The 249820-nt window shown below is 38.6% G+C and overlaps 1 protein-coding gene across 1 annotated transcript; it reads right to left on the minus strand.

The window, feature by feature from the left end:
- Positions 1-9350: 9350 nt before the first annotated feature.
- Positions 9351-240948, minus strand: muskelin (muskelin 1). Its single transcript, XM_067147381.2, has 15 exons — positions 240842-240948; positions 240594-240663; positions 240367-240509; positions 214689-214887; positions 214128-214320; positions 194144-194385; positions 166071-166184; positions 136235-136401; positions 131267-131453; positions 118912-119109; positions 102687-102766; positions 78983-79094; positions 29935-30074; positions 17861-17963; positions 9351-10446 (listed from the first exon to the last, which is right to left on the minus strand). The coding sequence occupies exons 1-15, from the start codon at positions 240925-240927 to the stop codon at positions 10246-10248; spliced, it is 2235 nt and encodes a 744-aa protein (XP_067003482.1). The 5' UTR covers positions 240928-240948; the 3' UTR covers positions 9351-10245.
- Positions 240949-249820: the final 8872 nt, after the last annotated feature.

The following is a 249820-nucleotide window of genomic DNA, read 5'->3' on the forward strand; positions in this document are numbered from 1 at the left end:
TAGGTGTTATGGCGACGATGGGCTAGGAAAGGCCTAGGAGTGGGAAGGAATTGCCCGTGGCATTAATTAAGGTACTTCCCCAGCATTTGCCTGGTGTGAAAATGGGAAACCACGGAGATCCATCTTCAGAGCTGCCGACAGTGGGGCTTGAACCCATTATTTCCCCGATGCAAGCTCACAGCTGCGCGCCCCTAACCGCACGGCCAACTCACCCGGCAAAGGAAAAGTAAAATCACGAACTAGGGACTGGAATAATAATAATAATAATAATAATAATAATAATTGTCCGCCTCTGTGGTGTAGTGGTTAGTGTGATTAGCTGCCACCCCCGGAGGCCCGGGTTCGATTCCCGGCTCTGCCACGAAATTTGAAATGTGGTACGAAGGCTGGAACGGGGTCCACTCAGCCTCGGGAGGTCAACTGAGTAGAGGTGGGTTCGATTCCCACCTCAGCCATCCTGGAAGTGGTTTTCCGTGTTTTCCTTCTTCTCCTCCAGGCAAATGCCGGGATGGTACCTAACTTAAGGCCACAGCCGCTTCCTTCCCTCTTCCTTGCCTATCCTTTCCAATGTTCTCATCCCCCCACCAAGGCCCCTGTTCCGCGTAGGATGTGAGGCCGCCTGGACGAGGTACTTGTCATTCTCCCCAGTTGTATCCCCCGACCCAATGTCTCACGCTCCAGGTCACTGCCCTTGAGGCGGTAGAGGTAGGATCCCTCGCTGAGTCAGGGGGGAAAACCAACCCTGGAGGGTAAGCAGATTAATAATAATAATAATAATAATAATAATAATAATAATAATAATAAAAAATATCGGAGTATGTAGTTCGGACAAAAAATAGCCAGCAAACTTAGCTACTTTTAAAACAAATGCCGTATTATCCTTACCTCTATTCGTCGTCCTCGTCATTGTCTGCTAGGTGAATTACAAATCTATCTTGGTTGCTATCCGTGTCGTGTTTCATGTACTTCTCTTCTGTCTTAATGGTGCTGCGAACACAAGCAGATCACCTCTCAGGACCGATCGTTCCAGCTCCTTCACGCAGAAGTTGATACACACTAGCACTCAAAGTTGGCGTAACATTATTTTTCCTAACATACGCCTTCAGCTGAGACCAGATAATTTCTATGGGGTTTAAAGTACAGTGATATGGAGCAAGCTGCAAAACTTCGTGTCCACATGAGGCTGCGATCTCCTCTACTGATATTGGCTGAATTGATTTCCTGCAACATAACTGCCTTGATGGGTACAGGTTTTGGCACGGGAATGTTATTGTACTCCATAAACTTAATAATGTCCTTAATAGCTTGCATTGTCCATCACGATTACACATTTTCGGTCACGTGGTAGGTTCTGTAGATGAAACCTAAACCAGTTTTCGAAAACTTGAGCTGTCATTTCGTCATGGATATCAGCTTTGCAGTCTCCAATGTTTTTAGCCGATAAATAAAGGCAATTCTCAACCCAGCCCTCACTGCCTCCAGCATGCAATACCATAATACGCTTGCCTCGCGATGTTGGTGCTTTCAGTATGCAATTACAAGTTCCATCATCCCACCCTTTCTTCACAATGTCATGAGTATTGTACCAAGTTTCATCTAGATCGACAACTCTGCACTCCTCGGAATGCAATTTCCGAAGACGGTCTATTAATTTATATCGCCAAGCTACTATTCTAGCAGATTCCATTACAATCTGTTTTTTCCCCAGAATACGGAAACAAAACCCAAGTTTTATAAACAGCTGTCGTAGCGTAGTTTTTTCATAAGGAAAGCCACACACATTTTTCAAATGTTTTAACAGTTCCTGTACGGTTGGTGACTTACCTTTAGTAAAGAATGCATATACCTCTCGTCTCACCAAATCACAGCAAAAATCATCAATTTTATTAAAGATAACCCTATTATTATCATACTTTTTTGGAGTTGTAGGTCCCCTCTTTACTATTTTACTTATAGTTTTCCTGTTAAGTTTCAACATTTTAGCTGTCTCAGAAATATAACCCTTGCGAACGTTGTTCTTCATAACGTATTCGTATACGTTACATACCAGCCGTTGACTTTGCTTACTTAAAGTTTAGTCGCCTTTCTTTTCTCCGCGGAATGACTACTACCCGGCTGAATATCACTCGCGGGCGCGGAACCACTGCTACCCGGCTGAGTATCACTCGCGGACACGGAACCAGTACTACTCGGTCGAATATCACTGTTACTGGTGCTCGGTTGAAGATTGTTTGCGTGCACTGGCAGATTTAATTCAGGATTTTCTGGTGCGATAATTTCCAGGTGCGATTCCCACGGCCTCCACATTACTGCATGAAACGAAGTGAAAAGCAACACACTTCATGAATATTAATTAACGAAGCAAAGAAATAATCCAAAAACTTTCAAACAGCGAACAAAGCAAGTGTAAATTGTCGTAGCTGAAAAAAGAGACTGACGACTATTTAACAAGAGGTGCATTGGCAACAGAGCTGTGAGGATTTCTGAAGGGGAATGAGAACTTCCGTTTTAAAGCCCACTGCCGTCATAAATTACCCCCTGCTAGGACAGTGAGTGGCCAGGGGGATCAAACGCTTGCCGAACTGTTTGAATGCCGCCGGGTACAGGTTGACCGTCTCAGCTATATATATGTTACAGTACATAAGTTACATAAGTAATTAAGCACAATAGTCTATCAGGGGTATTACTCGTTTTTTACAAGCGGTAATGTGGTAACGATCACAAGGTTGATCGCACAACTCACATATACAGTTATTTCCGGGATCGTGAAAACGCTTGTTCTTGCATACTTTGTGGTGGTACCCATGCACAGCTATTGAGGTCACCAGTTGTCGCAGGTACTGATTCGTGTTGGCCCAGGATCTATTTACCATGGCTTCTGTAGTATAAAAGTCCTGCCAGATTTCTCTTTGTTTCTTTTGTCTTTCAAGGAGCAGTTTATTCGAGCTGTCGGTAGATGGGAGTCTCATACGCAGTTCTTCTACAAAGAACGGTTCTCTCGCTAGCTCGTACACTAGCCTCGACTTTGTGCGTTTCGAAACACCTAGAGCGGCTTTCAAGAATCTTGATTTAACTGCTTCCAAAGTCATTAGATCTTTTAGACTTATCCCAAATAATATCTATTCCGTATGTTGCAATGGGAACTATTTTTGCGTTGAATAAGGCCATAGCGCTTGTTAATAATAATCTGGATAATTCTTTGATGTCAAAAATTGCTTTTGTGGCAGATGCTGCACGGGATTTCACGTGTATTCTGAAAGATCTGGCGGTGGTTTGCAGAGTTTCTCCAAGGTATTTGAAGCTGTTGAATGTCACAAGAGGTTTCGGTCCTAGATATATCCTGTCCTCCGCAGCTTCTCGGCCTCCGTTGCGGAATGTCATCTGTACAGTTTTCTCGGTGTTAATTTCCATTTTGTTTTCCTGTGCCCACTTCTCAAGTTGGTTTATGGCTCTTTGCAGGTTGTAGGTGGAGTTCGATCCAATGACCATGTCGTCCGCATATATGTAGATTTTTATATCTTCCATCTCTTGTCTAATCATCTGTACAACATCGTATGTGGCGACATTAAATAACAGGGGGCTTAATGGGTCTCCCGTAGGACGCCGTTGGTCTGAGTTATTGTTTTCGATGTAGTTACGCCATCTGTGATCTGAATGAAATTGGCTGTCATCATGTTATTGATCAGTACAGTGAGCTTATTTCTTCCTGTTATTGTTTCCAGCTTCGAGATTAGGATACGTCTGTTTACTGTATCGAAAGCTTTGGCGTAATCTACGAAGACTACATGGAATTTTCCTTGAGGATGCCTTAATGTATCTTCTATATCATCAATTAAGTTGTTAATGGCGTGGAGAGTGCTCCTGCCTTTTCGGAAACCAAATTGTTCTTCCGGAATCCTGTGTTCTACTTCCTTAGAAATTCGCTGCGACTATTCAACGTCTACGACGGGCAATTAAGAATAAGCGGAGAGGGATGTTGTCATCAGGCAATGTCCTCCTCCATGACAATGCTCGGCCGCACACTGCAGCTGCCACCACGAACCTCCTGCAGCGTTTCCAGTGGGACGTTTTCGATCACCCAGCATACAGTCCGGACCTGGCTCCATCAGATTTTCACCTCTTTGCTCACATGAAACGCTGGCTAGGAGGACAGCATTTTGACACCGACGAGGCACTGCAGACCGGCGTACAAAGATGGTTACAGGCGCAGGCGGCGACGTTCTATCAAGAGGGCATTGACAAGTTGGTACCACGCTACGACAAATGTCTCAATCTGCGAGGAAACTATGTTGAGAAATAGCTGTGATGTATCAGTAAGTGTTACTAATAGAAAAGTGTCAAATTTGTACTGCTGTTTCATTTCGTGACCAATCGGACCTTGAAAAAAAAATAGCCCTCGTATATGCTGTCGGGACCTGACGCCTTATTGTCTTTTAGAGATGTTATTGTCTCGTATACCTCTTCTGTCGTGGAAGGTTCAGTTTCCGCTAGACATGTTTTCACATTGATCGGTTCATATGCGGTGTAGGTTTTATCAATGTTGAGAATGTTGTTGAAATGTTCTTCCAAAACTGTTATGTCTATTTTGCTATTGCTCTGAGATTTCCGTGGCCTCAATGCCACGTACGGGTCCTTTCTGGCTTCTTCCACCATATTTTTTGCTTCCTTTTCCATGTAATAGTTTTTTTTTTATCTTCAGTAGATTTTTATATTCTTTTCTGATTTGACTGTAGGATTTTATATCCTCTAAACTATGGCTGGATTTGGCTGTATGTAGTGCAAGAAGGGTAATCTGTCTCTTTTCATAACATTCTGCGTCAAACCATTTGCGGGCTCTTCTCTTTTGATTATATACCATAGCAGACTGAATCGTTATTTCAGTGTCATGGCAGCAGAATCAATGTCATGTCTCTCTATGTGATTATCGAATTCTTCCCATTCTTCTTTCTTTTGTCTTAATACGCAGTTTCTTAGCTGCCGTGATACTTTGATTTCTATGGTTTCAATTCTGTTCATCACATTTGGAATGGAAAAATTGGCCACGACCGGGCAATGCTTCTTTAGGGGGGTCTCATCTGCTGAATAACATACTATATAATTATTCAATGTAATATTAGGTCCTTTATAGAATATTAAGTCAATAGTACTACATCCTGAGTGTGAGAAGTACGTTCGTTCATCTGCCTGGTTGACAAGGATGAATCCTTCCTCTATCATCATATCTAACAGTTCATTTGTTCTGTGATTTGGAACGTCTAATCTGCAGTTCAGATCTCCAGCTATAATAATGTTTCGTCCTGGTGTCGCCTGTCTTAAGGCAATCATAATGGTTGTTATTATGTCTTCTATTGGCATTAATGGCTCAAGGTATATGGCTATTATAGAAAGGTTCTCGAAATTTATCACAAGTGTGTCTTGATCCTGATGTGTGCTTAGCACTTTTCCCATTTTTGGTTCGAAGAAGCAGGAGATTCCTTGTTTTGGCCGTCCTTTTGGTCCTTGCGTCGCTGGTATATGTTGCGAGTAGAAACCGTTTATTTCCAAGGCTTTAGTTGCTAGAGTTTCTACGAAGACTAATATGTCTTGTGTGTGCAAAAGATCGTTGTTAGACAGCACTAGAGTGCTTTTCAGTCCTTCCACATTCCACAGAAGCAGATTGAGCTGCGAGTCTGGCTCCTGCTCCTTGGGAACGAAAAATACGGTAGTGTCTTCGTTAAACATTGTTTGTTGCGTTGAAAGCCGTGTGACGTTTGTCAGTCCTTCTACATTCCTCAGTAGAATGGTTAGTTTGGTCTCGTCACTTTTGATATACAATAATAAAGTTTTATTATGAATCCACCTGTTCAATACATTATAAAGTTGTTACATTTTAAATAACTTCATTAGTTAAAAAGTTATATATGGGACATGTTTCGCTCCCTTACAGAGCATCATCAGCCAAATCTGAATCTCAAATAATTGTTATTTACGTAAATAAAGACTTAAGAACTATTAGAACATTTTTGACAAACTTAAAACTTATTCTATTAGAAAAATCATAAAATATAAAATCTTTGTATACATGGCTTAATTACATGTGCTTAATAGGAAGATACATTAAAATTATGGAAGAGAGAGTACTAAAATATAAAATAAATAATATATATATTATGTCCAAAATCCTAGAAAGACGTGAAAATCAATCTTAGGAGCTAAATTTGAGGATTTTCTTGGCAATGAGATCTGGCAAAAAAGTTATTTATCCCTTGTGGGTAAGAGTCTATAAAGATTCAAATTTATCGTCAATTTGATGATTGAACTTATAACAGGATAAATGTTGGTCTTCAAGAAATTTAAATGCTTGTTGTCATGTGACCTCGGCGAATGCTGTTGAAAAGATATGTTCTTATAGATGTCGAGGACCGTTCGTTGAACTAATGGATTTGATAAGGATGATTGAAAGGGACGTAAATCAACGTTTGTATTGAAAGCTGCTGCTTGGTTTATCTTGTTGAATGTCTGTAACAAGAAAAGGAATCTTGTAGGTAATCGGAATTTGTGTTGCTAGTTAAGAGTGTGCTTCTAGAAATTTCACTTACCCCTCCAATTGCTGTTTGTCGGTTTGGTGTTGTCCGAGGTTATGTGGTGACTGTCAGTTCTGTGTCTACTCCTTGTGTTGTAAGAGTGAGGTGGTGGGGGTTGAGGGGAGGGAGTAGGGGTAGGAGGAGAATTGTTTGTGGGTGTGGTTTTGGAAGGGGAATGTCTAGTAGGAGCGCAGGGAGGGGTTGGGTTCTTTAATGTTGGATGATTATTAGTTGTTTTGGGAATGAAAACTTTGGCAAAATTACTTTTTTCTAGATTAAGCGTCTTTAAGAGTTTCGGTAATTGTTCGTGTAACGGATTTCTTATTTCAATTTCGTCATTTAAATTTTTTTCCTTATTGAAATACTTGTCTAAGTGGATATAAATATTTTCTAATTCTGTCATTAGTTTACCTTTTTCTATCTTCTTTATAATTTTTAGGTCTTTCTCTATGGTTGTAAATTGGTGGCCTGACTGTCTCATGTGAGCACTCATCGCAGAATGTTTGTTGTGCTTGAGATTAGTCACTCGTCACTTTTGTCGAGTCTTTCCTTGGTGCAGCATACGTATTGTTTATCTTTGAAATTATTGTCTCCGAAATCAAAAAGTTCAGTAGATTACCCTGTCTGGCCAGAGATTCGCCTGCATGACTGACTCCCTTTCCCCTATGGGCACACCGATCTTGAAGGATTTGCTTGTACCGCGCGAGGGGAGTTGTTCACAGCTGAGGATCTTGTTTATTCCATTCTGGGAGAGATGTTCTTTGATATCCTCTTCGGTTGTGTCACGATCCAATCTCCCTATGAAAATCCAGGCTGTCTGGGGTGCCGCTCTCAGTTTTCCTACTTCTGGTCCTCCTATGCCAAGTTGTGGGGACCTTCTTTGGGTGTCGTCAGGTCTTCTTGCCTCTCCTTGTGTTGTAGTATCACGGTTGATATTTTTGTTGGGTAGTCCTGGCCAATCGTTGGTTGATAATGATCTCACTTTGTATTGATTGTTATGTTTATTTTGTGGCTCTGCTGTGGTGGCTTGTGGGTTTGCTGGTTGTTCTGTTTCTAGTGTTTCGGTGTTGTCCTCGCTTCTGTAGTGGGCCTGCTTTTCTCCTTTTGCTAGTATATCTGCCTGTTGCAGTTGTGTCTCGAGGATAAGTGTCATCTTTTTCATGACCATTCCGGTTATCTCTTCAAGCTTCTTCTTAATGTCTTCACAGGATTGTTTGTTTTCTATGGCTATCTCTCTTACCTCTTGGTTTACTTCTTGACTGTTAGTTATCAGTGGGCGGAGACCGTGTGATTGAAGGTGTGTTCGACAGGCCTCGCACATCCATAAAAGTGATCTCTTTTTTGAATGCAGAGCATTGAATTCAGTTGTCATAGTTGTGCATTCCTTGTGGAACCAGCTGTTGCAACCTCCATCGCAGCATACAGCAAGTTGTTCTTTTGGGAAGCCCGAGTTGCACTTTGTGCAGAGACCAGTTTCGTTTCGCCTGTTATCCATTATAAACAGTATTTCGTACCAATTGTAACATACAGACTAGAATTGCTGGTAACTAATAAGAGACAAGATAGTAAGATCCAAGCAGTAAAAATTAAATTTTTAAGAACATCGGTTAAAAAGACAAGAGATAGAATTCAAATTTTTTTTTTTTTTTTTTGCTATTTGTTTTACGTCCCACCGACACAGATATGTCTTATGGCGACGATGGGATAAGAAAGGCCTAATAATGGGAAGGAAGCGGCTGTGGCCTTAATTAAGGTACAGCCCCAGCATTTGCCTGGTGTGAAAATGGGAAACCATGGAAAACCATTTTCAGGGCTACCGACAGTGGGGTTAAACCCAGTATCTCCCGATTACTAGATACTGGCCACACTTAAGCGACTGCAGCTATCGAGCTTGGTATTCAAAATATTAAAATCAGAAAAGAGCTAAATATAGAACCGTTAGTACAGAAGATACAGAAAGCAAGACTGAGATGGTTTGGACAAGTAAAAGGAACGGGTAGCAAGAAGGGAATTGGAAGAAGTTAAGGGAAAGAGACCAGTTGGAAAACCGAGAAGACTGTGGATGGATCAGATTTGGAAGTACATTAGAGAAGCTGGACTGGATATGGTGGAAGTAATGGGGCAGGAAAAGTGGAAGGACAGAAAGGAGTGGAGGCGGCTTGTTAACCACACCCGGGTGACTGGAGTGGGACATTGATGATGATGATGATTTAAATCACATCATCTTGTTGGCCCATTATTTTGATCAAGCGATATAGTAACAATTTTTGACCTGCAGTTCCACTGAAGAAATCATGAATTCAGGCTTTAAATATTCAGTCATTTCATCTTATTAAGTCCTTTTCCTCTTTCAGAACATTTTCCTATGATTGCCAATATTTTAGAAGTACTGAAAGGATTTATTTTTGTACACTAGGAACAAATATCGCATCAAAACTACTGTTGTTCCATTACAAATTTATTAATCAGGAATAAACACCCAAAGCACAAATGTTCTAATTGAAGAAGACACCATTCAAATCACGTGTGCTACATGGCATCAAACAAAACCGGCTTTCTAATACCAATGGTGATAATGGACGCAAATATAAGGTGTCCCCCTTCTGGGAGTCCGTAGTTAAGAAGGTCCACTCAAAAATTGGTTAAAAGTGTTCCAATAGGGTAATTTATTTACTGTAAAACCCAATAGTGAAGTTGGATAATTCATTATTAAAATCTACAATAACTATTTTCTGAAGTTGAGAGAAGGAGGAGGGAAGAGGGGAATTGTAATAATCAAAATTTTAACTTAACAATCAGGAACTTTAATAACTAGACAACATTTACAGACTGCATCAAAAACAAAATATATTTCATCTTACAGTAAACAACAAAGAAAAGCCTACACCGAATACAGTTTACGGTGAAAACTGCAATACAGTCTTACTGTTTTATGGTCATCCATACCAACATCTTTATAAACTAATCATAGGCATGAGGGACTTAAGGGACCTTTGTGAAAAAGGACCATAATGTTAGAAAGAAATTGAGGAAAATAGAGCACAGAAACTAACAGAATGTTCAACACTAAATAATCATGTTTGGGGTAATATATTGCACACTGTTAAAGTGACAGTAAAGTAAAATATTAAATGCACTATCATTGGTTTAAAACAATAAAACAGCATACACTTAATTACATTCCTTGTACAAATATGAAAAATTTTGAATGCTCTTGTTGTCAGTCTTATCCTTCACAGCTCTTCCTAACACTATGGATACTTTTCACCTCGTACAATTATGAAGATAAAAAAACAACTAATTCATTCAAGACATGCTCTCTATCAAGGACTTATGTCATGAATTATGTCATAAATATAACAACAGTCATGAATAAACAGGAATTTCAGTGGACGCTGAGAGAAGAAAAAGTACAATATTATCGATTCTGTACATATATACACAATTTCTGAACGTATAGATAAACACGGTAAGCAAGAAGACGAATGACAAAATGCCATTAAAATATCCTTTAAAAAAATTACATTATTGTACCACGCCTGACAATCTGGAAACACAACTCTTTCCGTAATTTGAGTGTGAATTGATTGACCTATGTCCATCAGAATTAAGACAAACTGACTTGAGTATTACATCACTTCAAAACTGTCACTTTAAGTTTGATAACAAACCAGAAAAGCCATCACAGTGGTATAAGGTCAATTAAGTTGCCTCTAGGTTGCGTCATGGAGTCAGGAAAGAATGCTACAAGTTGATCAAATAGCTGGGATCTTCTAAGGTGGCAATCTGCATCACCATCTCCACTGGCCATGCTTCTTGCACAGAAAGCCACACTTGACCCTTCTTCTTGATCTCGAAATAGAACAGATGTCAGGGACTGAAACTGAAAGTTTAGGAAAGATATACAACCAATAATTTCAAACATAAAATGACAGAGTAATATTTTAAAAAGAAATTCTTAACCCTAATGTTCTTTATTTGCAGATACGATGGAAGGGCTACAGAAGTTGATGAACAAAATTTCTGAAACAAGCAAGAGATATGGTCTGGACACCAACACTAATAAAACAAAATTGATGATCATCAGTAAGAAGAACATCCGAGGCGTGAATCTGTTCCTCAACGGAGCCAGTATAGAGAGTGTTTCACAGTATTCGTACCTGGGTACCATCATTAACGAAGCATGGGACAATTCGCAAGAGACAAAGTGTCGCATTGGAAAAGCGAGAAGTGTTTTCAATTCAATGAGCTCAACCTTCAAGAATCACGACCTTACCATGGATACCAAAATGCGGCTCCTTAGGTGCTATGTGTTTTCAGTTCTCTTTTACGGTGTGGAAACATGGACGCTTACAAAAGCCACCACTGCTAGACTGGAAGCATTTGAACTCTGGCTATACAGAAGAATTTTGAGAATATCATGGACTCAGAAGATTACAAACGTTGAGGTTCTACGCTGAGCTAACAAGAGACCAGAGCTGATCAACACCATCAAGTGTCATAAACTACAATATTTTGGACACATCATGAGGAATCAGAAAAGGTATGAGCTGCTTCAACTTATCCTGCAAGGGAAAATAGAAGGAAAAAGATCTCCTGGGCGAAGAAGAATTTCCTGGTTCGACAACCTTAAAACCTGGTTCAACAAAACATCTGCAGAACTGTTCCGAATTTCAATGGATAAAGCCCGAATAGCCATGTTGATCGCCAACGTCCGAGGCGGACAGGCACGCTAAGAAGAAGAAGAAGATGAAGAAGAAGGTTCTGTAATCTGTATTAATTCATTATCCCCTCGAGGTATAAAAGAGATACAAAAAGAATTGTTTGTACCAGTGTGAGTAATTTTCAAATTGTTTCAGGACCCTTGTGGTCACTTATAATGCGTAAGTGATGTCTCTTGGACAATAAATAAAACACGAAGTGTGAACAACAAAAACTTGTTTTGACATCTACCTACTAATATGACAACTTATTTCCATCAACTCCTTTTGGAGAACATAGGGCTTCAACATAAGAACATTACCTCGTTCTGTTCTTAGCTAGGGCTTTGTTTTCATCTCAGGTCTTTCCCTGATGATGACCTTTCACTTCTACTGACTGCTGCCATTAGGGTTCCCACTTTTTGATATAAGAAGTAAGGGACATTTACCTAAAAATACAGGATGTTTCACAAAAATAAGTGACAATTCATAAATACTTGAAAATCAAACATTAGGTACTGGTACTTTTTTTTTTTCTGCAATTTGCTTTTTGTCGTACCGACACTGGTAAGTCCTATGGCGACGATGGGGTAGGAAAGGGCTAGGAGTGGGTAGGAAGCAGCTGAGGCCTTAAGGTACAGCCCCAGCATTTGCCTGATGTGGAAATGGGAAAGCATCTTCAGGGCTGCCAACAGTGGGGTTCGAACCCACTATTTCAGGAATACAAGGTAGCAATTTCAATAAAGTTATAATTAGTTCTATTAACAGAATAATTATTGAAATTTGTAAAAGAAACTAACTTACACCCTCTTAACAGTACATACAATACAATGCATTAGGTATGACAAACCATGAAGGAAAAACATTAGAAATAGATTTCCTTCTTCTGAGGCTCCAAAGAAAGAAAGAAAAAAAAAGGAGCTACTCTTAACTTCAATGGCACTCAAATCAAATAGGGGTTTTGAAATATTTAGACAAAAAAAAAACTAACACTCGTTTTTACAGGACAACAGTTCATAATACGGGATTCAAACTTTTCACCTCAAATACGGCATGTCCCATACAATACTGGAAAATTTATAATGTCCAATAACGGACCATTTATATTGGTATTAAAAATATACTCATTCGGGACAAATATTTCAGATTCCCTATGGCATAGCTGCCAACTTTTAGAAATCAAAAATAGGAAGATTTTTTTTTTCCTTGGAATTCATCACATATATTGCGCCACGATCTAAGTGAAAAGAGAACCGGAAAAAGGCATACATATCTACAGTTACAATGTGAATTGACCATTAAGCTTAAAATCTTAAACTAAAAAACATTAAAATGGTTACAAGAAAATGTACCTAATCACTCTCATTTATGACACATACGAATAATAACACAGCCGAACCTCGATATCTCAAACCCTCATTACTCGAATTTTCAGTATCTCGAACTAACTTAGATTTTCCGGCCGTTTGCCCTATTCCTCAAGTGTATTTATTTCTCTATTCTCGAAATTCGGTTATACGAATTTCTCGACTTCTTGAAGCAATCATTTCCTCCCTTGAAGTAAAAAATACTCTGTAACTCTAATTTTGTGCAACATTAATTGTGCAATACGGCATTTGTGGTTTGTGAGCAACAGTTAATGAGTAAAGAAAGGGTTACAATGAAACCGGAAACTAATATGACGGGAACCGAAAGCTTCTGGTGATCGGCAAAACTTTGCCGTTTCTCGGGTGTCAATTACCGGTCACGTACGAAAGCAAGCCCGGAAGTCGCAGATGACAAGCTCCATTTACGAAATTCGGCTGCGTGGTATGGACAAGAAGTTTCATCGTGAAGGGAGGAAAGGTTAACCACAACAAACAGAACAGACTAGCAGATTTTTTCCAAACATGTTAACGGAAATATGTTTCTTGTTTCACTACTGTATGTACTGTATCCTGTCTTCTAAAACGTTACTATAATAAGTGTTATAGCGTAATTAAAGTGATGCCGTAAATTAGAGTTTCTCTGTATATTTTTAAGTACCATTAAACATAATGTATTCAGTAAAAGCCCTTAGATACATACGATTCAATTATGTGCTATACATGCTCAAAAACTGTATTCTCTATATCTCGAAATTTCGATAACTCGAAATAAAATTTATCTCCCGAGGTGATTCGCATAATAGTTTCCTTTATTAGACTGTAAAATGAAGGAAATGTAATTTTATAGGTATCTCTGAACACTTGGAGATAACATTTGTTATGTTTTTGGCCACAACATGAAAAGAAAATACCAGAAACTGTCACCAACACAACTCCCTGAAATACATTCAACTCATTAAAAATATGAAGTCAGAATAAACAAAAATGCACTGAAATACGCAAAACTACCACATACAAAACAGATCGGTATGTCTCATAGCTTATTAACATACGACTGACACGGGAAAAAGCACAGAACCGCTAGAAAAAACATGTGGCATAGGCCTAAACTCCAACGAAATTACGCACAGAAACAATGTTAATAGTGCACGAACCGCACAATAAGAAACTCATTCTTTCGTCCCGGTTAACTGAGTCGCTAGCCTCTCTTGCATGTACGGCGATTGCCGTCCCAAATCCCCAGCCATAAAGCACACATGCCGCTGTAGCGAGCAGGAAACATGACGGACGATATACTCGCGAAATACAGCATCAAATAAAAACGCTTGAAAATGAGGTTGGGTAAATTACACAAGCACACAAGAATTTATCCTTCATCCTAGGGGAAGAGTATTGACTGTACTGAAGGTTATGTTGTTGTTTGAGTCATCAGTCCATAGACTGGTTTGATGCAGCTCTCCATGTCACCCTATCCTGTGCTAACCTTTTCATTACGTAACTATTGCATCCTACATCTGCTCTAATCTGCTTATCATATTCATACCTTGGTCCACTCCTACCGTTCTTACCCCCCTACACTCCCTTCAAAAACCAACTGAACAAGTCCTGGGTGTCTTAAGATGTGTCCTATCATTCTATCTCTTCTTCTCGTCAAATTCAGCCAAATCGATCTCCTCTCACCAATTCGGTTCAGTATCTCTTCATTCGTGATTCGATCTATCCATCTCACCTTCAGCATTCTTCTGTAACACCACATTTCAAAAGCTTCTATTCTCTTTCTTTCTGAGCTAGTTATCGTCCATGTTTCACGTCCATACAATGCCACGCTCCACACGAAAGTCTTCAAAAACATCTTTCTAATTCCGATATCAATGTTTGAAGTGAACAAATTTCTTTTCTTAAGAAAGGTCTTTCTTGCCTCTGCTAGTCTGCATTTTATGTCCTCCTTACTTCTGACATTGTTAGTTATTTTACTACCCAAGTAACAATATTCATCTACTTCCTTTAAGACTTCATTTCCTAATCTAATATTTCCTACATCACCTGCCTTCGTTCGACTGCACTCCCTTATTTTTGTTTTGGACTTATTTTCATCCTGTACTCCTTACCCAAGACATCATTCATACCATTCAGCAACTTCGAGATCTTCTGCACTCTCAGATAAAATAACATCATCAGCAAATCTCAAGGTCTTGATTTCCTCTCCTTGGACTGTGATTCCTTTTCCGAATTTCTCTTTGATTTCCTTTACTGCCTGTTTTATGTAAACATTGAAAAGGAGAGGGGACAAACTGCAGCCTTGCCTCACTCCTTTCTGGATTGCTGCTTCTTTTTCAAAGCCCTCGATTATCACTGCAGACTGATTTTTATACAGATTGTAGATAATTCTTCGTTCTCGGTATCTGATCCCTATCATCTTCAGAATCATAAATAGCTTGGTCCAATCAACATTATCGAATGCCTTTTCTAGATCTACGAATGCCATGTATGTGGGCTTGTCCTTCTTGATTCGATCCTCTAAGATCAAATGTAAAGTCAGGATTGCTTCACGTGTTCCTACATTTCTTCTGAAGCCAAACTGATCTCCCAACTCAGCTTCAACTTCTTTTTCCATTCTTCTGTAAATAATACGTGTTAAAATTTTGCAGGCATGAGATACTAAATAATGGTGCGGTAGTTTTCACACCTGTCAGCACCGGCTTTCTTGGGAATAGGTATAACAACATTCTTCCGAAAATCGGATGGGACTTTTCCTGTCTCATACGTCTTGCACACTAAATGAAATAACCTTGCCATGCTGGTTTCTCCTAAGGCAGTCAGTAATTCAGAGGGAATGTCATCAATTCCAGGTGCCTTGTTTCTATTGAGGTCACTCACAGCTCTGTCAAACTCTGACCTCAAAATTGGGTCCCCAATTTCATCAGCATCAACAGCCTCTTCACGTTCCAGAACCAAATTATCTACATCTTTACCTTGATACAACTGTTGGATATGCTCTTGCCATCTTTCTGCTTTGTTATATTGGTTATATTGGTAAAAAATAGGAAGAATTAAAAATAAATAGGAAAATCGGAAGACGACTTAAAAAAACGGAAAGTTTCCGGGTAAATCGGGAGGGTTGGCAGGTATGCTATGGGAAACAACATCTATATCATCTGAGCATCAGTTTTTGGTAAAGAGACAGTCTCCCATAGTGCACTGGCACTGCCGGTGGCTCCAAGTAGCCTATGCAGTGGCCTCCACGGTATGCACTAACCAGCGTCCTGGTAGGTGTGCTAGGTACCAACTGATGAGCCCAACCTAGCACATGAGGGCGAAACGCTGGCAACCAGGAATGAGTTAGCTGGAAAATTTATAATGTCCCATAACGGACCATTTATATTGGTATTATAAATTTACTCATTCGGGACAAATATTTCAGATTTCCTATGGGAATCAACATCTATATCATCCAATTATGCTGCCAATAATTATTCACCATTTAAAATACTATAAACAGTTTTCCAGTTTTTAATTTGAAACATCCAATGCCTCAAATATATACTGAAAAACGAAATGGCGCATGGCTTTTAGCGCCGGGGTGTCCAAGGACATATTCAGCTCGCCAGGTGCAATCTTTTGATTTGACTCCCGTAAGCGACCTGCGCTTTGTGATGAGGATGAAATGATAATGAAGACACATATACCAAGCCCCCGTGCCAGCGAAATTAACCAATGATGGTCAAACTTCCCGACTCTGCTGGGAATCGAACCAGGGACCCCTGTGATCAAAGGCCAACACGCTAACCATTTGGCCAGGGATATATTAATATTATGTAACTATCACATATCTAGGTTATGTTAGCTGAGAGGTCTGTAAAAACAGACCGGGAGAACACTACTTAAGTTCTTGGAAGTGTTTTCAGTACCCTTCCCAATCTATGCAAGCGATGGAAGAGAATGTATTGACAGCATGCTTTCATACATTTGCAGCTGTCAGATCTCCTGTAATGAGGTGTTCTCAAAAACTCCTTTTTATTTCTGCCCAAGCTAGTTCTATGGCATTTAAATCAAAATTATATGGAGGAAGACAAATGACTGTGCAACCTTGTGCGGTTGCCATTATGTAAACAGCATAAACTTCCTGTGGGGCTCTGTTTACGCCTATTAACTCATACAGGGCTGCTTCAGTGATTGGCCTGGAATAGCCTAAGCCATTTTATACTTTTCTGTGAATTATCAAAGATGTAAGAGTTGTAACAGAAAGGATGTATCCTGTGAAAAGTAGGGACATTTGGTCAGCCTAAAAATATTATTGAATATTTGATGGGGTTATTACTGAGAGTAGTTAGGTCCTTTAAATCAAGTATCTTATTCAGGACTAATCTAATTCTTTAACACCTAAGACAATGTGTACTTGGACAGATGAAAGAAAGGTGTTACACTGGCAGAGAATGCGAGAATACAGGGCAAAGCTAAAAGCGTGGTCCAAAGTAGGCCCATTCGAACCAAGAAGAAAATAATACAAAATAAAATACGTAGTAGGCCTGTTTTCCACTTGAGGTAATCCACATACAAACCTGGACAATATTCTGCACTGAGCTGCTTGTGCTACTGTAGTGGTGGTTGCAGTTGACAGGGTCAATTCCAATTACAAAGTTCATCGAGCTCTGCCGATCTGGCACTATGGAACCGAGGATTCAAGATAACATGTGAACTGTACTAGACAATTGAAATAACTTACGATGACATTACTTGATGTTTCTCAATACTGAGAGATGAAAAAGAGACTCAATGGCAAACCTGACAGCAGGTGGTCTGAGGATCTGAGAGGGTAGCCATGGCATTTGACTGGAGTTAAAATAAGAAAATCTAGGGAAGCCATTTTAAGGATCACTAATAGAGAGATTCAAAAAGCACTTTTTTTTTTTTTTTTTTTTTTTTTGGTGAGTCAATGGATTACTGAAAGCATTAGGCAATCTAAGTCTCCAATGACATACCTACTCTATCAAATTTAATTGCACAAATTTTTTCAGGTATCCCCTCATACAGCATTTCCTTTCACTGCAACACCCAGGTACATACATTCAATGAATTACACAGTTTAATTTTTAAATATTCCCATCCCCTGCAATCTAGCATTTTACAATACCTAGAAGTATCTCATCTCACTCCTTTTTTTGTACTTCCCAAAACCAATCCATAGAACAGTAAAAATCTGACATTATCAAAGATTTACAGAAAGACTTACCTCCTTTGTTTGCTCAGCATCGTCATGGTCTATTATGTCAGAAAGCGTAGTCTGCAGATAATGCAAAGCTGCCATGCTATTTTTTAAAGCAAGTTCTTCAAACCTGAAAAATATAACAAATTACTAATGTTAATAATATGCTATTACCATAACAAAGTACCATATTAATAATAATTATAATTTTATATACACCATATGTGTCCTGGGCTTCCAATAGCATTGGCTTTTTGTAACATAACATTGGGTGATGCTTCTTAAGGATGTCTTCAAAATTTTAAGTTTATTTCAGTGGAGGAGGTGACAGAGTGAATTTTTTAGAACCCAAAGTTTCAATGATTATTTCACAGAGGTTCTGGTCCGGCTTCTTTTATTCCGATTCACTTGTTAGTACGCATACTCATTAACAGTCCAATGTCTGCTATGTGTCTGAGTTCACAGGAATTTTATATAGTAGTTATGATACAAACATATGCACTCAAACATAAAAATAGAATATGATGTTCCAAGTTCTAGTCATACATGTTCAATTGCATACAGCTGGAATACACAGTCAGCAGTCCTGGCTTCCCATTTTCACACCAGGCAAATGCTGGGGCTGTACCTTAATTAAGGCCATGGATGCTTCCTTCCCACTCCTAGCCCTTTCCTATCCCACCGTTGTCATAAGACCTATCTGTGTCGATGAGATGTAAAGCAGCTTGCAAAAAAAAAAAAAAAAAAAAGAGGTATGAAAAAATGGAAACATACAATGTCCATTAAAACCAGTATGTGCAGTATATGACAACAAACTTGTCATTCATAATAATGTGAATGAATAAAAATGTAGTGATTGAACGAGAAGAGTATAATAGCAGTAGTAATAATAGTAGTAGTAAGTAGCAGAAATTAAGAATTTGCAATGTGGCTGGTAAATATTGTAGCAGTTTAAAAAAGTCCAGCAATAGGCAGAGATTTAACACATCGCATGCAGCTCACTGGTAATTTGCCATTCACAGACCTTATGGTTAAAATATTCCTTTTCATATACAACTGTCGTCCAGCTCCTTGGTTGAATACTCAGCATAGCAGCATTCACTTCAGAGGGTCCTGTGTTTGATTCCCAGCCAGGTTGTGGATTTAAGCCATTGTTAATTCCTCTGACGTGGGATATGTTTGTGTTAACACACACCTCTTCATTTACACAAAACACATCAGACTACCAACAACCACAAAAACACAATTTTTGAATACTACCTAGCACATAAGGCTGGCATCAGAAAGGGCATAAGACCATTACACTGGACCAAGTTAATTTAATAGTTAACAATTATCTCTGTTAACATTGAAGGCATATCATCAGCCAAAGAAGAAAAGCTGCAAGATCTATGCAGTCAACACAAATGCCACATTCTATATGTACAGGAGAGACAAAGAGGCAGTGAAATGCATTGACCAAAGGTAAATGGAATGAATCTTGCTGCTGAGAGACCCCACCATGTGGAAGTGCCATCTTTGTCTGACCTGATGTTCAGATTCCACCCACAGTCTTCAGAGGAAAATGAGATTTAATTTCTTATCATGGAGATCAATAACTCCATAATCTCATCACTGTATGAGCCACCCACCACTGAATTCACAGTTGAGAAACCTTCCAACTTCCGGAATCAACACATGCAGATAGTTATTGGTGATTTTAATTTCCATAGTATTGTTTGGAGCTCCGAGTCTACTAACAATAACGGCACTGCACTGCACGAGAAGAGGACCTTCATCTCGGTACTGTGTGCCGCAGTCATGGGCTAAGCATGCATGATATAGCGGTCATGTGATTCGTTGCTGACGGTGGCTTTGCACTACAGTACAGAATGTAGCCTACCTGTCTACTAATAGCGGAGGTTGACTACGACGGACCACTAGGCTGGTTTCCGATTTCTGTGCATTGTGAAATATTTACGATGCAGCAGCCTGTGGTGAAAATATTTAACCTTGACAGAGAACGATATACACTGACTGACAGTGACAATGCAAGACCAAGGAGGAGTGGTTCGAAAGAGATGAAAGTTGGGGAAAAAACAGAGACGGCACGGACGAATAATTGATGTTTATTTCAAACCGATATGCAGGTTACACAATGCGCACGGCATCGACTCAGTAGGATGTAGGACCACCGCGAGCGGCGATGCACGCAGAAACACGTCGAGGTACAGAGTCAATAAGAGTGCGGATGGTGTCCTGAGGGATGGTTCTCCATTCTCTGTCAACCATTTGCCACAGTTGGTCGTCCGTACGAGGCTGGGGCAGAGTTTGCAAACGGCGTCCAATGAGATCCCACACATGTTCGATTGGTGAGAGATCCGGAGAGTACGCTGGCCACGGAAGCATCTGTACACCTCGTAGAGCCTGTTGGGAGATGCGAGCAGTGTGTGGGCGGGCATTATCCTGCTGAAACAGAGCATTGGGCAGCCCCTGAAGGTACGGGAGTGCCACCGGCCGCAGCACATGCTGCACGTAGCGGTGGGCTTTTAACGTGCCTTGAATACGCACTAGAGGTGACGTGGAATCATACGCAATAGCGCCCCAAACCATGATGCCGCGTTGTCTAGCGGTAGGGCGCTCCACAGTTACTGCCGGATTTGACCTTTCTCCACGCCGACGCCACACTCGTCTGCGGTGACTATCACTGACAGAACAGAAGCGTGACTCATCGGAGAACACGACGTTCCGCCATTCCCTCATCCAAGTCGCTCTAGCCCGGCACCATGCCAGGCGTGCACGTCTATGCTGTGGAGTCAATGGTAGTCTTCTGAGCGGACGCCGGGAGTGCAGGCCTCCTTCAACCAATCGACGGGAAATTGTTCTGGTCGATATTGGAACAGCCAGGGTGTCTTGCACATGCTGAAGAATGCCGGTTGACGTGGCGTGCGGGGCTGCCACCGCTTGGCGGCGGATGCGCCGATCCTCGCGTGCTGACGTCACTCAAGCTGCGCCTGGACCCCTCGCACGTGCCACATGTCCCTGCGCCAACCATCTTCGCCACAGGCGCTGCACCATGGACACATCCCTATGGGTATCGGCTGCGATTTGACGAAGCGACCAACCTGCCCTTCTCAGCCCGATCACCATACTCCTCGTAAAGTCGTCTGTCTGCTGGAAATGCCTCCGTTGACGGCGGCCTGGCATTCTTAGCTATACACGTGTCCTGTGGCACACGACAACACGTTCTACAATGACTGTCGGCTGAGAAATCACGGTACGAAGTGGGCCATTCGCCAATGCCGTGTCCCATTTATCGTTTGCTACGTGCGCAGCACAGCGGCGCATTTCACATCATGAGCATACCTCAGTGACGTCAGTCTACCCTGCAATTGGCATAAAGTTCTGACCGCTCCTTCTTGGTGTTGCATTTGCTCTGTCAGTCAGTGTAAAAGATCTATGTACGGTACTCGGAGATGTTACACGTTACCAAGTAAGTTGTAGGTATCATTCTGAAGTAGAAATGACCAGCAAACTGTATTCTATGCGCCGTGGGCTGGGAGCGGGCACATTACAGTACACTATTCGTCAACAATGGAATGGATAATAAAGTTTGTGACTGTTGAATTTGAGTAGCATCCCTCTTCTTTCATAACAGTTAAAAGTTAAATAATTTTATACAACACAAAATTACATAGTAAAAAAAGTATGAAGTCATGTCTCCGATGCCGATTGCCAGTCTATGCGCGTGTATGTAAAGTAGTTACTGTACATTATGATCATGGACTCAGGAGTCAGAGAGTCAATGTACAGTCGCTCCAAAACAGAATACTGTACCAAGATACCTTGAAGTCAAGAGCTGGGCCGAGTGGCTCAGACGGCCGAGGCGATGGCCTTGTGACCTCAACTTGGCAGGTTCGGTCCTAGCTCAGTCCAGTGGTATTTGAAGGTGCTCAAATACGTCAGCCTCGTGTGGGGAGATTTACTGGCAAGTAATAGAACTCTTGCGAGACAAAATTTCGACACATCGGCATCTCCGAAAACCGTCATAGTGGTTAGTGGGACGTAAAACCAATAACATTATTACTGTTATTATTATTATTATTAACATCAAGAGTACGCTCATTCAGTTTTGAAGTGACTGTACATTGCTTATAAAAACAGAGAGATTTTTGGTGACAGATAATCCGCAGAACGGTTAATCGAGGGATGAATAATCAAGGTGATATTGTATACACATTTCCATTATTAGATGGAGTAATAATAAACTCGTTTCAGACATCTTCAGTGAAAAAGTTACCATTTTTACATAATTGAAGCTAAAAAGTGTGTTAAAAACCTGTGAAGAAAAGAATGAAAACAAATGAGATAAGACGGAAACGAACAATGTTTAATAGTGAGGTTGTGGACCTCTTAGTCTAAACGTTTTGTAGTGTGATATAATTAAAAACAGGACAAAATCACTGTGTTAGAAATTCAGAATTCTTTGTAGTCTCACCATCACCACAAACTGTTAAGGGAGAATCTAAGTTTGAAAAGAAACATGTACCAGGTGAAATGTATGCGACACGTGATGGAAAATCGCCAATGAATTTCAAATTTTAGAATAGTAGCACTCTTGTAAGGCCTGATCATCTCAATTTTAGCGGTCCCGTTCTCTATGATTGTTTCCAACGTTGGCTAGGCGTGTTTGCCTTATTTTAAATAGTCAGAAGGGCAGCGAAAATATTGAGAAGCTGTGTTAGAGAAGATAACAGATGCATGGTAAACTGTATGTGACCATAGTGGAAACAGTCAATGAAGTTCCAATTTATTAAGTGGTTGTCCTCTCAGAACGGCCTGATCTACTCAAAGTTAATGATTGTCATTGTAAGAACAGGACCGTTTCTCACTTCAGCACCCATAGGAGCATCCAGTCCAAAAAAAATATTTCCTTGGTCTTCCAGACTACCATTCGTGTAGTACCATACTGGTAACTTCTTGATATCCTTAACGCATCTTGGTTTCGCTGCTTTGCCTGTAAAGCAAATGATGCTAGGTTAATGGGGTCTGCAAATTTCTTTCATCATCATCATAGAACTCCTCCAGCATGCCAGGTAGGGTGGTGTTGAGCGAGCCTTCACCATCGTTTTCTGTCCAGAAATGCCTTTTCTCTCAGCAGTGACTCCCAGTTCCCTCCTCTTCACTCCTCTCAGTTACATAGCCATCTCTTCCTAGGTCTTTCCTCTGGCCTTCTTCCTTTACCCGTTGTTTCTAGGTATGCTTGCGGTGTTCTTGTGCCAGATGAACTCTCTTCCTTCTTCCCAAATACTATCAATCAAAACTGTGACTATACATTTGTCTAAATCGTCACTGTTATAGACCAACAAAACAGTCATGCAGTCCTTCGCACTTTTTCCTCCATGGCAACTGTTATGTATTGAATAGGAGGACATATTCAATTTTCCTTTGTAAAGTGAATACCATCAATAAGCAATGATTCTAATATCTTATAATGGCTACCAAGCTCAAAAAGTCATGAATCAATATCTAATTCTCAAAATCAAACTTACTACAAGAGGCAAAGACATTACCTTCTTGAAAATGGACTTTTAGTGTGGTGTTTTTTATTTGAGCATTTCTATAAACTTATATTATTTTTGAAGAGTGAAGAAGGCCCAATAGGGCTGAAACATGTACTGTATCTTTGTGTTTTTAATCAAAATTTGTGTATTAACCAAGGTGGACTATTGAAATTACATTATTGCTTTACTCTAAAGTCAATACAGAACAATTATGAGATTCTTAAAATGCAAACCGATTCTAGTTGGGGCTGGTCTTGGCCGGCCAACACAGCAACGCAAGTCTGTGCCTCACAGGCCGCATTTGTTGGCGACGGGCTACAGCCGTTCGGTTTTGGGTCTACGGATAGCCAGCTCCTCGGTTATATCTAATTGCTCATTTTCATAGACAGTAACATGCAATAGACTTTGAGTGTAAGCAAACAATGCGGCTTGAAGTTCTCCTGCCAAATCTCTTGCGAAAGGCTAAACAATGGCCAGTGCCCGATCTGGTCGGCAGTTTTGTTATAAGTGTTTGTAATAACCAAAAGTATCTGAACCACCCGATCGGAACGGCACTTGTGGGTCCCTGAATAATAACATTTTTGTCTCACTTATGGCTTCTTACCAGTACACATGCACAATAAAATAGGAAACAAGGAGAAATCATCTTTCATTCAAAATAGCACTTAATTGGGGGGTGGGGGTGGTTCGTCAAATGTTGTGTGGCAGCTAATGTGTTAATTTAAAGTTTTAGTTTTAGATTACTTTGTTTCGCGTGGAACTTTGTCCTTGATGTACCCATATTGTCTGGGAAGTAGTTGATTCTTTCAAATAAATAATAAAAAATAAGTGATAATTGCATGTATTTAAGTGCTGCGCTATAGACATGATGTACACAGTTCCAACCGTCACTGGAACTGTCACCAATTAGGCTAGTGAACTCAGACACTGTGGATTCAACACTAATCTCAGTCATTTTGGACCGAGACGATGGAGGCTGAACTTGGACTTAAATGGCATACAGAGTGTCACAATTCATTGTTGGCACTGAATCACACAAAAGAAAGGGTGCATCCATAGTACATAACTTATGGCATTTAACTGATAATCATTTGAATAAAGTGAAACCATAAGGGGACGTCTTGGTGTAATTGACAGAAGTACATAAAGAAGTGGTAGAGGTGCTTCTGAATTCAGATCAAATTAACAAACTGTCCCTTCACTGTGAAATCCAAGGTGTGTTACTGATGCCGTGACAGAAACCACAATAACATGTCACTGAACAGACGTGAGTGAAGAAAAGCATTTCCAATTTGAGAAAGCAAGTAGGAATTTTGATTCTGCAAATGAATAACGTGGCTATGAAAGGCAGTCAACTTTTCTTCGTAGGTAACAGGGAGACGACTTGAAATAGATGAACGTCTTCACGTACACAATCTTCGATACCAGTTCGTTATCCACCCATGGCTTATAGTAAAACCCTCCTTTACAACTTCTTTTGCAATCCCTAATGATTTTGACACATTTTAGTTGATACACCATAACATAGTTCACGTCTTTCAGCAACATATTTATAAAGCTGTTCAATTTCAGAAAACTGTGCACTCTGTTCTCGGAAAGTTCTACGATCATTGTTACTTTTAATAACATTTCCTTTTTCCTCCAACAGCGAATACATAATTCATCAATATCATATTTTCTGCTGGCAGCACGATTTCCGATAGTTTCAGCTTCCGTTACAACTTTAAGTTTCTCACTCACTGTAAACTCATCACTTGTTACCAATGATGCTTCTTCACTCAGAATACTAAGTATTAATCCACTGCCACACCATGTGGTTCCAGTAATGCGGAAGTGAGCGATGGAGTGAGATGTCAGCTGTTGCCAAGTCGCATGACATGAAACTGCTGTTGCCACACTGATGTGTTTTCGGAAAAATGCATTATGAGACGACAATACGAAAGACCCAAATTTAAGGAGCAATATTTCTATAAAAGTATGTGTGGTGGTACTCAGGATTATACGGTAATCTGAGTACACGTTCAAATGTTGACACCATACGTCGTGCGACCGAAGATGGTTACTACACTGCTTAGAACACACCTCTAATACTTCTGCACTAGTGCTACAACTTCAACTAAAATACTGCCTCCCATTTGAACAAAGCATTCAGCCTGTGGATTGGGGTGCATGTAATTGTTTAGACACATCCTAAGGATCGTCTTTCCAGTCTGCATAGGAAAAACCAAGATAGTAACAAAGTTAAGTGACACGCAGGGATGTTAAAAATTGTACACCGAAACATGTTAAAAAAACAACAAAAACAAACATGAAATTCCTTATGCTTAACACAGGGGTGATGTAAAACTTATTTTTGATGTGTGTCTATATAACTATAACCTTACAAAACTTCTACTTAAATTACACAAGTTAAAAAACCTGATGCTTTAAATTCAGTTTTACCGGGAAACAGTCACTTTTCTGTGAAAACTGCTTTCCCGGCATGCAACATACACAGCCCTTTGCAACAGCTGCTTGCAGAAGCATCCTTTGGACCACTTATCACCCCTGCATCTAGAGGCTGGGGGACCTGGTATCGTTCAGAGAATAGAAAATAAGCTTCACATTTCTTAAAGAAATTTCCTGTGGGTGGGGAGCACAGTTATCTAGAAACAGAACTATCTTTCTCACTTCAGCACCCATAGAGCATCCAGTCCAAAAAATATTTCCATGGTTTTTCCAGACTACCATTTGTGTAGTACCATACTGGTAACTTCTTGATGTCCTTAAAGCATCTTTGTTTCGCTGCTTTGCCTGTGATGACAGGAATACATATGTCTGAATGGTCACTGTTACGACCAACAAAACAGTCCTGCAGTCCTTTGCACTTTTTCCTCCCTGACAAGTGCCTCCTTTAAGTGCTAGCATCAATCCTGTAAGCAACTGAAAACAGGTCTGTTTCATCTGCTTTATACACTGAGTGGCACAAAAAATGCAACACTTCACTTTCAAAACTGAAATTTATTTTAAATTTACAACACTTTTATGACACTAATCCACTATCTTATGACAGAATATTGTGGTACGGTCCCACCTAAGTGTGTAACAATAAAAAGAAAAGACGATTATGAACAAACTGAACAAAAAGCCAGAGATGCACATTTCAAGGAAATATTGAGTAAGCTCATAAAAGTAATGCACTTCTGTTTTGATGTTATACACTTAACACATTCACTTCACAGACCTCAGAGACTATCTCGGGGACCTCTGTTCGCATCACCAAAAGCGTGTATTGCCACCTCTTGCATCAATGACGACCTTCAATCTTTCAGGCATTCTCCTGATCAATGCGGTAACGTCCTGTTGAGGAACCATCTCCCATTCTTCCAGGAGGGCGTTCCGTAGGTCCTGTAGGGTCTCTGGATAGTGTAAACAGGCTCTTCTCCCCAGCTGGTCCGAAATGAGCATACTCCAGATGCTAAGAATTTAGAGCCTAATTTATTTTTCAGATTTTACACATAGTTCATCCCAGATTTTAATGTTAATTGTGTGTTTTTACATTAATTTTTATGTCAATTGTGTCTTTCTACATTTGTTTAGTTATCAGATGTATTACATTAAGGCTGAAGATAGCCAGCCAAGGCCGAAACTAGTCCCTAGTTTAGTAATGTAATTCAATAATATTGCATATTATAGTATTGAAAAAGGTGGACCATTACGTCATTAATTTAATAATTATTATTGTGAAGGGATAAGGAAAAGGACAGGAATCTTGTAACTTCAAGACAGGATAGAAACAACAAAGCTAAAGTGGTATGGGCATAAGATGAGAAGGGAAGAAGAGAGTGTGCCAAAAAAAGCTTTTTCAGAAGTTAACAGGAAAGAGACCATGCAGGAAGTTGGAAATGAGAAATGAAGATGATGATAAACTACGAGGGCATCTACTATTTATTTAATTATAGCTTAATTGTAGTTATTTCTGGGTTAAGTCTTAGTGTGACTCAGATGTGTTGTGTTATTTATTTATTTATTTATTTATTTATTTATTTATTTATTTATTTCATTTGCCAAATATGATTTTATTTTCTTGTTCTTGTCTCATGTTATTTTAATTGTCATTTCATTTAATTACTTCATTAGGGAGATATATATCCTTAAAGATATGTGCGTGTACCATTATGTGTTTGATCTTTCATGGGTGTAGATGTCCTTAGGGCAAATATTTATTTAAAATAGGTTAGATTAAATTCAGTTTCATTTCATTTTTACTGTGTGAAGAACATTATTAGATGCGATCTTGTTACGGAAACAAATCTGAATAATGGAAAACTATGTGATTTGGTAAATGAGATATATAACAGGATAATTTTAAATCTGAACCAGCTTATTTTCATATGACAAAACTATATTTCGATTTACGAATTTCAACAGACATTATACGACGTATGAATAATAACTGAAAGAAAGAACAAACTAACGATTGATGTAAACTAGTGTTCGTATAACGGAACAATGATACTCTCTAAGCAATGCAACCGTTTTTTCACTGCATTACGTTGTGATAGACTTATATCAATAACCGTTATTCCCTATTTTACGGGAGCAACTTAAATACTCGTTTCAATTACGGATTTTGATATTGTCAGAACAATTAACTCCCATTTTTATCATTTTTATTTTCCAATTTTCAACTTAACAATATTCTTTGGTTTCGTCAAAGTGATAACATAGGGATTTTTATTGAATAAAATGTGACCGACCAAAATATCTTAGTTGTTTTCTGTGTAGAATAGATATATTCAACCATCCATGATCATATACAACATTATTACATCCAATAGTATGATATGTCCTAAATATTATGAATACACAAGATTGGGAATGATGATCATGATTAGATACAACCATCTAGTATACCAAATAGAATCATAATAAGTTCAAAATAAATCATTGCATATAAATTCATTGGAATTATTCAATCAACTAAATCTACGATGTTGAATATTGATCGCCCAATAGGATTCCTAATATAATCTGGTTTTCACATCATTTTTAAATGTTAATCAACTTGGCAATATATGTAACCCCATTTAATCAGCACCGTTGCACCTTTAACTAGCTGTGGCGTTCATGAACTTCAAACTGATCTCATTGGTAAGAGGACCTGTGAGAGACCCTGAGTGTGAAGACCCATGCCGCCGACTGTATGGATGCAGTACAGTTCAGCTAGGTTAGGTGATACTGCTTGAATGAGAAAACTGAAACATTTGCCACAAAACGCGACCTTCGGTATAGTTTTCTCGCTATGTACACTTGCAAGCTCTCACACTGACATTCGAAGGCGATATCGGAGTCTATTAATAATATCGTTGACTGCTGTTCTCTATAATAAAATTCAAAATGAAAGAGGATAACACGTTTTTGTAATAAATGCATAAATAACATGGTCGGTAGCAGGTGTTAACTTGTTAGAAACTGAGGCTGAAGTAAACTATCGCTTAATTTCAATGTTATATATTAAAATTAAGAATGTGCTACACCTCAAGAAATGGCAGAGTACACCACTGATTTCAGAGGATAGTTTATATTTGCTCACGTTTAATTAAATTTTGGAGAGGTTGTTCTCATATAAATTTGTAGTGAGGAGGTTATCATTTCTCTAGTTGTGCTTCATATATGTTTTCATGATACATATACAGTTATGTTAGATGGTACTGTTTGAAGAAGAAAACAGGGACGTTTGCCAGAGGCCTCTGGAGTGATACTATAAATTTTTTCAGAATGAAATTAAACATACCTTTTTACATAGTACTGGATTTTTGAAAAATAAACGAGTAAGCCGTAGTGTGGATATCATCCGCGAAAATGAAAGTTTTGAACAAACTGATTGCCGTTTCATTCCTTCTTTAATGTGTATGGGGTTTTCCCGACTTTTACAAAAAATCGGATTAACGACAATCTGTTACAGTGAGTACATTTTTTGCCGTTATTAATTTTTGCTATAACGGTCTTCTACTGTATATGTTTTTTTTTTTGCTAGGGGCTTCACGTCGCACCGACACAGATAGGTCTTATGGCGACGATGGGATAGGAAAGGCCTAGGAGTTGGAAGGAAGCGGCTGTGGCCTTAATTAAGGTACAGCCCCAGCATTTGCCTGGTGTGAAAATGGGAAACCACGGAAAACCATCTTCAGGGCTGCCGATAGTGGGATTCGAACCTACTATCTCCCGGATGCAAGCTCACAGCCGCGCGCCTCTACGCGCACGGCCAACTCGCCCGGTGTACTGTATATGATTCGGAGTACTAACAGCCTCCATATAGTTTTAAAATATTGTTCCTTCACGTGAAGGTTTTGGGACAATGTGGTTTATAGCTCCACATACTTGATAAAAGAAATCTGATATGGGGCAGTGCTGGTTTTTTACTCATTAATTCAGGCCAGATCAAAGAAAGAAATGATTGTGTGTGAAAAGAAGCCTTGTGCAAGTACCATGCTACAACAGGTAGTTAAGACTGGATTTCAATAACATCAGTGTGATCCTATGTAACAAACATGAAACATTAACAGAAAACAGTACCTGTGTTTCCTTATAAGTAGTTTACACCTTTGCAGCAGCTGAGCATGGGTCGGCCGGCATAGTTGTAACTGCCAAAAGTCATCTAAACGAAGTTTGGGAAGGCATGCCCGGCCAGGATTGCCACCAAATAGGTAATGCACCTAAAACAAAAACTGTTGATTTAATGTTAACCCAATGGTGAAGGTATATGAGAAGGCACATCAACAACACTTTCATTAATTGTAGTATGGATCTGAACAATTTATTTCAAAAATAACGTCTCCTTGCTAGAATAGATTTATAAGTTATAGTATTTTCTCAATACACTGTGTTCTTTTAATTGTCTTCAGCACAATCACTTTTGAACCATTTTCTGCACACATTTGTAAAGCATATGACACTCCCCTATCTTCAGCCTAATACACAGGTGTGGGTTTAGTTATGCCCCAGCTTTGTCAGTTAATCTTCTGTAACTGTGTAGGTAAAGAATAGTGGAGTTGTTTTAAAAAGACTTTCAGTTTCTTTAGCTTCATTTCACAATGGAAGATGTTTTATAGTACAACCAGCAGGTGCCCGCGGCTTCGCCTGCGTTTATTAATTCAACCGCGTTAGATGTTTTTAAACAGTTTAAGCATATATCGTTTTTACTTTTAATATTGGTTGTTTTCTATTATTTTAATATTTCACCCCCTTTCCAGCCCTGCCCGTAGGGGTGTCTTACTGTTTGGGAAAGAAAACTGTAGGGTAAGTCATATGAGTATCATATTTGGTTGAGAGCAATGCTGGAACATACATACATCCATGGTCTCGGTCATATCGGACATTCCTTTCACCCCTTCTAACCCAAATCCCGATTGGGAATGAATTTTGACCAACGGCATCCAGAGTGTCACAGTTCATCTCAGCAACTCCAAAGACTATGAATTCGCCACTATTATCGGTCATTTTTCGGATTTTTCCATTTCACCTTCTCCCTTTAGGGGTGCTAGGGGTTTCTTGCCCCTACAGTCATTTTTCCGGATAGTAAGTTATATGTGTATCTAGTTTGGTTGAGAGCTATGCTTAAAAAAACAAAACAAAAAAAAAGACACACACACACCCATAATCCCTGTCATTTTCTACATTTTCTTTCTTCACACCTTCTCACCCCCTATGCCATGGGGACTGACCTTGGACTTTTCATTTTTATAAACCGTATTGAACCCATAATTCTACCAAAAAACTACAAGATGGAGTGCAACCATATTTTTTATTGCAAGCTCAGAGATGCCAACTATTACAATTCAGTCATAATAATTACGAATTACCCATCATAATTACGCCTTTACAAATCATACACCACAAATTACGATTTTTTGTTGATTTTTAACACGTTGAGTGCCGAGCCGATTGTAGCACACTATTCCACTGGTGCCAGGCATGTTTTTGAATTGCATTCCGCTGGTGCCAAAGCAATTGTGCGCGTTGTAGTCTGTTTATATAATCTTGGGATGCATTTATATGATGTACTAAGTAAATTTTATCTCACCATACCATGGTCATGTGTGACTCCATATGGTGTCACATCAATTTTTAGGAAAGATAAAATATAGCGTGACGCCATATGGTGTCACAGAATTATTTGTCATGGAATGTGCAATACGAATTTCAAATACGGGATATTTATTTGCTAATTCAAATTAGCGCAATATTTATGAAAACCTAGTAAAATGCAAAACAAGTACTCATATTACATTACATATTGTTGTGAATAGTTTTCTGATTACTCTAAACAATAAAAATATGCGTCTCGGCACGCCCGAGTTCTTGTTACTCGTAATTCTTCAAACCTTATTGGCATCGTTGTTCAAACATCGTCCTTTGTACACTTGTTTCATGTGCTATTTTCATATTTACGTTTTGCACATCTGATCGGGAAGTTAAGGGGAACGCGCTAACTACACGCTTCCTGGCTGCTAGCGCAGCTCGATGCAGTCCGGTTGGTTCACGTCCGCTGCTTCGCTCCTCCCTACCTCTCCGCCACACCCCGATATTCCCGCGGCACTTCTAATTTTATGACTATTTATTTGTTCAATTTTGGCGTTTAAACTTGCGCTGGGTACATGCAGTTTTCACCTTAGCATTCTACTGCCTCCCACGAATATTCCTACCAAATTTCAACCGAATCCGAGTGTAACACATGTATGTGTTCCCTCGTAAGGTTATTACCAATATCTTCCATTTCTTATATTTTTGCACAACTATATAAACTGAGTGATAATACGTACGTAAACGAGGAATATACAATGCCTGGCGCGCTTTCACCTGTGACAATGACCACTGGCCAGTCAGTGGCTTCGGAAGAATACTGTGGCGCCACATGGTGGCATAGAGTAAAAATACATAGCTGGAATAGACCCTGAAGTTCGCCCTTCACGTAGTACCAATTTTACGCGCATAGATGTCACAGCTGATTATCTACGGTGCATCACCTGAAACTCAACTGTGCCGCCATATGGCGTCACGCCAACTCTGATTTCAAGAACGGTGTGCCGCCATATGGCGTCACGCCATCTCGGATTTGAAGACCACCGTGACGCCATATGGCGGCACGTGGCACCCAACGTGTTAAATCTAAGTGTCTTAAGTGTTCAAAAGGATGGACAAGGAATGCCATTACAGCTTGAATTCTCAGAATATTATTTTTGGATTTCTCAGTAAACATTTATACTCCTTTCCTGTCCCTCGTTTAAGAATATTTAGAGTTTTCACTCACCGAACGTAGTGTGTCCGGCACCGGAAATATAGTCACCTGTGAAGTGGTATATCTTGCGGAGTTGTTGTCTTTGTTTGTCACTTGATCAGACTTCCATGCAAGTATAAGAGTTCTTTTGTCTTTGTTTTGGCAGCAAAGTGGTGAAAAACTCAGTTTAATTGTGAATGCTGTGTGCGTGACTGTTGAAGTATTTATTGCGATTTTGATTGCCAAATTTACATATATTGCTCTTCTGGAATATATGCTAATAGTGTGTTACGAAATGCAAAAGGTTTGAAATAATGAAGCGATTTCTTGTGCAGGAAAATACGTGTGATTACGTTACCGTGACTAGTAAAGCTAGTAATAAACCAAAAATAGTTAAAAAATTTAGGGAAGAATACTTGAAAGAATGGCCCTGTTTACTGTGTTCCTCAAAATCTCATTCTCACGTTTTGTAGTGTGTGTAGCCACGATTTTTCAGATGCGCATGATGAGGAAGAATAAGACCGAATTCCGTGCTAATATGAACTCCGAACTGTTAAGTGCTCTGTCAGTACAGAGGATGCACATGATATCAAAAGAAAAAGCATGTCACCCGTGTATGTTTACCAAACAGGAACTACAAGCTGCTAAGGGAGCAACTACAGCACTCAACAAAAGAAATGATCCTTCAACCTCCACTCAGATATGTACTGCAGATCACCTGTTACTTTAGCAGGTAAGAATCATACACTCTTTATATGCCAGTCTTTGAATATCTAGTTGAATTGTATGTTGTTCATTGATTTTTCAATGATATGTAAGTTAGTATGATCTCGGAAAAAAAGAATCTACCCCCCCGCTGTGCCCTAACGGCTGCATTACGAATTAACTTTCTTGAATGCTGGCATCTTTGTAAGCTCATCTTGCATTCCGTTGCATGACTACTCTTAGTGGGGAGCGAGCCACCAAACATTCGAACGAGGTCGGACCCTTTCGGAAGACCTTGGGTAATTAATAATGAAATTCTGGATAATAACCCTCATTGTGAGAAATTTCGGCACTGTCATTAACAAAGAAATAAGTAATTAAGAATTTTGGGAAATATCTGATGAAGCTCAAGTCCACAGGGTGGAAATGTATTTAATTAGGCCTGGAGATTAGTTGGCATCCATACTGGCAGAGGGAAACACGTGTCAAGGACATACAGTAAAAATACGCTGGTTCTCCTGCAGGAAATTAATTACGCCCATTAGAGTAACAGGAAAAATCAGCAAACAACACCATCATGACTGGAAAAATAGGTGGAATCTCTGGAGTGAGTCTCGAAGAAATCAGTCCAGGGGTCGTCAATGGGAATAATTGCACCACAGTAGATAACGCCAAGCAGAGCGTCCCTAGAAAAGGCTTAAATACCCCCTCCTCAACCAGGAAGTTTTTGCACCCAGCAGCTGCTTTTCATTGTAGGTTTTCTTGAAACATACCTCCCCCTGAGATGACATTCGTCTTCAGAACCATAAGTGATTCCAGTGTGGATGTACTTAATGTAGGCCTGAATTCTGTCCGATTTTTCCTAACAACACTGAAAAAACTTTCTGTGGTAGAGTTACTATGATGTACACCCCTTAGTACTGCAAATACAGTCCGACTCGTTGGCTGAACGGTCAGCGTCCTGACCTTCGGTTCAGAGGGTACCGGGTTCAATTCCCGGCCGGGTCGGGGATTTTAACCTTAATTGGTTAATTCCAATGACATGGGGGCTGGGTGTATGTGTTGTCTTCGTCATCATTTCATCCTCATCACGACGCGCAGGTCGCCTACGGGCGTCAAATATAAAGACCTGCACCTGGCGAGCCGAACCCGTCCTGGGATATCCCGGCACTAAAAGCCATACGACATTTCATTACTGCAACTACAACATTACTTAAGGTTTTATACTTAATTTGTTCACTTTCATTTTTAAACCCTGCAATGTTGCCCCAGTTCACATCAATGTTAGGTCCATGTACAATATATTCAGGGAAAGTATCACAATGGTAAACTGCAAATTCCTCTTCAGGTTTGTCATGTTCACTTTCTTTGACCAAAGTTGGGAATCTTCGAACAAAGTATTCAAGAGATGAATAGAAAACCTTCATTCTGAGAGAGATGTCTACAACTTCTGCAAGATGAAATTCATCATCAAGGGGGAATTTCCTGATAATGTAACTGCAAGCTGCCATATAAAACTCTCTTACAGAATTATAAAACATCTCTTCATCACAGTCTTTATCTTTCAAGTATGCCCTAGCTTTTGCTCCAATTACCAAGTCCTCATTGGCTTTCTGGTATTTCTTCTTCTTCTTGAATTCAACACTCAAAAGGGAGATAGATTCTTACTGAATAGAACATGGCTGAACAAATCTGACCGATAGGTCAGTTAAAAGACCAGTAAGTTTCCTCCTAAGAAGATGTATGGCTGGAGCATCTTGTTGCAGAAATATATTCACCGAGTTAAAAACAGGAAGTGTACGCTGAAGAAAGCAGCAAAACAGTTTTGTGTATGGGTCTTGTATGAAAAATTTTACAGTTTCTAACTGCTTGGTGGTCTCATTTTTATGGTGGGTTTCACTACAAAACATGAGTGTCAAAGCTTTCCACTGCTCAAGAACTCTATCAATAGACTGAAGAAGTGAGAGCCAACAGGTATTAACATATTTCAAAATTTTGTGACCCTCCGTGCCACAAACAGCCTGACAAACTGTAAACGTGTTTTGCCTTTCAGAACTCTTATCAAGATAGTAATATAACTGAACCAAAAAGTTCCCTACATTGACTGGTAATTGGGCTGCTTTTTGTGCACAGATGTGTATGAGATGACATGAACAACCTGGGACATAAAGAGAAGAATGCCTGTCCTTCACAAATTTGGCAGCACCTTTATTTGCCCCTATCATTGTGTATGCATTGTTAGATGAAAAAGAAATGCAATTTTCCCATGGAATGGCTAAAGAAGACAATTCACTATTAATAACAGAGGCAATTCCCTCACCTGTATTGTCGGTAGTCTCTAACAATGACAATAGAAGAGTTTATATTTGGCCTCTCTGAGCATTAAAGGAAGAGACAACTATAGGATAAAGTTTAACTGCATTTGAATCTGTACTACCATCAATAGCAAAAAAAAAGGTGTTATTTGCAAAAGTTCACTTATTTCCTTTTTTGCCTCAGATGCCAGGTATTGAACTAAAGCATAGGTTTTAGTTCTTGCACAGCCATATTTCTGAGAAATTTTAGAGTCGGAGAACATTGAACTAAACAAATTTCCAGCATCATCTGAAACTGATAACGGAATATTGTGCTCCAAAAGAAATGATGTGAACAGCAATTCGGCATTAGTCACCGCAGTTTCATTACCTTTTATGAAAAACTATGAAATAGACAGGTTTCGTCATTTTGATTCACTGTATGTGTGATGTTTCTTGGATTCTATGTGTCGTCTGCAATCATGTCGTCCACTGTGAGCCACAGAGAAATCACACAAACACATATTGCAGAACACGTGGTTTTCACTAACACGAGAAGCAAGTAGGCATGGCCATTCCTTTGTGTAACCGTCTCGATATTTCTGTAACACTGCTGTCTTCTTAGAAGAAGATGCAATTTGACAATTGCTCCGCTTCATTTTACGAAATCAATCACTTCTTTTCGAATCAACGACTAGGATAATTAGAACTGAAATGCGCTAAATATACCACTCGTTCTATGGACCGAATGTGCATACTGGAGAACTGCAGCAGAGCAAGGAGTAGAGCCTACCTCATGGCCGACTTGATGCGTCATTCTAGCTACAAGAGCAGCGTATATTTATGTAGTTGGCCGTGATTTCACAACGCTCGCAGGAAACAAAAGGAAGTGACGACCAAATGACTGCCAAATATGTTTAGTTGCCAACTTACAAACGTTGAAATGAGGAGGGTTGACCAGTAATGCTTTAAGGGATTGAACATTTTTTACATCTTCCCTTTTTTTTGTAGAAATTTTTTATCGTGACAATGTTGCTTTTCCGTAATAATTTCCCCTTCGACCGTAATGCCGTTATCACGAAGTGAAATCCATAATCATTACGGACAATCTGTAATAGTTGGCACCTCTGGATCATCATAAAGTTTTTTGATCATGGGATCGCTTGTATTTAAAAAAGTTTCAAGTATAAAGGAAATGGATTGTAATGGAAATAAAAACATTATGAGAATAGTCAGGGAGATGTTAAAGGCAGAGTACGCCTGTATTTTATGAGTGATGCTGAGAATAAGAGGCCCTGTATTTCGACGGAGAGGAATTTTTGTGACATGGTGTATAGGTTGAGATGTAATATTTCTGGGACAGGCTGTATAAGGGGCACGATGTCCTGTAGCAATCCAGAACGATTGATGAATATTAAGGTTGTCAAATCCAAGTGAGCACGTTGTAACACCTATTTTAAGTACAAGTTGATATTTCTCTCATGATTACTATTTTATGCAAGACCGTAGGTAACAGCAGTTAAGTCTAAGTGACTGTTCTATTTGATTACAGTGAGGTGCATTTTGTGATAACCAACCTCACGAACAAAATACATTCTGACACAGGGGTCAAGATAATTATTATAAATTGAATTCTATTCTCTGTTACAAGATGAAAATATATTGCTGACTGGAAACATTGTGGGTGTGAAAAATAAATTTATAAGAATGATAGTTTAGCTTGAGTGGATTGATGAACATTTACTTCACTGGACAGTTCACGGTGAGAGCTATTCGGAGTGTTAACATGGAAGGTCAGTTGGAGCCTCACACTCGAGTTATACCATGAATACCGTGATGGTAGTGATTATTGTTTTATTTAGCGAACTTCACTGCATGTGTTGAGAATGCATTGAGGAATAGATTAAACTATGTATTGAGGAAAAGATTAAACTATTTGGACAAGTCGTTTAATTTCGATTTCGCACTTTATTGTAGGAAATGGACACAGTAATATTTCCATGTTTGAGTTCATTTTTTTTTGTAGCGAATTTCACTTCATGTGTTAGTTTCAATGAGGATCAGATTTAAATATCTGGACATTTGTGTTAAAAGTTTCTATTTCGCCTGGCAGTATGAATGATGTGGATACCATAATGTTGGCTCAATGATACATTTAGGATGCCGCATGTATTACAATTACTTAAGGATGAGTAGACACAGTAACGCTGACTCAACAACAGGATTAGGGCGTCGTCTGTACATAGTAAAGTCAAAGGTTACGCATTTTTGCAAATCGACTTTAACGATGTTAGTGTTTGCAGTAGTGGATACGAATGTGAAAGGTATTAGCAGGTACTATTTAGGTCATGTTTCGGCATAATTCTCACTAGCCAGAAGGTGCTCCTGTAATAGCATTGCATCCGTAGTGGCAAGAATGTAAGGGTTGTCCCACGTGGAAACCAGGCTAATGGGGACTGATCGTTACTGCTTAGACGTGTGAGTTCAAGTTAGATGACCTTTCGTATTCATATTTATTTACTTTTCTTTACTTCACGATTTATTGTTCGGGTGTCCGGTATATGATGATAATCCTGTGTGGTGACAGTTAATTTTGTAGGATTTTCACTATGAATGCAGTTTTGATTCATCAGCTGTTAATACATTTTATTTTAATTTTTCGTTATTTGCATTATTTATATGAGACGTTGATCTACCGATCAACTGTAGTTTAGTTTAATGGAACAAGTGTAGGTAGACAGATTTGTTATGGTAGTTGTAGTTATAGAAATTTGGAAAGATTTCCTTTTATTTGAGTTATATTGTGGACTTGTATTTTAACAAACTTAACAATGTAATTGTTTTATAACCTGAAAGTTGGTTTAGTAAGAACATTTTCAAGTGATTTATCACTTTTCAATAACTTCATTGTTTGGCATTTCTTATAAATGCATACTGAATTAATGTTTTCCTGCATTTTGCAGTTTTGTTCCTTCAGAACGCTGTAACGTAAGATCCCATGGGATCAAGTGTTGTTGGTTCCTTCTGAACATCTGTTTGGGGTGATGCATGTTTCAGCATCGAGATTCCTCTGTAACTTAAGGGTGTCATGAGATGACAATAGATGGTGGAATTTTATTTTTGATCGTGACAATTGCTGTTAATTTGTAATGAACACCATGCTTTCAAGTAACATTTCGCAACCTATCCAAAGCAACTGATAGTCGATTTGGTTCGATTAAGGGTCCATTCAGGGGATGTTCCAATATCCGATAGGATAGTAGACCGGTGGATAACTTTAATTAAATGTAAATCTGGAATTCTACTTGTTGGTCAGATTTTCCATGGATGGTGTAGATCAACTCTTAGTTATTGTCTGAATAAATGGTGCCCGATTTTCAGGTTTTATTCTCGTTTTCTGAATTTTGCTGTCCATGAATTTTACACTGTTTTCATTTTCTGAAATACAATAATGAAATGAAATGTCATATGGCTTTTAGTGCCGGGATATCCCAGGACGGGTTCGGCTCGCCAGATGCAGGTCTTTCTATTAGATGCCTGTAGGCGACCTGCGCGTTGTGATGAGGATGAAATGATGATGAAGACAAGACATACACCCAGCCCCCATGCCATTGGAATTAACCAATTAAGGTTAAAATCCCCGACCCAGCCGGGAATTGTACCCAGGACCCTCTGAACCGAAGGCCAGTACGCTGACCGTTCGGCCAATGAGTTGGACAATACAATAATAAACCATGTCAATAAAACTTTATCATTCATTTTATGCATTGTGACTGCATTAAAACATGTGAAAATTTTAAGTGACTTTTCTTGCCAATCTAATTAATAAATTATCGTGATTTAAATTGAATAAATATTTTAGGAAGCAAACATTTTTGCTTCTCATTTAAAGTAGTTATGCTCTCCTCTGAACCCTATCGTTTGGTCATTGAAGTGACAGAAAAAAACTCGCAATGACCTCATGATTCAAGAATATGATACTGCTCTACTGAAGCAGCCGAGGCAGACGATCAACGATGGAATTGTAAGTTCCAGGGTTCACTAAACAGAAGCATAAGAAGAAGAATATGAGTTTTAAGAAACATAATCATAATCTTCACATTCTGTTGGTTAGGCAACCCACTTATTAGACTTGTGCGGTTAATTCACCTTCCACTATTTTTTTTCCTCGACCCTTCTCACCCCCATGCCAAATTACCCATTATTTTGTTCAAACTGCTTCCTAAACCCTTCCTAAAACAAATTGTGAAATTTCAGCCAGATTGCTCCAGTAGTTTTTGAGTCCATTTGAGACATACATACATACTGTGCCATTGCATTTTACGTCATGTAAAAAAATGTCGCCTAATGGTTGAATGAAGTTATGCAAAATGCATTTAGGCAGAGCGAACGCGAACACGAGTATGATTTTAGAAGTTAATACGGGCCTAACTTCGAGAAGAACAGCGTAATCAATGTGGCAGTGGAGAAGAAGACAAAGAAAAGCTAGGTAGATTGTTAAAAAAAATGGATTACAAAATTACAACATCGCCAAGAAAAGCAAATGGACGACAAGTTTTAAATCGTATCTAAGGGTAGATAACAAGTAATATTTAAAGGGAAGAAAACGAAAAGCACTTCAGAACAAAATATACCCATTCATAGAAGAAGTATTTCTTACAAGAGAAGAAGAGAAGGGATTGACAACCAGACCAAGTTGCTATATGATAGCCGAGATAGCAGTAGTCGGCAAAATATCGAGATTGCCAAGTGGAATCCAAGACATATTCAAGAAGAAAGAAGAGAAAATGGAAATTATCACAAAAAAACAAAAAGATTATTAAAACCTGATCATCTTGGGAATAAAATATAGATTGGGAGCAATACCAAGATTATCATTATACAACTCAGAGCAGTCTTATATAGCACAGCAGAGTCAGAAAAAACAATATATATTATCCATTTTTTAAGGATATCGATATGAATTCCCATATTTCATCTGTATATTTCTTTTTAACATGGGTTCAAGCGAGAAGATCGTCATGAATTCCAGTTAAATGTGCGGTGGGTGGCCCTAGAGATGCGTTTGACACCACAGGATCGGTCCCACCTGAGAGGGAATGAGAAGGCAGCAGGTCGTTGGTTTTCCGAGCGGCCGAGAGAGTAACAGGCCAAGGATGGATGGCAGCTGACCGCCCCAAACCGGAGAATGATTGAGCTAAGTTCCCATAAATTACAATTCTTGCTTGAAATAAAATATTTAAAAATGTCTCCAACATAAAACGGAGAGAATGTAGTTGTAGTATGGATATATTCAATGTAAAGTAAATTTTAAATTAAGCTCTCGCATATTAACCTAAATCAGAGTTGATACATAAGAATGGAGCAGTTTTCAATGCCTATAGAATACATATTAATGCTGAGGATATGCACGTCGCCTTGATAATATTGAATAGGTAAAGTTTACTACGTCAGAGAACAGCAATGTTTGTGAACTAGATATTATAATGTGTAAGACAACCGAATGTTTAGCGTGAAAAGCATATATAGGGTTTGTTCCGGGATATCTGTGGAACGCAGAGGCGAAAGAAGGTGCCGGGGCGAATGGGTCTAACTATCAAATCAAAGTTAATTTAAAATTTCAACAAAGGTTATATTTTCTTATCTTTTTCAAAATTAACAAAGTAACAGGTACCAGTAACACCAAACAGGTCTAGTAAAGACAAGATTGGTGGTATAGACAGGTCTTGGACTGCAAGCCCTTACTACACAATTCCTGAGCTACACGCTCAAAATTACAAATGACACCATTTATGCAAGGGCAAAACACCCCTCAATACATGGAGCACTTGCTCCCAGTTTTTAACCTCAAGCCTCCCAGAGGCACTTTAACAACACTTGAAAAGTGCTGACACGCTATCAGTTTTTTAAGCCTACTGAAGGCAATTACAATTACTTGCCATCAAGGCACAACTTACACAAATGAAACGGGGGTATCTCGTACCCAACCTACTGGGCCTTAGCAGAAAAAGAACAGGTTAAGTAAATGGCCCGAAACACCAAGTTGAATGGAGGCGTGTACTTGCACTCCTGAATATGCATTCTTAAAACCTAAAAGGCACTAGGCCGATGGAACAGGTGCTATTCCCAAACTATGGAGGTGACTCATATAAGAATAATTTAAGACATTACAGAAAGGAAGAAAACCAGTTACGAAACGTAGTCACCTCAAACTAATATGAAGGGGAGCTCGAGAGGGTAAATAACTCTCTATCCCTGAATTACAGTTGCAGATTTTATTACATTTTCACATTAGCCGGCAGAACTTATATTTTAGAGAAGAAGGTTACATATTGAAGTTTCGGACCTATCCCTCGGGTTAAACTGCGGAGCTAGCAAGAAATAAGGATGTTAAACGGCCATTACCTTGCTGAAGAACTGCTGCCTGATGAAAGAGGCACCTCCCACCTCCTGCTTCACATACACACACTCAGATGTTGATCAAATGGCCAAGAGCCGTGAAAATCCACAGTTTATAAACCCTCGGTGAAAGTTCGAGACCTTTCATGAATAATCAAGCTACACCCTCTTACTTTTATTGGCTAGCGTAAAGTTACACACCAAATCGAAGAAGAAGCCTGTGATAGGCCGAGAATTAATTACAGAAATTAGGGATTGGCTGAATTCAAAACTGGTGGAAAGAAAAGATCAATATTGCCAACCCAAAAATGAATGAACATAATTTAGTAAACAACAAACTTAGGAATACAAAATTTCTTCGAATAAAGTTCCTTCACTTCGCACCAGGGTGCATGATCATAGTTTTTGTAGTGACATCTGTTGCAGAAAGTCCAAACTTCCTGATAAATGGTAAACAAAACAAGTAGAATTTCAGACAGTACTGGAAACTTCACAATCACAAAATTAAGGTGGTGACATCTTCGGAGTAAAAGTTTAAGTAGGTCTAGTTTCAAGTTCAGTGCTTCTCCTGTAGAGGAGGTTTATGACGTACGTCTAGAAAGTAAGTTCTGTTTGGTAATAAAACGAAATTGTGTACAGATACAGAAAAATTATTTATTGCACAAAATTCTACAACTCTTAAACTACTTTTCCACATAACTGCCAAAATTTTGCAGGCATTTGTACTAGCGGGGCACAAGTTTTTGTATACCTTCTTCATAGAAGTTTGCCGCCTGTGTCTTCAACCAGTTGGAAACATTTTCTTTCAGCTCTTTGTCACTGTTGAAGCGTTAACCGCCAAGGAAAGACTTGAGATGTAAGAACAGATGAAAGTCACTAGGAGCGAGGTCAGGGCTGTACGGAGGATGGTCAAACATCCCAGTCAAATCCCTGTAGGAGGTTTTTGGTCACATTTGCAGTGTGTGGTCGTGCGTTGTCGTGAAGGAAAACAACACCTTTTGACAGCAATCCTCGGCGCTTATTCTGTATTGCGTGGCGCAATTTCCTAAATGTCTCACAATAAACATCTGCTTTCATTGTTTGACCACGCGGTAAGAAATCAATGAGTAAGATGCCTTTGCAGTCCCAGAACACTGTGCACATCATTTTTTGAGGTGTCAAGATTTGTTTCTGCTTAACTGTTGCTGGGGATGAAGTGTGCCTCCATTCCATTGATTGCCGCTTACTTTCAGGGGTGTCGTAAGAAACCCAAGTTTCATCCCGTGACTATCTGTGTCAGAAATTCTTCGCCGCCTTCATTATAACGGGTCAAAAACTGAAGTGCACTACCCATCCGTTTTGTTTTGTGTTGCTCAGTAAGAATCTTTGGTACCCAACGTGAGCAAAGTTTACGAAATTTCAGTTTTTCGGTAACAATTTCATGAATTAGTGATCGTGAGATTTGGGGAAATTCCATAGCGAGAGCACTAATTGTAAACTTGCAATTTTCCCGGATCTTGTCATCAATCGCGTGAACCAGTTCTTCTGTAACCAAAGATGGACACCCACTTCGTTCTTCATCGTGCACGTCACTACGTCCTTCATTGAACTGTCGGACCCACCTTCTCTCCATTGAATCACTCATAGCATTTTGTCCGTAAACTTCGCAAATTTGCCGATAAATTTCAATTGGTTTCACTTTCCTAGCATTCAGAAAACGAATCACAGATCTGATTTCACAAGCGGCGGGATTTTCAATCAACACCGACATTGTAAACAAGCACAACGAGGCGTACGTGGCTGACAACAATCTCAAAATGGCACACGCTCCTTCTCCTTGATACAGAGCGTCCACCGTGCATGTGCTGAACTGCGATCGCAGCGTTGCAGCGGAGATAAATTGAAACAGAATTTACTTTCTGGACATGCCTCGTATTAGCACAAGATGTAAATGTGCGGCGTAGAGCTGTACCTCATGGTACAGGGTTAAGTATGGATATGCAGGCAGACATGTGTTTCTGTTGTCATTGGAATGCAAGGAGTAATGTGTTGGTAAACTCGGGAGTTAGATGTCCTCGGAATGGAATAATATATGACCCAGTGTAATTTAAATAGCTATAGTTATGTATGCCTCGTCGAGGGAGATGTATTTATGAGAAGAGGTTGAGACATTTAAAGAGAAATGAATATATACAGAGGGGGTTAAAGATGAAATATGTAAGCCATGAGTTGTACTAAATAAAGTATATAATCGTCTAAGAGAATTAGCATTAGCAATGCACAGAAGAAATAGTTTGGGATACGAGATATAAGTAGCTTAAGATTGGGTCATGTACAGACTACATTAAAGTACAAAGGAATTTCATCGATGGAACATAGAAGTATACGAGGACATATCTGACCAAGAATAATGAATGCTAAGCCTGGTCCAACTTATATTGTGGGCATATCTATGCAATAAAGATTAGCATGTTAGGTGACAACTACATCGAACATCTCATTTATGTGTAATATTATAATATATTGAGAAAAGTGTTGAAATAATTTAAGCTGGCAGCACCGTACACTACCGTATAGTACCAGTGCACCTTATTTCAGATTTTCTCATACTAATCATTACTCGTGACATAAATCTGGCAACTCTGCTTTACATTGTCAAGGTGATACTCCCTACAGTGACTGAAATCAACACAGGGTTTTATCCGAGTGTTTGTTTGCGGCAACAACCGCTTGGAATTTGAGATCATGTTGGAGGAATAAAAATGACTGCCCGTCTATGGTAAGTTGCTTTATTTTGTTTATAAATATTGACAATATAATTTCGTATTGCATGGTTTATTATCTTGAAATATCAGTCCATGAATTGAAATAACAAGCAATTGGTCATCATTTCTGTGTTAGGTGTTATGACACTAATTATTCTGTTGGTACCGTATGGTACCGCATGGCGCTTACCATACCTCTCTGTTTCTTTTCTGCTCCTTACTTCTATGGGCCATTATAAAGAAACAATTAATAATGTAGTTGCAAATAATGAATTATGTGTGTCATTTAATTGTATAATTGTAGATTTTACTAAAAAATTTCACATTATAGCAGACGTGGAGACCGCAATATATCGCATCTAATGATACGTGAACGTCATTCTAGTGACTTGACGGTTGAGGAGGTTCTACATATTATTGAAGAAGAGGATATTGATGCTGAAGCCATATACATTGAAACACTGGAATGTAATGTATTATTTGATGAGATTCGGCTGAGAAAGATGAAGGGGGTCTCGCAGATAACTTTAGAGGAGGTGAACTCCGAGCACCAGTTGAAGTAGTGCTGAAACAGCAAATTCCGCACAGATGTAGAGAATCCATGTCCGATAATGATTCATGGCCAACGAAGAGAGCGATATAATCACCTCGTCCACCAGTTACCTGGATGGCGGATGACTTAGTTCCCACAACAACCCGCTTTTTTAGTGCAAATTTTCCACTTTTCGAAATATGATACTGACCGAAATATTTTTGAGTTGCATTTCGATTATGAAATTGTGAATTGCTTGTGCTCTGAAGGCAGCAAGTATGCAGCCCCAAAGAAATGAAAATATTAGTCACCATTTTACTTTTAAGTGGCTATGTGCAAATGCCACCTTCAGAATAGGGAAGGTGCAAATATTTGTTACAATATATATTTGAGAGGTATTTTGAAAAGAAATAAGTGCAGTTGTTCTCACTTCTTTTCTTTTTAGAGTATCTGACACCTTGAGATTCAATGACCTACATCACTATTTCGCTCCAACAAACCATCGCAGCACGACCGCTGGACGCGAATCTCGTGGCCGCACATAATGCGCCAAGAATAATGTGGACGTCCGTGTAAACTACTTTTTTCTCTTCAAACTAGTGAAAAGTGGAAATAGGTGACCAAAAACTGGTCTATAGTAGTATTACTCCTATTTCCTAAAGATATGTCACATCTAAGCTAATGTTATTTTTCGGAATTCCCAAAGGGATGTCCCAAATGAACCTGTAAACACCGTTCGTTTTTTCTGTTTATTGCTAAGTAATTTGTAATCGATACTCAGCCTTTGCTGGCAGGACCTAGTGTTTACAGTGCACTATGTCTTCTGGTATGGGCTAGAGCAATTTTGTTACTTTCATTGATCTGTCTCCGTCTTATCCTTGGCTTTGACAATATGAAAGTGACTGAGGTATGAGCGATGCTAGTAATGCCATTCCTTCTGCAGCCAGTCCCTGCTATGAATGGTGTGAAAATGTTGCTCATAGGGTCGGTTGGTGCATGCATTTCAGTGGGCTTGGCAGACTGATATGTAATAGCAACTTCTGGCTCGGTGAGGAAAGCAACGGGAAACTACCTCACTCCTCACTTCCCTAGTACGCCTCTTCAGTGATGCCTAGGCCATCTATGACAGCTGATGGCAGAGCTGTTGAGGATCCAACCAGCCTTAGGGCTGAAGACTGAACATACATACACATTCTGTAACAATATTAAGCATTAAATTTCATGGTATTCTAACGAGGTAACAATTTTTGTGTTTCACTCAAAAGGTATGTCAAGTGCCGTGCGGTACCAGATGGTACCAGGCTCTCATTTAGAAACCAATCATCCAATTTTTAGAAAAAATGACTTTTAAATGTTCTCTAATATGTGCATGCTGAGAATATTAAATAAAAAAATTTTAAAAATCGATAATTGAAAACTCCGGCGTTCCCGGGTTAATGTTGTTCTGCTATAGTCGTAGTCAAGCTGTTCATTGAATTTAAAGAGCTGTATACAAGCAACGGAGTGTTATACTACACTGATGTTGGAGCACATGATTTTATAATAAAAGCTGTAATCAAATAAGAATTGGTAGACTTAGAAGTCAGTTAGATATTTTCATTTTAGAGATTGTGATGACTGAAATATCCCAGTAAATTCAAATCAGGTTAGTAGATGCAAGATTTTTGCTGTTTAGGGAAGAAGTGGAACTTAGCACAACATTTCAAAGGTAGTCATGAGGAATAGTCATGAGGATAGAAAGATAAGTTATGGTCTAGTATACAAAATCAAATTAGGAAATTGATAGTCATGTTGAAAACAGTTTTGATTCGAGTGATCTACATATTAGTGGATACGTGTTAAAAAGGAAGTGAGACTGATTATTACGAAATAGGTATTGTACGTTGGTTGGCTAATCTTAAAGAAAGTGGATGGTCATACTTAGAAAATAAAAGATTACTATATTGTAAATAATATTTCCCATGAAATTTATTTGAACATCAAGTATTACAAAATGATTTATGGCACAGTAATTTTCTCTTTCCAAGATATTCTAGTTATTCAATAAACCATTTTAGTTAAAAATTTACCATGTGACAAGATATTGTAAGTTAAGGATATAGATTTAAGTGAATTGCGTTTTTTTTATCTTTCGCACCGTATGGTACATGGGTGGAGTCGTCCACCTGAGATGTTGATAGGTCACAGTTGTGGAACACCATACCCTTTCTCTGACTCCACGTTAAGCTTAGATTTGTCAAGATATACCCTGAGATCGTCACGAGTAGTCAGAGTTTTCTTTTACTCTCCTACTGGACGCAGTAGTAGGGTGCAATACATACATACAAACAAACATTAATTTTTATATATATAGATGAGTACGAAGGGAATGAGATTGTGTCATTTTTTTTTTCTTTTTTGCTAGGAGCTTTACGTCGCACCGACACAGATAGGTCTTATGGCGACAATGGGATAGGAAAGGCCTAGGAGTTGGAAGGAAGCGGCCGTGGCCTTAATTAAGGGATTGTGTCATTAATGGGCAGCAAAAAAAAAAGAAGAAAATAAACAAAGCAGACGAAAGTGGAAACCATGTGGCAAATTTAATGTGAGAATATGTAGCATTAGAGACCTTCCGGCAGACTTCTGGAAATTGCAGGAATGAAAGAACTCGTGATCATCTGGCTGACCAACTTTTTCAATGCCATAGTTGACTCTGGCTCTGTTCTCAGTGATTGGGCTACAAGCATCACTGTATCATCTTTAAGTAAAAACGAGATGCAGCAGAATGTGCAAATTACTGTCCAATTCACCCCCTCTCGCACGCAATGACGATTTTTGAGAGAATCCTCCACTGACGACTGTGTGATATTGTCAGCATTAGTACCAACCAGTGCGGGTTCGTCACGGGTGCTGGAACAACCGACGCCATCTTTGCTGCCAGAATGCTCATTGAAACTCATCGAGAGAAACAACGGCTGCTGGATATTGCCTTCCTTGATCTCGAAAAGGCTTTCGAGCATATTCCACATGTTATCTGGTGTGTACTTTGTGACAATGGTGTAGCAGAAATGCTATCAACTGGATCAATATGCTTTACACGAACACCACACGCCATGTACGTTGCGCTGTCAGCATCTCCGAGAGCTTCCCAGTTGAAGTCTGTGTACACCAAGGCTCCCCATTGCTCTTTGTTTTTGCCATGAACACAATTACACGGAACCTGCAGAGGAGTGTCCCTTGAACTCTCTTATACGCAATGATGTTGCACTTGCTGATACCACCAGAAGTGGATTGCAGCATCAAATTGAAGATTGGAACAGCCATCTCTAACGATATGGTCTTAGAATGAACAAAAAGGAGACAATACCTAGAAACCATCCCAAACAACGGCTCAATTCAAGTTGATGGACAGACCTTAACGAAGACCGTAAGTTTCAGGTATCCAGGATATCGCCTACAGACTGATGGTGGGATATATGATGAAGCTATCAAAGGGTAGAGAAGGGTCCACCTATTCAATACCATTAGTTTGTATAGTGTCCTATATAATTGGGACTAGTTTTGACCCAATATACACTGGGTCATCTTCAGCCACAATCCAATTGGAAAAACAAATGCTCACATACAACAACCATAAAGTAAACAATATGGTATGTCTCAATATTATAATAATGAAATTCATAACTTATGATACAAGATGAAGTGCAAAGTAGGATATAGGCAGCCTGGATGAGATGGAGGGAAGTCACAGGTGTACTCTACGACAGAAGGATGCCACTACATCTGGGGTTGAAAATATACTGCATGGTAGTACGTCCTGTTGCTTTACACGGTGTTGAATGCTGACCAGCTGACAAAGCTACAGAGTGCCAATTACACACCATGGAAATGCGCATGCTCCGTTGATCGATGGGCATCACACTCCTGCATCATATCAAAAGAACACCGTCCACCAGCAAATAGGCGTTGCACCCATCACTGAGAAGGCACAGGAAAACGTCTGCAATGGTATGGTCACATCCTACGTGCTGCACCTGGAACAGTTGCCGATTTCACCCAATCCTTTGAAATTAATGGGCAATGACCACACGGATGTCCAAGCAGCGCTGGCATGACACAGTGAATGCTAATATGAAGACTCTGGAATTAAGACCACATGATGCCCAAGACCATGCAAAATCGCGAGCCAAGGTTAGAACAGCAGACCCTGCACCAGCAGGAAAACACTAGGAAGAAGAAAATAAGAAGAAGAATGCAGCATTAGAGACAAACAAGTCACTTCAGATTTTGGAATAGAATTTTCACCTGAAAAATCATGTAGTGTCAAGAAGGGCATCCAGCCTTCAATTCCTGGCCAAAATCCAAAATAAGCCAGGCCGACTCCAGCGACATCAAAACCTGAACCTGAAGAAAAGATGTTATTGGTTCTTTTGGAAAACATAAAGCATTCATTTTTATGAGAAATAACAATGCTTACAGGACAACACCTAATTCTGAATTATGTTAGGTATGTGTATATATATGTATGGTCCCTAATAGAAAGGGTACTCTTTCTTTTTAACGAGTTGCATTACGTCGCACTGACACATATAGGTCTTACGGCAACTATGGGATAGGAACGAGCTGGGAGAGGGAAGGAAGCAGCCGTGGTCTTAATTGAGGCCTGGTGTGAGAATGGGAAACCATGGAAAAACCATCTTCAGGGTTACCGACAATGGGGTTCAAACCCACTCTCTCCCGAATACTGGTCGCACTTAAGCAACTGTTTTTTTTTTTATTTGTGTCAGAGGTGCCAATGTATACAAGGAAGAAATACTGAATATATGTACTAAATATGAAAAATGTACATGAGCAAATTAATCGTATATAGTTATGAATGAAGCACTTGAAAAATTTGCATATGAAGTATAACAAATGGAAGAACATACATAAAAATCAAAAAGGAGAAAGCAAGTATCACAAGAAAATATCTACACTATAATACATTATTTACACAAGTTGTGATCAGTATTTGGCTACATTGATGGCATTGTTTCCAGCCAGTGCCAATTCCAACCCTGTACATGAATCTGGGCATAGACAGTGCAAGAGACGCCTGGAAGTCTGTTCCTCTTCACATTCGCACAATGAGTCCCCACCATGCACGCTGCTCCATTTCATAAGATTGTCCTTACATCTTGAAATGCCGGTCCGCAGTCTGTTTAACGACTTCCATATACACCATCCCTCTTCGTGACCAGGTGGCAACTTTTCTTTAATTTCAACATGTTCCGGATGATCTGGATACCTTTGTTTCCATAGCTCAACCCTGGCCTTTTATGGGTCAGAATCCAGTGGAGCAGAAGACTGAAGATAACTCTTCCTGGACTTCAGTCGAGCTGGTGGTGGCTGATGTTCATGAAGGGGATGGGCTGAGATGCTGCAAACCTTTTGTCTCTCGATATTAGAGAGCACCTCACGTCTAATACCAGGTGGGGCTATATCTGCAAGTGAATACAACTTCTGTGTGGGTGTTGGTTTTAAACAGCCTGTGATTAGCCTGCAGGTTTCATTCAAGGCAATGTCGACTTTCTTGGCGTGAGCTGATTTGTACCACACGGGACTGGCATATTCAGCAGCAGAGTAGCAGAGTGCTAGGCCACTTGTCCTTACTATCTGGGGATGAGCACCCCATCCAGAACTAGTTACCTTACGCAATAGGCAGTTTCGTGATGAAACTTTTGCCTTGAGTTTGGTGCAGTGTGTGGTGAAGGTCAGCGAACGTTCCAGGGTAACACCAAGGTAAACTGGAGTATTGTTGTGTTCCAGCTCCATTCCATTCCAATTCACACGCAGCTTCCACGGGGCTTCTTTGTTCTTTAAATGAAACGCGCAAACATTAGTTTAAGAAAGCTGACTGGATGAAGTAAACAAAGCGCTTAGATGAAATGGTAGCAGACATCGAACCTGTTCCAGAGGTATATAATGTGTTCATTGATGCTGTGCAAGACTGCTCTCACACGTCAATTCCAAGAGGCTGTAGGTCTCAATGCATACAGAGTCTAGATGTCCGTACAGTAGATACATTAAATGAGTACCTACTGCTCTATGAAGAAAATCCCTTCAGTAAGTACACTATTCAGGCTGGTCAACAACTAATCCAATCCACGGGTGAAATAAAGAAAGAACATTAGGTTAATTTGATGGAAGAGCTAGATATGGCAAAAAACAGCAGAGAAGCTTGGAAGCTACTTAGACGTCTGAACAATGATCCCACGAAAAGTCCTCTACGTAGCAACATTACTTCTAACCAGATAGCTCATCAACTCCTAATAAATGGCAAAATAAGCGAAAAAGACCACCAAAACTTCAAAGAAATATCAAACAAGAAACATCCAGTCTGTCCAATCCCTTCACTATGAACGAGCTGGAAAACGCCATAAAAATGAGCAAAACTGGCAAGGCAGTCGGTCTAGATGACATGCGTATGGAGCAGATACAACACTTTGGGAATGCTACCAAACAATGGATCCTACAGCTTTTCAATAACTGTCTGGAATGATGTCAAATTCCTAAAATCTGGAGGAAGACTAAGGTGGTTGCAATCCTGAAACCTGGTAAGCAGCCTACGGGTCCAAAGAATTTCAGACTAATATCACTCCTGTGCCATCTATATAAAATTTTTGAAAGAATGCTTCTGAACCGTATAACACCAGCGGGCGAACCTCTTCTAATCCCAGAGCAGGCTGGATTTAGACCAGGAAGGAACTGCTGTACACAGATCCTTAATCTGACACAGCACATAGAAGACGGATTTCAGCGTGGTGATATTACTGGAGTGGCTTTTGTTGATCACTCTTCAGCATATGATACTGTACAATCATCTTACCATCTTACTATGGATTTCAGGTTCACAACGATTATTGCCACGTTGTAGCAGAACCGACATTTCTTTCTTGAATTCCAAGGACAGCGGAGTAGATGGAGAATACAGAAGAACGGTCTCCCACAAGGTAGTGTCCTAGCACCAATGATATTTAACATATATACCAACGACCAACTTCTTCCACCTCACACAAGGAGCTTCCTGTACGCAGATGACCTGGCCCTGGCAACTAAGAGTAAAAACTTCAAGCAAGTAGAACAAAACCTTACTGCTGCTTTGAAGAAGCTCTCAGATTACTATGAGGAAAATCGAGCTTGGTGAAAGGGTAGTCATATAAAATTGTTATCACCTGAGGTGCTAGCTTTGCTCATCTTTCTCTGCTGCAGCCCTGAAGGTCTAGTCTACTGTGTGGATTACTCAACAGACGGCACTCAGATAAATCCTACATTGAATACAATTACCATATTAAAGAAGAAGCAATAATAACATAAGGCTTCTTAATGGAATATTGTAACTCATCCAAACAATGGTGACTGCTCCCACACATTTTTCATTCATTCCGTGTCAATTATGAAAATCATTATTTCAGCAATATAGTTGCTCTTATACCTTTGATGCTGACTGGCCAGTATCTGAAGATTACCTGAGGGGTTTCTGAGCAATAAACAACTCATCAACATGCCTCTAAGTCCTGTAGATTTGGCAAAAAGAGTAGCAGTGGTAAATGATGGCAGTAGCTACTGCTATGTAATAGAGGTTTTCAATATGTCTCCTAGAAGCATTCATCAGGCTGTGAAATGTTTTCAGAATCATACCTACAACAGAAAACCTGGTTCAGGCCGTTCTAGACGCATTTCTGGCTTTCAGGATCATCTTTTGATGCTTCAAGTGTTAAGGAACCAACACCTTACAGTGGTTGAGGTTCAGAGCAGAGCAGTACAGAGCAGTTTGATTCAGGTACAAGATAAAGCTGTGAGTGAGAACACAGAACACAGGAGACTCCATAAGGCAAATTTAGCCTCTAGAACACCAAACAAAATCAGCACTTCTGCCAGAACACCGGAGAGAGTCTTCATTTTTCACAGGTGCATGAACATTGGACTGAGGAACAGTGGGGACACATGCTTTTCAGTGACGAGTCTAGACTCAACCTGAGGTAACCTGACAGAAGAGACAGGGTGTGGAGAAGGGCAGGAGAAAGCTCCCCCCACCACAACCTGTACTTTTACTTTCACCAAGATTACACCGTTTGGAGGAGGTTCTGTGATGGTGTGACGTGGCATAACTGGCACTAAAGTACACATGGTAATGTAATATTTTTAGTTTACCAGGATATAAACGAAATTGGCACTGAAGACGTGGCATACTGATTTTTTAGTAATTGAAATGGCTCGCTCACGGCATACAGGTACGTTGAGGAGATTCTCATCGATCATATAATGCCATTTGAATTTGCTTTTGATGAAAACTTTGTGCTTGTACATACATATATATAAATGTATGTATGTATGTATGTATTGAACCCGAGTGACTTAGGCCCATAGTCAGTCATGATTTGATTGATAAAATAATATATGGTACATTTATTGAAATACAGAAGTGTAGTTGAAAACATTTCATATATGTAATGTCGAAACAGGAGCGAAGGAAGGACGACAGACTGGAGCCTGACGGATTAGCTCGACACAACAAAATTTAGCTACTTCACAGCAGGGGATCTCATTAGTTGGCAAACAAGGAAATACAGAGTCCACAAATAAGTCTTGGTCAGAAAGAGAAAGGGGATAGGTGATACAAAGGAAACTCGCTACATGAGTAATGCACTGGGATATTTTTGGCAGGACGGAAAATCCGTGCCGTCATGGAAAACTACAGCGGTTGCCAGTACGTTCGCTAGCCTAGGTTCGGGCAGGTGGAGATTTAAATCACGTGACCGCTTGCCGGCCAATCGTAAAAATTTGATGGAAGACTCAGGGATACCATCTTAAGGAATGATGGATGAGATATTCTCGTAACTTCAAAAGTAATTAGTAATAAATTATCGTGAGTACACGGAGCAATGTAATGAATTTATTAAATGTCACGCATGGAAAAATAATCAATAATTATTGGCAAATTAAATAAATTGAAGGCTTGATTTCTTGGAAACCAGACAGCTTGAATCTCATTGGCTGGACGAAGACCACGTTGTAAGGGACGCTTCCGAAGGCGCGAAATGTGAGGAGCTAAATCCACCCGTATCTCCTAAATCTGTGATCACCAGGAGTTTATATTTAATCCAGCAAATATGCTAGCGGAGTGGATTAATTTGATGTAAATTTTAACGTCCAATTCGGAGTGCAAGTACCGATATTAAAATTCCACCCCCTCCCTCAGGGGTATGACGTCAATGAATCCGCGGGAGAAAGCTTCATCCATATATACGGGACAAGGGATCATCGCCAACACACTTGAAATGAATCTCTGGAGGTGAACTGTCGGTCGCAGCTAACTTCGAATTTTACGGGCATACAGTAACTCAACATTTAATGGCGCGAGCATCCGCCAGTGTTTGTAAAATGTGATCGCGCTCAAGCAACATGAACTGGAAATAGTTAACGTAGGACAGTGTTTGTCAGTTATAACTATCAGTGAAGTAAATTAATTGCACTGCAAGAGAGTAATATAAATTGTACCACAATAAGTACGTACATAACAGACTGTGTGACGAACAGTACTTTAAGGGAATAGTAGCCTGTACTTTGCAATATCGAACCGCTATCATGAACACTTCAAGAGTGCCGTATGAAACGGGCGCATCGCGTCGGACGACATAAATCGCGACGGGCGTAAAAGTTGACACCTCGTCGTACGTGTCCAGGTCCATTGTGCGGTAATTGGACGAAGATTAAAATAGTGTAAATATTAAATTTTTGGGTCTAGGATATTAATTTGTTGTATAAAAGTTAAAGTGTTCAGTGTTAACGTTGTCAATGGTGAAGTTTTGGTGGTAATTAAGGTATTAGTGTAAAATGGTAATGTGCCAGGAAATCTTTTGTGGAACTACGCCATCAAGAATGGAGGAGTAAAATGCAGAGAGGGGCCGAAAGGAGCCTCTCATCTGCAAAGCTGTAATGGAATACCGATAACTAAGATGAGTACTAAACTGTAAATAATATTTGGGAAATGTTATCGTGATTGGGAAAAATGGGAATAATTTGATTATACTTGGTTACCTTCTGTAACAAGATAAGTCGCTTAACGACCCCATCCTAAATTTGTAGCACGGACAGCAGTAAAATATAACAATGTAAATAATCGGGTCTTTTATGTATTCAGTTTGTTGGAGATGTAAATTTTGTAGATATAGGGTAGTACGTTAGGTCATGCATGCATTCATATTTCTTTGTAGAATAATTTTCTTTCATTTGATTTTGGTTATGATAGTTAAATAAGACCCGATATGTGTTTTTCTGCTTTGTCATTTTAACGAGCTATGTAATGACACTGAAGGAAAATCCAGCTTCGCCATACCAGTTGTGTTTTGTTGTTGATTAGTATGTTCATATTTTGTTCAAATTTGTGAGAAGCGATTATAATAATAATATTCCAAGTAAATCATATCTGGATTGATTAGTGCCAGAATGAATCGGAATTGTAAAAGGGGTTATGCGTTAAACATATTAAGAGTGGACTACCGTGTAACAGGCGAAAATTAATTTTTTTAAATTATTAATAATAGTAATAAATAAAAATAAAACTACTTTTTTTAGAAAAAAAAAATTTTTTTTAAATTTAATTTGGATATAATAATAATTCATGAGATATTGGAATTTAAGTGATCAGGTGTTGATTTTATCAGGAATCATTTAATGACGGGATGTCGTTTTTAATTCGTGATTAAAGTGTGTGGTAATTTAACTTGATAAATTAATAATATTGAAATTTAAGATCGGTGCTAATAATCCGTACATGTTAATGAACGTGTGGTTTAAATTACGGTCCAATGTATTTTTACGTATAAATGTCGTGTCTTAAATTTGCAATTCATTAGCCGGAACACGTAGGACTAATATTACAAAACCATGATTGTCAAATTTTGGTAAATATAATTTCAAGATGTTACGATTATTTGTGGAGAATGAACTAAGGCGTAGATCGAAATGAGATAGAAAAATGTTAAAGAATCTGCAGTCAGATAATAAAAGGTCGTACGATGTCAGAAGTGAATAAATAAGTCAGTTGATAATTCTGTGAGAAATAAATGAATCAAGGAATATTGAGATAGAAAGGAAAATAAATTCCGTACGAGACACACTTAGTATATTGAAATGAGTGTAAAATGTACGGGCAGTGTCACAGAGAAATACTGAGTTACGTAGCGGGTAGAATTCGAACCCGTGACAGCATGTACGAAATAAATAGACTGCACAGCTATTCGTCGAGATACTACGGATCTGAGGATAGGGAGAGTTCAGATTCCACATAAATTATCGCATATTGTAATCATTGTAATGACGAGTAATGACAATCACGATGTCGTGATAATAATAATAATAATAATAATAAATATTGCAGATAAAGGATTGGACCGCTTTAATTAAATGAGCGTTGATAAAGATGTTAAACGGGAATCTAAATGATAATATGCAACCGATAATAATAATAATAATGTAAGGACGATGTTAAATCATCGCGGTCAGCTTAATAATAATTGTCATAATAATAATAGTAATGATGCCGTTGGTTGATCCGTGAAATAATTATAATTGCGACCGATATCTTAATATATTTGGCGGAAGTGACCGGTTCATAAATAATAATAACCTCTTGAGTGACGTGAATAATAATAATAATAATAATATCTGGAGTCACCTATTCATTAATAATAATAATAACCACAAGAGGGATATAATAATAATAATAATAATAATAATAACAGTAATAACCATTTGTGTTTGCGTCCCGCATAATAATGACGATATTAATCAAACGTGACAGTGCCAGGAACCGTTGAGTAATAATAATAATAATAATAATAATAATAATAATAATAATAATAATAATAATAATAATAATAATAATTTCAAAGATGATAATTTCATGAATATTCTGACGATAGTGAATTAAATTACTTGGTGACAACATCCCTCTATTCGTATGTTGAATAATAAGAATGATAATATTATAGTCATTTGTTGCCTCGTTATCGTACGGTTTCCGCATGGGACGATGGTACAGTAATATTTGGCGTGTTTGTTTACTTCGCTCGCGATGCGAGGGGGGCCATTGCCACGGTATTTCCCAACCGCTTCTCGTTATCTAATCTGTGGCAGTAGTCTACTGAGGCTACTTTGTAACATTTTAAATCATGTGTAAAAAAAAAATGTAAATGCTAATTCAGTGGTATGGCATCAGCTGGACATCGTAAGATAGGAACTGTCCGTGGAATCCATTTATCGTAATTCACGAGAAACATTACCCAGTCCGAGTACCGGTCTTGGAAAAATGTATATAGCCGGAGTACATCATCTTAGTTAAATCGGGAAGCCGACCGTAACATGGGTTATGCTCGGGCTCCCGACAGAAGGAAGCTATATCCTTGAACAATGGTTCGATTCAAATGGAATCGATCCGTAAATTATACCTCAAAATGTCATTTTATTTCAGAAGCAACCCAGCAAGATATTGATACCACTTGCGGTATAGCAAGTGATTTGTTTATGTAACATGTGTGGAAAATTTAAATATCGTTGCCAAATGTATCAAAGTTTCGTACGTCGGATGGCGTAATAAACTGCTCTTGCTGGCAATTATTTCAAAGGAAACCATTCTCATAATCTTTTTATTGTGGTTAGTTGATGCCCTTTTTAAAGTTAACAGTCACTTCCTAGTCCTATCATGGAGTCCTTAAATTCAAGTTTACAATCGAGCCTTCCCCATTTTAAATTTAAATTGCTCCGTTCATTCCCGTGTTCATTTATGCCGCTATATTTATATTTGATGACTTAAATAATGAACCGACACCCCTGAGATAAATGCTAGTCTGGGACTCGGGAGGTGGACGGGTGCAAAAGGCTTGCCCAAAGTGGTGCTTTAAGAACGGCAGAGAGGGCCTAACAAATGAAGGGAAGAACTACGAGTCATGTTGGTTGACATCAGTGAAATGATGACCAATTGTAGGACATGTTACAGTTGGGCCAGAAGAAATATGGCTGGTTTAAAGTGAGACTTTACTGTGTGCCCACTGGGAAGCTTGATTGCATTCTAAAGAGGCCAATATCATTGCTAATCAATTGTAAATTTTTATACTTTTTTTTCAAATTTTATATTTTTAACTTTTGATTTTAATTAATTGATGACCGCATCACGGTCAGGTGTGTGTTCACTTGTAACGTAATATCATGCTAGAGTAAGGTTAGTTTCGAACGGAGCTAGATTTGGCTAGTTTATTAATATAATCCATTGCTAATCTCTTCAAGTTTGGCAATGATTCAAAATTCAATAAGCTCGAAGATTTGATGTTTCTCTTTTTCCCATATGAAATTTAATATTATTTTGGTAATTCAGGACTCCATTTAAATGTCATTGGACATGAGATGAATATTATAAACAGTTATGTAGGAAGGCTTGAAATGGTAAAAATATTACTGAGCACCAGTTCAAGTTATTATTTAAAAAGAGGCTGAGATGGTATACATTAAAATTAACGTATTTCAGGGTAGGATATTTCCAACTTCATCGTTGTTTTAATGTTGTTGTTGTTGTTATATTGGAGCAGTTTATTGTGAAATCTTAGGCGCAAGCTAGCAGTCAAGTTGAATGATATGCAAATGTAAACAAGTTTTATAGTCAAAATTTTTTTTTGTGTAATGAAAGTCAGTGTAGGGGTATAATATCATAGGATAGGGCCTAGACCCAATAGGGTATTCCTTCGTGTGCAGCAAGGTGAGAGGCCGATCGGCCCTTTTGCTTTCTCAAGAAAAGTTATAATGTCTGACGATGGTGGGGAGCGACCCCAGCACATAGTGGTAGATGGACAGGAAGAGGTGAAAGCTCTCACGTTAGAGGACTTAATGCAAGCGTTGGCTGCAAGTATTGGTCCAATGAAACATGAACTTGCAGAACAAATGCGGGCTGATAGGATTTCAGATAAACAGGATATTATTGAGCAAATGAAGGCTAATAGTGTTTCAGATAAACAGGAAATTATTCATAAGATCGACCAAGTACAGGCCGCGAGTGTTTCACTAGAGAATAAAATAGACCAAGTACAGGCTGCGTGTGAAGTTAATAAAACAGAACTCAAGGCACAAATAGATGCAGTTCAGGCCGCGAGCGTAGCGATGGGACAGGAACTTAGGGACCAATTAACTCAAGTCCAGGAAGCATGTCACTTCGCGAAAGATGAATTAAAAGGGCACATGGATTCATACATTAATATCGTTAATGAAAAGGTTGACCGTGTTAGAGATGAGGCTCAAATGGAACGCGCAGAAATTAAGGAGAAATTGAACGCTAGTGTCAAGGAACTCGCCGCTCTACGATTAACTGACAGACAAGACATAGAATCACACAGAGGAAATTCGGGATGAATGTTGGAAGGAGAATGACATCGTCCGGGGACAAGTAGAAGAAAAATGCGCGCAGATAGCTGGCACCTTGGACAAGCATGACAAGGGCATGAACGAGTTACGTGGGGAAGCTGCACGTACACTGGTAATCGTAGCAGGACTAAAAACCAAAGTCGAGGAATTAACTGTAAAGTTAGAAGACCGTAGCCAGAGAATAACCAAGTGCGAAGACGCAAACTTAGCGTTATTCCAGCGGATGGAAGACCTAATTGAACAGGGCCAATCATTTGCCGACACGGAAGTTCGCCTATTAGAACAGTGCAAGGCGTATAATGGGCAAAATTCCGGCACAAAAGAAATGTCAAGTAGTAATCCCTACGGCATGGATGACATCCGAAAAGACTTGGAGATATTGAAGGCTAGGTTGGAACCGTCAGCGTCTAGCCAAGACTTTCACCTCCAATACCGTGAATACGAACCCCATGATAACCAGGGGATTCATAAGAAAGGGGGCCTATCCCAAGCTGACATGAACGGTTTCAAGTTTGAGAACAGAGATGGGTCGTCTACGTCATCGAATGCTATCCCGACATCGGTGGTACACGTCATTAAGATGTCTGATGACAAGCCACCAAGGTTCGATGCCCGTGGGCATATCACCCCGAAAGGTTTCATCCGGGAAATCGCCGGTTATATAAATGAAAATAAGATACCAGTAGAGCGACAACTGCGAACAGTCGAGAAATTCCTAGACGGAGCACCAGCTGTATGGGTCAGGGCTTTCTTGTATACCTTTGAAGATTTTGAGGGATTTCGGCGGGCTTTTCTCCAAAAGTTCTGGAGCATTCAGGAACAGCAGGAGTTAAGGCTGGAAGTCTATTCCAGACGATACTCAACATCTTCGCCCACGAAATTCTCAGATTACTTTGTGGCACAATTTCACAAGCTACGGGAGCTTGATAATCCAATGAGCGAAACAGAATTGATTAGCGCCATTGGAAAGCAATTGCCATTTGAGGTCCAACGAATGATGATAGCGTCAAATGTCCAGACGGCTGTCGAAGCGGAGGTTTTGTTACGTCAATTAGACCTCACAACGCATCATTCGAACCCGAGACAAATTAGGAGCAGGGACCAACAGGTGAACAATATCGAACGGACAATCGAACCGAAGATCACTAGTACAAAGAACCAGGGAACTAGTACTGATCCGGAACCTCGTCGAGCATATAATACGGAGTGGAAGCCGCGACAATGGACGAGACCTAGGAATTTTGTGGAAGGCAACCGGCAAACCAACCAAGGTAACTTTCGAGCTGACAGGGGATACCGTGGATTCCAGAGAAATAATTATAGGCCGTATCCATCTAGAAATCAAGGGAACCCGAGATATTACCAGGGAGGATCTCGTCAGGAGAAGGATGACAGATATCAAGAGTCTAGGCGGTACATAGAAGAGCTGAACAAGAGAAAATGGAAGGAGGCGATTCATGATCGAGGCCGTGATGAGGAAGCGACAGGAGCGGAGAGCTTGCAATTCCAAGGAGCAAGGAAGGGGAGCAGCGGCTTGAACCCAAATGCACTGACGTTCGATTCGGGACAAGGAAACAAAAGGATGTGACTAGAAGCAGAGGATGAACGAGAGGAAGCAGATGACGAGCCGGAAGAAGATGATGTCGAAGAAGAGGATGAAGAAGAAGACGGAAGGGAAGAAGAAGTCCAAGTAATCCATACACCAATTGAAGCAAGGCCATGTCCAGAGTGTGGAGAGATAGACAGCGATGTGCAGGAATTTGTCAATACGATCCATCAAATCGAAAGACAGAACGAGGAGTTAAGGTTCAGGAATCAGATGTTGAGAGATGAAATCAATAGCCGTGGCAGAACAGAGGATCCGATGTCAAATCATGATAGTGATGATATGAACACATCATAAAAAAAAAATCTCATGATGCTCACCAGATTTTTTTTTTACCTGGGCAAGAGGAAGATGAACCCGAGTGACTTAGGCCCATAGTCAGTCATGATTTGATTGATAAAATAATATATGGTACATTTATTGAAATACAGAAGTGTAGTTGAAAACATTTCATATATGTAATGTCGAAATAGGAGCGAAGGAAGGACGACAGACTGGAGCCTGACGGATTAGCTCGACACAACAAAATTTAGCTACTTCACAGCAGGGGATCTCATTAGTTGGCGAACAAGGAAATACAGAGTCCACAAATAAGTCTTGGTCAGAAAGAGAAAGGGGATAGGTGATACAAAGGAAACTCGCTACATGAGTAATGCACTGGGATATTTTTGGCAGGACGGAAATTCCGTGCCGTCATGGAAAACTACAGCGGTTGCCAGTACGTTCGCTAGCCTAGGTTCGGGCAGGTGGAGATTTAAATCACGTGACCGCTTGTCGGCCAATCGTAAAAATTTGATGGAAGACTCAGGGATACCATCTTAAGGAATGATGGATGAGATATTTAAAGGCAAAAATTTCATTGTTCCGTATTGAAATTATTGATGTTAAAAATTAAATAACTGGAAAGGAGGTTCAACCTATTCAATACTCAAAAGAAAGAAACGTAGCAATCACATTTCTATTTAAATGGGACCGGTTTCGACCTTAGTCTAGGTCATCATCAGCCATAAAAAACATGTAAAATGTTTATGAATGTTGGAGGTCAGTTTCACTCTCTGTTAGGCACAAAGACACGACACCACATTCTGTCCTGCACAAAGTCACAACACTACCAATCAACATGCGAAGAATTCAAGCCTTTCTGATCTTCGCATGTTGATTGGTAGTGTTGTGACTTTGTGCAGGACAGAATGTGGTGTCGTGTCTTTGTGCCTAACAGAGAGTGAAACTGACCTCCAACATTCATAAACATTTTACATGTTTTTTATGGCTGATGATGACCTAGACTAAGGTCGAAACCGGTCCCATTTAAATAGAAATGTGATTGCTACGTTTCTTTCTTTTGAGTATTGAATAGGTTGGATGAGATATTCCCGTAACTTCAAAAGTAATTAGTAATAAATTATTGTGAGTACACGGAGCAATGTAATGAATTTATTAAATGTCACGCATGGAAAAATAATCAATAATTATTGGCAAATTAAATAAATTGAAGGCTTGATTTCTTGGAAACCAGACAGCTTGAATCTCATTGGCTGGACGAAGACCACGTTGTAAGGGACGCTTCCGAAGGCGCGAAATGTGAGGAGCTAAATCCACCCGTATCTCCTAAATCTGTGATCACCAGGAGTTTATATTTAATCCAGCAAATATGCTAGCGGAGTGGATTAATTTGATGTAAATTTTAACGTCCAATTCGGAGTGCAAGTACCGATATTAAAATTCCACCCCCTCCCTCAGGGGTATGACGTCAATGAATCCGCGGGAGAAAGCTTCATCCATATATACGGGACAAGGGATCATCGCCAACACACTTGAAATGAATCTCTGGAGGTGAACTGTCGGTCGCAGCTAACTTCGAATTTTACGGGCATACAGTAACTCAACATTTAATGGCGCGAGCATCCGCCAGTGTTTGTAAAATGTGATCGCGCTCAAGCAACATGAACTGGAAATAGTTAACGTAGGACAGTGTTTGTCAGTTATAACTATCAGTGAAGTAAATTAATTGCACTGCAAGAGAGTAATATAAATTGTACCACAATAAGTACATACATAACAGACTGTGTGACGAACAGTACTTTAAGGGAATAGTAGCCTGTACTTTGCAATATCGAACCGCTATCATGAACACTTCAAGAGTGCCGTATGAAACGGGCGCATCGCGTCGGACGACATAAATCGCGACGGGCGTAAAAGTTGACACCTCGTCGTACGTGTCCAGGTCCATTGTGCGGTAATTGGACGAAGATTAAAATAGTGTAAATATTAAATTTTTGGGTCTAGGATATTAATTTGTTGTATAAAAGTTAAAGTGTTCAGTGTTAACGTTGTCAATGGTGAAGTTTTGGTGGTAATTAAGGTATTAGTGTAAAATGGTAATGTGCCAGGAAATCTTTTGTGGAACTACGCCATCAAGAATGGAGGAGTAAAATGCAGAGAGGGGCCGAAAGGAGCCTCTCATCTGCAAAGCTGTAATGGAATACCGATAACTAAGATGAGTACTAAACTGTAAATAATATTTGGGAAATGTTATCGTGATTGGGAAAAATGGGAATAATTTGATTATACTTGGTTACCTTCTGTAACAAGATAAGTCGCTTAACGACCCCATCCTAAATTTGTAGCACGGACAGCAGTAAAATATAACAATGTAAATAATCGGGTCTTTTATGTATTCAGTTTGTTGGAGATGTAAATTTTGTAGATATAGGGTAGTACGTTAGGTCATGCATGCATTCATATTTCTTTGTAGAATAATTTTCTTTCATTTGATTTTGGTTATGATAGTTAAATAAGACCCGATATGTGTTTTTCTGCTTTGTCATTTTAACGAGCTATGTAATGACACTGAAGGAAAATCCAGCTTCGCCATACCAGTTGTGTTTTGTTGTTGATTAGTATGTTCATATTTTGTTCAAATTTGTGAGAAGCGATTATAATAATAATATTCCAAGTAAATCATATCTGGATTGATTAGTGCCAGAATGAATCGGAATTGTAAAAGGGGTTATGCGTTAAACATATTAAGAGTGGACTACCGTGTAACAGGCGAAAATTAATTTTTTTAAATTATTAATAATAGTAATAAATAAAAATAAAACTACTTTTTTTAGAAAAAAAAAATTTTTTTAAATTTAATTTGGATATAATAATAATTCATGAGATATTGGAATTTAAGTGATCAGGTGTTGATTTTATCAGGAATCATTTAATGACGGGATGTCGTTTTTAATTCGTGATTAAAGTGTGTGGTAATTTAACTTGATAAATTAATAATATTGAAATTTAAGATCGGTGCTAATAATCCGTACATGTTAATGAACGTGTGGTTTAAATTACGGTCCAATGTATTTTTACGTATAAATGTCGTGTCTTAAATTTGCAATTCATTAGCCGGAACACGTAGGACTAATATTACAAAACCATGATTGTCAAATTTTGGTAAATATAATTTCAAGATGTTACGATTATTTGTGGAGAATGAACTAAGGCGTAGATCGAAATGAGATAGAAAAATGTTAAAGAATCTGCAGTCAGATAATAAAAGGTCGTACGATGTCAGAAGTGAATAAATAAGTCAGTTGATAATTCTGTGAGAAATAAATGAATCAAGGAATATTGAGATAGAAAGGAAAATAAATTCCGTACGAGACACACTTAGTATATTGAAATGAGTGTAAAATGTACGGGCAGTGTCACAGAGAAATACTGAGTTACGTAGCGGGTAGAATTCGAACCCGTGACAGCATGTACGAAATAAATAGACTGCACAGCTATTCGTCGAGATACTACGGATCTGAGGATAGGGAGAGTTCAGATTCCACATAAATGATCTCATATTGTAATCATTGTAATGACGAGTAATGACAATCATGATGTCGTGATAATAATAATAATAATAATAATAATAAATATTGCAGATAAAGGATTGGACCGCTTTAATTAAATGAGCGTTGATAAAGATGTTAAACGGGAATCTAAATGATAATATGCAACCGATAATAATAATAATAATGTAAGGACGATGTTAAATCATCGCGGTCAGCTTAATAATAATTGTCACAATAATAACAGTAATGATGCCGTTGGTTGATCCGTGAAATAATTATAATTGCGACCGATATCTTAATATATCTGGCGGAAGTGACCGGTTCATAAATAATAATAACCTCTTGAGTGACGTGAATAATAATAATAATAATAATATCTGGAGTCACCTATTCATTAATAATAATAATAACCACAAGAGGGATATAATAATAATAATAATAATAATAATAATAACAGTAATAACCATTTGTGTTTGCGTCCCGCATAATAATGACGATATTAATCAAACGTGACAGTGCCAGGAATCGTTGAGTAATAATAATAATAATAATAATAATAATAATAATAATAATAATAATTTCAAAGATGATAATTTCATGAATATTCTGACGATAGTGAATTAAATTACTTGGTGACAACATCCCTCTATTCGTATGTTGAATAATAAGAATGATAATATTATAGTCATTTGTTGCCTCGTTATCGTACGGTTTCCGCATGGGACGATGTTACAGTAATATTTGGCGTGTTTGTTTACTTCGCTCGCGATGCGAGGGGGGCCATTGCCACGGTATTTCCCAACCGCTTCTCGTTATCTAATCTGTGGCAGTAGTCTACTGAGGCTACTTTGTAACATTTCAAATCATGTGTAAAAAAAAATGTAAATGCTAATTCAGTGGTATGGCATCAGCTGGACATCGTAAGATAGGAACTGTCCGTGGAATCCATTTTTCGTAATTCACGAGAAACATTACCCAGTCCGAGTACCGGTCTCGGAAAAATGTATATAGCCGGAGTACATCATCTTAGTTAAATCGGGAAGCCGACCGTAACATGGGTTATGCTCGGGCTCCCGACAGAAGGAAGCTATATCCTTGAACAATGGTTCGATTCAAATGGAATCGATCCGTAAATTATACCTCAAAATGTCATTTTATTTCAGAAGCAACCCAGCAAGATATTGATACCACTTGCGGTATAGCAAGTGATTTGTTTATGTAACATGTGTGGAAAATTTAAATATCGTTGCCAAATGTATCAAAGTTTCGTACGTCGGATGGCGTAATAAACTGCTCTTTCTGGCAATTATTTCAAAGGAAACCATTCTCAAAATCTTTTTATTGTAGTTAGTTGATGCCCTTTTTGAAGTTAACAGTCACTTCCTAGTCCTATCATGGAGTCCTTAAATTCAAGTTTACAATCGAGCCTTCCCCATTTTAAATTTAAATTGCTCCGTTCATTCCCGTGTTCATTTATGCCGCTATATTTATATTTGATGACTTAAATAATGAACCGACACCCCTGAGATAAATGCTAGTCTGGGACTCGGAAGGTGGACGGGTGCAGTATGTATGTATGTATGTATGTATGTATGTATGTATGTTCAGTCCTCAGCCTGGAGACTGGTTGGATCCTCACCAGCTCCACCATTAGCTGTCATAGATGGCCTATGCATCACTGAAGAGGTGTACTAGGAAAATGAGGAGTGAGGCAGATTCCCATCGCTTTCCTCACAGAGCTAGAATTTACTATTATATATCCGTCTGCCAAGCCCACTGAAATGAATGCACCAACTGACCCTACACGCAATATTTTCACATCATTTATAGCAGGGATTGGCTGCATAAGGAATGGCAGTACTAGCATCGCTCATACCTTAGTCACTTTCATATTGTAAAAGCCAAAGATAAAACTGAGACGATCATTGAAAGTAACAAAATTACTCTAGCCCATATCAGAAGACATAGTGCACTGTAAACAGTAGGTCTCGCCAGCAAAGTTATACATGATAATGCAGCTCAGTGTGTTGCAGAGTTTCTTCAGGAGGTCAACATTCCCAGTTTGGACTGGCCAACCAGGAATCCAGACTTCAACCCTATTGAGTATGTGTGGGACATGATTGGTAGTCGTCTTCAGTGCCAATTTCGTTTATATCCTGGTAAACTAAAAATATTACATTACCATGTGTACTTTAGAGCCGACAGACACAGATGCATTCAGTTACGATTAATTTTTTAAATGACACTGTTTTAGCACAATATGCAGAGCATGTCCATAATCCTATGGATGCCCCAATTTCCTATAAATTAGATTACATCGGGCTAATTTACACACATCATGAATTTCTACAGTCTTCACAGATAAAAAATCTGCATCACCTATCAAGATCTGTGAAATGTACACTTAGAATATTTTACAGTGCAACAAATTCTAAGTTTCCCCAAGTGTTAATCTACTTGTGTTAACACGCCAGACCTCACAGCGGATCGGAGTACGTGATAGTAGTCCAGCAGACTGGAGTACAAGGCAAGAGCCCAGATGTTCCAAAGAGTAGCAGGAAGTATCCTGGTTTCAGCTCAATACCACACTGGAACAAGCCACCCAGCTGAGCTGACCCACCAAATGAGCCTTCCACTATTTGGAATGCGGTAACTGGCAGAGAGCTTCCACTTTTTTGGAAACGTGGTAAATGGCAAAGCTTCTACTGTTAGGAACGTGGTAACTGGCAGAGATCTTCCACTGTTTTTGAAATAATGTACATGGCAGAGCACTTCTACCATTTAGAATGTAGTTATTGGCAGAGCTTCCACTATTTTGGAGATATGGTAATTGGCAGAGAGCTTCCACGTTTGGAAATATGGCCTTTCGGATTTTGGTAGAACATCCTATTCAGCTGAGACACATTTCAATGTCTGACCATCTGCAGCCTGCTATTTGCGATAATACTATGAACAGCTGGAGGGAGAATGTCCTACTGAAGTCCAAATCATCTGATGCTGTTCCCTAACAAACAATTACCGTATTTCCTTGCATATTATACCCCTGTCCACTTTTATAACAACTAAAGTGAGGGTCCAATATGTGATAGCCTCCAATTTCGTTTAGTGAATATGACTTCTGGCTGCAAAGAACTATAAATTGTACATGTGTGAATTCTACACTATTTCTGTAACAAATTTATGATTGTATTCTGAGTTTTATTTGTTACCTTCATTGGTAGGCTGTATTTCAAAATTTTAAAAATAAAGATAACAATAAATGGTGAACACATGACTTTTAGGCCTACGTATAACGTAAATATCAATTGATTTTATTTATTCTTATTCAGACTGTGCCTCTTATAAGGGCTTCCGATAAATTCACCTGCATACACCCCAGCGTCAGTGGGTAGGGTCTGACACATCCCACTCTGATGAGCCTAGTGTCAGATCTAAGACGAAACGCTGGTTAATAGAGCAAACGCCTGAAAAGCCTTACATCTGATATATTTTTTATAAGTTTGATGTCGGGAAGGGCATCTGGTCATAAAATATCGCTATGAGGATTCATCTTGCTTCATACCTGACCCTGTAGAGAAACAGTGAAAGGTTTGGACATACAGTTTTATCATATTATGCAATATTAATACAAACAAATTTAAAAAAAAGAATTTAATGTCAGTCATTTGTCTCTGTCAGTTGAGCAGTAGGCCTGTCACAGTGTAAACCTAATTTGAATTATTGTTGTTTGTGCCCCCAACTCTCTTGCTACCGGCATTGTCACTGTTATGGGGATACCCATGGAACAGAAAGAGGTTAAAGAAGGTGACGGGGTGAATGGGTCTATCCACAATATCAAAATTAATTTAAAACTTGAACTGAAGGTTATATTTCTTCAAAAAACAACAACTTCACACATTTTCACTTAGTGAACATAACAAGTCGGGAACAAAAGCAATCTTGAAACAAGACTAAGAAAATCCAAGATTAGTGAATTTTACAGATTCTGGGTTTCAAGCCCCTAGTTTTACAATTTTAGAGATATCGGATCCAGTTTACAACTTTAATTCAAAACAAGGAATCGTTTAGTCAAGGGCAGAAATCCCCTAAGCACTTGCTCCCAAAATACAATATCTAGCTTTCCAGAGGCACTCGTTACTCTTACAAAACTTAGAAAAAGAGCTAACAGGCTCTCAGTTTCTTATGGCCCACTCGAGACAACATTACATCAAAATTTACAATCTCTGGCCTCTCAAACCACAATTTACAAATTGAACTGGTTTTTACACAGGAGTATCTAGTACCCAACCTACAGGGCCATTGTGAAAAAGAACAGGTTAAATAAACGGCCCAAACACAAGCAGAATGGAGGCGTACACAGCGCTCCAAGAAAATGAAAAATTTAAAAACCTACAGGGCTCTCGGCCGATGAACCTGGGGCTAGTCCCAAACTACTGAGGTGGCTCATATGGAAATAACTTTTAACATATTACAGGAACAAAAGGTTGCCAAATGAAGTCACCTCAAATCAAGATGAAGAGGAGCTCGAGAGGGTAACTCATTCTCTATTCCCAATTTCCAGCTAAAGACTTTATGAAATTTTTACATTAGCTGAAAGAAGATTTACATTTTAGAAAAGTTTGTTACATAGTTAACGATTTGGACCTTCCCCTCAAATAAAGCTGCGGAGGTATCAAGAAAGATAGAATTTACGTGACCATTACCTTATAGATGTTCTGCTGACCGAAGAGTAGATTTTTAAAAAAAATAGTCAAGGAGAATCTATTCACTGATGGTTTCTAGAGATGGTCTATGTATCTCTGTATTCTCCCAGTTGGTGTATGTGTAGCAGGAACCACCCCTTCATAATAAAGCTGCACTGTAGGAAGCGTACCAACCCATGAGCTGATTGCTTGGGACAGCCTGAGCAAATTCTCATAGTTGTTTTTTTGCTAGTGGCTTCACGTCACACCGACACAGATAGGTCTTATGGCTACGATGGGACAGGAAAAGCCTAGGAGTTGGAAGGTAGCGGCCATGGCCTTAATTAAATTACAGCCCCAGCATTTGTCTGGTGTGAAAATGGGAAACCATGGAAAACCATCTTCAGGGCTGCCGACAGTGGGATTCGAACCCACTATCTCCTGGATGCAAGCTCACAGCCGCGCACCCCTAACCGCATGGCCAACTCGCCCAGTCTACCACATGGCCAACTCGCCCAGTCTAGTAGTTGTACTCTGAATGTAGTACATAGTAATTAGAAGCATTCTTTGGATAATTCTGGCTGTTGAATGACAAACCTTTATTTTTAAGTATATTTCATATATTTCATGCTTTTTCTCTACAGTTATCACATTAGGACTTACCTAAATAACAGCTGTATTTAATATCAAACACAATGTGCACATTTGATTTTAAAAATAGAGAAATTCACTGTCAGTATTTCATCTTTTGTATAATGAGAAAGAGGAAGTGTTCTTTGTGTGCAGTCTGAACATGCTTAGCATATGCTTTTGTGGATATATTTCCTTAAAACATCTGACTACCATTTTCATTCATTAAGCTCAGTGTTTTAATGCATTTGTATTGTGGAGTCAATGTCTATTTATATGAACTATCAGAAGCTAAGAACATGATGCATATTTAAATCTGCTTCAAAGTTCATTTAGATTGTCCATCATAAATAATCGTTATATTTAAGGGAGAGCTATTTAATTTTTTTGTTATCTTCGAGAACACTTCATTTATGAAATTGGCATATAACCTTTAGTTAACCATACATACATACAATTGCTATCTCAGAGTTTAAACAAAACCAAACCCCATGGCACTACAGCCCTCAAAGGACCCTGGTCTACCAAGCGACAAGCTGCTCAGCCCGAAGACCTGCAAATTACGAGGTGTCGTGTGGTCAGCACGACGAATCCTCTCTGCTGTTATTCTTGGCTTTCGAGACCGGGGCCGCTACCTCACCATCAGATAGCTCCTCAATTCTAATCATGTAGGCCGAGTGGACCTCGAACCAGCCCTTAGGTCCAGGTAAAAATCCCTGATCTGGCCGGGAATTGAACCCGGGGCTTCCGGGTAAAAGGCAGGCACGCTACCCCTACACCACGGGGCCGGTATCTCAGAGTTTATCTACGACAATATCTGTCTAGTTGCATGGTGAAGGTTTTGTCGATGGCGACAGCTTTGGTCAAGTGTGGATAACAGCACTGAGTATTTTGTGCATCACTTTACATTTTATGGTATTAAATAAGCCCTCCTATCTTCTACCTTTTCTTTCTATCCTATTTGGTTGTAGTCTTTCGCTGGCAGTTTGAAACAATTGGAAGGTAAATAAATACTTGTGAGGGAAGATATTAGTCATGGACTGCATAATGGCCCATGCTAGTCCTAGGGGAGGACAAATGAGATTATCTATGGCCCTAAAACATGGTATTTTCCCCGTTTTGTTGTTCACAATATGAAGATTCAAATGAGACTCACATAATTCTTTTATGATAACTTTTTAAGACCAGTAAGCTGAAATGGTATGAACACATGATGAGAATGGAAGGAGACAGAGTTACAAAGCGAGTAATTATGAAGAAAATAACTTGAGGAAGACAATGGTGAAAGTCCAGAAAGAGGTGGATGGATACGGTGAAGAAGAATATAGAGAAAGGAGTAAAAGTAGAAAAAATATTGGAGAAAGGAAGGGAGGGGTGGAGAGATAGGAAACTGTGGAGGTCCTTGTTTCACAACCCATCCCAGAAGACTAAAAACAGGAAATGAAGAAAAAAAATAAGAATGACTTCCCCTGTAAACCATGTGACCATGCCACGTTGGGAGACTTGCGCGCCCCAATGAAGCAGGTAACCAAACCATAGGTTCAACCATATCAGAGGGGTATCTGTCGAGAGACTAGGCTAACAAATGGTTCATCAAAAGTTGGGGTAACAACCTTTCAGAAAATGCAAGGGTGGCAATCTGCACAACTGACTGATATGACCTTGTAATAATATTCAACATTGTTTAGCTATGTTGATACTGCTACATGGCTGAAAGAAAAGAGAAACTACAGCCGTAGGTTAGAGAATCTGAAGAGGAAAATGGATAGACTAAAATTAGTAGTTGGTATAAGTGAAGTACGTTGGCAGGAGAAGCAGCATCTTTGGTCAGGCAACTACAGAATTCCGGATATCAGATGTAAACTACTGTAAATGCAAAAATGACGATTTAGATGTTTTTATAGTATGTGACTTGTTATGGTCATATCGTCTTACGGGTATACTACTGTATGTGCATGTTTTGCAGGAATGAAGATAAGCTATATGATACTAGCCTGTGTGCAAGGAGAATCCAGTGATAAACAATCATACAACAGTTCAAATTTATGCTGTCCGCTGCACTCACTGTATTGGCTCTTGTGATAGTTTCCAATGGTTAGAACTGTCAATTTGACCTGCTTTAAAGTCAGCCAAATATGCATTTCAGCAGCTTATTTCTGCTCTCCCGTAAACTTGGTGAAATTTTACTTACAATAGTTTACCTCTGATGTCCAGAATTAACACAAAATCAAACATGGGAAATGCAGGAGTTGGTTTAATAATGAGTAAGAAAATATGGCAGCGGGTAAGTTGGGACCAGCCTAGTGAATGAATTATTGTTGTCATGAGACGAAAATTTACCTTTGGTGGGAGAGTGGAATGTAGTGGTAGGACAAGGAAGAGAAGGTAATGCTGTAAGAGAATTAGGATTGGGAAGAAGATATGAAAGATAATATCGGCTAGGTGGATTCTGTACTGATCATAATTTAGTCCTTGCTAATACTTGGTTCAAATACCACAAACGACGGTTGTATAAGTGGACGAGACCTGGAGACAGAGGAAGGTATTAAATAAGACTCCATTATGATTAGGAAGAGATAGAGAAACCAGGTGTTGGATTGCAAGACTTTCCCAGTTAAGTTGAAAGAAAAGACGGCGAGGGATTGTTTCAAAGTACATGTTGCATAAGGACTAGATGAAAAGGCTGAAGGAAACAAGAGATGAAGAATGGACAGTTGTGAAGAATAACATCAATAGGACTGCTGAAGAAAAGTTAGGAAGAAAGGTAAGATCAAGTAAGAATCGGTAGAAAAATCAAGGAAACCTTTTGAGAAAGGAAAACTAGGTGTATGAATATTAAGAGCTCAGATGGAAGACCACTTCTAGAGAAAGAAGACAAGGAAGAAATATGGCATGAACATATTCAACAATTCTATCCAGGGAAAGAAGTAGATGATAAGGTTCTGGAACAAGAAGAAGCTGCTGATGCTAATGGAATGGAAGGCCCAGTTTCGAGGTCAGAATTTGTCAGAGATTTGAGAGAACTAAATAGAAACGAGGCATCTGGAATTGATGACATACTAGCACAGAGAGGTTATTCCATTTAGTGTGCAGGATGTATAACAAAGGAGAAGAGCCGACCGATTTTAGACAGAATGTTGTTATAGTGGGGGCATGGAGAGCTGAATCAAACCAGTCTATCTACTTATGATCCAAAACAATACACCTCTACTAAATGAGGGAGGCTCGTATTTGTACGCTTTATTCACCACCGGCCAGCTACACCTGACATGACTTCTTTACCAGAGTCCCATTACCAGTCACTTTTCAATGGTCCCATAAGAAACTTCACAGTTATCATAGTGGTAAGGAGGCATATATATCCCCCTCCCCCCACCAAAGGCAACTCCCTACATCGTGCCGTTGCCCATCTTCCACGACATGGTCGAGGGGTTGAACTTACAGGAGTACAGTACAAAACTTGAGGAACAACATGCGATTTAGACCAGACAGATCAACCCTAGACATAATTTTTTTTTTTTACATGAGTGTTCTATAAAAAATATTGGGATAAGAATAAAATGGATTGTAGTTGTATTCTTGGATACAGATAAGGTATATGATCATGTACCATCTAAACACATATGGAAATGTCAGAGGCATAAAGAGCCAGATAAGACTACAGCTCGAATTAAACAACAATCCTTTAGCATCCTACATTAAACAACTGTATCAAGAAACAAAGAGCTGTGAGCAAATTCAAGGAGGCAGGTCAAGTTGTTTTAAACAATAAGAGTGGAGTCCAACAAGGAAATTGGCTATCACCATTTCTCTTCATTATTATAATGGATGAGGTTATAAAAACAGTAAAAAAAAGAGAAGGATCAGACAACAAATGCACTTGTATTTTCTGATGATCTATAGAGTGAGACAGAAACAGAAGAATGAGCTAAACTACAGCTTTGGCATGAAAATTTGAAAGAATGTGTAGTGTATTTAAAAAAATAATAAAGTGAGTGTGCTAGTAACAACAGCGTAACGACACAGAGATGTATACTCTCTGGAGAGAACTGAGACATGGCAATCTGGAGCTCTAGGTACATCGTATGACTGGGCTGGTTGAAATGTAACTGATTTGGGTTGAATCAGTGTCCTATTCATTTGGTCAATATGGCGTTTCAGTGTCCTTCCTGATTCATCCAAAATAACTAGGTAGTGTCGCTGACCATACTTCTTTACAACCTTTCCAAATTTCCAAGTGTACTTGTTATTGCAGAAGAAGCGCACCTGGACTCTCCCCCCCACTTTTCATTGGAATTTTCACTGTAATGAATAGTTACGCCATACTGTACAACAAATGCATTATCCTAATAAAATAATGTTAAGTACTGGATAAGTATATTTAGTAGAGTGTTCAGAACATAACAGAATGCTACTGCTGATCAGCCAAACTAAAATAGCTTGTTTGGCCCAGCTGCAAATGAAAAATGAAATATTATTAACTTAAAATACTTAGGGAGCTTCATTTATTCTGAAACCGCCATACACGTACCTGCCTACTTTTAGAAACCAAAAATAGGAAGATTTCTTAATTCTTGGATTTCATCTAAGTATATTGTGCTACAGTCTCAGTAAAAAAAGAACAAGATAAAAGGCATACATATCTACAGTTAAAATGTGGCTCGACAATTCAATTTAAAATAAACTAAGAAAACATAAAAATGATTACAAGAAAATGTACCCAATCAATCTCATTTATGACACAAACATATGAATAGTAACAGACAGGTAAGTCAAGAACTGACTTCAACTTAGAAATGTGAAAAATATACACATGTAGATGACAAAGACTGCTGTGTTTACTTGTTTAGCATTGAACTGGCAGCTAACTTTGCCCTCTTCAAAAATGCACTGTCATACTGTTGCTCATAATACTTTCCACTCAGACTTGATTTGACCACCAATAGTTTACAGAGATTTTCATCATTCAGAGATGATCGGAATTGTGTCCTTGTCTTTTCTACCTGGCTGAACAATCTTTCACATTCAGCATTGCTGTGTTGTACTGTCAACATTGAGAGCATTACTTTTGCTATTCTATCATATTTGGAACATCCATCTCCACCTCAAATATCCCCTATAGCAGACCAAGAACAATCTACTCTTTCTTTTTGCACAACAGACAATGGTAAATCCTCCACTTGGAGAAAACAAAACTGGTACTATAATGCATCCATAGCTTCTTGGTCATCTTCATCATCTTTCACTGGCAATATAACAGGAAACTTGAAAACCAAATACTTTATGGCATTGAAGGAACAAGTCTGTAAAGAATTTATCTGAGCTACTTGAGCATTAACAAAAACATCACTATTCAAATTAAATTTATGAATAATATAATCACAAACTGCAATAAAACAGTTCCTGATACGCAATTAGAAGTTTTTCTTCTCTTCAGGTGCCAGATTTTCTACAAGATGAGATGCTGAGCAGCCAATTGAAAAGGTGGCAATTGGCAAAACTAAAGGAATTGTATCATAAGTGGTATGTTCCGAGCTGTCAGCGGAGAGATGGCGTGGAATGACATTAGTAGACGAATAAGTTTGAATGGCGTTTATAAAAGTAGGAAAGATCACAATATGAAGATAAAGTTGGAATTCAAGAGGACAAACTGGGGCAAATATTCATTTATAGGAAGGGGAGTAAGGGATTGGAATAACTTACCAAGGGAGACGTTCAATAAATTTCTAATTTCTTTGAAATCATTTAGGAAAAGGCTAGGAAAGCAACAGATAGGGAATCTGCCACCTGGGCGACTGCCCTAAATGCAGATCGGTATTGATTGATTAACAAACCTACACAGAATGTCCTTCAACATATCAGTCAGCATGGACATTAATGTGAGGTGCATGCGACTGAAGAACTTAATTAGTTTTCTCAAAAGTAGGGATGATAAATGCCAGAAATGAGAAAAATGCTTTAGTAAAGTTTGAAGACAGAAAAAGAAATAGTCTCTCCTCTGGTGAAATACTGGCAGTGCAACTAGGATCCTTTATTTTCTTCACAGATGGAAATGAACAACTCTCCACTTTTTTTTTTTTTTCCCCACAAATAACAGAAGATTGGTCTTGTACTCTACCGACACAAGGACCACGTTCCATTTCTGTATGTTCATGTGCCCTTAGCTTGGGAATTTGGAAATACTTCAGAGACGTGTCTGTGCCATTTTAACAGATCCTGATTCCCACTACGAAATCAATCTTTCCAAACATTTCCCCAAGGATAATCAGCATGTACACACATGCTTTAATATTTTTCTGACATCAATTTGGTACAAAGCTTGATACATTTTGAGATGATCTTTTCTCTTTGAGCTTTTGTTTAAATGATAAAATATTAATTAGCATCTCATCAATTTTGACAAGAAGGGAGCCTGAACCCTTCATGGCAGCCAAATGAATCAAACGATAAGGCATCCTATAATAAGGTTTTTGCTCTATTCTCTTAGTTTAGCAGCAACACCATTTTTTCTTTCCATCATAACACGAGCATTATCTGTACTGAAAACTATACAGTTTACCATCAGAACGTCATATATTTTCAGAACATCCTGGACCAAATTAGCAATATTAACACCAACAGAGTTGCCTTTCAAATTTTCCATGGATAGTAAATGATTTTCAATCTTTTTAAATTCTTTGTTGAAAAACAAGACGACAGAATAAAGCTTACTAACTTTATCATTGCTACCATCAGTTGAAATCGCAAAAGGTTGAGCCCCTAAAGTTTGAATCACCTTACTATCTGCATCACAGGCCATTTCATTAATTATGGCAGACTTTTTTGTTCTAGCACACGAATACTTCTTCGCGATGCCTGAATCTGGGAACATCTTTCTGAACAATGGTCCTGCGTGATCAGAACAAGACAATGCAAGGTTATGTTCGTCAATGAGCACCGTGAACAAACATTCTGCTCGAGTGAGTGCATCATCTTTCTTCCTGCCTACAAAAAAATAACTTAATTTTTTGTTCCTCCCAAGACAACTAGCACTATCTTTGTGTTTTTGTGTGATGCTGTGAGCTACAATATCAGTCTTCCCTCCATGCAAGATATTTATATCAGACCGACACACAGAACAAAATGCATAATAGTTTCCTTTCTTAGATCGTAAAATGAACGGAAATTCAGTTTTATAGGTATCCCTGAACACTTGGAGATACCGTTTGTTATGTTTTGTAGTCATAATGTGAAGAGAAAATATCAGAAACTGTCACCGACACAACTCTGAAACACATTCAAGTCATTAAAATTATGAACTAAGAATGAACACAAATGCACTGAAATACGTGAAACTACTACATACAAAACAGATCAATATTTCTCCTATATTATTAACGTACGACTTTGACAGGGGGAAAAGTACAGAACCGCAAGTAAAAACACACGGCCCACAACTCCAACAATACTACGCACAGAAACGAGCGTGCCAACCACATAATAACAAACTCACTCTTTTGTCCCGATTAACGGAGTTGCTAGTGCACACTAGCTTCTCTGGCTTGTAGGATGATTGCCATTCCGAATTCCCAGCTGAATAGCACACAGGCTGTTATAGCGAGCGAGAAATACGATACACGAAGGTGACGGATGATACACTCGCCAAATAAGCATCAAATAAATACACTTGAAAATGAGGTTGTGTAAATTACACAAACGCACAAGAATTTATCCTAGGGGATGAGTATTGACCATACTGGATATTACATCGGTCAAAAATAGGAAGAAGTAAAAATAAATCGGAAAATCGGAAGACGAGTTAAAAACAGAAAGTTTCTGGGTAAATAGGAATGGTTGGTAGGTATACATACACCAAGAAATAAACACAAAAATTTTACCATACTATTTGTCAATTACTTTTGGAAGACATATTTCGCCAAGCTTTCAAGATAACACTTTAAAAAACATACCTTGTACCAATTCCTACATACAGACTGGAAGCAGCAACTTTGACTGGATCTGCAAAAATTTGTTTACAGGCCACTGAAATGAAGTTCCTCAATTCTTGTATTCAAAAGACAAAGAAAGTAAGGAGGTACGAGAATATCCAGCAACAACTTGGATTGGACAGGAGTCTGTTGGAAACCTCAGCCTTGGGCAGATTAAGGTGGTATGTTGTTGGTGAGAGTCCCAGAGGGAGGCCTTGTAATGATTGGGAAAAGCATATTTTCAAAGACCTAGAGAAACATGAAGTAAATTGGCAGCAAGAAATAGAATATCGTCTCTGGATGGACAGAATGAACTGAGGAGGCTCATAAATACTAGCACCCGGCTTGCTGAAGTGGAGACTGATAGTGATCGTAATGACTTTTCGTCTTAGAATAGCATTTAGATGAAGGATTATTATCTATACATGGCAGAAACCAGTCTAATAATCATGAAACAATTCTGAGATGCTTTATTTTGGGTAAAAAGTTTCAATACATATATATATATTATCCTTCATCACTTACCTTGTTGATGTGATCATAAACAAGCTGATGTGCAAATCTTGGGCAAGGTTCAAGATGCTGCATTTTATTCCAATATTGCTCACCAGTATTTTCATTTCTATATATACAAGACCTGTAATATGAAAAGAAAAAATAAAATAAAATAAAATAAAATAAAAAAAAAAATAAAAAAAATAAATAAATAAAGGCTCAGTTTCATTATTGCACCATTATTACTAACAAATACACAAAACTTTCCCAGTACTACCAGCATGATTCCTTTTTGAATTCAAACTTTCAAGACTGATAGCTAGAGAATATTTTAACACAAATAATTGAAGACTTGAAATAAAGTCTCTAAGTGCCAAAATAATAGTCTTGAGGAAAATAAGTTTAAATTATAGAAGGCACAGGCATGGAGCATATAGCATGCCATCTGTTGATAGATATTGTTACTACACCATCATTTGTGGCAGTTCGAGCCTTTTATACATTTTTAGGCTTGGCGTGTAGATTCTATTTTACACAATTACTCAAAATGTGTAACTTTGGCTCTTAGAGCTTTATTTATTTAAGGTCTTTAATTATTACCTGTGAAGATAAATTCAGAAGCCATGAAGCCTGTGAATGTTTAAAATCTTTACTGTTGTCATTAGGAAAACAGAAAACTAAGAGCCCACAATGGCTTAACATTTTGCATTTTCTTTCCTCTCCACTTCAACTGATTACATTGAATTGTAATGTAGCTAGTTCGTGTACTTATAATCTACTATGTTGACTTACACATTCCTGAGTAAGATATTGCTCTTCTTCTATATATTATTTATTCAGTTTCATTTATTACCAGTATATCTCCATGCAGGACTTGAAAACTTTCAGGCGCCAGGTCGCCGTGATGACGGGAAATACGAGTCTGACACATAGCTTTTATTTTTCGTGTTGGTATTCCCAATTTTTATCTAGCAGTAGATCTGATTTATATACAATTGGATGTATTAAAAACAAATTACATTAAATATGTTATCAAGTTCAAAGTTTCAAATTTATCTTAAATCTTAAAATTTATTTAATTTTAAATAGTCACGAGTGTATACCCACACGTCAAACGTCAGGAACTTAAGGAAGAATGGAGCAATGAACTGAAGTGGCTCAAATTTGACTCAATTGAAGGTGTTGCAAGACGTGAAGTGTGTAGTTTGTTTCCTTCCATTTCAGACAATAATTTAAAAGTTCTGTCAGGTTTTACAGGTCCAACCAAACTGGAAGCCTTGAAAAAATATTTCAACATCAAATGTGTGTTGGCATGGCAGCAACTTCGCCAGAATCCACTCATTTGGCAGTGTGTGCAAAGAAGATTAATGAAAATATGTTGCAACAACAGAAGAATGTGTTTAATATGGCATACTATACAGTTAAGGATAACAAGCTGTTTTCACTAATTTTAGAGTTTTGTAGCATTAGAAGGTGGTGGTGGTGGTGATTACTGTTTTAAGAGGAGTACAACTGGGCAACTATCCTCGGTTAACACTAATCAGAGAGAGAAAATGGAAGGGATATGGCACCTGGACAAAAAATAAGATATTGGCCAAAGAAATGGAAGGGGCACAAAGGGCGTGAAAATTAAAAACTTGACCAAGGGAGGTTAGATAGGACAGATGAAAGTGAAGAGCCTGGCATAAGTAAGTGGAAGCAACGTGCCCTGTGGTCGTCAACCCATGCTTTCAAGGTAAGAGCCCCTGGGGCTAGTTAGCACTGGCAGCCAAACTGGGTCATCATGATCATCATCATCATCATCATCATCATCTCAGTGGATAAGCACTCTCCAATTACTGTATGTCCATGAAGGTGTCTTCTTCCGTAACCTGATGCAAATCCACACCTCGCCCACCTAGATCATTTCTAATCTGATCTTTCTTGAGTGACCTCTTAATCTTTTGCTTTCAAGTTCCTTCTCAAACCACACTCTAGCCGTTCTTTATGGGTCCATTCTTTTTAGATCACCAAACCATTCCAGCCAGGCTTTGACAAAAAAATAAGGGTCTGTTTCACTTTGACAAGATGGCATATTTAGTCATTTCTTACTTTGTACTTCCCTGTTTTCTGAATCAAAGTTCATAAGAACTTTGTTTCCACTACTTGTAGTTTGCTGCTATTTCTGATGGTTTGCATGCCGGTTTCTGGACTGCATTTATTAACTGGTACAAAGAAGTTTCTGTCGGGTATTATTATTAGCGTAACGTACACAAAACAATACAAAGATTAAATATACAGCACAAAATATTATATACATAATTACAAGATATACACATAACATTGAAAACAATCATGCAAGCAAAAAAGTTCAAAGAGTTAGATCTCAGTTCTCTAGCCATTGTATGGCCTCAGAAGAAGCCACCACAAAGTCCTGGCTGGATCCAGCGAATGCCCTTCCAATGCATTCGGTGACAATATGATTGATAGTCTGCTTTACTGCACCACAGTCGCAGGCTGGAGATGATCTCATTCCCCATTTAAACAACATTGATCCACATCTCCCGTGGTTAGTACGTACTCTGTTGAGGGCTACCCATGTCTTGCAGGGCAAATCAAAGCCAGCTGGAAGATTCTTATAATTGAACAGTGTCTGCCATTGAATCGGAGCTACACTATTCCACTCTTGTTGCCAATCAGTTTTCGAATTGAAATCCCTCCTAACAAGTTCCTGTGCTGTTCGAATAGGAGGAGATCTTGATTTTAGGCGGCTGAATCTGACGTTAACATCTTCATGGAGAGGGAGATCAGGATTGGTTAATATCTTGTTGTATTCTCTAACCAAGTTATTCAATCTTCTAATTCTAGGAGGTTCTATGTGGCTGAGCACTGGCAACCAGAAAAGAGGAGTAGATTTGACTGTGCCACTTATGACACGCATTGTTTCATTCAGGACCATGTCCACCTTTTTAGCATGAGAGCTGTTAATCCAAACTGAAGAACAGTACTCAGCTGTGGAAAGCACCAGCGCCATAGCTGAAGTACGCAAAGTAGATGCAGAAGCTCCCCATATGGAGCCAGCAAGTTTGTGGATGATGTTGCGTGACCTTAATTTGACTGCTAGGTTGGTTAGATGTTTCCTGTATGATAGCGTTCGGTCAAGAGCAACTCCAAGATATTTGGGGTTGGCATTGTGAGGGAGAAGACTTCCATTAAGTGACACTTTCAAGGTAATATTCGCTTGCTGGTTATTTAAATGGAAAAAGCAGGTTTCTGTTTTGTTAGGATTTGGTTTCAAGCACCACGTTTTGAAGTATGTGCACAGAATATCCAGGTCTGCATTTAAAGTTCTCTCTATCACATTAGCATCCACATGATGACTAATTATTGGCAGATCGTCGGCATAAGCAAATTGACGAGAGCTCGTGACAGATATGTCTGCAATATACAGGTTAAACAGTAATGGAGAGAGAACAGATCCTTGAGGTAGTCCGTTGTTAAGTACCTTTATTTTGCTGTGATTTGTATGCATGACCACCTGGATTATTCTATTTGAGGGCAAATTGTTAATCAGATGCGACATTTGACTACACTATGTCAGTTTAAAGAACTTATACACAATACCTTCTCTCCACACTGTATCATATACAGCTGTTAGATCAATAAACACTGCTCCACTCTTTAATTGCTTTTCAAAACCTGTCTCAATATGTGTTGTCAGAGCAAGCCCCTAATCTTCACAACTACGTTGAGGTCTAAAACCAGCTTGTTTGATTGGAATGATTCTAAAAATTAAAGGACTTATTCTATTGTAGATAAGCCATTCCAAGAGCTTAAAGCAGACACTCATTAAGGCAATTGGTCTATAGCTTTCGACAGAATCTGTACGTTTACCAGGTTTTAAGATAGTATCTTAGTTCGTTTAAACTCTGAAGGGAGTTGACTTGTTTGGAGTATGTTGAGAAAAACTGCACTAGCCAGTACCTTACATTTTTTCCACAGTGTTTCAAAAATTCTGGGTGTATACCATCAAAACCTGGGGATTTTCCATTTTTCAATTCATTTAGAGCAAGTAAAAGCTCTTGCTCAGTAAAAGGAGCAGAAATGTTGGAAGAAGTAGTGTACTGCTTTCTCAAATGAGACAATTCGCTTTTAATAAAACTTTTGTGTAATTTGTCTGGCTTGGATTTAGACAAACTGGCAATACGACTGGCAATATGATTAGGTGAAACCTCTGGTTTCAACTGGGGACTGTGAGGTATTCTTCCTAGCTTCTTTAGAACTTGATTATGATCACAAATATAAAGATAGGAACTTTCCACTTATTCAATAAAATTATTTATTATAAGGTCCTTCAAATATTTGGAAGGTTTGGAAAAAACATTCAGCAGAACCCCCAACTACCCATCCATCAAGATATTACAAATACTGAACTCAACAACTGAAATCAAAGAAACCACCCTGGCATACAGCAACAGATCCTGAAAGAACCTCTTTTCATGTTAACAGCTCATGGAATGCCCAGTGGGATCAGTCTTCAGTAGTCAACAAACATCTAGTTGCGAACCCTTCTAAACGTGTACAAGGATTTGATCTTCCAAGGCGACAGTGGAGAATCATCAATCGGATAAGAACTCGACAAGGCAAGGTAGATATGGTTATCTATTGTGCAAATGGGGTTGGACTAGCTCTGCAAATTTTGTTTGTGATGCTCCTTCTCAGTCAATCCACCACATTGTTGCTGACTGCCTAATTCGAGCTTTCAAAGGAAAGCTAATGGACATTCACTGCACATTGGATGAAGCAGTTGATTGGGTAAAAAAAAAAAAAAAAAAAACTAGACCTAGAGTTGTAGTATTGTACGGACTTGTGACTACGCACATTTATCCTGAAACTATATATATAGGTACATATATTCATCATACTATAAATAAATAAGCTGCTCAAGAACCTTAATCTTATTAAAAACAACATATAATATTAAAACACTACTTATACTAATTATAAATGACTAATGCTAAATTACAATAGTGTGTTGTGGTATTAAAATATGCTTGGAAGAGTAGTTGGAAAGTCAAATGTTCACCAGTTTGTTGTAATGTGAATTGATGTTGATTATCCCAAACTGAGTGCTAAAATGAAAAGTGAGTAATGAAACTATAATTGTGTACTGAATTTGTCTCTGACATTGATCAAGTGCATTTCTCAGCTGCAGAATAACCCTTTCAGACCATGTACGCACAATTGTGTAGGTTCGTATTTTATTTATGTCTGAGCTTATTTGACGTTTTCTTGGTGCTAGACTGGACTGCAGTGCTTGTGCGGGACACATAGCATGTACTTCAGTTGTTTCTATTTAGCACTTGACCACCAGGGGGCAAGAAGAAGAGTTTAAAAATACAGTTCAACGGCAAGATTGCGGGAAGCAGTAATGCCTAAAATAAATATTAATTTATTGCATTCATATTAATCTAGAAGCTCTACTGAATATCAGAATATAATCAATGAAGTGTGTAAATTGTTTAGCGAACATAAATTATGAACTTACAACAACGTACGTAGTACCATGAGGTTTTGAATGTTGATACGCACAAGTGTGCGGGCTAGGATTCCCTACAGGCAACGCATGCAAGAGTGCTGGGTGCTGCCACCAAAAGGACTCTGAAAGCAGAACTCGTACTCTATGTGAGAAAGGTAATGTATAAGATTTTAATTGTTTAAAATACATTGTTCAACACTGTACAATAGAAAATTTGATAATATACATGTGTACATTCACATCTACTGAGCTGAATTTTTTATTTTTTGTAAGTAGTGATTTAAGTCCTGACACGCACAATTGTGTGAGTTCTGTTTTTAAGCTGAGAGTTCTCATTTTGTAAAATAAACTGTAAAAACATGTATTTGAGAGCATTTTAGTAAGTTTTTGACGTACAAACAAAAATTCGCACCTCCAGTTATCTTTCAGATCCGACGAGAAGGTGTTGCTGTCAAAAGGGCAGTAAAAGCAAAACTCGTCCTCAATGTAGAAAATGTAATATTTACTTGTGTTTGAATGAAGATTTAACTGTTTTAAATTATTCCCCACTGTAAAATAGAACATTTGATCATGTACATATTTATATTCACATGCATTGAGGTAATTTTTCTTTTTTGTAAGTAGTGAACTAAGTCCTGACTCGCACAATTGTGTGGGTGCTTTTTCTCACATGTTAATTTTTATTTTGTAGAATAAACTAAAAATATATGTAATTAAGAGCATTTTAGTCAGTTTTTGACGTACAAACAAAAATTTACATCGCCAGTTTTCTTTCAGGTCTGAAAGGGATAAGCATCTGCAGTCTGGTGCCACTCTGTGCATGCAAAAGTGGTTGATGTCGCATTAAATGAAACATGCCGGATCATCACCAGGTGTCTTAAACCAAAGGCACAATGTGGCTCAGTAACAGCTCAGGCAGGTAAAGGAGCGCAGCATGCACTCTGACAGAAGGTGCAGCCTAGCAGCTGCTTGCACGGCTCATAATTACAACTAGTGAAGCACTGCACATCTAAACAAATTTAAACTTTTAACAGTTTAATTCTGCCTAATGTCTTGTTCTATTCAAACAAATTTAAACTTTTAAGAGTTTAATTCTGCCTAATGTCTTGTTCTATTCAGTGCATTAGATTATGGAGAGGAAACAAAATAATTTATTTTGTAAACAAACACTTTGAGGTAAGTAAATATGTTTAATTATATTAATTTTATTAAGTTATGTGTATGAAATAAAACTAATCAGTTTGATATGTGGGAACTAAATACTCCTTTAACTACTATCTTTACTCAGATTTTTTTTAAATCTGGCTTACGTAGCACCGACACAAATAGTCGGGGGCGAAACACTAGCAACCAGGAATGAGTTAGCTGGAAAATTTATAATGTCCAATAACGGACCATTTATATTGGTATTATAAATTTACTCATTCGGAACAAACATTTCAGATTCCCTATGGGAATAAATATCATCTGATGGCCAGGCAGGCATCAATTTTTGGTAGTGGGGCAGGGTCTCTCATAGTGCATTGGCACTGCCAGTGGCTACAATTAGCCTACGCAGTGGCCTCCACGTTATGCACTAGCCATGCGTCTTGGTAGGTGTGCTAGGTACCAACCGATGAGCCCAGCCTAGCACACGGGGGCGAAATGCTGACAACCAGGAATGAGTCAGCTGGAAAATTTATAATGTCCAAAAACGGACCATTTATAACACGGATAGGCACGCAGCCTACAGTTGTAGCCCAACCGACTTTAAAGCGAGATTGTGGAAAGACAACTTCAGTAAGCAGAGCCAGAGCGCACTAAATCCCAAGAGCAGTGTGACAAAGAAAGGTACCGATAGTCTCCCCCTCTATGGCCAGCGAGCCTAGGATTGGCAGCAAAAACCAAATGGCTGGTCTACACCTGTAGCTCGCGCGCCTAATGGAGGGTTAATGCCGGTTGTGGACAACGCTGGAGTTTTCGTCCAATGATGTACCATACGTGCACGACTGGCGACAGATCGGGGGAACGAGCAGGTCAAGGCAACAAGTCAACCGTATGTAGAGCACGTTGGGTTACAACAGTGGCATGGGGTCGTGCACTATTCTGTTGGAGAACATCCCTGGGAATGCTGTTCATGATTGGCAGCACAACAAGTTGAATCACCAGATAGATGCACACATCTGCAGTCAGCGTGTGTGAGATAACCTCAAGAGCGCTCCTGTTGTCATGTGAAACTGCTTCCCAGACCAGAACTCCTGGTGTCGGTCCAGTGTTGACATCGCAGACAGGTGGAATGCAGGCACTCACCCGGACTCTTCCTAACCAACACATGGCCCATCAATGGCACCAAGGCAGAATTGGCTTTCCTAGCAAAACAAATGGACCTCCACTCCATCTTCCAATGAGCTCTCGCTTGATACCACTGAAGTCGCAGGCGGCAGTAGTTTGGGGTAAGTGGAATGCACGCCACAGGGCGTCTGGCTCGGAAATGTCCTTCAAGTAACAGATTTTGAAAAGTTTGTTAGGTCACTGTGGTACCAACTGCCGCTCGAATTGCTGCTGCAGACTAAGTCCACATTGTGCCATATCCTGGCCATCTCTATCTGGTTCGCTTTTCGGACAAACTGGTTGCCCTCTGTTACTTATGTGTACTCAACGACTTCGGTATCATGGCCGACTTTGACTTTTATTGTACACGCAAACTAAGCCCAAGGAGATCACAGGTGTCGCCTTTGTCTTCCTGTGATTTTACGACGTTTGTTCCCAATCTTGTCAATCTAGTTTCTCCAAGGCTCCTCTTCTACACTTTTTATCTTGGTGAAGAGTTATGACGAGCGACATAACATTTCTCCACGCTTTTTATTACAAGCGTTATTTTAAACATTCTAAGTCGTAAATGCATTTAGTCTCGGAGATTGCCAACGTGCTTTATTGCACATACATGAATGGCCTCATTACGGTCAGGTAACGTCTATATTTTTGTGTCTGTTTTAATCACCACTTGGCATTGTGGTTGGCCACTATTTCTTGCTCTCTGTAGGTATTTATTTTTTTATTTTTTATTTTGGTGGCCTGTCTTGTTCTTTCTGTTGTTGCCCATGTAACGTTATTTATATCAGCTTGATTTGTCTTACTGTAATTGAGCATCTGTACTGCGTGAATGAGCTCTGTTGCAACTTGGATGAGTGTTACGTTGATTTTATTCTACGGTTCATGTTGTGGAGGTCTCTATGTTGTTGCTCATGTGCCAATGTGCTCTCCAATGTCCCAGCTAGATGGTTGTGTATCAGAAGGACCTATGCATGGGATGGTTTGTGCTGTTTTGGCATTTGAAGGGTATAATAATAATAATAATAATAATAATAATAATAATAATAATAATAATAATAATAATAATAATAATAATAATGTTATTTGTTTTACGTCCCACTAACTACTCTTTTACGGTTTTCGGAGACGCCGAGGTGCCGGAATTTAGTCCCGCAGGAGTTCTTTCAGTGCCAGTAAATCTACCGTTACGAGGCTGACGTATTTGAGCACCTTCAAATACCATCGGACTGAGCCAGGATCGAACCTGCCAAGCTGGGGTCAGAAGGCCAGCGCCTTAACCGTCTGAGCCACTCAGTCCGGCTTTGAAGGGTATATGACAGACGTACTGATGATATGATTTGCGCCTCTGATCTTGTGTGGGTTTGGCTTTGAATATCTGCGTGAGACATTTATGAACCATGCTTCTACATTTTTGGGGTTCTTCTGACCATCATTATCCCACATAGTGGGTACTAATCACAGGCAACGCAGACCCACGGTGTTGCTCATATAGTGGTACAACTCACAGGCAACGCCCAGACCCGTGGTGTTGCTCATGTGGGTACGACACACGGGTACTGGAAAACCCCAGGCCAGGCTCTTGGCTGCTACTAATCACAAATCTATTTCGTACCTAATATAGTGGTACTACTCGCAAATACAGGCAACCTATGGTGTTCCCCGCGTGATGGTACGAATCAAAAGTAGTTTCAAGTTTTAATTTAATCATCCCTTGGTCGCCCCTTTTAGTCGCCTCGCACGACAGGCAGGGGATACCGTGGGTGTATTATTCATCTGCATCCCCCACACACAGGGGGTAAAGAGAGAGAGAAAAGGAAAAGAAATAAGGGATCTGTATCTTCGAAAGATGAAGTAACGGACGAAGAAAGGCAAGGGCCGCGAAGAGCGTGAAAATGAAAGACTCCCTAGGACTCGAATGCTCTAATGCCATCGGGGTCGGAAAAGAACAACAGTTGACCAAGGAAGGTCGGACAGGATAGACGAAAGCAAGGAGCTTGGCACAAGTGGAAGCAATGCCAGGACTCGGCTAAGGGCCCCGTGGTCGCCAATCCACACTCCCAAGCTGAGAGCCCCTTGGGCCCCTTTTAGTAGCCTCTTACGACAGGCAGGGGATACCGTGGGTGTATTCTTCATCCTCCTCCCCGACCCACAGGGGGTAGTGTAATTGGTCCACGAGAGGTATTTTATTTCCCCCAAGTCCGCCAGCAAGCCGGTGAGGACCCCCTATCCACCACCTGGGACGCTCCACGTGGGAGTATCACCTCTCCCCCTGCTACGCCTGCGTAGCAGGTTCTTGGACTCAGAGAATTAGAGTAGGCAAAGCTTAATCTGTCCCTGTAATAATTAAAAGGGGAATTCCTGAAGGCAGTATTATTGGACCTTACTTTTTCTTATATATATCAATAATATGTGTAAAGAAGTGGAATCAGAGATAAGGATTTTTGGGGATGATGTTATTTTGTACAGAGTAATAAATTACAAGACTGTGAGCAACTCCAAAATGACCTTGATAATGTTGTGAGGCTCAGGCGGCAGCACACCGGCCTCTCCTCACTGGGTCTTCTGGTTCAAATCCTGGTCACTCCATGTGAGATTTGTGCTGGACAAAGTGCAGGCGGAACAGATTTTTCTCCGGGTACTCCGGTTTTCTGCAGTTGACCACTTCAGCGGGAATCTGTGTCAAAAATGGTCTGAGCCGAAGAAAATGATAGAATTCCTGGGACCGGTGACTGTCAGACGTCGCTACTAGTGTATTATCCACGGCTCATCTACCCCTGTTAAAGCCGTACCACCAGAGTGTCAGGTAAAAACTAACTAAAGCCTATTTCCTTACTATGCTACGTTGAATCTAACTCTTTTATTGCATGTCTTTTACGTATGTATATTATGGTTTCGCAGGATACTAATAGTTTTTGCTTTTCAGCTTAATGAAAATGATACATCATTACCAAGCATGAACTAGAGAAAGGATGTACTTTCCAAGAAAAGAGACTGTCTTGGATATTTACGTAAATGATGAAGACATGCTGGACTGGTTACAACTTACAGTACAGACAGTAGTATGAGAAATTACAGAAGATTAATTTATCTGGACGCACACACACACACACACACACACACACACACACACACACACACACACACACACACAGAGAGAGAGAGAGAGAGAGAGAGAGAGAGAGAGAGAGAGAGAGAGAGAGCTCTTTGATAATAGACTGTATTGTGGTAAAGTGCAATGGATAGTACACATGCACATGCTTAGTTTTATTGTTCCTGGATTTTGGTGTACTCTCTTTGTTCAAAATGAGCCCTTCCTGACTGATCACCTGGTAAGGTCTCATTTTAATGGGAGGTGTGGGAAGATTGGGCCATATCCTGGACATCTCTATCTGGTTCCCTTTTTGGACAAACTGCCTGCCCTCTGTTACTTATATGTACTCACTGACATCGGTATCATGGCCGACTGACTTTTATTGTACACGCAAACTTTCCCCAAGGAGACCACAGGTGTCGCCTTTGTTGACCTGTGATTTAAGACATTTGTTCCCGATCTTGTCTATCTAGTTTCTCCATGGCTCTTCTTCTACGCTTTTTATCTTGGCGAAGGGTTATTGCGAGCAACACAATGTTTCTCCACGCTTGTCATTACAAGCGTTATACTAAATGTTTTAAGTTGTAAATGCATTTAGTCTCAGAGGTTTCCAACATGCTTTATTGCAAATATATGAATGGCCTGATTAAGGCAATGTAAATTATATGTTTTTGTGTTTGTTTTTATCACCACTTGGCATTGTGGTTGGCGAATATTTCTTGCTCTCCGTAGGTATTTTTTTAAAATTTACTAGCTGATGTACCCGTGCTTCGCTACGGAATTCTATATTGTATACAGAATTCTAGATTAGATAGTGTACACACTGTGAGCAAGATTGTATTAAATTGCATAGTACTTAACATTAGCCTAGAAACGCAAAGGTGAAGTCACCAAACGTCCTTTCTCATATGAAGACTGGGTTAGGGAATTTCCATTGTAATAGTAGGCCCCTTGCCTACCATCAGCAACGGGCGAGCTGGCCATGTGGTTAGGAGCACACAGCTGTGAGCTCGCATCCGGGAGATAGTGGGTTTGAACCCCACTGTCGGCACCCCTGAAGATGGTTTTCCGTGGTTTAACATTTGCACACCAGGCAAATGCTGGGGCTGTACCTTAATTAAGGCCACAGCCGCTTCCTGCCCATTCCCAGGCCTTTCCTGTCTCATCGTTGCCATAAGACCTATCTGTGTCGGTGCGACGTAAAGCAGCAGCAACTAGTCTATCATAAGTCACAATCAGGTTGAGAAGTTTTCAGCATAATGGCAGACACTCACTCTCCGTCTGCCTTTTTCCATCCTCAGAAAGACTGTCTTAGTAGTTTTCCCAACTGAAATGAACATAGGTCGTTACAATGACGTCAGTAGGAATGGCGCGATTAAAAGCAATGCTTTCATATGAAATAATCGAATGAAAAACCACACATTTTCTCACTTTTAACAAACAGAACTACACTGCCGATCTAACAGTCCAAAGTTCCAGAGCTGGAATGACCAAGCCACAGACAGCCGTGATCCGTGAACATTATTTCGTCTTATTTCGGCAGGCGGGTGGAGGGGTGTCAAATAGTGGAGAGTCCCAGGGCAAAAACTATGTCCTTTTACTAATCTTTTCCTAGAAGTACCCGACGAGTCGGAAAATCTCAGTTCATTACACAGGCGGTGGAAAAATCTATCTGACTTGGAGGTAATTTTTCCTCCAAGCCAGAGGAGAAACACCCTCTCACTGCTAATTTGGAATAAAATGAATGTAGAATTTAATAATAAAAGAGGAAGAAGCTTTTCTTAAGAAAGGGCTCTTTTCAGGGTTGAATTTTGAGTTATTTAGTGAATTGTGGTGCTATAATTTGGAATAGGCCTAAATTGTAATTCTAGACCAGGTCATACTACTACTACTACTACTACTACTACTACTACTACCACCACCACCACCACCACTAAGTGGGCCTCTGCCTTAAGTATGCACACCCCCCATTCAAACCAGCACGGCATAGTAGGGATCGAATAGCTGGAATACTATGATAAACCACTCTGTTACGTACCGGCAGTATCAGAAAATGTATGAACCAGAGGAATGGCATGGTAAAGAAAAAAGTTTTGCAACTCCCCAGCTATTTCCCGCCAATTCAGTCAGGCTGTTATACTCAGTACGCAGCAGTAATCCCATCTGAGTTGAGCGGCAACATAAGAGACAAAGAACATCACAACAAACAATGGTCAATGTAATGTAAATGTTTATCAATGTTATGCGCTTTCAATATTGTAGGCCTTCACATTTAGTTTTCTTCCAACTCTGGTACGGTAAAACTGAATAAAACATAAATGGTCGGAAATTGTATTCTCTATAACTTTTGTTATGTAGTCCTATGCGATAGGACTAATAACATCGGTATTTAAAAATTAAATTTCAGGCACCTTCCCCTAAACTACAATTTCATTCAGGATGAATAAAATTGTTTATAACAGACTGTAGCTCTTATTCCCCGACTCTATATACCGATTTTCATTAAATTCTGTTAACTCATTTTCTCGTGGCTCGGCGCTGATATGGACTTGTCAATAAAAATACAAATTCATGAATATCTGTGTTATCAAAGCCGGTACGGTAACAATATATGACAAATGATCAGAAATTTAATTCTATATAACTTTCGTTATGTAGTATTTTACGATAGAACCACTAATAATATAAATATTTGAGAATTAAATTTTAGGCCTTCCTCTAAACTACCTTTTAACTAGGCATGAGTATAATTATTTATAGCCTAGATTCTAATGGCTCATCACCCGACTTCACATACCGATTTTCATTAAATTCTCCTCAGCCGTTTTCTCGTGATGCGTGTACATAAAGACCGAGAAATTGAATGGCTGCTCGCAAAAACGGGCTATTCAAAGTTTCGTTAGAACAGAGATAAATCAACTTTTGTGAATGTCAAGAAACAAAAACTATACCATAAAAATATTTTTTTCATTATTTTATCTCAATGTAGTACCTTTAAATTACCAATTATCAATATAACAAAACTGTATTAAAAATGAAAGTTGCTTGGAAAAATAGCAATATAAAAACTGAAGAAAATTGACTTTTGCATGACGTAGCTATAAATAATACGAGGTTGGGGCAAAAGTCATGGCAACTATTTTTTTCTTGTAGATATGTGAATGGATCACAAACGTATGTGTGTCGTGTGGAAGTTCTGCAGGGATAGTGTGTATGCAGAACAACAGATGGTTCTGTGATAGCTGGTAGTAGCGCAGCAATGGCTGTGAAATCAGTCAGGTGGTTAGTGTCGTGCGAGATGGAAGTAACCTGTGTTGAGCAGCGCGCTTACATCAAAAGAGCCTTTCTCCGAGGGAGAAATGCGATGGAATGGCAATGAAGCCCGTGGGAATAATACCCTACCATACTGCACAGTTGCACGGTGGGTAGGAAAGTTTCAGCAAGGACGTGTGTCAACCAGTGTTGAGCAATGTTCGGGACGACCTGTCAGTGTGCGGACCGACGTAGCACGTGCCGTCATTGAGCAGCTCCTGGATGAAGACAGACAACGGACGTTACTGGAGTTAGAGAGGGCAAGGGGCATCGAGAAACGCACCGTCCACAGGATATTGCGCAATGAGCTGCAACTGCACAAAATCGCATCGCAGTGGGTACCGCATGCAGTGACGGAAGGTCAAAGGTGGGTGTGCTTTGCAATATGCTCCGACCACCTTGCACGCTGGCAACAGGACGGTGATCAATTCTTGTCACGAATAATCGCCATCGATGAATTTTGGGCCAGGGCATACGACCCAGAACTGAAACGACAGTCCGCAGAGTGGCGACATGCTGGATCACCAAGGAGGCAGAAGATCCGTCAGAATCCTTCCCCAGTCAAATTGATGGTGATCATCGCATATGACGTCAGGGGTGTCATTGTTTGCCACTTTGTTCCACATGGCAGAACAGTGACCGCACAGTACCACACGGACTTCCTGGTGCGACATTTAATGTCCGGATCTTGTGGACAGTGCAATAATCCTGCATGACAATGCAAAACCACATAAAGCAGAGTGTGTAGGGCAGCTACTGCGACGTTGGGGATGGGAAGAATTGGAGCACCCACGTACTCTCCCGACATTTCGCCCTGTGACTTCGATCTCATTCAAAAGATTAAGGAACCACAACGTGGTAGGCAGTTTGCAACACGAGAGGACATTGCTAATGCTGTGCGCCAACAGGCGACCCGATTCACACATGGTGCGGCAAATGCTGAGGCAGATGGTATTCAGCGCCTCCCGCATCGTTGGCAGCGTGTGGTGTCAGTAGCAGGGGACTACTTGGAGGGTCTTTAGGACCAGGTTTGTCATGTCAACTTTATGTGTACTGTGTTGTCATTATTTTGCACCGGGAAGGCCATATTGCCCTGTATACTACCGTAATAAATTAGTGTGTTACGATATTTCAGTGCTATTCGTTGTCCACACATGTAGTCAACACCTTGTCCTTTCGTCTGTATATGTCACATTTTCCAACAGGACTGGTATCTTCAAGAAAAAAATAGTTGCCATGACTTTTGCCCCAACCCTCGTATTTTACCTTAGATTCACAATTAAGTATTTATTTTCCACCTAGTCGATACAATGATTGCTTAAGGCAATTTTTAATGGTCAAAAGTGGTACATGTTTCGTATATTATCAACATCTTCAGCCACATAACACTGTTTAGATGAAAAATGTATAAAATTGACAAAGTAATGCTTTAGAGGAAGCGTCCTTAAAATTAACATAAGATTGACAAGATTAAAACAAACAAATAACTCAAGAGAAAATATATAAATTATTTCTACAATAGAAAGCAGTCGTCAAGGAAACACTTGTACAATATTCCATAGAGAAATTGTCCTAATAAATATTCTTTTCTTAATAATTCATGAAAAAAGATCAATTTATAAATTAAAATTATACAATTTATAAGTAATTATCGAAATGAAGAAATCCTGATATCACAGTGCGGCTCTTATTATTAATGTAGATGAAGATATAACTAATTCCTAGTTGTCAAATCTTATTAAGCCTGCTTTCCTTTGGAATAGTAACTCTGTCATTCTTTCACAGTTTTGCGCCGGGTGTAATATTGATGATGCGTTCTTAATTGTGAATCTATTGAAGTGCGATACGGACCATGAAGCTGATTTTATGTTTTACCTTAGATTCGTAACCAAACATTATTTTGTGGTCATACAATACAAAAAATGTTTTTTATATACAGTAAATTGGATATTTCTAATTTTTTTGCTAGTGGCTTTACGTTGCACCGACACAGATAGGTCTTATGGCGACGATGGGATAGGAAAGGCCTAGGAGTTGGAAGGAAGCGGTCGTGGCCCTAATTAAGGTATAGCCCCAGCATTTGCCCGGTGTGAAAACGCAAAAACACGGAAAAGCATCTTCAGGGCTGCCGACAGTGGGATTCGAACCCACTATCTCCTAGATGCAAGCTCACAGCCACGCGCCCATAATCGCACGGCCAACTCGCCCGGGAAATTAGATACAAATATGCTGCAGACTTATTTTGGGATATGGCACGACATTCCCTCATGGGACAATAATCAGTCACATGGGTCATATTCTAATGCATAGAAGAAAGATTCCTCAGCCACGTGTTGGCCATTGCCAGCTGTCAGTTCCCTCTAATACTGGTGATATCTTGGAAGGACATATTCAAGCAGCTCAAGCAAGTCCTTAAGCTTTCGGGCTTTCAGCATTAGTGAAGTAAGAAATCGGATTTCAGCACTAACAAACATATAGGTAGCATTATAGTACTGGTCCGCCTCTGTGGTGTAGTGGTTAATGTGATTAGCTGCCACCCCCAGAGGCCTGGTTTCGATTCCCGGCTCTGCCATGAAGGTTGTAAATAAACAGTACGAGGGCTGGAACGGGGTCTACTCAGCCTCGGGAGGTCAACTGAGTAGAGGGGCTTCGAATCCCACCTCAGCCATCCTCGAAATGGTTTTCCGTAGTTTCCCACTTCTCCTCCAGGTACCTAAGGCCATGGCTGTTTCCTTCCCTCTTCCTTGTCTATCCCTTCCGAACTTCCCATCCTCCAACTAGGCACCTGTTGAGCATAGCAGGTGAGGCCGCCTGGGCGAGGTAATGGCCCTTCTCACCAGTTATATCACCATACCCAAAGTCTCACGCTCCAGGACACTGCCCTTGAAGTGGTAGAAGTGAAATCCCTCGCTGAGTCCGAGGGAAAACCAACCCTGAATGATAAACTGATTAAGAAAGAAGGAAAGAAAGAAAGATCATAGTACTATAGGTCTATAATCTATCATTCCCGAAAAAAATATATATTTATGGTTGGGGCAACTGGCCTACCCACTTCCGGGGCCCATGAAAGAGAAACATTACATATCTTGGTGGAGGGAAAAAGTTTAACATGATAAATATAAAGATAAATATGACTTCATCTAGTTTTCACAAGTCGGGCTGAATGGTTCAGACGGTTGATGTGCTGGCCTTCTGACACCAACTTGGCAGGTTCGATCCTGGTTCAGTCCGGTGGTAGCTGAAGGTGCTCAAATACATCATCCTCGTGTTGGTAGATTTACTGGCACGTAAAAGAACTCCTACAGGACTAAATTCCTGCACATCGGCGTCTCCGAAAACCATAGAGGTAGTTAGCGGGGCGTAAAGCCAATAACATTAATTACATTTGGCTTTTAACAAGCTGAACATATCACGCAAGAAAAGTGTCTTGGTGACATTTTAGTCATTCAATACAGGAATGTTTTTGGGTGCTGTGACTTTTACCCTTTTTTCTCTTCAAATTGCTTCTTGTCGCACCATCACAGATAGGTCTTATGGCGACAATGGGACAGGAAAGGCCTAGGAATGGGAAGGAAGCGGCCGTGGCTTTAATTAAGGTACAGCCCCAGCATTTGCCTGGTGTGAAAATGGGAAACCACGGAAAACAATCTTCAGGGCTGCCGACAGTGGGGTTCGAACCCACTATGTTCCGGATGCGAGCTCACAGCTGCGCGCTCCTAACCACATGGCCTATTCGCCCGGTATTTTACCCTTCGGTTTATTGATTTGGCTTGTATAACCTAAAACTTAGGCTGAGTTGGATAATATTTTAAACACCAGCATCACTACTTTCACCTGTGTCCAATTATGTTATTTATTTCTTTAATATTATGATAATTATAATAATTGAGCATTGTTAACTTATAAGACCCCAACAGACAAGCATTGGTTTTGTGTAGAGATATACATTTGTTAAATTCACGTTTTCTTTCATGATGTACATGCCTATTTTTTGTTATATTAAAGAAATTTTTTTTTTTGCTAGTTGCTTTACGTCGCACCGACACAGATAGGTCTTATGGGGACGATAGGACTGGAAAGGGCTAGGAGTGGGAAGGAAGAGGCCGTGGCCTTAATTAAGGTACAGCCCCAGCATTTGCCTGGTGTGAAAATGGGAAACCACGAAAACCATCTTCAGGGCTGCCGACAGTGGGATTCGAACCTACTATCTCCCGGATACTGGCCGCACTTAAGCGACTGCAGCTATCGAGCTCGGTATATATATAGAGAGAGAGAATTTAGCTATAACCTAAATTTCTTTAGAAATGTAAGCTCTTCAATAAAGACATAAATAACCGTCACGTGCCAAGATAAACTGGTATAATTACAGCTGTCAATATGGTTCATAACCCCTTTGATTTATTACCTTGACATGGATCACCCAAAACATAGGTTAGGTTTGGAGAATACTTTAATAATCAGCATTAATTAATGCACTGTTTATTACTTTCATATTCCAAGATGTAATTGAAGCATTTAATTAAAGCATCATACATTAAAATGTAAAGTTTAACCACTAGAACAGCTGACATGGAAAAGTGATTGAAAATTCAAACAAATTCAACTTACGTTAAAATGATCTTAAAAAAAAAAAAAGGTAGACTTTTCCGATGTATCACCAGCATTTCTACGGCTCGCCGAAATCCATTTTGTCCCTAGTTTTAGAGTCTTTGGAACATTAATAAACAATTTGTTTGGGATGGTATGCGATATGCTATTGCACATCGGAACTATACACCATTTATAAGTTTTCTGGCTCACTGTCTGCACAGGATTCATTTTAAGTCTAAAATATACCACTCAAATTATTATCCAATGTATAGACCTCGAATTTAACCATGCCAGACACTAACAAAGTAAAAATACGCAAAGTGTATCCTGCTTCTCGCAGCACTTTATGTGTTATTTTGTCTCCTAATTCAGTCAACCTGTCCGATGACGTCAGACCAATGAGATGGCGTACTTGCGTCTCGTGACATTTTCGTACTTTAATTTAGATTTTTATCATGTTTGGAGTTATTATTTGTACATTCTGATCACATTTTTTAATTCAGCGTGGAATTTTGAATCAGATTAGCATATTGTTAACTAAAACCCCAGATCATGCATGTTCCCTATTGTAGTTAAAAATTAAATAATTGAAAAGGAGGTTCAACCTATTCAATACTTAAAAGAAGGAAATGCAGTAATTACATTCCTATTTAAATGGGACCGGTTTCGACCTTAGTCCAGGTCATCATCAGCCGTAAAAAGATGTACAATGTTTATGAATATTGGAGGTCAGTTTCACACTTTGATAGGCACAAAGACACGACACCACATTCTGTATGCACAAAGTCACAACACTATCAACTAATAAACGAAGATCAAAAATAACTAGAAGTCGCAGACGAATAGATTTGTAGTAGAAAGCCGCCAGCTCCTGGTGATCAGCGCGGCACATTCAAGGTCATGCGCTGCGGTCGAACGCCAAAGTAGAGTGGAGAATGTTTTGAAGGTCTAGAATTTGTCACGGTTGCGGGAAGTTAAGTACGTATATAGAAATATACGACGCAAATCAGAATAATTGAGTGAGTACTTGTACTCCTGCTAAGTTCTTGGAAAACAGTTGACTTGAAAAAACAATTGTAGAGAGAAGAAAAAAATGTAGTAAAAAGCGAAATATCGGAAAACAAATGAAAACTTATATGCACAGTGCGCTATTTTTAAATGAAAAATTTTTAGGTTATGATTGAAGTAGTCGAAGTTGGTGCAAGACAAGAGTTAAAATTTGAAAGAGGAGAAACCGAAATGAAGGTCGTGGGTTTTTTTAAAATATATATATATAGAGAGAAGGAAGAATAAATTAAACGAGGAAGAGTGATAGTGAAATAAGAGAAAGAATAAAAGAAATTGAAGTTAGATGGTAATGAGGAAGGATAAGATAGGGAAATGAAGGAGGGGTAGTTTAGGGTGGGGGGTGGGTTAGGAGGGTGGGTTATTGGAGGTAGAAAATGTGGGTGGGAACTATGTAAGGCATGGAAAATAGAATTGGGGTTTTGGAATTTGGAATTTTTGAGAAGAAGAATTAGGAAGTCAAAAAGGATATTGGGTTTTTCAGAAATGTCGTTTAAATTGAAATTAGGGTTGAAGTACTGGTCAAGGTGGATAAAGCAATTTTCAGTAATGTTTAAGAGGGGGCCTTTGTTAATGATTTTAAGTATATTTAAGTCATTGTCAATACTGGTGAAACTATGCTTGGAGTCTTGTATGTGCTGTCCTATGGCAGAGAATCTGTTGTATTTAATGGCGTTGACATGTTCAGAGTACCTGATATTGAAGTTGCGGCCAGTTTGTCCGACGTAGGAGGAATTGCAGTTGTTGCATTTAAATCTGTATACACCAGATTTAGAAAAAGCATTAGACTTATTTAGAGATTTAGAGTTGTGTAAGATATCAAGACTTCTATTGTTAGTTCTAAAAGAAATTTTCATATTATGTTTTTTAAAAATATTAGTTATTTTATAAGCATCCTGAGTGGAAAAAAAAAAAAAAAAAAAAAACAACCCACGACCTTCATTTTGGTTTCTCCTCTTTCAAATTTTAACTCTTGTCTTGCACCAACTTCGACTACTTCAATCATAACCTAAAAATTTTTCATTTAAAAATAGCGCACTGTGCATATAAGTTTTCATTTGTTTTCCGATATTGCGCTTTTTACTACATTTTTTCCTTCTCTCTACAATTGTTTTTTCAAGTCAACTGTTTTCCAAGAACTTAGCAGGAGTACAAGTACTCACTCAATTATTCTGATTTGCGTCGTATATTTCTATATACGTACTTAACTTCCCGCAACCGTGACAAATTCTAGACCTTCAAAACATTCTCCACTCTACTTTGGCGTTCGACCGCAGCGCATGACCTTGAATGTGCCGCGCTGATCACCAGGAGCTGGCGGCTTTCTACTACAAATCTATTCGTCTGCGACTTCTAGTTATTTTTGATCTTCGTTTATTAGTCGATAGTGTTGTGACTTTGTGCATACAGAATGTGGTGTCGTGTCTTTGTGCCTATCAAAGTGTGAAACTGACCTCCAATATTCATGAACATTGTACATCTTTTTACGGCTGATGATGACCTGGACTAAGGTCGAAACCGGTCCCATTTAAATAGGAATGTAATTACTGCATTTCCTTCTTTTAAGTATTGAATAGGTTGAACCTCCTTTTCAATTATTTAATTTTTAACATCAATAATTTCAATACGGAACAATGAAGTTTTTATCTTTAAATTCCCTATTGTAGGCGACTATGTTCATGATTGCAAGAAAAGAATGTGTAGAATCGTCCAAAGAATTCCTGCTGCCATTGCAGCATTAACAAGGCATTAGCTTATTTTCCCCGCAATAAAAGAATGCCCGAAAATTATTCAAAACATATCAATTATCACATTTTTGCGGTGATAAGAATATAAGGATCGAATGTTGTGATATAACAGTCCGTTCCTTCATTTTTTAAGCACACTAGCATAATTTTAAATTAAAACTATAACAACATTTGTCTTGCATTCATCATAATAACGCTTTTGTTGCTTCTTACTTGACATGTTTAAGTCTTATCGGTCTCTGCTAACCATAACCTATAATAGGTCTCCGCTAACCATAACCTATAATAATGTCAACCATGTGCCTGTGTAACAAAATACTATTTCAACACACCACTAAGAGCACTTTATGTAAAGAAACAAAACACGCTCACTGCCAAATGTGTTCAGAAATCTCATGGAAATGTGTTAATTTGACTTTAACAATTGTTTCTTAACAAATGTTGGAAATATGTTCATGAAACAGGGCACTTTTAAATGAAGTGTTAAATCAATAACAATTGTTAGTTAACATTTGTTAAGTAATATTTAACATAGAGTTGAAGAAACCGGGCGTTAGAGGTCGCAATATTACAAAGTTTGAAGCCCCATTTGGTTGACTTTGATCTCATGTACTTCCGCTTTATCAACGGCTAAATCACAGCCAGGTTTATAAACCTCACAATATTTATTTATTACTTTCAGAACAGGCTTAACTTTGTAAGGGCAGGCATATGTGTAAAATACAACATTACTTAAGGATTTGTACTGAAGAACTCCTACATTCACACAATGAATTTCACAACGCTTATACCAAGTGTACGCATTAGTTTTTGCCAGTTTTTGTGGTAACGAAAACATGTGATTTTCAAGCGAAATTCATTGATTGTTTATTCAAAATATTGGCCATCGGCTTCTACACACTTTGCCCATCTTTCAGGTAAGTTATGTATGCCATGCTAGAAAAACTACTTGTCTTTTGCAGCAAACCATTCGTCAAGCCATTTTCCAACTTCCTCGAAATTGTTGATGTGGTGCTCTGCAAGCGCACGCCCCATTGATGCGAAGAGGTGATAGTCAGATGGCGCCAGGTTGGGGCAGTACGGTGGGCGTGAAAGGATGTCCCATCCAAGCAATTTCAAGGTGTCTTTCACTGGTTTTGCTGTGTGAGATGGTGCACTGTCCTGTAACAAAATCACTTTGCCATGTCTTCTGACCCATTCCAGACATCTTTCGATCAATGCGCGATTTAAATTAACCATTTGTTGGCGAAAGCATTGTGTATTAACGATTTCGTCGGGCTTCAAGAGTTCATTGCTCGTCTTTGCACTTTTGTGGTCTACCAGAGCGTGCACTGCCTTTCACATTGACCACGTTTAAATTGTCAAAACCATGTCTCACATATTCAAACAATGACTTTCCACAGCCTTTTTCTTTTGATTAAATAAGAAAAGCAATGCGTGCCGCAAATGTTCTTTTTCAGGCACAAACATAGACATGATCACTGAATGATACAACATGGACGCTAGTGTTTGGCGGACTCAACTTGTGTGTGTTGGTAGGTTATGTCAGATGAACAAACTGACGTATGTGTCAAATTCATACGTTGCGTACTGTTTGCTGGCGTTATCTCTTAGTGAAATCGGAAAAGACTTACGCATACATCTGGTAGGTAGCAAAAGAACGATCGAATAAGTACCACTGCCAACAAGAGGCAATGGAACGAGGACTGATCAGAAATGCTGGAAAGGATTGAACATCTTTTCTTCTTTATTTTTTTTTTCCATAGAAAATTGACCTTTTCGTAATAATGTCACTTTTCCGTAATAATTTTCCCTTTGACCATAATGACGTAATCGTGAGGTGAAATCCGTAGTAATCATGGACAACATGTAATAGTTGGTACCTCTGTTAAACTAATATCCGAAGATCACTAAACATTAAGATATGTTGTAATCTTTTCTAAATACTCTGTGCCAAGAGTGCTAGTAGTTAACTCTAATAAAATTCACTATGAGATGGCAGAGGTATAGGTTCCTAAAACACAGATACGACCTAGTACGATGTATTGGGGAGGGGGTTTAAGACAAATGGACAAATAAAAATATTCAAATACATACCATTTATTTTGTAGAATGTAGTAAACCCAAAAAGAGTTCTGCACATTGTCATCTCTCTTCTCCTTGTCTTTACTGAGTCCCTATGGAAAATTAAGTCTAGATGATTCTTTTTTCCAGTCAGATGAAATTTAAAGATTTACAATACACATATATTATGCATTAGCATTTCCTTTATGCAATAATAAAACAAATGTTTTACTCCTCAGAGATGTTTGCAGAGGATGGAAAAGAGATTATGAAAAATAATACAGGAATATTCCCAGGCAGTAAATCTACTGTAGAAAATATAATCTATAAACACATATAGTCTCTTTAAAAATATAAAATAAAATACAACCAAAACCTTAACAATAAATAATAATGTCCATACAAATTCAGGTATCCTATCACTCAAAGAACACAAAAGCCGTTCTAACACGAGATAATACTGACGTGGATATATTGACGTTTTAACTTTTGATGACAGTTTACCATATATGAGCAAGTAAAAATATAGTAAGCTAGGTTTTCCACTATGAATGGTTGGGCCCACTGATAGGTGTATGTTTATATAGGGATTATGTCGATACGCATGTCTTTATACTATGTATGAGGCAAGATTGGATTGTACACAGCCCTGCAGCATAATGCATGCTCTACTAGAAAAACAGCATCATGTAGTTAGATTTTAGAAGGCTGGAGACATTTTACACCCTGTTTTCTTTTACTGCTGCATCCACAGTATAGTAAATATAAAGTATTGCAATTTCACAAACAATGGGAAACTGTGGACTACACATTTCAAGAAAGGATGAAAAAGTTGCATAACAACATGTGAATAATAATGGAAATGGTAAAGAAGTTCAGGGAACATCTTTTAAAGTATCTCTGCAATGTGAACTTTTAGGCATTGTGACTAACAGGTTTCAAACTGAGAACACAAATGAAGAATTGTGAAATAATATCAGCACCTAACATACAAGAAGCAATAACTCTATTTCTATCAAACAACATAATAGCATACAGTAAGTACAGTAATCAGAATATTTATTTTTCATCATTTTCCTTGTGGTTGATATCGGTGTGCTACATATTGCTTATTCTTAGATACTGCTCTTTCTAAGCATAGTTTGTTTACTTTTTTTTTTTTTTTTGCTATTTGTTTTACGTCGCACCGACACAGATATGTCTTATGGCGACGATGGGATGGGAAAGGCCTAGGAAATGGAAGGAAGCGGCCGTGGCCTTAATTAAGGTACAGCCCCGGCATTTGCCTGGTGTGAAAATGGGAAACCACGGAAAACCATCTTCAGGGCTGCCGACAGTGGGGTTCGAACCCACGATCTCCCGATTACTGGATACTGGCCGCACTTAAGCGACTGCAGCTATCGAGCTCGGTAGTTTGTTTACTGACTGACTGAATAATTGTTTTGAGTAATGACTGTTATAGGTTGAAAATATATTGTTTGCATGTGTTATACTTTAGTGGAATCTTGAAGTTGCTTAGAGTATATGACTCGAGTGCAACTGTAGAATTATCACAGAAAACAATGATATACAGAGAGAGAGCTACTAAATTTCGTGTCTATGTGGTCACTGTTTCTTGTGGGCACATAGGCATCAGGATTGAAAAACAGAACACTGGAAGCTAAGATCTCTTCTCTGATGAACAAAGTTGAAGTGCAAGAGATGACAGTTCAACGTGGGTATATTGAGAGAAGAACGAGCTGACAAATTCAGCATATTTGCAGGAAACCATAAAATATACCATGAAGATGATGTTTTACAGGTGTTTCACATGTGAAGGTCCCAACCCTTTGTGCCAGTCAATGGGATGATGAAAAGCAACCAGTACATCAAAATACTGAAAAGGAGAGTTTTTCATGAGCAGTAGAAAATATTTCCAGATGATGGAACTTTTCAGCAAGACTTGGGTCCTTCCTACACATCAAAGAATACAAAGAATAGAAGTCTTTCCTCGCAGCTATATCTTGGTGGATGTTGTGAGGTGCTATACCAACAAAAGACAGTGGAGCTTTTCCAGAGATGTGGGATGCATACAGCCAGTGATAATTTGCCATGTCTCATTGAATGCCACATCCATGGTTTTGGCATGGCAGGATTTATGCCATACTAAGCACGTGTACTCAGCTGCAGAATAGCTGCAGATGTCTTCACTGAATTTGGATGTACACCCCATGTTGTTCTAATCAACTTTGGTATGATGTTATTTCAAGCAGCCACTTTCTGCATGACGTTCGAGCAGTGCTTTATGAATGTCAAAGTAGGTCAAGAGTAACTCTCAGATATTTCGGAGCATTGCAGTCTTCCAGTGGAACTCCTCTCCAACTGACGTTCAAAGTTCAAAAAGCCTGTTTGTTTTTCAGATGGAAAGCACTAGTCTGTGTCGTAGATGGATTATGGTTTAGTTGGTTCTTCCTATAACAGGCAGTGGGTGTGTTATGAGCTTTAGACAGCTTCTGCTTGACAAACTCAATCATCTCCTAGAACAGTTATGGCTTGATCATCAGCATAGATTCAATTTTCTGTTCCATCTGGTAATAGCTGATCATTGGTGTAAATATTGAATAGCAATGGTACAAGCTCACTTTTTCGGGCCAGCCCGCTCCTCTGTCTTCTCCATCTGCGTCCCTGCCTCAGAAAACTCTGGCTTTGAAGCAGATTTTGGATGACAAGTAAGATAGACTTTTTTGTGATGTTATGGACCTTTTCCAGAAGAAGTCAATAATTAATAATATTGTAAGCTGCTGAGAGGTCTACAAACACAATCTGCTGCCCTTTGAAACCATGTTCTACATGCTGAGTGCAGATCTTCCCTTTCATAAAACTGGCTTGCTGTGGAATCTTGTCCATCAGTCTTTCCATAATCTTGTAAAGATGGCACAAAAGGGAGATTAGCCTGTAACTCTTAGGATCATTTTGATCTTCGTCCAATTTTAGGATGGCTATGACCCCTTGCTTTTCTCCAGATTCTTGGGACCTTAAGATTTCAAGAAGCTGTTTATCAGCTCCAACAACCAGAGCTTTGTGGCAGAGCCAAAGTTCTTAATTTGCTCAACTCTGAGGTCATTAAGACCCACTGCTTTGCCAGTCTTACATTTACTGAAGGCCTATTCCAGTTCAGATCACACAGCAGATTGAGAGACTTGGAAGTCACTCAACAGACTGTTCAGGTGTCATGAGATGTAGGACAAACCTGAAGTAGTGGGGTTCTAGCAGCACACTTATTCCAATGTGGTACATGCCCAGCCAGTTGTACAGTGGAAGACCTGCTCAAGGCAATACCAAATGCACTTGAAGTGGCCAGGTTTTAGTCCATAAAAGTGTAATTCTACGGCCATATATTTATATATATATTCCTCACTGCTGAGCCAAGTCCACAGCGGTGAGCCTGGGGTTTAATTTGCTTCTTTAACGTGAAAGGAGTAATCAGTTGATGTTCTTTTCTGCCAGTTTCTCATTTTGCTGAGCGAAATTGACTTGGTCTGTTTAGACCATTGAATAATTTGATTTACAGTGCCTACACAGACAACAGTTAGTAGCTATCTCCCTTTGCATTCTGGGAGGATATTCGTAAACTGTCGGTAGCCAGAGGCTGAAGAGATTATGTTCTGTAGAATGAAATGTATTGTTCCATTTATCAATGGCCATTTTTACTAGTATGTGATAGTGTTTTAGGCATTACATTTCTTACATTTCATGTTTTGATGGACTGAAAAGCTTATAAGTTCTATGAAATTGATCTTCACACTTTGTCTTACTTATTCTTGATATTTTTTATAGTTCTTATTGTGCTGGTTGTTTGTATTAACTTGGTGTTTTATATATAACTAACAAAATTATCCAAACGGCTCCAGATCATTGGTATTCATAAATACTTGCAACTGTCATTGCTACTTATAAATCATTTCATTCTTGTTATGCAATCTTGTTTAAAAATATAGTTAGATTATTCTAAATTTCTAGTGAGCGCTGTAACTTTATCCTACTGCTCTTGAATGGGATGTTTATGCATTTTCACTATATTTCTTTATGGAATCCATCACTGAAGCCTAAACTTTCTCATGTAAGGGAACTAATTTGTTATTTAATCCTTTCCTTTATCTCAATTCACCTTGATCCCCGGCATACCTCCTCTTGGCCCACTTGCCTGTGCACTCTTCCCTCTTATGACTCATCGAGAGAACCTTCCTTTGTTGTATTTATCATAGTGCTAGATAATTTAGTAGAGATAACATGGTTATTGTCCCAATTGTAACAGAGTCATGCATACCATAGTTAATGGCATCTATGGTAAATTTCATGCACCACAATGTTAATGAATACTGGGTAGATACCTAAGCTAACAATTTATTTCCATGACACCCTGAACCCATACCGTTCCACTGCAACTGATATGTATTGTCACAATGATGTCGCAAATAGGATCGATAGAGTTTTGTTGCTGCAATGCACAAAGTTGGACCCAGTTTTATGTACTTATGTTACAAAATTCCCTGTGTTAATTGAAGCCAAGGTGAACACAGGTGTGCTCATTGGCCCCCATATTAAGCAGCTTATTCACGATCTTGATTTTGACGAAGCTTTGAGACCTCTTGAACTAAAGTGCTTGAATCCCTTCAAAAACCTGTGATCTGACTTTTTTCAGAAACAAGAGAGCAGTCAAGTTGTGATGTGCTAGTCAATGAACTACTACAGTTTTATCACAATATAGGTTGTAACATGTCTTTAACCCTAGAACTGCGGACTGCCTTTCTGGAATACTGTACACTGTTTCGTCAAGTGTGATCGTCCTTCTGATACACGGTGTCATTCTTCCACCGTAATTTATAACAGGACACAAAATGGTACCAATATAGGTAGCAGCTGAACACTGATACTTTTATCTTCACTTTCGAAAGTCTTTGAATAACAAACAACGTTCTGGAGAGGTTTATTTAGAGCTTTGTTGCCGATTCTGAAATCAAGCGCTTGATTTTTTAAGATCTTAGTGACAGTAGGCCTAATGATGGTGACAGTGATTATGGTGTTTAATTCCAACAAGGAAATTATACCTGAAAGTAATGAAAAGGACAGCGAAGTACAAGGTGCCTCGGAAGTAATGGGAATTTCCGATAACCGGAATGATGTTCAAGTCGGTGCAGGTTATGTTGTTATTATTGGCAGTACGCCAATATTTGAAGAAACCAATGAAGGGATAAGTGTGAACTGTCAATATTTTTGTAGATTGTTATAAGGAATTTAATCATACCACAGAAAAAAATGAAACTGACCTAAGAAAACTAAGATAATCTGTAATTTCAAAATTAGTGAAAAAACCTCAAAATCCGTTTCGAGAAAAAAATTCTGGAGGAATATACATGTAACAGAATACTTGTGTTTTTCAGAATATTATGTTTCAGGAATAAATTATCTATCAGAAATTATTTTCTTAGAGCAAAACATTTCAACAATTCCCTTTGTTCAAAAAATGTATAATTTTATTTTACAATAGTTAGAAATGGTAACAATATTTTATACTATTTCTGTCATCTTCGTGTAGATCAGTCCTTCAGCTTTCTATTGATGTACAATATGGATTTATTAGGATTAATATGTGATTACAGGCATGCTTTAATTTTCATGGTGTGTACTGGGGAAAATAACTGCAGCATTTAACAGATAAACCTGCAGCAGTTCTAGGGTTAAAAATGCATGATTCTGTTCCTATTGTTGCTCTTGGACAAGTAAGGAATGAACATGCGAAGAATATGAATGACCATCGTTGCTATGGAGAAACGCTACCTGGGGTCATTTACAGCAAGTATCATGGCCGATTACTGTTGACAATTACTGTACTGCAAGATAGTAGTGACACACATAACAGGTGTAGCATTGTCCAAAAATAATTCACACTGTTTAAACTTCATATAAATCTAATACCATATAATAGCAAATAGTACTTTTTTTCTCAAAAACTTAGGGTGATGGCAAAAAGCTAACACCAAGTTCACACTCAGCAGCTCAAAATCCATGTGATGCAAGAAAATTTTAAAAAGTTGAATTCTGATGTTTTGTGGAAACAAAAGAACCCTTCATCAAGCCTTCTACTTAATAACACCACAGAGCCTTGAAACTTACACAATTAACAGTAGATATGATAGTACACTCCATACTGCAGAAATGAAATTCCTGAGATAAATGCCCCAGAAAATAAGAGAAAAAATTCAAAACAACAATTTCTGCCAAGAAATTAAACTGGATTGACCACTTACGTGGGGTTCTGCATGTGAATTTGCTTTCGCATTTCATCGGTAAGGTTGATGTCGCCGAAGCGACAGTTGTTTGTGAGAACAAGTCTCAGGTAGACCCCAAGGCACCGGACTCCCCTGATGGTTCATGTTTGTGGGTTACTGTAGTCACGTCCTAGTTCGTGAACCATGGGCAACGGCTGAGTGGCCTAGTAAGTGGTCCTGAGAGTCGGGATACCAGTTACTATGGAATGGGAGTGGGCATCTCGGACATATTCTGAGTCCTGGCCCTCCTTGTGCTCAGGCGGCTAGGACTATACAATCCACCGGTGGTCCATAACCCGTTGGAGGAGAGATCCTCACTTGGACTATGTGTAAGTAGGGTAGCATCCTGCTTCATGAATCTACCGAGCTCAGAACATTTTAAGCAATCCTCGGACCTATGGGAGTAACGGAGTCCCACTCCCATTTGACAGGCGAGGGACTCCTTGGAAACAACTTGGCGAACGAAATGGAATTCGATGGGGAGCTATCAATATTAATGGGGCTTATGGAAGGAAGAAAGAAAGTAGAACTGGCTGAGTCAGCAAAGAGGATGCATCTGGATGTGCTAGGAGTAAGTGATATTCCGGTAAGGGGAGATAACGAGGAAGATATAGGAGATTATAAAGTGTACTTGACGGGTGTTAGAAAGGGAAGGGCAGAGTCTGGGGTAGGGCTCTTTATCAGGAATACCATTGCACGGAACATAGTTTCTGTTAGGCACGTAAATGAGCGAATGATGTGGGTAGATTTGTCAGTTGGAGGAATTAGGACTAGAATTGTGTCCGTGTATTCACCATGTGAGGGTGCGAATGAGGATGAAGTTGACAAGTTTTATGAAGCATTGAGTAACATCGTGGTCAGGGTCAACAGCAAGGATAGAATAGTACTAATGGGCAATTTCAATGCGAGAGTTGGGAATAGAACTGAAGGATATGAAAGGGTGATTGGTAAATGTGGGGAAGATATGGAAGCTAATGGGAATGGGAAGCATTTGCTGGACTTCTGTGCTAGTATGAGTTTAGCTGTTACGAATACATTCTTCAAGCATAAGGCTATTCACCGCTACACATGGGAGGCTAGGGGTACCAGATCCATAACAGACTATATCTTAACAGACTTCGAATTCAGGAAATCTGTTAGGAATGTACGAGTTTTCCGCGGATTTTTAGATGATACAGACCACTATCTGATCTGTAGTGAACTAAGTATCTCTAGGTCTAGGGTAGAGAAAGTGAAATCTGTCTGCAAACGAATAAGGGTAGAAAATCTCCAGGACGAGCAAATTAGACGGAAGTACATGGATATGATTAGTGAGAAGTTTCGAACAGTAGACAGTAAGCAGGTTCAGGATATAGAAAGTGAATGGGTGGCATACAGGGATGCTGTAGTAGAAACAGCAAGGGAATGCCTAGGAACAACTGTTTGTAAAGATGGGAAAAGGCAAACATCTTGGTGGAATGATGAAGTGAGAGCAGCTTGTAAACGTAAAAAGAAGGCTTATCAAAAATGGCTCCAAACAAGAGCCGAGGCAGACAGGGATTTGTACGTAGATGAAAGAAACAGAGCGAAACAAATGGTTGTTGAATCCAAAAAGAAGTCCTGGGAAGATTTTGGTAACAACTTGGAAAGGCTAGGTCAAGTAGCAGGGAAACCTTTCTGGACAGTAATAAAGAATCTTAGGAAGGGAGGGAAAAAGGAAATGAACAGTGTTTTGAGTAATTCAGGTGAACTCATAATAGATCCCAGGGAATCACTGGAGAGGTGGAGGGAATATTTTGAACATCTTCTCAATGTACAAGGAAATCATCCTGGTGGTGTTGTGAACAGCCAAGCAAATGGGGAGGAGGAAAATGATGTTGGTGAAATTATGCTTGAGGAAGTGGAAAGGATGGTAAATAAACTCCATTGTCATAAGGCAGCAGGAATAGATTAATTTAGACCTGAAATGGTGAAGTATAGTGGGAAGGCAGGGATGAAATGGCTTCAAAGAGTAGTAAAATGAGCATGGAGTGTTGGTAAGGTACCTTCAGATTGGGCAAAAGCAGTAATTGCACCTATCTATAAGCAAGGGAACAGGAAGGATTGCAACAACTATCGAGGTATCTCATTGATTAGTATACCAGACAAAGTATTCACTGGCATCTTGGAAGGGAGGGTGCGATCAGTCGTTGAGAGGAAGCTGGATGAAAACCAGTGTGGTTTCAGACCACAGAGAGGCTGTCAGGATCAGATTTTCAGTATGCGCCAGGTAATTGAAAAATGCTACGAGAGGAATAGGCAGTTGTGTTTATGTTTTGTAGATCTAGAGAAAGCTTATGATAGGGTACCGAGGGAAAAGATGTTCGCTATACTGGGGGACTATGGAATTAAAGGCAGATTAATAAAAGCAATCGAAAGCATTTATGTTGACAATTGGGCTTCAGTGAGAATTGATGGTAGAATGAGTTCTTGGTTCAGGGTACTTACAGGGGTTAGACCTTTGCTGTTCGTAGTTTACATGGATCAACTGCTGAAAGGCATAAAAAGGCAGGGAGGGAATCAATTAGGTGGAAATGTAGTAAGCAGTCTGGCCTATGCTGACGATTTGGTCCTAATGGCAGATTGTGCCGAAAGCCTACAGTCTAATATCTGGGAACTAGAAAATAGGTGCAATGAGTATGGTATGAAAATTAGCCTCTCGAAGACTAAATTGATGTCAGTAGGTAAGAAATTCGACAGAATTGAATGTCAGATGGGTGATACAAAGCTAGAACAGGTCAATAATTTCAAGTATTTAGGTTGTGTGTTCTCCCAGGATGGTAATACAGTAAGTGAGATTGAATCAAGGTGTCGTAAAGCTAATGCAGTGAGCTCGCAGCTGCGATCAACAGTATTCTGTAAGAAGGAAGTGAGCTCCCAGACGAAACTATCTTTACATCGGTCCGTTTTCAGACCAACTTTGCTTTACGGGAGCGAAAGCTGGGTGGACTCAGGATATCTTATTCATAAGTTAGAAGTAACAGACATGAAAGTAGCAAGAATGATTGCTGGTACAAACAAGTGGGAACAATGGCAGGAGGGTACTCGGAATAAGGAGATAAAGGCTAATTTAGGAATGAACTCGATGGATGAAGCTGTACGCATAAACCAGCTTCGGTGGTGTGGTCATGTGAGGCGAATGGAGGAGGATAGGTTACCTAGGAGAATAATGGACTTTGCTATGGAGGGTAAGAGAAGTAGAGGTAGACCAAGACGACGATGGTTAGACTCGGTTTCTAACGATTTAAAGATAAGAGGTATAGAACTAAATGAGGCCACAACACTAGTTGCAAATCGAGGATTGTGCCGACGTTTAGTAAATTCACAGAGGCTTGCAGACTGAACGCTGAAAGGCATAACAGTCTATAATGATTATGTATGTATGAAATTAAACTGAAGCAGCCTCTGCACTCTCCATGAAACCATAGTTACATCAAGATTAAAATGGTTTGAACATACAAAGAGAATAGACAATAACAGAACGGCAAGCGAATGGTTTGGGAAAGATCTGGAAGGCGAGAGATCTAGAGGGTGACCTAGAAAAGATGGATTACTCAAATAGAACAAAACCTGGAAAGAGGAGTGAAATGGTGCACAGTCTAAGAGGAACAAATATACCTTATTTTTGCTATTTGCTTTACGTCGCACTGACACAGATAGGTCTTATGGCGACGATGGGATAGGAAAGGCCTAGGAATGGGAAGGAAGCAGCCGTGGCCTTAATTAAGGTATAGCCCCAGCATTTGCCTAGTGTGAAAAATGGGAAACCACGGAAAACCATCTTCAGGGCTGCCAACAGTGGGGTTTGAACCCACTATCTCCCGATTACTGGACAATGACTGCACTTAAGCGACTGCAGCTATTGAGCTCAGTCCACAAATATACCTAAATCGACAGGAATGGGAGAGGGCTCTTACACCATACCCAGGCAACAGGAGATGGTTAATTGATTACGACAACATGCTACTAGCATATAAATTCAGACACAGCTTAGAAAAAAGGATACAGGGGTTGCTTGAATGAAAAGGGTCTGCAACTCGACATTATGAAAACCATCTACCTTGAATGCAATCTGCAAATGGATGGTACCCATAAAAGTTAATTACCAAGATCATATTAGTTCCTACACCCACTTGGATAGCAAAACGCTTCTTGATGCTCGAGCACAAGTGAACTCAGCATGGTTGAAATGGCTGCAAACCACTGGAGTGCTCTGAAAAAAGAAACTACCCGTTTATCTCAAGGGCGAAGTGTACAAATCCATTGTTCTACTTGTCACATTCTGTGGTTCAGGTTGATAGCCAGCCTCAATAATACACAAGCAAGACCTCCATGAAATGGATATGCTCCACTGGTCGTTACGATATACGAAACTTGATTCTGTCAGAAATTACTATATCAGACAATGGATGGGAGTAGTAGCACGTTTTGGACAAAATGTGAGAAGCTTGCCTTAAATAGCATGGGCATGTGATGAGAAGAAACTAGTGATTAACTACTAAAGACAGATCTCAATTAAACTGTTATAGGAAAAAACACAAGGATGATGACGACGACGATACACTATGTAACAAGGAATTCCTGAAGAAAAGCATGAAGTATCTCATATTTGTCAGTACCTTTTAATATACTACAGGAAGGTGGCCAATATTTATGTAATTCTCCATTACAAGCACAGAAGTACCTTCATGTAATAGAGCAGGGGCCAGCAGTCTAGATGCTTCAGTGACCTACTGCCAAGTTCTGACATTTTCAAATGAACTACCCTTGAAATAATTGCAATTACAACATAATATTTTTGAAAAGTCAATTAATGTAAAAGTACAGCAGCTCTAGACAATAAAATTAAGGTATATAATCATCATCATCATCATCATCATCATCATCACCACCACCATCACCACCAATGTCCCACTCCAGTCACCCGGGTGTGGTTAACAAGCCTCCTCCACTCCTTTCTGTCCTTCCACTTTTCCTGCTCCATTACTTCCACTAGATCCAATCAGCTTCTCTAATATCCTTCCAAATCTCATCCATTCACCTTCTTCTCCGTCTTCCAAATGGTCTCTTTCCCTTAACTTATCTTTCTAATTCCCTTCTTGCTACCTGTTCCTTTCCCATTCTTTTTACATGTCCAAACCATCTCAGTCCTGCTTTCTGTATCTTCTGTACTAACGGTTTTATATTTAGCTCTTCTCTGATTTTAATATTTTGGATTCTATCTCTTCTTGTCTTTTCAACGGATGTTCTTAAAAATTTAATTTCTACTGCCTGGATCTTAGTATCTCATCTCTTATTAGTTACCAGCGCTTCTAGTCCGTATGTTACAATTGGTATGAAATACTGTTTATATAATGTTAATTTTGTTCTCTTGGGTACTTGGTCATCCCGTAAATGCTCTCTGACTTGATGATAAAATGTTGTACCTTTACTTAGTCTGTTATTAATTTCAGGGCTGATTTCATTACTTCCATTAATAATGCTACCCAGATATGTAAACTTTTCTACATTCTCTAACCGTTCTCCGTCTACATTCACTTGGCTTCTCTTTTTCTCTTTTCCACAGTGCATGACTACAGTTTTCTTTTTGCTAATTACCATTCCAAACCCCTTCAGATTTTCATTCCAAATGTCCAGTCTCCTTTATACTTCCTTTTCTCCCTTTCCCCAAATCACCACATCATCCGCAAATACCAAAGCATTCACTTAATCACAAGTGATATTCCGTTTTACATGTTTTATGATTTCATCCAGCAATATAATAAACTATAATGGCAACAGTGCACTTCCTTGCTCGAGACCTTTCTTTGTATAAAATGTTTCAGAGTCACCACTCCCCACTTGTACACTGCTTTTACTCTCATGATACAACATTTTTACCTTGTTTAATGATTTTGGTACATTCCTTTTCCATACGCATTCCCATACATGTTTTCTCTTAACTGTATCATAAGCTTTTTCCAAATCCAAAAATAGGATGATGATTTCCTTGTTCCTTTCCCGGTATTTTTCCACTATCGTTCGCATTTGAAATATCAAGTCTATTATTGATCTATTCAGTCTAAAGCCATATTGTTCTTCCTCTGTGTTTCTATTATATCCCTCAGTCTTTTTTCTATGACTTTCTCCATTATTTTTAGCCCATGTGATAATAGAGCTATACCTCTATAATTTTCGCATTTCTTCCTATTTCCTTTTTTGAACAATGGTACAATGCTTCCTTGTTGCTAATCTTCAGGTATCCTTTCACCCTTCCATATGGCATTGAGGGCTTGGTATAGCCCCTGTAGTCCACTGCTTCCTGCTGCCGTAATCATATCAGCATTGAATTCGTCTTTTCCACTTGCTTTACCTTTGGTCATTGCTTTCACTGCCCTTTCATGTTCCAACTATGTTATCGGGTTCTATTCTTTTTCTCCATCTATTATTTCCATTTTCTTATCTCATTCTTCCTCCGAGCATTCATCCTCATTATAAAGTTTTTCAAAGTATTTTGCCATCACCTTCTGAAGACCCTTTTCGTCATGTACTATGGATCAATCTTCTCTAATGCCTTGATTTTTTCTTTTTGATTTTAATACTCTGCATAATATCTGATTTCCTCGACTATCTTGCTCAATTTTGTTCGTAAATTCTCCCCATCATTTCTCCTTTTCTTCCTTGATGCTCCTCTTTACTTGTAGTTTCAATCTTTTGTTTTCCACATGTAATCTTTTTATCTTATTCTCTTCCTCTGATACGTTTTTTGCCTTTCCTCATCCATTTCCTTCTTCCCTTGTTCCTTTCTTTTATTTCTTTTTCTATTTTGTCTGTCCACCACCGTGTCTCCTTTCCCTTAACCTTTACTTTTGTTTTTCCGCGTACCTCAATTGATGCTTCCACAAATCTGTCTTAAACTGTCCCACTCTTTTTCTCCACTTCCTTTTTATACAATCTTGGAATGCCATTCTTTTATCCTCCTCATCAATTCCCAAATCCTGATCTTTGGTTTCTTTTTCAGTACAATTTTAGGGATTTTTACTTGTTTTAATTCCACAATTAATAATCTATGATCACCTTCCATACTTTCACTGGGGATTATCTTTGTATTCATGACGTATCTTCCCCATTCTCGGTCTGTTATTATAAAATCGATGAGTGTTCCATACTGTCCATTCCAACTATCGGCTGATCTTATGGCTATTTCTCTTCATAAACCATGTGTTCTTTATCATCAGGTTATTTCTGATACAAAAGTCCAACAGTTTCTTTCCATCTTCCTTTCTATCACCATACCCATGTGGGCCCGAACATTCTCGTATCCCATTCTATCAGTTCCCACATGGGCATTCAGATCTCCCATTATCATGATTCCATCTCCAACAATATGTGTTTCCAGTTCATTGAGGAAATATTTTTCTTCCTCGCTACATCCTGTCTTTGGAGCATACACCTTTACTATCTTCAGTAGTTCCTTTTTTACATGTATGTGCATTATTATAATTCTTTCATTTACATACTCAACTTCAGCTATTGGTTCAACATTCTGATTCACTATAAATCCCACTCCATTTCTTTTCTCTTTACTGTTACCCATCCAGTACAAGGTATACCAGTACAAGGTATATACTAATGGAAATAAATTACACTGCACAAATATAAAATTTTACTTGAAGTGAAACTTCACAGGAACCTTTACGTTGGATAAAGAACTACTGTAGTAACACGAAGTTGAATGCATAATTCCAAATAATCATCAGTTAATTTAGTTCTGAACTTAGTTTTAATGAAGTTCATGCTTGAAATAAGTGTTCACACAGACATGCTGAGCCTTCAAACTAAGTGCAATGTTAGTCTGTCAAGGATACTTATCTTGCAGAATCACAGCCCAACATTTCTTGTGTTCTGCAACGCTTTCCACATACAGATCCTCTTTTAATGGAATAAATTTCCAGTTCATCAGCTGCCCTATGTATATTGAAACTATCTCCACTGACGTGCTCAGATCTTTGAGATTTAGGTTCAACCATGGAAAAGGTGCAAACTGAGATATCAAAGAAATATTGTGATATTTACTAATTTTCTACCGACTTTTTTCAAATCAGACATCATCATCATCATCATCATCATCATCATCATCGTCCCACTCCAGTCACCCGGGTGTGGTTAACAAGCCTCCTCCACTCCTTTCTGTCCTTCCACTTTTCCTGCTCCATTACTTCCACCACATCCAATCCAGCTTCTCTAATGTCCTTCCCTTCCAAATCTGATCCATCCACCTTCTTCTCAGTCTCCCAACTGGTTTATTTCCCTTAACTTCTCTTTCCAACTTCCTTCTTGCTACCCGTTCCTTTCCCATTCCTTTTACATGTCTGAAACATCTCAGTCTTGCTTTCCGTATCTTCTGTACTAACGGTTCTATATTTAGCTCTTCTCTGATTTTAATATTTTAAATTCTATCTCTTCCTGTCTTTTTAACCGATGTTCTTAAAAAATTCATTTCTACTGCTTGGATCTTACTATCTTGTCTCTTATTAGTCACAAGCATTTCTAGTCCGTATGTTACAAATGATATGAAATACTGTTTATATAATGTTAATTTTGTTCTCTTGAGTACTTTGTCATTCCATAAAAGCTCTCTGACTTGATAAAATATTGTACCTTTACTTCATAATACCTTCCTTTTCATATGATTTCTTTCCTCCTCTCTTCTTGGCTTTTTGTTCCTTTGTTTAGAATGGATAGATATGACAACTGGGATACAGTACTATCTCACTCCATCGTAAGCATGCAAGTGAATGAATATTTTCAGCTATTGTAGAACCTGCTGATATGTTAACAGAAGTCAAAATGCAAAATAAGCTTCTCCTGGCACATGCGTGGGGATTTGAATATTTTCTGGAAACCTTGTTCTCTTCTCAAAGCTCATGATCTACTAAACCTGTTCTCATGACCTACTGGTAGATCACAATTGATAGGTTGGCAGCCTATAATAGTATCTGTGGCTGGTAGGGAACTAGAAAATTTCTGGAAACCTTCTACTAGAAGTTAACTCATTCATTTGTTGTTCAGGACTTCCAGAACATGACAAAAAGAACTAAACCAAGTTTAATTTTTCTCTGTTATATTCTGATAAGGGTCACAAAGCAAAATGGCTGGATCTTAACTCAGCTGAAAGAACTGTCAATATGTCAGTGCAGACACCAGTGAATAGCCTAGATGGACAACGAAGTGTACTGACACTTTGGACGACTGCTACAATCGAACCAAAAGCATTACCAACAGGTAACAAAGTCTTACTGCAAGATGGATAATAATTATTTAAACTTTCTCCCAAAAGTAGAACCAGGAATACAAACTTCATTGCATGACTACTCTCTCTCTTCTGGGCAGGTCTGTAGCAGTTACAAGCACAAGGCTACTCAGGGAGAAGAATAGAGAGGACTGAGATCACCAGTGATGAAAGACTTCTTTCTAGAGATTTGGTAAGCAACTGACAGAAATGTGAAGTATACTGTATTTAGCTGAGAACCTGGAGTTTCCTGTGGATGTTCCCATGGGGTGGTGTGTGTGTGTTTTGTGGAAGAAAGGACTACAATGGTATTTATGGAGGAGTTTATCACAGCCATCTAGTACATCCAGATAAGCCAACAGGCCTTGATACCTTGAGCATTTCTGGGAGTGGAGAGAACACAATTTATCTCATAACCAACCATACGTCCTAAACTTTGAGTTACCCTAGCATGCTGAACATACCCCAGATGAATCTTTTCAAGAATACATTCAACACAGAGTTGATTCTATATACCAAACCATGATATTTTTACATATTACATAGCTTTTCTCACCGAAGTTCAGCCCCCTGCAATGCTCTTAAGAGTATTGAGATTTCTCTTCTTGATAGTGTTCATCTAGATTGTGTAATCAATATATTTTTTTCATTTAGAACTTACAGAAAGAACATATATTTCATTCAACTCGGGATCTATGGTAGCTCTCTGCGTGAACCCAGCAGCTGGAATATTGCAAGCCTCTTTCTTGGCTCCCTCAGAAATTTGGCGAACTTCCTGGGTATCCACATTGAAGGTAAAGAAGTCATTCAAATAATCTTTACTTCTCTGGCCAGCAAAAATGAAAAGTTTGCGGCAGCCCTGGAAAGAAAGAAATATGAAAATCAATATCAATACTGCTAAATACAACAATGCAAAAGAACTTCAGAAATAATCTAGATTACGAGTGACAGAATGTTTTATGTTTTTCAATAAGCATTTTTTCTGCCAATGAGATGCATTTCTTAAATGGTGAGATATCTGTCCAATAGCTATTGATGGTGAGATATCTGTCCAATAGCTATTGATACATTACAGTAGTCGACTCGATAAATCTTCGCTGTGTTGCACAACATAATTCCAGCTAAGTTATCAAACTGTTAACTACTGACTCTCTGATCAAGTTTCAAAAATACTCACTAGATGCCACCCCTCACACTGCTTTGTTTTTGCACATTAGACGTGTTCCCTAAAAAGTTAGGCGCATGCGCACAAGTAATGCATCGCATCTGAGCAATTTGTGCAGCGAGAAATTGGTATTCCAACTTGCTCTTGCAGGTGTAGTTATCAGTTTCGTGGCGTTTAAGGACAATCAGAAGAATCTGATACTGTTTAGGATTTCTAATGAAATATGCATACCAGCAGCACCTGTCATGCGTGATCCAGTTTGCACTGAGCCGTATATATTCCCTGTTTTTCCAAAATATGAACGTTGTTTAACCACAATATAACGATAAATATCATGTAATTAACATATACAACCTGTTAATTCCTTGTAATATAATGTCGTTAGTTAATTAAAAACAATCCCACGACAAAAGTATATGCTCACTGCCAATTCAAATAGGCCTACTAAGATAAATGTGTAATTACCTGTTATACAAAATTATTGGTACCGGTTTTTTTATGGACACTAATGGATATACAGATACAAATATAAGACTCAGTAGTATAAAAACATATTTGATCAAGAGGGGATAATGGAAAATTGTCACAGGATGCAAGTTGTCATCTATAACCTCAACCAAACGTATGCCAGTGTATTTGTTTAGCCTGAATCTGTCTTTCAATTCATCTTCACTGTACATGATAAGAATACTAGACTGACTATGATAATCGTCGCCATTCTAGAACGTTAATCATGCCTAGAACTACTTCGTTGGAAGATCATGAGAAAGCACAAAAACATGTAATAGCTGCCAATATATAGTACAGTACTGCACATGCGCCCGAGAAGTTAATGAATAGATAACTCTTGCTCAGGGCCCTCTAAGTTAGAGGGCAGTACATCAAACCGACAGATGTACCTTACGTTCATTGCAACGCAAAAACACTGGGTTCGATATCTGACGTTTCTGAAACAGGGCATAAGCTTAAAACTGATTTCTGAAAATGACCTAAACATAACCACCGAACAAGTGGCTACACGGTTTGGTACACATAACTATCACCTTGCATTCGGGAGATAGTGGGTTCGATAGTTTTCTGTGGTTTCCCATTTTCACACCAGGAAAAATGCCAGAGCTGTACCTCAATTAAGGCCACGGTCACTTCCTTCCCACTCCTGGCCCTTTCCAAACCCATCGTCGCCATAAGACTGATCTGTGTTGGTTCGACGTTAAGAAAATTGTAAAAGAATCTATAAACTGAAGAAATTAGTAGAGAGATCACACAAAATTTCCACTAAAACAAAGTCATATTCTACAAAATTTTCTCACTACCATAATTCACTCTATTGTCATTTATCATAAAATCTACCTATTTTATTTTCAATACTTTTATATCATCATATTGCAGGATTGTTAAAGTTACAATCCTGAAAGGCTGGTTCTCATAATTCAGGAACATAATTTTCAACAATTTCATCAATATCTACAGGTTGTGAAAGCATGATGGACAAAGAATACAGTGCTTATATTTATTAGGAATGCTGCCCTGTACACCAGGTATGTAAAAGGTTATGCTCGATTTCATGCCTTTATGGATTAGCTGTCATGGTTCTCACATCTTACACTTAGATTTTCACCCCTAAGAAGTAATGAAAAAGCCAGTGTAAAGGCAAAACCTAATGTTCACCACTTTTGTGAATGGTTGTGTTTTTGTCAGTTGATATAAATATTTGCTACAAAGTGTGATGGATAGATCAGATGAAGATGTTCAAGAGGAAATGATTCTAGGAGCCATAAACGACCAAGGGGAGCGTACAGGGTGGGCAATGAATCAAATTACCCCTTTGGTTTCATTACAATGCACAACAATCTTTAACAATGTGGGAAAAAGTTCAAACCAGAATGTCTGTCTGTTATGGCAATCGACACACATTTGTATTCTGCTGAAATGCGTTTGTTTGCCACAGTGCAGGTGCACGAGAGACCCAATAATGGTATGACTTTTGAATCGTTTCCAAGAAAAGTTAAATTTCACAGTCTCAGAAAATTGTATTATGATGACAAAAGCATGCATTTCAAAAGAAGAAGTGTGAACAATCAAGCGCAAAACCCATAATGAAAAGAGAAACTTGTACCAATGTACAGACATCTGTGGAGCAATCGCCTGTAATATCAACAAGCTGAACTTGGCAAACTCCAGACAACAAAGCGACACCATATGACTAAAAATTTAGGCCTCAAACCGTTTCAACTACTGTTTGTTAAACTAAGTGATACTGATATGATCGCTTGATGCTTATGCTGCCCTTCTCTGAAGATTCCATTTGGAACATGGTTGCAATAACATCATGTTCATACTTGAGTGCGCAATTGACTGAATTCAAGAAAACACAAAGTTGTGTTTTGGGCTAAGGACAATTCCCAATGGAAAAGAATCCACCACATGTTCCGGGCTGGCATTAAAGCAAACCATATTTTTGGACCATATTTTTCAATGATTCAGTAATGGGCAGTCATCCTAAGATACTCGGATAACTATTCTATCCACAGTTAACGGAAGCTGGAATAGCAGAAAGCATAATCCTACATCAAAATGGAGCCCCTGCACATTTTGCTGTCAGTGTTGCCTTAATGAATTGTTTCCAGACAGGTGGATTGGGCACATATCAGAGGTAGGAAGGGTCCCATGACCTGGCCACCAATGAGCCCTTACTTTTTCACTCCAGACAATATTTTGTTGTGCTCCACTAAGGAAAATGTCAGGCAACACACCTACCAAACATCAAATAAACTGCGGGCTGCTGTGAGATATCTGGAATCATCACGGAACATTTTTACTACAAAACCTCTCATTGAACATGGTTTATATTCAGTTGTGTTATGATAATGGTGATGCTCACACTGGTATTTTGGACACATGATAGTGAATATACCTTATGACATAAATCGAATGTTAATTTTTGTTGTACCAAAGAGAGGGTACCATGATTTATGGTCCACCCTGTATATGTGACAATTAGCAGAAGGCATAAGTGTTCAGTCACCCGTATGTTAAGATAGTTGGACACAAGGTCAACGTCTTGGTAGAGAAGCTGGATTGGATTAGTCTTTTTATGTATTTAAGATCAGTGGTCTGAAAATGAATAAGACTTGGAGAATATCATATTTAAAGTTGAGGAACAGAGGGAAAGAACATTAAAAAATCTCAACATTAAAAATTTTTTTTTTTTTTTGCTAATTGCTTTACATCACAGCGACACAGATAGGTCTTATGGTGACGATGGGACAGGGAAGGGCTAGGAGTGGGGAGGAAGCGGCCATGGCCTTAAGGTACAGCCCCAGCATTTGCCTCGTGTGAAAATGGGAAACCACAGAAAACCATCTTCAGGGCTGCCGACAGTGGGGTTCGAACCTACTATCTCCCGAATACTGGATACTGGCCACACGTAAGCGACTGCAGCTGTCGAGCTCGGTATATCTCAACATTAGTATGACCAACATACTAACAACAGGATTACCATCAAACATGAAAATTGTGTCAAGTAACAAGTTTCAAAAACGTAAGTGCAACATTTCCACAAGTGCAAAAAAAGTTCGAGAAGAAGACTTCTATAACACTCAGTGATGACACACACTTCCTTTCCAACTGCCTATCCAGCGACAGGAAGAAACTATTTTAACCTATTAATGCACAGAGAAAATATATTCGTCCAAATTCTTTGAAATTACAATAAATAGTTACAAGGTCAGTTGTGATATAAAAGATAGGAACAAAACATTTTTTAATTTGGTAATGCCATAATAATGACCCGTATGATATATCAAACTGTGGGCATTAACAATGTCAAAAATGTCTAATAATAATTAACCAGTAAATTAATCTCTGAAATTTGTTATGCACACCGCTGTATCTTGAGAAGGAAAAGTATCACATTCTTATTTTATTTCAGTACATAGTATTAAAATTAAACAATCGTTTACTTCAGCCTTTATTACTAAGGAGTTGACAACTGTTGTCATTGCACTTATTGCAAAAACATGTTCTCCCAATGTTTGTTTATACCAGTTGGAGTTGTGAGCTCTGGTTCACTCAAGATTAGCTTGCTCATGCGTAGCAAGGAATCGATACAGAAGATGATCGATCGCATTCAATATAAACGCTGGAGTAGAGTGTATGAATATTGATAATGGACTAAAAAAAAACACGCCCAATTTTGCCCGTAATAATGGATGAATCAGTAAAAGGGTTCTCGTTGTAACTGAAGAACACCGTACAGTTTAATATATGAATTTTTGAAGGGCATAATAACATTGTCATGAAAACAGGGGTTCTCTTCTACTGTACTACAGCAGTTGGATTTGTATCAGAGTCAGACATCTCGCTTTAGCCTTAAGTGCCCGCGCTCTAAATTCCTCTTCTGCCTTGAATCATCTTTAGCAAGCTTATGACGTCTTTTTCATATGTTCTTAAGGTCCTATAACTAAAATGAACAGAAATAAATGTTTGAGAATTTTAACATTTCCTTAATGCTAAATGTGGGTTTTGCCCTATAGTGAACTAAGTTAAATCGAATATAAAATTGCACTGCTCTTATGGAATAATTTTCAGGACTTGAAATTTCTTCCGTTAAATGGAGGTTTATGCTAAACTGAGGTCACGCAAAATCGGGGTTATACTGTGTTTACATAACTCATGAAAACACAGCACCCCTATGTGAATAAAGTAGAAAAGGGACTTCAAGAGAAGGTTCTCTCGGTGACTATAGAGCATCCAGAGTTAAGAAAAGACTACAGGCCTTATGGGCCTGCTGCCTTCCACTGTTGCCATACTCGCTCACTCAGCGCGGCTCGGACACTGCTTGCGAAATACAGTCATGACATAAAATTATACAACGCTTGGTACAGCTGTTGCAAGACTAATAATAATATAAATGCCAGATTATCTCCAGTCATTAATGAAATTTCGTTTTGCCATAACGTTTCTAAGGATAATAGCCCACTGACTGTATCATTCGAAATAGAGGAAGAGTTTGAACATGCAGGGATGCGAACTAAATAATAATAATAATAATAATAATAATAATAATAATAATAATAATAATATGCATATACATATCCAGAAACCGAAATGATTGTCTTGTTTCTTATATCTGAGAAAGTTTCATGATCGTTGTTGCTTTAAGGGAGCGCAGTGCTGAGTCTATTAGCCCCCAGAAACATTTCATTATTAAGGCATATACTGTGTGGTTACAACACAGGAAGCTGACGGCGAGATATCTCTGTCTCGGTGATGTATCCTTCAGCTCATTTCAGATAAATTTACTCGTAAGTGACAACAGATGCAAGGGCTTCATGTTTATCACAAAATACGATAACTTAAATATTCTTCCGCAACATAAAATACGGAATGCTGAATGACCTATTCGTATGATTTCTTAAAATCAGGTAGTTCGGAGTTGCTGTTTTTCGGAAGTGAGGATTGTGTTCAGAGTTGGCGGTTCATCTCTAAAATAGAATTCATGAACAGTGCGCCGTATTCCACTTCTGACAAAATCATGGTATTTAATGAGTCTGGAATTACTGCGAATTAACTGTTTCCTTTCCCGCTTCTTGCTGGGACTCTGGAGTGCCCTTCGCTGGCTTCCTTCCTTATTTTGAAGACGGAAGTCTTCGAAATTCCTAAAAACTTTGCGGCTTTATCTACTACCCAGTTTACACTTCGTCCTGGATGCTTTGTTTTCAAATATGAAAATGAATTAAGCACCATTTGCCGTTCCTTTCTCCTGACAACTTCACTACTTATCCTTTTCACATGTTCAGCTATAATTTAAATGTATTACTCGCTGACTGATTATATAAAAAATACTAAACAGACAAAAACTATACACGATACACACAACCAAAAGCAATGCAATACACGAAAAATGAAACACAATAAATTATACTGTATTTATAACAAAACACTATGCGCCCCAGGAAGACGATCACTTCACTCTGCCGAATATCTCCCAATCATTGTAATGAGTGACACACACAAAAAGGGAAACATGCCGCACTGACCTCACCAATGATGATTTGCAGTGGTTACGCTGAGTTATTACACGTGTTGTCTACTGTACACACTTCCGCACTACACGCTGAAATGTGGCGCGCAATGCGACAAGCATGGCCGGCTGTTCCGTGTACTGAACCGCATATACGATATTTAAAAGGATAAACTCAAAGATATAAAAATGATTTTACGTCTTATTTAGTATTGTATGGCACAACCAATCCTTGTTTCATAAGAAAAAGTATACATTTTGATAGGAATTCGTTATAATGTTTATATACATGTAGAACTAAAGTGGGTAACACCAACAGAAGTAAAAGCCCATAAGGCCTGTAGTCTTTTCTTAACGCTGGATGCTCTATAGATATATTTTAAAAGAGAGTCCCATTATGGTGGGAGGATAGTGCGACATTTTCCCCATATCGACATTGATAATAACCATCTTTACTTCACGGAGAATGTAATCTGCATCTATAATTAATTTGGAATATGACGGAACAACATTTCAATATAGTAATTTATTTATATGAAAGAATTAATTGTTAACAACTCTCACTCATTCTCTTGCCTTGAATGTGGAAAGAAGCAATTGTATAAGCTGAGCATTTATTATTATTATTATTATTATTATTATTATTATTATTATTATTATTATTATTATTATCGCAGCATTTCACGCTAAGGATTGTCGCCGATATTCACGATAGGCGCGACCGGTATTCTGTCGTGGGGTCGGAGTTACGGAATTTAATATTAATCTGAACTGTCTGCAGTGATAATTTCAAGATTGGAATTACAATTTCTCGATCGTATGAATATTGATTTTATTAATTGTACTTTATGCATGCTTGGCCAAGAATAATGTGTACTATTATGTTACAGCCCGCGACATTCACGATGTGTATTTTCTTTAATATGTGTTACATCAAGATGAATTAAAATGTGAGGCACCAGAACAACGCCAAGATGGACTTACTTCACCTGATCCCGACGGAGGCGGCTCTACATAAGTCCTTACTTTTATGTTCACTAATACAGAATTCTCTTTCAGGTTATTTGCTTTATTTTGATTCTTGTGTACATATCATTTACAATTGGTAGAGCAGAAAGAATATTCGGAATATGAGACTGATATACCTTCAAATAAATCAAGGTACTGTAGGACATAGTATATCTTCAATTAATAATTTCAAGCCATATTTAATGTTGATCATGTATCTATATCTCACTTATTTGAATTTCTGGACGTTAGTCTTCAGTAATATTAATTTCAGTGTTAAACGGGTCAGGTAAATTAGGATCTTCGAAACAATGATTATGCATTGAGTGTAATAATATTTGTATTATTATTGCTGAGTAGAGAGTAGCAATTCTATATCAGAGTATTCAGCAGATTTAGCAGATTTGTATGGTAACTTTTATTTTACAGGAGAATCGAGGGCACTGTTAGGCACATATTATTGAATCTTTGTATCTTAGGTCTACGAGTACTGAATCTACGTGTTTATGAGTCTACGAGCTACTGAACTGAAGTGTTATTTAAGTTATGTGTTATGTTGCAATGATATTTTATGAGAGGTATTTGTTGAATAGAGTCTTCGAGTATAGAAATGGACAGATCGCTTGTAGCAATGAAATAAAGATAATAGAATGTAGCATGTGGAATGTAGCAATCTTCAATATTAATCAACAAATATTAGAAGCCGTACGCCCAGTTCTGCTCTTGTTATTTATTACAGATTTATTTCCACGAGAATCTGACCAGAATTGATCCAGTAACCACCAGCAGTACTACTGTAATATTATGTTTGTGCATGAGATTTTATTTCAGCCTTTCGTCGAAGATTAATCCAGAATAATTCTGATCCAGTGTGGCTATATTGTAATACTGTGGGATGTACCATTCTAGGATGATGCCAGATTCTTCTCATTTTATTAGTATGTTGAGATGATTTATTCTTTACTTGATGGTACCACATTTGTTTATGTTCTTCGAATCAATCTTTAATCTCACATTATTTATTTCTGCACTGAATTGAGTATGTTGTTTGAGAAAGGGAAAATCTCTTTCACATTTTATGAGTATCTTATTGCTTCTGCCATTGAATTAACGTTAATTTATAATTGCTCAAATGATATAACCTGAAGACAAATACTGGCCAATGTAAGGATTTCTCTTAGAACCGTGGATAAAGGAGACGAGAATGAACCAACTCAAACTCATGCGGACCAATTTATATCCAAATTCAATCTTGTTATTGTCAGTTACAATCGAGATTAACATATCATGGTGACACGTATTAAATCAATGATTAAGGTGATATTTAAACCACCATTTATGGCAATGTTTTAAATCATTTTCAAGACAAATATTCATTTTAAGATTTATTATTCATGACTGAATCGATGATAGACTATACAAAATTTCAAATGGACTAATGATTAAATATTTGAAAATGCAATTGTAATTACGGACATGTTGTCATTTTAAAGGTCATTGTACATATACGCAATTGTTGTTACTAAAGACCGCCATTCTTCTCATGTTATCTTCAACAATGTACATTGTGTCCTCCAACAATAGCACATCTTATGTAAATAAACCAGTCAACCCATATTTAATAGTTATTTTTTTGCTAGGGGCTTTACGTCGCACCGACACAGAGAGGTCTTATGGCGACGATGGGATAGGAAAGGCCTAGGAGTTGGAAGGAAGCGGCCGTGGCCTTAATTAAGGTACAGCCCCAGCATTTGCCTGGTGTGAAAATGTGAAACCACGGAAAACCATTTTTAGGGCTGCCGATAGTGGGATTCGAACCTACTATCTCCCGGATGCAAGCTCGCAGTATTTGATAGTTAGAAATCCTCCACATTCCTTCATAATAATTATTACCATTGCACGAGGTGCCTGTCTGTCTCAGGTATATTTTATTCTTTTATGATTATTTTAACATTGTAGTGAAACTGTCGTGAGAACCTACTCATGAGTTAGGAATCATATGTTCTGCCAGAGCTAAGCAAAATACAAAAATAAACAAATGATATAATATGATGAATATGTGCCGAACCCACAAATGGGATATCTATTACGACATCCTAATGATAATTTTGATGTAATTATGATTCATGATGTACATATCTGTTGTTGTTTGTAATGGATTTATGATGAAGCCATAGGATGAACGATATTGACAGTGCATATTATAAATAATGTAAGTTGGGCCCCATATATTTTCACCACGTTTAATTTATTTATAGATAATACATCCCATTTTTGTCATCCAACTGTGGGGCTGGACTCATATGTCCCAATAGTCTGAAACAAAAAAAAAAAGAAAGGAAAATACCTTAGTTGTAAGGTTCTAGGCCAAAACAGGAGGGAAATATGACTGAGGACTAAGATCCAAAGTTAAACTTACCTGCTTGACGTCCTTACTCTGCTGCTGACTACTCAGTTGCTACAGTGTATTGCTCTGGCCGTGGCCAAGACTGCGGGTCTAGAAGTGTATCTGTTATGTGAAACCAGGTAGGCTGGAGAAGGAGAGAGAGGGAACTACGGTGGTAGAGGGAGGAGGCCTGCGATAGGCGAGGTTGATGAAAGTGAGGGGTTATCTGTGATTTGAGAAGAATTCTCACTTAACTTTAATTTGTTTAGAAAATGTGGAAGCAGTCCAAATAGAAGTAAAGAACTGGAATCACAGATAACTCTCTTTGCAGATGATTTATTGCAGAGTAATAAACTGGACTGTAAGCAACTGCGAAAAGACCTCGACAATGTTGTGAGATGGACAGCAAAGACACCAACCTTAGAAGTGGGTTATCAGTAATCCTGCCCCTCCCCCCCCCCCGAAAAATTTTGAGTCAAATCCAAAGCATGCTCCTCCCTTCTCAATAATGACACCACCTTTGCCCTACCTGAGAGCAATCTATTCTAAAGCATATCATATCACACAATAACATTTGCACATTACCTGTTAGCTCTGTGATAAAACATTCTTTGTAGCTTGTTTCAAACCCAACAGCTGCTTTTCAATGTAGATTTTCTTGAAGCATCCTTTCTTCTGTGATGACATTTCTGTCTTCTGACCCATAAGCGATTCCAGTGTACAAGTGCTTAATGTAGGTCTGAATTGTCTAATTTTTGCTATCAACACTGAAAAGTCTTCCTGTGGGAGGGTTACTGTCAGATACACTTAATACTGTAAATACAACATTCTACAAGAAGACCACAGTAGAGCTCCTTCATTCACAATGAATTTTACAATGCTCATGGGTAGAAAAACGAAGTACAGTAATGATCAAACAAGTATCGTTACCAACTCACAAGCAGGGAAATAAGGAGGACTGAGTAGTAATACTTCAAATGATTGCACATAGTTGGCACCTTCGTGATGGTAAACATGGTGAAGTCAGGTTGTAAGTTTCACCAAGAGGAAAAGTCCCCGAGTTTCAATAATTGTCTTGATGAAGTGTAGGTACTACATGGGGATTACCGTTAGTACCCGTGTGTTAATATATGGAAATATTTTCATTGGGGTTAACACATTATTATTATTATTATTATTATTATTATTATTATTATTACTTCTCAAAGGAGCACTTTCAGCTTCAAGGGGTTCTCTTTTGATACTCAGACACCACTTATATTTGCCAGACTGATATGTATTTTATCTAAAAGTATGTTGGGGCTAGCGTTAATAACAATACAATATTCAAGGTTATTAATACATTAGTTGAACAAAATACTAGAAATCTAAATGAAGAAATTAACAGATGTTTAATTGAGCTAAAAATAAATTATAAAACTGACGATGTGAGAATAGGCACGGTGAGTAGGACACGAAGAAACTCTGAAATCAATTACGAGAATCTGAATTTGAGAAATGGTGCCAGTTGAGAAGCAAAGGTCAAGGAGTGTGTGGGTACAAGGAGTTCCCTCCTGCAAACCGCTGGGTTAGAAACCACGATGGCCTTTCTAGCATGGAGTGGAGAGATTCACTGAAAATTACATGTAACGTTGCACCTGTAAGAGCTGTACCGGCAAGGTCCCTTGATGTTAACCGCTGCAGAAGATGTAGCAAGACAAACATTACCTCACGTCTTGGGTTCCTGTGCCTTCGGTGAAGCTCTTCGAAACACCAGACATCACACCATAGGACAGACACTCCATGAGAAAGGATTTCAAGTGCATGAGGAAGTTCATGGCATCGGAGTAAATGGCAGCACGAGAACAGCGAGAAGGACAGTCCCTAAGAAAGCGATAGAGCTGATAAAGACCTTCAACATCAGTTCCAAAGAGTTCATCAACTGAGAGCTGAAAGTGCTCAGGGGTTCTCTTTTGATACTCAGACACCACTTATATTTGCCAGATTGATATGTAATGTACCTTATTTTTTATTTTTGAATGAAATTGTTTATGTATTCTTTGTCATAGGCAGCCTCCGAATGGAGGGAGATTTTGAAAATAAAAAGACAATTTTTTATAATTTGCTTTATGCCACACCGACACAGATGGGATAGGAAAGGGCTAGGAGTAGGAAGGAAATGGCCCAGCATTCCCCTGATGCAGAAATGGGAAACCACGGAAAACCACCTTCAGGGCTGCCAACAGTGGGATTCGAACCCAATACCTCCCAAACGCAAGCTCATAACTGCACCCCTCTAACCACACAGCCAACTCGCTCGATCTCTCTCCCTCTTATGCTGTCACCAATTTACAGCGTAGTTTCAGAAAAGGCTATTTTTCTCTGTAAATCAGCAACCTTGTAATTAAGAGAGCTATAAATTAAGTGGAGTATAATTCATAACAAATACTTACAGGATGGAAAAGCATGGAGTGGCCAACACGAGATCTGATGGTTGGTACCCCTGGACTTCCAGGACGACTGCAGTCATCGCATAATTTCTTCCATGTATTTGTAGGAACATGGTAAGAAAACAGTCCAGAGAAGATAGGTTCTGAAGGACCCATCAAGCCAACACAACCAGGGCGGTCATCTGACATGCTGACAAAGTAAACACGATCCATTAACTTATGCAATCAACAATTAAATGTATCTTTAAAATATCTAATACAGTTTATATCAATAATCCATAATGTAAATTATGGAAACAAGGCTAAAAGATAACAATTATGGAAAGGCATTTGAGTTTTTAATTCAAGCAAGTAATTAAACTGTGTGTAAAAGAAAATGAAAAAATACTAACAAAAAATACATATAATATATAGACTATACAGTGAAACATTGTTTAGTGCATTCCTCATTAACAAGTTTTCCTGCTTAGCAAGTCATAAAAGTATTCTTTGATTACAGACGATTTGGTGGCTTCAGAGGAAGCGAAGATTCGTGAGAACAGGCGCTTCACAATAACAGGTCTCTCAAATGAATTTCCTGACGTGTCGAGATCAGTGCTTTACAACACTGTTTCTGAACACCTAAAGTTTAGGAAACTGTGGTCCCGCTGGGTCCCGAAATTCCTAACAGAGGACCACAAAAACCAAAGATTTGAGTGCGATGAAGTTCTTGACTCATTATGACGAAGAAGGTGACTGCTTCTTGAGTCAGATCTTAACTGGAGACGAAACATGGGTTTCGCATATCACGCCCGAATCGAAGCAACAGAGCATGGAATGGAGACACTCACACACACCTGTAAAGGTGAATGCCAAACAGACTCTGTCCCAGCGCAAAATCATGGTGTCGGTATTTTGGGACAGGCATGGTGTTTTGTTGGTCAACTTCATGCAACGAGGAACCACTATCAATGCAGAAGCATACTGCCAAACCCTGAGAAAGCTACGCAGAGCGATTCAAAACAAAAGATACGGCATGCTGACAAAGGGAATTGTCCTTCTCCATGACAATGCAAGACCTCACACTGCAGGTCAGACCCGCGAATTATTGGACAGTTTTGGCTGGGAAGTTTTAGACCATCCCCTCTACAGTCCTGATCTTGCGCCAAGCGATTACCATCTGTTCCTCCACCTCAAACATCACCTCAGTGGCAACCATTACAATGACGACGTGAAAACGGCAGTGAACTCTTGGTTATCAGAGCAGGCGGTAAGTTTCTATGAAGAGGGTATTTTAAAATTGGTTAACAGGTATGATAAGTGTTTGAACAAATTTGGCAACTATGTCGAAAAATAGAGTGAAGTATGTACTTTCTGAAAATAACTTTACTTTTTTGAAATAACCTTTCATTGTGTACTTATTTTCAAACAGACCTTATTTAAAAAACACGCCTCGTAGTACGGTTAAGTTAGGTGACGCTGTTTAAATAAGAAAACTGAAACATTTACCACAAAATGTGATCGATCATCGAACCTATAGTTTTCTCCCTATGTACACTTGTGAGCTTTCTCGTCGACATTCGAAGGCAATGTTGGAGTCTATTAGTAATACCAGTCGACTGCTGTTCACTAAAAGAAAATACAAAATGAAAGAGGGTAACTCGTTTTCGTAATAATGCGTAAATGACGTGGCCGATAGCAGTTAGAAATAAAGGCTGAAGGAAACGATTGTTTCATTTTAATGTTATATACTGAAATTAAGCAAGAATGAGATACACCTCGCGATGTAGCAAAGTACATCACTGATTTCAGAAGATAGTTTATATTTTCTTGCGTCTAGTAACATTTCGGAAAAACTATTCCCATGTAAATTTGTAGTGAGGTGGTTTTGATTTCTCTACGTGCGCTTGAAATGTTTTCATGATACATATATGGTTAGGTCAGGTAATGCTGTTTGAAGAAGAGAACTGAAGAAACGTTTGCCACAGAGGCCTCTGGAGTGATACGAAGTTAAACACAAACGTTCACGTAGTATCAGATATCAAAAAATAGCAAACGAGTAAACCGTAGTGTGGATATTATCTGCGAAAACACAAGTTTTGAACAAACTGATTGCTGTTTCAAACCGATTTTAATGTGTATGGGGTTTTCTCCAACTTTTACGAAAAATAGGATATAACGACAATCCGCTATAGCAAGTAAATTTTTCACCGTTATGAATTCTCGCTATAACGGACTTCTACTGTACTTGGTGTGGGTTACTGTAGTCCCGTCCTAGTTTAAGAACCATGGGCAGCGACTGAGTGACCTAGTAAGAGGTTCTGAGTCGAGATACCAGTTACTATGGAATAGGAGTGGGCAACTTGGATATATTCTGAGTCGTGACCCTCCTTGTGCTCAGACAGCTAGGACTATACAATCCACCAGTGGGCACTAGCCCATTAGAGGAAAAATCCTCACTTGGACTGTGTGTAAGTAAGGGTAGCATCATGCTTCACAGAATTTTCACCAAGCTCGCTCAGAAAGCTTTAGGCAAGACTCAGACATATGGGAGTAACGGAGTCCCACTCGCATTTGACAGGTGAGGGACTCCTTGGAAACAACTTGGCAAACAAAATAGATTTCAATGGGGAGCTATCAATATTAATGGGGCTTATGGAAGAAAGTAGAACTGGCTGAGTCAGCAAAGAGGATGTGTCTGGATGTGTTAGGGTTAACAATATTCAGGCAAGGGGAGATAAACGAGGAAATAGATTATGAAGTGCACTTGACGGGTCTTAAGAAAGGGTATAGTGCAGGGTAGAACTGTTCATCAGGAATACTATGGCACATAACATCGTTTCTGTTAGGCATGTAGATGAGCGAATGATGTGGGTAGATTTGGCAGTTGGACGAATTAGGAGAGAACTGTCTCATGGGAGGGTGCAGATGAGGATGAAGTTGACAAGTGTTATGAAGCACTGAGTAATATCATAGTCAGGATCAACAGCAAGGATAGGCTAGTGCTAATGGGCGATTTCAATGTGAGAGCTGGAAAGAGAATTGGCAGATACGAAAGGGTCATTGGTAAATGTGGGGAAGACATGGAAGCTAATAGGAATGGGAAGAGTTTAATGGACTTGTGCTAGTATGGGATTAGGAGTTTCAAATACATTCTTCAAGTATAAGACTATTCACCTCTACAGATGGGAGGGTAGGGGCACCAGATCCACTAAAGACTATATCCTAACAGACTTCGAATTCAGGAAATCTGTTGGGAATGTGCTGATTTTTCAGTGATTTTTAGATTATACGGACCATTATCTGATCTGTAGTGAACTAAATATCTCTAGACCTAGGATAGAGAAAGTTAAATCTGTCTGTAGACGGATAAAGGTAGAAAATCTCCAAGACAACGAAATTAGACAGAAGTACATGGATATGATTAGTGAAATGTTCCAAACAATGGACAGTAAGCAGGTTCAGGACATAGAAAGAGAATCGGTGCCATACACGGATGCTGCAGTAGAAATAGCAAGAGAATGCCTAGGAACGACTTTGTATAAAGATGGAAGAAAGTTAACATCTTGGTGGACTGATGAAGTGAAAGCCGCTTGTAAATGTAAAAAGAAGGCATATCAGAAATGGCTCCAAGGACCTATGCAGACAAGGAATTTACATAAATTAAAGTTCCAGTGTGTTGAGTCTAAAAATAAAAGAATAGAACATAAGTATTGTGTAGATAAAAATAGGTCTTTCACGGATAAGTCTGAAATGTATGTTACTCACTTCCCTGCAAACTTCCAGCGAATTGCAACATGTTAAAAAAAAAAAAAAAAAAAACGCAATTGTCATCTGAAGGAGTTCCCTTTGACATTTTACTCATTTTAAACAACATTTTAAACATCATAGCCAATTCCCAAACTCGAATTTCTACAAAAATCATTCTAACTATATCCGACTGCATTATATTTTACATGATTTTAATACTAAGTGTGTGTTAATACAGACTATAAGCCTGGTGCTCCAGATACAATTTAAAGACTTTATTATCCACAGGATTTTAAGGTTATCCTTACAATGTTCAATTTTAGTGTGTGTAAGCATAGACTGCAAGTGGATGCTCAAGAAAATTTAACTACAGATATTATTATTATTATTATTATTATTATTATTATTATTATTATTATTATTATTATTATTATTATAAGTTACAGACCAATAAACATACATAGTATGGACACATGATGAGAATGGAAGTAGAATCCCAAAATGAGCATTTACAGAGAAAATAATCAGATTCTTCTGACAACAGTGAAGACCCAGAAAGAAGTGGAACGATATGGTGGAGAGTATAGAGAGAGGAGTAAAAGTAGAGGAAATATGGACAAGGGGAGTGGTGGAGAGAGAGACAACTGTGGAGGTCCTTGATTCACAACCCAACCCATAAGACTGGAAACGAAGAATATTATTATTACTATCAATAAGCATCTGGCATTTCTCATTACTTATTAAAAAGAAACCAATATGTATTGCCCAAGAAACCTCTGGGGTTTCCAGGATAGAAAGAGGGCACCTTTCAATATATGTTGGACTGTCTGGCTTGGGAAGCTGCAGCTACACGCTATGGTAGACACATTTCCTGAGTCTTACGTAACATGAATTGAAATGCCAAGTGCTTGTTTTGGTTGGGTGATTTGATGTATTGTTGGTCAAGGTGACCTCTACTTTGTGTATCTTTGGTATTCTGATAATTTTAATTTATGTTGCTATTTGTTGTCTTCCATGATAGAGAAGTCTATGAAATGAATTATTTGTGGGATTCATACTTTTCAGAAGATATACAAACCTAAATAATCCCCTTATCAATTCTTTAAGTGTCTGTAAAGTGGAATACCACAGCATTTGTCATAGATTTTGCAGTCTACTTTGGTGTACTGAAGTCATACCTATAACTCCATCAGCATGTAACATCTAATTAATGGTCACTGTTCATTTAGATACAATTCTTACCTAGATGGAGGAGTGAGAACACGACCTCCAAATACATAAATTGTTCTTCTTTCAATGTCCATGCACATTTGATGATCAAAAATTAACTGAGGTCCACCCATTGTTCCAGTATCTTCTGTTATTAAAGTCCACCTATTGTTTTCAATATCATAAACATAGAAGTCACTCTGAAACACAAGCATATACAATTTTGTTAAAATAAATCTTAAATGATAAATATGATAATAATATGAATAACTAAATGTTAAAAGACTCAGTTTCATCCTACTAATGCTTAATTATCAGCTTATTCATTTGTCTCAATGACTGAACTATTTCACAAACTGTATTATTCATTTTTTTGGTAACAACATTAATCCAGTTATAAACGTGTTCTTTTTGTGGACCATGCATGACAAGCTCCTGAAAAGATATACCACACTGAAGACTAAAACTAATATTTAATGAGTGTTGGACTACATGACAACAAAAGGAGAAGATGATACAGTTTTCAGAAAAAACCAAATACTGCAATTAAATATGATTAAGCAATGCAAAATGGCCAAGTTTGAAGAAGCAAGAGAATGCACGCCTATCATTCATTACTTGCATTTACAAGTTAGGCTGATGGACATAGCCAGACATACAGGACTTTTGAACTTCACAGCATCAATAGGTTTAATTACTAATTTGAAAAGGAAGTATGGGGTAACACTACTGTGTAACTTTGGTCCAAGCAAGAGAAGGTAAAGATAAGGAAAGAAGTTGAAGGATTTGTTACTCCAGTTAACGAGTATATCAAGACTGAAAACAAAGGATCTGCATGGATCTGTGATTAGAGCCAGTTCAATTATGAGTTTTCATCCAGAAGTACATTATCAAGAGAAGGGACAAAAACACACTATCGACGTTGCAATTGACAATAAGTACAACACCTGGCTACAAAATCGATGGTGCTATATCAATGGATGGACAATTAGCAAACTCTGTGTATGCTTCCCACATGGAAAGTTGGGACTCCCTGTATCAGCAGATAGAACAGTGCTCATCAAATATCTTTGTGTAAGCGAGTGTGAGTAGGACATCTTGAGACATCTCTTTGTATTGGTTTTAAATACATTTATTGTCAACAAAACCACTTATATTTTGTAATTCCTGGTCTGGACATAAGGAAAAACAACCACTACTCGAAGCCTCTGCAGGAAAACATGTAGATTTAAAAATCATCATACCTAAAACATTACGTAAATTACACATTTTTGGCCATACCCAGCCACAGCATCTTTCTATATTATTGACCCTATTCCTTTGATGAGGTCGGGTGTCACTGATGAACCAAATCTTTGCCTTGAAAAGGCATCACTAACCCACATCCTGATGGCTGTTCTGCACTGTAGATGCAGGGAAACTGTTGCCTGTGCCTAGGTTTTATTGCATTTTGCTTCTCATCCAATTTCTATAGTCGTTCTTTTCAAAGGCTTCAGTCTGAACGTGAATATTACATTACAGAGTGCTTGCTTGCTTGTTTGCCAAGTGCTAAAGTCTCAACATATTCCAGTTTGCAGTGACTATTGTTCCATTTCAGGACATCTTTACAATGGAGTTTTTGTCTCCCAACCTTTCTTTCCCCATCCTGCAGTTCACCATAAACGATTTTCTTCAACAGATCATTATTTTTTATTTGGACCATGTGACTTGCCCACCACAGTTGATTTGTAAGAGAATAGCCTCTATATCTATGCAGTTTGCCTACTTCAGTACATCAGTACTCCTCACATAATTACTCCATTTGATCTGAAGAATCGACCTGAGACATCTCAGTTGGAAATGGTCTAACTTCTTGATGTGATATCGATATGGATACCAAGTCTCTGAGGCATACATAAGAGTCAGGAGAACAACAGCCTTGTATGTAGCCAATTCGGTATGTAATGTGGATATCATACGCCAACAGAATTCCAAACACAGCAGCTGCTGCTTCTGCGCAGCTATTAATTTCTGCATCAAAATGATTTTTTCATGACACATAGCTACCCAGATAACTGAATTTCTCCACAGCCTTCAGATTTTCACCATCAGTATTGTTTTATAAGAGGTTCATGCTCCTAGAGAATAAAATCACATGCCATAACTTAACTGTGTAACACTGATTTAGAGACCAAACTTGATGAATTATTCATGGAACCTGGTAACACTATGTTGGTGTCCTTCCCTCGTGTCTGAAACAATGGCTGCATTATCAGCGAACAGTGTGCTGACTGTTTCAAACTGTATACACCTACTGCTTACGAGTCCCCATCACATATGTATCCTAGATGGACACTGCCAGCATTTTACAATATGTCAATTATAACAATAGCAAAGTAGATGGGAAAAACTAGGAATTGATGTTGACTGATGTTTGCTGTTTAAAGTGGGGATCCATTGTTGCTCACGTCCGTAGGTTTAACCTTAAAGTGCCCTACACGTGATCCCCGGGTGGTGCTAAGCGAGCAACAGTGAACAGGCGACCAGACATATTTCTCCTGGTCAAGATACAACACTAATGAACATGGCTTCACTATCCAAAGGTCCTTTTCAGGACCAAACTACTACTACTACTACTACTACTACTACGAGACTGGGACCTACTGTCCGTATTTGCCAACTTAATATAGAAGGCATTCGCTGATCCAAAAGTGAAGCACTGTCTAAACTGCTACTTTCTTATGAAGTTGACTTAGTAGTTATCCAAGAAACTCATGCTGCAGATGATCAGCAGTTGAGAACAAGAGGAAAGATTCCAGGATTTGATCTTCTGGGAGCTACCTATCATCAAGCGTATGGTAATGCCACCTACGTACGCTCCACCGTAGATAATGTCTATCTTGTCTCTTCCAGTACAAGCGAGGATATTCACACTGTTGTTACTCGAATAGGTGACACTGTAGTCTCAAATATCTATAAACCACCCAATGTCAAGTGGCCTAGTCAAGTTTTAGATGTGCATCCACACCCAGCTGTCTATGTAGGAGACTTCAACAGCTATCAACAGGAGTGGAATTATAGAACCAATGATGACAATGGAGAGGCGCTAATGGGTTGGGTTGAAATTAATGACCTTTTCCATGTTTTTGACGCCAAGGATCGAGGTACTTTTAGATCTGCAGCATGGAGATTAGAGTACTGCCCTGACCTATGCTTTGGGTCTAGAAACAAAAATGATAAATCCTTACCAATCATCCGGAAAGTGCTCACAGACTTTCCTCATAGCCAACACCGACCAGTCCTCTATGAGCCTGGAATCCAGGTTCCTCTAGTTTCAACTACCCCACGACCACGCTGGAACTTCAGTAAAGCTAACTGGTCTGCCTTTACAGAGGACCTTGACAATGTTTTGCGAAAGATACCACCAACAAGCACAGGATATGAGAGATTCGTGGGAGCTGTGATATCTACAGCAAAAAAGCACATCCCTAGGGGCTTTCGTAGAGAGTATATCCCTGGATGGAGTGAGGAAACAGATAATCTTTATCAACAATACATTGATAGTGGTGATCACGAAATTGCAGATCAACTTTTACATAGCTTAGATTCTGCAAGAAGACAAAAGTGGATTTCAAAAGTTGAATCTCTTGACTTTACAAAATCCAGTCGTGAAGCTTGGTCCCTTCTCAGGAAGCTGGAGGACGGAAAACCCATTACACGAATGAATTCTGAAATTCACCCAAACAAAATTGCATCTCATATAGTCACGACATCCAAAAGTAACAGGGCCAAAGTATTCACAAAACGAATAAAGAAGAATCTGAAAATCCTGAAGGACAGTGTCCCAGATATATCGGAGTACCCTAGACCTTTTACTGAGAATGAGATAACTATTGCAATTGCTGATATCAAGCCAGGCAAAGCACCAGGTGTGGATGGTATTCACCCAGAATTTATCACTCATTGTGGGGATAGAGCTAGAGTATGGTTGTCCACCTTCTTCACGAACATCCTACAGAGTGGGCAATTACCAAAGCTATTCAAACAAAGATCATAGCCGTCTTGAAGAAAGGCAAAGCCAGTGATAAACCAGAGAGCTATCGACCTATTGGCCTGCTTAGTGTGACTTATAAATTACTAGAAAGGCTCCTTCTCAATAGAACTGGCCCAAAGATCCTCGAGAAAATCCCAGTGGATCAGGCAGGATTCAGACCGAACAGAAGCACTACAGACCAAATAATGTCTCTTACAACTTACATAGAAGCATCAGTGGTTTTTAATGATCTGACAGCAGCCTATGATACAGTCTGGAAGGATGGCCTACTCTTCAAGTTTCTGAAAGTGATACCATGTAAGACGACTGCCCGGCTCTTGAATAATATGCTAAGCCAAAGACTTTTCCAAGTACATATGGGGAATACTGTAAGCACCAAAAGATCACTAAATAATGGACTTCCACCGGGCTCTGTTCTTGCTCCAATCTTATTTAGCCTATACATTTCAGACATGCCTGCCACATCTTCAAGAAAATTTGGATATGCCGATGATTGGACTACTGCTACGAGAGATACAACATTCGAGAAATCCGAGATGACCTTAATGCACGACATAAAAGTGTTGGTACAGTACTTTAAATTGTGGAGACTTACACTTAATGCCAATAAAACAGAAGTATACTGTTTCCATCTAAACAGCAAGATGGCTAACAAACAATTGCAGGTGTACATTGGAAATCAGTTACTGAGACATAATAGATTCCCTAAATACCTAGGAGTTACCTTAGATAGAACACTCTCCTTTAGACAACACCTTCGTAACGTCCAATCCAAAGTAAGAACTCGCAACAACGTAATTCAAAAATTATGTGGTACAACTAGGGGTTCAACAGCAACTTTACTCCGATGCACCGCCTTGGGACTTGTGTTCTCGGCTGCTGAGTACTGCGCTCCTGTTTGGCTGAATAGCTCTCACACCAACCTCATAGATACGCAGCTCAACACCACGATGCGACTTGCCACTGGCACAATAAGGTCTACACCCACATACTGTCTACCTATTCTCAGCCATATCTCCCCACCAGATCTTCGACATAAAAACGCTCTCCTCAGGGAATTTAAGAAATTAATAAATAATCCCAATTACCAATACATGACAACATCGCCGATGTTTATCTGAATCGTCTAAGGTCCCGAAATCCACCATTAAGAACTGCAGTAGAACTGAAGAATACCAACTTCAATATTACTAAGGAATGGCAGGGAAGATAAGATACTAGGCCTGAGTCAACTCTGCCACACAGGACCGTCACTGCCACCTGGATTTGAGCTTCCTAGGAAAACCGGGTCTACTCTTAACAGGATACGATCGAGCCATGGTAACTGCGCAGATTTCCACTACAAGTGGAAAAGAATTCCTACACCTAACTGCGACTGTGGTGCCTCCAAATAGACCATCCTGCACATTATCAGCGAATGTCCAAAAAGAAAATACAGTGGTGACTTTGCCCATGCGCTTCCAGAGACAGTTAGCTATATAAATAACCTGCATATAAATATATAGTTTGTCTTTCAAAATCATTGTGTGTTGTATCTGTAAAGCCATATGCTAAATAAATAAATGTTTAAAGTGGCCTAACATCGAGGTCATCGGAAAAAGCAGGAATAAGAACCTAACCTTGCCTCACACAGCAGCCTACTTCCAAGTACTTTTGACCGTGTGCAATTAACACAGATTTTGCATTTTGACTCTTCATGGATACTTCTTACCATCAAAACAATGTTGATCTTATATAATACCATCCATAGTACCTCACATGGCAATCTACACAATCAAAAGCCTTCTCAGGATCGATGAAGCAGATGTAAAAGTCATGTTGCAGTTACAGGCTTTTCTCATGCAACTGATGCAATGAAAATACAGCACTGACATTAGCATGGTTCTTACAAAAAATGTATTGGATATCGGGGAGTATCCTTTCCAGTCAGTTAGGTAACACTCTCGCAAAAACGTTTTCAACCATGATGAGCAAGGATGTGCCACAATACAAATGACAAACTGCCTTTTGTTTCTTGTATACTGGACAGATTAGAAAATAATGTAAGTCAGAAGGAACTGCACTTCACCTCCACAGATTTCGAAATCCCAATGGTGCCATTTGGCCTAATTCTCCATTTCCAAGTTTACAAGCCCTTCAGTGAAGTTAAATCTTCATTCTGAGCCATAAAGCAGAATATTTAAAATTTGACTGGATAACAGCGGTTCTATAACAGTGAGCAATTACTGCCAAGCACTGTCAGAAGACTATACCAAGCAGTATCACTTTTCTAGTGAAAGGTGGTTTGTGTTTATAAGTTAAGTAGTTGATCTATTATGGAAAGAGTGTAATGGGGAGTCATGGTTGCCTCTTCCCAAATGATTAACTTAGCCTGTCTTTTTTTACTCTGTCTCTTCTGACATTCTTATGTTCGCTCTGCAAATTTAGGGCCATCAATCACTCTCTCTTTCCTGTGACTTGACTCAATTCATCTTCCTCCAAACGTATCATTTTAGCTTTTTGTCTCTGTAATTGCAAAGTTAATATTTGCCATTTTTGCCTTTGCTCTTTTATTCATCCTCATGGAGTTTTAATATGTTGGATGGTCGGCTCACTTGAAATTTGTTGATTTAACACATGAAAGTCATACAACCTTTGACGATCAAAAATTCTTTTCAGGTGAGACGTCATGGACATCATGTTCTCCCGACAGATTTCTGCTGGCATATTTCTGTGGATATATAGCTAATTGAATCAAATCTAAAGCTACAAGCTCAAATGCTTCAAACTGCAGAGTAAAATTTGGTTCAGTCTTATGCCAATAGATGACGTTAATGTTATGTGCAACAAAATGACAACCTCACCTCGTTGAATGAGAGGCATTTTATAGAGAAAGAACCAAGCATACAAAATTCCATCTCAGCCGAAACATGTCTCTACCATAGAAACACCTACAACGAAGCATCCAAGATTAACATTTGCTAAGATGTAAGATATGTGTGATGTGCAATGCTGTACAAACCAGCTGGTAGCACATTTTTAAAGGTCCCATGCCACGGTTACAGAGAAATCCTTAACAGAAATCGTAGTAGTGACGGTGACCTTTGGAACAGCGCATTAGCCAGATCTGACATTCCAGTATTTTGCTGCCGTGTGGATGAGGTATGGGACTACTAAGGGATAAGGGAGTTCACCATGACAGAAACACCATTGACTGTATTAGACATGATGTAGATCTTGATTCCATACTGACGAGCCCAAATTGGCACTCTGGGGCGAAACGCTGGCAACCAAGAATGAGTTAGCTGGAAAATTTATAATTTTATTATATGGAAATTATACATTAGGCATAGCAGTCAGCAGAAGAGGTAAAAGAAGGATCAGTTTCATCAATAATAGAACAAACCTTGGGAAGAGGCTTGTTCATTCTGACACCCAGTACACTAGAATGTTGTTGCTGTTGTTGTTATTATTATTATTACTACTATTATTATTATGACGTGATTAAAGCCCATCGCCACCTGTACCATACATGTTACTTGGCATGAATGCACTTTAGGGAAATCTGTGAAACACAACTTACAGGACAGGATAGCAACTAACACTCTAAACTTCATCCTACGATGTAAAAGTAACAGGGAAAATATCTTGTAGGTTCGAAACAGACTATTTAGGTCCTGAAGAGGAGATACAGTATATACCTAAAGGATGTTAAGTACAGAATAAAAATGGTCAATTAGACACCAGTGGGAATAGAAACCATAACTTTCAGATTTTGCAACCATGCTCTCCCAACGGAGGTATGGTGGCCCATGTCATTCCAGTTCCATGGACAGAAATCTGCGCTACAGACCAGCACAATTGTAGAATGCGTGCTAGTCCTGTACTTTAAATATCTTCAGCATGCTCTATATGGACACAACACGGCCTAATAAGCTTCAAGAATACTTGAACCACAATGTGGTTGTGAAAAAAAAAAAAAAAAGGAAATATTCAATTCAAATGTCATAAAGTTGGTGACTAGCGCATTCTACAGTTATGATTGCCATAAACTGTAGCTAGAACCCTGCCAACGGAACAAGAATGACCAAGGCCATCACTGCTCAAGTAAGAGCATAAGACGTGAAGTCTGAAGATTGTGGGCTCAGTTTCCACTATTGTCTAGTCAGCCATTTTCTTCTGTATCTTAAAATCTCTGACAAACTGTATGTTCCTGACTTTACCAAATAAGCTGAAAGTCTATTCCAAGTAAATGAAATCATGAAAAAAAAAAAAGCAAAATATTCTAGCATTACTGATTATAGACGAAGAGGTACAGGAAACTGAAGAAAGGGAACGCCTTATACTATAGTGGAGGAAGAGAAGCCAGAAATAGTATAGACCTCATAATATTAGAGAAATATTGTCTGGCCAGATAAATCTGCTATGGTAATGGAGAAGACTTCACAGACAGCGTCTCCACGCCGAGTGTTGGATGGTGGTAAAAAGAAAAAACTTGATCCACTAAATGGACCCACCGTTACAGGTGGAGGAGTCCTCATAGAAGGGAAATATGTACTCAGTGAAGGAAATGCCACTGAAACCCATTAACAGTAGCTGCTGTACTGCAGAGGAGCAGCTGCAAAAGATGTCCATTCTCTATGTAAGGGAGCGGTCTACATGCTTCGGTCAATGAACAATACGATTTTCCTCTGCCGCACTCCCATTCTGGTATCAAGTGATCACAAGAAGTTCTCAAAAACTGATGTCATCCAAGCATTGGCATTTCGTGTACTAGCATGGAAACGTAGTACATACATTTTTAAAACTGCACAGATTCTTCCACTTCCCTGTTATGAGAGACATCAATTTCTCCTTACCAATCTCATTGCAGCATAATAGCACTATTAGTCTCTCTTTACTGAGTTTACCTCCATGGCATTTCTAACTCTTGAACGCATAAGTTTTATCATGAGGAAACCATCAGGACTATAATCCTGATGGCCTAATTTATGTATATTTCCAGCAGTGCCGTGTCTCTACAAGTATGAACAGTATTGATATTGACACTGGCAGCCTCCCCACATACAGATTTATATGGAAGTTTGTTCGTTTTTATCTTTTTTTTTTTTTTTCCTCCAACATTCAAGCTATCTATTAGATGCCTTGAAGTTACATAATCCCATTTTGGAAGCTAAATGTGATGCCTTGGCTCGAATCACTGTTCCATCAAAAGGAATATTTAAAGCCTGAGGTTGTTGAAACCATTTTACCAGATCATCATCTAAATCTGGAAACTGACTTTTATGAACATGTTTCATTTGGCAGCTTCCTTCTGTCAGATAAGCATCCTCAATCTTCTTTCGTTGCTTACAGTTGTATTTAAAGTCGTCATAAGAATATCTAACATCTGGGTGATTTCCACACATTTCAGGTGTAGATTAGCATTATACTTCCTCAATAAACGTTAATTTTTTTGTCATTGTGAACTGTCTAGCTTTCTTCTTCATAACTCCAAGTCCTGCAAAACACTATGCTTAAGTACAATAGCCCTAATTTATGTATGTTGTTGCACAATTCCCTTATGAGCATAAAATTAAGCACCAACATGTCAGCTTAGCTACTGCTGCACGATTCAAACCACTACAGCAATGGCTGGCTTGGGGCTGACGACCCTGTAGCTGTAGGCCAACAAGCTATCACACTATGCAGTCCGGGACTGCAAACTTAAGTTTTCTACCATATCCTTACCCAAGCCAGTTGTTGCTGGCATGTCATGTGCGTAAAATGGCTGGGAACACTAATTTAAATTCCTTGTGGCGGGAGTTACGAACGTACTAAAGAGCGACATAAAAGAGTTATCGAGGTCTCTTTAGCACTTATTTAATAGGATATGGACTGGGATTTTGGAATAATGGCGTAATAAGTTTCGACTGCATTTCAGTATGTACCTTAAGGCTCTTTCGGGGAAGGCGAAAAACGAGGTACTAGTCATGTTTTTTGTATAGTTTTTATTGTGTATATTTGTATCCTTTGTAAATATTTATGTATCTTTCATTTCAGATTAATATTTATTGTACATAGCTCGGATCTTTGTAATTCAGTGTTATGCTATTACTGATCTTGAATAAATAAATAATAAATAAACGTAGGCCCTTCACCAAAAAGGCAATAAATGTGATATTGAAAAAGATTTCCCTCTAGAACATTGGGTTGAAACATGCATGAAAGAGTAGGATGATGATGATGCTTGTTGTTTAAAGGGGCCTAACATCTAGGTCATCGACCTCAATGGCACGAAATGAGACCAAATGTAATGACAATTTTAAAGTCAAAATCATCCACAGACCAGAATTAAAAAACGTGATGATGAAGAATGAATGGGTGTATATGAATTTAAAACAATCAGTGGATCCGACCCGCAATGCCCCACCTTTCCAGAAAATATCATAAACAATAGTATTACTGACCAAGGGACTGCTTATAAAGCACAATCCGGAATCAATGATGCTTGTTGTCTAATGGGGTCCAAAGTCCAGGTCAACGGCCCCTTATAATGGTACTTATTGCTAGTAAAGTAGAACCATGGTATTTGTGATGTTGTGGTACTAATCAAAAGTAGCGTAGACTCACTGAGTTCCACACATTGTGGTACTACTCACAAGTATTGTACGATGCACAGGTAACGCAGACCTATGGTGTTTTTCACATAATGGTGCCACTCATAGCCAATTACAGGATATTAGAATCATTCCGTATTGACGGTTTTCACTTTACAAAGCAAAAAATTAAATGTATCCTAAATCAATACATCACTTATCACATACTTTTCACCTGGCACGTTGTCTTTTCTCAAACTTGCTTTCTCAAGCTTTTTTGCTCCCCTCCTAGCCATTTGTGAGATGGTGTTTCTACAAAGACAGACTGTCAGCTGAATTTTCAACACAGTGATACCGTCCTGTTTTTCTGAAGTGTTATCTAACTACATTTTCGGTCTAAGGGGTTCGCAACCTTACTATTAGCATTTATTGTTTCGTTTCCGTCTGTTATCTTTTATTTTATGTTATTTTCTTAGGTTTAGCACGTTTTTTTGTTTTCAATTATGTTTTATATTAACCCTTTGTTCACTGAATTTGTCTGGCGAGTTATTTATTGCTCCATCTAGTGATGTAAATATTCTATATTTTTATTGTTTTTATTTCCACCTGTCTCTTTTGTTTTTCATTTGTCATTCATTATGTTTTTAGCATATTTTTAGCTTATATTATGTAAGATTACTTTAATCCCCGCTTATTTCACTGAAGATGGCTCGAACAAGTCGAAACATGTTTGAATTTTATTGCTCCATCTAATGATGGAATTATGTTTTTTACTGAATTAGGAGGATACATTTAATTTTTTGTTTTGTAAAGTAAAAACTCATAGCCAAAGAAAACCCATGGTGTTCCGCACCTAGGTGTACTAATCAAAGGCACTAGTATTCCCATGGTGTTCCTCACATAGCGGGTTCTAATCACAGGCAGCGCAAACCCACGGTGTCGCTCATATAGTGGTACTAATCACAGGCAACGCCCAGACTCGTAGTGTTTCTCACAATGGTACTTATCACAGGTAGTGTTAAAACCCATACTGATTCACCTTCTGTTGCTACTAACACAAACCTATTGTGTACCTAACATAGTGGTACTACTCACAAGTAAAGGCGGCCCATGGTGTTCCTCATGTGATGGTACTAATCATAAGTAGTTTCATGGTTCTAATACAATTATCCCTTGGTCGTCTCTTTTAGTCGCCTCTTACGACAGGCAGGAGATACCGTGGGTGTATTTGTCGTCTGCGTCCCCCCACCCACAGGGTGTTGGAAGAGTAGGGGACTCACATGGACCAATCAAAAATCCATAAATCAGTGGTGAGAGAGAGTGGGGTAGTTACTTCACACACAAGTGAAAACATTCGAGAAGGTGTGGAAAAAATATATAAGGGCTTGAGTTGTGATGCAAAGGGCTTTATGTCACATGTATTTGGAGAGCATTAGACTCGTGTGTAGTATGAGAGTAAGTACGAGCTTTTCATCTTGTGCAATTAGAGAGGAAAGAGGGCTTGTCATAGTGTGAAGTTCAAGGGTAGGACACTGAGAGTACTTAATTATTTCTCTTACTGAGAAAGTCTACGAATACAAACTTTTGTTAAGAGACTTTTGAGAGAATAGAACATTGGTTCATTTAATTAAAATGACGCTGAAGAAATCAGAATCAGCTCAAGACAACAGTTAAACTTCATGGAAGGTGACAAGTTGCTCAAGGATATCAAAGTGAAGCACTTGAGAAAGGCAAAGAGAAGAAAGGAAGAAAGAAGCCTCTAAAATCCAATGCTAAGTGACTTGTAAATAATTCATTGCAAATAGTCTATTATATTGATGTAATGTAGATTCAATTTTGTTTGATCTTTACCAATGATGTCAGTGTTTTTATTATTTTATTGAGCTTGTCTTGGATTACTTCATTTTATTTTCATAACCATATCATCATTTCCGCACTGAATTTATAAACAGATCCAAGTACAACTACAGCCATTATAAATCAATTAGTGGGGCTACATATAACATCATTCAATTTATCAATCTTCATTTCATCATAGGCAATAGATTTGACAGAAGAATGCTCAGTACTACTGAACCACAATATAATATCATACAACCTGGCAGACTCGCACAAATTTAATGTCACAACAGGACTTTTGGATCCGTACCGTTTTTATTTCATGCCAAAACCATAAGACGAGGTTGTTCCATTATGCATCTTTAAGCTTGTTAAAAGGGGCAGCACAAACAAGAATAGAATGTTATAGTAGTAGTACAAGACAGCGACAATGGGAAGGAAGCAGCCGTGGCTTTAATTAAGATACAGCCCCAGCATTTGCCTGGTGTGAAAATGGGGAAACCACGGAAAACCATCTTCAGGGCTGCTGACAGTGGGGTTCAAACCCACTATCTCCCGGATGCGAGCTCACAGCTGCACACTCCTAACCACACGGCGAACTCGCCCGGTACTATGTATTTTAATCTATATATATAAAAGTCATTGTATGTATGTGGGTGGGTGGGTTTGTGCCACATCTCCTCCCAAACCATTGGAGCGATTTCAACCAAATTTGATACTCTTATGACTTGGTATCACAAGACAAACCGCGTGGGGGTAAGACATCCCAAACACCCCTGGGGGCAGTGGGGGTCATAAATAAAAATAAATGAAAATAGTGTCGAATCCATACTTTTCAGGGTCACTGAGATGAACAGTGACACACCAATTTTTTTAAAGTCCTTTGGGGTGGGGTCGAGGGGGGAGTGATATATATAAATAATAGAAAATAGTGTCAAATATATAGTTTTCGGGGTCGCCAAAGTGAATAGCGACACTCTGGATTTTCAGTATCAGGAGACAAACCACGTGGGGGTAAGACACTCCAGGAACCCTTAGGGGGGTCATAAATAAAAGTAAATGAAAATAGTGTCGAATCCACACTTTTCGGGGTCACTGAGATGAATAGTGACACTCCGATTTTTTTAAAGTCCAAGTTCAGCCCCTTTGGGGTGGGGGTGAGTGGGAGTGATATACACAAATAATCGAAAATAATGTTGAATACATAGTTTTCGGGGTGGCGAAAGTGAATAGCGACACTCCGGATTTTTGGTATCAGGAGACAAACCAACAAACCACGTGGGGGTAAGACACCCCAGGAACCCTTAGGGGCCGGGGACGAGGGGGGTCATATATAAAAATAAACGAAAATAGTGTCGAATCCACACTTTTCGGGGTCGCTGAGATGAATTGTTACACTCCGAATTTTTTAAAAGTCCAAGTTCAGCCCCCTTTGCGGTGGGGGCGAGGAGGGAGTGATATATATACAAATAATGGAAAATAGTGTCGAATACATAGTTTTCGGGGTCGCCAAAGTGAATAGCGACAGTCCGAATTTTTAGTATCAAGAGACAAAACACGTGGAGGTAAGACACCCCCAGAAACCCTTAGGGGCGGGGGGCGAGGGGGGTCATATAAAAATAACGAAAATAGTGTCTAATCCATACTTTTCTGGGTCGCTGAGATGGATAGTGATACTTGGAAATTTTTTAAAGTCCAATTCAGCCGACTTTGGGGTGGGGGGCGAGGGGGGAGTGATATATACACATAATCGAAAATAGTGTCGAGTCCATACTTTTCGTGGTCGCTTAGGTGAATAGTGACATCCCGGGAATTTTTAAATTCCAAGTTCAGCCCCGTTTAGGGTGGGGGAAAAGGGGAGAGTGATATATAAAAATTATTGAAAAGAATGTTGAGTTATCTTCGGGGTCACTGAGAATGTAGAGTTCTCTTCGGGGTCGCTGAGATGAATACTGACACACCGGATTTTTACTATCAGGAGACAAACCACGTGGGGGTAGGGCACCCCAGGAACCCATAGGGGCGGGGGGCGAAGGGGTGAGATATAAAAATTATCGAAAGTAGTGTCGAATGCATACTTTCAGGGTCGCTTAGATGAATAGTGACACCCCGGGATTTTTTAAAGTCCAAGTTCATCCCCCTTTAGGGACGGGGAGCAAGGGGGGTGATATATAAAAATAATCATATTTACTGTGAAATATACAGTTTTCGGGGTCGCCGAGGTGAATAGTAACACTCCGGAATTTTAATATCTGGAGACAAACCACGTGGAGGTAGGGCACCCCAGTAACACATAGGGGCGGGGGGCGAAGGAGTGAGATATACAAATCATCGAAAGTAGTGTCGAATGCATACTTTCGGGGTCGCTTAGATGAATAGTGACACCCCGGGATTTTTTCAAGTCCAAGTTCATCCCCCTTTGGGGCGGGGAGCAAGAGGGGTGAGATATAAAAATAATCGTATTTAGTGTCAAATATACAGTTTTCGGGGTCGCCGAGGTGAATAGTAACACTCCGGATTTTTAGTATCAGGAGACAAACCACGTGGGGGTAAGACACCCCAGGAACCATTAGGGGCATATATAAAAATAAACGAAAATAGTGTCGAACCCATACTTTTCGGGGTCGCTTAGATGAACAGTGACATCCCGGAAAATTTTTAATTCCAAGTTCAGCCCCCTTTAGGGTGGGGGGCAAGGGGGAGTGATATATAAAAATAATCGTAATTAGTGTCGAATCCAAAGTTTTTGGGGTCGCGCAGTCCGGAATTTTAGTATCATGAGACAAACCACGTGAGGGTAAGACACCCCAGGCGCCCTTCGAAGCTGGGGGGCGAGGGGGCTGATATATAAAAATCATCGAATGTATTGTCCAATCCATACTTTTCGGGGCCACTGAAATGAACAGTGTAACTCCGGAATCTTTTAAACCAAGTTCAGCCCCCATCGGGGAATGGGGGAAGGTATATAAAATTATCGAAAATAGTGTCGAATCCATAGTTTTCGGGGTCGCTGAGATGAATAGTGGCACTCTGGACTTTTAAAGTCCAAATTAAGGCCCCTTTTGAGGTGGGTGGTTAGGAAGGGAGTTAGATATAAAATAATCGAAAACAATGTCACATCCATGGTTTTAGGGGCCGCTTAAATGAGGAGTGACACTCCGGTTGTCGTTTAAGTCCAAGTTGACCTCCAATTGCCAGGCGGGTGAGAAGGAGTCATGGACAGAAAATATCCAAATGACCGAGATTAAGGATGTTTTTTGTACGTTCCAGTGTAACTGTCAGCAGAACTTAATACAAGTATTACCTACTACCTGAAAAAAAATACTAAGGGGGAAAGATACCCCTAGAAGCCTTAGATAAGGGGACGAAATGTAATTAAGACTGAAAATGACCGATATTAGTGTTGAATCCATACGTTTCGGGACTACGGGAACAATTTCAAACAAACTTGGTCACTTATGACTTATTTTCAGGAGACAAACTGCGTGGAGGTATGACAACCCTAGCATGCCTACGACGGGATGAGATGTAGAAATAATCTAAAATAGTGTCGAATCCATTCTTTTCGGGGTTGCTGAGATGAATAATGACGCTCCAAATTTTTTAGAAGTCCAATTTCTACCTCCTTTCGCATAGCGGTGAGAAAAAGTGAAAAACAAAATTTCGAAAATGACCGAGAGAATGGATGCATGCGTGTATACTGGACCTACTGTCTGGAAAAATATACCTTAGTGGTAAGAGACTCCTAGCCTCTAAAGTAGGGGCGAAATGTAAAAATTAACCGAAAACGACCGAAATTTGTGTCTAATCCATAGTTTTTGGGGTCGCTGAGATGAACTGTAACACTCTGAATGCCGCTTAAGATAAAGCTCAGTCCTACTCGGCAGGCGGATGAGAACTGGCAAAAAATTGAAAACGTCCAAAGGGACAGTTTAAGGATGTATGTGTGTATGTTTTAGCATATCTCTCAATCAAACTTGGTTTACACATGACTTACTATGCAGAAAACATTACTGTGTAGATCAGATACACCTAGCCCCCGCTGGTGTTGGGGAATGAGAGGGGCTGATGTGCAAAAATAAGGAAAATAACCAATATTAATGTCGAAATCCATTGTTTATGTGTCGCTGATACGAACTGTGACGCTGTGGATAGCGTTTATGTCCACGTTCAGCCTCCATCGAGGCAGGAGCTGAGAAGGGCTTAAAAGTAAATAATATAAAATGACCGAGATTAGTGTTTACTCGATAATTAAATAATCTAATACTTGAAGTCAGATACATCCAAATAACTCTAAAACTACATGATAAGTCGTAAAATCAACATCTCAAAAAGAATTCTATAAGCATTCTCTTCACACTTAACTAACTGGTAATACAAATATTAAAGGTAAACATTCAAAAACTATCCGGGCAATGCCGGGTACTACAGCTAGTAAGTTCATAACATCTTATTTTCGTCCACATCATATTGGTGCTACATTACATAAACTCCTAAGTGTTTAGTCAAACATTAATTTCATGAATGGACACAGCAACATTTAAAAATAAAAGAAAAGAAAAAGAGACCTATGGGACAAAAGCAAGCCAAGGAAATAAGCAGTGGCGATCTTCAGATTGGAAACAGGACATGACTGCTTAGCTGCACATCTAGCTAGAATCAAAATATACCATCTGCAAAATTACTGGATCAGTGACAGACTTGAAACACCTACTTCAGCACACAGGATTCAACCCAACTCAACAAAAATATGGCAATTTACCAGCCTTATACTGGATAGCCAGAAACAAGACGAAACAAGATTGTTCCCTAATACATCTGTTCATTATTACTGTTATTTGTATATTTCTTTTGTCTGAGATATCAATTTTGTACTGAGTTACTTCCCAATAAAGCCATAGGTTACAAAAACAAAAAATAAAATCATTAAGAAGAATGTATCTTAGGACAAAATTTTTAGATTTGTAACAATATATAATAATTGTAATCATCATCCTGGGTTCTAAAAGGTAAAGATGTTTTGCAGGTTCTTGTAATATTGTTGACGAAAACAATGTTAGCTTTGTGAGGTTTCATCTCATTACTCAGCAATCATTGCTACGTGTTATAACTCTTGTAGTTTAAAGGCATTATGAGAATAATGTAATAAATGTAATCCAAAATTATAATTTCATTTGTTATGCTTTGTCCATTGTGGCAACCTTCACCTGAGGGAAGTTTAAAATGAATAAGACTATGTTCTAATAAAAAAAATTGAACATTGACAGGGTGGACCATTAACTCGTTGTGTGTGATGATTTGGGTCCATACTGACCAATATCGAGCCAAAATATGGTCAAATCTGTTAATACATTGGGTCATAGGTCATAAATTTCACATTGTTCCGTATTGAAGAGCAATATCATGTAAAACAAGAGCTTAGAGGTTTCCACCTATTCAATATTCATTTAGAGTAACCTAAAAGAGTTACATATATTTGAAACTAGTTTCGGTCTTACTGGATGCCATCATCAAAGTTATAAAGTTAACGTAAGACATAAATTATAACAGATAAAATTTATAAAATAAGAGTGTGTTGACATTCAGTGTAAGACAAGTATAGAGTTGAATGATCAACACCCATTAAAATCATATTTGTTCAAGTGTAGGTTCGAATTATTCTCAATGTTTTCTTCCAATGTGAAACCATAACGTTTGTGGGGTATAGAGGAAATGCCTACTCCCAGTCCTGAACAACTAGGATGAAAGAAGCCAGAAAGCCTTCTTTACAATTTCATAAAATCATCTCTTATCTTCACCTTTCTATATAACACTTAGAATTTTAACTCTACGATTTATCCTCATCTCAAGGTGACACTTTGAACAGTCAACCATGAAAAGTTTTTTGAAGAATAACTTCACCAACTGCAATCATATATTGTAGAAAAGACAGCATTCGGATGCGGAGGGCTGTCATTTGGAAGATTATGATGGATCGGAGCATCTGGAACCTCAACAGCCAGAATCTACACAAAAAACTTCAAAGAATTAAACCTAAACAAATCTTCCTCCTTGACACACAATGTCAACTCTTTGTGCCAAACTGGAAAATTAAAGATTGTCAATGACATCATGGACAAACATAAAATTCTAATCATGGCCCTTCAAGAAATAAGAAATAGTGATCAAGATCCAATAGAATCACAAGGGTACCGAAAGTATACAGGAATCCCTGGAAAACGAGTGATGAAAAACTGTCCGTCATGGATTTCTAATAAATCTCAAAAACTTAGATTCAGTCATGGAATTTATATCTCAGTCCCCCAGACTTGCAACACAAACTCTGAAATCTGCAAATAAAATCTACACAATATCAACGTACATGCTCCCACTAGTCAGAAAAATAACGCCCTAAAGCAGGGCCTCTCAGGGAGCATGCACCGTGCAGTGCACGAGCACAAGGTGCAGGAGACGACTTCACTTGGTTGACCAGAGTGCAAACCCACTCCACTTCCCCTACACCTGTCTCACCCGTTCTGCCTGTCGTCGCCTTCTCCACCTTCCTCGCTGATCCTCTCCTCACTGCGAAATGTTTATGTGCGGTGAGCGGTGACACTGTTGTATGGGAAAACGTTACCGGTGTTAAAACACTTCTTTCAATTTGGTTTGAGCAGACAATATATCTTCTCTAGCTCTTCTTTTCCTTTATATTTGCAATGATACCAGTTATGCCTGCAACAAGGGACCGGCTGATAGCAATTTGAGAGCTTTTTTTAAATTACAATCAGAAGTAGGCCTACTCGCACGCAATTTAGTTTTCGTACAAGTCAAAGGAGGAAAAAATACCTTTCACATATGCATGTGGAACCAAACATAGAAATAATCTTAGCTGCTTCTCGATGCAGCTTAGGAAAATTTTCCTTCGAAAAATTCTCGTAGAATTTGAGCAAAGCCTTTGTATTGGCAAATAGATCTTTTTGATTATCACATAATTATTGTCCCATGGATTAAGCATTTGGCTTTATCGTCATGACTGACAAAGAAATACGAAAGTTCCCAGTTCGATTGAAATGGACTTTCAGAAGTCTTTGCTTTCTTTGAAACAGGTTGCTCCATTATTATGTTGTTGTCTTGCGCTTATCTATTTCACTGATAAACAAGCCGTATATCACCGAACGCTTAGTCGTTCTCAGCGCACTACACTATCCGAGTCAAGCCGAGCTGAGTAGAGTCGGAACGATGCACAGTGCACGGAGTCTCTGCGCCTCAATATGCACGCGTAAGATTTTGAGCTCTTGAGAAGCTCTGCCAATAAAGGATAAAGCAACACAAAAATTCTGGAATCTCCTGGATCAAACATTTATCAACATACCTACATCACACGTTAAAATTCTCCTTGGCAATTTCAACACACAACTGGGATAAGAAAGAAGGTACCAAGATATCATTGTCAAATGGCCAGCACATAAGTGGACGAATAAAGATTTTTAGAGATATGGTGATGGTGTTCGATGTTGTAAAGCAAGTACCCCTCAAAGTTTTGTTTTGTTTTGTTTGAATAGCCGTCCATACATTGTGCTTCCCCCAACGCCCACGAGAGCGCAACAGTTGCAACATCCGGCAGACATGATGTGTCCTCGACTCCAACAATTGCCAAGATGGTGACTAACAGTGAAAAAGTGTATGCTGTTCTGGAATTTCATTCCAGCCAATCTGTGACAACCATGCGACGAAACTTTAGAACAAAGTATTGAATAGATCCACCCGGCGTCAACTCCATTCGCCGAGGGTACGAACAGTTTAAAACCACGGGATATCTGTGCAAGGGAAAATCAACAGGCTGGCCTAGTGTGCCTGAAGAAACAGTTGAGCGTGTGCAACGCAGTTTTGAACGTAGCCCGCGAAAGTCAACTTTTCGAGCGAGCAGGGAAATGAACATGCCTCTCGACCATTTGGAAAGTCGAAAGGAAAAGATTGCAGATGCGCCCTTACTGTTTTCATTTGCTCCAAGCATTGTCGCCGGCTGACAAAGTGAACAGTTTTGAGTTTTGTACAAGTTTTCAGGAGCGTATGGAAGATGATGAATTTTGTGACAACCTTGTCTTCAGTGATGAGGCAGCATTTTTTCTGAGTGGTAAAGTTAACAGGCACAATGTAAGAATTTGGGGGACTAAAAATCCCCATACCTGTGTGCAGCACGTTTGTGACTCTCCCAAGTTCAATGTTTTCTGTTCCATCTTGAAATTTAAAGTTTACAGTCCCTTCTTCGCTGAAAAATCCATTACAGGGCACATCTACCTGGACAGGCTGGAGAATTGGCTCATGCCACAGTTGGAGACCGATAGCATGAACTTACCAACAGGATGGTGCTCCACCTCATTTCCATGTTGATGTTCGTGACTTTCTGAACAGCAGACCTCCAGAAAGATGGATCGGTCGTATCGGGAATGAAGATCACGCTCTCGTGTCATGGCCTCCATGCTCTCCTGATCTCACCCTTGTGACTTCCTCGTATGGGGTTATGTGAAAGACGCAGTTTTTATACCACCATTACTGGCTGATCTAACAGAACTGCGGGCCCGCATTATCAATGCCTTTAGTCAAATTGAAGGCGACATGATACGTCAGGTGTGGGACGAACTTGACTATAGAGTTGATGTGTGTAGAGTCACTTATGGAGCACATATCGAGCACTTGTAGGCTCATAATAAATAACTTTGTGAGTTTTTCTGCCTGTCGATATAATTTTGTAATGTTACAACAAATAATAAATAGAAATTTTTTGAAACCGGTCCAATCATTTGTGCACACCCTGTAAATACTGACACACCCCCATTTTAACCACGCCAGATCTAATAGATCCTCCAACTATCAATGAGGTAGCATTCGCAATTAAGGAACTAAAAAATTATAAGGCTTGTGGTGAAGACCTAGCCTTCAAAGAAATCTGGAAAAATGCAGGGAAACCAATAATCATAACTCTACATCAGCATTTAGTCAAAATGTGGATCACAGAGAAAATCCCGCAACATTAGACCTCAGGCGTAATCCATCCATTATTCAAAAAAGGAAATAAAACTAATCCAGACAATTACAGAAGACTGCACTTATTTGGACTGCACTTGCAAAAAATTTTCTCACATAATTTACAATGGGATAAAATCCAGTCTGGAACCACAACTTGCAGAATACCAAGGAGGATTTCGCCCATACAGAAGTTACCCAGACCGAATTCTCAGCCTGAAACTAATAAAGGAATATTACAAATACAGAAATAAACAGCTGCCTATTTCATTCATAGATTTCAAAACGGCTTATGATAGGATACACAGATCCACTCTTTTAAAAATCCTCATATCATATGGCCATCATCCTAAATTAACAAAAATGATTGAAATTTAACCAACACAATTTCAACGGTAAAGTTCAGGACAAAAATGTCAAATGCTTTTACAATAAATACAGGCCTCAGACAAGGTGATGGATTATCCCCACTGCTTTTCAATGTGACTTTAAATTACAGCATGAAAATTTGGCAAAAAGAAAACCCACCTTAAATCAAAATTGGAGCAAAACCCTCAATAGGGATAAACTAGCTAGGGTTTGCAGATGATTTAGCTCTCTTAGCCCTTGACATAAAAGAAGTCCATACTCAGATCACCAGTCTGCAGAAAATTGCTTTAAAAATAGGATTACAAATATCCTTTGAGAAAACTGAGATCATGCCAAAGAAAACCCTTGACAAAAATGAAGTCTTCATAAATGATCAAAAAATTAACATAGTCCTACAATTTAAATACCTTGGAGAAATCATTATCCACAAGTTAACTGAGAAAGCAACATGAATAAATAGAATAAACAAAATGAAAAAAGCACAATTCCTAACCTGGTCAATTTATAACAAAAAATGCTTGTTAATAGACACTAAGATCCAACACTACAAAACTGTAACTTTTCCCAAAGTCACTTACAGTTGTGAAACGTTGTTCCAAATTAAAAATGTAAGAAGAACCAATTAGCTCCTCAAAACTGCAAGAAGAATTATCAAAACTTCCATATACAAAAGGTACCAGGTTGAAGGAGTCTGGATTTATTTAGCGTATGGCCCATACATTCAAGTTGAGTACAGAAATAAATTATATACATATTTACATACAAGACAAGACTCCTTATAACTGAATATCAAGATCATTGATCCACTGTATTGCTTCAGGAGTTGCCATCAAAAAATCCTCTCTGACAATATGGTGTATGGTTTGTTGTGCCGCTCCGCAGTCACACGCGGGTGTCTGCAACTTGTTCCTTTTAAACAACATGTCTCTACATCTGCCATGGCCTGTTCTTATTCTGTTCAGGGCAGACCATGTTTTACGTGGTAGCTGGAATCCATTTGGAAGTTTGGCATTCGAGAACATACTGTGCAGGTGCATCTCCGTTGCTGCTTCCCACAGTCTTTACTACTCTGTAAATGGGTTGTAGCCTCTACCAGCAATGTCTAAGGCGATACGTAGAGTAGGATGGCATGAACGTAATCTGTTTTGGTTTATAGTCTGGAGAATCCTTCCCAATGAAACTATCGAGATTGACCCAGTTAACAGCACGATGAAGAAGAAACGAATCTCTTATTTCCTCCACATCTTACGATTACCAGCAAACAAGATTTAACAACAACTAGTGATGAGAAGTCTGGGAAAAAAAGACAGGAGGGCATTAGGTCAAAGAACGTCAAGAGGATCTCAAAACAGTTGGACTTGAAATTACAGATGCAGAGAACAAGAATAAAATTACCACCCTTCTTAAGAATTGCAAATTTTTAACTAAAATGATGCACAGAAGGCCTGTAGAGATTTCAGACAAATTAAGAACACTATGATCAGAACGAATGAAGAAGTACTGGGCATATAAGAAGAATGAAACGGTACAACCTTCAAAGAAAACGTTACAAAAATTTACTACAGCTGTCCTTTTCGCAGAAGTAGATTTTAAGAAATCAAAACTTATAGAAATTAAATGTGAAGTAGCACAAGGTACCCCTTCCTTTTTAAATTGGTAACTGATAACATATTACATAATATTACTAACAATGACGTCAGCAATAATTACAGCTTCACCTTATCCAAAGCCATTCCACTATTCTCTGCTCTTGCATTTGGAAATGATATAGCAATAATCAGTGAATATTGATTATCCCCTTTTAGCAATTGTTTTACATTATAATACATTGGGTGTCAAAATAATCCTCCTAACCCCAGATACAGAAATTAATATTCACTTACCTGCTGATAATACTATTAGTGAAGATGACATACATAAGGTGCTTCAAAGCATAAACTTTGACAAGTCACCTGGCCATGATCATGTAACAGTTCATATTTTAAGACATCTTTAGGCTACCAGAATCCTCATGTTGCTCATTAATGTGATGCTGCAGTTCTCTTTTGTACCTTCACAGCTTGAAAGGGGACGCATGATATTAATAAACAAAGGAGGAGAAGTAAATGACATCAAGGGATGGAGACCTATTATACTCTGTGGTCAGGAGAATGTGTGTCAGACGCTCAGCTACATGCACACATCAGTTTAAATCCATACAAACTTTGTTTTATGCCACTGCCTGGAACCCATATTAATGCCTTCTTGTCAATGGTTGCCTTCAAGATGCAAAGCGCTACAAGAAGGATTTTTTGAGTTATTTTTCTCAACATATCAAAAGCATTTGATTCTACTGGGCATCGGCATATCAGACCACCAGTTATCACCAGTTTAAAATTCCAGAAAAGATTTGTAAACTTACTACAGCTGTCCTTTCGCAGAATATTCAAGTAGGAGCAGATTTTAAGAAATCAAAACTTACAGAAATTAAATGTAAAGTAGAATAAGGTACCCCTTCCTTTTAAATTGGTCATCGATAACACATTACATAATATTACTAACAATGACGTCTGCAATAATCACAACTACATCTTATCAGAAGCCATTCCACTATTCTCTGCTTTCGCATTCGCTAATGATATAAGCAATAATCAGTAGAACCAAACAAGATACAACAATTTTACATAATATAGCCAAAAGTAGCTTCACAGAAATAGGTCTAAATATTAACCAACAAAAAAATGTAAATCTATTATCCTAAAGAAACTAAAACTAGTTCAGGGAAAAAATCACCACCAGTAACGTCAAATAATGAACAAATCAAGTATCGAGGAATTGATTTCAATAACGAAATTTCTCTTAACTGAACTAAGGTAAAAAAAAAGTCCTAAATTCTGATTTAAACAATTTAGTTAAAACTACACTGTAAAACCAGAACAGAAAATAAAAATTATTGGCCAGAATTGATATAAACCCTACAGTGTGCACTCCAGTTATCGAGCACTTTTCTTAAAGATCTCGATAAATGAGAAGATTGGTTGAAGTAGTAATGATGCTACCTGATGATACATCAAACTCCAAGTTATACAGTCCAAAGTTATTCAGAGATGTGGGGATACACTGTGCTGAATAGGAGGCTAATATTCAACAGTATAATATCAGCAACTGCTTACTCCCAATTAAGGACATAAAGCTGCATCATGAATGAAAATTTTCCGACAAGCAGAACATGGCACTCCATAAACTGAACATCAATAAAGAAAGTCCTCCCCCTATAACCAATGGAATAAAGCTGCAAGAGTTTAGTTGTGGTGTCAATTGCCTCCTACGGGGACAGTAGTAGTTTTGTATGCTGATCACCTGAAAGTAAAATCCTGGATATCTCGCAAGTCACCTTTCTCTCTTTAGAATAAACAAGTGCAATAAAAATTTCATGCAATGAGTGCAGCAAGATCGGTTCGCAGCACAACTTTCAGCTCAACCTACTGCCACCAAGACTGTTGTAACGAGACCGAAACGCTTGGACATGTGCTGAGGTTCTGCAGGAGCACCAAATTACTACATAACAATCGTCACCATCGAGTAAGGCCATCAATTGTTCAAGCCCTGATGCAGCAGGGATGGGAGGTGCACAAAGAAATTCACTGCATCTCTACCAACAATTCAACAAGAAGAGTGGACATCAGTGCTGTCAATAATAAAGAGAATAAGGCTATGGTATTAGATCTTACCATTCAGTTCGAATGGGACGTGTAATAGGCTCAGGATGTTAATTTTGGAAAGTAAGTAATTTATATACCAAGTCTACCTATCTGTCAGCCAAGTATAAAATTCCTCTTAGTCAGTGGGTTGTCAGAGGCCTCCTGTTTGGATCCAGAAGTACCCTACCGAAGAACATAGCCACTACCTTCCAAAACTTGAGAATTCAGTTTTATGAAGTGGAAAAAAATCTCGTTGCAGATCTTTACACTCTACAAATTATTCAGTTTCATATAGGAGATCATAATATGTGGCTAACTATGGTTTTTCTGAAAACTTCTTAATTATATTATTATTGTTATTGTTATAAAGCTACTCCTTTTTACTCATATATTGCGGGCCTTCATGGAGGACAGATGATTTATTTCTAGTAAATCTTATGATTACTAAGTATTAATTAATCCTACAATAGGTGTCAGAAATATTGTTTACACTCCCATGTCCTCAGCCTGTCTACTCCTTAGGGTAAGACAGGGAAGTGAGACCAAATCGAAAGGGTGAGAGGACACTGAAGAAAGTATACAACTTAATACTACAGTAGAGGAAGAAAAGCCAGAAATGGTGTAGGCCTCATAAATAGACAAGTCCTAAAGGAATCCCTAGAGTTGGTGGAAAGAATACATGACAGGGTGATGTACGTCAGATTGAGACTTGAAACTGGTGTAACAGGTATAATTTAAGAGTATGCTCCACAAACAAGAAATACAGGTATAGAGGAATACTTTTAAAATCTGGAAAGTCATACACAAGACAAATAAGTTGAGATCATAGCAGACATGTATGCCCAGTAGGTCATGAAGAAAAGGAGATGAAGAGATAATAGGTAGAGCCCTGCGCGGATATATATAATATTATCTGCATCCACTCCACATCTGCGCTTCCTTCATCCACATCCGCATTTATTGTTAATATTGAACTATACTACACCGAAGGTATTGAAACGGATAGATCTGTTAACATAATACAATGGGTCTGATACCTGGCAACAGACCCCTACAGTGACAGGTTTATTAAGAATTTCCTCTTGCGACTACCGACGTACAGAGTGGTTCTCTATTAGAACCTTTGTTCCTTCCACTAACTGCGAGCAAGAGCCAGTTACACTTAGGTCTGATTTATGGTTTTATGGTCTCAAAGCACTTAATATATCACCATCCTTTCATATCTATGTCAAGAGTCACCTAACCACAGGCAAACACAAGAGGATACCTGAGTGAAAATCAATAAACTTCCTTATTTAGAAATTAACAAAATTATCCGCACTATCACACAGTTTGTATCTGCCAAGACACTAACTTCACGGATTTATCCACAGATATCCGCATTCGTGCAGGGATCTAATAATAGGAGCATTTGGATACAGCAAGAGAAACAAGACAGGAGACATTCTGACAGACTTTTGTAGATGAAATGAGTTGATTATTGGTAACTCTCAAAAGAAAAACAGAAAGATAAGGTAGAGCTGGAATGATAAAATCAAAACCCTGATGGATTATATCTTGGCTGAGAAAGAGAACAGAAAAGTGTTGATAGATGGTAACAGCTCTCCCAAATGAATCTTTCGAAGATCAAAGAGCTGTGGTCGCAAAGATGAGAAATATACAAAAGATGACAGAGATAAGACAAATAATGCTAAGGGTGTGAAAATTGCAGGAGAAGGAAATAAAAGAAGAGTTAAAAAAGAAGATAATTGAAGGATGGAAGAAGAATGGGCATACTTTAAAAGACATTATGAATCTGAAGAAAAGACATGTGGATGAGTGTCAGGAAGGAAGAAAAATCAAGAAACGCCCTGGTGGAATGTCAATATAAAGGTTACAGTCCTACAAAAGGATCATTCATGGAAGAAATGACTGAAAAACAAGCTACAGAATGCAAGAAAGAATATAGGAACTGCAAGAAGGATTGCTCCAAAGTGGTTCATGAAGAGAAAAAGAAGTGCTGGCAAAAATTCACTGATTCTCGGCAAGAAGTAACAGGAAGCAGAAAGATCTTATTCCAACAGGTGGTAAAAAAAAAAAAAAAAGGAAAACAAGGAAAAAAAAAAGAAAAAGAAAAACCCAGGTGAAAATGCTAACTTGATTAAAAATAAACAGGAGGAAATAATAACACAGCAGCAGAATATATTATGGGAAAGACAGTTTGAGCAGCTTTTACAACATAGTTGGAATTATTACAAGTTGTCCATTTCATGACCGTATCGATGAGTATAATCAAGAGGTTAATACAAAGAACCACCTAATCAATTAGGTGGTTCTTTATATTAACTTCTTGATTGTAGTTGGAATTGATAAGGTCACTATAGAAATGATAAATGCAACAGGAGTAATTGGTCTAAAGTGGCCGTACAGACTCTACAGAGTGACATGGAGGGAAAAGACTGTTCCAAAGGAGTGGACAAAATGGGTCATTATATCTATCTGTAAAAAAGAAGACAGAAAGCACTGTGAAAACTACACAGGAGTGAATGACCCTGATCCGTCATGCAGCTAACATCCTCGAAAGAATCTTGGATAAATGAATACGAAATAGAGTACAGGGGAAATCTTGCAAAACAACAGTATGCATTCAGAAGAGGCAGGTCCACACTTGATCCAATATTTACATTATGTCAAATGATGGAAAAGTATTGGGAATATGGAAAGGACATGGTAATGAATTTTCTAGATGAGGAGATACATTTTGGAATGAAGATTAGTGCTGTGAAAACCAAGACTTTGATTGTGATGAGAGGTAACAGAACAGCCAGGGGAGTGATATAAGAAATTAACCTCTTGAAGTAGTGAAAGATTTTAAATATTTGAGTAGCATGTCATCACAGGATGGAAAATTTTATGTTAGATGGAGAAATTAAATACAGCAATCAGCAAGTTTCTACCAGTGTGCAAGACACTGTATGGAGCAAGGATGTGCCAATGAAGTACAAGAATATTTCATACTCATCCTATTTCAGACCTAGATTGAACTATGCTTCAACAGCCTGGACCTTGACAAGCGAAACCAAAGAAAGATGAGATAGAATATGAAATGAGGAAATAAGAAGAAGAGCGTGAGTTTGTACACTTCATTAAGAGATTGGACATAGTAAAGCTGAAATGGTCTGAACACATGATGAGAATGCCAGGAGAGAATTCCAAGAAAATATTTATGGATAGTCACTGAATTAGAATCTGTTTAACGGCGCACCAACACAGATAGGTATTATGGCGACGATGGGATAAGAATAAGCTACAAAAGTGGGAAGGAAGCAGTCGTGGCTTTAAATAAGGTACAGCCCCAGCATTTGCCTGGTGTGAAAATGGGAAATTACGGGAAAACCCTGCTCACAACTGACGACATTCAGATTTGAACCCTATCTCCTGGATGGAAGCTCATAGCTGCACGCCCCCAACCGCATGGCCAACTCGCCCGGTATACAGTGACTGAGAAGAGGCCTAGAAAGAATGGAGGAGCTCGGTAACCGACTGTATTGAAACTAGAGGAGTCTATAACAATATAATGCTAGAAAAGGAGTGGTCGAAAGATCGAGCAAGGTGGACGGCTTTGGTGCAATACCCTACCCAGAAGAAGCTATAAGATGTGCGTTTTAAGACCACAGTTGTACGCATAGTGTTCATAATGAACCCATGTGAACACTAAACCTACACACAATTTACAATTTTGGAACTTAATACTAATATTCCTAGTGATGCTTCCACAGTCCAGAATATAAACATAATAAGTTCTTGTTTCTTTGGCTAGTGCTTTAACGTCTCACTAACACATCAAAATGTTTTGGCGACGCAAGGATACAAAAGGGCTAGGATTGGGAAGGTAGTGGCCATGGCCTTAAATAAGGTACAGCCCCAGTATTTGCCTGGTGTGAAAATGGGAAACCACAGAAAAACCTCCTTAAGGCTGCCGACGGTGGGATTCAATCCCACTATCTCCCGAATGAAAGTTCACTACTGTGCGACAAACTGTACAAGAAATTAAATTCATATTTCAAGGTCCGTATTGACTGTTATATAATAATTAAAATGTTTCAACCTATTCAAAATTATATAGCACTGAATGGGTAGGAAGTTTATATTTTAACTGTGACCCTAACTGGATGGTCAACTCACTCTGTCTCTTTCGTGTTTATGCTATGCGAAACCAGTAGAACCTTCCACACAATCCACACCCAAGGACTGCCATATCTAAATTTCCAGAGTTGTTATATTCACATTTGAAGCAGCCGTTTCATTTATTACTTCTTTAAAAAATTAAGCATATCATAAACAAACAAAACAAAAAAAGCATGCAATAAAGTAAATCATACAAATACATATAAATCTCAGATTCTTACCTTAAGATTTTCAGGTGTTCGATACTGAGTGTCAAGATACCTGCCAAGAGTAAATATCTGTCTCTGTTCAGGGTCAAGACATACTTTATGGCACGAACGAGCACTGGGACCACCCTGAAATAGCAAGACAAATTTTTACTAACACTAAACTTTACAATTTATAAAAAATTATAACACAGTACAAAAGGTTTATTTTCCTCCTTGACCAAAATAATAGAACCAAATACTGTATATACATGAATAACCCATGTATTTTTCTTTCAAAAGTTGGCATTGAAAAATGTACTATCTGCACACTTTTTAGCGATAGATTTGTGTACGGGTTTGAGGAGTAAGAAGGGAACGCTTCCGGTTCCGTAAGTACTACCAACTGAATGGAAATGAAATCTGGTATGAATCGATAATATGATCGATCGATATGAATTTTCTAAATCTTTGTTATTTTAAGCCAATAACTGTGTCACACACACTATATAACATTTCTCGATGCGAATCTTATTCCTAGAGTGAATTCTATAGTTTGGCTTTGCTGTGTAAATAACAACAACGTAAAGTGTACGCCAGACGTCGCACAGCGATGCATAAGCGATTCATAGTTTGTGTTTCAAAGATTGCCAGTACGAATCTCGAAGATTGCCGAGGTCGACCGCTTCAGCTCTAGGGTGTAAATCTATCGCTAAAAAGTGCGCAGATAGTAGGAACACACAATATTTGTGACTAGCAACCTGCTCAGGTTTTGCATGGGAACAAATTTCAATTTATAGTAATAATACCCCTTATAAGATTTCAATGTATACGACATCAGTTGTTTTCCTCCTGATGTACGGACACAGATCAGGGCAACCATTTTCCAAGATTCTTCCAGCCATCTGCCTGTTAGATTGCACCTTTCTCCCTGTGTGATATTTGAACCATTCATGCGCTTTCACTAAAGCAATAACTCCTAAACCATACTTGCAAATTATACACTGTAAAGGGTATTTTCATCAAAATAAGATTATTGTAGAGAATGAACAATTTTGATAAAGATTACATGATTAATCTGAAAATATGGCTTGTAATTACACGGTTGATTTTTTCTGTATACTAAAATGTTGACCCTGGAGAGGGTGCGTCACGGTCTTTTTGACTGGGTTCAGAGATCAATGTTTATAGCGGGCCAATAACTTCCATCCCCTCAGTATCTTACATTTGACTTGCCCACTATCAGGGTGCGTAAACAATTCACCCCTCACGCTCATTTTCCTGAGTGCATTGTTTGATGGACCCGGTCTAAAACTCCTGATGGCCCCTATGACGTATGCTTGTTTATGAGTTAAGTTTTAATTTTTTCAGTTAAAACAGTAAGAATGTGTCAGTTTTTTTTTTTTTTCATGTAATTAGTGCCTTCGTATATACTGAAGTCCAACTCATCATGGATAGAAATACGGAAAGACAAATCAAAAAGACTAATAAAGAGTGTTACTCAGTTTCACGCACAACCAACCGTTGGCTAATGAATCTTTTTTTTACTATCCTGAACATTACTGGAATTAATCCGTATATTATTCACAAGCATGCGAAAGGTAAGTTTGACACTCAAAGGTGTAATTATTTGAAAAAACTAAGTCAACAGCTATGCGAGAGATATTTGCAAGAAAGCAATGCTATTCAAACTCTCCCTATGGGGCTTAAAAAAAAGAAGGAACATTCGCCAAATGTTAGGATTGCCTGAAGAAGTGCAGCCCTCTGCAGCTCCACAAGAACTAGAAGGACCTGGAAGATGTGCCTACTGCAACTAAAAAGAAACAGACCAGATACCGTGTATGCCAGCAATATATCTGCAAAGAACACTCGGCAGTGACGTGTTCGGTGCGGTATGGAAAGTCAAAAATCTAGTGATGATGCTGAATGAACGTCAATTGTTTAACATCCAATTTTTGTACTGTTAAAATACCTTTGAATATTTTTTACAAGGTGGGGCAAAATTATTTACTTGTTCTGTAATGTTAAAAATAGTGTTTACTTAATTAGTGCTACCTTTTCATGACCTGGTCTAAAACACCATGCGTGCCTCCCCACAGGTTTATTTTTACGCACCCTCTCCCTCACTTGGTGAGGGCTACGTTTTACAGATAGGTACACATCGTCCTCAACATTTCTATGGAGCTTTTTATTCTCAAGCCCAATAATTCTTCCACTCATGCATGGGGTATATTGTTGATGGTTTAAGCTGCATAAGCTAAGAAAGTGTGCTTGGCTATCTTTTCTAGGACTTGTTTCACAAAAATTGCCACTACTGAGTTCTATTTAACTAAAGATCAATGTCTCATACATTTAAAACTTTCTCAGTAAATACTCTATACCAGAGGTTCCCAACCTGGGGGGCGTGGGGCTTTATCAGCGAGGGGGGGGGGTGTGTGTTTGAAATGATTTCCGAATTAATTTTTTAACTGGAATATTACAATTTTGTGTAATAAACATTTTTCGAATCTCTCCAAGTGATTGTCGCGTCAAGTCAATCGTTCAAAAGCACTGGTAATTGCCAACTGTCGGCACAAACCTCTGTGGAGCCGCAAGGTTGGAGTTGAAATAAGGAATTTGCTGTGTTGTGAGGAGCAAAATGAAGCCCGAGAGCAGGTGTGGGAACAAGACCACTCAACGCACGTTTAATTGCACACTTTGTGGACCTACTTGCGTGAAAGTAAACTATGACCATACGTGACATGTTTCAACTCATCAATGATGTAGTAGTTTCTTTTATTTTTCCAGTATTATTGTTATATACTGTACAAGGTTTTTCTCATAAACAAAATATATTACATGAAGGAGGTACTCGTATAAATATTGGTATTATATCAAATTGATCTAGTAGCGAGAACAACAGGAGATAAAGCAATAATAGTAGGCTAATTATAATAAATTTATTTAATATAACATGTTAGGCTTTTGCGGCTAGCGTGAAATTCAATGCAGGCCTAATGGTATTTTGGGCTACAACTAATTAATGTTTAACCACAGCAATTAATGAAACATTGACATTTTCTCACCAAAGATCTTAGTGGCAATACGTTACTACAGTCAGGAGTCGACATTAACTCTGAAGAACAAAGAATATTGGAGTTTCAGAAGCAACAAATGCAGTGGAAGTTCCTCCTTCCCTCTCACTCTGTGGCATATAGACTCGTTTTGTGGGTAGCTCGTCCTTGAATGCTCTATTCCCACCCCTACACATCCTTATTCTTCCCTTGCAGTCAAAGTGGCGAGAGCTGCATAGTACAACTGTCCCATCAGAGATGGAGCGGTAATGGCCATGACAGCACATCGCCAATAGACCATCAGTGGCCATGACCTTCGACTGTTGATTCTGTGCCTCGTATACTTTTGCAGTGGACGTGTCTGTCAAGTTGTTTATTGTGAGTGTTGTTTATGCTTCGCTGTAATAGTGCGACTGTGTGAATTGTGTTATTTAATATTGTGACTTTTTTAAAAAATTGATACGATGTCCAAGACGAGACTGTACAATGATGACTACATTAAATATGGCTTCACAGTCGTTGAACGGAACGGAATACAACAGCCTCAATGCGTAATCTGCCACTGTGTTCTGAGTAACGATGCGATGAGGCCTGTGCGTTTGGAGAGACATTTACATACTAATCATTCAGGCTTAAAAGACAAACCCACAGAATTTTTTTCAACCAAACTCAACTCACTAAAACGTATGAAATTAGATTCATCGGGTACTTTTAACCAAGAAAATGAGAAAGCAGTGGAAGCATCATATGAACTAGCTCTTCTGATTGCCAAAGACAAAAAAGCACACACAATTGAGTAAACATTAGTAAAGCCATGTATGTTATTAGCCGCAAATATAGTTTTGGGTGAAGGGAGTCGGCAGAAATTGTCTAAAATTACTCTTTCTGATAATACAGTGAAGCGTAGACTTCAAGAACTGTCAGAAGACATTAAAATGCAAATTTTGGAGAAGGTGAAAGCATCTCCAGCATTTTCAATTCAGTGTAATGAAACATAGGTTATAAACTTCATGGTTCAGATTAATGTAATTTAGAATATTACATATTATAGTATTGAAAGGTGGACCATTACTACATTAATTTAATAATTACAGTGTAATGAAACAACCGATATGGCCCACTGTTGTCAATTGATTGTATATTATCGATTTGTCGACAGTGGAATTTTAGGAGAAGAAATGTTTGAAAACAACTTTGAAAGCTTGTGATGTGTTTTCTGCCATCGATAGTTTGTTCCAAGAACATGGACATTCCTGGGAAAATGTAGTGGGTGTATGTACGGATGGTGCACCTGCTATGATTGGGTCACGTTCTGGGTTTCTCAAATTGGCCAAAGATAAAAATCCAAACATCATGGGAACCCACTGTATAATTCAAAGGCAGGCTCTGGCAGCCAAAACCTTGCCCCAACATTTTAATAACACTAACAGTCGCTATAAGAATTGTGAACTCTGTGAAGACAAGTTCTTTACAGACAAGGTGGTTTGAAGCCCTTTGTGTTGGCCTTCAAGCCAATCACAAAACTCTCCTTTTCCACACAGAGGTTCGCTGGCTACCAAAAGGTAACGTGTTGGCTCGGCTGTATGAATTAAAGTCTGAAGTTGAAATTTTTCTTCTTGGTGAAGGTAAGAATGAACATGATCGTAATAAACTTAAGGTGCAAATTCAGTCACATTTGGATTCCTTGGCACAAGAATTCAATTTTTACTTTCCTGATATCTCGTCAGATAAACGGTCCTGGATGTTAACAAGAAATCCGTTTGCCATTGATGTTCAAAAAGAAGCCACAGATTTGAAGTGTGATTCAAAGCTAAAAGACGATTACAAAATACAGTATTAGGACTGGGCGACTTTTGGGTAAACTGTCTTGCAGTGTATCCTGAAATAGCCAACGTAGCATTGCGTGTCATTGTCCCATTTTCAACGACATATTTATGCGAGTCAGGATTTTCAATGCTGAGTGTCATAAAATCAAAGCAGCGCTGTCGGCTTGATGTTGCAAGTGATCTCCGCTGTGCTCTGTCAAATATCAGACCAAACATACCGAATCTTATCAAGAGAAAACAGTGTCAACCCTCTCACTGACATTTGTTGACTAATTTAAGGATTTATTATAAAAGTGTGTTCTTTGTTCTGTGCTAAAATGAAGTTAGTATGTCAAAGATATAATACACGTACTTCATATTATTTTTTCATAAATAATTGTATGTATGTATGTATGTATGTAGGGTATTCAGCCCGAAGGCTGGTCTGATCCTCTGCAGCTCTGCCAACAGCTGTCATAAATAGCCTAGGCGTCACTGAAGAGGCGTACTAGGGAAATGAGAAGTGAGGTAGTTTCCCATTGCTTTCCTCACCGAGCCAGCCGTTGCTATTACATATCAGTCTGCCAAGCCCACTGAAATGCATGCACCAACCAACCCTATAAGCGATATTTTCACACCATTCATAACAGGGACTGGCTGCATAAGCAATGGTATTACTAGCATCACTCATACCTCAGTCACTTTCATACTGTCAAAGCCAAGGAAGAGACTGAGACAGACAGACAGGTCAATGAAAGGAACAAATTTGATATAGCCCATATCAGAAGACATAGTGCACTGTAAACACTACATCTCGCCAGCAAAGGCATAATAATGGAATAATTCACTATGTAGTGTCATTAGGATATCCTCCACATCAGTTTATCGGAGAGGTTATAGAAGCGACCGGGGGGAAGGGGGGAGGGGGGATGACCCCCCATATCTGAAAGGTGGGGGGGGTCAGCTGGCAAAGGTTGGGAACCACTGCTCTATACAATGGTGACAACCACATCAAAATCCGTTTGGTGATTCTCAAGATCAGCCCACACAAACACAGACATGTACCCGGGGCTTCTTTTATATAGTATGTATAGATAAGATTGTTACTGCCCTCGTAATATCTGACTCCCATTAATTAAGTGTTGCACACTGTATCGGCAACTTAGTCAAAAGTGTGGTGTGAATCAAATAAGTATGACTGTAAGTGCAACAAGTTCTTATCAGCACTTGTTCACAGCTACAGAAAAGCTTTAAGTTTTTGAAAATGTGGAGAATACTGGAAATCCTGCAGCACAAAGCAAGTAGATATAAGCAAAAAGTTACATTCATGGCAGACAGTAAAAAATCTGACCAAGAAGAAAGTAGTTGTCACCAGGCATTTCATGGCCGTAGAAAATAGGCTGAGCGATACAGTGAATGGAAAAGAGGCAATACAGATATGCACCAGTGAAATGTGACAGCTAAACACTTAAGCTATGGTTAGGGAACTAGGCACCACACGCTTCAGTGCTAGCTGGGGCTGGCTCATAAGATTTTGTAATCATAATAGATTCTAAGGCCTCCTGTGGAAAAGTACCATCATGCAAAGGCTTGTACGTGATTACAAAGATAAGGTGTTGAATTTTTATCGCTACATAATAAATTACATAACTGTGAAGTTCTTCAAGTCTGTTGAATTTTTGGTATCATCTGTTATTAAATTATTCTTTTTCAAGTATTATGTAAATTAATTTTGACCTAAATTAGTTTTTGAACAACTGAAGAACCTCACATTTATATATTAACTAAGTCAAAACTGGAGAGAAATTGTTTCCACTATAACAAAAACAAAGAAAAACACACAAATTTGCACCAAGAGCATTTAACTAATTGGTAACAGGAATCAGACAAAAGTGTTTGAAAATCATGGGACATTGTTTTAAAAGAAATTGATAGGGGTGTGATTTCATGGTGATTTCCCCTCATTTTGGTGCTTAAAATGGTTTGATTTCAGTGAACATTTAATTAAAAGAGACAGGCATTTTCATGCATATTTTGAACCGTGAAAAGAACTAGTACAAAGGGCACTACGAAAGTTTTGCAATGTGAGTGAACGCTTTAGACTTTTTCAAAATAATTTCCACCACACTCAATACACTTCTCCATACGTCGAAACCAGTCACTGAACCAACTCTGCCACTTTTCTTCGGTTACATTTTCACTCTCTTGATCCCATGCTGCCAGAAGCTCCTCATCGGATGCAAAACGCTGCCCTTTCAGCTTCATCTTCACTTCTGGGAAGAGTGCGAAGTCACATGGAGCAAGATCACGACTGTATGGAGGGTGATCAAGCACAGTCAAACCTGATCTGGCAAGAAAATCCATTGTTACATTAGCACGATGTGCTGGAGCACTGTCGTAATGCAAGAGCCAAGTGTTGAGCCGTGACCTTGGACGGAGCTGCTTGAGAGCCTGGATGACCTGAGGCAGACAAGTCTCACTGTACCACTACGCAGTAACTGCCCCTTGTGTTTCTAGCACAACTTGAGTCAGGATGCCAAGTTTAGTAAAGAATACTGCAATCATCCTTTTCTTCACTGACCTTGACTTTCGGACATTCACAGGAATACCCTCATCTTCAAACAGCCACACCTTGCTCTGGGATTTTGTTGGGACATCGTAATAGTAAAGCCAAGTTTCGTCACCTGTAACGATGCTATTGACGTTACGCGAAGTCTCATTTTCAAACTGTTTTATCATTTTTCGGCACCATTTCACTCGATGTGACCTTTGTTCCTCTGAAAGTGAATGGGGCACCCAAAGGGAACAAACCTTTCTAGCATGGAGATGGTCATGTAGGATTGAATGAATAGCTGGTGCAGGGATGTGGAGGGTGTCTTCTACCTGCCGATATGTCAACTGCCTCTCTTGCTGCAACATTTTCCTCACAGCTTCAATGTTTTCCTCAGTCACTGATTCAGACGGTCGCCCAGGAAGAGGTTCGTCTTCAACCCCAAAATTTCCCCTCTGGAACTCTTTGTACCAGCGGAAAACTGTTGTCTGATGTGGACAGTTTTTCCCCAGCACAGGAGTCATTTCCTCCAAGCATTGGTCAACAGTTAATCCCTGAGCAAAATTGTAGTGGATAATTGCACGATATTCACCTTTAGACCACACTGACATCTTAACTTGCTTTCAATCCCACTGCTTGGTAACAACTGGTGTGAAGGTAGCGCCTTGCTGTCTTCTAGACCGGTTTTCACCTCACTTTTCATCCCTCACCATAACGGAGGTGTCTAGCCAACCGTTTTTGCACATTGCAAAACTTTCCTAGTGCCCTTTGTAAAATTTAACTGTAACAGATCCACGATATAAGCAGATAGATACAAGCAATGTGGTAGGAGTAGTACAGACAAGGAGCCTCTATGAAGATTGCTTTTACTACATGAGAAGAATAAGTTACAATAAGATGTACCCAGGGCAACATTAGAGGAATCCAGCAGCTGAAATTTCTATCACCAGGCCAAAGCAAGTTGAAGTTATGGCCTTGTAAACACGAATGAAAAAGGGAACAGACAAATTGAGTTCTGCAAAAGTCATATTCTTGTGATTGCAAATACATGCTTTGAACAACCAAAATGAATAAGGTCCACCTTGCCAGGTAATAGTGACAGATAGATTAGGGTTGTGACACTATATATCAAACACTTAAGGTTATCTCTATGAATTATTGATCAGTATTTTTTTTCAGTGAAGAACAGGCCTCTGAAATAATTATGAAACCTAAACGGAACATCCCCTGGTTGCTACTAGCTTGTTCAGATTTTTAAAACGTATAATTTGTAGGCTCGAGGCACCCTTAAATGCAACAATATCCCGTTATATATCGAATGGTCTGCGTTATATATCGATCAGTGAAGTGTTATTTATCAAATATGATTTTTATATATCGAACAGCAAGGTTTTAAATACTAAACATAAATATTTATTATAAATCACTTTAGTTTAGACATTATAATTATGATTGTAATAACATGAGCAAAACAGTATGATTCTTAAATATAAATTAGAAAAATTAAGGATGCAATGTTAATACATATTAAAATATCCTGAGAAACACAAAAACCCCTTTCTTATCTCTATCCTTCCACAGAGAGCAGAACATGTCTTTAGTCTTCCTTGTTTCCTTTCTTTCTCTTTAATTCATCCCAGTACTCCTTTGAAGATATCGTGTATGTTTTCCTTAATATAAACGAATGAGGTTTTTCTGGTACTTGAGGAACTTTGAGAAAATCTTTGAAAGAATCCTCGCTACTAACTCGAGGTGGGTGAAGAAGAAAGTTCCGAAGCAAATTCATGCTCATTCAATAATTTGGCTTGTAAACTTTTACTCCAATCTTCAAAATGACGGCACCAGGAAGATCCTTCTTGGGAGAAGGTACACACATCTATAAACGTTCCAACATTCCATGTGAAATCATCTCTGCCCTGATTGTCATCTTCTGATGAACTGTCTGTCATCGTTTCATTCTGATTAGCCGATACTGTTTCACATGTTGCATTGTACCGAGTTGTAACACTTTTCCAATAAACATACAAATTTGGTTCACCTTCATTTTGTTTTACTCCATCGCATCTTGGTTTGTCATTGAACTTATCGAGAATACGAGGAGGCAAGAATTCTTCCAGGTCATCAAGCACAAACTTTAACTTCTGATTGGAAGTGGAAAGGGACGAACGGCTGCCTTCCCACTGGGGTTTTCAAAATATCTGCAACACATTTTGTTTAGTCCACAGAGTTGAGACCTAGTGGATAGAGACCATACTTACAAAAGGTGCTTTTAACAATATCTGGCCTAACAGCATCATCCCAAACTTTCTTTAACATGGGTGCAAAATTTACCTTGATTACTAATGCACCGAGAGTTTGTATCTTCTCGCCTTGAAGAGCATTTTCCAATGCTTTCTTTAGAGGTGCAAATACCCCCATATCTGCTGGTTGCAGAAGATGGGTGGCGTTAGGGAAAAGGCAGTACAATATTATTCCGTGGTCATGACAATATTCACCGACTTGAAGGGATAAGCGACTTCTGTGTCCATCAAGAAACATAATAACAGGAAGTGTAATTTTCTCTACCTATAGCCATGACCTAAGGTGTTGAAGGTAGTTCAGAAACGTTCGGGCCTTCATCCAGCCACTTTCAGTTTTCTCGTAGATCCAAGGCTCGGGTACACTATCTTTGATAAGTTGCTGAAGTCGAACGTTGCTGAAGACGATCACTGTTGGGGCACAACACCCGTCGGCACAGAAATTTCCGAGCACTGTTATGACTTCTTTCTCTTTAGAGGTTGCTGTAATTTGAAGCTGTTCCCCTCTGACTCCAAGGTACTTTCCTGAAATCTTATGGAACAGAAAATTTGTCTCGTCTGCATTGAAGATCTTGATTGGGTCGTCCATAATTGATCTTACATTCTCAGATTCCAGGTAATGCGACAGTCCAGCAAAACAACCACATATTCTCTCTTCCAAGACAGCAGCCCTGCCCTTGCTAATGGGTTCGGCCTTCTTCTGAGACAGGGAAGGATGCTGTCCCATAAAACATCTGAACCAGGTTTTATCAGGTCTTCCATGCTTAAACGGTGTGCTCCTTCCTGATGACTGCACAATTTGCTGAACAGTGTTAAGTAAATTCTTTTTTCTTCAATGGAAATCCTCTCTTAGCCATGATGATTACCCATTTACTAATGCCCTCTTCTAGTGGGCTCTGGAACGGCTTCTGGCCAAGGGCAGTCTGAATCTTCTGACGTCCAGATAGTTTGTCCTTTAACATTGTTGAAGGGACCTGGTATGTTTTAGATGTCTGCCTTTACGACATTCCGGGCTTAACCTGTTGAATAGCTTCAGTCAGGGCAAATAATGTATACTGACAGCGTTTCATTTGCTCAACAGGTTTAACTTTGGCTTTTGGGACAATTCCCCAGTTGGGAGTCTTAATTTTGACCACTGTCAAGCTCTGAGCACTAGTTAAGGAAATAAGCAAAAACTGCAAAAATGATTACTTTCTGCTTTCTAGTTTTAAATGGCTAAAGTGTAAAATAATTGTATTTTTTTTCCAAAGAGTGCAGAGTAACTGACCTCGTGCACCCCCTCTTGTCGACACCACTTCATTTGCCGATGACGAGAACCCTTGAAGAGTGACAGTATTGTTAAATAAAGTGATTAGCACAATGTACGGCATCAGCCACAAGACATCGTGAAAGAAATCTAACTATACCTGATGAGGTTCAAATTCAGGCCCAATCAAGTTACAGATAGACGCCTCCGTAGTCATGACCACAGAAATCTTCTCGCCTTGAAGAGCATTTTCCAATGCTTTCTTTAGAGGTGCAAATACCCCCATATCTGCTGGTTGCAGAAGATGGGTGGCATTAGGGAAAAGGCAGTACAATATTATTCCGTGGTCATGACAATATTAGTAATCAAGGTAATCAAGGTAAATTTTGCACCCATGTTAAAGAAAGTTTGGGATGATGCCAAAGAAAACAATACTACAAATTAAAATCATAAACAGCCCATTAATTTTCAGTAGCGTTCGACATTAAGAGTTTTTTTGTATTAAATGAACCTCATTTATCGAATGTCCTTTCGATATTATAATATAGGAGTAAAATATCGAACAGTATTTTATTTTAGAAATAAATATGAAGATAGGCGAAAACTCACAAAACAAGAAATTAATAAACATGTATGTATGTTAATACAACCTGTTATTTAAAGGATACCTTCTGAAGACTCTATTTTACCGGCAAAAACAGAGAATCACAGGGACACTGAACCTTAGTAACAATACCCCGCCAACTCAAAAGTTCTGAGACTTTCCCGCGCTCATCAATATGGTAACGAATTCTATCTATCGATTGACATAAAGCTAAGTTTGGAGGGGTGAAATTAGAAATCTCAGATGTTGTGTAAACTTTTTAATATCCTTATTTTACAAAGTACTGGACGGATCACAAGAACCAAACAGTACAACCAATAATAATAATAATAATAATAATAATAATAATAATAATAAATAATAAATAATAATAATCCCATCTACAAGAAAGGCAACAACCGTGAATCCTCACCAAGGAATGTCATTGCTTAGAATACCCGAAAAGGTCTACTTGCACAGGTATACCAGCTTGAATAACCACAGTGTAGATTTTAGTAAGGATGCAGCACATGGATCTCACCTTCACATGAAGACAAAAACTAAACAGCTCATATAACATGAAGCAAAAGCATACATTTGCTATTTACACCTAGAAAAAGCTTCTATCAAAAACTGATGGAAACGGTTATGGTATGTGTTGCGGAGGTGAAATGTGGAGTGCAACCTCATCGAAGTAATAGAGATCCTTCAACAAAACCTGTAGAAATCCGGAGCACACTTCAGGAAAGACTGGCTGATTTCAGGACAACTGCTGGTGTGAGAAAGGGTAATATGCTGTCAACATTATTGTTAATAATCCTCATCGTTGATGTGATGAAAAGCTGAAAATTACATACCAACCCCTTAAGTCACCACTCCAAATATCAACACTGGCCTTCACAGATGACATGACAGCTCCAGTGGTGAGCATGGCCACGAATCTGCAGTTCATTCTAGACATGTGGCATGGGATAAACGAACAAGGCATGATCATCAGCATAGAGAAGACAAATTCACAATTACAAAGATGGGTACCTTCCACTTAATCAATACTTTATTATATCTTGTTACTACACAGTACCAGTTTCGACCTTCACAGAGGTCATCTTCAGCTGGTCATAAGATCTAAAGTTAACTTAACATATACTTTAAAAACATTACTAAATGTAATGAAGAATGTCATATGATATGAGTGATGATATTAAAATATACGATGATATTGAGTGTCCTCTGGTTTTTAAAAACAAGCATCGATGTTTATGTGACATGTATATGCTACTTAAAATTCTGGTGTACTGTTCGTAACACATAATTTGTTAAAATACAAATTCTATAACTTAAATGTTCACAGTATTCTTGAGGTACACTTTGAGGTTTAATTAATGTTGGTAAAGCGTTGCATACGTCCACAGGTATGTTTGTACCAAGCATTGTAGAATATTCAATGATGTGGATTGTTCGTCTTCTGCATTCATACAGTTTGTTATGTTGAATGATTTACATCGAAATATTGTAGTGTGTTATTAGTTTCTTTGATACTAATCTCATAATATGATATGAAATAGGCGCAGAGGCTCCCTCTTTGTAGTTGTGTTGTTGGACACGCTAGTAATCCGCGAGGACAGAAAAGAAACTAAGTATAAGAATTTTGCCACTTAGAATGTCTAATGAATGTGTGGATTGGTGGATGCTTACTTACATTGTGCTGTTGACCTGTCGATGTGTATTGTTAGGGAACACGTCATGCACTGCTCCGTGTATGTCTAGGGCTGGTACTTTTGGTTACGGAGAGGGGAAGTGGAGGGGCAAGAGGGGTAATGATTGGGGAAGGTGAGGTAGAGCGGAGTGTCTCTTCTGGAGGTTCCTTGATGTGTATCAGATTCTGTTTTTAACTATTTTTAAGTAGGTGTTTTTTAAAAACGGGATAACCATATTAAAGAGGATATTAACTCTATCTGTAATTTCATTCAAGTTACAGTTTGGGTTAGCATATTGGTCCATACTAATGTAAAATTCTAGTTACAGTTTGGGTTAGCATATTGGTCCATACTAATGTAAAATTCTAGTATGGACCAATATGCTAACCCAAATTTTAACTTTAATGAAATTACAGATAGTGTTAATATCCTCTTTAATACAGTTATCCCATTTTTAAAAAGAACACCTACTTAAAAATAGTTAAGAAACAGAATCCGATACACATCAAGGAACCACCAGAAGACACGCCCCGCTCTACCTCACCTTCCCCAATCATTACCCCTCTTGCTCCTCCACTTCCCCTCTCCGTAACCACAAGTACCAGCCTTAGACGTACACGGAGCAGTGCACGACATGCTCCCTAACAGTACACATCAACAGGTCAACAGCACAATGTAAGCACCCATCAAGCCGCACGTTCAGTAGACATTCTAATGGAAAAATTCTTATACTTCGTTTCTTTTCTATCCTCACAGATTACTAGCATGTCCAACCACACAACTACGAAGAGGGAGCATCTGCGCCTATTTAATATCATATAATGAAATTAGAATCAAAGAAACTAATAACACACTACAATATTTCGATGTAAATCATTCAACATAACGAACTGTATGAATGCACAAGACGAACAATCCACATCATTGAATATTCTAGAATACTTGGTACGAATATACCTGTGAATGTATGCAACGCTTTACCAACATTAATTAAACTCAAAAGTGTACCTCAAGAATACTGTGACCATTTTAAGTTATAGAAATTGTATTTTAACAAATTATGTGTTACTCACGAACAGTACACCAGAATTTTAAGTAGCATATACATGTCACATAAACATCGATGCTTGTTTTTAAAAACCAGAGGACACTCAATATCATTGTATATTTTAATATCATATGACATTCATTAGATTTAGTAATGTTTTTAAATTATATGTTAAGTTAACTTTAGACCTATGACCAGCTGAAGATGACCTCTGCAAAGGTCGAAACCGGTACTGTATAGTAACAAGATATAATAAAGTATTGATAAGGTGGAAGGTACCCGTCTTTGTAATTGTGAATACCAAGTATCAATACAGACATGAAACTGTTAGATTATAATAGTGAAGACAAAGACTATGATATTCACATGAAACACAAGACAGCATACAATCAATCAGAAGAGCAGCTAGAGCAGGTTGCACAATTCCAATACCTCAGAGCAGTCATCAGCCAGGATGGGAAGATCAACAATGAAATCAACCATAGAGCTGGAGCAACAGGGTGGTTGTTTCATGCCATTAATGAGAGCTTCGTTGGGAAAAGAGAAAGCAGCAGGATGATCAAATTGACAGTTTACTGCATGCTCCATCTCCCTACTCTCACACATACATCCAAGTCGTTCATACTCACTGCCTGTCTACAAAGTAGAATTACAAGCATTACAGATGAAGTACCTGAGGAGAGTGGAAAACAAGAAGGAAATGGGTCTGAAACGAGGCCATTAGGACAAGTGAAGCATGAGGAAGTAGCCATCATCGTCATCATCCTTTCCGGTATTAGTCCTATAGAAGAAATGTTACGGTCCATACAAAAGATTTGCATTTTCACGCCATCTCTTCCTGGTTACATGTAATTAATCTCATAATAGAACCGTATTGAGGACAATATATTAAAATTATAAAATCCTTTTAATAACAACCACCTACTCAATACAATACATTACTCATTGAATTATAAAATAATCATGAGGTGTCTTAAATAAAGGAACATGTTTCGTTCGACATAGCGAACATCATCAGCCTTAATTTACAAAGATTAGGTCAGGGCCCTGAGCTGAATGATAAAAATTGTTAAAAGAGTGACAATGCCATAATAAAAAGTAAAATGATAACATTAGACTTGAAATTGTAACAATATGTACAGATTAACAGCAAGTATTTGTAGTGGAATACATTGAACAATGCTAGTCTGTAAAGTTAAAACAAACATGAGGTTGTTAAAGTAAAAAGATATAGATATAGTGGATCTTAAAATATATGTCAAAGCCTCCTTCTTCATTTTTTTTTTTTTTTTCCCCATCATTATAGCATAACTTTATTTTTCCTCCCTTTTCTTTCATTCCAGATTTCTAACTCCAATTGTGCCATAATCTGCTCCATCCATCTCTGGTTTGCTGGAACTCTCCCTACTTTCAAGTTTATAGTTACTCTTTAACGAGTCCACATTGGTGTCCTAGGTTGTATCAGATTAATTTTACTGCTAGCGTGTAAATACGGACTAGTTCAACTTGTATTTCCTTCTGGCATTGTGTTAGCTCTCCAACAGAATTCCTAACTACTGAAGTTCACATCATTTCAACCTTAGTTTCGTCGCCATGCGCCTTTTAACTGGCTCAGTTTGACTCGTACTATTCAATAAACTCTATTTCAACTTTTGTTTTGCTCAATTTAAGAACTCCATAGTCAATAATTAATCCACGCTTCACGCATTGACATATATTTTAAGATCCACTATATCTATATCTTTTTACTTTAACAACCTCATGTTTGTTTTAACTTTACAGACTACCATCGTTCAATGTATTCCACTACAAATACTTGCTGTTAATCTGTACATATTGTTACAATTTCAAGTCTAATGTTATCATTTTACTTTTTATTATGGCATTGTCACTCTTTTAACAATTTTTATCATTCAGCTCAGGGCCCTGACCTAATCTTTGTAAATTAAGGCTGATGATGTTCGCTATGTCGAATGAAACATGTTCCTTTATTTAAGACACCTCATGATTATTTTATAATTCAATGAGTAATGTATTGAGTAGGTGGTTGTTATTAAAAGGATTTTATAATTTTAATCTCTTCCTGGGGCGTCCCAGAGATCTCTTCCCAGCGGGGAAGTAGTTTATGATTGCTTTGGGGATCCTGCTTCTGTCCATCCTGTTTAGGTGTTCTAGCCAATTTCTCTGGTATTCATAGATGTATTCCAATATAGGTCTGCTTTTAAGGTCATTCAGCACATCTGTATTTCTTTTGCGTTCCCACTTAGTGACCCCTGCTGTTCGCCGCATGTATTTCATTTCAGCTGTAGTTATTCTTCTCTCATCGCATTTCCTCAGGGTCCGCACTTCCATATCAAAGTACAGGTCTTGCCAAGGTTTTGTAGATTCTTGTATAGGTGTGTCTTTGAACTAATGATGGTCTAAAAACTTTATTGATAATTCCCAAACATCTGGTGAATTTGGAGATTTTCTCAGGTATGTCCAGTTCTTCAAAGAAAGACGGTTTGTAGCCCAGGTATTTAAAATCATTTACTCTTTCCAAAATAATGTTATTTAAGCAGATCTTGCTTCTTACTGGTTGCTTGCCACAGAAAGCCATTATCTTAGTTTTCTCGGGAGATATTTCCATTGAGTACTTTTCTGAGACTAAGTTTAGGTTATACATTGTACACTGTAAATCATCTTCTGAAGTGGCTACCAGCACTAAGTCATTTGTAAATAATATTGTGTCCAGCTATAGATTTCTGTTAATGCAGATGGAACCATGTCTTGTTTTCCTAAATTCTCATATGAGAGCATTCATATAGATTATGAACAGGAGAGGGGAAAGACCGCATCCCTGTCTTACTCCTGTGTTTATTGTTTTCCACTCTGAGAATTTATCATTGACCTTTACAAAAATCAGGTTATGTTTGTAAAGGTTACTTATGTTCTGTACAATCTGTTGTGGGGCGTGGAAGCAGTTATTCAGGAAATACAACTCTCCTGATTTGGCCATCTTGTCAGGATGCCAGAACAATGGTACCCAAAAGTGGGTAAGAAAATACAACATGGAGCTAAGCAACAATGCGGTATTAAGTTTTCTGGTTTAATTTTACTACAAGCAATGTAAAAAAAAGAGTTACAACTACATTTATTAGTGTCAGATTCTTTCATAATCCCAAAGTTGATGCTTGAACCAGAGGTTGGAGGGAAAAGACCTAGAGGTAGACACCCCCCCCCCCCCCCCCAAAAAAAAAAAACACGGAGAGAACAAAATGAACAAGACCTAAGGAAGAGGGTGACAAACTTTCAAGATGTCTTTGATGATGAATGGTGGAAAGACAAGCAGAGAAGAAAATCAATGATCCAAGATAAAAATGGACAAGGGGAACAATAATGATGAGATTCCTTCATACTCTTATTTCAAATGCATTCAATCCATGACCAATGAAAGAATTCAATAATCATTGCTGGAGACTACAAGGATTTGACGCAGTTTACATAATTTCTATAACAACTCTATGGAGATCATTGTTTTGGCGCATACTGTATGCTTGGCGAGTAAATTGCACTGGTTACCTTGACAGTAATAATGAGTTACACATTTCTGTCATAACACTGTGCATCATTTTTCTGTATTTCACACTGTGCACATGCTTCTGTTAATTACTGTATTATGAATTGACCTATAAGTTTGTGAGATGTTATGAAAGTTAACTAATGAAAAAGGTTCCACCCGATCGATACTTTCCTTTTTTATTATTTAGCCCTTGGCTAAATTTTTGCCATTAAAACTTACAGTACATGTTTTGATTGCTTAGCAATCATCAGCTGTTTCACATAATGCTTAGGTAAAAAATAGCATAAAACAATTCCATAATTAAGATTAAAAATTATGTTAGTAAGGAAAAATTAGGTGGTGGGGAGGGGGGGGGAATACGTGAAGGGAAAGAGGAGGAGCACGTTGTTAGTTAAAGATTAAAAACTTATACAAATTAAAAAACTATTTTTTGAATTAAAAAGTCTTTGGTTCCATCCTATGTCACTGCACTGGTTATTTATTAAATTCGACGGTTTTTAGCATGATGCTCTTGCAAACTTGTCTTGGTTGTATAATGTTCCTTCTTTTGCTAGACCTTTCTTGTTTGTATCTCATTACTGTCTGATGGAGAAGATTATGTTCATTGTTGGTCGAATTATTCAGGTTTTGTTAAGTTGGATAGTTTGGAGTACGACCCCTATCCAATTGTTCGGTTATACAAATTCTATTCGGAAATTGTTAAGTTGGGATGTTTGGTGTACGACCTGTAACTGAAGGAATAACGTCAGCCGATGATACACCTGGAAAACATTCTAAATTTCAACAACACATGGATAATATGTAATATGTTATGAAATGTCATTTAAAAGGAAGAGGGTGGTGGTCAGCATACAGAAGAGGCTGGAGGTGGGACAAAGCTATCACTCTTGATTACGGGATAGGCATTTCCACAGTTTGTGATTGGAGAAAAAAAAATAGGACACAAACCAAAGATTTCTGTGCTAAAATGGTCCTAAAGACAGTTTGGGAAATAGAAGTACTGTACATCTACGAAGACAAAAAATGAAAGCCTGGATGATTAAGTGGTTTTCATAAGAATGACAGTAATGTTTTATTTTACCTGGCAAGATTAAGGCATTCAGGCCTTCTCTTCCATCTAACCAGGCAATGAAATATATGTATATCACATTGTATTACATTACAATCATTAGATTAAATACAAATTAAATTAAATTAATAATACAAAAATTAAATGATGAAATTAAATTGAAATAAATATAATGAAAGGAAAAATTCTTAAAACTAATATCATACATGTAAAAAAAGAGATGGTACATAAAATTTGAAAAATGAAACGATTAAGAATTTTTAACTAATCTTCTACCAGAGCATCCATGAGAATAGAAGGGTTGTAGGAAGCAGCATCAAGTTTACATATGTTCCTTATTGGTGCAAAAAATGAAAGTACGAATACTTTCGGCAAGAAGGTTCCACTCACAGCAGGCAATTACTACGAATTAATCATCATAAATGGCAGTTCTATGAGTATGTAATGTGAAAGTGGCATTCCTATAACAGGGTCAATTATCCAAGAAAAGGTATTAAGTATAAATAAAATAATTGGTGATGATCTATTCTTTATTGCTAGTGTAGATGGCTGGGTAGATGGAAGGATCACCACGAAATTTGCCAGCTTGTACATCACGGGGGTAGATATCAGGAGATATCAACGCAGACCAAAGATACAAAAAAAAAAAAAAAAAAAAATTGGAAAACTCGCTGCCAATGAAACACTTACAGCATTTCATATTTACAATGCCAATGAGAACACAGTTTTATGCTAATTTCTTTTGGAGGGGGGGATCAACAACTCTAATTGTGTTTGATTTAACAACAGTCGTTGACCTCTGGTATGCAAATTTAAATTCGTTCCCTGTACTATACAATCACATGTCAGTGGAAACTTTTAAGAAGTGTTTTTATCAATCAATCAATCAATCAATCAATCAATCAATCAATCAATCAATCAATCAATCAATCAATCACTACTGATCTGCAATTAGGGCAGTCACCCAGATGGCAGATTCTCTATCTGTTGTTTGCCTAGCCTTTTTTTGAATGATTCCAAGGAAATTGGAAATTTATTGAACATCTCCCTTGGTAAGTTATTCCAATCCCTAACTCCCATTCATATAAAACTAATATTTTCCCTAATTTATCCTGTTGAATTCCAACTTTATCTTCATATTGTGATCTTTCCTACTTTTAAAGACACCACTCAAACTTATTCGACTAATGTCATTCAATAGATTCACAATTAAGTATTTAATTTATTTTCCACCTAGTCGATACAATGATTGCTTAAGGCAATTTTTAATGGTCAAAAGTGGTACATGTTTCGTATATTATCAACATCTTCAGCCACATAACACTGTTTAGATGAAAAATATATAACATTGACAAAGTAATGCTTTAGAGGAAGTGTCCTTAAAATTAACATAAGATTGACAAGATTAAAACAAACAAATAACTCAAGAGAAAATATATAAATTATTTCTACAATAGAAAGCAGTCGTCAAGGAAACACTTGTACAATATTCCATAGAGAAATTGTCCTAATAAATATTCTTTTCTTAATAATTCATGAAAAAAGATCAATTTATAAATTAAAAATTATACAATTTATAAGTAATTATCGAAACGAAGAAATCCTGATATCACAGTGCGGCTCTTATTATTAATGTAGATGAAAATATAACTAATTCCTAGTTGTCAAATCTTATTAAGCCTGCTTTCCTTTGGAACAGTAACTCCTGTCATTCTTTCACAGTTTTGCGCCGGGTGTAATATTGATGATGCAATCTTCCTTGCTCTTGCACCTGAGGAGGTGGAGGAGCGGGGGATATAGGTGTGTCAAGAACTTCCTTGCTGTCACCTACAGCTTCAACTGAGGAGGAACAAGTTGTAGGGCTATCTGTAGGTGGAGAAATTCCAATTCTTTTTTCGTGATCCTTCTCAAGCATTTTCAAATATACTAGGTGCAAGAGCAAGGAAGATTGCATCATCAATATTACACCCGGCGCAAAACTGTGAAAGAATGACAGGAGTTACTGTTCCAAAGGAAAGCAGGCTTAATAAGATTTGACAACTAGGAATTAGTTATATTTTCATCTACATTAATAATAAGAGCCGCACTGTGATATCAGGATTTCTTCGTTTCGATAATTACTTATAAATTGTATAATTTTTAATTTATAAATTGATCTTTTTTCATGAATTATTAAGAAAAGAATATTTATTAGGACAATTTCTCTATGGAATATTGTACAAGTGTTTCCTTGACGACTGCTTTCTATTGTAGAAATAATTTATATATTTTCTCTTGAGTTATTTGTTTGTTTTAATCTTGTCAATCTTATGTTAATTTTAAGGACACTTCCTCTAAAGCATTACTTTGTCAATGTTATATATTTTTCATCTAAACAGTGTTATGTGGCTGAAGATGTTGATAATATACGAAACATGTACCACTTTTGACCATTAAAAATTGCCTTAAGCAATCATTGTATCGACTAGGTGGAAAATAAATTAAATACTTAATTGTGAATCTATTGAAGTGCGATACGGACCATGAAGCTGATTTTATGTAATAATGTCATTCAACACGATCTCTCCACTGACAGCTCGGAACATACCACTTATTACATGTCATAAACCTCATGTTTTATCCGTAATGAGCTGTTATAACTTAAAATCCAATGAAAGTATTTATTAATACACCTATTGAATACAAACAAACATTTATCACTTTCGGGACATGTTTTGCCCCATTTAAAGGCATCTTCAGCCTTGAATACAATCTTAAAATAATACACTTGAATACTAAAAAGAAGCTAGAAAATTAGCCTTGTAACCTAATGATTTTGTTCCCATTAGACGCTACTCTTTTGTCAGAAATCACCCAGAACAAATCGAGCTGCTTTTCTTTGGATTTTTTTCAGTTCTTGAATCAAGTAATCCTGGTGAGGGTCCCATACACTGGAACCATACTCTATTTGGTGTCTTACCAGAGACTTGTATGCCCTCTCCTTTACATCCTTACTATAGTACAACCCCTAAACATCCTCATAACCATGTGCAGAGATCTGTACCCTTTATTTAAAATCCCATTTATGTGATTACCCCAGTGAAGATCTTTCCTTATATTAACACTTAGGTACTTACAGTGATCCCCGGAAATTTCACCCCCATCAACACAGTAATTAAAACTGTGAGAATTTTTCTTATTTGTGAAACTTACAACCTGACTTTTATCCCCAATTTTATCACCATACAATTGCCTGCTGTCCATCTCACAACATTCATCATCTTCATCATCATCAGTTTTCCACTCCAGTTGCCCGGGTGTGGTTTACGAGCACTCTGCACTTCTGTCTGTCCATGTACCATTCTTCTCTCAAGACGACATCCCAGCTGACTCCTCTTGTTCCTATGTCCTCTTTCACTTGGTCCAGCCATCTCTTCCTAGGTATTCCTACCGGTCGTTTTCCGGCCACGACTGTGTGTAGCTATTATCGAGGTCATTTTGTAGTTGCTCACAATCTTGCAATTTATTTATTACTCTACTGTATACAGAATAACATGATCCGGAAAAAGCCTTATCTCTGATTCCACTTCTTTACTCATATCTTTATCAGTTTGTTCCTTCCATTCCAAAGCAACTTCAGAAAGGACTACTTCAGAACTACCTTGTAATCTTTCTATTAAATAAATAATAACTGATAATGAATAAAGGAATTTGGGAGCCATCAAAATATAAAAATAAATAAATAATTCTTAAAATTGCTGGCTGTTGAAACTCATCTTCAGGGTTGTTGCCTTGTGACAAGGAGATCTGAATCACTTGATACCTGAAAAATAATATTGGAAAAGGAGTCCATCTGGTAATTTCCCCCACCCATAGAAATTAAACAGAATATATCTTAATCTCATACAATTTACCTGGTCAATTAAACCAGTATTTACCTTGAAATCTGAACATAGCTCGTCGTGATACACCCTTGAACATATATAACAAAATAAACAGAATATTGATATAAATAATGTCTTAATTATGAAGTAACTCTCTCTCAATAATTGGTACTCAGTTTATTCCGAAACGCAAAATTTTCACACGCAGTCATGACTATTTTTACAAGAATGGACTCCACTTTGCTGATAGTGTTGATATACTTTGGAAAAGGCCCAACACGTTACCTTACGTAGACATTCATAATCATAGAATGTTGTCACACTCCAGCATCTCTCTCTCTGGTTCTGTCAACAGCAGATCTCAAATTCCCAACATGACTTGGTACATCTTCCCACAACTTGTTCAAAACACCTCTCATTACACTCCGAACGAAAGCAAGTATCACATCTGCACACTGCAAGCTCCAACTTGAGAATACTTGACCAGACGCTAGCTTGCTCCACGCTAGTCCAAGCCCACACAATGACATTCTAAAATAGTACAGTTCCGGGAATTTTCCACCTCAGCTCCGTCAACACGTAAACACCCGCTCGGAGAATCGTCACGTACACAACCGGGAGATAAAATGAGTGATCAAAACACACTAGTCCCAAATAAAATATAGAGAGTATATAAAATGTCACCGGTGGTGAGTTGATAGTTGGCAGAATCATTTTTGACTTGACAAAAGAAACTAAGGAACTAACATTTTTTGAAGAATTCGACTAAATTTTTGTTGTTGTAAAAATTATGTAAAAATTTGTGTTTTATTTTTGATGAATTTGTATTTTAAAGTATTTTCAGGACTCACTGAAGAGACAATTATTTACTTAATCCTTGACATTGATATTGGAGATCTCCAGTAATATGTTTTTTGTATCACCCTGTAGTGCCACATGGAGGCTTCGATCACTAAATCGCTGAGTTTCGCAATCGAAATCTCTAGAATGAATTTCCCACATTACCATATTTGGTGCTATAATTCTATTGGTGAAAATAACACTAATTTGTATTGGTCAAACTTCGGATCGAAACATAGGTAGCTTCCCTGATTGGCTGTTTGAGTATTTCCCAATTTCTGGCTTTTTTGGCTACTTAGCAAGAGCAAGGCTCTGTTCAGCGTCTTTGGTTTTCGTACGTCGTAACAATCGGATGCACCTTGTCAGGTGGTCCGCTCACCGGCTCCAGCCATCCCGGGGTAAGCATGTTTTCTGTTCTCAAGTGTTAACTTAAAATGTAAATTCATTCGTTCGGAGTTTGCCTTAGACCCTGGTTTTCACTGCTTTTGATTTGTAATGCCGTAGTTCGTCAGCTAGGCATATCCTTTATTTTGGAGGCAATTCATTTTATTAATCTTTTGTGAATATGTAAACTTTAATTTTTTTTCTCTCTTCCGAGTTGCCTCCAGTAATTCCGTATCAATTTAGTGCACACCTGTTGAGCTTTGCGTCCCTCACTGATGTGTATTAGGAGAGGACTGCTTCTCTATAGGCCTCTGCGCTAAATTTAATTTCTGTTGTTCCCTTCTCTTGTAACATTTTTCAACTTGCCTTATATGATGTTTGTAATTAGGTCATTGTCCCTTTTAAATTTTCATTGTAAATTTCAACATCGAAATTATGCTCACTTATTTAAATGTCATTGTAACTTTGGGTAAATATTCACTCTCCTGAGAGAAACACTGATAGGAACCTCGTGGTTCGATTTGATTTTTTTTTAAATTAATGATGTTATCTAACCTTGTGCACTTCATACCTTGATTAAATTCTATATGTTAAATAAATTGGACAAAGGCTTAATGTTCTCACGTTTCTTTCCCTACAACGTCGCGTAAGGTCTCGTCCTCTAGGGTTTCCCGGCCTGCTTCCCATACTTCCTTTCTTTAGTTGTCATGTTGGTTATCCTGCGAAGCCACGTGTTTGTAAAAGGTAAAATGTTTTCCTGTTTGATCATCGGCTGATGTCGTTCTGTAAGGTTTGTTATTTTGCATTATCAAATAATTACGTGTTTCATATGTATCTTGTATTATGTGCTTCCTTCTGTTTAAAGGGGGGGTTACATAAAATTTAGAGAGTATCCATAATAATGAGAGTTCCTATGAGAGTTACCATGCCACCACGGCTAAATACACATATTTGAAAGATACACATTAAATAATAATAATAATAATAATAATAATAATAATAATAATAATAATAATAATAATAATAATATCTGACCGGGGTTTGTCAGGTTACAACCTCAATTGCAGAGAGATTGCTAGACGATGTTTCCACCCATCCAGGAGGAGGAGGAGTTAATGAGTGGAGATGTTTTGTAAAGTTTTTGTCTCCAAATGTCACTTTACTTATGCAGCCAATGGACCAGAGCCCAACTGAGGCTTTGAAATGCAGATATCGAAGAGTGTTGCTAAGTAAAACCATGGAGGATAATGATGAATGCGATAAAAAAGGTTGACACATTAATTTTAAAGGAAATTAATATTCAGAATGTGATTTACATGTCTGCAACTGCTTGGGAAGAGGTCACTCGAAAACTTTAAAACAACTCCTGGAAAAATCTATGGCCAAAAAGGCCAGTAGAAAATTGCCAATGAAAATGAAGCACTTGAAACTTCAGGTTTAGTGGAATCATCCAAAGGCATTAAAGAGTGCACACAATTACCAGATGATGACATTTTTGAGTGGATGAATTCAGAGAAAGATGATCTTGGATATCAGCTGTTTTCGGAACAAAACTGTTACCCAATATACAGAACACAGTGACGACAAAAGCTCTAACGATGATGGTGACGTGGAAAACAATGTTATTGATTTTATACCCCACTAACTACTTTTACGGTTTTTGGAGATGTCAAAATACCGGAATTTTGTCTCGCAGGAGCTCTTTTACATGCTGGTAAATCTACTGGCATGGGGATGACATGTTTGAGCACCTTCAAATACCACCGGACTAAGCTAGGGTCAAACCAGACAACTTAGGCTCAGAAAGCTAGTATCCTAACTGAGCCACTCAGTCCTGCAAGTGGAAAACAAAACAGGAATCAAATCACACAGAGGCAACGACAATGTTTGAAGAGCTACTGTCATATTTGGAGAGTCACAATTAAACTTCTCCAGAACTTCTAACAATGAAACAACTTTGAGATCAGGCAGCCAGGAAACAAACTTCAAAACTTAAGCGAAAGACTAAAATAGGATTACTTTAACAAACAATACGACTGTTCCAGTGTTCCATTATTGTAGAACTTAGAACTGAAAATGCTGCATTGTTGTTTATTGTACAATGAGTCATATTAACCACACTTTTCATGTACATTACATATTTAATACATGGTATAGATATGAATTCTGTATTTTTTTAAATTTGTTTATTTGAAACAGGCGCAGTCCTATCAAATTCGGATCAACGAGTTTGTAGTGTAATTCGTATTTTTCCAATATACAACTGACATGCTGATTGTGCTTTTAATTGCTGTAATATTAAAGAAATTATTAGAAATAAATGTATTTCACAAAAAAAAAAAAAAAAAAAAAGCATGCATTTGGAAACAAACCCGTGAAATATACAGCTCATCAAGGCCAAGACACATGCTCCAAGCCACATGGTGTATTCAGTTGCATTACTTTGCTTTCGTGACCTGGTCCTGCTGCATCTCATAACAGACAACTTTTCAGCGGATCTCTTGAGGCTGAGCAAACCCCGTTCCAACCCTCCAAGTCCAAAATTAAAATCCCTGGCTAAGAATTGCATCAGGGACTTCTGGGTAAAAAGCAGGCACACTACCCTTTGTGCTTTCGTGTTTTCATTTTGTACTTGTCTCCTATTTGTTGCTCCTTCTGCCTATACTAACCTGACATTTTGTTCATATCTTAAATAACTTTCAATCATTTAATGATTTGTATGAAGGCTATTTTTAAATGAAAGGCTAGTAGTCTATCTCTCTTAAAATCCTGTACATGCGTACTTACTCCTGACATCCCTCGTGCACACAAACACACTTATTGCCTTGTTGCTACTGTATTGTTGCTTCGTGGTGTGCAATGGAACTCAAGATCATAGAACGACTTGTTGCGTGACAGTATAGATAAGAAAAGTGTTTTTCCACCAATCAATTTATAAATAATAATTGTTGCATGACATACAATTAGTTATCCGGTTCTCGATAGCAAGGAATGTGCCACTGACAGGTTCATAGCAAGATCTGTGAAATGTATGGCCCCAACACTATGAGTGATGGAAAAGTCCATAAGTGGGTAAGATTATTCAAGAAAGATCGGGAGAATGTTCAGAACAATCAATGCTCTGGTCAGCCATATCTGATCAGCAACAATATTGTGCGCGAAATTGACGCCACCTTTTGTGCAAACAAGCAGTTCACAATATTCTGCCTGTCCTTTCACTTTCCACACATTTCACATCAGTTCTCTACAAAATTGTATCAGAAAAGTTCAATTACAGAAAGTACTGCAATTGGTGAATTCCAAAGATGTTGCCAGTGCTTTGACATTTTGACCTGGCCACAAGGCATTAAATCAAAATGTCTGCACACAGTAGCCATACCATTTTAGTATTATCTGGTGTTTCTGGACCACATCATCAAGCAGGCCAAGATACAAATGCCCCACATGACCACTGAATCCAAGCAGCAATCAATGGAGTGGCAACAAACATCATCTCTGATTAAAGTGAAATTCAAGCAGACTTTCTCAACTCCTCTCAAGATTATGGCAACATGCTTATGGGACAGATGTGGTGTTCTGCTAATGGACTTCATGCCACCCGAGATATCAATACAACTGCATAATGTACAACCTTGACGGAACTTCATCGCACGATCCAGAATAAATGCTGTGGTCTTCTGTCTACTGGAGTGCTGTTGCTTCATGACAATGCAAGACCTCAATCTGCAACTCATCTGCAGGTCACACTAAATCGTTGGGCTTGCAGCACTTTGATCACCCCTTTTATAGCCCTGGCTTTGTGGCTAGTGATTACCACACCTTCTTTCCTCAAAAAAGGTTCCTCACTGACAAGCATTTCCACACCAACAAGGAAGTGAAAACAACTGTTCATACAAGTTGGTATCAAAATCACACATTAAAAATATAGTAAATAAACATTACCATACATAAACTACTTCAGGTCTGTTAAACTCGAAACACACACATTTACATTTTTCATCAAGAGTTTATCTTGAAATAAATGTTATTTCAACAATTAAAGGAATGAAACAAAGGCTACTTACAATATCACCATTACAAACTGAAACTATTATATTAAAAATGCTTATACCTCAGCTTCCGTGTCTTTTGAAATAAGAGTCCATTTACGGGTAGGAACATGATAGGCCCAGAGATCACTTAAGTCTTGATTTCCATCCCAACCTCCAAATAAATATATTGTTTCCGAGTATGGGTCCATGCACATTTGATGGCCACCTCGCATCCCAGGTTGAGGTTCACTTTCTGCTGGGTTCATTGGCTTCCAGACCGGTCGGTACTCCTGTTGTCCAATGAACTGACTGAAGAGACCACCTATGACAAAAACACAACGCAATATTATTTTGTGTCTAGTCCTTCCATATCTAACACCAAAGTGCTAAAATCTATTAACCCATACCCCTCATTTTTCTGGGAAAATGCCTGCCACATTAGCTACATTTAAATACCTTCACTTAGCTTCACAGAAAATTTAACTAAAGTTTACCAAAAAGTTTAGTACACTAAGATACATTGTTCAAGGACAAAGTTCAGCATTTTGGACACTGGTATTCACCAACAGCCAGTGGTTTGGGGTGACAAAGCTTTCTCTGTTCAGAACAGCTATGAACAAACAACAGATCATGCTACTGATCGCCAACATTCTGCGAGGACATGGCACATGAAGAAGATTCACCAAGATTCACACCTTTTCATCAGCAGTAATTCTGTTGAGTATGGAACTTGCATTTGCAAGGATGTAACCCAGGCTTTTTTATGCATGTAATATAGAAAAACACTGTTTAACGTCATCCTCCCTGTTATTTTCCAGTTGCGCAAACAGCACCAGTTTTTACTTTTGTTCTGCGGATAATAATAATCGTATGGCCAAAGCTACCGTGTGCAGACATTTCAATTTGACGCCATCTGGCTGTCTGCTCGTCAATTTCGACGTTCCGTTTTACTCTAGGCCCCCACTAGATGGCAGACCGAGTAAACCGAAACTCTCTTGGGCGTCTATGGCTGAGATTTAATGAATTTTGTCGGGTAAACACCAAATGTGTCACCAGAGATCTTTTACATGCCGACATCGTACGACATGGAGTGCCGAATGGACTTTTTCCCGCTCTTCAAAAATCCCACTACCTCTGCCGGGTTTGAACCCGCTATCTTGGGATCCGGAGGCCGACACTCTACCGCTGATCCACAGAGGCAGCGGTTCTGCGGATGAGATTAGATGAAGTGACAACCATTAAGATGTCGTTCTTGATCTGAAGAGGATCTGAATTGCTGTAGTAAGTGCTCAGCATGAACATTCTGTCTATCTTTCCGATGTAATCATTTATATATATATATATATATATATATATATATATGCCATTCCTCTGGTTCATACTTTTTCTGATACTGCTGATTCGTAACACACTGGTTCATCACAGTATTCCAGCTATTCGATCCCTACCCTGATGCGCTGTTTTGAATGAGCAGTGTGCACACATAGGGCAGAGGCTCACTTAGTAGTAGTAGTAGTAGTAGTAGTAGTAGTAGTAGTAGTAGTAGTAGTAGTATGACCTGGTCTAGAATTACAATTTAGGCCAATTCTAAATTATAGCACTACAATTTACTAAATAACTCAAAATTCAACCCTGAAAAGCGCTGTTTCTTTAGAAAAGCTTCTTCACTTTTATTAAATTCTACATTCATTTTATTCCAAATTAGCAGTAAAGAGGGGGTTTCTCCTCTGGCTTGGAGGAAAAGTTTGCCCCCAAATCAGATACCGGTAGATTTTTCCACTGCCTGTGTAGTGAATGCGATTTTCCGACTCATAGGATACTCCTAGGAAACAGATTAGTACAAGGGAATAGTTTTTACCCTCGGACTTTCCACTATTAGACCCCCGCCCACCGAAAAAAACTAAGTGTTCACGGATCACAGCTGTCTGCGGCTTGGTCATTCCAGCACTGGAACTTCGGATTGTTAAATCGGCAGCGTAGTACTGTTCTTTAAGACAAAATGTGTGGTTTTTCATTTGATCGAGTGTGAAAGCATTGCTTTTAATCGCGCTATTCCTACTGACATCACTGTAATGACCTACTGTATGGTCATTTCAGTTGGGAAAACCACTAAAACAGTCTTTCTGAGGATGTAAAATGGCAGGTGGAGAGTGAGTGTCTACAATTATAATGAAAACTCCCAACCTGATTGTGACTGATGGTAGGAAAGCGGGCCTACCATTACTATGAAAATTCCCTAACACAGTCTTCATATGAGAAAAGACGCTTGGTGACTTCCCCGTTGCGTTTCTAGGGTAACGTTAAGAGCTATGCTATTTAATACAATCTTACAACGTGTACACTACCTAACCTAGAATTCTGTATACAATGTAGAATTCCATAGCCTCTTCAGTCCCGAGCTTGTTTTTGCACTCGATGGATTATAGTTTTCTCAAATAAATTTTAAAAATTCACCAAAGAATGTAGTATGTTTCACTAAGTTGTTAGAGTTGACTTTCCTACCATTATTATTTTTGCTTTAAATTGTTTTGTATTATTATAAGTAAAGAAAACCACATGTAGAACATATGCTACATACGGACTGAGGAGGATAGCGAAGCACGGGTACATCAGCTAGTAGGACATGAACTTCATGGTTTTGATCGGTATTGAATTGTGATCACAACAATAATTATTAAATTAATGTCATATGGTCAACCTTTTTCAATACTATATTATGCAATATTACTGAATTACATTACCATACAACATTAATTTTATTATTATTATTGTGATTTCCGATATAAGACATGATGCTTGCACGGCTCTGTTCTGAAAATCTCCAACAAGCTGCATTTCAAGTGTTCCCTCCTGTGCTGCATCTGTTTTATGGACCTATTTTGTGCACTGTTGTGCCCCCCCCCGCTTTGTTACTCTCTTACTCCAAACCTGACATTACCAAATAGCAGAGATAACACTGAGAAAAACGCCAATTAAGAGATCGTGATAATACAAGGCGAATAATTATAAGATAGCAATGTCTAGTATGAGAGGGCAATGTGGTGGAAAAGTATTCAGGTCCAACAAATCGTTGATCAGAGCAAACAAGGAACTGTTCGAAGTTGAACTCCTCCTGTCCTATATAACATATATATCCGACTAAACCAACCTTACTATGGCAAAGGAAAGAAAGAGATAAGACTTAAAACAAAAGTTTATAAAAAAGGTTCAAATGGAAGATAAATTCAGAACAAGGAAAAAAACACAATCAAATTCCTTTAGGGAGTACTTACAAATAATTGCGTGTGAAGATTGTCAACATGTGTGTGCGTGCTTAAGAAAAGGGACTTCTCGAGTTCACGAAATAATTGTAAAAAAAAAACACTCAAGGGAGTGAAAATGTCTAATTTTTTTTGATACCTATGTATTGCATAGACCGCCATCTAATCACTGCGTGAATTTAAAAGCCCTCTGACAATAATCACTGCTAAAACATGAGGTTTATTTAATACTAAGAAAAGGGACCACTTTTCGCATTGTAAGCGAGGCTTCACACACTTACTCATTCACGCTCATAGGTGCGCGAGCCTAAAATGACTCGGATATCTTATCTTATGATAAATAAACCCTAGCTGGGCACTCTTAATAAAGGTAAAAGGTTTTATAAACATCCTGTCTGCTCTAAACATTTCCGATACTGATGCAGTCTTTCAGTGTATTTCATACTGTGGAGAAGTATGCAATGAATGCATTAGTACGAAACCAGCCAATGACGACAGCTACTAAGCGAAAAAATTATGACAGGAAAGAAACTTACACAATTTATCACTTCAGAGGGCAGGAGGTGTGTCAGTCATTCTTTCAATTTGTATTGGCTTATGGCTCTAAGAAGCTAAAGAAATTAAAGGAACAATGCACGAAAGAAGGGGTGCAGCCTAAAAATTCACCAAAACGTATTAAAAACTTCTCAGATAAAATCTATTTCTTTCGATGATCGTAGACATGCAGTCGAATTCCAGTGAACAAAATGCACGTCATACCAAGCCGGATCCCTACAAAGCGAAGAAGTGATCTCATGCTTCTCCCAACCAGCATGTCTAAGAAGTACGTTCATACATTATACTAAGAGTTGTAAATCATTAGAGAGAATTCCTGTATCACTCTTGTCCTGGTATCCCATCTGGTGTACATTTTGCAGTAACATAGTAGTTCAGAAACCCAAAACTGACCTTTGTATGACTTGTAGAAGCAATTAAACTGGAATAGGGAAACCGTCTACGGATGAGGAGGGGAAAAAAAAAAATCTGACTTGAGAAGGCTATACAACATTTTAATCACGTCCAAGCAGAGCAGACTGCTTATAAAAAACACCATAGACAATAGACAAGGGATTAGGCAACTGGAAACTCCATTGTCTCTTGGACCACATAGCTGTAGTACATACAAAGGCAAAATACATTATAGTTTTGATTTTGCCCAACAGGTGCACTTACCATATGATCCGCAACAAGCTGGACCCATTTTCTTTCTTACAGGCTCCAAAGTGGGTCTCTTTGATGTAGCATGTGAACCACTTAACAAATTTTTGTACATTTTTCCAGAAGCTTGTATTGTGAGTAAAGGAGTATATACTGTCTTATCTCTTGTACATCACTTCTTTGAATGTGTTTCAGTAGGTGAGGAGCATTTAGAATTCCATGCTGATAACTGTGTTGGGCAAAATAAAAACATCTTAATGGAATACTTCATGTGGAGAGTTATGACAGAAGTTGAAAAATTTCATTTTTGCCAGTGGGACACATGAAATTTCAACCTGATTTGGTTGTTTCAAAAGAGCATTCCAGAAAAATGAAACAAGTTATTGAAGATTTAATTAATGTCGCCCGTAAAAGTTGTCAGGTTTCAGGCTCTATTATTCCTGTCGCTGTTGGCACAGAATCCGGAAATGTAACCATTACTACTTATGACTGGCAAAACAAGCCCCGTGCTGGAATGGAAAACATTCCACAAATAACCCAGATACATCACTTTGTGTCTATGAAAGAGCACCCTGGTGTAGTGTTGACCAAAGAAATCCATAGTTTCTGACGAAGTACCCTACACCATCCTTTCAGAAGATCTGCCGCCTGGCTTCAGTGACCTTCCGCAAGTCATCAAACCCCAAGGAATTACCATTGATAGATGTATCTCCATGAAAAAAAATAGTCCCTTTGTATCAGAAAATAAGATATACAAGATGTACTATATCTTGCTGTAACATCTTTCCCTGCTTCAACAACGCCACCACCAACGCCCCTCAAGTGAAGATCTTACGGAGCAGGCTTCTGTTTCTCCTCCCCTGCCAATAATTACACAATCATCATCATCATCTTCAAAAAGTGTAACGCCTAAAAATACAAGTAAGGCTCAGAAGAGAAAACCCCCCAACTCCGAGAAAATTCTCCCCAAAGAAGAGGTCTCGACCCACCTGCAGCTACTGTGGAGAGGCAGGACATCGGGACCAGATGGTAAAAGGACATATAATATGCCCAAAACGCAGGCTTCAGCATGAATAACTGATATTCCTGGCTTATGCTGGCTGTTATTAACGATAATTAAGTATGTGACAATTTTTGTAAAGCGCAGTAGTGTTGCAATTAGTTATGTTTAGTGACCTTCTGCAAGTCATAAAATGCCTAGAAAGAAGGGTTGAATGAAGTAAGCCAGTGGGAAGACCTACGAAGAGATGGCTTCACCAGTTGACAAGAGGATGTGGTGAAATGAGGAGAGAATTGGGAGTCAGTGGTGAGAGAGGAGGCATTTCTGGACGAACAACTATGGGGAAGACTAGTTCAACACCATCACTGAACTCACTATCATGGTCTAATTGCGCACTCACACCAAACTATGTTTACAAACATACATGACCAGAGATAACTCTTCACAGTGCCTGTTACCAAAGAGATAATAATCCTTGAAGCATTCTGAAAAGTCCTCAACAGATGGCAGGAGCAAACTGCAGTGGCAATTCAGGCGCATCCAAACAATGGAGGTATACTGGAAAGATTCAATGTCAAGTATGCCCCGACAAAGGATCTATGCGAGAAAATTTCCAATTGCAAGTAATCAGCTTCATTTTCCGTATCAAAATCTAATCACTAAGTTTTACAATATTAAAATTCTTCCACCGTTTTGATAATTTTTTATTTGCTTTTTGGCAAATTTTTATTCATCAACAGTACATGTTTCGTTCCTTATTTAGGAACATCCTCAGCTGTTATTATAGCTTAGGTGAATTGCTAAGATTTTAAACACGTTAATTTGCAGGTACTTTGATTCACTTAAAAACTACTAAAATACCAATTAAATTAAATGATATTAAAAACAATGTAGGGGTTAGTGTGTTAATGATATGAGAACGGATGATTACATAGTTGGTCAGCTTAAAAACTATGTCTATTCATTTGAATAGTTGTTTTTAAAAAAAAAATTATTCTGTTACATTAAAATGTCTGTTTGCGGTTAAAAGTTTTAAAAATGTTTGACTTCATAACACTGTTCAAATTATTGAAAGTTTTTTTCTTCCGTTCCTTCCAGGTAAGTTGTATTATATCATGAGTTTGCTTATAGTGCCTTTGATCGAGTCTAATGTGGAACTTTTGAAGCTGATTGCTGATCAATTTTTGTGAAGGGAGCTATATATATATATATATATATATCTATATCTATATATTTATTTAGAACAAAAAGCAATCTCAGGACAATAACCTAAATGAAACTACTGACAATAGAAACCCCATATTTGAAGGGACATTATCAAGTCTTGAAATTTTAGGCAAAAGACACAATACAAATAGTAAAAGGATAAATAAGACCGAGCCCCCACCATTTTGTACATCCCCTATCCCCACCCCTTCTAAAGTTGAAGCCGTGACAGTAACTGACACGCCCCCTCCCCTCTCCGCAGCCTCGCCTCCCCGTAAGGAGGAGCATACAACGGAACACACACACCATTACTATACTAGACGTAAAGCAGCATCAAACGACCCTCCAGGATCACAGTAGAATTGGAGTCTAACAACAGCAAGGTAAAGAACTTTTTTATACATTTAGTTATTATGTAAAGACACATGTTTTCAAACAAATTCCCATTTCCTTATTTTATTTCATTTCAGAAATTGAAACGAAGCTCCCTTCACAAAAATTGATCAGCAATCAGCTTCAAAGTTCCACATTAGACTCAATCAAAGGCACTATAAGCAAACTCATGATATAATACAACTTACCTGGAAGGAACGGAAGAAAAAAGTTTCAATAATTTGAACAGTGTTATGAAGTCAAACATTTTAAAAACTTTTAACCGCAAGCAGACATTTTAATGTAACAGAATTAAAAAATTTTTTTTTAACAACTATTCAAATGAATAGACATCGTTTTTAAGCTGACCAACTATGTAATCATCCGTTCTCATATCATTAACACACTAACCCCTACATTGTTTTTAATATCATTTAATTTAATTGGTATTTTAGTAGTTTTTAAATGAATCAATGTACCTGCAAATTAACGTGTTTAAAATCTTAGCAATTCATCTAAGCTATAATAACAGCTGAGGATGTTCCTAAATAAGGAACGAAACATGTACTGTTGACAAAAATTTGCCAAAAGGCAAATAAAAAAGTATCAAAACGGTGGAAGAATTTTAATATTGTAAAACTTAGTAAAATTTCCAATGCCGAGAATGTCCCATCATGTCAGTGCTGAAGGTTAAAGCATCAACAGTAAAGCCTTCAGTGTTCTTTCACAGAAGTGTTGTTTTAAGATTCATTATTCAAAGTTTCCAATCCCTATTTTAATTCAATAGTGGATTAAATCCACTTAGAGGTGAGACTCAAGTGTACAACATGCAGTAATAAGTTTTCACGAACGAACTAGGAAATCCTATATCATAATGCTCCTCAGGACCTGCTCACCTGATGAGTTATACTGAGCATTGCCCCTGCATTGCAGGACGCCATAGCCGTTAGGGGATTTACAAGGCTATTTATTTATTTTAATAAATTAAATAATATATCTCCCGATCATTTAACAAAATATAGTTTTCTTAGTCTATTAATCTAAGAAATCTCAGTCCTGACTAATCATCATCAACATTTATCTGGATCACGTCCCATTGGTGGAAAAAAAATTCACCATCTGAATTTTGGCCAGCAAGGTCGAAGAGGTGATGGTATACTATTTCTAATCCCTAGATTGTACGCCAAAAGCCTAGGTACAATTCCAAACTTCTCTGAAATGCTCATAAGGATCGAGGGCACTGACATTGTTAATGGTGATTAGGATGCGGACGTTACGTCTTGAGAAGATGCCTTAGTGTTATTAGTGTTATTCGACAGAAGTTGGCTATGCGCCGGCACCAAGTTTCATCCACTCCCTATTGGGAAAGCACAATAAATTGGTCACAGGGCATTGTCATGCACTTCAGGCATCATCGCCACCACCACCACCACCAACACCACCTAATTAACCAAAAACTAACCCCATGGCACTACAGCCCTGAAGGGCCTTGGCCTACCTAGCGACGCTGCTCAGCCCGAAGGCTTGCAGATTACGAGGTGGTGTGTGCTCAGCAAGACGAATCCTCCCGGCCGGGGCTGCTATCTCACCATCAGATAGCTCATCAATTGTAATCACGTAGGCTGAGCGAACCTTGAACCAGCCCTCAGAGCCATGTACAAATCCCTGACCTGGCTGGGAATTGAACCTGGGGCCTCAAGGTAAGAGGCAGGCACGCTACCCCACGGTGCCAGCACCACCACCAGACTCTTTTCAGCATATAGCTGGAGATGTCATATGAAAATCTTATGAGAAATTACACAGATGAAGACATTCTTTGCCTGCATAATCAGTGGAGAGCGATTGACTGTTGTGGCAACTACAGTACTTCCTTTAAAGTTTCCGGATTATGTTTATATGAGGGCAGGCCCTCACATCAGCTATGTAATATTATACAAATGTGTCCAATCTTACCGTATTTACCCATGTAATTTTCTCTCTCTCATATTTTCCCACCATTAACCCTGAAATAGAAATTTAAGAATAATCAAATTTTGCAGAATTTTCCCACCATGATAGATGAAAAATTCTCCATCAACAATGTATGTGCGTATTTTCTTATCTATATTTTTTTTGTGAAAAGTGTAGTTGAGGAAAGATATACTGTTTCAATGGCAGGTCATCAGTTTGTAGCCTGCAACTGCATGCGACAAAAGTGTAGTAATTGCAAACAAATTTCATGGCAGTTCCATATTGACTTATAAATTCTTTGCTTTTAATTCTGACAGAATTTATGTTTATGGATCCATCTTTCAATAGATAAAAGACTAATGCTCAAATCAAATGATAAACTTCATCAAAAAATCTGGCATATGTTTCAACCATTTTAGATCATCCTCAGCCCATTACAAACATTGAAATGACATCTTAAAAACTATAAAATGTGAACAAATGAAATAGTGAAATGATGAGAAACATGTATACATGGGAAAAAAAAAGAATAAACACACATTATGCAGTGTCTATGCCTTTGCTGGTGGGACCTAGTGTTTACAGTGCACTATGTCTTCTGGTATAGGCTAGAGCAATTTTGTTACTTTCATTGACCTGTCTCAGTCTTATCCTTGGCTTTGACAATATGAAAGTGACTGAGGTATGAGTGATGCTAGTATTGTCATTCCTTATGCAGCGAGTCCCTGTTATGAATGGTGTGAAACTGTTGCTCATAGGGTCACTTGATGCATGCATTTCGGTGGGCTTGGCAGACTGATATGCAATAGCAAAATCTGGCTCGGTGAGGAAAGCAACGGGAAACTACTTCACTCTTCATTTCTCTAGTACGCATCTTCAGTGATGCCTAGGCCATCCATGACAGCTGACGGCGGAGCTGTTGAGGATCCAACCAGCCTTCGGGCTGAGTACTGAACATACATACATGCAGTGCCTGTCATAGTGTAACCTTCTTGCTTCAATTTGGTTGAAATTAACAATGTGGTTATTGGAAACAGAACTTGTCTTCTGTTGATTTAAAAGTTTATCATGTTATTTCAGGGAAACTGCTCTTGTTCATTGTAGCGGATCGACTTTAAATGTAGGCTGAGTGCTTCTAACAACAAATGTCAATGCAGAATGCTGGATGTATTGATTATCATTAGTAGTATTATGGTTGACAGTAAATTGATAGAGAAGACTAGTAAAAAAAAAAAAAAAAATAAAAAAAAAAAAAAATAAAATAAAATAAAATTAAGTATGCTAACAGAGAAAAGGAAAAGAAGACAAAAGAAAACAAATTAGGTAAGTAAAATGTGAAATTACTCCTCTTTCCCTCAATCTTATGAAGCAGGGTCTGTCACGTCATGTTGCGTTGTGTTGATGTGAGAACACTGTTATTAATCCTTAGCACTCACGCGACAGGCCATGCCCTACAACGAGAATATCCCACATAGATCCTATGTCAGGTATGATTTTCCTGGCTATGTAACTCCTTTTAAATCTAAGAATTTCATTTTTGTCCGTATTGAAGTGAGAATGGAAGATAGGAAACTTAAAAGGGTCCACCTTTTCAATACAATAAATGTTATAGTTTATTTACAACATATATTTACACTTGGAACTAGTTTCGACACTGTTTGGCGTCATCTTCAGCCAAAATATGGGAAATAGGCTAGCATGTAGACATTTATATTACACAAGGTGTTACATCAGTGTGAATAAGAGGGAATAAGAGGGAACACTGATGTAACACCTTGTGTAATATAAATGTCTACATGCTAGCCTATTTCCCATATTTTGGCTGAAGATGACGCCAAACAGTGTCGAAACTAGTTCCAAGTGTAAATATATGTTGTAAATAAACTATAACATTTATTGTATTGAAAAGGTGGACCCTTTTAAGTTTCCTATCTTCCATGTAACTCCTTTGTCGGGTTACGCGCGCATGAATTACAGGTACAGTAAACTACTGCCATCCTTCAGTGACAATTTGAAGCCATATATAACTATAATCTCTTTGAAATCAGGCTTTGTGCACATTCTTTGAAGACCATGTGAATTTGTAAACAGACGCTGTTTAGCAACATGGCGTCGTTCGAGCAGCGTAAGAAGGAAATAGCCAGAATTTTAGGTGAACGTGACAGTTTCAGCGATAATGAGAGTGATTTTCAATTAAGTAGTGAGGAAGATATTGCGGAACAAGATTGTGTTGGTGAGTTGAGTGATGAAGATCCCAATAATCAGAAAATTATGCTAAATGGCAGTGTTGGTACCTGTACTGATAGCTGGAGGAAATACCATGACACTGACTTGGACTTCAAAAGAACCTATTTACAGGTACGTCAGGTTATAAGCCATCGCAAGGCACTAAACCTAAGAGTGAACTTGACTTTTTCCAATTATTCATGACTGACGAGTTATCGTCGAAAATTTTGCGCGAGACTATGTGGTAAGCTAGTGTAAACATTCAAAAGGTTACACCCCACAGATATGAGTCTGTTACGAAGTCGTGGATAGATGTTACTCTTCCTGAATTCAAAACATTTTTAGATGTAATCCTAAATATGGAAATGAAAAGCAAGCCTGAATTACGACTTGAGACTGTTTATCAGCAATATTTGTATTTAAAAAAAGCCTGGATTGCATCCTGGCAAGTGCTTTGAGAAGTTCCACACAATGCACTATTACAGATAAAAAGTAACTGTCTGAGATAATTTCAGGCTTGAAAATCTTGAATACTGCACCTGAATATTGTATTGTACTTGTATTAGACTTATTTTGTGTTTGCGTTAGTTGATTTTTATATATATGCTGTCAATATGTTTGTGCTGTCTCTTATCCCTCTGCAAGCAGATTCTTAAATGGAGCTGGAGAGGCAGGAGTGTTCAGAAAAACAGGATTAAGGGTTAAGGCAAGGCAGCGGAGAAGGGGAAGGGAAGGGAATCGGAGGGGAAGTAGTAGTTTGCTGGTCTCATGCCATAATTGCTTTATTAGATTTTGATTCTGAATTAATTTTCATTATTTTGTCAAAGAGAATTTTCAAAAATTTCCTTCTGATTGAAGATACGATTATTTCTTTGTTCGAGTTGTATGGAAATATTCTCCAATACACTGAGTAAATCACTTATTAGCTATGTGAATGATGTCCAAGATAAAATGGAATGGGGGCAAAAGTTGCTCCAAGTTTTTAGATGAACTGTATAGAAGACTCCCTCCTAGTAAAAACGTGACCTGAGTAGGTCTTTAGTAAGACAGCATACGTAACAAGGGAAGTACTTGAACTGTGGGCAGGAGAAACTTTATATCCAATTGTACTGTGAACGATAATACTGGGGAGTGCCAGCCTCAGACACCCGAATAAACAGGTGGAATTTAAAAATACAGGAAAAAGAAGAAACAGAGAAATGAAAGAGCAAAAAATAGGGGGGGAGGAAATAGTTACTATAAAGAAAACAAACTTACTTCCTCTTTGTTCGTGCGCTGCATCTAACCGACTTGAGAGCTATGTACTGGCCAACTGTCTCAGCTGGTTGCTCAGTGCTGTGTACAGTGACAAGCGTAGGATCGTGCAACATGTTGAGGGGAAGAGAGGGAGGGATATGAAGGTCAAAGTCCTGTTGACTTCTGCTATTTTGATTGATGTATCTAGTGATAAGTTTTTTAAATAAATGGAAGAATGGAATTAAAGAGAATATTGGTTTTTCCAGTAATTTCACAAAGGGTTATAGGGAGGTACATTCAGGGAAACAGGGTGCGCTAGGCAGCGGTGTTAAGGGAACAGGTAACTGCAAATCAAGTAGGGATGACATAAAACTGTTAGTGCTCAACTATAGAAGTATTGTAAAGAAAGGAATAGAATTAATTTAATAGATATATACTTACCAGATATTGTAATAGGAGTTGAATCATGGCTGAGAAATGATATAATGGATGCAGAAATTTTCTCACGGAACTGGAGGGTGTATCGTAGAGATAGGATAGGAAAGGTAGGAGGGGGAGTATTCATTCTCATGAAAGAAGAATTTGTAAGCTACGAAAAAGTTAAAGATGACAAACGCGAAATTCTAGGGGTAAGGCTCATTTCTAAAGATAATAGGCAACTAGATGTCTTTGGAGTGTACAGACCAGGAAAGGGTAGCGCAGATGCTGATTCAGAATTATTTGATAAGATAATCAGCTATGTGGGAAACGATAAGGAAAGGAACGTGATCGTAGCAGGTGATCTCAATTTACCAAATGTCAATTGGGAAGGTAATGCGAACGACAGGAAGCATGACTAACAAATGGCAAATAAGTTAATATGGGAAGGCACCTGATTCAGAAAGTGATGGAACCAACTAGAGGGAAGAATATTCTGGATGTGGTGCTGGTAAAACCAGATGAGCTCTATAGAGAAACCGAAGTAATAGATGGTATTAGTGATCAAGAAGCTGTTTTTGTGGTAATTAAAAATAAATGTGAAAGAAAGGAAGAGATTAAAATTAGGACTGTTAGGCAGTACCATATGGCTGATAAAACAGGCATGAGAGAGTTTTTAATAAGCAACTATGATCGGTGGAAAACGGTAAATAAAAATGTAAACAGACTCTGGGATGGGTTTAAAGCAATTGTTGAGTAATGTGAAAATAGGTTTGTACCTTTAAAGGTGGTAAGGAATGATAAAGATCCACTATATTATAACAGGGAAGTAAAGAGACTAAGAAGGAGGTACAGGTTGGAAAGATATAGAGTTAGAAATGGCTGTGGAAGTAAGGAGAAATTGAAGGAACTTACTAGGAAATTGAATCTAGCAAAGAAGTCAGCGAAGGATAACATGATGGCAAGCATAATGGGCGGTTGTACAAATTTTAGTAAAAAAAGGAAGGGTATGTATAGGTACTTTAAGGCAAAAACAGGTTCCAAGAAGGACATTCCAGGAATCATTAATGAACAAGGAGAGTGTGTATGCGAGGATCTTCAAAAGGCAGAAATATTCAGTCAGCACTAATAGATTGTTGATTACAAGGATAATGTCCAGATAGAGGAGCTGACTAATACTAAAGAAGTATTAAAATTTACCTATGATAGCAATGACATTTACAGTAAGATACAAAAGTTGAAAACTAGAAAAGCAGCTGGAATTGATAAGGTTTCGGGGGATATACTAAAGACAATGGGTTGGGATATAGTACCATATCTGCAGTACTTGTTTGATTTTTGTTTGCATGAAGGAACTTTACCAAATGAATGGAGAGTTGCTATAGTAGCCCCTGTATATAAAGGAAAGGGTGATGGGCATAAAGCTGAAAATTACAGGCCAGTCAGTTTGACATGCATTGTATGTAAGCTTTGGGAAAGCATTCTTTCTGATTATATAAGACATGTTTGCAAAATTAATAAATGGTTTGACAGAAGGCAGTTTGGGTTTAGGAAAGGTTATTTCACTGAAGCCCAACCTGTAGGATTCCAGCAAGATATAGTAGATATCCTGGATTCAGGAGGTCAATTGGACTGTATTGCAATTGACTTATCTAAGGCATTTGATAGGATAGATCATGGGAGACTACTGGCAAAAATGAGTGCAATTGGACTTGACAAAAGAGTGACAGAATGGGTGGCTCTGTTTCTAGAAACAGAGAATTAGAGTAGGTGAAGCTTTATCTGTCCCTGTAAAAATTAAGAGGGGAATTCCTCAAGGCAGTATTACTGGACCTTTATGTTTTCTTATATATATCAATGATATGTGTAAAGAAGTGGAATCAGAGATAAGGCTTTTCGCACATGATGTTATTCTGTACAGAGTAATAAATAAGTTACAAGATTGTGAGCAACTGCAAAATGACCTCGATAATGTTCTGAGATGGACAGTAGGCAATGGTATGATGATAAACGGGGATAAAAGTCAGGTTGTGAGTTTCACAAATAGGAAAAGTCCTCTCAGTTTTAATTACTGTGTTGATGGGGTGAAAGTTCCCTTTGGAGATCATTGTAAATACCTAGGTATAAATATAAGGAAAGATCTTCATTGGGGTAATCACATAAATATGATTGTAAATAAAGAGTACAGATCTCAGCACATGGTTATGAGAGTATTTAGGGGTTGTAGTAAGGATGTAAAGGAGAGAGCATATTTGTCTCTGGTGAGACCTCAACTTGAGTATGGTTCCCGTGTATGGGACCCTTACCAGGATTACTTGATTCAGGAACTGGAAAAAATCCAAAGAAAAGCAGCTCGATTTGTTCTGGGCAATTTCCGACAAAAGAGTAGCGTTACAAAAATGTTGCAAAGTTTGGGCTGGGAAGACTTGGGAGAAAGGAGACGAGCTGCTCGACTAAGTGGTATGTTCCAAGCTGTCAGTGGAGAGATGGCGTGGGAGGACATCAGTAATGGAATAAGTTTGGATGGTGTCTTTAAAAGTAGGAAAGATCACAATATGAAGATAAAGTTGGAATTCAAGAGGACAAATTAGGGCAAATATTTGTTTATAGGAAGGGGTGTTAAGGATTGGAATAACTTACCAAGGGAGATGTTCAATAAATTTCCAATTTCTTTGCAATCGTTTAAGAAAAGGCTAGGAAAACAACAGATAGGGAATCTGCCACCTGGGCGACTGCCCTAAATGCAGATCAGTAGTGATTGATTGACTGATTTATTTGATTAATTATGAATCATGGATACCAGTCAGGAATGTGATGTTCTTCGGTAATGTTTTGCGTTTAAATATAACGTAGAGTTAGTTTACGGCCGACAGCAGTAAAGGCCAACAGCACGATACAACATTACTTTTTGTTGTCGGTAATTTTAATTAGAACAGCTTCCTTCTCTGAAACAGCAATATTCCTTGGCATGTCAAAATACACCGAGGTTTGGTCAGTACTGCCAATCTGCGAGAGGAGATTGGAATTCTGCTGCGTTAATCTGATCATATACCTGTGAAACTCTGTAACTTTATCGGAGAAGTCTTTAGGCATTTTTTGTCACAAAGATGTTTTCTGCCACAATGACAAGCTATTACGCCGCATAAACCGAGCAACCCACCTGTGAATTGCCTTGAATAAGTTCCCTGGAATATCGTGAGACTGCGCAATTTCCTGTGATTTTAGTTATAACATTTCGTGAGAAACACTGCAACCACTGTTCCACATCTCTCTTATCCATTTCAGTAATGCTTCCTTAATACCCAGGAATTTGCTCTGTTTTGGGCCATAAAATTCCACTTGCTGTGTTTTCCAATTCCTCATCTGTTTTTCATGAACAGAAAACTCCTGGTCCTGTTATTTTCTTCTGCGAATTTCACTACTTTTAGCCTGAATGAAGCCGTGTAACTGATAACTTTCCTCATGACAACTATTTACTAACGAGCTCCATACTGGTTGAGATCAGTCTGTGTATGGCAGTTACCCTTTCCATTTGTTACAGCAGACATGCATTCTCCTAATCTATAATCTTCACATCCGTATTGACGAACTACACAATTAGAAATAGGAAAGGATTTCCACCTATCAATACTTATTTATTGCACTTATTATGCTACAGTACCGGTTTCAACCCCCTACATAGGATCATCTTCAGCTAAACAATACATTCACATATATATCATGAAACTATGATTAAGATTACATTGTCTAGGGAATGACATATGATAAAAATTTGGTCACATCCAAATGGGGCATGTAGAAACGGGAACTGGCGTGTATGTCACTATGTGTGACGATGCAATTGTATGTCTATAATGATATGCTTTGGGTCTTAAAATTAGTTTATAAAACACTATCTCCACCTAAAACTAACTTATAAGTTATAAGTATGTAAGATAAAAACAATATATGTAGGAACATTTCATACACATGAACGTTCGTGTCTTGCGTGTTGTTCAGTTCATTGGTTGATTTCTGTGTTCAAGTCTTATTTACACATAGTTGTACACTTGGTTGCTGTTTCTGTAGCTTGAATGATATGATTTGCTTGTAAAATTGTCACGTATCTATAAAAGATTTTGTCTTCATGTATATACGTAGAGTAAAACACTTTTCAAGTTTAAAAAAGAGTGCCAGGCGTATGGATACAATTAGGCTAAAATACGTATATTCAGCTCTGCTGTGTGTTGAATCTTGTTAATAATAATAATGTTATTTGTTTTACGCCCCTTGAATCTTGTTGCTTTATGTTAAAATTGAATCATATTGTCCTGTAACGTCCGTAAAATTTGAGTGGCATTGGATTCAAAGTAGTGGCTCCTTTCCCATTTGTAGCTGTGCAGTGATGTTATAGTATTGTTATTGGTGTGGCACCAATAACAATGATGTAACATTGAGTAAAAACAACTGCTCGATATAATAAAATGTAGTACAAACACTGGCTTTGATTTAAATAAAGAGTTGGCTAGAATTACAGAAAAGCTAATGTCAATGTAATCAGGCAAAATCTTTAAATTAACTAAACTTGCTTGTGTTTCAATATCACAATGGATGCCACTATCATCTCTCGAAATAAGAAGCATTAAGAAGTGCAAAGTTACTCTACAGTTTAACAATGTACTTAATATCAGATTTTGTAGTTAATGATACGTTAATATCAGGATGTCTGTTTTCATGAGGTATCTTTTAAATGGTTCACCACAGACATTGCTAACTTATATACAAATCCTGTTCATGGCCCCAATATTACAGAAATGCATATTTATTCTTTTTGTCATTTTTCAAAGTAGGCCCCTATTTTATTTTAGGTCATTTTTTTACTTTTTGCATCATTGTTATGTCATTTTATGGAATTTATTAGAATACTTTATATGTTTTGAGTCATTTTCTCACATTAGTAATGCTTTATGATGCATTTTTTTCGTATGGTACTGGATATTAACGGAAATGAATGTGAGGATGAATACGAAGACATGAGAATCTTCAGAACTTTGTTCAACCCTTATTTCTTGGAATTTCTTGTCACACCTGCGCTTGCACCTAATCCGGAAGCGATGCTGAAATTGAGTGGGTAGAACAGTAGGCCCAGTAATGCAAGTCTAAGTACCTCAGTGCAACCATACATGTGCTAAGTGGATTTATGTTATCAGCCTCGATTGTTTTTCGAGTGTATTTAAAATGCCAAAGTTAAAGCCATCTAGGGCTGTTCATTTCAAACAAATAATTTAGGAACTCGGCAAGGATATTTTTTCCAAAATATGTGAAGTGAAAGTGGCAGGAGATAGGAGATTTACCATTCAGCAACTTATCGGTCATGATAAGCACATACATGGAGTCCAAAGTGTAGTAGTAAAAAAAAAGTTTCTCAATTGTTACTCTCACAGTCATCCTCCAATGGCGGTACCTCCCCTATGTTTTGTAAAGACGTGTGTGAAGCTTTAATTACTTCGAACATTCCACTCTGGAAATTGAACAATATTAAACTGAGAGATTTCTTAGAAAGGTATACGGGCCGCGTAATTCCGGATGAGTATACTCTGAGAAAGAACTATGTATCCCAATGTTATGAAGACATAATAAGAAATATCAGAGAAGTCTACAGAAACAAAATATTTGTTTCAATCAATGAAACCAGTGATGCAGAGAGCCGTTACATTGCCAATGTTATCGTGAGTACGTTAGAAGTAGATAGGCCTGGATAAATACTTTTGCTCACGACCAAAGTTCTGCAATCTGTGAACCATTCTATAATATGTCGCCTCTTCGATAAATCAATGGGACTACTATGGCCTGAGGGTGTAAGGTATGATGATGATCTGTCTACACTTTGTAACCGAAGCAACGCCTTACATAGTTAAAGCTGCCAATGTAATCAAAGCATTTTATTCAAAAATGGTACATGTAACCTGCCTAGCTCACGCTTTTCACAGAGTGGCCGAAGAAGTCAGATCAAATTTCCCTGAAGTTGACAAGCTTGTGTCCCTAACTACAAAGGTTTCTACTAAGGCTCCATCACGCAGGGAACTTTTCAGATCCCAAGTACCTGACATTCCATTACCACCGCAACCTGCATCACACAGTGGATCAACAACTATATTTACTATTGTGACCCCTTTCAGACATTGAAGAATGTAATAGATTCTTTCAACGTACAAGATGCCAAGGCCATTCAGATGGTTTAAGAATTGTTTTCGGATACGCAAATGGAGGGAAAACTAGAATGCAACGAAGCAAATTTCAGTTCCTTGTCGTCAATTATTACATGTCTTCAGGAGAGAGGTGTGGGTCTAGAAAAAGTGAACAATTTAGTCAGAACAACCACAGACGAATTAAAATGCATTCATGGCGAATCTGGTGTGGCAGTGTCGGACAAACTGAAACATATTATTGACAATAACTCTGGTTTTAATGTTTTGTGCTCCATCTCTCGGATTTTGGCGGGTGAAGATTTCAGCATTATTGGCATTGAAGAACAACTTACATTCAGTGATTTAGTGCACTTCAAGTATGCTCCAATAGCATCCGTAGACATTCAAAGTCCAAAAATGTGCTGGTCGACAATCGTCATTCTTTTTCCAGTGAGAATCTACGAATGGTCACTGTCATCTACTGTAACGTGGAGTGAAGCAAGCCTGCATAGCCTGTCATGTATTTGAAGTGTACATTTTTCTTATTACCTCTAATCCAATAAAAAATTTGAGTACCTAACGGCAAAATTCTCTTTTTTTTCTTCAGACGTTGCAGCCTTAAAGTTCCACATATCATGAAGTGTTATTTTCCTTGAAGAAAAGAACACAGAACTTTGAGTACCAAGCAACAGACTGAAATAATAACCAGTATTTGTGTGCAAATAATTTGTATTTGTCAAATAATAGTTAAATTATATTAGGTACCTATTAAGATCATTTTAAAATACAATGACATGGTCTGCATCTTTTGTGTGATGAAATATCAGTTTCATTCAAATTTTTAGGTCTTTTTTTAAGTTTTTGGGTCATTTTATGAGATATTTGCAGTCATTTTATAGGTCACTTTTTAAACATTTTTAGATAATCAAAATCAGGGCCCTGCTAATGAGTATTAAAATATACTTTCAAGTGACAAGCATCCATTATAATCAACAAAACTTTTAATATATAGTAATACATAAAATGCACTTACTTGAAACCGAATGTTCCATGAAGTGCTCTGTCCCTTCATAGTCACCACGAACAACTAATACATCATGAAGCTTACTCAAGAGTGGATCCTCTAACTGAACCTGAGTGTGTCTTTGTAATGCCTCGAATGCTTCTTGATAATTTTGTTGACGGAAATGTTTCAGGCACAGTCTAACCACTTCTCTCTCTCTGTACTGAGGAAACAGATTTTTTATAAGAAACACAGTATATATTGAAATTACTATTATAAAATTCAGTGACATTCTGTATGCTACTTAATTATGCAATTTAGGGATATTGAAATTACTGTTACAGAATTAATGACATTCTGTATGCTACTTAATTATACAATTAACTTATTAGAACCCTGAGGAGGGAAGAATTTTATTTCAATGCAATAATGTGAATATACAAAGTCTGTATTCAAAATGAGACAAACAAAAATAGGAAAATATATTTTAAATAATAAAAAATGAACCAACAAAAGAAAATTCACCGACACTGCAGATATGTTAACAAAATTGTTCAAGGTAAAATGAATTAGTTAAAAATATGTACATACTGTATTAAACCAGTCCACACAAGGCTTAACAATCTCCCAGTCATCTACACCTGTTAACTCCACAAACCAGATGCTGAAGTTAAAGCTGGGTCCCCACGACTGCAACGGCATTATTTTAATATATCGACATGGAAAAGGGCGATCTCCTACAGTGTGTCGTAAGTGGAATGTTTCTGCGGTGCTGTCATTCTTTAAACCACTGGAAAAAGAAATAAACTCAGCATCAACTGTATCTCAAAATTTACCTTTTAACTTTAAGCTTTAAACTACATATAGAATTATAGGAAACATAACATACATAAACCAGTCAGCTGTTTACTACCGTATCTATCATTTTCATGATGAAGCCAAACAGACATAGAGTAAATTCTAGTAAATATTGAAGTGCTTTATGTATCAATGCTTATAAATATGATGAAATATACTGATTTCACAACTCGTTTTATTTGTAACTAAATGAATCATCCAACGAGTGCTTTCAACTACTTAGAATATAATAAGGTTATTGGTTTTACATCAAACTAACTACATTTTTATAGTTTTGGAGACACCAAGGTCCCAGGATTTTTTCCACATAAGTTATTTTACGTGCCAGTGAATCTACTTGACAGGAGGCTGATATATTTGAGCACTTGCAAATACCACCAAACTGAGCCAGGATCAAACCCGCCAAGTTGGGATCAAATGGCCAACACTATACCACCTGAGCTACTCAGCTCAGCTTTCAACCATTTAATACTTATCTAAAGAGACAGCATTCAGAACAAGGAACAGAATACTAAACAAAATTCCATCTAAAAACAAATGTACCACAGAGATGTGGACCAATTCCGGCTGCTGGCACCAGACTTGCCCTCCAATGGATACTCGTTAAAGGATTTAAAGTGTACTCGTTCCGATTACGGGGCCTCGGATAAGTCCTGTATCGTTATTTTTCGTCACTACCTCCCATGCCGGGAGTGGGTAATTTGCACGCCTGCTGCCTTCCTAGGATGTGGTAGCCATTTCTCAGGCTCCCTCTCAGGAATCGAACCCTGATTCCCCGTTACAACCATGGTAGGCGCAGAAACTACCATTGACAGTTGATAAGGCAGACATTTGAAAGATGCGTTGCCGGTACGAGGACCGTGCGATCAGCCCAAAGTTATTCAGAGTCACCAAGGCAAACGGACCGGGCGAGCCGACAGATTGATTTTGATATAATAAAAGCGTCCCTTCCACTTCTGGTCGGGACTCTGTTTGCATGTATTAGCTCTAGAATGACCACAGTTATCCAAGTAAAGTGGTACGATCTAAGGAACCATAACTGATTTAATGAGCTATTCGCGGTTTCATCTTAATTTGGCTTGCACTGAGACATGCATGGCTTAATCTTTGAGACAAGCACGCTACTGGCAGAATCAACCAGGGAGCTGGCTAGCTCGAGAGCCGAAACCGAACGTCGTAGTTTATACATTCAAATTCAGTGAACACCTTAAATTCAACAATGAACAAACCAATCAAATTTTCAAAACAGAGTAAGCCTATACTGGTATACCAAACACATCCGGGTATTCAAACGTGGAATCTGCATATGGCAACTAATATCCATGCAAAGTGTGGTTGAAAAGTTGCAAATGCTGTTGGCTGAGACTACTATGTGAAACTAAAGAATATAAACATCCATTATCTGCTTTTACTAACACACATCTCCTCAGGGAACAAAAAACATTGAGAAAACTAGCTGAAGACTACTAATAAACATGGAAGGTGGCAAATTTCTGAACCAAATCAGAAGTTATTATCCTTGAATTCCACTCACACTTCCTCTTTTTGTCTCCATGGATCCCCTTCTATTTCAGCTACCATCTACCAACACTTTTCTAATAAATGATATTAGCTTTACATGGCACTAACTACTTTTACGGGTTTTCCGAGATGCCAAAATGCCGGAATTTAGTTCTTCAGGAGTTCCTTTACGTACCAGTATATCTACCAACATGAGGCCGACATATTAGAGCACCTTCAAATACCACCGGACTGAGCCACAATCGAACCTGCCAAGTTGGGGTCAGAAGGCCAGCACCTCAACCGTCTGAGCCACTCAGCCTAGCTAACACTTTTTTTGCTTACATACTAAATGCAAAGCTCTAACAATACAAATAATCCAAGAGAAAATTGTTGTTCTTATCTTGGTGACAAGTATAATATTTACTAAATAATCAGATCTTTCAACTGATACATATACCGTATTGTTAAAATGAGGTATGGATTAAACAAACTTTGCCCACCATGGTTGATCAAGAAATTCTCACAAAAAGAAAAGCTTCAAAATTCATATTCTGAGGGGGCTATATTACGTTTACTACCGTGCACACTGTACACTATTTCTCGACATGAACCCAATACCATCAATGTCATTAAATTTAACAAAAAAAAATCACTTTCCACAATAACAGAATCAAATGTAATCAAGGAAAGGCTAATGTACAAGACTGCAATTACAGGAAAGTAATAATGTGAGCTTCAACCAAAACACTATTGATTAATCCATTAACACACTTTTCACATTATAATAGAAATTTGTTGCCAATACGCTCCACTTTCATGGTTCCGATCCTATAGAGATGAAGAAAAAGTTTTGCACACAAAGCATATTCTGAAAAGTTTGGTGATACCACTTAACTTGTAAAGCTTTCATGCGGAGTTCTCTATGGAACAAAGGAAATGGAACAAGTTTGAAACACATGAAGGGTAGTATTAGACAAAGAATGAGGATAAGCTGGATAAGTCTCAACTAACCTTTTTAAGTGTATTCAAATGGGATAATACCAAGCATTTTTAATTCTGATTCAAGTATAGTCTACGTTATTGAAACTAGGCTTAGGAAATCAAAGATACAAAATTCATGATTCATTTGTTATTTCTACAGCTTTTCCCACATCTGTGGGGTCGCGGGTGCAAAATGCGTTGCACATGTTGATTTGGCCCGGTTTTACGGCCGGATGCCCTTCCTGACGCCAACACTATGGAGGGATGTAATCACTATTGCGTGTTTCTGTGGTGGTTGGTAGTGTGGTGTGTTGTCTGAATATGAAGAGAGAAGTGTTGGGACATACACAAACACCCAGTCCCCAAGCCAAAAGAATTAATCAGAAGCGATTAAAATCCCCAACATGGCCGGGAATCGAACCCAGGACCCTCTGAAATGAAGGGGAGTACGCTGACCATTCAGCCAACAAGTCGGACAATTATTATTAGCCTATTATTAAATAATAATATTTATTCTTCCTTAAATCACTGAGGTTGCCAAACTGACAAAGAATATCACACAATATAAATTTAGTAATCTAATACAATACAGAATAAAAGATAAATAATTGTAATGATAATGTAGAGAAAACAATCCTTAGTGACAAAGAAGCACATAAATTATAAAAGAAAAATACTTTAACTGATTTAATTAAGTGGGTAGAGCATAGAGGTGATGCCTCAAGATAGAGGCTTTTAATGTATATATGACCCACCTCACAATGGTCTCATTCGGCACCCCAAAGAGTCGTTAAGTAGGTGACCAGGAGGTTAGAAATGGTGCCCCTTGCACCCAGCATGAGTGTCGGTAAGTGGGTGACCAGTAGCTTAGAATTGGTGCCCCCTTGCAGCCAGCATGAGCACTATGACCTCGATGTAATCACGTTTGTACTTAGAGGTAATAGGGAATGGTTGGTAAATCATCATCTGGGTATCCTTCCAGCGGGCCGGGTAGGACTTTTGTGGACAATTACAAAGTTCCTCTTCTTTCACATCCTGCAGTGTTGTTCCTTTCTCGATAAGGTTTGCATTTATTTGGTCCAGCCACCTTCGTCTGGGACATCCAACAGGTCTCCTTCCAGGTACTGCCATTTCCAAGTATTGTCTGGGGGTTCTAGTCTCGTCCTTCCTTTGCACATGCCCAAACCATTTCAACCATGCAATGCGTAGTCTTTCTTCCATCATACAGGTCACTTTCATGTCATTTTTAAAGCACGCATTTCTAACTCTGTCTCTTCATGTTATTTGCATAGCAGATCATAAAAATTTCATTTCACATGCTTGAAGTTTGCTGGTGATTCTTCAATAAAACACAGGTCTCCAACCCATATGTCATGATTGGCAGGAGGTAAGATTTGAACATTGTTTGTTTGGCTTTTACAGGAACTGCTTTGTCTCACACTAGATTCCATATCTGATAGAAGAACGTGGAACATTTCGTCACTCCCACACTAGATTCCATACCTGATAGAAGAAAGTAGAACATTTCGTCACTCTGTTCTGGAATCCAATTCAACACTCCCCTGGTTCGATACAATACTTCCAAGATAGGTGAAGCTTTCTACACATTAAATTCTCTCTCCATCAAGTTTGAGGTCACATTCGCTGGGTGTGAATATATCCTCCTTTTTTCCCTTCGTCAACTTCAGCGGGCTGTTGTGCATATGATTCAAATCTGATTGTCGGATCCCTTGTTAAACAACTCTTCCACATCAAATACTTCTTTCATCTGTGAATAAGATGTAGTGATACTGGCCCTCCCCATAAGTCGTTACCAAAGCCTGCCTGGGATTGAACCCAGTGTATCTCCTTTTAATTTTTCATTTAGAAAATGCCATGTGTATCTTTTCATGTAAATCACTTCAAAATACGTGATATAGTTTGTGGAGATATATTCATTTTATGAGACAAAATTGTTTGTTTACGCAAAGGCTTGTGTCGAATCCTTGCACGAACAGAATTCAGGAATTCTTTTCTGTGTACACACCTAGGACAGCCCGATCTGACACGATCAATAGTTGCATCCGTTTGTTTAAACCAGGCCTTTCCAACTCAAGCACTTAGTGCTGGGGCACACCAGCGCTGCACTCAGCAGCACCATTCCCCTCCTTCCCCACCTACTCCACGCAGTACATTGTATTTTACATCAAGAACAATTATGAGCAAAAAACTTTTGCAACTTTAAATGTTATGGATACTGTGTCAAAATGTGTAAATTTCTGCAGAAAATAAGGTTTAAACCATCTGCAGTTCAAAGAATTTTTAAAAGATCTTGAGGCAGAATGTAGCGACATTCCCTTTTATTTAAAGTTGGCCCTTGTCTTCTTTTGGCTGATATCTTCATTTTTCGAAGTATCGGATCCCTTCCATTTTTTCTTTCCTTCCCACCCTCCATCCCCCAGGGGCTCTGAACTTCGGAACGTAGGTTGACGACCACGGGGGCCCTTAGCTGAGTCCTGGCATTGCTTCCACTTACTTGTGCCAGGCTCCTCACTTTCATCTATCCTGTCCGACCTCCCTTGGTCAACTCTTGTTCCTTTCCGACCCCGACGCTATTAGTTTTCCGAGGGCTAGGGAGTCTTTCATTTTCACGCCCTACGTGGCCCTTGTCTTCCTTTGGCTGATATCTTCATTTTTCGAAGTATCGGATCCCTTCCATTTTTTCTTTCCTTCCCATCCTCCATCCCCCAGGGGCTCTGAACTTCAGAGCGTGGGTTGGCGACCACGGGGCCCTTAGCTGAGTCCTGGCATTGCTTCCACTTACTTGTGCCAGGCTCCTCACTTTCATCTATCCTGTCCGACCTCCCTTGGTCAATTCTTGTTCTTTTCCGACCCCGATGCTATTAGGTTTGCGAGGGCTAGGGAGTCTTTCATTTTCACGCCCTTCGTGGCCCTTGTCTTCCTTTAACCGATATCTTCATTTTTCGAAGTGTCGGTTCTTTTTCTTTTTTCTTCGAATTAGTATTATATTAAGGATTGTTGCCCAATTGTATTTCCTCTAATAACAATAACCACCACCACCACCACCACCACCACCACCACCATCACCACCCTCTAATTAACGTCCCCCCTTTCTCTATTTATCATTTCTTTATCAATTACTACGGCAAGTTGTTTCGAGTTGAACCTCGTATTTCTTTCATTATTTCTTCCTATTTTTTAAATATATTTTTTATTTGGCTTTATTCTTTTTTAACGTTTTAAATTATTTTATAAAACCTATATATCCACTTTGAAATTTGATGAAATTAAATCCTACACTGTTTTCCTAGGACTTCATTCACGTCACCTTTTGCTCTTCGGCCGGAGAAACAAATGCCTACAAGACCTGCCTAGCAACGACTTTACATAAGCGAATATTTGACCTGCTTATGAACTTCAGCTATATTTGTTTTCGGCGCAAGATAGTGATGTTCTGTTTACTCTCTTGACTGTGATTATTGTGTTTTGAACATTTACTGAATTGCTACGTTATGATACAATGTTAATTTTTTGCCTGTATTCAATGTGCTAGTTGTTTTAAGATCTTAAGATGAGCTATTCGCGGTTTCATCTTAATTTGGCTTGCACTGAGACATGCATGGCTTAATCTTTGAGACAAGCACGCTACTGGCAGAATCAACCAGGGAGCTGGCTAGCTCGAGAGCCGAAACCGAACGTCGTAGTTTATACATTCAAATTCAGTGAACACCTTAAATTCAACAATGAACAAACCAATCAAATTTTCAAAACAGAGTAAGCCTATACTGGTATACCAAACACATCCGGGTATTCAAACGTGGAATCTGCATATGGCAACTAATATCCATGCAAAGTGTGGTTGAAAAGTTGCAAATGCTGTTGGCTGAGACTACTATGTGAAACTAAAGAATATAAACATCCATTATCTGCTTTTACTAACACACATCTCCTCAGGGAACAAAAAACATTGAGAAAACTAGCTGAAGACTACTAATAAACATGGAAGGTGGCAAATTTCTGAACCAAATCAGAAGTTATTATCCTTGAATTCCACTCACACTTCCTCTTTTTGTCTCCATGGATCCCCTTCTATTTCAGCTACCATCTACCAACACTTTTCTAATAAATGATATTAGCTTTACATGGCACTAACTACTTTTACGGGTTTTCCGAGATGCCAAAATGCCGGAATTTAGTTCTTCAGGAGTTCCTTTACGTACCAGTATATCTACCAACATGAGGCCGACATATTAGAGCACCTTCAAATACCACCGGACTGAGCCACAATCGAACCTGCCAAGTTGGGGTCAGAAGGCCAGCACCTCAACCGTCTGAGCCACGCAGCCTAGCTAACACTTTTTTTGCTTACATACTAAATGCAAAGCTCTAACAATACAAATAATCCAAGAGAAAATTGTTGTTCTTATCTTGGTGACAAGTATAATATTTACTAAATAATCAGATCTTTCAACTGATACATATACCGTATTGTTAAAATGAGGTATGGATTAAACAAACTTTGCCCACCATGGTCGATCAAGAAATTCTCACAAAAAGAAAAGCTTCAAAATTCATATTCTGAGGGGGCTATATTACGTTTACTACCGTGCACACTGTACACTATTTCTCGACATGAACCCAATACCATCAATGTCATTAAATTTAACAAAAAAAAAATCACTTTCCACAATAACAGAATCAAATGTAATCAAGGAAAGGCTAATGTACAAGACTGCAATTACAGGAAAGTAATAATGTGAGCTTCAACCAAAACACTATTGATTAATCCATTAACACACTTTTCACATTATAATAGAAATTTGTTGCCAATACGCTCCACTTTCATGGTTCCGATCCTATAGAGATGAAGAAAAAGTTTTGCACACAAAGCATATTCTGAAAAGTTTGGTGATACCACTTAACTTGTAAAGCTTTCATGCGGAGTTCTCTATGGAACAAAGGAAATGGAACAAGTTTGAAACACATGAAGGGTAGTATTAGACAAAGAATGAGGATAAGCTGGATAAGTCTCAACTAACCTTTTTAAGTGTATTCAAATGGGATAATACCAAGCATTTTTAATTCTGATTCAAGTATAGTCTACGTTATTGAAACTAGGCTTAGGAAATCAAAGATACAAAATTCATGATTCATTTGTTATTTCTACAGCTTTTCCCACATCTGTGGGGTCGCGGGTGCAAAATGCGTTGCACATGTTGATTTGGCCCGGTTTTACGGCCGGATGCCCTTCCTGACGCCAACACTATGGAGGGATGTAATCACTATTGCGTGTTTCTGTGGTGGTTGGTAGTGTGGTGTGTTGTCTGAATATGAAGAGAGAAGTGTTGGGACATACACAAACACCCAGTCCCCAAGCCAAAAGAATTAATCAGAAGCGATTAAAATCCCCAACATGGCCGGGAATCGAACCCAGGACCCTCTGAAATGAAGGGGAGTACGCTGACCATTCAGCCAACAAGTCGGACAATTATTATTAGCCTATTATTAAATAATAATATTTATTCTTCCTTAAATCACTGAGGTTGCCAAACTGACAAAGAATATCACACAATATAAATTTAGTAATCTAATACAATACAGAATAAAAGATAAATAATTGTAATGATAATGTAGAGAAAACAATCCTTAGTGACAAAGAAGCACATAAATTATAAAAGAAAAATACTTTAACTGATTTAATTAAGTGGGTAGAGCATAGAGGTGATGCCTCAAGATAGAGGCTTTTAATGTATATATGACCCACCTCACAATGGTCTCATTCGGCACCCCAAAGAGTCGTTAAGTAGGTGACCAGGAGGTTAGAAATGGTGCCCCTTGCACCCAGCATGAGTGTCGGTAAGTGGGTGACCAGTAGCTTAGAATTGGTGCCCCCTTGCAGCCAGCATGAGCACTATGACCTCGATGTAATCACGTTTGTACTTAGAGGTAATAGGGAATGGTTGGTAAATCATCATCTGGGTATCCTTCCAGCGGGCCGGGTAGGACTTTTGTGGACAATTACAAAGTTCCTCTTCTTTCACATCCTGCAGTGTTGTTCCTTTCTCGATAAGGTTTGCATTTATTTGGTCCAGCCACCTTCGTCTGGGACATCCAACAGGTCTCCTTCCAGGTACTGCCATTTCCAAGTATTGTCTGGGGGTTCTAGTCTCGTCCTTCCTTTGCACATGCCCAAACCATTTCAACCATGCAATGCGTAGTCTTTCTTCCATCATACAGGTCACTTTCATGTCATTTTTAAAGCACGCATTTCTAACTCTGTCTCTTCATGTTATTTGCATAGCAGATCATAAAAATTTCATTTCACATGCTTGAAGTTTGCTGGTGATTCTTCAATAAAACACAGGTCTCCAACCCATATGTCATGATTGGCAGGAGGTAAGATTTGAACATTGTTTGTTTGGCTTTTACAGGAACTGCTTTGTCTCACACTAGATTCCATATCTGATAGAAGAACGTGGAACATTTCGTCACTCCCACACTAGATTCTATACCTGATAGAAGAAAGTAGAACATTTCGTCACTCTGTTCTGGAATCCAATTCAACACTCCCCTGGTTCGATACAATACTTCCAAGATAGGTGAAGCTTTCTACACATTAAATTCTCTCTCCATCAAGTTTGAGGTCACATTCGCTGGGTGTGAATATATCCTCCTTTTTCCCCTTCGTCAACTTCAGCGGGCTGTTGTGCATATGATTCAAATCTGATTGTCGGATCCCTTGTTAAACAACTCTTCCACATCAAATACTTCTTTCATCTGTGAATAAGATGTAGTGATACTGGCCCTCCCCATAAGTCGTTACCAAAGCCTGCCTGGGATTGAACCCAGTGTATCTCCTTTTAATTTTTCATTTAGAAAATGCCATGTGTATCTTTTCATGTAAATCACTTCAAAATACGTGATATAGTTTGTGGAGATATATTCATTTTATGAGACAAAATTGTTTGTTTACGCAAAGGCTTGTGTCGAATCCTTGCACGAACAGAATTCAGGAATTCTTTTCTGTGTACACACCTAGGACAGCCCGATCTGACACGATCAATAGTTGCATCCGTTTGTTTAAACCAGGCCTTTCCAACTCAAGCACTTAGTGCTGGGGCACACCAGCGCTGCACTCAGCAGCACCATTCCCCTCCTTCCCCACCTACTCCACGCAGTACATTGTATTTTACATCAAGAACAATTATGAGCAAAAAACTTTTGCAACTTTAAATGTTATGGATACTGTGTCAAAATGTGTAAATTTCTGCAGAAAATAAGGTTTAAACCATCTGCAGTTCAAAGAATTTTTAAAAGATCTTGAGGCAGAATGTAGCGACATTCCCTTTTATTTAAAGTTGGCCCTTGTCTTCTTTTGGCTGATATCTTCATTTTTCGAAGTATCGGATCCCTTCCATTTTTTCTTTCCTTCCCACCCTCCATCCCCCAGGGGCTCTGAACTTCGGAACGTAGGTTGACGACCACGGGGGCCCTTAGCTGAGTCCTGGCATTGCTTCCACTTACTTGTGCCAGGCTCCTCACTTTCATCTATCCTGTCCGACCTCCCTTGGTCAACTCTTGTTCCTTTCCGACCCCGACGCTATTAGTTTTCCGAGGGCTAGGGAGTCTTTCATTTTCACGCCCTACGTGGCCCTTGTCTTCCTTTGGCTGATATCTTCATTTTTCGAAGTATCGGATCCCTTCCATTTTTTCTTTCCTTCCCATCCTCCATCCCCCAGGGGCTCTGAACTTCAGAGCGTGGGTTGGCGACCACGGGGCCCTTAGCTGAGTCCTGGCATTGCTTCCACTTACTTGTGCCAGGCTCCTCACTTTCATCTATCCTGTCCGACCTCCCTTGGTCAATTCTTGTTCTTTTCCGACCCCGATGCTATTAGGTTTGCGAGGGCTAGGGAGTCTTTCATTTTCACGCCCTTCGTGGCCCTTGTCTTCCTTTAACCGATATCTTCATTTTTCGAAGTGTCGGTTCTTTTTCTTTTTTCTTCGAATTAGTATTATATTAAGGATTGTTGCCCAATTGTATTTCCTCTAATAACAATAACCACCACCACCACCACCACCATCACCACCCTCTAATTAACGTCCCCCCTTTCTCTATTTATCATTTCTTTATCAATTACTACGGCAAGTTGTTTCGAGTTGAACCTCGTATTTCTTTCATTATTTCTTCCTATTTTTTAAATATATTTTTTATTTGGCTTTATTCTTTTTTAACGTTTTAAATTATTTTATAAAACCTATATATCCACTTTGAAATTTGATGAAATTAAATCCTACACTGTTTTCCTAGGACTTCATTCACGTCACCTTTTGCTCTTCGGCCGGAGAAACAAATGCCTACAAGACCTGCCTAGCAACGACTTTACATAAGCGAATATTTGACCTGCTTATGAACTTCAGCTATATTTGTTTTCGGCGCAAGATAGTGATGTTCTGTTTACTCTCTTGACTGTGATTATTGTGTTTTGAACATTTACTGAATTGCTACGTTATGATACAATGTTAATTTTTTGCCTGTATTCAATGTGCTAGTTGTTTTAAGATCTTCGCAAATTGGCTGATGATGACACTTAAAATGTGTTGAAACCGGTCCCATTAAACAGGTTGTAACTACTTTTTACCATCTTATTACGGAGTATTGAAAGGTGGATCCTAACCTATAATATTGTACATCTTATTCCCTTTTATTGTATTGTGCGCTGGTTAAGTTGTGCGAAAGTGCTAGCAACCTTCTTTGCAATAGAAGAAATTGCTCTGTTCATGGAGATGAAAGGTTCTCCACAACCAACCTTGCGGATTGAACAATGGGCAGCTGACCTCGCTTTCTTGGCGGACATAAAGTGTTTTTTGAATGATTTAAATATTTCATTGCAAGGGAGAAACACGATTAGCATCATGTGTGATAGAATTAAGGCTTTCAAAATGCAGAGTTTGTTATTGAAAAGTCAGCTTGAAGCCGGAAATTTTGACTATTTTACTTCATTAAAATCATTACATTTGTCTACTTACAAAAATCTTAGAGACTATCAGACGTCATTACAGACTTTGCACCATGAATTCAATGTCCAATTCAAAGAAATGAATGATATGGCACCTCAACTTGAAATATTTATGATCCCATTTTCAGCGCGTCCTGAAAAATCACCATATTTCCAAACAGGGCTGATAAAACTACAGTGCAACGCAATCCTAAAGGACAGGTACTACTACTACAATGGTAATTCAATTTCCTTTTATACAGGTGTTCATCCACAAGAATTTCCCAAACTTCATGCACTTGCCTTAAAATTTACGTCAATGTTCGGTTCAACTTAGGCGAGTGAAATGAATTACAAAATATTTAAATTTATCTGGATAAAACATTTAATAAAGACCGCAACCTTAATGACGACACGGAGATTAAGAGTTCTTTATACACATTAATACCTAAGTTATTGAAAACAGTTATCCCAAATCAAAAGAAAATTCTGCATATATTAAAAGTTGCCAATTCAACAACTCCATCTACCCACCCGAATACTAAACCTACAATTTCCCCTCCGAATAATCCCCCTCCCGTACCAATACCAATACGTATTACTCAGCCCAATTCTTCCCTCCCTCAACCCCCCCCCCCCTCCGCCACACCCATACAATACGCGTAGCAGGAACGCCAGTCAGACTAACGCTAATAACAGAACACGATAGACACACTATGGCATTCGATTAAGTATCCATTTTTACGTAACCCATAACACTATACAATCACATCCATTATTTATACATACACATTAAATGCGTTTTATATTTCTTCACAGTTTATCAACATTCTAACCATTGAGATTTACACAACAAATGGGAAGACTACTGTTATAGTGATAAATATTCCAATTAGTACATCGGAAAAATTTTCAACGTATATTCCATTTTAACGTATTCTCACCTGAATGTGTTTTAACCAATTTAACTCAAGAAGAAACACCAAATGTTCATTCCTGATCTAATTTTCTACAATAGGGACATATGTTTTATACATATTTTATTCTTCAAATCTACTTGGTGGTTAACACGACAATAATATTAACTTTCACCAAAAAGTTAAAAGAAGAGGATCCATTTCAATTCCAGACGAATGCCGATTAAAAAACTTCTCACCAATATAAAGATATATTTATAGACAATACTGTAAAACTGTACTACAATAGTTTTAACTTGTGTTTGTAACATTCACGTCAAACTTTTTAATTATGATATTGAAAATAACTTTTAACATCACAACGTCTCATTCCAATTTTATATGACTAATAATTGTAAACAGTCTTAATTGTAATTATTTGTTTTAAGGTTATCCATTGTGCTGATGATGCCCATTAAGAAGGGCGAAACATGTTCACGATCTTTCTATGCGAGCTTGTTGTGTACATATCAAACATATCTCAGCCACACCAACAACAATAAATATAACATCACTGCACAGCGACAAATGGAAAAGGAGCCACTACTTTGAACCCAATGTCACTCAAATTTTATGGACATCACAGGACAACATGATTTGATTTTAACATAAGGCAATACACACAGCAGAGCTGAACATATTTTAGCTTAATTTTATCCATACGTCTGGCACCTTTTTAAAATTGGAAAGTGTTTTATTCTATGTACATACATGAAGACAAAATCTTTTACTTATACAATTTTACAAGCAAACCATATCATTTAAACTCCAGAAACAGCAGCTGAGTGTAAGTAAGACTTGAACATGGGAGTCAGCCGATTAATTGAAAAACAAGCAAGACACGAACGTTCATGTGCATGAAGTGCTCCCATATATTGTATTCATCTTGTACATATAACTTAGTTTTAAGTAGAGATGTGTTTTATCAACTAATTTTAAGACCTTAAACATACTATTTTAGACATACAATGCATTGTTGTACATAGTGACATATATGCCAGTTCACGTTACGACATGCCCCATTTGGATGTGACCAAATGTTTATTAAGATGTACAATATTAAAGGGAAGGATCCACCTTTCAATACTCCGTAGTAAAAAGTAGTTACAACCTGTTTAATGGGACCGGTTTCAACACATTTAGAGTGTCATCATCAGCCAATTAGCGAAGATCTTAAAAAAAACTAACATATTAAACACAGGCAAAATATTAACATTGTATCACATCGTGGCAATTCAATGTGATGTGATACAATGTTAATATTTTGCCTGTGTTTAATATGTTAGTTATTTTTAAGATCTTCGCTAATTGGCTGATGATGACACTCTAAATGTGTTGAAACCGGTCCCATTAAACAGGTTGTAACTACTTTTTACTACGGAGTATTGAAAGGTGGATCCTTCCCTTTAATATTGTACATCTTATTTTCTCTATTCAATACGGAACAATCATGAAGTTTTTAACTTTAAAACAAATGTTTATTATCGTATGGCATTCCTTTGACAATACAATCTTAATCATAGCTTCATCACATAGATATGTATGTATGGTTCAGCTGAAGATGACCTTATGTAAAGGATCGAAACCGGACCTTAGCATAATAAGTGCAATAAACAAGTATTGATAGGTGGAAATCCTTTCCTATTTCTAATTGTGTAATTCGTCAATACGGAAATGAAGATTATAGATTACAGACCCAATATTGGTAAATCAGTTGCCGCAAAATGCCAACAATAAACTTAAACGCTAAAAGTACATTAAGACAAGCGCAATGTATGTAGAGAATTTTTTTTTTTTTTTTTTTTTTTTTTTGGTAGTTGCTTTGCGTCGCACCGACACAGATAGGTCTTGTGGAGACGATGGGATAGGAAAGGCCTAGGAGTTGGAAGGAAGCGGCCGTGGCCTTAAGGTACAGCGCCATCATTTACCTGGTGTGAAAATGAGAAATCACGGAAAACCATTTTCAGGGCTGCCGACAGTGGGGTTCGAACCTACTATCTCACGAATACTGGATACTGGCCGCACTTAAGCTACTGCAGCTATTGAGCTCGGTCAGAATAAATTGTTTGTTTGTGTGTTCACAGAATTGTCATAAATAATATTGTTTTCGTAAGCTGCGTGTTGACTTGACGACCTGTGGTTCTGCCTCTGCCACTTCCCCTTCTTCCCCCACCACCTCGTCGGGGCTGCTGCCGGGGCCAGTCGGGGCCAGTCGGGGCCATGGGAGCACCTCAGTTGGAACCGTTTGGTTTAAACCATGCTACTGTCCGAAACACAAATCACTGGTGGTTTTTTTTTTTTTACATGTTGCTATACTACCAATATAAATGGTCTGTTATTGGACATTATAAATTTTCCAGCTAACTCATTCCTGGTTGCCAGCGTTTCGCCCCCGTGTGCTAGGCTGGGCTCATCAGTTGGTACCTAGCACACCTACCAAGACGCATGGCTAGTGCATACCGTGGAGGCCACTGCGTAGGCTAATTGTAGCCACCGGCAGTGCCAATGCACTATGACAGACTTTGTCTCATTACCAAAGATTGATGCCTGCTTGGCCATCAGATGATAAAGATGTTGATTCCCATAGGGAACCTGAAACATTTGTTCCGAATGAGTAAATTTATAATACCAATATAAATGGTCTGTTATTGGACATTATAAATTTTCCAGCTAACTCATTCCTGGTTGCCAGCGTTTCGCCGGTGGCTACAATTAGCCTACGCAGTGGCCTCCACGGTATGCACTAGCCATGCGTCTTGGTAGGTGTGCTAGGTACCAACTGATGAGCCCAGCCTAGCACACGGGGGCGAAACACTGGCAACCAGGAATGAGTTAGCTGGAAAATTTATAATGTCCAATAACAGACCATTTATATTGGTATTATAAATTTACTCATTCGGAACAAATGTTTCAGGTTCCCTATGGGAATCAACATCTTTATCATGTTGCTATACGTCGCACTGACACAGATAGGTCTTATGACAATGGGATTGGAAAGGTTTACAAGTTGGAAGAAGCAGCCATGGCCTTAATTAAGGTACAGCCCCAGCATTTGCCTGATGTGAAAATTGGAAACCACGGGACACCATCTTCAGGACTGCCGACAGTGGGATTTGAACCCACTATCTCTCAAATGCAAGCTCACAGCTGCATACCCCTAACCACATGGCTAACTTGCTCGGTACACTAATCATTCATTGATACCGAAAGGTTTCAGCTTAGTTTTTTTTTTTTCTCCATTTATTGCTTTCTGCAACGAAATAACACCAATATAGCGATACGATTCTCATACACTCCCCACTCCATCTTTCACTGCTGCCTGCTGTTGGCACATTGCAATCTGGTTACTGGCAGAGTCGTGAAGGTCACTTTGTGGACGACCACATACAGCGTTGCCATGCTTCTTTATTCACAATTACCATATTACAGCCCGTTCAGATTTTGCCAATAGAATTTACAGCAGTACTGTGTATTTCCCGTTTGTTGCTTTTCTTTTCCACTAAACCGTGAGGGGAGTAATGAAGATCAAAACTATTGCCTTCCAAGCCCCAAAAGCTTAAGATGTATAACCATGTAGTGTGCAAAAATGATGACTTGAAGAGAAAACGAAGTGGCAAAGCAGATTGTAGTTGGGCAGAAAAAATGCATTCTGACTTATGGACCACGTCATAAAGAGAAAGCTTTGTGAATCGGGATCGGAAATGCAATGGTGAGGATGAAATTAAATGGACATATTTCTGAAGATTAGAGTCTCTACAAGAGAGGGAAGGGTTACATACAGCTTATAAATTAAGGCGACATCATATACAATGGCAAACTCAAAAGGTTGAAAGTTTCTCTTGCTGCAGAAACTTTAAGCAATTCCATTTCAAAGGCTTTGGAATTCTGCTTATATTTAGGACTAGAAGAATTCCAAGACTGGGAAGTTTGTAAAATTTATGGAATTAATATTTGATATTTTGAACTCCTGCCATCCAATGGGGAAAGGGAAGAAGTCTCTTTCTAGAAAAAATAAGGACCTAGCTGTCTATGTATCAGTTATATGAAGAAATTGAAACTTCAGGATGGTATTCCTGTGCATAAGTCAAACAGAAGAGCTTCTATATGTGGATTTATTACTGACCTGTTAAGTATACTGTACAGGAACTGGCAGACACATATCTAGGAAGATGACACACTTCTTAAATATTTACTTACAAAAGGTTAAGCCAGGACCATTCAGAAATGCTCTTCTCATCCATACGTAATAGCGGAGGAAACAGAAATAATCCTAATGCAGAGAATTCACATCGGCATACAGGAAGTATTTACTGGGACAGACTGACCCATCGACCACAGCAAATAGTAACCATTCAGAAGTGATGTCCTTCTCTGCGGTTCCTTCTCAAGATCATGATAACTGTGCTACAGATTATAAGTCACTCACCAAGTACTCTGAAAATGATATTGATTACAGAGTAGGAAATGTCATCTTGAGGTGGGAAAGAAAATTAAATGATACAACTGTATGAAGGTTAGATAAATCAAACATTTTATTTGAACTTTTAATTCCTAACTTTAGTAATCATGTCCCAGGTAAAAATAATTCTTTCTTTTATAATCTCTTTCAATTCCCCTCTCAGCAGCAGTCTTTTTTTCCACATCCTTCAGTCCCACCTTAGACACCCCTACTCTCCTCCCATCATCCCTCCCATCGCTCCCCCCTTCTCCTCTCCCTATTTAATTCTTTGTTTCCATTGCCTGCTTCTTACAACATGTCAATGCTTGTTCCCTATCCACTCCTTTGTTTCCATGGCCTGCCTGCTTCCTCCAGCATGCCAGTGTTTGTTCTACATCAGACATTAGATATACTGTACATTTCATTACAGAGGTGAGTCTCATAAATCATTTTTCTCCCTTTTAATTTATTTTCTGTTTGTTTATTCATTTGTAATTCTTCTCCATTTTCTCCTTTTTAATTTATTTTCTGTTTGTTTATTCATTCCTAATTCTGGCTATCATTTCCAGATTTACATCATTGCCTGAGGACCTACCTCAACTTAAAAACATAAGAAGATCACAGCCATAATTTTTGTTATTATACAGTATGTATTTTAATGTTATAATTATTCCTGCAACATTGTTTTTGTCTTGTATACATACGTTTTAGTTATTAAATGATCTCTTTAATTTTTATTTTGGCTGAAGATGGCCACTAAGTGGCTGAAACTATTCCCAAGACTGATGTAATTTTACATGATATATTGTATTGAAAAGGTGTATTTATTTCTTATCTGTGACAAATATAAAGCGTAGTCTTTTTTTATCCAGCTCATAATGTGAAGTTATGCCACGTGGCTGAAAAAGTGTTCAGAAAAAAACAGTCACAGTTCTGAAGATATAACAAAAAACTTACGTTAAAGTTACAGACTGAAGTTCTCGTCAGTTTCATGGCAGCTGTTTCACAGAAACGAACATTTATTTACTGCTACCGAGCCCAGTTTTAATCACATTATGTCAACCTGACAAAACTTCTATTAAAGCAGCATTTTACAATTAGACTGCACCTCAGGTACAGAGCTATTATGCAAGAACTGAAAGGCAGATGTACACCAAATTAATACTTGTCAAAGGACAATGAATCAAAGCTTAGAAAATATGTATCGGCTCATGTGAAAGGGAGCTGTTTTGAATCAGCAAATGTGACAATTATCAGATCAATATAATTTCATATGGCTTATTGTAAATTTTATTTTCCATGTATGTTTCATTACAATGGTTGCCTTTGATATTTATGATTTATGTGGTTAAGTGTAAGAGAGAGCCATAAGCCCTAACTTTGCCACAAATCTAAGACAGGAATAAATAAAATAAATAAATAATTAATGTTTAATGTTCTTGGCTGTTTAGATACACATCCTAATTCATAATCTTGTACCTTAGGCCTGCACTATTTTGTAGGTTGATAAATTGGAGATATATGGATATCTCCCCATTGTCGTCATCATCCAGGTGAAATGAAATGGTGTAAAGCTTTTAGTGCCGGGAGTGTCCAAAGACATGTTCGGCTTGCCAAATGCAGGTCTTTTGGTTTGACACCCGTAGGCAACCTGCGCACTGTGATGATGAAATGATGAAGACGACACATACACCCAGCCCCCGTGTCAGAGAAATTAACCAATCATTTCTTTCCTTTGTTATTATCCAACATTTGATATCTTTTCCTTCCCCTTCCTAGTTTGCCTTTCACCATTCCTTCTTTGAGTAATCAGTCCCTCCTCAAACAATGTCCGAACCAGTTCATTTTTCTCCTTCTAATGATTTGCAACATACTTCGTTCTTCTCCAACTCTTCATGATAAAGCAACAATTGATGTACCGTAAATCAGGGTTACTTTGCACCTTACAGTAGGTGTAACTCTGCACCATCTTTGAAAAACTTTTAGGTGGCGCTCCAGTGGCGTTTGAGAGAATCCAATCTGTTGGTTCTTCACTTACACCTATAGATGGCAGACGTATACATTATTTTAGTACCTGTTCACGGTCATGCTGTCGTAAGTAGTGAACGTGTGCAATAAGTCATTAAGATATAAGTGAAGTTAATTATCTTTCATCACGGTCAGTGTGCACAACAAGAAAGTAAGTTATATCGTAGGGTGAGGATTTCGTCATAAATGCCTATTTTTATCCTAAACCCAGAATTGTATGCTTGCAAGTCTAAAATCTCTTTCAGTCGAATTTCAAAGGAAATACATTGCTTTTATAGTGCCAATTAATGCCTATTTCCTGCATTAGTGCCTATTTTGAAGATATTTGCATGTTAAGTGCCTAAAGTGACAAATATTAAGTTTTTAAGTCGAATTTTTCCACCCATATCTACTTTGTTAGTTTTCTTGACCAGATAGCTGCTGAAAGCAGGTATTGTTTGCAGGTAGCTACCAAAGACAGGCACTTAAATGGGATTAGAGAGGACAACAGCATTCTATCTTCTGAGGTGGCCTTGAATTTGCACCCTGCTGTGGGGGAGGTGGGGGGAGAGAGAGAAAGAGAACGTGCACGGTGGGAAGAGCTGTTTACACATCAGTTTACTCGTTTTGTGCTAAGCTGCAAGTAAGTTTAGAATTCCTAGACCCATAAAAATATTTGTTAAAGCCAGATTGTTAGTGGACCACGTACATTGGTGTTAATATAGTTGAAGGTGTCAGGAAGGAAATAGCGGGCGGTGCTTTCCATTATCTAAACGAAGTGCAATAATTTCTCGAGCAAATGCCGAAGGACAAATCATGCAGATCTATTCTGTATTGGCAGTGGATCAATGGTGACTCAAATTTCACTACCGATAGGAAAGTGATATTTTGCCAAGCCTGTTCAAAAGAAGTAAGTACAGTGTTTATTAAATGCTTAATACTTTCCTTATACGGCAGGCCTACTAATGTTTTTCACACAATTTCTCAAAGTTAATTTTGTTTTCAGTCCCTTCAGATAAAATGTGTAAAGAAATACTGTCTGGACCAGCACAAAAACACTGCTACACATATGTTGAAGACAAGAAAACAAGCAACAGGCCTGCAGCCATTTCTCCACCAAATGGAGGACAATTCTCAGAAAACCTTCAATACAGAGTTCTGCCGTGCACTGGTCGCAGCGAATATCTCATGGAGGAAGCTGGACAACCAGAAGTTCAGGGGTTTCTTGCAAAAACATACAAAGAGAATTATTCCCGACCAGTCGACTCTCAGAAAATAGTATCTCGAGCCATCTTATCAATCTAAGTTTAAATATTATTTTAAGTCTGGGTGTTCAGTTTTTTTTTTTTTTTTTCAGTAAAATATATGTGTACAGTATTAGGATTATGACAACTAACTTTAATAAATACTGGGTTTTAAGTGCTACAAAACATAATTAAGGGATGACATGAGTGACTCCGCCTTTTGGCTCTCGGTAAACGAAACCACAGACAGCTGTGGTCGAATGATTGCCAATGTGGTCATTGGTAAACTGATGTCCAGCAACCCTGGGAGACCTCATTTAGTCCTTGCAAAGGAAATTGAGGCCACTAATCATGCCACGATAGCTCGCATTGTTAGAGACGCTTTGCGTAAGTAATTCTTTCACACTCAAATCATTTCAATAAAAAATATAATACAGTTCTAATTTTAAAATGCGTAATGTATATACACTGTAATGTACGTTTTATTCAATTTCTCTATTTACTCTTTCAGAAGTTTTGTGGCTAGGAGAGGATAATGATGAGAAACTCCTAATTCTCCTCACTGACAGTGCTTCATATATGCTGAAAGCCGGAAAGGCATTACAAGTGTTTTATCCGAAGATGATGCATGTTACATGCCTGGCTCATGCACTTCATAGACTTGCCGAGGAAGTGAGAGCCACGTTCCCAGAGGTAAATGCAGTTATCTTGAGTGTGAAGAAAGTGTTCCTGAAGGCTCCTTCCTGGATATCAGCCTTTAGGAATGCACTCCCTGACATCCCCCTTCCAACTCGGCCTGATCTGACCCATTGGGGCATGTGGTTGTGTGCTGCCCTATACCGTATTTCCCGGCATAATCGTCGCCACCACGTAATCGTCGCATCCTTTATTTTCAATACAAAAATCGGACTTTAAACATTTAATCGCATAATCGTCACACATCCAAATTTTGTTCACCAATCTGGTTAAAAGGTAAATGGAACTGCAATGTAAGTTGCATATGAATGCGCAATTTAAATACGTGTATGGCTTATGAGCAATTTGGCAACACAGTCACATTTGCGAGATGTTGCAAAACGTATAAATAAATAATACCGGTATATGTACGATGCATGGCTTACTGGTAGAATATCGGCAGTTTGACAACGTGGTCGCGAGACAGTGTACAATTTATTCACCCCCTACATATTATGAATTCTCATTTGAAATACGTAAGGCTGTAAGTTATCGCTTATTGGCAAAGTTGCCAGGAAATACCAGTATCAACACACACTTGTCTTCTAGTAAACAAGAGGTCTGATAGAATTCTGCGTTATTACAACCTTACAACCACCCGCCCGCCCAGCGCAACAATCGCAAAGGACCTTGGCCTAGCAAGCGACCACTGCTCAGCCCAAGGCCTGCAGATTACGAGGTATCGTGTCGTCAGCACGACGAATCCTCACGGCCGTTACTCCTGGCTCTCTAGACCGGGGCCGCCATCTCACCGTCAGATAGCTCCTCAATTGTAATCATATAGGTTGAGTGGACCTCGAACCAGCCCTCAGATAGAGGTGAAATTCCCTGACCCGGCCGTGAATTGAACCCGGGGCCTCCGTGTAAGAGGCAGGCACGCTACCCCTACACCATGGGGCCGGCTCCTGCGTTATTGCGCACGAAGTGAAATCCAAGACGATAACTCAGATTTCCACGGAATTACTCAGCTCACAGTCAGCCGAATTATTTACGACGTCTCAGTTGTCATTGCTAGACTCTTATACTACTACATCATAAGTATCTGGGCATGGGATGAAAACTTTTACCCAAGCAGACAAGATAATTATTATCCAATGGTATTAAAGTTTTATTTTATAAACTCGTCAGCAATGTAAAATCATCAATAACTGGGAAAAAATATTCACCTAATTACTGTATGTTTAAAAGAAATTGAAAAAATGAATGTTTGTTACTGACGTCTCGGAACACGGTCAACTACAGTAGATCTACACCGCGCTAGCTAGAGCGATGTATGAAGACGTCTGTGCTCTGGTTTGCGAGCTTTGCGCAAGGACACTAGTGTGTCGCAACCAACGAGCTCAACTGATAAATTGCTGCATGCTTCCTTGCTGCCTAACAGTATTGGCTGCTCTGAAATGGACAGATCACAGATGCATTTATTTGTTTGTGACTGACATGAATACTGTAGACATGTGTGCGTGAGAATTTAAGTTTTTAATTTGTGTTTGGAGTGTTTGTAGAAATAATTTGTTTTAATAGTGAACAATTACGGAAAGTCATTTATATTGCAAAACATTAACGTGCGAAGCATTTATAAGCGATTATGGGTAAAAATAGAAACTATTCTGCGGGCTTCAAGCTAAGCGTAATTGCCTTCGCTGAACAGCACGGGAACAGAGGTGCAGAAATAAAATTTTCAGTGAGTGAAAAGTTGGCGGAAATTAAAAAACAAGTTAAAAAGCACAAACCCTTCTAGATGCGCATTTAGAGGTCCTAAAACAGGGAAGTTTCCTATAACTGACGAAGAAGTGTTTATGTACGTCAATGAAATGTGTAGCAATGGCTGCAGTGTATCATATGAAATGTTACAAATTAAGGGACGGGAGGTAGCGCACAAACACAACATAACTCAGTTTAAGGCGAGTTGTGGATGGATTAAGGGGTTCATGCGACGACACAATGTCAGTGCGAAGGAGAACAACACTAAGCCAAAACTTGAGTTGCCTGCTGATTACACGGACAAGATTGTAAATTTTCACCGATTTGTCATATATTTGAGCAAGGAAACTTCGTACTTGCTTTCTCAAATCGGTAATGCCGATCAGACTCCAATCTTTTTTTTATATGCCTCGCAACAGCACTACTGCGCTAAAAGGATCACGGAGTGTATTAATGAAAACCAGCGGTAGTGAGAAGTTACGATGCACGGCAATGCTAGCCATTACAGCTGACGGAAGAAAGTTGCCGCCTTACATCATTTTCAAGAGGAAAACGATGACTAAAAATATACAGTTTCCCCGTGGAATTCATGTACAAGTGCAACCAAAGGGATGGATGGACGTAGAAGACATGCTGGACTGCGTTAAAACTGTGTGGGATAGAAGACCCGGTGCATTACTAAAACAACCAGCTCTGCTTGTTTTAGATAGTTTCCGAGGTCACCTCATGAACGAAGTGAAGCAACTTCTCAGTAAAAATAAGACACGACAGATAGTCGTTCCTGGTGGCCTAACATCTGCTTTGCAGCCACTAGACATATGTATTAATGAACCCTTTGAAGACCACTTACATCGATTTTACGAGCGGATGATGAGCGCCGATCAGCAATTGACGCCCGCTGAAAATATCAGGCGTCTACCCTTGGACCTGTTATGCTCGTGGGTGATGAAGAGTTGGGATCTTATACCACATGAACTAGTCTCCAAGAGCTTCAAAAGGACTGGGATTTAGAATGCACTAGACGGATCCGAAGATGACGCAGTGTGGCAGAGAGACTAAGAATCTGATACTGGAATTGCCGCGGCGAGGACGGCGCATCAGATACCGAAACCTGCGATAGCGACACACAAGATTTGGAATAAATTGTGTACCAGTAAGTACGTATTTCACAACAAAGCGATAATTTATTGCAAGTGTAATATTTTAAATTTAATACTCAAATTAATGACAAATAAATTAATACGTTCATTTTTATTTTCAGGTTGGAAAAACGTTCGCCGAATTGTTCCGAATAATTATGAATTTTGTTTCAGACTATTTTAATTATTCTGATGTATAAACGCGAGTATTACGTGCATCTTAAATTTGTAGTAAATACAATTTAGTTATAAATAAATTTTTTGAGTAATACAAATACTGATATTAAAAATTCTTCGTATAATGGTCGCACCCTACTATTTTTTCGAAAATTTTGGTATAAAAAGTGTGACGATTATGCCAGGAAATACGGTACTATGCCGAGAATGTCAATGAGATTGGAGAGATATGTAGCATTAACGGCCTTAAAATTACTTTTATGCTTCAGGTTATCAAGCCATTTTTCAGCAGTTTTCCTAGGAATATTCTTCTTTTTATATTTAATGGTTAATCCTAGGTGTATTAATGCAGTTATTTTAGGAAGTGTAACACATAACACTGTATAAATTAGGTAAGTGAAATTATATGAAATTCTGCAGGTAGTGGACAGTTTTGATGAAGATGGGAGAAAGAATTATAGAAGCTAAGGCTGCACTGGCCAACCCGAAGATTTTCAGTGGTCTCACAGTGCATACCGTGGAGGCCAGGCCTGGCCAGCGTCTTGGTAGGTGCTAGGCACCAACTGATGAGCCCAACCTAGCACACGAGGGCGAAACGCTAGCAACCGGGAATGAGTTAGCTGGAAAATTTATAATGTCCAATAACGGACCATTTATATTGGTATTATAAATTTACTCATTTGGGACAAATATTTCAGATTCCCTATGGGAATCAACATCTATAAGACATCTATGTCTTATGGCAACAATGAAATAGAAAAGGGAAGGAAGCGGCTGTGGCCGTAATAAAGATACAGCCCCAATATTTGCCTGGTGTGAAAATGGGAAATCACAGGAAAACCATCCTCAGGGCTGCAGACTGTGGGATTCGAACCCACTATCTCCCAAAAGCAAACTCACATCTGCATACCCCTAACCACATGGCCAACTTGCTCGGTTATTTCAATACTAAATTGTGGTTTCATTTAATACTCGTTTCCTTCACACGAAGACAACCATGGTCCGACGATGAACAATTCATTTAATTTCTCAGGCTTGTTCTTTCGAGATATGGCCATATCCAAGGGCAAGTTATACAATCTCAACTCATTCAGAGGACTGGCTTCATCGTAGTCTCATTATTTATAAACTATTTCCAAATGTACAAAAAAGCTGTGGGTAATAGCTAGTATTCTATAAAGAGATGCATGGCAGTAAATTAAAACGCACATATCTAAATAAGAACTAACCCTTTATGTGTCCGTTACCTAGATATATTGATCATTTACCAGAGACTTCGTAGACTTTTCAGTAAGTCTGAACGTTCCAGACCAAAATGCCAGTTTTGCCTACGGTGTTATAACATAAATAAACTCATATATCATGAATACTTTCATAAAATGAAAGGAAAGACCTGGTTGGCTAGCAAAACAAGATCAAATGGAGTAGTGTCATGCCACAGAAAAGTACATTTTATGCAAAAACTTCTGAACAACATACTAATGATTACTGATGTATAAATAACGACGAATCAGTCAAGCAAACTATACAATACCTTTCAAGAAGTTCTATCATATTCTCATCTGTGAGCCCTCCATAAACTTTAAATTTCTTCAGATTACAAACATGAGTTTTCTCATACTTTCCAAATGTTATCGACACAACAATCGAGTGCCTCTCTAGTTTTAACGTCAGGAACTGGAACAGATTATTCGCATTATAAACAGATAAAAAATTAACTTTGAAATAGCAACAAATCTACTCATATCCTCTAGAACTCACCTGTGGAGGATTGTTTGTATCGGAAGACCACCGCGACGATTGGTCACTTGACTTATCCTCTTGAATATTCCTAAAACACATTTAAAAACCAAGTTAACCTAATATAGTGCAATGACAAAAGGAAACTTCGTACTTTGAAAAGTTTCATAGGTTAGAACGAAGCCGGGATTCAAACAATTTTCAAAAGGACACTCAAACACTGATCTCCCTAATTTTCATTACATAGCTATTATTCTGAAATGACATACTCGGGGATATATGACGACGAATAACTAGAACATTTATGTATACTATAACCCAGTTTTTTCGTGCTGTCTAGTTGAAAGGCCGCCATGTTCTACGACGAGATTTAACGAACAGGGGTACCGCAGATGATAAGAACAAGTTGCGCCGTCGGATGCGCAACATGATAACAGAAATTCACCTACAGAAATAGATGCTACATTCGAGTATTGGCACCACTTACTACTGAAAAAAAAAAAAAAAAAACACTAGCGTCAAGCTGTAAACACGCATTACCGGTACAGTTAACATAAAGAAACAATCTTTCTCATATTTTATTATTACAATTTGCAATAACTTACTTGCAGCTCACCTTTACTCCACCGAAAAGCAGAGCGAGTTATACTACTGCCAAATAAAGTTGTCACCGAGCTCGATAGCTGCAGTCGCTTAATTGCGGCCAGTATCCAGTATTCGCGAGATAGTAGGTTCGAACCCCACTATCGGCAGCCCTGAAAATGGTTTTCCGTGGTTTCCCATTTTCACACCAGGCAAGTGCTGGCCACGGCCGCTTCCTTCCCACTCCTAGCCACTTCCTGTCGCATCGTCGCCATAAGACCTACCTGTGTCGGTGCGAGGTAAAGCAACTAACAAAAATAATAATAATAATAATAATAATAATAATAATAATAATAATAATAATAATAATAAAGATGTCAATAACATCAATCAATCCTGTCCAGTTGTTTACCTAGCTCATTTTTTTTTTTTTATGATTTCAACGAACTTAACATTTTCCTTGTTGAAATGAAATGGCGTATGGCTTTTAGTGCCGAGAGTGTCCGAATACATATTCGGCTCGCCAGGCGCAGGTTGTTTGGTTTGCCAAACGTAGGCGGCTGCACGTCGTGATAAGGATGACATGATGATCAAAACGACACATACACCCAGCCCCCGTGCCAGCGAAATTAACCAATGATGGTTAAAATTCCCGACCCTGCCGGGAATCGAACCCGGGACCCTGTGTCCAAAGGCCTGCATGCTAACCATTTAGACATGGACCCGGACATTTTCCTTGTTAAATTATACCAAACCCTTATTCCTATTCTTATTAATGAATATTTGCCCTTAGAAATTCAAGCTTTATTTTCACAATATGATATTTCCTATTTAATAGTCTTATATGCCCTCTCATTTACATCCTCAATACAACACTTAGATATCCTCACAACCACGTGAAACGATCTGTATCCTCTCTCTACAACCTCCTTAACGTGACTGCGCCTACGAAGATCATTCCTTGTATTAATACCTAGGTATTTACAGCGATCACCATGAGGTACTAGATAATATTTATTTTCCTCCAGATCTACAGAACATGAACTTAATGATCTATAAAGGAAAAAAAATAACAATGTCTAACCTTATCAACTTATGTTCAATCAATTTGCATTTGCTGAAAAATAAACAAACAGAAAAACCAAAATAAATTTCCATTACCGGTAAATCGTCGATAGACTCTCTCAATAGGCCCACGGTCAACTCCTTTTCGGAGATCCATTATCCGTGGGAATACGACAATTATGTGAACACAAAGCAAAATGGCATACATGGCATAAAATAAGGTACAATAAAATAAAATAAACGGCAGCACGGCACACGGCGCTTGGCCATCCATATGGAGAGGTAATGTCCTCCCATTCCTCTCCTGACTGACACAGCAAGACATACTCCACTCCTACATGTCAACACGCAACCCATTACAACTTGCTGAGCCAGACCAACGTTGAAACATCTGCTGAATCAGCGTTCTCTATTGTTCTCATTTATCTACCTACCGTAGTACATTGTTCTACTTCCATTACTCTCTATGACATCATTATCTAACTACTTGCCATTGAAATAATTACAAGCTAAATCCACCAATACAATCTAATAAATTATTACACTCTTTACCAACCATTATAATCATCATCACTCTTAATCATACTATATCTTCTATTCTAATTGTAAGCAAACGAATCAAGCCAAACTCCACGTAAAAGTATACTCCACTACTTTCATTTCCGTCTCATAACAAGTCAAACTCCACCAAGCCAATACCGCTTCATAATTCCCCTCCATAAACCACCACGCACAAATCCCTCCTCTCACCTTATACCACCACTTACAAATCAATACAATTCAATTATCAAACATGACCACTTTGCGTTATCATCAGCCAATATAACTTAATTACGAACACACTCTATTAAAATAACAATCCCTCAATTTACAATTCACTCCGCTCACTTTCCAGCTTAATCCTTCTCTCCTTCGTCAGACAAGACTCCACATATCTAGCACGTACAATTCAATTATCAAACTTGACCATCTTCCCTTATTTATACTCACATTAAATTATCAATCCATCTCTGACCATACTCACACTTAGCAACAATCACTCAAAATACGACACATACCACCAAATTATCTTCTTATACAAATAACAATCCCACTCCACCACCATCCAAATAGAACTTGATTAACAAACATTCAATATACCAACCCTCTTTAGAACCGTCTCTCAAAATCACACTTTCACTTATAATTCAAATCTACTTCACTATAACCGAACCTATCAAAATATCACTTAACCACTAAGTTAACTATACATTTCAAATCCCATTAACAATCACACTCCACCACCTACCAATTTCTACATACCGTACTCTTAACAAACCAGACCATCTTTCCTTATTTACAATCACTCCAAATATCACCCCGCCATCTCCACTCTCCTTTCAGCAAAATCCTTAAAACTACTTAACTATAATCACTCCTAACAAAATCACACTAAACAACTAAATTCACTATGCATTTCAAATCCCCACAGCCACTATAACTTCCTCATTCTTAACCAACCGAACCATCTTTCTTTATATTACCACCATGTCTTCATCCACTACTTACTTACTTTACTTACTTACTTACTTACTTACTTACTTACTTACTTATTAACTTTTTTTGCTAGTTGTTTAACGTCGCACCGACACAGATAGGTCTTACGGCAACGATGGGACAGGAAATGGCTAGGAGTGGGAAGGAAGCGGCCGTGGCCTTAATTAAGGTACAGCCCCAGCATTTGCCTGGTGTGAAAATGGGAAACCACGGAAAACCATTTTCAGGGCTGCCGACTGTGGGGTTCGAACCTACTATCTCCCGAATACTGGATACTGGCCGCACTTAAACGACTGCAGCTATCGAGCTCGGTACTTCCTTCCTTCCTTCCTTCCTTCCTTCCTTCCTTCCTTCCTTCCTTCCTTCCTTCCTTCCTTCCTTCCTTCCTTCCTGCATCATGTGTTGTCGTTAGCGCAGGCGAGAATGGAACTTCTCCTTCCCGAGATGATCAATATGTTGCACAAAAACCTCTCCAACATCGTTAAGAAACATTGATGGTGTCAAAGGATTTAAATCCTCAGGATCCTCTGATATATAAGTCAGTGGGCGTCCCTTAATAACGGCCTCTACATCACAAAGTGAAGTCAGTAATTCTTCATAAGTGAGTACCGACGCTCCGAGCATTCGTCTCAACAATTCTTTAATGGAGCGGGCCAGACGTTCCCACCATCCTCCCCACCAACTTGCAGTAGGGGGATTGAACTGCCAGTCTATTTCTTGAAACCTAGATTGTTGCTGAAGTTCTTGGAGATCTAGGCCTTTTAATGCATTGGAAGCCCCAACAAAATTGGTACCATTGTCAGAATAGATAATGGATGGACGGCCCCTTCTAGCAATAAATCTTCTCAATGAAAGAATGAAAGCTTCGGTACTTAATGACGAAACTAGTTCCAAATGAACTGACCGGAAGACGGCACAGGTGTAGACAACAATCCATACCTTAGAATTACCTCTCAGAATTAATGGTCCTGTCATGTCAATGCCAACCACTTCAAAAATATTGACATCCTTTACTCGATCATTAGGTAGAGGGGCAGACTCTGTTTCAGCATTCTTTAGTTTTATGACATTTACACTGCAGACAACTTGCTAGCACTTTCTTTACAATCCTCCTAGTTTGCACTATCCAATAGCTTTTCCTCAAAAAAGCCATTAAAAACTGTAAACCGGCATGACAATGAAGTCGATGTTGCTCCATAATCAGTGCCTCAACTATTTTATGTTCCTTAGGTAGCAACAATGGGTATCTGAAGTTCATTAGATCCTCTCTCATCACAATCTTGGTTTTCACTCGAATGAGACCTTCCTCGTCTCTGACAACTTTTATCCCATTGACGTTATCATTTCAGCTGGGAATGAATCTGATTGAATACCTTTGATGACAATCAGATCTCCTGCCTTTATTTATGAAAAGTGTAGGGGATCTGCATGGCAGTTAATCTTCCTTGCATTACTACAAAATCTAAGAATCCATGCCACAACCCTAACTCGTTGAGAAAAACTCAAATTTCTTGTCATTTCTAGATTTAGCGTTGTTGTAGTGCAGTCCAAATTCTTCTTATTTTCTGCTAGGATTGTGCTTTCATCCTCATTGTCTTCCAGCTGATTAAATGGCCACACTTCTTCTGGTCGTTATAACCATTCAGGAGTTTTCCACCACGACGATTCCTTCAGCTGGGACGGATAACATTCTCTTGATATGAGATCAGCCGGATTGTGTATTCCTGGAATATGTTTCCAGTCCTCTGGACTTGTTGAACGCCTGATCTCTTTTTCTCTGTTGCCAACAAATGTACCCCATGGTTCGTCTCTTAGGCTAATGCGGTTGAAGAATCACTCCAGAAATATTATCTCACATTTTGTAGATGTAGACCAGACTTAACTGTTGACGCGACTCTACTTCCAACTAGGCAGCCTAATAATTCCAGCCTGGGAATAGTGATGGTTTTAAGTAGGGCTACCCTGGCTTTAGCCGACAGCAGCTGCACTGAAACTTCCTGGTCACTTTCAATTCGTAAAAATATCACAGCAGCATAAGCGTGTTGGCTAGCGTCTACGAAGGTAAGAAGCGACCATCGATTCTTTTCCTTCACACCACCCGTGATTAGTCGAGGAACTTCCACTTCCCTTAAGCAGTTTATTTCCTGTTAATGCTTACGAAATTCATCACCGATACTCTCAGGTAATGGTGTGTCCCACTTCTGTTTGACCTTCTTGGTTTCATTTTCTACGCACCATGCCTTCTGCAACAACAGCTTGAATGGCAGAAGTGCTGGAGTGAGAAACCCAATGATCAAGAATTTAGTAAAATAACCACCTAATCGATACTTTATTATTGCCTCAGGCAAAATTGACTGAAGAGGACCACTAAGTGGTCGAAACATGTCCTGTAAGTGCTCATTTATATTCAATTTTGCCTGGGGCAATAATAAAGTATCGATTAGGTGGTTATTTTACTAACTTCTTGATTATATTCATCGATACGGTCACGAAATGGACAACTTGTAATAAAACCCAATGATATAAAAAATGTTGTGTATTAAGGAAAGTAAGATTCTCTTCGTCAATACTTCTGGGAGAGCTAAAAATTCTGTATTAAATTCAACACTCATTGTGTCCGATCTTCTGTTCCACTGTAGTCCGAGAACTTTTGTGATGAATCCCTTCTCAGTTTCACTGTCCTCCGTCGCTGTGATGCCTTCTGTTGAATATTCCCAATTCCTAAGTTCCATGTTTTCATCATTCAGCAGTTTAACGCTCTCAGTTCGAAATGTATCAAATTCTTCCTTCGAAGCTACCGATGTCACACAGTTGTCGACATACACTGACTGACAGAGCAAATGCAACACCAAGAAGGAGTGGTCAGAACTTTATGCCAATTGCAGGGTAGACTGACGTCACTGAGGTATGCTCATGATGTGAAATGCACCGCTGTGCTGCGCACGTAGCGAACGATAAATGGGACACGGCGTTGGCGAATGGCCCACTTCGTACCATGATTTCTCAGCCGACAGTCATTGTAGAACGTGTTGTCGTGTGCCACAGGACACGTGTATAGCTAAGAATGCCCGGCCGCCGTCAACGGAGGCATTTCCAGCAGACAGACGACTTTACGAGGGGTATGGTGATCGGGCTGAGAAGGGCAGGTTGGTCGCTTCGTCAAATCGCAGCCGATACCCATAGGGATGTGTCCACAGTGCAGCGCCTGTGGCGAAGATGGTTGGCGCAGGGACATGTGGCACGTGCGAGGGGTCCAGGCGCAGCCCGAGTGACGTCAGCACGCGAGGATCGGCGCATCCGCCGCCAAGCGGTGGCAGCCCCGCACGCCACGTCAACCGCCATTCTTCAGCATGTGCAAGACACCCTGGCTGTTCCAATATCGACCAGAACAATTTCCCGTCGATTGGTTGAAGGAGGCCTGCACTCCCGGCGTCCGCTCAGAAAACTACCATTGACTCCACAGCATAGACGTGCACGCCTGGCATGGTGCCGGGCTAGAGCGACTTGGATGAGGAAATGGCGGAACGTCGTGTTCTCCGATGAGTCACGCTTCTGTTCTGTCAGTGATAGTCACCGCAGACGAGTGTGGCGTCGGCGTGGAGAAAGGTCAAATCCGGCAGTAAGTGTGGAGCGCCCTACCGCTAGACAACGCGGCATCATGGTTTGGGGCGCTATTGCGTATGATTCCACGTCACCTCTAGTGCGTATTCAAGGCACGTTAAATGCCCACCGCTACGTGCAGCATGTGCTGCGGCCGGTGGCACTCCCGTACCTTCAGGGGCTGCCCAATGCTCTGTTTCAGCAGGATAATGCCCGCCCACACACTGCTCGCATCTCCCAACAGGCTCTACGAGGTGTACAGATGCTTCCGTGGCCAGCGTACTCTCCGGATCTCTCACCAATCGAACACGTGTGGGATCTCATTGGACGCCGTTTGCAAACTCTGCCCCAGCCTCGTACGGACGACCAACTGTGGCAAATGGTTGACAGAGAATGGAGAACCATCCCTCACGACACCATCCGCACTCTTATTGACTCTGTACCTCGACGTGTTTCAGCGTGCATCGCCGCTAGCGGTGGTCCTACATCCTACTGAGTCGATGCCGTGCGCATTGTGTAACCTGCATATCGGTTTGAAATAAACATCAATTATTCGTCCGTGCCGTCTCTGTTTTTTCCCCAACTTTCATCCCTTTCGAACCACTCCTTCTTGGTGTTGCATTTGCTCTGCCAGTCAGTGTACATCAACTCCATCAATTTATGTGCTGTTGATTTGTCTTCCTTACGTACGTTGGTAATATGGTGTTCTATTACAGCGCCTAGTATAAATGGACTGCAGGTAGTTCCAAAAACCACTCGTGAGTGTCTGTAAACTTTGATTTTCTTCATATCGCAATTCTCCCACCATAGGAAACGCAGAAAATCACGATCTTCTGTCGCAACCTCAATCATTTGGAAGGCTTTTCGGATGTCTGAAATAACCAAAATTACGTTCTCTCGAAATCGGAGGAGTACCTCTGGAATTAACTGAACATGATTGGGCCCTTTATCTAGAAACACATTCAGTGAAACACCTTCTTCTGTCTTGCAGGATGCGTCGAAGACTGGATGAACAGGAGTTGTCAAGCTTGATAATTTAATTAGTGGCCGATGAGGAAGAAAATGACAGCATCTTTCTAATTCATCATTCGGTACCTCTTCTATGAATCCTTCTTTATTCCACTCGGTGAAAATCTGATCGTAACTGGTGAATAGGCTTGCCTTCATCAGCTTGTCGGTTGTAGATTCAATTCTCTTCTCTGCAATATGCTTATCTGATCTCGGGGTGACCTTTTCTACATGGGAGGTTTGTTATATAGCGAACATTCCCATCTCTTTTCAAAGTGCTTAGGAGATTCTGTTTGACCTCTTCAGTCGTTTTGTCTTCTACCTGATCACAGATAACAATAGTCTCCAAGTTCCAAAGCTCAGATATGATTCGCATGTCATCACAAGTCATTGAGATGGCGAGGTTACTCAGATTAACATCAACAGATTGGTCTTGCCTTTCACCAGCCAAAGTCCATCCGAGTATCGTTTCCACGGCTAGGAGCCCATTCTTCAATTCAACTGTCTTCCCTGTGAGAATCTTGGCGTATACATCCATTCCTATGAGGAGCTCAATCTCAGGGAAATCATCACCCAGGTCACTGATCCATATCCTCTACATTTTCAACACTTGCAACAAGTCCAAAAATCTTGACACTCGTGGAATCGACTGAGAAATTCTAGGATGATCCCGTAACTCTATTTCACAATTGAATTGTCCAGCATTTCTTCCTATGTTGATTTTGTATCTTTTGTGTTTAATGCTAGAAGTTTGATCTCCGCCAAACCAAACATGGGTTACTATTTCTTCTGCACAAGATTCTAGCCTCAACTCTTTAACTGTACTCTGAAGGAGGTAACTTTGTTGTGAGGCACAGTCTAAGAATGCTCAGGCTGTTTTCTGTTTACCATTCTCTTGTAATTTGACCATCATTGTTTGTAGGACAACTTGATTTATACAAGTATGGTTAGATAGGTCGGATGTAACATGAGTTGGTCGCGTTTCCTTCTCAATCTTAGATTCACTCTTCTCAGCTCGTGATAAATCAGGACACATAACAGTAATGTGCTTATTTCCACAAAGTAAGCAGTGAACGGAAGACTTGCGGTTCTTAGGTAAGTGGTTAGGTTTTGTGCACAAATAGCAACGACCCTTTACTTTCATTTTTGATTTTCGGTCTTCTATACTGCACCCTTCTTACCTGGCTACTCAGCCGGAGAACGAGAGTCTCCCCAAAGCATTCTTGTAGAGTTTGAATGACTTTTGGGTGATTTTCTGACGTCTGTGGATAACTAAGTACAATTTCATGAGGTTCAGTTCCTATTTCCATAACTTGCAATAAATACCGTACGGAAAAATGTTACTACCATGCAGACTATCATTTTCGTGAATTTTCCGAAATTGCGACCAAAAACTTAACCACTCACGTAAATCACCATTAAATTTCTTAATTTCAATCTTAGGAAGTTTATAAATT

The sequence above is a fragment of the Anabrus simplex genome, chromosome 5 (genome assembly GCF_040414725.1).
Source record: "Anabrus simplex isolate iqAnaSimp1 chromosome 5, ASM4041472v1, whole genome shotgun sequence".
NCBI classification, from domain to species: Eukaryota; Metazoa; Arthropoda; class Insecta; order Orthoptera; family Tettigoniidae; genus Anabrus; species Anabrus simplex.

What these genes read in the sequence shown, in the direction of transcription:
- muskelin (XM_067147381.2), bottom strand. Translation starts at nt 240,927, where the DNA reads ATGGCGGCCTTTCAACTAGACAGCACGAAAAAACTGGGTTATAGTATA. An exon ending in TACATTCTACAAAATAAATG is followed by an intron (nt 79,095 to 102,686) that starts GTATGTATTTGA and finishes TTCATATTACAG; the next exon opens with GTCTTGTATATATAGAAATG. An exon ending in ATGCTGAGCAAACAAAGGAG is followed by an intron (nt 10,447 to 17,860) that starts GTAAGTCTTTCT and finishes CTAAACTTTCAG; the next exon opens with TTTCAGTCCCTGACATCTGT.